The sequence below is a fragment of the Acanthaster planci genome, linkage group LG01, assembly GCF_054643075.1.
Source record: "Acanthaster planci isolate LZ-2023a linkage group LG01, COTS_SCS, whole genome shotgun sequence".
NCBI classification, from domain to species: domain Eukaryota; kingdom Metazoa; phylum Echinodermata; class Asteroidea; order Valvatida; family Acanthasteridae; genus Acanthaster; species Acanthaster planci.
In genome coordinates this window covers 11210117-11497394 of record NC_141777.1, presented here as the reverse complement: position 1 = coordinate 11497394, position 287278 = coordinate 11210117, and the positions used below count along the sequence as shown (strand labels likewise).

Below are 287278 nucleotides of genomic sequence, written 5' to 3'. Positions count from 1 at the left end.
GAGAGTGACTCCTACGAAGCTCTGCCAAGTAGTCCAATTTCTGTTATTTTCTTCACTGTCAGTAAAAGGTTGACGCTGCAGTTCGATATTGTATCTATGTACTGATCAATCCCTAAATATGCAAATATATAAGGAGAAAAATTACGTCAGCTCCCTTCTCCACTTAGAACAGCTTCGCCACGGGTGGTACTCCGCCCACCCCGCCCTTTGATTTTTGATTGAATGGCAACTCTTCCTTTACCATCAGTACTGATGATGAATTCTTCAATTTTACCCCCCTGTCAATATGACTTTGCCAAGCAAGTGGACAATTCCTTTGTTGAATGCACTGTCATAAATCAAGCCAGATGAGAAATTGGCAAGAGGTGATTGTTGGCAATACAGAAATAAAGCTGTTTAAACCCTTTAGGGAATCCTTTGAAATAAGCTTGCCACTTAACTCTCGTTGACTGAATGCTTTCGGACAAGTGACGTGTGGTCAATAAAAAACAAAATATTTTGCTTGAGATTTGTGATAAATCGATAAAATAACTTGTGTGATATAGATATTGTTTAACTTAAGCAGCTTAAGTAGGGTGCTAATTCTGCAAAAGGAGATCGATTACAGGAAATCTCTTTACAAATATACTGAACACAGAACAATGGGCTGAGAACTAAACGTAATTAAAAAAACAGATCACCAAAAAGTAGTGCAACCACATTATTCTGACTTGCAACAAAACACTGTGTTTGATTTCAATGTGACTGAGTTCAATTTGACTTTTGCATGATGTGTCCCGTTTATTAGGGTCTGACCCAAGTAATCGACCCGCGGACTTGGTTTCTTGTTCAAGAATCCCACGGGGGCAGAGCTTATTAAACATGATCGATTAGTTAAACGATGCAAAGGAAACTGAATGCCATAATAAACAGTTCAGCGAAGATTGTGCATAATGCGTCATAGGTAAGAAAGATGTGTGTCGCTGGCGCGATAGGGTACGTTTCACAGGAAGCATTGTAATTTCTGGAAGGGGATCCTCAGGATCTTAACTACTTCGTTCTCATGAAGTAAAAGGTAACACAACCACCACGGCGGACTAACAAGTGATTTTCCCCTTTTTTTTCTTAATGGGGCATAGGCCTCTAATGAAAAACGAGGTGCCTCCACCCCTACACGAGTCACACCTGAAGAGTGCATGGGTTGCCGTTGCTTAAATGGAAATTGGAGTTCGTGCTGAAATTTTAATCTCTGCACTAGTTTGATCCACTTGGGCTGGGCCACCCCCAAACGTCTCCGGTTTCGGGTCAGGAGCTGTTTCCAAGCATGGTGTGGCGACGCGCCTTCTTTTACCCTCATACGCGATGTCCAACGCAACTGCTTGCGCACGTAACGCCGGCCGCTAAAATAGACTGACCCCCACACTTTTTACTGTGTAATAGCTTTTCAACTTGTACACAGGACGTAAGAGCATCTTGTTTGACTGGTTTCCAAATGAATTATACAGAAACGACGTCATCTGAAAAAAGAAGAGCCACTAAATGTTTGGGGAATCAGGGAGATTCCTTTACTTATTACTCAAGGGTTCCCCATAAAAACTTGTTAAAATTACGCAATAGCCGGATTCCAGTCGATTTAGCAAGTTTGATAGCTTTGGAGATCGTTTCATACAAAATAATGTCAACGTTCACTGAACAGTTAACAATAAATGTTTACTGGCAAATTGACCAACGACTTATTTCTTTCCAACTTTCAATACCAGAATACATTTTTCCTTTCATTTGGCAGGTACCTGAGAGGCGTCAGCATCGGTAGCATTGAGGCAAATGCTTTCAGTTTGCTCTCCAATCTCCAAACACTGTAGGTTTTTTGTACTGTCTAATTTGTGTTGTCATATCTAGAACACTGCAAGCTGAATATCCATAACAAGCTATGCACATTAACACGAATTTCCATTGGCTTCGCTCTGATCCCAACGCAACCTTGGTTAGCAATTTTGTTGTCACGGAAAACAAAACTCATCGCAGTTTTGATGTTTACGGAGGGTAGATATGTATTAAATAGTCATCTTGTCCTAATTCCGACAGGGTTTCTAACAGATGGGGTGGAATTCATTTGATCCACTCAACAACGAGTATCTGAGGAGTCGGTTCGTTTTTGGCGATTGATGATGTTTTAGAAGCCTGAAAAACACAAACAGATTGATTCTGACGCAAGGTGCACTTTAAGGCCTATATAATTACACTTTGGATGTGAATTATCCTTTTGCATGCCTTCCCTGCATGCCAGCCCATCTGACTGATTGCAGTCTCAGAGTAGTTAGGTTAAAATGTGGGACAACCGGGGGGTGGGGAGCCTTTGTGGCAGTAGTGACGTCGATGTGGCGATATTTAGTGAAACGTCTGTTCAAATTGGGTTCGAAAAGAACAAATGGAATGTATTCCTGTCTTTAAGATGCCCTGGTATTAGGTTGAGTGCGAACCAGAGTCAGCCGAGCTTATCCGTGGGGGAATGTATCTCAATTATCAGTTGCTGAGTATCACAAGGCGCCTGGGTCGCACAAGAAATAGGGATTGGCAGCTTGTTTTTTCCAGTTACCACACGTTGCGTTGCTGATACACTGACAATGGGGTTTGAAAAAGGGGCTTTGTCATTAGTGCCACTATGCTCACACACAGAGCTTTCAACCTGTACAGACTTGTCATACCCAGTGTGGACCTCCGCTCAAAAGAAGTCCACATAATGCAGGCTACAATGGCGTTGTGGGAACTCACACACGTCCACACAATGCTTTCCCCTCTCTTAATTAAAAACAGTTTCAGAGACATTTTCGGGTCGAGGTTATCTGTGGCAAAATGAAGAGGAACAGTCCAGGAAATCACCATCAGACTCGAAGGAGTTATCCTATTGGGGGAAAAGAAGCATTTACCACAACCACACGAGAACAAAGGAATATTCACACTTTGCATGACAATTCGGCTGTATAGCCTGTCCACGATGCCGTTTACACCTAGAGTGCCTTCAGTCTAGATGGTACAAACAGCAATTTTTATCTATTATAATGGCTCAGCCTCGGTTTCCTGAGTGTACTTGAAAATCCGGCTTATTTGCCTTGCTGCTAAGAGAAAAGAGTAAGGTAATCTTTCGCTCAGGATAAATAGTACTATGGGAATTCTATTGGCGGAAACTCGCATGGGAATGGAAACTGTTGTTAGGGGAATATGGAAATGTGAATTGGCTCTGCACAGGTAAGCTGAGGGTATTAAGGAAATCTTTTTACCGATACGTTGTAAGCATGCACTTGTAAACCAAGGTCTTGTCTACCTCTTCTCGTAGCAGTTAGTGGTAGGTTCAACCCATGAAAGTGACCTTCAAGTGATTAATTTTATTTTCGACTTCAAAAAAAAAATTATTTTCTTTTAACTCATGTTTTTAATTTTGTTTTTTCCCTTCATTTGACAGGTACCTCCAGGAGTTTAACATCAGTAACATTGAGTCAAATGCCTTCAATGGGCTCTCCAAACTCGATTTTTTGTGAGTTGTTAAACATTCGATATATTTATTTCGTCAGAGAGAACGAGTCATGCTGTCTTCCCTTGACAATGTTACTCATGTGGACACATTCGATCTAGCGAACTGACAGCTTAGGTAAGAAAGATGTGTGTCGCTGGCGCGATAGGGTACGTTTCACAGGAAGCATTGTAATTTCTGGAAGGGGATCCTCAGGATCTTAACTACTTCGTTCTCATGAAGTAAAAGGTAACACAACCACCACGGCGGACTAACAAGTGATTTTCCCCTTTTTTTTCTTAATGGGGCATAGGCCTCTAATGAAAAACGAGGTGCCTCCACCCCTACACGAGTCACACCTGAAGAGTGCATGGGTTGCCGTTGCTTAAATGGAAATTGGAGTTCGTGCTGAAATTTTAATCTCTGCACTAGTTTGATCCACTTGGGCTGGGCCACCCCCAAACGTCTCCGGTTTCGGGTCAGGAGCTGTTTCCAAGCATGGTGTGGCGACGCGCCTTCTTTTACCCTCATACGCGATGTCCAACGCAACTGCTTGCGCACGTAACGCCGGCCGCTAAAATAGACTGACCCCCACACTTTTTACTGTGTAATAGCTTTTCAACTTGTACACAGGACGTAAGAGCATCTTGTTTGACTGGTTTCCAAATGAATTATACAGAAACGACGTCATCTGAAAAAAGAAGAGCCACTAAATGTTTGGGGAATCAGGGAGATTCCTTTACTTATTACTCAAGGGTTCCCCATAAAAACTTGTTAAAATTACGCAATAGCCGGATTCCAGTCGATTTAGCAAGTTTGATAGCTTTGGAGATCGTTTCATACAAAATAATGTCAACGTTCACTGAACAGTTAACAATAAATGTTTACTGGCAAATTGACCAACGACTTATTTCTTTCCAACTTTCAATACCAGAATACATTTTTCCTTTCATTTGGCAGGTACCTGAGAGGCGTCAGCATCGGTAGCATTGAGGCAAATGCTTTCAGTTTGCTCTCCAATCTCCAAACACTGTAGTTTTTTTGTACTGTCTAATTTGTGTTGTCATATCTAGAACACTGCAAGCTGAATATCCATAACAAGCTATGCACATTAACACGAATTTCCATTGGCTTCGCTCTGATCCCAACGCAACCTTGGTTAGCAATTTTGTTGTCACGGAAAACAAAACTCATCGCAGTTTTGATGTTTACGGAGGGTAGATATGTATTAAATAGTCATCTTGTCCTAATTCCGACAGGGTTTCTAACAGATGGGGTGGAATTCATTTGATCCACTCAACAACGAGTATCTGAGGAGTCGGTTCGTTTTTGGCGATTGATGATGTTTTAGAAGCCTGAAAAACACAAACAGATTGATTCTGACGCAAGGTGCACTTTAAGGTCTATATAATTACACTTTGGATGTGAATTATCCTTTTGCATGCCTTCCCTGCATGCCAGCCCATCTGACTGATTGCAGTCTCAGAGTAGTTAGGTTAAAATGTGGGACAACCGGGGGGTGGGGAGCCTTTGTGGCAGTAGTGACGTCGATGTGGCGATATTTAGTGAAACGTCTGTTCAAATTGGGTTCGAAAAGAACAAATGGAATGTATTCCTGTCTTTAAGATGCCCTGATATTAGGTTGAGTGCGAACCAGAGTCAGCCGAGCTTATCCGCGGGGGAATGTATCTCAATTATCAGTTGCTGAGTATCACAAGGCGCCTGGGTCGCACAAGAAATAGGGATTGGCAGCTTGTTTTTTCCAGTTACCACACGTTGCGTTGCTGATACACTGACAATGGGGTTTGAAAAAGGGGCTTTGTCATTAGTGCCACTATGCTCACACACAGAGCTTTCAACCTGTACAGACGTGTCATACCCAGTGTGGACCTCCGCTCAAAAGAAGTCCACATAATGCAGGCTACAATGGCGTTGTGGGAACTCACACACGTCCACACAATGCTTTCCCCTCTCTTAATTAAAAACAGTTTCAGAGACATTTTCGGGTCGAGGTTATCTGTGGCAAAATGAAGAGGAACAGTCCAGGAAATCACCATCAGACTCGAAGGAGTTATCCTATTGGGGGAAAAGAAGCATTTACCACAACCACACGAGAACAAAGGAATATTCACACTTTGCATGACAATTCGGCTGTATAGCCTGTCCACGATGCCGTTTACACCTAGAGTGCCTTCAGTCTAGATGGTACAAACAGCAATTTTTATCTATTATAATGGCTCAGCCTCGGTTTCCTGAGTGTACTTGAAAATCCGGCTTATTTGCCTTGCTGCTAAGAGAAAAGAGTAAGGTAATCTTTCGCTCAGGATAAATAGTACTATGGGAATTCTATTGGCGGAAACTCGCATGGGAATGGAAACTGTTGTTAGGGGAATATGGAAATGTGAATTGGCTCTGCACAGGTAAGCTGAGGGTATTAAGGAAATCTTTTTACCGATACGTTGTAAGCATGCACTTGTAAACCAAGGTCTTGTCTACCTCTTCTCGTAGCAGTTAGTGGTAGGTTCAACCCATGAAAGTGACCTTCAAGTGATTAATTTTATTTTCGACTTCAAAAAAAAAATTATTTTCTTTTAACTCATGTTTTTAATTTTGTTTTTTCCCTTCATTTGACAGGTACCTCCAGGAGTTTAACATCAGTAACATTGAGTCAAATGCCTTCAATGGGCTCTCCAAACTCGATTTTTTGTGAGTTGTTAAACATTCGATATATTTATTTCGTCAGAGAGAACGAGTCATGCTGTCTTCCCTTGACAATGTTACTCATGTGGACACATTCGATCTAGCGAACTGACAGCTTCAATCCTTGCAGTTGCTCCCCCCGTCCATCAGCTGCCATAACTCCCCTTTCGGCTTGATACAGATGCTTGCCCTCTTTTGCGCACACCAGAAAGTATCACTCGGTTTTTTTTTAGCACCGGGCATACATGATCAGGTGTGCCCCAGCCCATTCCAAGAGCATGATACATTCCTCCTTCATTAAAAGAAAAGAGTACTGTCTTGCTAAATCGATATGCAAATTTTGAAATCAACAATAAACTTCGAAAGAACATTGTAAAAACACTTTTAACAGCAAAAGGCAAAGCTGGGATGCCTTAAAATAACTAAAACCAACACTACACGTGTACGTGCCGCATGGCGTGCGTGTATGAAGCACAGACAATTAAGTACGGTAAACAGATCCAACTTCATTGAAAGGCTGCAACGTTAGTGCTTTGAATAGTAATAGCAGTCGTTTTTCACTGCACAGGTTGCGTCCACGTAGGTCTTAATATCACATCGTGATAAAAAGAAGAACCATTGCATGGTGGCTTCGAATGTAACAGTGAATAATAAGCCGGGCGGTTTCGATATATTTTTGAAACAGGACGACGGAGGTACATCTGTTGTACTATACTGTTGTGAAATCAAATTTTGAAAAGGGCCGCGAATTAAACCACTGAATATGGGCGTTTCACAATAGCGCGCCATCAAGAGTTTGCAACGTGCTGGCCAATCACAATGCGCGAAATCTGTAGACCATTTCTAAACGCACATTGGGTCGACAGATTTCGGGCATTGGGATTGGCCAACGTGTTGCAAACTCTTGGAGGCACGCTCTTGTGAAACGACCCTATTAGATCAGTTTATCTGTTCTAAGTTTTTTTCTTTGGGATTTAAATTTAAATTCCTCTTGTCTAGGATTTCCCACCACTACTACCGGTATCTAAAGTCATCATCATCATCATCATCATGACTATGTCATTGAATCTGAAGTGTTTTAATTAACCGGTAGGGTTAGGGTGAGTCCGCTGTGGGGTGAATTATGACAAGTAGTGTATTAAAGGGTTAGGGCTAGGCTAAGGTTAGGTTGACCGTTTGATGAATCGGCTAGGGTTAGGGTTAATGTTAAGGCTAGTCCGACCGTTGGATGAATCTAACGGGGAGGTTAGGGTTAGGCTGATTTGGGATAAATCTAAATAACTCTTACGCAAAGTGCAGTTTAAGGCCAATATAATTACACTTTGGATGTGAATGATCCTTTTGCATGCCTTCCCTGCATGTCAGCCCATCTGACTGATTGCAGTCTCAGAGTAGTTAGGTTAAAATGTGGGACAACCAGGGGATGGGGAGCCTTTGTGGCAGTAGGGACGTTGATGTGGCGATATTTAGTGAAACGTCTGTTCAAATTGGGTTGTAGGAAGAACAAATGGAATGTATTCCTCTCTTTAAGATGCCCTGATAATAGGTTGAGTGCTAACCAGAGTCAGCCGAGCTTATCTGTGGGGGAATGTATCTCAATTATCAGTGGCTGAGTATCACAAGGCGCCTGGGTCGCACAAGAAATAGGGATTGGCAGCTTGGTTTTTTCCAGTTACCACACGTGACGTTGCTGATACACTGACACTGGGGTTGGAAAAGGGGGGCTTTGTCATTAGTGCCACTATGCTCACACACAGAGCTTTCAACCTGTACAGGCGTGTCATACCCAGTGTGGACCTCCGCACAAAAGAAGTCCACATAATGCAGGCTACAATGGCGTTGTAGGGACTTGCACACGTCCACACAATGCTTTCCCCTCTCTTAATTAAAAACAGTTTCAGAGACATTTTCGGGTCGAGGTTATCTGTGGCAAAATGAAAAGGAACAGTCTAGGAAATCATCATCAGACTCGAAGGAGTTATCCTAGTGGGAGAAAAAGGAGCATTTACCACAACCACACGAGAACAAAGGAATATTCACACTTCACAGGCTGTATAGCCTGTCCACGATGCCGTTTACACCTAGAGTGCCTTCAGTCTAGATGGTACGAACAGCAATTTGTATCTATTATAATGGCTCAACCTCGGTTTCCTGACTGTACTTGAAAATCCGGCTTATTTGCCTTGCTGCTAAGAGAAAAGAGTAAGGTAATCTTTCGCTCAGGATAAATAGTACTATGGAAATTCTATTGGCGCAAACTCGCATGGGAATGAAAACTGTTGTTAGGGGAATATGGAAATGTGAATTGGCCCTGTACAGGTAAGCTGAAGGTATTAAGGAAATGTTGTTACCCATACGTTGTCAGCATGCACTTGTAAACTAAGGTCTTGTCTACCTCTACTTAGTGGTAGGTTCAACCCTTGAAAGTGACCTTCAAGTGATTAATTTTATTTTCGACTTTAAAATATTGTTTTTATTTTCTTTTAACTGATGTTTTAATTGTGTTTGTTCTGTCCTTCATTTGACAGGTTCCTCCGGGACTTCAACATCAGTAACATTGAGTCAAATGCATTCAATGGGCTCTCCGAACTCGATTGGCTGTGAGTTGTTAAACATTCGATATATTTATTTCGTCAGAGAGAACGAGTCATGCTGTCTTCCCTTGACAATGTTACTCACGTGGACACATTCGATCTAGCGAACTGACAGCTTCAATCCTTGCAGTTGCTCCCCCCGTCCATCAGCTGCCATAACTCCCCTTTCGGCTTGATACAGATGCCTGCCCTCTTTTGCGCACACCAGAAAGTATCACTCGGTTTTTTTTAGCACCGGGCATACATGATCAGGTGTGCCCCAGCCCATTCCAAGAGCATGATACATTCCTCCTTCATTAAAAGAAAAGAGTACTGTCTTGCTAAATCGATATGCAAATTTTGAAATCAACAATAAACTTCGAAAGAACATTGTAAAAACACTTTTAACAGCAAAAGGCAAAGCTGGGATGCCATAAAATAACTAAAAACAGCTCCCAGTTGGGGCTACACGTGTACGTGGCGTATAGCGTGCGTGTATGAAGCACAGACAATTAAGTACGGTAAACAGATCCAACTTCACTGAAAGGCTGCAACGTTAGTGCTTTGAATAGTAATCGCAGTCTTTTTTCACTGCACAGGTTGCCGTCCACTTAGGTCTTAATATCACATCGTGATAAAAAGATGAACCATTGCAGGTGGCTTCGAATGTAACACTGAATAATAAGCCGGGCGGTTTCGATAATATTTTGAAACAGGACGACGGAGATATATTGCGAGATCAAATTTTCCCGCAGTCTGTTGTGAAAATCGCATTTTGAAGAGGGCCGCCAACGAAACCACTGAATGTGGGCGTTTCACAATAGCGCGCCATCAATATTTGCAACGCGCTGGCCAATCACAATGCCCGAAATCTGTCGACCATTTCCAAATGCGCATTGGGTCGACAGATTTCGGGCATTGGGATTGGCCAACGCGTTGCAAACTCTTGGAGGCACGCTCTTGTGAAACGACCCTATTAGATCAGTTTATCTGGTCTATTTTTTTTCTTTGGGATTTAAATTTAAATTCCTCTTGTCTAGGATTTCCCACCACTACTACCGGTATCTAAAGTCATCATCATCATCATCATGACTATGTCATTGAATCTGAAGTGTTTTAATTTACCGATAGGGTTAGGGTGAGGCTGCTGTGGGATGAATTTTCACAGGTAGTGTATTAAAGGGTTAGGGCTAGGCTAGGGTTAGGTTGACCGTGGGATGAATCGGCTAGGGTAAGGATTAGGGTTAGTGTTAAGGCTAGTCCGACCGTTGGATAAATCTAACGGGGAGTGTTAAGGTTAGGCTGATTTGGGATGAATTTGCCAGGTAAGGTTAGGCCGACCTTTGGATCTATTTAATAAATAGGTTTAGGGGTAAGGCAAGGCCGACCATGGGATGAATCTAATGGATGGGTTAGGGCTAGGCTGATTGTGTACGGATGAGGGTTAGGCCGATCGTCAGATGATTCTAACGGGTGAGGTTGGGCTGTTGTGGGATGAGTATGCCAGGTAGGGCTAGGCCGACCTTTGGATGACTTGAACGGGTAGGGTTAGGCTGATTGTGTAGGGATGAGGGTTAGGTCGATCAGAAGATGAATCCAACTGGAGGGGTTAGAGTAGGGTTAGGATTAGGCCCGACGTTATACAAACTGAATATGTGGGGTTAGGGGTAGGCCGACAGTCCGAGGAATTTAAACAGTCATCCTTCTATTTTCTCCCTTTATGTAACGGAATGTTTCAAAACATATATATTAAACGATTTTCCTCAGACTGGCCAAGTGTTCACATAGTTGGAGCAAGGCGGTCGTGCTTTTTTTTACCGAAAACGTGAAAAAAGCGCCTCCTGTACTAAACTATTGGTGGCGTTTTAAAGCCTCCGTTTCCAACTTCTGTCTAAACCGTACACTGCATAGTGTATTTCATGTGTTTTCCTGTACCCTTTATTTAAGTGTCATAGACAATGGTAGCGTCAATACCATCAGATCCCATGCCTTCAGTAATCTCTCACATCTCCAGCTGCTGCAAGTTTTTTTGATAAACATTTTCAACTAAGTGCTAAGAAACAAACCATGAACCACACGAAATTATTATTATTACCATTGCGTGTTTAAATAAAGGTATGGGTAATTTATCACTTATTTGGCCGTTTACAAATTCACGAGTTATGGTCATCGTTTTGATGTGAAAATTAAATGCGCTAGAGTCATATTTATTTAAATTAATAATACCCCGCAAGCGAAATGGGATAAGTATCCGTATATTTCTGTCTATTGACCTTGGTTTTGTGATATGAAAGGGGAAGGGTTGACATGCAGAATCACTTTATTTACATCCTTGATACTGTTTGACTTTTATTGATATTGATGCACTTGTTTATGTTTCCAATTGCATTCTTATGACTAATAAAATATTGTGTGTTCTCCCTTGAAAAGTCACAGTTAAGGGTCAGCAGGCCCATTCAGAACCGAGTCTGTCAGAAAGTCAGTTGTTGACTGTTCTCCCTTAAAGTCTTCGTGTGGAAAATGCTTGAAGATCTATAGCTAGTTGTACAGAATATTTATTAAGTTATTATTCATTTGATTTGACAGTTGGGTGGAAGGTCTGACAATTGATCATATTCCACTCAACGCCTTCAGCGGACTTTCCAACCTCCAGTGGCTGTAAGTATGAGGTTGACTCTGTTTTGTGTTAGTTTTGTGCTGTTTAGTGGTAAATATCTAATCTGCCTATTTCATTACACATAATACATCAAAAGACCTCTTGTGGGTCAAAGACCTCTAAACTTGGAGCTGCAGTGGCAAACCGAAGTAGGGGGGTGAAACCTGCCCGCTGATGTTTTTGTGCATCAGCAGCTGTTTTACGGGGGGAAGGGATGAATTTAGGTTCAAGCTCCTACCCTATAGACAAAAATATTGGATGTGGAACTACGTTTGCAGATACAACTTTTGCCTCTGATTGCTTGCTTTAACAGCCGAAAAAAACCCAAAAATGCAGGGAAGGGTTTGGTAAGAGTTGCCAGTGACTTGGAAATTGCGGTGCTCGTAATGGCCATTTCGACAAATGTGACTTGAAATGTTATTTCTGCAATTGCTTAAAAATAATGTTTGATCTATCATGTCAATATATTCCAATATATTCAGTATGCTGTTCAATGTGTCGGGAAAGACCGAGACAATTTCTAACATCGAAAAGGGTGCTTTTGGAGGGATACAGACTTCAAACCTGAAGTGAGTCGTTAAATTTCTTTTCTGTGCGAAATATATCAAATGTAATAATTTTGCTGACCCTGCGTTTAATTTCAGCCTTTTTGATTTATTTCAGACGCGCATGTTTTAGCCGTATGAGATTCACTTGTGGTACACATATAGAGAAATCAATTATTTTCGTGAAATTGACAAGGGTTTTACAGTAAAAATTGACAAGGGTTGTACATTATTTTCCTGGATCAGTGAAACTTAAAAAGAAAAACAGAAGGGAAAAAAAGCTCCAGGTCGATTTGCACCCAAAGAACTGAATATTGCAGATTATTTAATTTGTTTGGCTTTGTTACATTTCTTTTTCAATTCATTTCCATAAAATAGGACGCGCCATTCCCATCCAGGCTGATGTGGGGCCTACGTAAACTTCCACAGTTCGTGGTCATATGGAAGTCTCATACAAATATCAAAGCTTTCTGTTGTGAGAATGTAGACTTCGGATCAGTTAGAAAAGTAAAGTGTAAAAGCAAACAGTGTGTGACATCCCTTTGAAAGGCCTTGGAAACAGCAGTTTCAAGGTGAATGAGGTAATTATTCCTGTACCACGGTGGACGTCGCTTATGTTCTTGCGATCCGGAACATATTGTAATATGTGGTATACAAAGTGACCATTTCCCAACCGATAAAATCGCGATCTGTTACCATGGAAAACAACAGGTCATAACTGCTTCAATCTACTCAGGTAACATCAATGTGACATAAAGTATGCCCAGAAATGGATTTGAATGACACAGTATGTCATGGAATATCTGGGTTATGCTCATCAATGGATTTGCTCTTTGAATTAGAAGATGGGATAAAATTTTTGAATTCGTTAGAGAGTTGCCATGAGAGTTGTCTAAACTGTTTTAACCCTAAAGGATCTTAGGGGAGGAATCCGCCATCCAGGACGATACCTTTACCAATATTGTCGAAGTGCTTGGCTATTTTGACACCAGTTTTGTGAAAATCACATGAATGTGGCGCAGTACCCGTTTTCCGAGACAGGTCATTTAAAAGGTTATGTGGTGCTCACTGCACGCGCTGTGGCACGCATCCTTGAATGTTTAAGGAATCGTAACAACAAAACCATTTATTTCTGCTCGAGTTCAAACTTCAGATTTACAATGAGGTGAGCATCTGTAGGTATATGCCAAGATTCAAAAAGGTACCTCAACTGGATGGGAATGATCCCCCACCCAGCTATGAAAGGGGGCCAACATAACTGGTAACCTGGCTCTTTTAGTGTTAAAATAATTAAACATTGATACAAACTGCTTTCTGTGTCGCGCAAGACAAATTGTTGCTTCTTTGGGAGTGACTGCTAATTTGATTAATATCAACCGAAGCAGTAGTGTTTTCCTCAGACGATGTTGGTGCTTTTATATTATTTTGTTTGTACTTTTGTATTTTTCTTATTAAAAACCTAAGACAACTTATGTTTAGAATTCTTCAAAGTGCATTAAGATGTGTCTATTTGATTAACATTGCAGGTGGACGATGGTTGATGATTACCGCCTGTGCTGTGCCGTTTCTGAGCTACCGAATTTTTCCATCGAGGACGACTGCCTGACAACAAAGGTTAAACTAGCTTTGAACCTGTGCGACAGCCTTACGCCAAACGTCATATTGCGAGTGGCATTATGGGTATTAGGAATAAGCGCCCTCATCGGTAATTTTTCTGTGCTGATTTGGAGGCTTAAGCGGAAAGGGAAAGAAGGGACAAAAAAGACATTGTCACTTATGGTTTGCAATCTAGCCGCAGCAAACTTTCTGATGGGTGTGTACATGTTAATCATAGCAGGGGCAGATCTAATATATGGCGACCAGTACTATCTCTATGCCCCAGACTGGCGCGTCAGCATACCGTGCAAAGTCGCTGGAGTTTTGTTAGTTCTGTCTAGTGAGGCTTCGGTGTTTTTTGTTACACTTATCAGCATTGACTGTTTTCTTGGCATTGTCTTTCCGTTTAAAAAAATCGGTTTCAAGGACAAAACAACTAAAATCCTTGTTGTTGTCTCATGGTGTTCGGCGCTTTGTTTGAGTTTAGTGTTAACACTTTCTGTTGGGACTGATTCGGACGTATATGAATTTTTGGATGTATGTATCGGCCTTCCTCGCAGCACCAAGACATCATACGTCCAATTTGAGCCCCCACCTGTTTTGGGGATGAAGCTTTACGGGTTTGAAAACATTCCTAAAGCTTCAGGGGAGAACCCATCTTGGATCTTGTCAATCGTTTTCTTTCTTGGCGTAAATCTGGTTGCTTTGCTGATTTTGCTATTTTGCTACGTAGCCATTTTCATCAGTGTTAAGCGGACAGCAAAACCTGTCCGAGTAAATGCACACAGGGAGCGTGAAATCAAAATGGCAATCAAGATGGCGTTGATCATTTTAACCAATTTCAGCTGTTGGATGCCAATAATAATCATGGGGATTCTGTCTCAGACAGGGAGGGTCAAACTATCACCTAGCATTTACGCGTGGACCGTGGTTTTGATTATGCCAATCACCTCGTCCCTCAATCCTTACCTGTATACGTTTTTCACCGTGTGTTGCGCAACTAAATCCTAAGCAAACAACTTGCAAGTGTAAGCAAAACACGCAGAAAACAAAACCAAACAAACACGTGTACAAAGCAGAAGTTCAGACTCACAGAATATACAGATTTCTATCATGTCAAAGTGAGGCGGAATCAATGGTTTGGAAAATGGTCATTTTTAACCTACACAAATGATCGTGCAATTTGACCCTACCGAGATCATGAGTTACACAGAAAGCTTGGTAACCTTTTGTCTTAATATTGAATTTTTTTTTAAATCTTTGTTGTAAAATTTTAAATGTCTGTTTTGTAAAATACATCTCTCGATTAAGCGGTAATTGAATATATTTATTTTAATCTAAGCCATACTGGGAGTTTAAGTGTGTCTTAAACCAACTTAAACTTCAGGCACTGTAAGATAATAACGTATTGAGTGGTATATTTGTCATTAGTTCAGACATTACAGCATACATGCACTTGAATGGTACTTGGAGTGAGTTAAAACAAATAACTTAAGGGATGGCCTACTGCAGGCGGTGCACATTACTTGACATATCCTTGCCTAACTGTACATGCGATGACACAAGGTTTGGTTATTTGTGGCTATTTAGAAATAAGTTTATGGTGTCTTCTCCACTTATAAACATTACTCACAATTCAGGATCAGTGCTAACATGACCCAGATATGGCATTCTTTATTTTCACCTAATTACAAGCAGTAAGGGTACAACAGGAAGGAAAATGGTTGTGGATTGGGCCCCATAGAAGCAGTGCTTGTCGAGTAGGGATCCCATGAGGAATAAGCAGGGCTTATTTCCATTAGTGATTAATCAGAAAAGGTTTTTAAAGTTAGTAATAAAGCAATCAAGTTTGCATCGGGGGGTTTATATACAATCCCAGTTGTAAGGTTCTTATGATTTTGGGGTGTGACAATATCAATAAAAATGCATTCAAAAGATTTGTCTGATAAAGCGTTGAGGTCAGGTCTGGATACATATTGGAGATTTGTGGATAAATATGAGGCAACCCCTCCACCGCTCTGCCAACTCTGTTTTTAGTCAGATGAGTATATCCAGGTATGTTTAAACTATTTATATAGGAATTTCCATTCAGCCAGTTCTCACAAAATCCGATGACAGATAAATCATAATTAAGTGAACATAAAAGATTTTAGAGGTGGTCTGTTTTTTGGGTAACTACGTATATTTCAAGAAAGAAGTGAAAAATTAGCTTCAGGGAATTGATTTTTAAAAAGTGCACAAATTTATCGAATGAATAGTAACTAGAATGATTAACAAATTTGATAAGGATTATCATGATCACCGACAAGGGGTAGTTCAAGAGAGTTAAGCTCGTGAGTAATTACATTTACTACGTTAGTAAATGGTGAATGTGTTAGCCCAAGACTGAATCGCAGCCGCAAATTCCTCAGAATCCAAGGAATTAAAAGGAAAAATATTATAAGACAGATAGGGCAAAACCAATTATCATCACTCTATGTTCAGTTATAATAGTCATTTAAGGAGGGTCCACAATTTACAGGAATCACAGAAAATCCCTGTTTGGTTTGTTCTCAACGGGTTACAACATGCACTACATGGATACTTAACAGGCATTTATTACAACAATTTATACACACACCAATAACAAATACCATATAACAGGATGTGAATAACCATAACAGGGAAGGTCTAAGTACTCAATGAAAGGAAAACACTTTACACGTGTGCTAGGGGTGTCAATTAAGGAAATTCTAAGAAAGAAAGAACTTATCAAAGCCCTATCAGATGAAAAAAGGTACAAATATCATCACAACTTTACTTTGACATGATTAATCCAAGCTATGATTTATATATATCTGTTGGGCTATTCATGGGGGGGGGTTTCACTCCATTAATGTACAGGCTGCTTTGCTTGAAAACGGCTCCCTTTCCCTCTTCGTGGGCCCTTTTCATGATGTCACGGAGAAATCTGTTGGTTCTGAAATTTTCCGACGGGGGATCTCACATGACAAAGATTCTTGGGTTCGTAAGGGTTGCCTTGACAGTTTGCCCAGTTTTGCCCAGACAGTTTTTAGTTGTGGACACTAGACAAATCTAGCAAAGATATATCTCGGTTTGTCGGTGGAGGAATCAGGCTTACGACCAGTTCTGTGAGCGTTTTCAATTTTGGCGTCGGGCATTCTGAGTTTTTCAGCAAGAATCTTGTTCATCTCATTATAGGGATTAAGCAGGATCCTCGGATCTGATTTCAGGGATACCACCAAATCGGAGATTATAACTGCGGGAATGCCGTTCCAGCCTAAGGGTTGCTTCCTTTAAGTTTGTGACATTTATCGTCGTCGTTTGCAATTCGACAGTCATGTTGGAGATCTTGTCTATCAAGGATTCATTCTTCGCCTGTAGTTCTTCCATAGATTTGGAAGAGAAGACCAGAGATTCCTCCATTTCCCTCGGTTTGTTCTCAATACCAGTTTTTTGCTCAAGAGTGTTTCTTGGTTGAGGATTGCTTTGTCAAGCTCGGAAGTTGGATCGTTTGCCAGCCCTCTGATTTCTCGTCGTAGCGCTGCAATGGCGTTAGACTCGCACCGCACAGCGTCTGGTGATTGGTCGGACGGATCACGTGATGTTAGTGGCGCGGTTCCTGGATCCTCTGGATCATATGGACCTGCAGCCGAATGTTTCACAAATATATTCACAAATTTACAAATATATAGCTGCTTACAGTATTGGAAGAACAGAACGTGAGACACCCCATTCAGTTTATCGATCAGAGGACTGGCAGAGGCTTGTTTTCAGGTGATTTTAGATGGCTTTGTGGGTCAACGATTGTAGGTCAAATCGCCAACTTCCGCTTAAGGGGCGACTGAATCATCTGAACGCAAGTTAATTGAATAATTTTCAAGGTGAACTCTTCAATATCCCGCCTTCTGAAGGACACATAGAAATGTTAATGTCCAAAGCAGCGGACTCTCCTCTGAGGGGGCGACTGGGTCAGGAGGCGAGTTTGCCAGGGGGCGAGTTTGCAAGGGGGAGACTCAGTTCGGGGGAGTTGGCAAAGGGGCGAGATGGTAAGGGGGCGATTTGACCTGATTCCCATCTGACAGGCATGTTTTACAGAGTGCATCACAAGCACTCTCACTGAGAAATGTCTTTAGTCTGTCCTTCTCCATTCTCTAATTCAAGTCTGCAACTATTTGAGCGTTGCGTTGTCCTGTTCTGATACTGACTACAGGAAAGTCACCTGACCTAACTTTAAATTATCAGCTTTGGCCCATGAGTTAACATAGCAATCTAAGGTCCAGGGGTTAGGGGCCGTTTTGGCGGAACTATACAACCGATTGTTAATTGGTTGGGTGACCTGGTCGACTGACACAATGAGCATGTCTGGGCACATGGAATACCGGCAAGTTCAACTGAACTCATACTTTATACTTATACTTTTAATATACTTTATACTTAGCTTATATAACCAATATATTTGAACAATTGAAATTTATTTTATATTATACAAAAATAACACAAAAGACAATTACAAAAGAACACTTGAATAACCGGCACTCCACACATCGCAGAGTGCCGCGTATAGTTCGCACTCCGCAACCTATAACATGTATCCGCAACTGGGCACTCCTCACTCGGGCGACTGCACACAAGATATATCCGCCAATTGCGGGTGCTAACTAAATCAAAATAAAGGGTAACTCTTGGCGTTTGCTTACACTCTGGCTGTCCAGTATTTCACCATCTTCCTAGACGGTGATCTTCGGGCAGACCTCGGCAACTCTGCTCACAACCCTACCCATACGTCAGTGATGTTCTATTCACGATCCTCTCATACCGATACCAAGAAAAGTACACGTGACTAATAAGTCAACTACTGCGGATACGTTACGGTTACTTAAAGGGTAGCTGCAATCAGTGTTTTTGATTAACAAACATCTAAAATTCACCTTTATTCCTCAATAAACCTTATTTTCAAGGGTATTTTAATGCCTTTTGGTTTTTTATGGTAATGAGTATTTCCACATTCACGAGCATACTGTGATGACATCTCAGGAAGAAGCCTCCGTGTAACATTTGTTTGTACACAAAATGCAGTTATGCGTTTTAGTAGATTTTCCTGGACTACGTTTCTCTTCTTTGTGTATCCACAAATTGTTGTTTATGTACTTAGCAATATAAAGAAACTATCGATTCCACTCTCAGAAATGTTTTCAGCTCGTAAATTCACGGTTCGCAATTTGAACAGCAAAACCGATGCACTGAGCCCTGTCTTCCCTCGATGGCTTCACTGCAATAACGCCCTCAAGAAAACTCGGATAATTATGATTGTTTAAAAGTATGTTTAACGTAATAAGAGTAAGTTTTTTCATACATTAAAGAAACGCACAAAGATGCAGAAAATTGGGTCAGAAAACATTCATTTCAGCTACACTTCAAGTAACTGCTACTGGATACAGTACCTGAGATTGCTCGCAGCGGTGGCGCACACGTCAGGAGCGCACACACACAGCGCTGTTCACGCACCAGACCAGGCTACACTAGCCAGACACCGACTACACCACGCGCAGCATGACATAGTCTAGACAAAACATAAAGTTGCACCAGTCCCGCCCCGCTTTACGCATGCACGATCACATGGAGAACTACGCAACTAAATGTGTAAATGCCGCTTGGTTACCAGCACACTTGTCCCGCATTCTTTGCGCCTATACATAAGTTAGATTATGTAATTTTTAACTGCAACCCTAACTTGTGTAAGCCATTCTGTTAAATACTCATTGTATTATCTGAAAAGAGGGGGCCAGTCCAAAGAAAACAAGGAAAGCCAGCCGTGTAGATGGACATGATTTCACTGAGACATTCATTTTAGGTCTGTGTATAGCTTCCTATGCTTGAAACATCATGTTTCTCTGTTCTTTCTTGGAAGTACGTTATGGTTCTCCCTTTTCAGACGGATGGTTTGGCGGGGCACACTGAGCACATGCATTGCACATGCGTAGCACATGCATTGCACATGCGTAGCACATGCATTGTCATTACGTATTATCACTCACAGTTCTGCAGTTTATGCCAAACATCTAGTTTTCAGTCTTTCTGCACTTGTAGGAGGTAAACGAAAAAGCATTACCTGAAGAAAAAGGGAACAGTGGCCTCTAAGGGTTGGATGGAATTGTTACCAGTGAGGGTGCTGATGTTAATTGTTAATTTCAAGATGAGATTTGTCCTTTTACGACCTTTTCTGGTCGATGGATGCACGTGAGCTTATGAGCTTGAGTCCAAAGGAGTCGAATTTATGAGTGCTCGTAGTATAAATTCAAACGTTGACAAGAATTAGAAGGCATTGCTATAATACTTTCCACATCCAACATACGAGCACTAGGCCGCTCAGAAGTTTATAACCCGTGCGTGAGTCTGAACAACGACTCCCCAGATTTGTCTGTATGTACTTACAATTGTATAATCTTTGGATTAAATTATATTAGAAACCAATTTAATTGTTAACTGATGTTAATTCCTGTATTGTAGTGGCGTAGATTTGTGCAAGAAATTGGGAGGGATTGGAGATGGAGAAAATCTGGGGGGGAAGTGACATTAAAGTATGAAAAAAGGGAGGGGTCGACACATAAAGAGGTTGATATGTTCATGATATTAATGTACATCTATAATATGTATCCTAAATGGCATATTTGTGACTTTTGAAATTGTTTACATTGTTTGCTTGATAAAGAATGCATTTTAGTCGTTGGAAGTCTGAAAAATTCTTTACAATCTACTTATTTTTTGCTCACCACAAACTCGGGGTGTGATTCAGTAGCTCATCCCCCACCTTAACAAGTGTGTGGGGGGATGTATCCCCCCCCCGGATGGACACACAATGTTGTGTGGGTTCAAGTTTGTAATGGCAACAGTAGTGCTGATATTAAAATACGAGTGACGCATGATGGTATATTCCGCTGCAGAGTTTTCTGAAGAAAACAAGAAGGAAAAACAATACGTACAAAAACAACGTAAGAATTTGAATTAATTGATTAAGTCCAGTGTGTTATTGTGAAACTGGACGTATGTTGTGAAGAAAAGTGATTTTTTTTTTTAATTCATGCAGTTTGTTGCCGGCTTCACTAAGAAGTATTATAAAAAAAGGTGTGCATAATAAGCATTATAATTATAAGTAATCAATTTCCTCGGAATTAAATATAGACTCTTGAACCTTGCCGAGTATAGGCCGCATCAAAGTAGAAATAGATAACATTATTGTGGCTCTTAGTTGTGTTTTCAATTTGTCGGATATTTATACTGAATTGCATTAATCTGAAACAAGAAGGCTTCTAACCTTTTGAATTGAAAGCAATATCAAGGACGCAGACACCTTTTTGGCTCAGACATAAACCGACTGACATCAGTGCAAGACCGCCTTTTCAGGAAATTTGCATACGGACAAGCAGCAAGCTCATCCCCAGAGTTTACCTCTTATAATGCACAGCTCGACAAGGGAAAAAAGATTGGACACACAGACTTTACAGCAAGCGTACAATTTGGTGCACAGTTCTTCAAGTGTCTCGTAACAAGACGCAGTTTAATTTTGCATTACTATGTCATATATAGCTAAACTGCTCAGAAAGTGAAATTATGATAAATTCAAATGTTAAAGTTCAGTTACCATTTGAAAAGCTACAAATGAATTTTATTTGATGTAAATATTCCAGTTTATCTGTCAGTTAAAATTATTTGGACACAGGAGTCAGTAATTTTAAGACTATGGCAAGCCTTCCTGAACAAAACTCAATAATTTTAAAGGCAAACTGTTACTACTTCCACTGCATGGTTGACTGAATAATGGTCAAACGGCCAAGCCTGTATAATAGCAAGGTTGCTGATTTCGCCACCTGTTGTCAAGTCTGGTTAGTTTCTACAGTAGGCCTAAATGGCAAATAAGAGACCTGGCGGCTATACGGTTACGGAGTTAAACGTTGAAGTTACTATTCTACTCCTGGGTAACCCTCATCCAGGAAGGCTTAACGCCGACTCAAAACTTGTCAATTCCTAAATTGAATCATATAAAACAGCAGATTTGCAATACTTAAATCCAAATGTCTTGTTTTACCCCAAGCTGCACTGAGCAAAAATCCGTGGATCATTACTCCAAGGTACTGCTCTGGATAATGCAAAGGGCTTGGTTGGATGAACAGAAGTTTCTCACTATAAGAGTAGAATTCTCTGGAGTCAGCTCACGCCCCATTTTCCATGTTTTGAGCCTAGTCTGTACGTGGGATTTCTGAAGTTCAAAAAATCTGAAACACCATGTAAGAGTTTTAAAAAGGGAGTTTTTCAAGACATACATTATTTTCAATGTGTAACCTCGGTACCTTGGTTGAACATTTTTTACTACATTTCCATGATTTGACATATTAACAGTCTAATATTCAGTGCGCCCTCCCTTATTTCTGTTCGCTTAGACTGGCTTTTTTTTTTACCCAAGCTGCCTTACAGACAAAATGTCCTACAAGACCTGCCTTTGCAAAAGCATTTCATTCAAGTTGGTATATAGCACTACAATGATGTTATGCACCATTGTAAAATTATGTTAAGTAATGATTCAGTGAGACAGTGTAATGTAGGCCCAGTGACAGAAATACCAATAAAATTCAAAGTGGCCTTAAACTTTTGCAAATGACTGTAAACTCCAGCACGGCTTCGGCTTCTCCAGGATAGAGCTACTGGCATGAGTGAGAATTCTGTGGGATGGGGATATATTATCCCCAATCAAAATGTATTCACTGACACTCAAAAGGGAAAAAAAAATCAGGACACGACGAGTACCTACTTTGGATGTCCTGTTTGCAGGACTACGAGTAATAGGCCTACATCGCCCTCTATAGTGTCATATGGTAATCCATGGCCAGACAGGTAACCCCTTAACAATTTTCCAATCCCATTTCCCCAATTCCCGCCAGTGGCTATTGGTGTTGACCGGTAAGGGCCCCTATTTGCCCAAACTGCAGGCAGACAGCAGTATCCCGGGGGAGGGTTGACGGATTTTATTAATATATATTGTTTTTTTTGTTACAAAGAATTTACTTAGGCCTATCAGATATTACCGCCAAACCCCTACGAAAACATCAACATGAAATGAAAGCCAGGATGTTGGGACCATGAATAAGACTTTTGATTTTTCTCCCAAACAACATGTTGAATGAGCCAAATAGCCACTACGCCATCAAAAGCTAGACAGGGCCTACACTGCTAAACAAGCCTTCGGTTAGTTTGCATCATGACCACTAATACATTTCCCAAACGTAGGGAATAGTATTCGCGTTTTCGAATCCGCTTCAATTTCGTGTCGGCTCAATGTGAGGAACAGCTAAAGGATACCTTTCAGTGAATTTGATTATAGGCTACACAAACTCTCTTGTTCACTTTACAAGCTGATCAAATCATCGTCATCGGAGTCTTCACAAGCACACAGATAGTTTAATATCCATATGAAGTGAATGCCGTATTGAAAAAAGTCTTTATTTGATAAGTCATTGGGAAGTGACTAGAGCCATGTTTGCATGTTTCCAGTAGTGTAGTTGGGGTGGAAAAAATGTGAGGCAAACTGCAGGAAAGGGGTGCAAGGGGCCCCATTATGACATTTTTGAAGGATTCGAAAGTGCCAATGTTTGCCAGCCCACTTAGGCCTAACCGAGATCCGAAAAGGGAACCAGGAATGCGCGAAGGCATGCACCAAGACAAACTGTGGTTTTACATTGAATGTGTACATTTAAAAAATCAAATTAAGGATTGAGGTCGGCGTTAGGCACCAGAGGAAAGGGCATGTTTGGAAAGAGTTCCGCTAATTCATCATGCGTAGGTTCTTGATTGTGGGAGCGATCACACAAAGCCTGATCATATCTGTGTCCTTCTTGCTGTATGGTCTGAAGCACTTCGACAGCGTACTTTCTCACATTTGTTTTCGCCATAAGCCTACACGATTCATGCAGGCAATAATCTGTGGTTCTTCGCGCGCTATGTCATTAGGTTTTTGTCTTTTAGGACTTGGGAGGCGTTAATCATTCTACTTGTCTCGTTGGCAAGATACATCCAACAGAAATGTAACAAAACAACACAGGCCTCAGACCATACAAGACAAATCATGCCCTGCTAACAAGTAGCCCCGAAATTGCAGAACTGAAACCCGGGACACAGCATCCGTAATCACACCTACAGCGCAGAATGTCGACCAGGACCAAAACTTCTGTTGTAATGTTTCTTTTCATTCTGGAGGTTGTACATTGTGTATGAAGGCAAATTTTGGATAAGCCCCTTTTTAAGACCTTGTGACCGGCATATGTTTCATTCATAGCATAGTGAGTCTTGTAACTAGACATGCTGGTGCTGTGTGGTGTTCGGACTGTTATCTATAACACGTGATATCCAAGCTAGATCTTCAACATGGTTTCACCTCTGCTTGAGTGCAATATTAGCAATTATATATTATGTGCAATTTTATGGTATTGATCTGATTGAGCGTGTGTCCTTGACAATGCTGCAATGTCGGCTAGATACATGGACAAAAGTGGCAATTTTGGCAGGACGATCCCTGGAGCCTCGTCGACGGACGTATAGGAACCCTATCAAATAAAATAAAATCATGTAATTTAATGTAAGATTTAATTTAGGATTGCCAACATTTTGGAAGGAAAGCAGGAGTTCTTGTCCTGCTGTTTGCTGTTTTTGTTTTCAACCTTTGTCCACACTTTACAAATCCTTTTCCTCGAGTAAAAATGTCTGCACATATTCGACCAAAACTAACCAGAAAATTGTCTCAATCTAGCAATCGTGGTGGAATGCTCCTTTGTTCAATAATATGTTTAGTATTTATAGGGAAATTCTTGCGAAAGTTGGCAGGAGTTCTTCTCCTCCTGCTTGCCATTTTTGTGCAATTCTACATTTTGTTCTCGCGTAAACAAGTGTGTCTATATTCGAGCATAAATTACTGAAAAAATTAGTCAATTATGGTGGTATCTGAAAGGGCACATGTTCCTCTATCCATATATGTAAGTTTAATATCTTGATTTCATGCAGTAATGAAAAAAATCCTCCAAAGGAGACAAGTGTTCCCTCTTAATACCGCTTGCTGTTTTTGTGCAATTCAACATTTCTCCGGTCCTGTTACCGCGCAAAAAAAGTCTGCATATATTCGAGTATAAATGACCTGAAAATTGCCCTACATAGTCAATCATGGTGGCATCTGAAATTGCACTTTCCAAAAGTGTGAAGGCGAGAGTTCTTGACTTAAATTTGTACAATTCAATCTTTATCTACACTAGTTGTTGGGTGTCTTCAAGGTGTCATGGCTCTGTAGTTGAGTTTTTGAGTAACTAGTAAGTATTTACCATAAGCTTATATAAGTTTCATTTATTTTGAAAGCTCTTTCTTTCCTCTTTCACCGATTACCAGCAAGTTGATGTCCATTTCACATAACAAACTGGTATTTAAAGTCAAATTAGCCCTGGTGTTCTTTAACGCGTCCCCTGATTCTTCCCAACAAGCTTGGCATGAGAAAAACATGGAGTCTACATGCACATCTAGGGATTTAGTGCCCTAAAATCATTAGCTTCTCTCAACCCCTAAAGAATCCACATACCCGCAGTGCAGTGTATTTTTCCAAGGGTCAAGCCATGGTTTTTGTAACAACATTTGACCCGTCATTTTGCCACCTGATGCCAATTATTGTAAAATCAAACATACCGCTTTCCCATCTGTTCCGTTGGACAGCTCAGTCAAAATGTAGACAAATTTTCCACCAACGTCCCGGATGTACTTTGATCGCCATGTGTGAGGCTGTGACACTCAACTCATACATCACAATGAGTTGAAATAGAAGTGCGTCCCTGCATAAAAAAGAGACGAGAACCATAGAATAAAAACATTGACACCCTGATGAGTTTTTTTGTACATGCATGATGCCAAAAAAAGATCAGGCATAGGACGCCTGAGTGAGATTCAGGTTGTGCGAAAAATATCCCGCCTCTTTTTTGGTGGGTTTTGGTGTATAATCATGTGTATTACATGTAGTTAAGGTTAAAATGCTTAATAATATTTTTTTTGTAAAGGTAAATGTATGATATGATCTTTTTTGGTAAAATCATTGAATAATTACATGGAGGGAGTTATGTCAAACGAATCAAATCGGTTAGATGATACGATAAATACTGGACTCTCTGTGCAAATGAGAAAAAGGACAATTGGTAAAGCCAAAGTAAATGGAAAATGCCAGTTTTATGTTATATGAAGTAGAGTAGAGGTTCAAATTTAGTGCATATGACGTGTCCATTGTTGAAGTCATCTTATGTAGCGGAGTCATCATGATCCCTGGTGATAATGCTGTACCCCTTGTGAGATAATATGTTAATTAATCTGGTTGGTTGAAAATAGGCTTCACATGAATCCCTGGGGCTACGACACCTTGTTTGTTATATCACTTTTGGTGCCTAATTTATTTCCTTAATGTACGAATTGGCACGTATTTATTTCCTTAATAGTATTAATTTGATGAAGTGAGACGTACTTGTTATGGACAGAGTCTTTAGGAAAACGGTGTATCAGATTTAATCTTGACTTGAAGACCATACATTCCACATCATGCTCGTTGCGCGTACTCAGCGTGCTCCGCGTCAAATGGGCATGAACTTGCGCACCTATGCACTGAGTGCGTAACATCCGGTTCGTAAGTGACTTCGTCATACACGTGCACGCACCGCTGTTGCAAGCTTCCATTGGGCGAACAATCAAGTTGCACATTAACTTCCTGTTCCATGGTTCCATGTAACTCTATATGCAGTGGGCGTGGTTTAAACTGAACTGACGACACAATTACGAACTGGAGAGAGATCACAGCAAAGCTAGAGGTGTCAGGCCTATTCTTGTTCGCTACGCCAAGTTTGCACAAGAACTCGTAAGCACGTGTGTGTTACATGCATGTCATCCTGCGCTTCTACATGGGGCCTTGTGGGGTACTGGAACAATTGGAAGTACCCCACAAGGCCAATTTTTACCTTTTGGGGTACCAAAATTGGGCCCACAAGAATTTCACGAAACTGATATTTGGAAATAACTCCATTTTTGATGGGTAAAAACCTGTCGCAAATTGAAGTGCGTTACATAAGGGACATACGGTCGAAATTTCAACCCAGGAAAGTGAATTTGGTTTAAATTGGAGTGGTTTGAAATTATGTGTGTGTTGTGTGGGAGTTTTGGACACGAGAACAAAGGAAATACCCCACAAGTATAGCCGTGTAAGGGTGGGTGAACACACGTGCGCCTAAGTGTCGGCCAGGTTCCAAGTTGTTGGTGCATAATGGTGCAATTTATTTTTCGTGCCCTGCGTCACCTCTTCTTATGGTGTACTGTTTAGTGTGGCGCGCGTAAGTGACATTTATTCAAGTTAAAGCGGTCTCTTTTGTTTATTTCAAGGTATCCCAAAATGGATATCAATATTTTTAGTGAATCGTATTTGAGATAGCTTGAAATCCATTTTACGATATCTCAAATTCATTTCTAGATATCTTATAATCCATTTGAAGATATGTCTAATTTATTTGGATATATCTTGAAATAGATGTACAGATATATGAAAACTGTTTTTACAATATCTGACAAATGGAATTCAAAATATCCTGATATCGAATTGTAGATATCTTGAAAGTAATTTAAAGATATCTTGAAAACGATTTCAAGGTATATTGAAAACGATTTCAAGGTGTCTTCAAAACGAAAATATCTTAAAATGCATTTAAAGATGTCTTAAAATACATTTAGAGAGGTCTTAACATCATTTGGAGATATCTTGAATATGAGTTCAAGATATCTTGAAATTGATTTTAAAATATCTTGGAATCATTGAAAAGACATGTCAAAAGCCTTAATCAAAGGCTTCGAGTGTCGAGAGTTTTTCAAGTTATCTTGAAATAATCAAAAGAGACCGCTTTAACTTGAGTAGATGCCACTTATGTACGCTATAATTTATAAATTCATAAATTTGAATTTAGTAGCGTATGTCATATTTTATTTAAAAAAAAGAAAACAAAAGAGAGCAAAATTTACATATAGGAACTGCTCTCACATAATAAGTATAATCCTAGCATTTCTTACTCCTTAATTATCTGGCCGATCCTTCTTCCAATTTCTGACCAATTTCTTTTTAAGACTGTTGATGAAGTTCCCGTTTGTGGTAGATTTGTAACCTTATAGATATTTCTCTGTGGTCCATCCGGCAATCTCCAAGCAGTACTCCCAGCCCTCCAGGCAATATTTGTCAACAATTGTACTACTGCAAGTTTGACCAAGGGTTTAGGTGGTTTACCACGCAGCCTGCATTAAATTATTACCCTCAGAATATTCCCTCTTCAGTCTTCCTTCGGTCCAGTCTTCCTCGGTTACCATCACACTTTCAGTGATATCAGTCTGTGTTTCTAAAATAAAGCACTAGTGCTGTATATCCTACTATTATTGTGACAGTGTCTTTTCTTCAACTCTGTTTGGCCACTCGCATTTCCCATCAGATCCGCATATTACTTTAGCAAGCTCGTACAGGTCTATCGGCTCTGAGCGGAACAAAAGAAGGCGTGTTTTTAAATTAAATTGAAAGTCTTTTCATTTTCTTTTCAAACTTCTATTCACTAACTGACGACCTCTGAAGATATTTATTTCCACGTAAGGTCAACCCTGAAATGCAGTTTTGAGGCCCCTTGCCATTTTGAAATATTGATGCCTACACTTCCCGAAAAATAGACCGTTTTCAGACACAGATATCTTCCAAATATCATTGAGACGCTAACTTGTATACTCTTTAAGTTATCCGTCTAAATTTGACTTTTCTACAAATCTTCAAGTTCCTGGGCCGTAAAATGCTCTATTTCGTAGAGGATTTGCGTGCACACAAATTGTGATTTGGCTCGCGAGAGCAAACAGTTTCTGGCCTATTTAGTCTCCTGCATCCTTTAGAAAATGCCAGTTTTGACAATTTTCCCCCAAACGTGTAAAACAGAGGGGAAAAAGGTTCCAATATCGGTTTGGGGTGATAAATTGGAAAAGTTTGTCTCTCGTCCAGGTTATGGGCCTATGACCTTAGGGCTTTTAGTGCATAACTGCGTAGTTTGGCCGTTAGGCTAACGTCAGTGAATTTCCAACTTTTTCAACTGCTGGAAATAATCGCATGTGACTGCAAGCTAGGGTCAATTTCTGCTGCGCTGATAAGCGTCAGGGTTTTGCCAACTGTACGTTCGAAATTTGCAAACAAGGTTTGCCCTTGACCGGGGTTGGGCGCAGTACAGTACTCGTGTTTTGAAACTTAAACTCTATGCTGGACCAATCAGGCCTTTGAGTTTCAAAATTCAAAGCAGCCCATCGCTCTCCTATCTTATAATAGCACATTACACCCACCAGTCAAAATATTTGAATCGACCAAACGTTTTCAGACAAGCCAGTGGTTGTTTCCCAATCCATCAGCCTTGAATATGGAAATGAAATTTGCTCAAGTTACTAAATGGCGCTGACTTGAAAAAAAAAAGAATTTCATCTATAATTGTACGTTTTTAGAATAAAATAAAAGATTTCAAAACATTTTACATGCTTGAGATGAGTGCCAGTACTATCAAAAACAAAGCTGTCCATTATATGTACGTGATTACTTTACTCCGCCCAACTGTGCCACCCCTGGATCTGTTACTTCTATATAAACAATCACTAGATACGCTACTGCTTTTATATTGAGATCACTTATAATAGAAGAAATGTAACCCAAACACGGTTGGGATCCATTTTTATTTTCTATGTAGGAGATTAAGATTACAAATGAAGCCTGAAAACAGCATCAATCCCTTTGGTCACTGTATTCAAACCTAGAAAATTGCCTTGTGGGACGTGAAAAAAAATGCGGCGGGGGGGGGGGGAAACAAAAGTTATGCGGTGTTGACCAAGCAAGCAGGCGCACGGACTCCTGAAATTTGCTACGAATCGCAGTTACCGGCTTCCATATAGGACTCTTCTGGGTTCTCGGCCCACCGCACTTTCTCCCTGCCCATCCATTTAACCCAAAAGGGTTCGAGCGGCCATGCAAGGGAGGAAACGAGACAAGCCCCTAAGCCCTGGCCGCCGAGTCGGCCATACGTCTCGAACCTGTACTAAGGCGCTAACCTGGACTTTGCGGACAGTCCCAACAGAAGAGCTTACCCGGTAGGCTAAGGTACTGATGGTATTTGACAGGGTAAATTTAGCGTCTCTTATAGCTACTGTCTGACAGCAAGTGCTGGGAAAATAAAAAGATACCGCTGGGATTCGAACCCACCGACTTTTGATGTGAAAACCGCGCCCTTAACCATTTGGCCATTTCAAAGACGTTATAATTTGCTGTTCATATCAACTTAAGGAGATAACAAAACAATTAACCTTACTGTATAGAGAATGTTTCTACGTAAAGACTGAGTGACCAAAATTCTACAGTAGTGCATCACGTAGCCAAAAATACACATAAAACAATGGTCGTCAACATGAAATGTTTTTCCTGACAGCTTCTCCCTAGTATTTCATAAACGCATTAACACGGGCAAGTGCCCGTACCGTGCACGTTTGGACACCCGTCTACATGCATGAACTATTAGGTTAATGGCACTCGATTTTTTTTCTCCTTTTTTAGGGGGGGGGCGTTTTCCTTATTTGCACAAAATGACAGCCGAAGGTTGGATCAGGACCCCAATAGTTCTGCTAAATAATCAATTTGAGGCAAAATAAATTGCAGCTTCAAATAATTTATCACCGCGGAACATTGGAGGCTCTTGTCACTAAGTGGGTCAGTAGTGTTTACTTGCGGTTGCTGGCAAGGTGATTTAATGCCTCGAACTAGTTACTGGCGTGACCTTAAAATGGTAGTAGCACTGGAGAGAGTTACTCCCGGTCACTTTTGCTTGAGCAGCCGTGGCGTTTGGTTGGAAAAGAGAAAATCTGTCTGTTTTGCAAAAGCAATTTTGTTAGTTATGCCCCGCGCCAATTCCAAGCGGCGGGCTCCTTCTGGGCCGACGAGTGGAGCGAAGCGTGCTCGGGGGCGGCCTCGCAAGTCTTCCCGTCAAGATGCGTCGGTGGTTGCGGCCCTTGCGGGGTCTAGTGCACCGCAGCTTGCATCGCCCGGTCCGGATACCACTATTACACCGTTGGCTACGGTCAGAATGATTCCAGAAAGTGCGAGTGTTGAGGCTACCCATGCAACGCCAGCGCCCCCCTACCATCAGTCGGCCTGGAGGGAGCTCGTCGCAAACTTTGGAGCCGGGTAAGTCCCCCGTTGCTACTCCTTTTGAATTAGCCCCGCAACCTTCCATTTTCACGCCCGTGGTGTCGGGAACTTTAGCTCCAAGCACATTGTCAATTACCTCCTTTTCCGATTCGAATATGCCATTAACTAGCGTCTGTGACGATCTCGGGGCCGCGATTCCTCAACATCTAAAAGACAAAATTTGGAGGGGGGAGTACGTAGAATTCGGAACCTTGTTGAAGTCGTCGCGCGGCACTGGCTTGGATAATTCCTTTGACGAGACACTTTTTACAATCGGGTCCAATGAGTCCCCACTGTGGCAGATTCGTCCCCCATAAGCAGGCTCCGCGTATAACGTCTATCGAGCAGTGGACGTCAGCGTTTCTAGTTTTTGCATCTGTGTATTTGTTGCGCCATCCTACCCACGCGCGTTCGTTACTGAAGTACGCGGACACTATTCGCTCGGCAGCATTTCGACATGTGGGGTATGGTTGGCGCGAGTACGACATCCAGTTTCGATTGCGCCAGGCGCGTGTGCCGTCGCGCTCTTGGGCAACTATTGATGCCGAACTTTGGCTGGTGCTGGTTGGTGCGCCCGTTTCGCACCAGCATAATTTTCGTCCGTACCAGCAACGCGAGCGTGCCCCCTCCACTGCCACCAACCCCTGGTCCGATTTTGGGCCTGGTCGGCGCCCAGTCGCCGGGGTTGGTCAACCTACATGTAACGACTTCAACCGCGGTCAGTGCAATCGCCCGTTGTGTCGCTTCGCGCATCGCTGCTCCACCTGTAGGGCATTTGGCCACCCCGCAACCCGTTGTCGGGAAAACTCACAGTCTCGCGTCTCAGCACGGATGCCGGCAGCTGGCATCAACCCCAGTAAAACTAAGTAGTATGCTTCCTTTTTTTACGGGCTCACCCTAATACTCAGGACTCCCACTTTTTGCAAGAAGGATTTTTGCGCGGTTTCCGGGTAGGCTATTCAGGTCCCAGGGTTGGTACCTCTGCTCGTAATTCTGCATTTGCTCGCAAACATCCCAACATTCTGCAGTCAAAAATTGATCGTGAAGTTGCTTTGGGTCGCGTTGCTGGCCCGTTTTTGTCCCAGCCTCTTCCTCATTTCCGTTGTTCGCCTATGGGCCTGGTGCCCACACAGACTCCTGGTGAATTTTGGTTAATCCATAAATTGTCGTCCCCTATCGGCAAATCGGTGAATGATTTCATTGATCCCGCAGACACCACCGTTTCATACACGAGTTTTGATGAGGCGATAACTATGATCGCAGGTTTACCACGCATTGCCCTGATGGCTAAGTCGGATATTAAATCGGCCTTTCGTTTACTTCCCGTCCATCCAAGCGATTTTGATTTGCTTGGTTTTTCCCATAACGGCCAATTTTATTTTGATAAATGCATGCCTATGGGCTGTGCTATATCCTGTGTTACGTTCGAGCGGTTCAGTACTTTCCTTGAGTACTGTACTCGTAAGGTGGCCGAATCTCCTAACATTGTGCATTATCTGGATGATTTCCTGTTCGTTGGGGCTAGTTATGCCGAGTGCGCACGTTCCCTCCAATCTTTCAGAGTAGTTTGTCAGCGTTTTGGGGTTCCCATCGCGGAAGAAAAAACCTAAGGTCAAGCTACGAACCTCACTTTCCTGGGTTTAGCGATCGATGCGGTTGCACGACAAATCAAAATCCCGACTGATAAGCAAGTTGCTTTACAAAATACGATTGTGAGTGTGCTCGATCAGAAGAAAATCACGCTGCGCAATCTTCAGTCCCTGCTAGGTCGTCTCAATTTTGTTTGTAAGGCGGTAAGACCTGGCAGGGCCTTTCTCCGTCGTTTGCATGATCTAGCTAGGGGTATCTCCAAATCTCATCACAAAATTCGCATCACTTCAGGTGCACGAGCAGACTTGCTGGCGTGGCAACAGTTTTTGTCACATTTCAGCGGAACGATAATGTTTCCGGATTCGGTATGGTACAATAGTGACCAATTGCACATGTACACTGATGCTTCTGCTGAAATTGGTTTTGGGGCTTACTTTGCTGCGCACTGGTGTCAAGGGAAGTGGCCCGAACATGTAAAAAGTCAGTCCCTTTCTATTGCCTGCTTGGAGTTATTCCCTATTGTGCTCGCAGTCCAGCAGTGGGCTGTCCCATTGCATAATAAACGTGTGATATTTTGATCTGACAATCAGGCTGTAGTTAGTGTCATCAACAGACAAACGTCTAAATGTCACTTAATGATGCGTTTGGTGCGCCGCCTCGTTGTGACATGTCTCACATATAATATCCAGTTTCGATCTCAGCATGTTCCAGGCCTGGATAATGGCATTGCTGATGCTCTTTCATGTTTTCAGATGACCAGATTTCCTCATCTCGCACCCGCTGCAGACCGCGATATGACCTCCTTGCCCGACAACCTGTGGAGTGTCTTCAGTTAGAGGTCCAGAGTCTTTTGCATGACGCGGTGGCCCACCGCACGAACTTGTCTTATCAGAGGGCTTGGCATCTTTTTCAATGGTTTCGTCAAACCCATGGTTTCGACGCCGCGCACTCCCCCTCCCTGCTTCAGATAGTTCGATTTATTGCATTTTTGTCGGTATCTGGGTATGCCCCCACAACGATTACCTCTTACGTCTCGGGGGTTTCCTCCAATTTGCAGTTAATGAGTTATCCTGATTTAACTAAGCATTTTCTGGTCAAACGTTTACTGGAGGGATGTCGTAGGCGTAGTAGTCGTCGCGACCGACGGCGCCCTATCACTTATGATATTTTATGTCGTATGGTCCCAGCCTTGCAGGCTGTTTGCTCGAGTAATTTCGAGGCTCGGCTTATCCGAGTGGCTTTCTTACTTGCGTTTTTTGGGTTCCTTCGCATTGGGGAATTTACTGCCCAATCCCACCAATCTTCTAGCCCGTTGTGTCGGTCTGATGTTACCGTCAAAGACTCCCCTTTAAGGGTCGAACTTATCCTACGTCACTCGAAAACAGATCAATATGGCCATGGTTATGTAGTTTCCATCCCAGCAGCGCATAGCCGGCAAAACATTATGTGCCCCGTCCGGGCGACTTTGTCCTATCTTGACTGCTCCACATCCCCCCGTGGCCCGTTTTTGTCACATTTCGATGGGCGTCCTGTCACGCGTTACCAGTTTGTCGCGGTACTCCGTCGTGCCCTTGAGTTTATAGGGCTTTATGACGCCAGATTTACCTCTCATTCTTTTCGCATAGGGGCAGCTACGTCTGCAGCTATGGCAGGTGTGTCTGAGGATGATGTTAAAATTTTAGGGCGTTGGAAGTCTGGGGCTTACCGACGTTACATTCGGATTCCCCCAGCTATTTTCCATTGAACGCTACACGTTGTATTAGCTTACGTACTTTGCTCGTGTTTTGTTCCGATTTTCTTTTCATTTTTCTTGCGAGAATTGGCCCCTGCCAAGCCAACTGTGTGGGTCATTCGGGATAGCTCTGTGTGCTGGTGTGCTCGGGTGGCAGGGTCATCGCCCAGGGGAGAGCGTCTTAATCGGCTGGCCTATATCCACTGGATGGGACGGCGAAGACTCCAGATGTTCCAGTTCTCCGATTTCCTGTTGGAAGCGTGGTCGGCAGTTCCGATCTTACCTGACGTCATCATCCTGCAGTTTGGCGCCAACGACCTGGGGCTTGTACACAAACATTTACTGAGTATTCTAGCACGGCAGTGCATCAATTTGACCAGAGAAGCACTGCCGCATACTGTCATTTTTTATTCCGAGTTACTGCCCCGCCAAACTTACCCTCACGCCCTAAAGCAGAGTTCCCTCGAGCGTACGCGACGTTCGCTCAACGCGTACGTTCATTCATTATTTCGAAACTCTCATGGGGGTGTTATTTGGCACCCCCAGATCCAGTGGTCGTCCGCGGCGTTATTTCATGCGGACGAATTTCATTTGACTGATGATAGTTGTTCGTTCATTCTCCACAACTTCTACCAAGCCCTGGCGCCATATTGTTTTCCTGTTGCATCTCCCCTTAATACCACCACCTGAGGTCTATTTGGCGGCGGTCATGTTGCCGACTTCATTCAGCAACAAGCCCGTTTGGCGTGAATTTCATTCAGGGACCGCAAATTGACCTCAGTTTAAAGGCACTGTATTCTTATTTACGACACTTATGGGAAAGTGCCGAAAGGAAAGGCCTCATCCCTTCCTTTGTCGGGGGAGTCACTAGATTATTAAGGGCCAAATTAAGAAAACCCATTTCGTACTCACTAATTTCTGCCGTTTGACATAAATAGCTGTAAGTGGTTGTTGAAAATGCTCATTAGTTGCCCATTATTCCAGCAACCCAGTGTAAGCCCAAGTCGGGCCGCACCTCGTGGAAATTGGTGTCCGATCCCAGCGTTTGATGGCTGGCCCAAAGTTATTGTATGCTGGAGTAAATCCTTGCTAATTTGTTCATGGAAGTTGGGTATTTTTGCATTCTGCCAGTTGTAATTGCTGTTTGAATTTGCATATCGAAGGCTTTGTACCGAGCAGGTACATTCCAGTATTAATTTACCGCTCCATGTGCTTTGGGCGGAAGCAAATGCTGATGTGATAATTGCTTTCATACATTTTTGCTGATGGCTCTATGTATTTGCTGATATGAGTTGCTGTTCCGCGTCAGTAGGCTCGGGCGGGAACAATTGCTGACATTTGCTGATTGTCATAGTACCGGTACTTTTGCTGATATGTGCTGCTGTTCCGCGTCACCAGGCTCGGGCGGGAACAATCTCTGTAATTTTTGCTGAATAGCTACACTTTGCTTGAAACACAATGTAAGATATACTTGCAGTTCCGCGTCACCAGCTTCGGGCGGGAACAACCTGAACTGTGTCAAGTTCAATAAACGGCTGCTCAGGCCAATCGACACAAAAGTTGGAATGCGAGTGTCCACCTGTCCCTGAGTTCAGTTCTCTGGTCCTGTGCATGCGGGGATAACCAAATATTGGTACATATATTGAAACTGTACGTATGTTGTGAAGAAAAGTTTTTTTAAATTCACGCAGTGTGTTGCCGGCGTCACTGAGAACTATTATAAAAAAGAGGTCTTAATAATAAGCATTGTAATTATAAATAATTAATTTCCTCGGAATTAAATATAGACTCTTGAACCTTGCCGAGTATAGGCCGCATCAAAGTAGAAATAGATAACATTATTGTGGCTCTTAGTTGTGTTTTCAATTTGTCGGATATTTATACTGAATTGCATTAATCTGAAACAAGAAGGCATCTAACCTTTTGAATTGAAAGCAATATTAAGGACGCAGCCACCTTTTTGGCCCAGACAAGAACCGACTGACGTCAGTACAAAACCGTCTTTTCAGGAAATGTGCATACGGACAAACAGCAAGCTCATCCCCAGAGTTTACCTCTTATAATGCACTGCTCGACTAGGGAAAAAAGATTTCAATTTGTCGGATATTTGTCGGATATTTATACTGAATTGCATTAATCTGAATCTGAATCGAAAGCAATATTAAGGACGCAGCCACCTTTTTGGCCCAGACATAAACCGACGGACGTCGGTACAAGACCGTCTTTTCAGGAAAATTCTATTTGATGCAAATATTCCAGGTTATCTGTCAATTAAATTTATTCGGACACAGGAGTCAGTATTTTTAAGACTATGGCAAGCCTTCCTGAACAAAACTCAATAATTTTAAAGGCAAACTGTTACTACTTCCACTACATGGTTGACTGAATAATGGCCCAACGGCCAAGCCTGTGTAATGGCAAGGCTGCTGTTTTGCCACCTGTTGTCAAGTCTGGTTAGTTTCCACAGTAGGCCTAAATGGCAAATAAGAGACCTGACGGCTATACGGCTACAGAGTTGAACGTTGAAGTTACTATTCTACTCCTGGATAACCCTCATCCAGGAAGGCTTATGGCCGACTCAAAACTTGTCGATTCCTAAATTGAATCATGTAAAACAGCAGATTTGCAATACTTAAATCTAAATATCTTGTTTCACCCCAAGCTGCACTGAGCAAACATCCGAGGATCATTACTACAAGGTACTGCTCTGGATAATGCAAAGGGCTTGGTTGGATGAACAGAAGTTTCTCACTATAAGAGTAGAATTCTCTGGAGTCAGCTCACGCCCCATTTTCCATGTTTTGAGCCTAGTCTGTACGTGGGATTTCTGAAGTTCAAAAAATCTGAAACACCATGTAAGAGTTTTAAAAAGGGAGTTTTTCAAGACATACATTATTTTCAATGTGTAACCTTGGTACCTTGGTTGAACATTTTTGACTACATTTCCATGATTTGACATGTTAACAGTCTAATATTCAGTGTGCCCTCCCTTATTTCTGTTCGCTTAAACTGCTTTTTTTTTACCCAAGCTGCCTTACAGACAAAATGTCATACAAGACCTGCCTTTGCAAAAGCATTTCATTCAAGTTGGTATGTAGCACTACACTGATGTTATGCACCACTGTAAAATTATGTTATCATTCAGTGAGACAGTGTAATGTAGGCCCAGTGACAGAAATACCAATAAAATTCAAGGTGGCCTTCAACTTTTGCAAATGACTGTAAAATCCAGCACGGCTTCGGCTTCTCCAGGATAGAGCTACTGGCATGAGTGAGAATTCTGTGGGATGGGGATATATTATCCCCAATCAAAATGTATTCACTGACACTCAGTGTTTTCGAATCCGCTTCAATTTCGTGTCGGCTCAATGTGAGGAACAGCTAAAGGATACCTTTCAGTGAATTTGATTATAGGCTACACAAACTCTCTTGTTCACTTTACAAGCTGATCAAATCATCGTCATCGGAGTCTTCACAAGCACACAGATAGTTCAATATCCATATGAAGTGAATGCCGTATTGAAAAAAAGTCTTTATTTGATAAGTCATTGGGAAGTGACTAAAGCCATGTTTGCATGTTTCCAGTAGTGTAGTTGGGGGTGGAAAAAATGTGAGACAAACTGCAGGAAAGGGTGCAAGGGGCCCCATTATGACATTTTTGAAGGATTCGAAAGTGCCAATGTTTGCCAGCCCACATAGGCCTGACCGAGATCCGAAAAGGGAACCAGGAATGCGCGAAGGCATGCACCAAGACAAACTGTGGTTTTACATTGAATGTGTACATTTAAAAAATCAAATTAAGGATTGAGGTCGGCGTTAGGCACCAGAGGAAAGGGCATGTTTGGAAAGAGTTCCGCTAATTCATCATGCGTAGGTTCTTGATTGTGGGAGCGATCACACAAAGCCTGATCATATCTGTGTCCTTCTTGCTGTATGGTCTGAAGCACTTCGACAGCGTACTTTCTCACATTTGTTTTCGCCATAAGCCTACACGATTCATGCAGGCAATAACCTGTGGTTCTCCGCGCGCTATGTCATTAGGTTTTTGTCTTTTAGGACTTGGGAGGCGTTAATCATTCTACTTGTCTCGTTGGCAAGATACATCCAACAGAAATGTAACAAAATAACACAGGCCTCAGACCATACAAGACAAATCATGCCCTGCTAACAAGTAGCCCCGAAATTGCAGCACTGAAACCCGGGACACAGCATCCGTAATCACACCTACAGCGCAGAACGTCGACCAGGACCAAAACTTCTGTTGTAATGTTTCTTTTCATTCTGGAGGTTGTACATTGTGTATGAAGGCAAGTTTTGGATAAGCCCCTTTTTAAGACCTTGTGACCGGCATATGTTTCATTCATAGCATAGTGAGTCTTGTAACTAGACATGCTGGTGCTGTGTGTTGTTCAGACTGTTATCTATAACACGTGATATCCAAGCTAGATCTTCAACATGGTTTCACCTCTGCTCGAGTGCAATATTAGCAATTATATACTATGTGCAATTTTATGTATTGATCTGATTGAGCGTGTGTCCTTGTCAATGCTGCAATGTCGGCTAGGTACATGGACAAAAGTGGCAATTTTGGCAGGACGATCCCTGGGGCCTCGTCGACGGACGTATAGGAACCCTATCAAATAAAATAAAATCATGTAATTTAATGTAAGATTTAATTTAGGATTGCCAACATTTTGGAAGGAATGCAGGAGTTCTTGTCCTGCTGTTTGCTGTTTTTGTTTTCAACCTTTGTCCACACTTTACAAATCCTTTTCCTCGAGCAAAAATGTCTGCATATATTCGACCAAAACTAACCAGAAAATTGTCTCAATCTAGCAATCGTGATGGAATGCTCCTTTGTTCAATAATATGTTTAGTATTTATAGGGAAATTCTTGCGAAAGTTGGCAGGAGTTCTTCTCCTCCTGCTTGCCATTTTTGTGCAATTCTACATTTTGTTCTCGCGTAAACAAGTGTGCCTACATTCGAGCATAAATTACTGAAAAAATTAGTCAATTATGGCACCGTGGTATTTAAAAGGGCACATGTTCCTCTATCCAGATATGTAAGTTTAATATCTTGATTTCATGCAGTAATGAAAAAAATCCTCCAAATGAGACAAGTGTTCCCCTCTTAATACTGTTTGCTATTTTTGTGGAATTCTACATTTGTCCAGCCCTGTTCCTGATCAAAGAAGACTCCACATATTTGATTATAAATGACCTGAAAATTTTCTAAATCTGTCCACCACGGTTGCATCTAAAAGAGCATATTTTTATCCAATGATGTAATGTTAATATCCATATTTCAGTAACTATCAGCGAGAAAAGGCTAGGGTTCTTGACCCACTGTTTTCTAATTTTGTACAATTCAACCTTTATCTACACTTCAGGTCCTATTGGCGTGCAAAGAAGTCTCCAGCATAAATAACCTAACAATTGTCCAGGTCTGTCAGTCGACGTCATCTGAAAGGGCACATGTTATTCTATAGAATGATGAACGTTTAATATCGTTATTTCATGTAGTGAGGGAAATATCTGCGAAAGAAGAAGAGACTTCCTAACCTACCCCTTGCTGTTTTGTTCAATCCCACATTTCTCCGGTCCTGTTCCCGCGCAAAAAAAGTCTGCATACATTCGAGTATAAATGACCTGAAAATTGCCCTACATAGTCAATCATGGTGGCATCTGAAATTGCATTTTCCAAAAGTGTGAAGGCGAGAGTTCTTGACTTAAATTTGTACAATTCAATCTTTATCTACACTAGTTGTTGGGTGTCTTCAAGGTGTCATGGCTCTGTAGTTGAGTTTTTGAGTAACTAGTAAGTATTTACCATAAGCTTATATAAGTTTCATTTATTTTGAAAGCTCTTTCTTTCCTCTTTCACCGATTACCAGCAAGTTGATGTCCATTTCAAATAACAAACTGGTATTTAAAGTCAAATTAGCCCTGGTGTTCTTTAACGCGTCCCCTGATTCTTCCCAACAAGCTTGGCATGAGAAAAACATGGAGTCTACATGCACATCTAGGGATTTAGTGCCCTGAAATCATTAGCTTCTCTCAACCCCTAAAGAATCCACATACCCGCAGTGCAGTGTATTTTTCCAAGGGTCAAGCCATGGTTTTTGTAACAACATTTGACCCGTCATTTTGCCACCTGATGCCAATTATTGTAAAATCAAACATACCGCTTTCCCATCTGTTCCGTTGGACAGCTCAGTCAAAATGTAGACAAATTTTCCACCAACGTCCCGGATGTACTTTGATCGCCATGCGTGAGGCTGTGAAACTCAACTCATATATCACAATGAGTTGAAATAGAAGTGCGTCCCTGCATAAAAAAGAGACAAGAACCATAGAATAAAAACATTGACACCCTGATGAGTTTTTTTGTACATGCATGATGCCAAAAAAGATCAGGCATAGGACGCCTGAGTGAGATTCAGGTTGTGTGAAAAATATCCCGCCTCTCTTTAGTGGGTTTTGGTGTATAATCATGTGTATTACATGTAGTTAAGGTTAAAATGGTTAATAATATTTTTTGTAAAGGTAAATGTATGATATGATCTTTTTTGGTAAAATCATTGAATAATTACATGGAGGGGGTTATGTTAAACGAATCAAATCGGTTAGATGATACGATAAATACTGGACTCTCTGTGCAAATGAGAAAAAGGACAATTGTAAAGCCAAAGTAAATGGAAAATGCGAGTTTTATGTTGGGTGAGGTGGAATAGAGGTTCAAATTTAGTGCATATGACGTGTCCGTTGTTGAAGTCATCTTATGTAGCGGTGTCATCATGATCCCTGATGATAATGCTGTACCCCTTGTGAGATAATATGTTAATTAATCTGGTTGGTTGAAAATAGGCTTCACATGAATCCCTGGGGCTACGACACCTTTGTTTGTTATATCACTTTTGGTGCCTAATTTATTTCCTTAATGTACTAATTGGCACATATTTATTTCCTTAATAGTATTAATTTGATGAAGTGAGACGTACTTGTTATGGACAGAGTCTTTAGGAAAACGGTGTATCAGATTTAATCTTGACTTGAAGACCATACATTCCACATTATGCTCGTTGCGCGTACTCAGCGTGCTCCGCGTCAAATGGGCATGAACTCGCGCACCTATGCACTGAGTGCGTAACATCCGGTTCGTAAGTGACTTCGTCATACACGTGCACGCACCGCTGTTGCAAGCTTCCATTGGGCGAACAATCAAGTTGCACATTAACTTCCGGTTCCATGGTTCCATGTAACTCTATATGCAGTGGGCGTGGTTTAAACTGAACTGACGATACAATTACGAACTGGAGAGAGATCACAGCAAAGCTAGAGGTGTCAGGCCTATTCTTGTTCGCTACGCCAAGTTTGCACAAGAACTCGTAAGCACGTGTGTGTTACATGCATGTCATCCTGCGCTTATACATGGGGCCTTGTGGGGTACCGGAACAATGGGAAGTACCCGACAAGGCCAGTTTCTCCCTTGTGGGGTACCAATTTTGGTGCTTTATATCTGGGACATACGGTCGAAATTTCAACCCAGGAGTTTTCTACACGAGAACAAAGGAAATACCCCACAAGTATAGCCGTGTAAGGGTGGGTGAACACACGTGCGCCTAAGTGTCGGCCAGGTTCCAAGTTGTTGGTGCATAATGGTGCAATTTATTTTTCGTGCCCTGCGCCACCTCTTCGTATGGTGAACTGTTTAGTGTGGCGCGCGTAAGTGACATTTATTCAAGTTACAGCGGTCTCTTTTGATTATTTCAAGGTATCCTGAAATGGATATGGATTTTAGTAAATCGTATTTGAGATAGCTTGAAATCCATTTTACGATATCTCAAATTCATTTCTAGATATCTTATAATCCATTTGAAGATATCTCTAATTTATTTGGAGATATCTTGAAATGGATGTACAGATATCTGAAAACTGTTTTTACAATATCTGACAAATGGATTTCAAGATATCCTGAGATCGAATTGTAGATATCTTGAAAGTAATTTAAAAACATCTTGAAAACGATTTCAATGTATCTTGAAAACGATTTCAAGATGTCTTGAAAACGAAGATATCTTAAAAGGCATTTATTTAAAGATGTCTTGAAATAAATTTAGAGAGGACTTAAAATGATTTGAAAATATCTTGAATATGAGCTCAAGATATCTTGAAATTGATTTTAAGATATCTTGGAATCAATGAAAAGACATGTCAAAAGCCTTATATATCTTGAAATAATCTAACCGCTTTAACTTGAATAAATGTCACTTATGCACGGCATAATTTATAAATTCATAAATTTGAATTTAGTAGCGTAGGCCTATATCATATTTTATTAAAAAAAAGAAAAAAACGAGAGCAAAATTTACATATGGGAACTGCTCTTACATAATAAGTATAATCCTAGAATTTCTAACTCTTTAATTATCTGGCCGATCCTTCTTCCAATTTCTGACCAATTTCTTTTTAAGACTGTTGATGAAGTTCCCATTTATGTTAGATTTGTAACCTTATTGATATTTCTCTGTGGTCCATCCGGCAATCTCCAAGCAGTACTCCCACCCCTCCAGGCAATACCTCTCAACAATTGTACTACTGCAAGTTTGACCACGGATTTCGGTAGTTACCACCCAGCCTGCACTAAATTATTACTCTCAGAATATTCCATCTTCAGTCTTCCTTCGGTCCAGTCTTCCTCGGTTACCATCACACTTTCAGTGATATCAGTCTGTGTTTCTAAAATAAAGCACTAGTGCTGTAGATCCTACTATCATTGTGACAGTGCCTTTTCTTCAACTCAGTTTGGCCACTCGCATTTCCCATCAGATCCGCATATTACTTTAGCAAGCTTGTACAAGTCTATTGGCTCTTAGCGGAACAAAAGAAGGCGTGTTTTTAAATTACATTGAAAGTCTTTTCATTTTCTTTTCAAACTTCTGTTCATTAATCGACGACCTCTGAAGATACTTATTTCCACTTAAGGTCACCCCTGAAATGCAGTCTTGAAGCCCCTCGCCATTTTGAAATATTGATGCCTACACATCCCGAAAAGTAGACCGTTTTCAGACACCAATTTCTTCCAAATATCACTGAGACGCTAGCTTGTATACTCTTTAAGTTACCCGTCTAAATTTGACTTTTCTACAAATCCTCAAGTTCCTGGGCCACAAAATGCTCTATTTCGTAGAGGATTTGCGTGCACACAAATTGTGATTTGGCTCGCGAGAGCAAGCAGTTTTTGGTTATTCACTCTCCTGCATCCTTTAGAAAACGCCAGTTTTGAAAATGTTCCCCAAAACGTGTAAAACAGAAGGGAAAAAGGTTCCAAAATCGCTTTGGGGTGAAAAAATTAGGAAAGGTTGTCTCTCATCCAGTTTATGAGCCTATGACTTGAGCAGGGCTGATAGGCTAACGTTAGGCTAACGTCTGTGAATTTCCAACTTTTTCAACTACTGGAAATAATCGTGACTGCAAGCTAGGGTCAATTTCTGCTGCGCTGATAAGCGTCAGGGTTTTGCCGACTGTATGTTCGAAATTCGGACACAGGGTTTGCGCTTGACCGGGGTTGGAGGCAGTACAGTACTCATGTTTTGAAACTTAAACTCTATGCTGGACCAATCAGGCCTTTGAGTTTCAAAATTTGGGCAAGCAGCCCATCGCTCTCCTATCTTGTAATAGCACATTACACCCACCAGTCCAAATATTTGAATCGACCAAAAGTTTTCAGACAAGCCAGTGGTTATTAATTCCCAATCTATCAGCCTTGAATATGGAAATGAAATTTGCTCAAGTTACTACATGGCCCTGACTCGAAAAAAAGAAAGGGATTTCATCTATAATTGTACGTTTTTAGAATAAAATAAAAGATTAAAAACATTACACATGTATGAAGAGAGGTATTTAGAGCGGTTTTTCAACTTGGTTGATTGCCAGTACTATCAAAAACAAAGCTGTCCTTTATTTGTACATGATTAGTTTATTCCGCCCAACTGTGCCACCCCCGGATCTGTTACTTCTGAACCATAAACAATCACTAGATACGCTACTGCTTTTATATTGAGATCACTTATAATAGAAGAAATGTAACCCGAACACGGTTGGGATTCATTTTTATTCTCTATGTAGGAGACTAAGATTATAAATGAAGCCTGATATCAGCATTGGTATCAGCAAAGGGTATTCAAACCTGGAGAATTGCATTGTGGTTCTGGGTCCCCAGGGACGTGAAAAAATGCGGCGATGGAAGAAAAAAAAAGTTATGCGGTGTTGACCAAGCATTCAGGCGCACGGACTCCTGAAATTCGCTACAAATCGCAGTTACCGGCTTCCATATAGGACTCTTCTGGGTTCTCGGGGTTCCCGGCCCACCGCACTTCCTCCCTGTCCATCCATTTAACCCAAAAGGGTTCGAGCGGCCATGCAAGGGAGGAAACGAGACAAGCCCCTAAGCCCTGGCCGCCGAGTCGGCCATACGTCTCGAACCTGTACTAAGGCGCTCACCTGGACTTCGCGGACAGTCCCAACAGAAGAGCTTACCCGGTAGGCTAAGGTACTGATGGTATTTGACAGGGTGAATTTAGCGTCTCTTATAGCTACTGTCTGACAGCAAGCGCTGGGAAAATAAAAAGATACCGCTGGGATTCGAACCCACCGACTAACGATGTGAAAACCGCGCCCTTAACCATTTGGCCATTTCAAAGAAGTTATAATTTGTTGTTCATATCAACTTAAGGAGATAAAACCATTAACCTTACTGTATAGAGAATGTTTCTCCGTAAAGGCTGAGTGACCAAAACGCTACAGTAGTGCATCACGTAGCCAAAAATACACATAAAACAATGGTCGTCAACATGAAATGTTTTTTCCGGACAGCTTCTCCTTAGTATTTCATAAACGCATTAACACGGGCAAGTGCCCGTACCGTGCACGTCTGGACACCCGTCTACACGCACGAACTATTATGTTAATGGCACGCGATATTTTTCTCCTTTTTTTGGGGGGGGGTGGCGTTTTCTTTATTTGCGCAAAAAGACAGCCGAAGGTTGAACCAGGACCCCAATAGTTCTGCTAAATAATATGTTAAGTGGTGGATCTGATTTGTGGTGTAGTTCTCAAGACACATTTCCCTGTCCCATGAATGCCCCTTAAAGTGAATTTCTTCTCTATAAATATGTAATTGAAAAGTGAGTTATTTTCCTGTCATGTTGTAATTCATTTTTAACATGAGGACCTTAAGTTGTCGTATATTTAGTAATGTGAAATGTCAGTGCGCTTCTTCCTATCAATACTATCTTGCGTTGAGGATTTCTCCCGGGGTAAAATCACAGTTGTGCAATGAATATGGAAAAACTCGTAGCATGAAAAACAAAAAGGCTATTAAAACACCCTTTGAAAATCTTGAGGCAAAGTTGAAATTAAGGTTAACTGAGACAGAAAGGTGCTCGTTGAAGGTTTACGTTAAAGAAATTGATTGTAAGCTGTCCTTTGTTGCAAATTCAAATTGTCAAAATGTAACTTGATGCAAGATGCAAGGTTGTCACTGAATATTCAAATTGTATAAATCACATGATCGCGTCATCGTTTTATGCCATTTTGCACATGTCAGTCTGAGTACAAGCCAGTGTTGGAGCAAAGGGTTTGATCCTCAAGGCCAAGACTTTGACCCACAAGCCTTACGTCCAAGGCTTTATTAACCCTGAAGGTCAATGTCCTGCAGTGTACTACGTCTGTAAATCATGTCACATCATATCATGACTTGAGTATCGTCGGATTGGCAGTTGTCCTCAATGCCGGCCAAAATAGATTTGTTATTTTATTACAGTGATATCAAATCGTCGATTGTCGCCATGCTATGTGACTGTTATGCAGCATATAATTGTGCCGTCGCGTCGTGCTGTTGCATCGTATTATCCTGCCGTCGTGTCGCACTTTGGCGTCCGATCGAGCCTTGCGTCGTGCCGTCTTGTTTGCACATTGTGCTGTTGCGTTGTGCCGTTGCAACGCACGTTTGCGTAATGCCGGCGAGCTGTCGCGTCGTGCTATTGCAGTGTAGAGTCTTTGTCCTGTTGTCGCCTTACATTTGTGGAAAATAGACGCACCCTTACAGACGTCGCCCTGTTCCTACAGACTCATTAAAAATGTCTGTAGACCGACAATAGAGGCCGCAAGAGCGTAGTCTCTATGCTCGAGTTCGGGCGGCCTGTTCTTGACGCAGATTTCTTGTTCTCGTGCTCGAACAGCGGGAACACGACTAGTAGTAGAGAACTGACAGTTCTGGACCACACGCCCTTTTCTGCCGTTTTTAGCAAAAACCCCTGGGTAGTACATCGACTCAAAAAATCGGGGGAATCCCCTAAAAATCTGGAATTCCAGATTTCCCCCGGTACCTCATCGACCCAAAAAATCCGGCTCTAAAATACCGGGCGAATATATACATTCTGAGCCAAAATCTCTTTTACCCATCACACGCACCGCTCGCTACGCTCGCTCACCTTTTGACCCCGGCTGACTAAACAACTCGTGACTGGTACTGACTTACACAAACAAAAAGGGATTTCCCCTTGCGAACAAGTCGAGACTTGCCCGACCTGAACTCGTGACCTCTACTTAAAGCATGGCTCTGTTCAAAGCAAAACACGCTATGTTTACAACCGCCTTAAATAAATGCTCTTTATATAAAATAGTAGTATAAAAAAAACATGTTGAATAAAATTGATAAAAATTTTATAAATCTATATATATAAAGAGACATGAGCTATCAACAACATCGACCTATATTAACGAACTTTATTCGATTTAAGAAGGTGTTTTTGGAAGATTTTATTAAACGGTATAAGATCCCATTACCGTCACCTAGGCGCAAATATCATACACGATCAGAGCTAATAAAAGCTATCAGAGAGGATCAAAAACAATTTAGATATCTCCCGCGTCAGTCATATCGGCAGCTGTTGAAAACGGTACAAAAATATAATATTCCTTATGCAAACAAAGACAGATACGTCAAACAGGACTTTATTGATGCGATTAAAGCTTATACACAACCTAAAGAACTCGAGGAAGTAGACATTAAACGTATAAGGCGTTTTAAAGATAATTTTCGTAATTGGGAGTTGATTCCTCGCTTCTATGAAGACGATTTAATACATTTTTTTGATTTTTACAAGCAGTTGATAGAGAAAACAGCGTTAGCTGAACTCAAAGAAATCGGGAGTTACAAATTACAAACACATCTTAAAGTGCAGTTTAGATTGGAAAAAATTGACGGAACGATTGACTACGGCACCTTTCCCTTTCAGAGTGATCAAGACGTAGTAACGAGTAAACCAAGCGTTAAAAATGCACTCGCTAAGCAACGCGAAGAACAAATCGAACAGGTGGAGGCCCATACACAAAAAGGCTCGGGGTGGATCTTTGACAAAGTTGTCGCTTTTTACGTCAACGTGGTTAAATATAATCCAGTCGGTTCTTCTTACATTCCGTTACCTAAGGAATTGTTAGACAAAAAAGCAATCATAAACGTCCAAAATAAAGATCAAGAATGTATTCGATGGGCGTTGAGAGCAGCTTTAAAGCTGTATTCAGACGGAGTCAAAAGTCAGCTAGAAACAAATCCAAAATATAAAATACATGACGAGCGGCCTTCGACTTACCGGTCAGAAGCAGACGGTCTAAATTTTACAAACATAAGCTTTCCAACACCGATTTCACAAATCCCTCGTATCGAATCGCAAAATAACTTGGCAATCAATGTGTTTGGTTATACCAAAAAAGACGGTATTTACATTCTCCACAAAAGCAAGCGTCCAGAAGAAGGAGCGAGTGAAGCGAGCGGACTACGAGCGCAGCGAGAACCGATCAATTTACTTTTATTTAACAAAGGTGACGAAAACCACTACTGTTGGATTAAAAACTTTTCTCGGTTGACGGGTGACATCAATAAACACGACGGCCAAAAATACTGGTGTTTCAAGTGCATGACACATTTCCTAACTGAAGAAAAGTTAGCCAGCCACAAAGAAGATTGCCAAGGCTTAAACGTTCCTACGTGTAAAGTCGAAATGCCAGTCAAAGGCGAGAATATACTCAAGTTCAAAAATTACAAAAATAAGCAAGACGCGCCTTTTGTCATTTACGCCGATTTTGAGTCTGTTTTAGAAAAATTACCGCTGACTGACACAAACACGGTGAAAACTCAGATTCACAGGCCTTGCGGGTACTCATACGCAGTCGTCAGATGCGATGGAGTTTGCACTAGCCGAAAAACATATAGAGGCCAAGACGCGGCTGTAGATTTTGTAGAATCACTTTCTCAGGAAACAGAGAAAATAAATGAAACGTTTAAAAACAAAGAGCCGTTGATTTGGAACGATCAATTACAAAAAATTTACGAAAAATGTAATAGATGCTGGATCTGCGAAAAGTTGATAGATCGAGCAAAAGCGGATGAATCTCACTGTCAATGTGATATTCCAAAACCACCTGAGACAAAAGCTGACAAAATTGCTTTCTGTCATAAAAATGAAGCTGGGTTCAAAGAGTGGAAATGTTTAGATTGCGAAAAGCCCATCAACAATTTTAGAAAAGTTCGCGATCATTGTCACGTGACGGGGAAGTACCGAGGCCCAGCGCACGCTAGTTGTAATCTCAAGTTAAGAATAGTGCCCGACCAAACACCTATTCCGGTTATCTTACACAACTTGGAGAAATACGATGCGCACTTGATTATGCAGGGTGCTCACGAATTTTATGGGAAATCAATTAAGTTGATCGCTAAAAATACCGAGAACTACATTTCGTTTTCTTTTGGCCAACTCAGATTTTTAGACTCCTTTCATTTCATGGCGGCTTCGCTAGATCGGTTGGTTAAAAATTGTTCACCAGATGATTTTAAATTACTTTGTGAAAGGTTTCCAAATAACCCAAATTTACTCTTGGAAAAGGGAATTTATCCTTATGAGTATATCGATTCCTTTGATCGATTTCAAGAAACAAAACTCCCACCAGTAGACGCTTTTTATAGCTCTCTGAAGCAGGGAGGGATAACCGAGCAAGAATACGCTCGTGCGGAAACAGTATGGGAAGCCTTTGGTTGTCAAAACTTGGGGGACTACCACGACTTATACGTGGAAACGGACACGCTATTGCTCGCGGGTGTATTTGAAAACTTTCGGAAGGTATGCAAGAAGAACTATGGCCTTGACCCGGCTAACTACTATACGGCGCCAGGCCTGTCGTGGGATGCCCTCTTAAAGCATTCGGGTATACAACTGGAACTGCTGACAGACATCGACAAGCACTTGTTTTTTGAAAGGGCAAAAAGAGGCGGTATCTCGAGTGTGGGCGCAAAGCGATACGCGAAAGCTAATAGTCCAGAATTACCCGACTACGACCCAAATAAGCCAGAGTCACAGATCATGTACCTAGACGCAAATAATTTATATGGCTGGGCGATGAGCAAATATCTACCCGTAGGGGAATTTACCTGGGAAACAGACTTAGCAAAATTCAATTACTATTACATCCAAGAGTTACGGCTAACTGACGACTACGGTTACATGTTTGAGATTTCTTTAGATTACCCGGAACGTCACCATGACAAACATAATGACTTTCCACTTGCACCCGAAAACATGTCGGTGCCGAACGAATGGTTTTCGAGTTACCAACAGGATTTAATTGGTAATGGCGAAGTAGCGAGCGGAGCGAGCTCGGTAGACAAACTCGTGGCTACTCTCAACACCAAAGAAAAATACGTGGTTCACTATCGTACATTACAAAAATATCTCAAACTAGGGTTGTGGATCAAAGAAGTTCACCGGGTACTGCGTTTCCGCCAAAAGCCGTGGATGAAGAGCTACATCGATAAAAACACAAAATTGCGCAAGAAAGCAAAAAATGATTTTGAGAAGGACTTTTTCAAATTGATGAACAATTCGGTATTTGGCAAGACGATGGAAAATGTAAGACATCGAATTGACGGCCACCTCCTAAGGGACGAACAAGACGCCGTCAAATACAGAAAATTAACGTATAAACCGAATTATAAATCGACGGTGCCATTTGGGGACTGTTCTCTTTCGTTTGTGGAGATGTACCGAACCAAAACAAAATTAAATAAGCCAATCTATTGCGGTGTAAGTATTCTCGATATCTCAAAAACGTTGATGTATGATTTCTACTACAACGAACTAAAATCAACTTTTGGTGAAAAAGTAAACCTACTTTATACGGACACTGATTCTCTATTAGTTCAAATCGAGCAAAGCTCTGACGATTTAACTGGTTACCTAAACGAAAAGCGCCATTTGTTTGACTTTAGTAATTATCCACCGGGTCATCCGCTTTACAGCGTCAAAAATAAAAAAGTCATAGGTAAAATGAAAGACGAGTTTGGCGGTAAAACAATTTTAGAAGCCGTTTGTATCAGACCAAAGATGTATTCAATTCTGACGGTAGATCACAAGCGAGCGTCAGCGAGCTATGAGCGAGGCGAGTACTTTTCTTTAAAGAAGGCGAAAGGGGTCTCCAAGGTAGTAACCGAGAAACGATTGACCCACGAGATGTATAAAAGCTGCCTATTTGAAAGGGTTTCTCATTTCAATAAACAACAACTATTTAGATCGGATAAACATCGGGTGTTCACCATTTCACAAAATAAACTTAGTTTGTCGCCGTTGGACACAAAGCGTTACATATTGCCGAACGGAATCGATACGTTGGCTTACGGGCATAAGCGAGCGAGCGAGTGGAACGAGCGAGCTATGAACGCAGTGAGAACGAGCTACTCTGGTAATTCGGTGTCCTCAGGTACTACCTGAAGTTCCTCTTTGACGAAACTCCTATTTGGTCCGTTTAATAAATAGTACAAAGTGGGACCCGTTTTGACTCTCTTGCCTTTCACTCGTTTAGATTGACTGGTGCGCTTTTCAATTTGATAGACGTCCACGGACCAGATCGGATCTGTCGCCCTTCTGACGGTGCCACCCTCTTGCTCACCCGGGTAATAGAGGTACCTGACGACCGCGTCTGGAGGAAGTTCTCTTTGGGTAGTTCTTACAGGTGTACTCGGTTCTTGTTTCACTCGCTTTGATTTTATAGCTTCTGCAGGAACGGCATCTATTAACCGCGTTTTTTCCTCGTTTAACGATTTCACGACCTGAGGCAAACGTTCCACCCATTCCACGTTACGCACACCTACATTTAACATTTCTTGAGCGTATTGGTGGCCAAATAACCTTTCGGCTAAAGTGCGGTTAAACCTTTCCACGATTCCTTGAGATCTGTGTACCCCAGGTTCACCCACTTGAATTTGTACTTTATTTTTTGTCATTAACTTTTTAAACTCGCCTTTGAATTCAGATCCCGAGTCTACCATTACGAATTTGGGCCACGTCAAAGGTGATCGCCCGTTACTCCCTTTGGTCGCAGCTCGCTTCGCTCGCTCGTAAATTTTCTTTATTGCCTCGCTAACTTGTTCGGCGGTTTTACTGGTCAACGGTTCTGCTTCTTTATACCGCGAACCCACGTCTACCACGGTCAAAGCGTACTTAAACGTTTTCCTTTTAACTCGGTCCCAGGGTAAATAAAGTATGTCCATTTGATGCGCGTAATTAGGTTCGACCGATTCTGATTGCAACATTGTAGGTCTGGGTACGTAATGTGGTGCGGGTAAGTATATTTGCCAAACGGCCTGCTTTTTTAGCCACTTCCTAATAACTGATTTGTCCGCACCGGTCTTTTCGTGTAGACGATCGACAGCACTTTCTCCTCGCCAGTAGCCTTGCGGGCTGTAAAACAATTTTGAAAATTCTCTCTCCATTTTAAAATAAGTTACACAAAGCGAGCTACGAGCGCAGCGAGTACCGGTAAGCCAACAACCCGACTATCGCAGTTCCACCTATAATCCAAACAAACTCGCGAATTTTTTGATCTTCGGAAGGCTCGTAAAAATCGGACAACTTAGGCTCTGGTGGTAACGGGATAATACTCTTACCGGTCAATTCTGAATACTCCCGCAACGCTTCGTCTACTTTTACAAATGTTTGCTGACTCTTGCCTTCTTGTTGCGTTCGTTCATTTAAAAAGTCTTGCATGTCTACGCGTTTTTGTTCCCACTCTTGTTTTGCTTGATCTAATTGCTCCAACGCGAGGTCGTGACGCTTTCGTTCTTCGTCGACGTTGTTATCTTTTGATAAACTGCTAAATAAAAAATTTGAGCCTGTGAATGCTAAGGCGTTTACTATCGAACCTCCAACCATCATTAAAGCACTAGCCATTTTTAAAATAAGGTTAAATTAAATATGGAGAACGAACGAAGTGAGTACGAGCGAAGCGAAGCGAAGCGAGCAACGAAGCGACCAGAGGGAGCAACGAGCGAAGCGAGTGTTACCGAAGCGAGTGTTACCGAAATTAAAGATAAATTAATCGAGATTCAAACCGAACAGGTAGAAACTCAGCTAAAGATCGACGAAATCGCCCATATGTTAGAAGGTGAAAAATATGAAGATCTGTTTTTTGCAGCGGGTTTAACGTTAGTCGTGTTTTCTTTTCTTTTTAAAATTATAAAATAAGAATTGTATTATATAAAAGTAAGATGTATACCAAAAAGCTTAACCCGAGTCGCAGACTTAAAGTTCCTCGCGCGATCAAAGTCGAGCGGCGTGAAGTCACCATTACGCACAACCCGAGTACGGTAGACGCGGGTCACACGTTAAACGTAAAATTCCCCTCTTTAGGTATGGACGAAGTCATGGTACCCGGTACTGCAAAGTTGGCTTTTAAACTCGATCTCGACGGTGCCTCGGACGACAACAGGACGGTTTATAACAACGTGGCGAGAAACCTGGTGTCGGAAATAAATGTGAGTCTCCAGGGAAACAAAATCGTAAGTTACTATGACGCGGACGTATTTCACAATTTCAAGGACAATTGGTTACCCCCGTCGCAGGCTAAAAATATGGCGTATTTTGGTTTGAAAAGAGAAAACGTAGCTAAGATACGTCTAGGGGCTGACGATGCTAATGCTGCCGCAAACGACGGTAAAGACAAGGCAATTGCCGACGCTTTTAAAAACAGGTACGCGATTCCACTAGACACGCCTATGTTAACAGATCATACCCCATTTTATCCTTCGTGGTTTAAAGAGCCTCTGACGTACCAACTAACTTTTAACCGACACGACAAAGTGGTTAATTCGTCAGATACCGCGGCTGAATATCAAATTTCAGATCTGACCCTGGAATACGAGGTAGTCACCAACCGAGACTTGGCCCAAACCTTGAGAAACAAGAAGACGATGTATTATCTATTCGACCGTATTCACTCGTGGAAGAAGCAAGCGGTAAACAAGTCAGACACGCTGTGGAACATCAGCATCGACCAGAGTATTAGAAGCCTAAAAGGGGTGTTGATTTTGTTTAGAGATCCGACGATCAAGAACCCGCAAAAATTCTATAATCCGCACATCACAAAGACGGTCGTCACGGTCGAAGGAAAACCAAATCAATTGTACTCCCAGGGTCTGTTTGAATATCAACATTGGAACGAAGTTACAAAATATTTCGGAGACTCGGATAAAGAATTGGCTAGAGGAGTCGTCTCGGACTTATCCTTGTTGGGAGTAGACCTAGCAGACTACCTAAAAGATAAATACGGGCTTTGGCTCGACTTCCGAAGTTCCGACGACAATTCCGCCCATGGATCGGGCAGACCTCTCGGTGGAGGTGGGGACATATCTATACAGATGGAACGAACGGCCGAAACCGCAGGACCGCTGACTATGTACGTGTTCCTGGTGATGGATTCTCAACTAACGGTGGAGGACGGAAATTTTAAAAGTCTGGTTTATTAAAAATGAACGAGCGAGTGGAACGAGCGAACTATGAGCGTAGCGAGAACGAGCGAGCGAGTTATGAAAGAAGTGAGAACGACCGGAGGGAGCATGAGCGTAGTGAGAACCAGATGTTTAAGAATCCCCACTGCGCCTTGATCGTGGGCAAAACTGGCAGCGGGAAGACTAACTGGATCTTAAATCTTTTAGAGACAGAATACCGATTCACCTTTGAAGCTATCGTCATTATATGCCCGACGCTATTTAAGAATAAAACGTATTTAGAACGACTGTGGGTGTACACCGATGAAAACGTTTACCTATGTGACCTGGATCGAGAAAGGCTAGAGTTAAATGATGCGATCGAACTTTATCAGAGAGTATTCGATGGTGTAAATACATTGTTTATTATCGACGATTGTGCAGCCGATCAGTTTATCAAGTATCGAAAAAAATCTAAGAGTGGTTCAGTTTGCGCGTTGTCTAAGATGGCGTTCTCGGGTCGACATTACCTTCACAGCTGCTGGCTTTTGACGCAAAAGTACAATTCAGTTTTAAAAGATTTTCGTGTGAATACTGCTTGGACAGCAATTTTTCATTGCAAGGACCGTGGTTCGTTTGATCAGTGTCTGGACGAGAACGACATTGTACCAGATGAAAAGAGAGGGGAAATTAAAAGGCATCTACGCACCGTGAGATTTAGTAAGTTGGTGTTAAATACCGAAGCGCCCGCAAGTTACAATATTTTTTAGCTAGTTACTCAGCTAAGTTGTAACTAAATAATAGCTTTTTTATAATACGTTTTAGCTAGTTATTTATTTGTTTTACTTTGTTGATAATTACTTACCCTTTGCTTGAGCATAGCTAATTCAGCTGTGCTATAATAAAATTTAATTTAGTTATAGTAAATAGATAACAATGCTACAATACGTCCAGCTAGTTATTCAGCTAGTTATTGCAGCTAACTTGACTTATTATACAGTTGAATACATACGACTAAAGCATACCTACAACAAATTTAAAGAGTACTTATTATTAAAATGGACGACATAAAAAGCATATTCACTGAACCAAAAAGCGAAGCAATCAGCTCAAACGTAAAAGACCGCCTTTGCGCGATAGCTGCCTCGGGCGAAAGTAAGAAGTACCTAGGCAAAGAATACACGATAAAAGAAATCGAAGCTCTGCCACCAAAAGAACAAGAAAAACTGTTTAACCTCTACGAAGTTAAGTTTGGCAAAGAAATTGTCAAAACCCTCGGTCACTCGATTTTAAGTTTGTACTCTCGCCTACTAGGAATAGCTACTCCGATCGATCTACTCGGATTCAACGTCAACTTAAAATCAGAGGAAGCACTGACTAAAGATTTAAACGACGATCCGATTATCAGTCAAACTATGGGTAGACTACTTACAGAGGTCTGTTATAAATATGGAGTTTATCTTTCTCCACTTACAACAATGCTGATTACAACAAAACACCTGGAGTTTAACAAAAGTTCTGTTATTATAAAAGAGGATGTCAACAAACGAAGTGAACCCAACAGAAGCGAGCAACAACGAAGCGAACTCGAGCAACCAAATTCAGAAAGCAGTTAAGTCAGTTACTAAGCGAGCAGAACGAGCTACGACCGAAGGGAGTACTAAAGCTAAGAACCCAAAGCGTGTAGAACAAGGTAAAAAATTGGCCGAACATAACAAGAAGATGAAGCAACAACTAGTCAAGATGAAATTAGCGGGCGAACCGAGTGAAGAATCTAGCTTTACCCAAACGGCCTTTGAAAACAGAAGCTTGATATTCGGTGGATTGGGTATCGCTGGTGTTGTGGTTCTCTACTTAATTTGGAAAAATAAGTCGACTAGTTCACAACAAATTAGCGTTCAACCAAAGCAAGAAGCGACTAAAGTCGAGCAAAGCTTGACTAAAGAACCGGATTTAGATATGGAATAAATACTCCCTTTGGTCGTAGCTCGCTTTGCTCGCTTTATTTAAAAGTTCTTTATATATAAATATGAGTAACGCTAAATCAATCGACGTAAACGGAATCGTCAATACGGTTTACCACGGCGCAGTTGTTTCAGGAATCTCACTCGGATACGCCATGCTGTCGAGTAAACTATTTAAAATTAAACCACCGGATTTCAATAAGTTGTCTGCCGAATTCGAAGATGCATTAAAATTAACCGCTTTGTCCAGCGGCGCACTCTTTACCCAAGGTTGGTTGGTGGGGCAGGGTATCTTACCCTCAACGTTTCCTATGGGCGGACCGAGTTAAGTTTTCTTATTTTAAATGGATGAAGGGGGATTTGAAATGAAAGAAATGGAACAAGAACGTGAACAAGAAGAATTTGAGCAAGACTACCAAGATGAACTAGAACGGGACGATATCTTTGATGATGATATATTAGAAAACGCCCCAAACCCTCCTGTAGTTGGACCAGAGTCTAGTCTCAAAGAATTAAGACAGAAGGTAGATGAAGATAAGCTTAGCGATGAAACTAAAAAGGAGGTGTATAGTTTTTATAACGAGATTAAAGAAACTACCGGACTTGAACCGACCATGAAAGACACAAATATATTTAGCCTCGATTCAGAAGAAAGACTCTATGCAACTCATAACGGCAAAGAAATCCGTCTGACAAAATTAAAAGCAGATAGAAGTGGGCGACAGTTTCGCGCGTTGTCTAGCTTAGAAAAAGAAGGTGGTAGAGATTTTATTAGACACACTTTAGGGTTAAAAGGCTACAAAGACCCTGGATTTCAATTAATTGAAGAGGAAAAAGCTGTTTCAGAAAATATAGAAAAGATCACGAGTGAAGACGGATCTGTAGACAAATTAGATGAGGCACTCGATCAACTTCAAGAAATAGCAGAACAGTCTCATAACTTAGACCCAGAAGATACAAATTCAGAATTTACTCTCAGAGAGATTAGAGGATTTGACCAAAGCTTACAAACAATAAGAGGACAATTAAAACTTGTAGAAGCTAAGATCGCGAGTGTAAAAGAAAATATTCAGACAACTGAAGATGCATTAAAGGAACCAGATATCACTCAAGAACAAAAAGAATCAGATCTTAAATTTCTTAGAGAATGTAAAGATGAGTTAGAAGCATTGAATACCCAACGAAAAAATTTAACCTCGGGATTTAGAAACCAACTTAAAATGTTAAAAGAAACGATCCAAACGGCTCTAGGTAAAGATTTGACTTTACGCGAACGAATTAATATTTTATTTAGAGAGCAAGGCGTCACGATCGTGAGCATTTTAACGGCTATTGGTTTAGCGATAAGTACCATCGTTAGTAGTATCGTGGCTAGCGTTAGAGCTGTTGGAACTCCTAGCGTAACGCCTGAACCCGCACCTAAACCAACGCCTGCTCCTCCTTCCAAGGGCGGGGTCACCGATTGGATCAAACGTCAATTACAAAATTTAGCCAACGTATTAAAGAAACTCGGGTTGAGCGCATTAGGAGCTTTGCCCGGGATCATCGGTAGCATTTTGAGTTGGATTTTTAACGTAGCGAGTAAAGCGGTTGGATGGGTGGCAGAACATTTATGGACCTTGTTTGTAGGCTTGGGTGTTTTGCTTTTAACGTACGTGCAAAAAGGGTAAAAATAGATTTTAAAATAAGATAAAAATTCACCCCAAATTTGAGGTGAATTTTTTTTATGCCTTACATCAAACCGTTCTCGCTTCGCTCATACTCCGCTTCGCTTCGTTTAAGTTAAAATTTTATACAGCGTAAAACCGATGACACCCACGGCAACGGCTCCGATGGTCAAGGACAATTTCTCTTCGTTGTGTGTGTCTAAAGGCTTACTAAAAACCGGGTTTACAGTTGGCTTCCTCGGTAACACTTCCGGTTCTAGTTCTTCATTAGTACTCGTACTCGTTCCGTTATTCAAACTCGGTACATACCCAGTTTTCATATCCCCAGTCGCGACTTGTAAATTATTGTTATAACCCTCAAAGACGCCTATCCGTAAGTCCATGTTTGAAGGTATTAGATATAGCCCTGGGGCTAGTACATAATCTAATGGTGTTTTAGCATTTTGTAACATATCTTGAAAACGATCTGTCGACTTTTCTGAATCGGGGTTGGCTGGATTAATTTCTGCTTCTATGATTGTTTTAAATCTTTGTTGCGCGATTAACCCTGTACCATAAGACAAAATACTCACCTTAGTATCAACTTGAGACCCTAATAACGCATAGACATAGGCTCGAATAGATTCATTTACCTTTATAAACCCTATATCTGTAAACTGCGACTTTTTAGGAATAAAACCCCACCATCCGGTAGTCGCAACCTTTGGGTCTTGCAAAATATATTCTACTACGTATTGTGCCGTTACGCCGGAGTTAACCTTAGAGTAACCGAGTCGCATGACTTTGTGCACAAAAGAAAGGTTAGGCGTTCTAGCACCTACCCCGAGACTTAAATTTGTTGCGGTCCAGTCTTTGTCTACATCGTCTGCATCTAATTTTGGAGTATAATCGTTTCCTGGTACGGGTAACCACTGTCTAACACCCGTGTCCATCAAACCGGCTCGGTCAAAATAATAAGCGGTACCAAGGCCATTTGTATAAAGATCGACTTTTTGCCTAAAGTTCATATCTGGGTCAACTCCGTATAAAAGACACGTGTCAGAAAACTTCCGATGGTCATAATTATTGTTAATCACGTCAAATACGTCGTCGCTCGGAATGGGCATCACACAGTCGTGAAATATTTTTCGTACGGTGTAATATAAGTGGAACCTCATTATAGCCGAGACATATGGGTCGTGACTAGACAGTAGATCAGAACCCACACCGCAGGCTGTTGTCGCGCAATAGACCGCAAAATTAAATTGGTTTTGATAAAATGTCAACGGATCTGAGTTCCAGCGTTCTACCACTTCGTCCGTGGTTACTTTTGGTAGTTTATACGCGTGTGTTAAATTTGGAAACTCGGCTGTAAAGGCATTGTCTTTGTTTACTCTGATATCTAGACTGCTAAAATTACCTCCCATTTATTTTAAAAGAATTTTAAAAATAATCTTTACCAGTCTTTTACAGGTGCCGTTGGAATGGTCGCTTCTCGATAAGCGGGTGGATCGCTACGCTCATACCCAACCGACTTTGTAAAACTTATTCGCCAAGTTTTTTCATAAGATCTTTTTTAAAAACCGCCGCTAGCGCTTCTGCTCTTTCGTTGACTCGACGTTCAAATTCTTGCTCGCTGTGAGCTTTGCTCGATTCCAATTTTGTAGATGTACGCGATCTAATCTTTTCTTTCATCTCGTTAAATTTTTTCAGCTCAGATAAAATAAGGGCAAATTCTTCCTGGGATATGTCGCCGTCTTCAATCGCGTGAGATACGTATTCTTCGATTGTATTTAATTTAGCGTCTGCCAACATTCGAATTTGGTCGTGTTTTTTAGTTTTGCGGGTGAGTCTACGAGATGCGTACTTTAGAACCGCATAAGCGCCAAACGCACCGATAGCGACGCCTTCCATCACGAGCCCGACGGGACCAGTGATCACTCCCAAAATAGCGGGAATGCCTACGGCCGCCGATGTGGCACCTAGTGCTTCCACGCCGTATTCTACGTACCCGAGCGCGGTTAAGAGCCGTTTGATCTTTTTGTAACTAGCTTCGCGCGCGTCGCGTTCTCTTTGGATTTGAGATTTAATTTCTTCGATCTTTTTGAGTCTGTAAATCTTTGTTTCCGCTTGTTCGGTTGAAGCTCGCTCGTTCTCGCTCCGGTCGTTATACTCACTCGCTTCAACCGAGTTTAAATCAGGATATATGTTAGTCGTCATCTTATAATTAAGAGTTTTTAAACGATATTCACCTCGAGCAAAATTCCATCTCCTTCACCGCTTACCAACCTACCTTTGTCGTTTTTTAAAGAAAAGGTGAGTTCGTCTATGTTCCGATCTACGAGCCTTTTACAGGTTGGGTTTACCTCTAAATTGCACAGAGCTGTGTCTCTGGTGCTGAGTACAGTTGAAGACTTCCCGTCATAAAAGTTATAATTTGGATCGAGCTGCTCGCAGTGTATAAACAGATATTTGATACTATCGATGTTATATTTACCTTTGTATATAAAAAAGTTTTGTAATTCAACAGAAGGCAGGCCGAGCAATTGACCCACGTGCGTGTTTAGTTTTAGTTTTAAATAAGGGTCAAAAATGACTAAAGTCACCGATTTTGACTTTTCATATACTTTAAAACTCACGCCTGGAATGGCGTTTAAAATAAAATCAAACCAGTCGATTCCGTAATACCCGGGTTCTAAGGTGATGCTGCCAGTCAATCCAGAGATACTTATAGACTCAAACGCTTGCTTTGTGTAAAGTTGGTTAAATATGGGTTTTGCTTGGCCTTTTAAAATAGATTGTACAGTAGAAGACGTAGTATCCCAAATGAACAATTGTTTCTCTTCAGTTGTCGGTGGTGGCCTGCCCTTTAGATGGTTTGCATAGTCTAATCTATCAAAAATTTGATTGAGGGCGTGTATAATGCCCGCTAGTGTCGTTTGAAAAGACAAAGAAATGATCAAACTTACATCTATTTCAGTAATCATTCTTGGGTAAAAAAAGTCATCTAGCATTTGTATTACAAAAAGCTCGTCTTCATAAGAACCGCTGTCAAGAAGGTTTAACTTTTTTTCCATTTCTTGTCGTAAAGTATCATTAGATAATAGATTAAAATATAAAGGCTTATAATGTACACCAAAATAAAAAGAAGAAAAATCAGTAAATTTGTCTTTTATTACACTTATTATAGATAACATGTGTGCTTTATATACTTTTATTCGTCTAACATTATATTCCCAATTTAAAGTGTATTTTTGTATGTTTCTTAAAAAATTTTGAGTCGCAAAATAAAATCCAAAAAAAACATCTATTAATTGTAAACTTGGTTTTTCAATTTCATATTTTTCACCTATATATAGATCACTATATTTTTGCACCAAGGCTTGATTGATTGATCCATCATCACCGGGTTCGTTAGATAATTCTTTTGCCCCCCACTCAATCTCTCACTGTGCGAAAGGTGTAGTTTCCGGAAATTTCATACCTACGGAAACGGGTGCAGTGTTTGCACCCAGTCGTTTCCGCTGGCAGTTTACCAACACAGAAATGGGCTCCGGAAACGAGGAGACCAGTTTCCAGAGTTTCAGGCTAGCATTTACGTGACAAGGAAACTACTCACGAGGAAACTGGCTAGTGATTCGTTGGAAACTGACCGATAAAGCGTTTGTGTAATCATGGCACGATAAAAGAAACATCTTTTGTTTAATTAACACATTTATCTCCCATTTTATGAACCAACATTTGTCACATTAATTTAACTTCAAATTCCAACTCTGATCACGTATTCTTCAAAATCACAATACAAAATGAGTGCCCACTGAAAATAACTTGAACCCTTTTTACTAAACATTTTATCTCTGTCCTATCTGCGGTTATTCAGTCCATTCCCCGTGTCCCTTGTTACCGTAGGGGTACACCCCACTTCGGCTGACCGCATGGGGTCAAGGTATTCCCACCAGACAAATCCTCCTGTTAATTGTGGCCCTTGTCACTCCAGGCTGGTCTTAATTCCAAGTAGAGAGTGGAAGGGATAATGGCATGTCTTGCAGCCTGCACTGCATACAACACTAGGTTCTGCAGGAAGTATCTTATGTTTCTTTTTGGGGACTGACATCATGGCATATAAGTTGTTTTGGGGAAGGCCAGTTAAGGTGGCTGGAAGGCGACTAATGAGTGTTTTATGCATTCAAGGAAAATTTCAAATTAAATTGCCAATTTTGTTTATTAATTTACTAACTAAGCATAGAAATTTTATTTGAAAAGGTACCATGTAGTGAAGATCAGCCTTGCCGGGAAATGGCTAGGGACGGTATATGGGCTGAAAGTTTAGAATTACTTTAGCCCTAAGCAGAAGAAAAATAATCAAGGGGTATTTTTTTTTCATTTTGAAGGCTACTGCCATTCGAATAAATTAGATGAATATCATATGCTTTATTAAGCCCTCTTGATATTTTCAGTTCAGAGTGTAACGTTCAACGCTGCTATGCGATTCGCCAGTATAGACTGCTCGGTGTATTGTCAATATGAAAGTCATATAAAGACGCCGTTAAAAACAATGAAATTGGCGGGAAGTGAACAGGCGAGTCTGATGGGAAAGGGAGAGTAATGTATGCAAGGTCACAAACCCATTCATCTTCAGCCAGCTGGAGCGAGAGCGCAGTCCATCTGACCCCTAGTAGCCAGTGATCGCGAACACTTCAAGTCTGGTATTCGTCAAAAATTGTGCAATCGTACAAAGGGTGAGTGTGTGTCAGCTGGAATGTTTCACTTCGATGGCATGCCATTAGTGACAGGCCTGGATCCAGCCCGCTACCATTGAAAGCTGTTGTTGAAATAAATTCTTACTCGGTCCCTTTGGAGAAATCATATGGTTATGTATCTAATTATGCAGCTGGAAAAGTCAAGTTGAAGAGAACTTAAAACACATTTAACTCTTTTTCTTAAAGCACTGAGATTCATGACAACGTCAGCTAAAATGGATGCTAAATGGTTTATTGTGTTCAGATACTTCGTAGGATACATGAGAAAATACACCATCTCCATTACGTTTTAACTACTTCTGGACCTTTTCATACATAACGACCCAAAGCTGTAAAATACCGACATTTAGCAATACAAAATCAATAACTTGCCCAAAGCAGTTTTTAATCATAAAACACTCACAACTAAATTTAATCGCATTAGTAAAATTAATTATCTTTTTATTCTCCAAACTTCAATACTGCATTCGTGTCTGTGACACTTTTAGTCCTGATATCATATAACTTTTATATTAAAATATCCACTTTTGATTGGAAGTTATACGATACAGGCTTATATTTCTTTCCAGTGTTTTTAAAGTACTGTAAATCCAACGGTTTGCTAAGCCTTTAAAACTAAAAGAATTGTTGTCGGTTCAGTAAAGACAGGGCCACGTTGCCGTCGTTGTCGTGTGCTGCAATAAACTTTCCATAGATTCGTTGCACAGGGATAAAAGACGATGCCCCTCCGTGTGAATAGGACCGTTCAGTTTGGGCCAACTTGTGATTGGTGCTAAATAGCGACCTTCATTCGCTTGATCTTTGACAAACCATCGAACAACAGCGAGAATGTGGGGAACTGGAACACTGTTAAGAAGTATCGTATGTTTAACGTAATATTTGACTACTCCTGGTCTTAACTCGGCAAGAGAATCAATATTTCCATCATCATCCACCCAGTGAGCCATAATGCCACTTGTACTTTGCGATCTCTTGTTGAAGCACGATCCAAAAAGTTTGTTGCCGACATGAATAACTCCATATTTGTGAAACGTTAGCTGCAAATGATCCCTCTCTAATCCTATGTCCTCATAAACAGATTGGTACATTTGTGGCAGATAACCTAAATCATCAGAATCAAAAGAAGCTATAACGCCATGCCCCACCGGCTTCACTGCTGTGAGTTGTGAAAGAGTTGAAAGTACAAGCGGCCCTCTCCATGTGTTGAAAAGTGTTCTTAAAGTTGACGAAATAGGGGTTTGTTCTGAAAAATTGTGACCTGGTGAAACGCTGTTACATATTTCCACAAAGTCTTTGCTAAAGTCAAGTTGGTTAGTGATATTTTTCACAAATGGAATTCTTGTTAGAGATCTCATGTATTGTACCTCAATATTGCTATTATTGGTTGGTACGTCTGCAATAAAGCCATTAAACCGTTCATAAGAGAAACACCAAAAGGCTGGAACCGGACCAAAATCAATGACACATTCTTTTAAATGGGCGTGAAGATGCATATTGGGAGTTATTGCCAAAGAACCGTATAGTTTTTCGTACTCCTTTCCAAATTTCAAGAAGAGAAAGTCTGCTTTTTCTACTTCAGCAAGAGATATGAACGGTTTGCAGATAAGTTTGCATGCAAGAACAAACGTCTGCCAGCACTTCAGATGTTCCGCAGGAGGAATCCCATCTAATGCATACAAAGAAAAATATAGAGTCCAATTCTTCCATTCGTCGGCTGTAAAGTTCCCATAATTTGAAGCAATGCGCGTTGGTAATCGTCCAAGGTCTGTCGAGGCTAAAACATGATTATTTTTTTCGTCAATTTTATCTAAAGTTTTCCTCTTAAGTATGTCTTTCTTAACCCAGTGACCAAACACGTGTTTTGCTGTCCCTACAAAAAGATTGTGCGTTGGATCAATGGCGCAATAACGGACTGCATCAAAATACTCCGAGTCAAGTAGACAGCTGTATCGCACTCCAACTTTCTTCTCAATTTTTTCTCTTTCAGTTAAACAGGAACTTTGCCTGGCTTGTGCAACAGATCTCCGATGGCCATTATTATCTCTTAGAAGCCACGTTTTCCTATCGAACCCCCGTAATCATTTTTCCTTTTCGGCCTCCCAGACTTGTCCACCTCCCCCGTTTGTACGCTTGGAGCCCTTTTTAAGCATTTTGAACAGAAAAGTGAAGCACTATGGCTCAAAAAACCACAAAGTTTTCTGTTCGCAGGCAAATCTACTGAACAACACATTAGCGCTCCACGAATTGTCATAACCTCGCCATTTTGTGTAATTTGAACACCTTTCCACAAAGTATTCAATTCATTAACCATAGGTTTTAGAAGGATTAGCATTCCCATCCACTACATAGATCAGTTCCCCGAAATCATATAACTTAGTACACTTTGGGCAGACGGCATATTTTATGAATGAGTCTCGATCGAATTGTAGATGGCGTCTAATCATATAAACTGACTGTGGAATGATGTCTGCAACCTCGCGAACAGCAGTGATTTGCTGGCTAATCACCTTGAATAATAGTGACAGAAAGCGGAGAAGCATATCTAAGGCACGATCGCTTATAAAATAATTACTCTGCCACATAAATAAAAAGTGACACACCCATATCAAAAGAGCTTTACATTTGGAATGAAAGTCCCCTCCTTCTGCACTAACAGGAACTGTGTCGGAGCTTCTCTGCTCAGCATGGGTGTCTGTTGTTACTTTGATGACATCTATAGGATCTGTTGCTTCTCCTTCCCATTGTTCATCTTCGCTGCTGCTGTTAGTGTCCAAGTTAGTGCTGCTGTCTGTAGCGCTGGATGAATCAGATTCACTTGTAAACTCCTGAAAAAGCAAAATGAACAGAAATGATCTATTTTGGTATTTACACAAATTGTTCGTTATAAATATTCGATAAACAGCGATGCCTGGTATAAAAATAGCGTACCGCATCAGCTTTACAAATGCTGCTCATCGGCCAATACTACAACTCAGGTTAATTAATACATCTTCTTTTGATGAGTATTTGCCCCTGCGTTCGATTTTTTCCTCCATTTCTATGTCACGTTGTATAATTATACAGGTCATTTACGCACAGCTAAGAAATCGTAGCGTTCCGTGATCCTCACTCGATCCACACCAGCAATTGAGTACAGTTTGCTTTCCTTGCCTCTTGGGCAGATAAGAAGGCTTCAAATGTGTGATTTTTTTCAGAAGAAAACCCGACCAGATCTTAATGGATTTACATAAAAACGAATAAGAAAAGATGACCTTTGTCAAACGACTTCAAAACGAATGCAAACTGTATATTGAGACTAATGGTTTTGCCTAAGATACAATATTGAAAATATTATCAGTTTAAGTATCAGTTATCTAATAGTGCCTGTAATCCTTCGCGTTATATGGAATAAAAGTCACGTTTTGTCCGTATTTACCCCGACAGTAGCTTTACCAGTTGAATTGTGAGTAACAGCTCCAAAAGGTGACTGTGAGGAGTCCGTAGTCTCAGGACATTCGGTACGGTAAGAACTCGGCCCATTTCCTGTCTCATCATTCATTCTCCTCGGAGAAGATTCCATCTCAGGAAGAGCTGTGATTATAAAAAAAATCTTTTCAAGTGTCACGTCATATACTCCCAACAATGATTGGTGCCTTAAAAGGCATCACTCCTCGTCATTTTTTGCACAAAAATCTTTTCATAATTTAAATTTGCCTTTCCCGACGTATAACACTGAATATTAGATAAATACCAGCTTTTGTGAAAAACGCACGCACCAGCTAAGTCGGGTGGAACTCAAACCCATGACCTCCTTTATTGCTACTGTAAACATATTAATCAATCGACCACCGACATTGCCGGTGTCGAGTGGATGGTCAAGTCAAATATACTAGCACGGGTGCTACAAACAACTGTTTGCAAGGATGCATTTGCTACGGGGAAGTTGAATTATCGTGCCATTGACGACAAGGAAGTATCCACGATGGATAATTTTTAATTAATTGTAATACTCTTGTTTAAATGAAATTTAAAGGAATTACGAACTGTATATGATTTTTTCCATCAGAAAATATCTTCAGTGATTTTTAACAATTTAATTTTTCAACATCTGTACTGATTTAAGTTGCGCCACAGACCTTCAGCCCTTACGTCAAACGCTGCTGAGTTTTTCACAAGCAGCACGTAATAATCCCCAAATCAACGTCCTTATGACTTAGTTTCACTGCATTCAGATTGCCAACGAGGAGAACAATTGCGAGTGAAAGTCTCCACATCAGCAAAGTCAATGAAAAAGTCTTAAAAACTGGTCAAAAGTCTGAAATCAGCCTAACAGGATGATGTCCAGCATATCCGTGCTATGGACGAAAGTGTGGAGATTTATTTTCCTATTTTTGGCGGGGAGTGCTACAAAAGCCTATTTAGGACCTCCATGGTTTCACAGACCCCAGCTGTCGTGGGTGCTCCCCCCCCCGAAGAACGTCAAATACCTCCCCCAACAAACAGTCAACTGTTCCGAGTTATGCGAGATTTGTACTGGAAGTGTGGTCAGTATAGCCTGATTTATGACGCCTGGTGACGCAGCGGACAGCAATCAATTTGGCTCGTGGCCTCGTGAGGCCAGGCCAGCATGATGTGCTGAAAACTTCATGCGGGTCCATGCTGTATTTTATATGGACACGTACATGTACAGTACTTGTATATCAGTTAAACGTACATCCTTTGAGAAGATTGGTGATCTTAAAGGTTGTTATTTTTAACATTTATATGGCCATTAAATTATTACAAAGACGATGACACAATAAGACTAAGGATAAATGATACGGCATTATACTGATCGTTAGAAAGGTTAAACTTGTAACAGCTAAGTGTGCAGTCTGATCATACAGGAATGGAAATATTCATAATATCACAAGCAATGAAATTACTGCAGGTATTGCTTTTTGAAAAACCAGTCAAGAGGTGGGTATCGAATGAATAGGAAAAACTCATCACTTACTTGATTATACTTTTTAGCTTTACAAGTAAAAAGTGTCACATCCCATTGCACAAAACCAACACATTTTGAGGATATATCACATCATAGTAAATTGTCAATTACACGCTTAGGTACGTACGTTCTAAACGTTTATTTACAGAGTTCTCTTTCTCCTTAGCGTGAACGGGATTCAATACATTTTAAATTTTGAAAAAAATCTTAAGGAGTACACATATAATTAGCGGAAAAGACAAAATCAACAACAGACACACTTACATATAGCAAATCTGCACAAATCCTACCAATAAAGCGAGTAGGGCTGCACGTACCTGCTTGTGTCAGTTTATCAGTTGAAAACGTCCTGGTTTGATCGTTGCCACAAGTCCACATGTTACCATCATAGTGTTTATGTTTATGGTAAAAAAAAGGCTCTTCGAGAGAATTTTGTGCCACAATTGGGGCAACTTTTCCGTTTGACCTTCATATCTGCAAATGGTTGTAAGAACACCATCAAAGTCATATCTTCACAGTGCCTACGGCCAATGGTAATATTTTCATATAAAGGAGAAAACTCTGCTATTAATATACTTGATACAAACAAAGTCCCATTGTAATTTACGCATAATTGCACAACTATTTTAAAAGTTAATAACATCTCAAACAAACCTGGGATTGTGAAATAAGGCCGTACATGATATGCTAGTTGAAATAGGCAAGTTTCTCACCTTCAGTTACAGAAAGCAGATCACCGTCTGAAAACTAAGTGAGCGTCCAGCTGCTCTTACTGGCTAAAGAGGCCTTCGGAGACTCAGCGTGCCCTTTCACTGTTTCATGGAGTTCAAAGCTTTTCTGAGACTGTCACTAGCAGCAAAATGTGATGACTAACACAACACCCTACCAGACTGAGACAGTCTTGGCATAATTCAGGGTCTGCATATGTAATCACAGAGTTTCCTCCCTTCCAATTGGCCCGTCACGACTTTGCGCGCCATTTTCGATAATTCATAACCGCTGTTGTCTGCCATACACCCTTGTTGGCATTGCGTGCCGCATTTATGTATCTGGGGTTGATGTTAGCAACACGTACAGGAAAAATGAATCGAGGAACGAGACAAATTCCAAATATCGAAGATTTGCCGCGGCGTCGACTGTTTACACGAGAGGAAACACTTCTAGAATTAGAAACAATTTCTTCTGAGGATCAAGACAGTTTACAACCCGGCAATAGTACAACAATGCTCGATATATCACATAGTATACCCGCACTTGGCCATCGTGGTCATTCTCGGCCCAGCAGCAGTGGGTCTTCCTCGTTTAACGCACTCGGGTTTCCACAATCCACCTCTTCGCCATCTCCGAGTACCGATGAGAGTGACACAGAAAGTCAAGAATCCACAGTATCTTTACTTTCTGCGAGGAGTGGACAGACCTCATCGTCGCATGGTACTTCGGCAGGAAACATTTCAGTGGTGAGTTTCAGCAGTATGAAAATTGAACACATTTTTTTAGCATGTCCCTGTTACATTTATGCAATGATTTGCGATGCATGAGAATTGTGATTTGTATGAGCCAACTTTTAAGAATTACTCGAAAATAAATACAACATTTTGCTGTGGTACCTGTAAGGGACATTAAAAAGTGTTGATGTTAAACATGTACACGTACTTGCAGGTGCATTTGCAATGCCCGATCACATTTCCGACATTAGAAATGCACACTTCAACTGCGGGTACACGAAACTTTGTTCTGTCTGTGCAAATACCCTGTAAACATACTTTTCAACCAGGTGTTATTTATAGATTGAGGAGGCGAAACTGTACAGTTTTAAATTAAACGAAACAAGCTTATTTGCTAAAGTTTGAGTAAATTAAGTTTACAACAGAGGCACAGCCAGCTTGTGTTAACCTACAGTACATGTCCTTATCTGTAATTGCGGGTTCAGGCTTCAAGTGCACCATCTGAGATCACCCTGCGCATGTTGTACATGCAAAACAAGAAACTCGAGGAACAACTCAAAAAGCAAAACGAGGAGCTCCAAGAGATAAGACAAAATATGCGACAAGGGGAGGTAAATTCGAGAGGAAAACGTGTTGCTGTTCCTCGTGAATGCTCGGTGAGATTATGAAAAATGTTTTTTTTAAATTTTGTCTCCTTTTAAATCAATTTGAAATGCTGATTTCCGTCAATTTCAGATAAGCACCGCAACTTTAAACATTGAATAATCTTTATGTAAGGAAATTAAAATTGTACTCATTAATAAGACTTAAAATGAGGCTACAATGAATGCAAAGAATTATGGGAAAACAGAAACAGGCAAACGAGGAACAGGGCGGTTAACTAACTTTTTCAGCGACTTTTGTGCATGACATTCTATGGGAAAAGAAAAACGGTGGCATTAATGATAAGTACATGTAAGGAAAACTGTAGTTACAATAAATGTTCTTGACAAGTTTATATCAACCCTTTCTTTCCTCATAGCAATCTGTGAGGGACGTGTACGGAAAGTTGTACAGAGATGGGATTGGAGGATTCAACCTGGCACAAATGTACGTATCAAATTTATCATGCAGGCGGCATGTGACATTTCCATCACTTAATTTGTTTTCCTCTTTAAACTAGTGGTACACAGTTTATCATTTTAATATTATCAAAATGACCAACTGACTTTGCAAATAAAAGAAGAGAAGATTTTACACTGTGAATTATCATATGCAAATGCTTACTTTTTATAGCAAAACTTCCAGAGAAAATGAAGAGACAATTTCGACGTTAACCAGAGAAATCAGAACTCTTCATGGACGAGAAAAATGGAGTTCTGCTCAAATACGAAGTAGGTGAAAATGCAGTATTTAGGATATGCATTTGGTGAATATTGTCACAATACAAGCCCAGCTATTGAGATCGGGAAAGGTTAACACTCTTTCTTGTAAGATTAGAATTATTTGAATCTTTTAGTGTTAAAGTTGAACGAAATGTCCTCAGGGATGTGTTAAAAACATTGTCAATTGTCTTAAATCTCTGTAAGATGAGTTTAGAAATGCAATTTAATTTGCGGAAATGGGCAGCGTATGCCTACGTATAGTCCTGAAATTTATATGACATAACTGGCTAATAGCCCGGCTGTAGTGGAATTTGGCAATGGCTGTTTCTGACGTCTGTTATCTGTATGTCCGGGTATATATCAATGCTTATACCTGACAGTATAAAAATTCATGCGTATTATTGTGTTTAAAATTTCTTTATGCAGAAGCTGCCAAAACGTACTTCACGTCGCTTCGTGACAAGCAGCGCCGCATGGAGCGTGGAACATACGATCAGCACGCACTGGCGGCTAAAAGGCGAAGCAGGAAATTCAGGGTGAGTTCTTCCCTCTCATATATTTCTCATGTTGAATTGTCCTTTCGCATAAGACATCACTTTAAAGCAATGTTTGAACTGATGGCACGGGTTCATGTTTGAGTAAAGTTTCAAGGGGTCTTTTCGTTTAGTTCGCATGGTATCTTACAGTATTTGACATGCGTTTCAATACGAGTGGAACTAATTATACAAAGCTTCACGTGATTTTCAAGGTTTAAGCCCTTTGTGTTTGTCTTGATTTGCCGAGAGAACTTTATGCTCATTTTTGTGTCACCTGCTCATCGACTTTTTCCCTTCAATTTCTTTCTTTTAAACAGAAACTACAGAGGCGACAAAGCGCCCTGAAAACATTACAGGCTTCCCAAGAGCTCAAAAAGGAAGCCCTCGAGGTGTTGACAATAGACTACATGTCTTCCGAGGAGAGTATGTCGGAGGGCGAGGAGGATCGCTCATCTGGATGCAAAACCAGAAGGCTCCTGAAACTGCCGTGGGAGCGGTCAAAGCTGGCATCACTTAAACATAAGCTGGATGCACACTTTGCAAAGACCGCTCCTGCAGTAGTTTCAAGGTTGCTTCCTGAATTTGTCATCTCGAATGTGCCTTCCTCTCGCCCTCCGCCATCAGGTGCTCCCTCTTGGGCAGTGCGAACCCCGCCAAATTAGTTATAGGCCTACATATATTTAATACCCATTCCTGTTTTTTTGTCTATTCATAATCGGTAAATAAAATATTAAGGTTGAACTCGATTTTTAGAGAGAACATGCAAAGTAAAAGCTTTTGTTGTTTGTTGCTTTATGTTAAGCTACTTTCGGGTTTATTGTATTTTAAAACCATTCAAAGTTTCTGCACTCCGCCAACCTCAGTTCAATTTAAAGGATTTTGGAAATGAAAAAGCCAATTGATTTTGTTTTACACATTGGAAACACCACTTTATCGAGAAAACAGGATTTATGATCAAGGGCAAGTGAGAAAAGATTTCTTTTTTATACTGTTGTTAAATTGGGACTGGATTTATAATTCCCTTGAATTTGAATTGAAAGAGTTCTCCCCAAATTTTCTTTGTGATTTCTAGTTTCCATTCTTATGAAGTTTTCTAAAAAACGATCAAAACAACACTGGGTGTCCGCTTCGTATTTTATTGATCTTGGTGCACCGTGTTTAATGTTCGTTTACATGTATATAGCTTTATTTTGTGTTGTGAATCACATGAAATGTGAGACTATGTTTTTCATCTTAATTAACTCATACCATGGGTCTATTATGACACATTCACAAAAAGTGGGCAAGTGGACAAATAACTCTAATTTAGGCATTGCTAATGCATGATAACTTTGTAGATGTACAATGTACGTGTACAGTGTACATTTATGTGTAAACGTGGTTGAATAATGAAAGTGCACAAATGCACGTGGTTCCACTGGGTGGTACAGAAACAGCCCGTGGTCGATCACTGGGAGACAGAACAAGGACATATTAGCTCCCAAGAGCACTGAGGTGGGACAGCCTGGCCTCAGTTGAAACTGGAGGTCATCCAGTGGCTTTAACAAAATTCACCCCCACCACCACACATACACGCGTACACGGGATCTTAAGACGCGCGAACATAAATAACTACAACTAAATTTTAATATGATGCATTGGTACCATTGCCAATGAATGAAACAAAATATACATGTACCCACAAAGTTAAAAAGACATTTTTGGAAAAGATTTTTATTTAAGTTTGGCTGGTTCACTTGCTTATGAGATGATTGGATGTAACTGGATTTGAGATAAAATAAAAAATCAGGGGAAAAAGATGCGTAAATGATTGGCTTTGTGTCCTTCCATTTAATCATGTTTTGTTTCTTAAATTAAATCTATACTCATGAAAACCCTGTTAAGAAATAAACTGTGCCCCACACGAGGTTTATCCTTGAAATAATCCGCACACATTTTGATTTCCAATATTTCATGTACCATCTTAATTAACAAGAAAGTACCCAGTGGATCAATTAGGCATGCAAATTTCGGTCGCGATTCCGATATTGCGGAAACGTGGTAAACGACCCAAAGGTTTCCCCGCCAGTTTCCGTGGGGCAGTAAACGCCGTAAACGAGGGGTGCATTTAAGTACCCAGGAAACGGGCATGGAAGCGGCCAGCGGAAAGGGACAGCATACGCGCTGGAAACTGGCTGGTTTGCGGCCAGTTTCCACACAAGTTTCCGCATGCGGAAATCAAACTTTTCGCACAGTGTCTGTCTCTCTCATAATGTTAAAAAACTTTTTTTCTAGCTGAATGTTTTTGGTGCAGATACGTTTGCTCCCTTTTTCGTTTTTAATCTCGTTTTTTAGTTTAAATGTTTGTGGATTTTCAGTCAAGTGAAATGTATGCGTCTCCATTTTATTAATAAGCATCTAATTCAATCAAGATTTTACCGACGTTGTTTAAGAGTTCATCTCGCTCGTTTCTCAAAGAAAAGGTGAGTTCGTCTATGTTCCGAGATAATAGCTTTTTGGGTGTTTTATTCGTTGATTCATAAGGGATAACGCCGAGCAGGTTAGAAGACTTTCCGTTATAAAAATTGATAGAGTGATCCAATTGTTGACAGTGAATAAACGTAGGAGTTGAGTTATACTCACCTATATAAATAACGTTGGGTGAAAGTTTGTTTTCGGGTAAGTTTAACAAGTTAGCCACCTCTCTATTGAGCCGCAATTTGAGATTGGGATCCGTAATGGTTAAGGTCACCCTTTTTGATTCCGAGTGCACCTTAAAACTTACTCCAGGGATGGCGTTTAAAATAAAATCAAACCAATCGATTCCGTAGTACCCGGTAGACACCACGATGCTTCCTCTTTGCGACTCTGGCAACGGTTGAGCCAAACTTGGAGCTAGCAAAGCATATATAGGTTCTTTCATTCCCGTCAAAATAAGTTTTAGAGCCGTCTCTTTTCTTCTTTTTTCGTTTCTGTCCAAATTTGTATCCCATTGAATGTCGGTGTCTTGCGCCACGTATAAATATTCAGCTTCAAACTGAATGTTTTTGACCCGGACTACTTTATCGCCTTTAATGTTGTTAATCTCGTTTTTTAATTCAAACGTTTGAGGATTTTCAGTCAAGTAAAACGTATGCGTTTCCATTTTTAAATTAAACTATTTTTAAACTTCTCCATAGCGTTTTCCCAGTGCTTATCCGAGACATCAAAAAGTTCTTTCACTTTAGATTCAGTTTCCCCAGTGACGTCTTGATAACAGACTGCAATTAAAGCCTTCAACGGTTTACCTCGAGAGATATTACCATTTAAAACTTGGTTCAATCGATATTCTATTTCACCCGCTTCGCCGTTTTGAAAAGAAAGATTATACTTCTGCAACGTTTTTCTCGATTTTGGCGGCTTGGGTTTTTTCCAAACGTGATGCTTGTAATACCGATCTCCCACTTCTGCAGCGTCAAACGAAGAAACCCACCCAAAAATTTGACCGCAATGTTTACACGTGTATCTTTCACCCGTTTCAAGTATTTGGTGATCGCAAGGTGGCCTCGGTTGAACATTTCTCGTTGCCCCAATTATGTGTACTTCCTTTAGATTCAGCAAGTGGCAAAGTTCCGCATCAGTCATTTTATATAAAGAGATTATTTATTTAAAGCAAAAAAATTTAACCCCGGTTAACTAACCGAGGTTAAATTGACTTTCACTAACTTTTATTTAACTCCCTTCGGTCGTACTCGCTCGCTCTGCTCGCTTTTAATCAAACGCGTCCAAAAGGTAAGGTTTTTCTTCAACCGTTAGCATAGCCGATATAACTCTATACCTAACACTCGCACCACAAGAAAGTGAACCGTGCGCGCCGTAGTAAATATCTTTAGGAGAGATCAAAGAGATCGCTTGGCATTTCTTATTAGCAAAAAGAGAGCGATCAATTTCTTTAAACGATTTATCCACCAAAGAGGCGTCATAGGCGATCTTAACGTACATCCTATTTTTATCGGTATAAGCCGGCTTAACTAAGTAATTAATTTGATCGGGTATGTCGTCTAATCTCTGAGACACCTTAAAAGAGTTACGCGTAATCACGGGGAGGTCTTCCAGGGCCTCATCTGTTAATTTTTCAAAATGTCTGTAAACTGAATCATTTATACGTAATAGCAGCGATTCAGTATTGGGAGACAGTTGATAACAAATTTGTTTTTGGTCAGTAGGTTCCTTAGTACCATATTTGTAAACCGGGTTTATACCGTAACAAGGGTCTTCGAGCCTAATCAACAATCGTTTATGTTGGCCCTCGTGAGAATAGAGAATCTTAGAAAAATTCTTTGCGGGTCTTAAAATGACTAAATTTTCAGGGTCAAAGGGACCGTAGGTAATTTTTGGGTTTTTGTTGCCGGCATTTAGACGTTTGTGATCATTTGAGACGATATACATGTTCTATTTATAATAAGGTTTTTTTAAATTTTTTATCATTTTTATTTAAAATATAAATTTTAGATCTGTGTCATATTCAATAATGAACCCACTTTTATATAGAACTGAGTCAAGTTTAGTAGCTGAAATGGGTAATAATTCCCCCTTTCGCACAGGTCTCAGCTTTTTAAACTTACCATCTACGCGCGCTACATAATTATACCCATGCAACTCTACACAATTTACGCAACAAGTACAATCGATACAACCAAAACACTTGATACAACTGTTACAATTGTGACAGTCCTCGCAATCATTCAACGCGGTTGAATAACTACAGTCATACGAATTAAAACAATCTACGCAATCTTTACATCTACCACAATTGATGCTAATGACGCAACCCTTACATCTAACGCAATCTTTACAATGGCGACAATTCTTACACAACTTACATTCGACGCAGTTATATAAATTTTTAGAAGCAAAACAACGAGAGCAATCTAAACAGTCCGTCAATCTCCGAGAACTAATAACGTCTTTGCAAAAATAACAATTCAAGTTTCCAGTTTGTTCTTCCATTTATACAAAGAGCATTTACTTAAGACGGTTGTAAACATAGCGTGTTTTGCTTTGAACAGAGCCATGCTTTAAGTAGAGGTCCAGAGTTCAGATCGGGCAGGTCGAGACTTGTTCGCAAGGGGAAATCCCTTTTTGTTTGTGTAAGTCAGTACCAGTCACGAGTTGTTTAGTCAGCCGGGGTCAAAAGGTGAGCGAGCGTAGCGAGCGGTGCGTGTGATGGGTAAAAGAGATTTTGGCTCAGAATGTATATATTCGCCCGGTATTTTAGAGCCGGATTTTTTGGGTCGATGAGGTACCGGGGGAAATCTGGAATTCCAGATTTTTAGGGGATTCCCCCGATTTTTTGAGTCGATGTACTACCCAGGGGTTTTTGCTAAAAACGGCAGAAAAGGGCGTGTGGTCCAGAACTGTCAGTTCTCTACTACTCGACTTCAGAACACTGTTCTCAGAACAGGATCACACACCACCTCCTCGTTAGGGTTTTACAGGAACACACGGAAGAACTCGTGAGATTTTTATTTTTGAACCAGCCGCAAAAAAAAGCGAAATGGCTTACAAAGCCAGAGACAATGGAAAGTTTACAAAATTAAAAACTATTTTCCATAACAAAGAAATGAATGTTCCTTTTTTGAACAGAAATTAACTCTGTCCAATTTTCTAAAGTTTACTTTGAAAGAACGTACATGGATGCTGCCATGTTGCATGCAACAACCTACGATGACTGGTTGTACGTAAGCGGCGTTCGAGCGTCCAACTAACGAGCACCAAATTGAGCTGTTCGTGAACATACAAGAACATGCCGCCCGAACTCAGCATATGGTTGCACTCAGGTTATTTATGGTTGCACTACAGAAAATACGCGCCCATAGAAAACAGCGCAAAATCGGACCGAAATGGCGCCGCCTGTTGACTCTCGTGGAGAGGTTGGCCTCCATTTTTCATCAGCAGTAACACTATGTGCTCAGCTCTGAATGTAGCCGCCCACCTCTATCCAAAATAGGCCCTCGATTTGGGGCTTTTTGTGAAAGAAATTCCCCGAACAGTAAACTATCAGTCCCAAATTAAATTCGCGATCTATAGAAATGTTTCCAAGTACCCTCCTGATTATGGCATGCCTTATTGTAATATCCCCGAGAGATCACAAAATATTAATGAGCTCGCGTGCAGAAATACATGGAACATGGTGGAATAGATAAATACCCTAACTTCAAAACATTAGGAAAAATACTCACGAGAATCTAAGGCGTTTCAAATGCACTTCAAATTAAAGCCCAGTTCATGATTTTCAAATTTCCATTCATTAACCGATGACCTCTGAAGATATTTATTTGAATTTTTATCGCTGGAATATTCTTTAACTGTGCATAATTAAATTCCTTATACCGAGGGGTGAATTTGGCCACGCTTTTTGATTCAGTCACGAGCCGTCTGTTGCACAGACATATAAACGCAGAGACCACCAGGTCCTATTCAAACCTACAGGGGTTTTCAAGTTCGCGACCTGCGCGACGCCCGTCAAAAATCAAAACTACGAGGCAAACTCACTCCTCGATATAGGGAATTTACGCACAGTTAAAGAATTCCAGCCATAAAATTCTACGAAGCCATTTTGATTGAAAGAAAAACCTCTTACTTAATCTGGCCCAGAGGGATTCAAAACAACAGTGCGGTTGGAACAGTTGAAAAGAAGAGATAGCTGTACCCGGCCGGGATAAGAGCAAAAAAGGCGAACGTATTTGGGAGCACGTGTAAAAAAGTACAGGCACTGAACGTGCTGCCATCTATCGTTTCGCCGTTGTTTGGCCATACTTTTTTAAAATCATGGGTATACGCCCAAGATTTAGCGGTCTATGCGTTTTTGTCTGCGGTCTGTGGTACCAATCATAGACTTAACCAACGGGTTGTCAATAACGCCCTCTTTTGATTGCACGGCGAGGATAATGATCAACCGTTGCTAACGAGCGTGGGACCGGTTGCTATGTGTAAATAAAGAGCGTCCTCAATTGACAATATTGAAGCATTCACCTTGTACGAAGTGGTTATATGTGTACGGTGTAGGCCCAGATTTCTTTCCCGGACTTTTGAAAAAGTTCTACAACATGTCCAAGAATACGGCCCAGAGCGTTGACAGTCACCAGTCAAACATGTATGAGATCAACATGCAACGAGAATCGTGGTGCACGGTGGAGATGAATAGTCGGCAGGACTGGTGCAGAGCCGAGCGGAAACACAGCAAGAACGCTTTCAAAAGCACCGTGTTCAGCGAGGGACAGTCACAACCCGAAAGCGATTCCCGCTGTACCTTTGAAGTTAACGACAAGACGCACAAGGAGCGGAGGCATTTCCCGAACAAATCATGTAAGTTCTTGTGGAACATTGTGAACTCGATTACCATACAAAATAAAAAGGAGCAAGCATTGCCCCTTTTCCTTCCCACAATGCCTTTCTACTATTGTGCAAAATCACCCATGCAGTATTTGCGATAAGACTTAGGCCTGGGCCTGTGTAGGCCAACTGCAGGGTGTTGGTCACCTTGCCCCATTTGAATCTGAAAATTGCCTTTTGCCTTGTCTTTCTGGCCACTAGTACAAGCTTTCCGTTTCCACTTTGGCCCACTGAGTTGTCAGGTTGTGCTTGATTGTTTTTGAAAATGTTGATAGCAACGAGCAGCCCCCAACAGAATTAGGCCCCTATGATGATTTCAGATGTAAAATCACTAAATGACAAATTTGGCATAACCAATGCCCCTTCTGTATAGATGGTGTGGATTAACACGTTAGAATTGCACTACACCAAATATGCCCCATAGAAAACAGTGATAGCGCCACCTGTTGACTCTTGGGAAGAGGGTGCCCTCCATTTTTCACTGGAAATTCAGTTATGGCCAGATGATCACTTTTGTTTCAATTTATGGAGGTCAGCCACAATTTTTTATTATACTTGCCTTTCCCCAAAGATACCCCTAAAATAGTAGTAAAACTATACTGTATGGTACGTGTATGTGCTTCGCTCTGAATATAGATGCCTGCCTCTATCCAAAATAGGCCCGCAATCTGGGGCTTTTTGTGAAAGGAATAACCCAAACTGGAAACTGGAAATCAGTCTCAAATTCGAGATTTATAGAAATATTTCTATGATTCTTCCTGATTTTGACATGTCTTATTGTAAACATCCCGTGGGAAAATCAAAATGTTAATGAGTTCGCGCGCGCATAAATACAATGATTTAGTGGAATTCACCCTTAGCCCTGTGACAGTGGATTTGATAATAAAATGGAACTAATGAAAGAAAGGATATAATTGATTTCAACTGTCATCAAACTTTCCCCCATAATCTCTCATGAATCAACCCCGGTCTTTTCTTCCATTTCAGTCCTTCCATTTGAAACATTTCACTATAGGAGCAGTAAAGTTTTTGGAATCCATTACCAACAAACTTGACTTGTAAATTAGACAGGAACACAAAATTGAATTTTAATTAAAAAAACACAACAAAGACATCACCAGGCAGCGAGAGATCATCTTACCAGTGTGAGCTGTCTGATACTTGAGATTGCTTGACATTACAAATGCAATATTCACATTACGTGATCGATAAAGAGTTGAAGTAAACCAAAGGTTTCGATAACTAGTATATTTTGATGCAACTAAGTATGTGCATTACAACACTTTTCAACATAACTTCGCTCCTAAAGGCAAAGACCATCGCTGACTTTGCCAAATCGAAAAAATTAGATAACTTTGTTGCCTGGCCATGTTACTCTATATTGCATTACTTTGCATAGGCTTGTAGGCAGAGATCTTATTGACGATTACGTACATGTAAGCTTTTCTTTGGCAAATTTCCTTAATTGGAATCTTTTGGGCATTAACCGCCCAGGTTGCAGTATCTGCCTATAAGTTCAAACTAAAAGTAATGTCTGGGGGCACACATTTTTTCAGGGCAAAACGAGAAAAGAAGTTACAGCTACATAGCTATTATTCACAGATTCCAAATGGAGGGAGCACATGCATCCACTTGGCAACCCCCCCTCCCGTTAGGGCAAAGTGAAATGGGGTGAAACTGTAAAGTCAGGTACTTCACCCACAGCTCAAGCCCCTTTGTCTCTATGATTTAATTGATTTGGGTAATGCTAATCAAAAACCATGTAATTGCTTATTCTACAGACTACAGCCATCTAGCAATTTAACTGACAAACAGTGGGCCATGTGCAACACTTAAGTGAATGGGCAAGCTTCAAGTCATCTTCACTGGACACTGGGCTGACGAATTGGAACTTGGTCATACGTAACTCTGCTTAGTTTGAGAAGAATATGCTGGTGGGTGCTGACGCAGAATTAAACTTCCTGCTGGCCTCGGCCCGTGTTATATTTTTGGTCAGTTTTGTAGTCAAATCATCACAAGGCCTCATGAGACCATCAAAAGACTTCCAAGAATTCCAGTCAGGCTATTTAAGCGCACTGCAACAAGGGCATCATTTATTTTACTTGTAACTGTTTGTGTGGACATCTTAAAGATACTGATTTTAGTTAATTAAGGGGGTAATACCTAATCTCTGTTTACTGCTGTATTATCATTGGAGGTCGGCTTTTATGACTTTAACTCTATCACTGTAGGTAGCTCTGGCCATACATAAGTACATGTACAGGGCGTACATTACTAGAAACTGGTTTCACTGTAATTTTCTTTAATCCTTTGAAACACTGCATAACCATACAATCAAAGTGTACATATATTTTGGCTATAAATTGCTTTTCATTTGTATTTATTTTCTTTAAAATGCTTCTGAGAAGTTATGTAAGGGGTGAGATTTGTCCAGAATTTTCTTAAATTCCAGATTTCTAAGCATCAGTTTCCTGATTTCAGGACCTTTCAACCAATCTTTCTTAATATCTTGAAAATCCTGAGTTGACCACAAAGGCGTTTTCTGAACTTAATATATAAGCTGATGTGGAATACAAGATATGGGTGTTTTTAGGCAAACAAAAATGAATACTACAGACTCTATGCGACCCTCAAAACGTCTGGTTATTATTTTGTAAAGATTTTATTTCCTACAACACAATGTGTAAACAATGTACACATCAATAGTTGACCTTGCAAAATCTACATACATTGTACATTGTATATGCAAGATTGTGACAAGAGCATAGTATTTATTCAAATGTCTATCAGGAAGCCAATCAGCAGGCCTATTCTACATACATGGAGCAAAAGCTTAACCACCATGCGGCAATTTATGAATGTTTTGTTAAATACCACTTTTTAGCAAAGTTCCACTAGTATGGTTAAATACATGTACATGTGCATACAATGTACATGTACTTTGCTTGAAAAACAGTGCAAATACATGTTCATATTTTGGGATATTCATGTAGAGAAATGCATATCAATTTTCTGCTAGTCAGACTTTTTACTCGCAGTTCAAAATCTGAGATCTAAATACTTAAAGTTTTGCAAATACATATGCTAAGGCTTGCACATGTTGAAGGGAGCTTTCTTTTTAATTTTAAAAGTAACGTGCAGCAGTTACACTGTGCATGTCTTTATTTTTGTCTACCAAAATGCTCGTTCTTTTATCCATACACGCAATGTTTGCATTTTACATAATCCAACATCTTATTGCTATATATACGCACATGTCAGTGTGAATAATTTGCAGTATGGACACACATGTATGGCTTTTATGCAAATTACTGACACAATTAAAAATATCTAACGGTATTTTCAGAAACAAATGAATCATTACATGGTTAAGATCCAGTGCTCTTACTTCATTGAACTTCAAAACAAAGTTTTTCTTCTGGAATATATGCATATTTTCAGTATAAACAACAAAAATGGACATTTGGATCCAAAGTATTATACTAGGGCAGGAACGTCATGGAGGCAACAGCGGCATTGACCTTGATGTCCTTTGTCTTTGCCTTGATGCCCACTGAAATGTTCCCAAAGACAAGCCGACTTTCTGATACAAGCACCTGCTATAAAGAAATCGCATTGCCCCATGAAGTACAAAGTTCCTATCCATGTACAAGTTCAGTTACAGTTCAAGGGTGGAGATATGTAGTCTCCGAGTATGAGGGGGATAGATAAAGATGAACTCCGTTTGTCTAATTTTTCACAGACCATGGAAAATTTAAGAAAGGCAAGGGATGTTTTACTTGTTGCCCTTTTTTCCCATCTATTTTTACATGAATGTCAATGCACAAGGTCACGTTAGTCTTCTTTGTGACAATTCTACACGTACTCAAACTGTGAATGATGTTTACATTTCATATTAGAAATATGAAGGGGTATTCTACCTGTACAATTAATCCAATCAGAAAGTTGGAAGCATACCAGTATCTTTTAAATGTATTTATCAGTGCCTTTGTATCCCGTTCTGCCAAGTACTGGAACTTACTTTCACAGTAGTTTAATGAAAATGGCCCCAATTCATCCATACAGCTGGATTCCCTTTTTCAAATTAAGCTTCCAAATAAGCACTTTGATTGGCTCTGGTCTAAAGATATTCTGCTCCTCAGTGTGACAAACTACATGTACAGTAATAAACATTATTAAATCATTGTTTGCATTTGTGGAATAAATTACGTGGAAGTACAGTACATTGAATGACTTATGTGCTCATGATTTTATGTACTCGTCTGCAAAGGTGTCTCTGCTCAATCACCTGTGTATCAACCTGTGCAGTTTAGGGAACAATCTCAGGGCATTCTCAGTCGTAATCCGCCTCACCTCCTCTGCTGACACACCCTTCACTTTGGCAATGTAGTCACAACTAACGGAGATATTCTTGGGCTCATTTCGAGTCTGTGTCAGCAACATCAAAATAAAAGGAACCTACAGTCCATCTCAACTGAATGCAAAGTAGAAAGAGAATTAAGATGTACAACAGCCCCCCCCCCCGGACTAATTTTCCTCACAATAATGGTTTACATTCTGCATGGTTATGGAAATGGCTCTGTTTGTAAAGAATGAAACACTAGTAGACTTTTTTCACCCACATGACTGGACTGTGCTAACTATAAACAATATCCACCACCTGTGGACCGCTGTAGTCACAGCGATCGCATATATTCCTACGGGCAGCTTCAACCACGTGCAAGCGCATGTGCGAACGCTGCATGCCTGACTAGTTTATCTTGAATAGGTAGATTACCATCACAACACTACGCACTCATCACCATCACAACACAACATAGGTCCAGCATGATTGTGACATCACTGGAAAAACGTCTATAGCCTAACGCTGAACTATGGCAACCGCCAATATGTGGATATTTCAATTAACTGGTGAACTATAGGCCCAATGAAGAGTAGGCTGCGTGTACACGAGGGCTGTCAGATTTCTATGAAACCAGCTGTTTTCTTATATGTATTCAAACTCCTGCACATGCGTGAGTTTGCTTCCTGTACACATGCTACTAAGATGCTACTCATCCCTGAAAGGAGGGCACTCAGCGAATTAGGAAAAATTTGGTCAGATGAAAGTACCTGTTTTTCGGCGGCAAGTGCTGGGGAGTCGGTCTCCAGAAGGATCCTATCCAGAGGCAGTTGGTTTACAAGTTTCTGCTTCTTTCAAGAAAGGGAGAAAAACCAGACCACAAAGTTGTTGAGGCTGAAAGAAGTTTTCCATCTAATTACCCAGGAGACTTTTGTCCCAAACCGTCCTTGGAGTAAAGACCTTTTGAGGTGTTCAAAGTAGAGAAGTGGATAAAAGTCTGTTCTACAAAATACACACCCACACTTGCACGTATTTCTGTTATTTCAGCCTATAGCCAATGCCTACTCTTTCAATTGAGAAAACAGCGCAAATTAAGAAATGGCTTGTCAAATTTTTAACGTATGTATTTGGAGGGACTTTTTGATGCAATTATCATAAAACATGGTAACTTACAAGTCTCATCAGTACAGTGTAATTTTTTAACAATAATTTTAGAGGTTGTTTATATGTATGAGTGGGGGGTCAGTCAAGGGATAATGGTGATGTCATTCAGTTTGAGAATGTTTCTATTCAATACTAGTCTTTGCATTATATTGTCACAAAATTGACCTTTCCTACAGTGTGTATAACAGTAATTTGGGATGGTGTATGCAATCTGCATTTTCGTAACAGAAAAAAGAGGTACCTGTTCACTTCTAACTATAGAGGGCGGTATGGAGAAGTAGTACCCATTTTCCACACCTAACATGGCATTGGAGGGCTTTCCATCAAAGGCATGGAGTAAGACATTTTCTGCCCCTGGTCAAGGAAAGAAGGAAAGTGTCTGTATTTAGTTACTCATTACAGTTTTATTGTATTTGCATTTCAGAAGGGAAGAAAAGCAGGCCTATCAGCCGCACTTACGAGAAGGCAAGCTGTAAGAAAACCAACTAAGACATAAACACAGTTACCTAAAAACATGGAGAAGTCTTTCCCCTGAATATTTTTTATGTAAAATAACTGCAGAGGAAGCAACATATGGTACCAAATGGAGCTAGATGCTGTAACATGCAAAGTCTGTAACCTGCAAAACAGCACCTTGTCATACAAGTGAAAACTGAGAAAGGAATACAGCTTCATTTGCTGTGAGCTAAACATTTTGTCTACTAGTAGATTTTCAAATTAGTAGTCAAATGGAGAAGGGCCCAAGTCACCTTGTTCTTTCAGCAGGCTTATTGTTGGTCTTCCAGCTGATCTTGAGTGAACATTTCTGTAATAAATCAACATTCTTTATTACGAGTCAAAATACTGTTTAAGTCAAGGATTACACCTAAACTGCGGTAAATGTACCGGCTATAGTTACTTAGAAGACTGTCTTCAACTGCCTAACCTGGTGAAGCAATTTGATTCTCACATTTTCCAGCCACAGTCTCCCCAAATTGGCTCCTCAATCCCTCTGACGCATGGTACATAGGTATTTTGGGATGATACACCTCTAATAACTTTAAAAATTGAGGCATTGCCGATGTACCAGCATTGTAACGACTCCGACCAGCTGTTTGTTTCAGGACCACTCCTCTTGAAATTGCCAACTTGTGACATGTTCAATAGTTTACATGTATTGTACATGTAGCTACAAGTGAATCCACCTTACACCGGAGCCATATGGTAAATGCAAAATGAAACAGGGGCCAACTCTATTCTGGCCGAAAACAGCACCATCATGTTCATCAAAATGGCAGCAATCTGAAGGTTGTCTGCCCCTGAACGTGCAGAGAATTCCATTCAAGAGTTTTGGGGAAGTGGGGCTATTTGCCACCCTTCCAACAACCTACATGTACCTTCCAAATAAAAACCCAAACTAACAAGAAAAAAAGAAAATAAATGGAAAGACCGGTAGAGGGGATAAAATCACCAAGTTGCTTGGAAACATCTCAGAATCCACCCCTTTTGCCATCGATGGTTCTTCAATGTGCTGCTGCTGAGTTTTCATTTGCCTCACTCCCCACCCCACCCAGAAAAAGCTCTTTTCCCAATTCCGGCGAGGACCCATGTCATTCTTCCAGTTTCCATGCCATTGCATTTAGCAGGGTCTACAGCTAAATTAACTGGGACGGTGTAGGGATGAAACACTATGAACATGGTTAGAAGAAACCATGTAGATTTAATGTTTCCTGAGTAATGCAGAACTATTTAAGAGTACACGTATGAGCAGTACCAATTCATGCGCCAGCCGGCACTAGGTAGAGAAGACAAGTTCTTCTAAGAAATCTCAGACAAGAATTTGGGGTCATTGGTGTGTACCAACAGCATCTTCTGTTCCCAAGATAACTACTCTGAAGTGAACAGATCACACTTGAAGTGAACAGATCACACTTGAAGTGAACAAATCGCACTTGAAGTGAACAGATCACACTTGAAGTGAACAGATCACACTTGAAGTGAACAGATCACACTTGAAGTGAACAAATCGCACTTGAAGTGAACAGATCACACTTGAAGTGAACAGATCACACTTGAAGTGAACAAATCGCACTTGAAGTGAACAGATCACACTTGAAGTGAACAGATCACACTTGAAGTGAACAGATCACACTTGAAGTGAACAGATCACACTTGAAGTGAACAAATCGCACTTGAAGTGAACAGATCACACTTGAAGTGAACAGATCACACTTGAAGTGAACAGATCACACTTGAAGTGAACAAATCGCACTTGAAGTGAACAGATCACACTTGAAGTGAACATATCGCACTTGAAGTGAACAGATCACACTTGAAGTGAACAGATCACACTTGAAGTGAACAGATCACACTTGAAGTGAACAGATCACACTTGAAGTGAACAAATAGCACTTGAAGTGAACAGATCACACTTGAAGTGAACAGATCACACTTGAAGTGAACAGATCACACTTGAAGTGAACAAATCGCACTTGAAGTGAACACATCACACTTGAAGTTAAGGCCAAGTCTTCATGCAATTTCCCCCTCTTCTTTCTACTCACAGTGGAAGGTGCAACCTCTTGGCCAGCTCAACCTGTCTGATAAGAACCTCTCGCTGTTCTTGCTTCTCCTTATCAGTCTTTACAAATCGAGGTGTGAAATCCAGTCCTACCTTGATGATAACATCAATATAAAAAAAAACAGGCAAAGTCCACATAGAAATTCAAGCACATGTAAAGGGGTTCTACTCTTTCTGGGTAACCTCTGGAGGAAGGAATTCTTTCATCAGCCAATGCAGTATGGTGTGCCTCATAACACTAAACATACAGATCTTTCTCTGTTTTTTCAGTGCAGACCTACATGTACCAGTTTGAGGTGCTGTGTTATTGTTTGCTAAACCTTTTAAGCTTTCCCTAGCCATCAACATTTATACAGTACAGCCTTGCCAATTGATTTAAGACTTCAAAAATCCTGCTCCGGCAAAACTGGATCTGGTTCCACGTACCTCGCCAATTGCAACCAACTCATCACTGTGAGCTTCAATGAACTCAAGAGCGCCCTCAAGGTCAGAATGACGCACCCCTCTCTGCTCCTTGGTAGGATCACCCTACATAAATGAATAAGGTACCACTTAACAATCAATTAATGAGCAGCATGTAAATCTGAGGATTGGGCTTCAACCAATATCTACTGTGATCTTACTCCAAAAGTAAATGAATGTAATTAATTTCAAGATACTTACAAATAAACTGTAATCGTACTTTCAATTCTATCATAATCCACTGAATACTTGAACATACATCCTTCACGAAGTTAATGGAAAATCTGTAGTATCTGCAGTAGTTGCCATCCTTTATTATGTATTTTGAAATGTTAACTTTAAACCATGCTTTTCACCAACTGCTTCTGTTTTTTCTTGATGGCTCTGTACGCTCACAAAGTGATTCCCACCTGCTTTCTAAAACTTTGGGTTGAAGGTGAACCCCCCATCAAAAAAAACCCTATCCCAAGTATTTCCTGAAAAGTGCAAAAACTGTCTACCAATTTCCGTTCAGCAGAAAATGGCAGGCACTTCCCAAAACACGTTTGATAAACATGTATAGCCCCGTCATATCTTTTGGACCAAGCAGATAATCTATGCCGGACATGGGCATCAACAGGAATTCTGCTGGGGGGGGTGCACAGCGAGCACTCATTGGCAGCAAAATGAAAAAGCATCACTGGTGAAAGGGTCCTCTCATTTCCAAGCAAATTGGTAATATCAATTTCCTTTCCTTCCTTTTACATTCTTGTTTCTTCACACCCCTCTGATCCCCTCTTTTTTCTTTTTATTTTGATTGTTTTTTCGGGGGGGGAGTGCCTGCCTTGCCCCTCCCCTTCCTAAGATGACTACATGTACATTGTATGTGCTATAAGATGGAGGTCAACTGGCTGAAGGCGGGAGTAACACAACGGCCATAGCTTCCCTCCATCGTGTACGTATAGTGCCTATCTCCATATTATACCCATACCTCACAATAACAACCAAGGGCCTCATGAAAAGAGATTGCCCCACCTCTGTTTCTTCTCACGAAACCAGACTCAGACCACAGATATTTACCTGAACTGGGTGGACACCTAAGCAGGGCATGATGAAACCTGCATACTGCTGGCTGAGTTGAAGGATTCGACTGAATTCACCCTGATGCTCAGCAACGACAAGGGCAGCTCTCACACCAGCCTGTTTAAGTCAAAACCAAAAATCGAGTCTTTTATTGACCATGGTTACGTGTCAGACTACAAGTTCAGTTTATACCATGTACATTGTAAAAACCTTTTAGTCTCAAAACTCTATTTACCCTGTTTATTCCATTAGATACTGGTTTTAATTTCAAAGGATTCCTCACTATAAATATGCAACCATGCACATGTATTAAAAACAAAAGATTTAAAACTTAATGCACTACTCAATCAAATCTGCTTTGCAACTTTTTTCAATCAATTTCATTATCAAACTTCTTCCTTCAAATTTAGCCAAGGCACATTGACTGAGAGGAAAGAATGCAAGGTGCTCCATGGCTTTACTACTGAATGCAGGTTTGGGCCAAGAAATGCCTGTGGTGGTTAGCGCATACATGTAGTGTGGAAAAATGCTTATTTGTACTGTGCACGTGGGTGATTTTGCAACTGAATTGTTGATGAAGGCAGAATTTAAAATCGTTGCACTTATAGGTTGGACAAAGCTACACTTTATATCACTAACACTACTGTATATCAAAGGTGAGAACAGATTAAAATTGGACACATATTTACAAATAATATGATATCAATTGAAAAGAAATTACAAACAGGTTCTATGTACGAGAAATAATATCATCATTTACCTGTTTTGCTCTATCAATCACATCTCCAATATCCTAATAAACAAGAGAAAGAAAGTGAACCAAAATGTTAGAATGTCTAGTTGCTATGGCTACAGTATAAACCAACACTCCCATTCACATTCAGGCAAATTAGTTGTACAATTTGAAAATTTATAACAATGCTTAGACTGGAAGTTCAAAGAATTTTTTTGAGGGGGGCATTGAAAAATAAAGTACAAAGTGTTTAAAACTCTCATACATGTACCTGTAACATGAAATGAAGTCAAAACGTACATGTAATTATCATGTTCAGGTACACTTTAAAGTCATAAATTTTTGCAGTGTTGAATGTGGTGCATGTGTATCCACCTCTGTCCACTTCCCAAACTTTGCAGTACTGACAGCGATACTGTATTTCACACAGTATCCATATACATGGGCAGTACTTGGGCATTAAAGTAACATCTTTCCCAAAATGCATGTACATGTATACTCGATCCTCCTATTTCTGTGCACCCCCTAAGGCTTTAAAACACGAAACAAAAGAAAAGTACAATGCAGTTGAAATTTTAGAGGTGAATTTATTTTTACAACTCACAGTCTATTTTTGAAGCAATTCACACAAAAAAAGTTACTTCATTTTGTGCCAAGGTGTAGGCAGCTTTTTATGGGTTCGACAATGTGTGTGCAAATCTATGCAAGCTGGCACTCTTTGAAACCTACGGTGGCCAAGATGTGCTACACAAGATATACATGTACTTTTTGAAAGGGCGAGTCTTGGTGTTTGGCACTGTAATAGTACATATCATTTGAATTTTTAAAGCAATTTAAACAGTTTCAAACTTCAAATCTTCCAGTTTAGTTATTTCCATTTCATTTGAATAATCTTCTTAAATCAGTTACAGGGAAATAAATGTTAATAAAGAACAGTATTTTTATGTTTTAGGCCTGTAACATGAGGTTCCTCAGTCTGTCAATATTTAAAAGTCTTGTGTATAACAAATTACAAGTTTAAAGTCCCTTCGTGTGTCCTTTTCTTATTTACATGAACTTGTCAGTTTTGACAAATGACAGTCTTCACCAGCCCAACACTAAATATTGCACCTCATATGCTCCAGTGGTCTGTCCCCTCTGTACACCCATGACTCCATATTTACCATTCACATCTCCTTCCTCTCTAATCCCCCTCCAAAACTAAGTGTAATCACAATAATGAACAAATACATGTAGTTTTGAGAAGACAAATACATGTAGCCTTAATGTTCATTGAAAAATCGAAATGAAAGCACATACTTCCTGGGGCAGGTAGGCCTCATTCATGACATGTCATTCCAACATTTACTGCCACCAACTGAACCACCAGCACACCTTTTACTATTTAGTGAACAACCAAATCCTCATCCACACCCCCTCCCACATGTCCCACAGGCCACACCATTTGGTTTCTACATGGAGGAACGGTTTGTACAATGTACATGGAGGCAGGTCGTTGGTTTGTCCCATGATGAATAATGATCAGACATGTCAGATAGGTCTCATGACAGATAAAAATCTTAAGTCACCTCAGTAAATTCTTGAGCAGCCAAGTGGCAGTGTGCATCTATGTACGAGGTATTTGATGAATCCTGACATGCCTGGTTCATGCTGAAACCTTACGCCTCAACCAGCCCAACAACACTAGCCGAGACTGCGACGGTAAAACCATGGAGGTAGAATCGTGTTGTCACAAACGCCGCACACGTACACAGGCCATGTTTGGCTACGGCCGGCCAATAATAACACACGTGCCGCTGCAGCCGTAGCTCAAAAGATAGGCCTACGTCTGATATCCTTTCACTTATTCGCTCCAAGATAGTTCGAATTTCAGAGACAGGATGATACCTGACTAACTTCGCGGGAAAATTTTAAAATAGGCTGTTCTCAACCTGTTGAGTGTGCTTATAAAGCAAAAATGTCATAGGGGAGGCTAGGCATCGTACCATTCCAGTTTGTGTCAAAATGGCGACAGAAGGTAGTGACTGTGGGACAGAGGCCTTGTCAACTGAAACAAGGATTTCTTGCTGTAGCAAGCAGTCATTGGATGCAGCAGTGGAGAAAGTACTTTGCTCCATCGATAGGGTAATTGGGAAGAATTCAGAGTGGCCTGAGGAACAGAAGGAACGACTCAGGCGGAGATTTCGAGAGGTCTGTATAAATAGAAAAATGCTACTGCTATGCACTGCTAGGCATGCTAGGCCTATGCAGCTACATACATGTACTGAGTAGGCCTAGGCCTACTGACACTACTTTTGTTGGCCTACGCCATTGCCAGGGATATGATGATGGACTGGTGGTTTAGGCCTAAAGTGCGTGACAGTATATATAATATGGTATAGTCGCCACCCAAATCTGAATTTTGGCCAAGGCCTACTCGTCATCTTAACATGCTTAACAATCATGTATTTTTGTTTTGTTTTCAGTAAACGATCTTGTTGTAATATGTATAACAAGATACTTTGATAAGTCTGCATTGGTTTTGCCATGGTTTATTCTTCCTTGACATGAAGATGTCTTTCTGAGACTAAATTTAAGATGGCCATTTTTAAGTGGTGACCTTAGGGCCGCATGTGTGTTAGCTCGCCATTACCTTAAATGTGCCTGTTAATGTTATATAGGAAAATCAGTAGCACAGTTGACAACTGCATACTTTTAAGTATTACATGTACAATATCAACCCCTTCACAGCGGGATTCTTTTGACCATGACTGCTGGACTGTGGCATGCCCAGTATGCAAAGCCCTATCCAGCACCAGCAGCAGGCCCACATTGAAATCGCTGCTGCATGATGAATAGAATGTATGCGTGATATTCACTAATCCTCCCTGTGAGCCACGGCATTTGCCGTCTCCTGGCTTGTAGGGGTTAATAGCTGCAAACAGTAACACTTTGATACCCTTCCAGTAAAACAGAGGGGAAAATACATTTATTACAAAAGCCAAAACACGAGGAGTTTCACACATTGCTATGGTGGGCTGAGCTTCATTTTCATTCATAAACCTTAGGCAAATACATGTAAATACACCCTGTGCCGCACAGTTTCCGGCAATGCAAATGGGATATTTTGAGGGAGAGGGCACTAGTAGCAAATAAATTTCACAAAGGGAACCACAGTTCTTATGGGAACTATGGTTAGAGAAAAGCCTACTTGAGTACGCCGTGGTTTTTGACATATGCATGGAGCAATATGCGTACACCACATGGCCTGTGTCATTAAAAATATGCGCATTATAATTTTTCACCATCTGCCCTAATTTTGCCAGGCATCAGAGTTTCACTGACGGCAAAGTCGCCACAACAAATTAAATGATTTTATATAAAATTACAATATTAAATGTTACAGCAAGTAAAACAGTTGACACGACATTTGAACTTTGATTAGGGCCGACATGTGTAGGCCTGTCCAGTTTTTCAATTTTTTCACTAGGTACACGTGTGTATAAACTGTGCGTGTACGTGAATTGGTTATAATTGATTGATTTACGCATGTACTTAAAACAAAATCACTTTCTATGATGGTGGTGGTGTTGTTAAACTTTTATCATGCTCACATTGTGCCTACCTATATACATGTACACGTATGCTTGCATCTTGCATTTACTGGAGGTGAAGATGAATTCTTTTAAAGGAGCCTCCCAGTTGACATGGTTAAGCTCACTTGAATCGTCTGACATTAATGGATTTTTTCATACATTTTTCACACAGGTGTACAAGAGTTCCCTCCATGAAAACTGTTGTGTTGATGGCCAATCCTGGGCTGAGGCTATTGATGCTGACACAACCAAAGGTTCCGATTTCTTAATCTTTCATTCCCAGTGCACTGTTTTAGCTATAGGCCTACGTGTAATAGGCCTACGTGTAATAGGCCTACGTGTAATAGGCCTACGTGTAATAGGCCTACGTGTATGTGATGTATCACAACAGTGTAATTGAATCTGTATCTAATGTTGTTGGTTTTATTCAAAGATTCATTAAATGGTACGCCCCAACTATAGCATCTGTCACATGTATAGTCAGGACAGTCCCAACTACCAGGTGACGACCAGTACAGTTTGTCTGCCCTAACTGTGGTTGCCAAATTTCTATTGAAAAATGCTCAAACTCCTCCGAAATTATGCTGTTCACACCTGATATAATTCTATACAAGTAACAACGGAAGTAACCCAGCCAGAAGTAGTAATCGGTAGCGCTACATGTAGGTCCTTCAGGCTCAGACTATTACTTAGTATTTTGTGGTACTGTGTAGTGTAAGCCAAACAGTATGCTAGGCGGTTAGGGTTAAAGCATGTGACATTCCCTGAAAGGCCCTTGAAAGTTCTGCACAGCGGGGTTGTTGGTGCAGGGTCAATTGCAAAGTCCATCCTCCTCTGGGCAGAATTTGAGCCGGTGGACCTGAAGAAGAAAGCTGATGCAGAGCAGACGGCAGCCGATCTGGATGCGCTGATTGTGGCAACAGTGGCAAAGCGGAAGGAGTTCCCCCCGAGATTGACTCAGCAACTGGCCAAGAAGCTTCAGTGTCAGCACACAGCTACAGTAAGTACAAATATGCATCTATATACATGTACATGTAGACAAACGGAGTGTGAGGCTTGAATGCAGTGGGGCATTCAAGGGATATGAATAAGCCTTTCTTTTCTAGTCCTCTGGAAAATATTTCTCACTGAATATAGGAGACATATATGAAAAGGGGCTTCCAGAAACTGCCTCTACATTTGTCTTTCTCTTGGAAAGAGCAGTCATGCATACATGTACATTGCATAGTTTGCATTATAGATTAGTTTCACAGTAAACCTTGTCAGTCTTCTCTGTACGGATTAAGGCAGCGGCAAAGTATGAGCTGGGCTTTGCGGGAGGCCTCATTACATTTTCCAGGCATTTTCCCTTTGTTTTTACTTTGCCCAAACGTGTCCTCACTGGGTCACCCAGGGGATTATTTTCATAGCGATTTCACCGGATAAATCTGCCCGGACGTTGCCATGAAAAAAAGTGTCCCGTTAAATTCATTGCAAATGATGGAGTCACTCCAAATTGACGGCGTTGAGATTCACAGTGCTGTTAGTTTTTCAAAGTTTTTGAAGTACCGGTTCACATACATGTACATGTATACATGCAAGTCGTGTTGAAATGAGGAAAATCTCCTGACATGCCCAATGGAGGCATATCCTCATTGCCTGAAACGGGCAAAGGTTCTTGGCCCATGCATGATTTCCTCAAAACATTTCAAGTTGTACACCATACAGTTGTCTTAGAGTACGATAATATTTCTACAGGACAAAAGGACAAACCCGCATGGTGACAGTGTCTGCCATCAGTCATTAGAACATGTATTTGGGTAATGCCAGAAATTAAGGGTCCATACATATGATTTTTTAAGTTCAGAACACATTTTCTAATTTTCAAGAGTGATGAATTAATACAAATTCCCTGCCAAACAAATAGTAATAGTTTTGAAAACAATTCTGGTTGCATTTCCATGTCAAGTAACAAAGGTCAGATGTAACATGGACACCGAAATGTCACACTTTTGGACCCCTAATTTCTGGAATTACCCATATGCCTTGGTGCCATGCGATGCCTCTACTTGTTGACTCCTTCCTTTCTACAGGAGCAGTACAAGCCTGTCTTACCAAAGCCCATTGAAGACCCCAGTCCAATTATATCTGCAGAAGGTGAGTTGTTGTAATGCACTTGAAACATTCAATTCGCAGCAGTCGTTAAGGCGAAACTGACTGTCGCCCGATCAACCGTGGGGGAGGGGAACGTATGAAAAGCAAGATCATGTTATGGCGCACTACGCTGTACACATACGTCGGACTTGTTTTCAGAAGTTGGTTCTAAATCTGATTCATGCTTAACTCATTGGATAGGACTATACATTTATTGAGTCATATACAGTCTTTGGCTCTCTAGGGTAGAGTTCGGGCGGTCTGTTCTTGACACGGGTTTCTTGTTCTCGCGCTCGAACGGCGAGAACACGACTCAAGAACACTGTTCTCGGAACAGAAGCACACACCACCTCCTCGTCAGGGTTTTACAGGAACACACGGAAAAAGTCGTGAGATTTCGATTTTTGAACAGCTGCAAAAAGTAGAGCGATGGCTTCCAAAGCCATAGACCATGTAGGCAATGGGAAGTTTTGCAAAATTAACATTAATTATTTTACGAAACACAGAAATGAATGTTCCTGTTTATATAGAAAAGAATTCAGCCCATCCAAACCTTAACTCTCAAATAACGTATATGGACCCCGCCATGTTGCATGTTGCTTGTAATAACCGGTTGTTTGTTCCCGGCGTTCGAGCGGCTGACCCACGAACAACAAATCAAGCTGTTCGTGAACATACGAGAACAAGCCGCCCAAATTCAGCCTAGGTGTACAAGTGTGCATCACCAGTGTATGGTTACACGTGTGTTTTAACAGTATACACTGTACAGTACATGTATGTCACAGTGACAGTGTATGAGCTACACGTACATATAACTGCATTCTATCTATGATTTAGCCTTTAACCCTAACCTTCCCCAACCACGCAGACATCAACAGCAGTAAAGTGTTTAATTCTGTGGGGATAGGTCTGGTAGGCCCAGGCAGCTGGCTTTTGCATTGGGTTTGGCATACCTCAAAAAAACAAAAATCCAACAGTCTCTGTGCACAAAGTCCTATATGGGTGTTTAACTTTGTGTGAATGGAGTAGGTTAGGGCCAGCAACCCTAAGGGGGTTAGGGTTAACTTGAGCCCAGATCATAAATCTACTTGAGGCTAATGATGCCCCTTTCAGGTTCCAAATAGGAGAAATATGACTTCTGATTCAAGCTTTTTATAGTGGACTTGGGGAAGGGTCCGAATAAATGGTTAAAGGTCAATGGGGTCACTAGCATTTCATGATTTTTTTAACATGGTTCCAAGAACAAGGTCATTCCAAATCCAATGCAGGATCTCAACTCTTTTTCCAATGCATGTGATGCAGTGCTTTTTATAGCATGAAAACAAGGCATATTTTTTAGCCTGCAATCTGCTTAGCTTTTTTTGGTGGGAAGCAGTTTGAAGAACAAGAGATTCAAGACCCATTCAAAACATATACCGTACGCCCAAGTTGCATGAAATTCAGTTTGAGATTGCCATCTAGACATTGGGCATTAGACTTAATTTAGCATTGAATCAGGGTCAGCATTAGTGTGTTTTCCTTGAAACTCCTTGAATGTACTTTGTTCAATAACTAAACCAAGTGGATAAGACATGGTGGTCTGAATTGGCTATTGGCTGCTTGTGAACCATTACATGGGTGAGGCATCAGCATGAAAATTACATGCACTGAATGAGTACGTAGGTAAATATTAAAACTAAAAGGCGTCACTTTATTTTTCTTTGGAGCAGATGAGCAGGATGTCTCCAGCCGGGTCACCGCATCCAGTGACCAAGTATCAGTTCTGTCCAGGGTACGAATATCCTTGTTTCAAGTTAAAAGGTTTCTGATGTACCTTTTTCGTTAAGGCCAGTTCACAGATCTGCGTGGGGGGTCAATCCCCCCCACCGCTGAGACACACACACGCCAAAAAAAATATCAATTGAAGAATGTAATAACGGTTCTAATAATGGTACTGTACACCTTTACAGCATAATGCATTACCCATGTGCCTGCCTGCCTGTCTACAACGATTGGCCAAAAAATCTGGCATTGAGCCTGAATGTAGGAAAAATTCCTGCATCCACCCATGGTTCAGATTAATTTTCAGGTTTACTTTATACTCCGACTGAAAAATCAAATCAGCCTTGTGGGAATTCATATTTGATGATTTTCACTTTATTAAAACTGAAGTCACTAAAAGTGAATTAAGGGGGGGCAAGAACTACTAAATCTAAAACAGGGTGAAACCAATGTGAAACTACAAAAGTATAGGCACCATTGAGATAGGGTCTACATTTGTTCATTTGCCTTCCATGCCATGTTAAATGTTGCATTATTGACAAATAAATGCTACACAGTATACATGTAGCTTTGTCATTGGTGGATCCTGGGGAGGGAGCATGGGCCATGGCCCATCCTAAAGGAGTAATAGTTTGTTTGTTGATGCAATTGAGGGACTGTTTCATTTCCTTTCCTTATAGAGGGTTGAAAAAAAACCCAATTTAGCTTCAAAAAACAAAACTGTTTGTTCTCACCCCAGTTTCAACAATAATTTGCAAAAGATTGTGTTCAGCCCCTTGTATGGGTAATAGATGTGAGATTTGCTCACAAAGAACTGCTGGTCATTGAAACCAAAGTGCTTGATTGGCAACTTCTTCTGGGATATCATACGGTTTGGTTGTTTTCATTTGCACTTTGTCCCACAATAGTTTTAGTTGTTCTTTCTCTCCTTTTCCAGTTACTGCCTGACTTGGAAGATAAGTCTGGCCGAATCTACGAATCCATCAATATTCATGCCAGTCTAGCTGCTAACAAAACCCAAAGGGTGATCACCAAGCCATCGGAGAATGAGTCCAAGATGGCGACATCCTTGACACCTCTACGGGCCCAAGCTCAAGACAATGAGACATCCACGGCTCACCCACAAGCTGCAACAGCTTCCGCACTGAAAAGGCAACGGCTTATGGCACAGGTCCACAATAATAAAATGAAACGCTACAAGGCTAGACCTGCCAATATGGGCAAGCCAACGTGAGGGGTTGGCCTCTTTGGCTAAGGTTTTTGCATTTTCTGCTATTCTTGGTTGTTGTTTGAATTTTTTTTGCTTTGGCAGGTTTTTTTTTTCCTTTCAAATTTTTACCAATTCCTTGAGTTTGGACAGTGTACAGCCTTACTCATTTGGGTGCCCAAGCAAGGAGCAGTATGACTGATGACAGCATAGAACAGTGTAGATTAGATTCGGAATATCCCAACATCAATAATAATGTCAATTTTCCAGCAATTTTGATTAAGGTAAAGTAGGTCATTTTATATATTATTGTCTCCATGAAATCTTTTGATCAAGTGGGGTGTTTCTGAGCATAGAAGGATACAGACCTCCTTCCTCCAGGTCACATCTAAATCTGTGCTCCATTTGTCATCAGACTGGGGCAGAAATTGAGCCCATGCCCTCCAAAGAGCAGGTTCATATCCAGCTTCATTTTGTTTTGTAAGCCTTCCCAGCCGCAGGTCCAAATCTAACTCAATAAGTGGATTGGAACACTGCAAGTACCAGGCTCGTTGTGTTACTTGACTGGGACAAGACTCAATCCTGTCTTCAGTACACATGATACATGTTCTATTCATGCTGGAGTGAATTGCTTTGCCCAGGCCTATATTTATTATAAGATTATCTGTTGTGGGTTCGTTTCGTTATCAGCTCTAATTTAATAGCAGAGTGGTGTATTTTTTAAGCTTTACTTTGCTTTGTTTTTAAGTGATTAAGAATGTTGTACATAGATGTAGATATTAACGTAAACCATGCGAATTATTCTATGCAAAGATATCTTTTGTATCTTTGCCAAGATTGTACATTTTAAGTGAAACATGAAATTTCCAAGAAAAATTCCACATTTTTAAACAGGATTAGGATTGTCCTGACGGATTGAATTCCAAGTGTAATACTCACGGTTCCTAAACAATGTCCAGCATTTGGAACAGATACATCTATGCCAACCAGTGCAACATCATTCTCAGAGGCCACAATTTTCCATCAGCAAATCAGAGTGTTTTCGAAATGAGGGGATTCGGAGGAGACTTTGGTTTTACTGGTTGCAGCCATTTTGAATCAGCGTTCGAAACCACATGTTCAAGCTCTGACAGGAACCAGCGAAACCGAAGTCCCAGCTGAATCCACTCGTTTCAAAAATGCCCTAGACAAACCTAAACCATGGTGTTAGTCCTCATCTCCATTGAGAACAGAAGTGGATACAACTTTTGATATTTGTGCATAGCAGTTGGACATGCTAGAATGAAACAACTTTTTTTTGCATACAGTTGATACGTAACTCACTCAAAGCACTGTGTACCTGCACACACATACCTGTTTTACATACAAAGTGTGGGCATTCCTTTGTTCTCCTGTGGTTAAGGAAACTTGAGGAAAATGCTCCTTTTTCTCCAACTAGGATAACTCCTTTGAGCTGGATTTTCGATGATGATTCCCTGGACTGTTCCTCTTCATTTTGCCGCAGGTAACCTTGACCCCAAAATGCCTCTGAAACTGTTTTTCAGAGAGGGGGAAACATTGTGTGGACGTGTGAGAGTCTACACTACGCCGTCGCACCCTACATTATGTGGACTTCTTTTGTGCAGAGGTCCACACCATGTATGCCACGCCTGCACATATTTACTGTACCGGAGCAACAGGGCAAAACCCATCACCCAAAGGAATATTTGCCGTAATAGGAATTCAGTTGACACTCCAGGCATTCTCTTGATGGTATCTTAGTTCTGTTATTTTGACAGCCTTCACATTGAAGTATGGGCGATTCCACAGTTGGCTTTGTTACATTTGAAGCAATGTTGCCCCTTCATTGAGCTCCTTTATCAACACACGCAGGAATTCTTTCTCCATATTGAAAGGAGTGGAGAAGCTGTAACACCAGGGAAAAGTAATTAGGAACTGGGGTTTCCCCGGTTCACATTCACTTTTCCCTGGTTTACTTGTAGAATCATGAGTGCTAACAGGGAGGGTAGGCTCTGTAAAAATGAGAGTGAAGGAACATAGGCTTGTAATCCAGAAAGAAAGGTGACGTGGTAATGAAATGTGAGCAAGAGCTTTGCAGAAGAATACACGCAGAAAGGAAACACTATCATTCCTGTGTCTGGTTTGTTCTGTTAGCAGTACTAGACACTTATATTAAAAGCTGTGAAAAGTGATTTACATATATGTACATTCATATTTGAGAAATGCGCACTGTGCACCCAGCATCTGTATGAAGGACACACAGGTTTACACCTATTCAGATCATGTAAACTCAACACTGGCATATTAGGATTTTGGCCCTCCCTGTCCCCTGATGACCAACGCAGATTTTCGCCACTGCACTGCATGAACCTCAGACTGAGTTTTTTTTTTTTTTAATAATTTGGTAACTTCCCCACTTTGTTTCTCTTAATGACAAATTGGCCAATATAGCAATACAGTTCTGCATTCGAATCAAAGTTTGGCTTGTCCATGAGATAAAATACAAAATGTTGTGCATATGTGCAACTGCAAGATATCAACCTTTTAGTATGCGGGGAAACTGCATTCAGTAGGAATTTCAACTCTGCACTGTACCACTTTAAGGAGAATTTGCTCCATTTGCAAACTTTAAAAAAGCAGACGAGGCAATTGTAAAAATCAGTCAAATTTTAATATATGCATACCTGCTACTCTGCTCCCCCGAGCTAAAGTGACTAACAGTATTCAGCTAATGGATTACTTAGTTATGAACCAATTATGAAAAAAATTGCATGCAGTGATGAATACCTTTCCACACTCTTTCAAGTAGTGGTAACCCCTATCCCTTGAAAAAAATTCAGGCAAGGTAAAAAAAAAAAAAAAATGATTAGTTTTCGCAAACACAGTAAATTGATGAAACTGCTTTACAGACTAAAGCAATTCAGTGAATGGGAAATATTATACACTGTAGTGAAGAAAATACTACATGCAACTTCAAAGGATGGCCAACAGAGCCTTCGACTATTATACAGATAGTATGGCAACTGGGTCCCCTCCTGAGGTGAAGCAAGGGTACCAGGGAGGTCAAATCCCCGCAAAATTTAAGCCACAGAAAACTAACTAAAAATTCATATCGGTTTTTGTAGCTTTCCAAAATGCTCAATAACTGTGCATATGAACAAAGAATGACGTTTATTGAAATTATGTGTAACATTGTTTTTATTCAAAATTTTCTCACAAAACCTTTTGAGGGTTCCTGCACCTGAAGGACAATTTAATCAATCAAATTAAATTCTATGTCTTTTCCTTGACCAAATTAAAAAAAATCCATGACCCAATTATGATATTTCTTGGACCATTGGGACTTTTAAAGTTGCAAATAAACTCACACATTTTATGCACTTATCTCTGATAAAAGAAGTAACACACAGTGTTTGAAAAATTTGATGACTTTTCCGTGACATTTTCACAAAGTTTCATGACTTTCAGGCCTGGAAAACGAAAATGAATTTCCACATGACTTTTTTATGACTTTTCCAGGTTGTGCGAACCCTGTTTTAAATCATTTGTTATCGTCTTTAAAGTTACCAAGTAATTTCTTCAGTTGCATATGGGCGCCATGTCCAAATATGACCTGTTACGACAAAATGAGAGTCAAGTCACATCCCACTCTTTCCTATTTGGAGGGTTCAAAGTCACATTGAAGCGGAGTTCAATTTTGAGATTTTGTCATAATTGAAAAGAGTAACCTGTCTCCTATTTAATTCCAAATATTTCACAGGATCTTTATCTGCTGAATTAAAAAAAACCCAATATCTCAATTTTTTAAAATTCTGACATTCAGCTCATTTTGTGGTGACAGGTAACATATTTGGAACCAGTTCTTGCTGACAGGTAAGTGCTTGTGTACACATTTCCACTACATACCCGATGACCATCCAGAGTCACGGTTATGAAGCATAAACATGTGGTTCATTCTGTAAATTAGGGGTCCAATTGTTTTGGTGTCCCTGTCACATCTGACATGATTTTGTAAGTTCAGAACGCAGTTTCTAATTTCGAAGAGATTAAATGAGTGCGGATTACCTGCCAAACAAATAGAAATAGTTTGAAATCAACTTCACTGATATTTCCACGTCAGATGTAACAGGGACACAAAAATGTTGCACTTTTGGACCCTGAATTTATAGAATGATCCCTTACCACTAAAATCAATTTGTTACAACTTTAAGACGTGTATGTTACAACACAAGCCACGTCATTGCCAGAAAGAGCACTTGTAAGCAATTCGCTTTGCTCCGTGATCAAAAGTTGAAAGTGATTTCTAGAAAGCCTTTCTATACCACTAAACCTACACCAGTGGCAAAATAAGTTGTTGGGTGGCTCCTTCTTTTCCCTGGTGCACATCTGCTGGGGTGTACTCTCACAGTCCAAATTCCAGGTATCAAACCTCTATGTTATGCCTTCATTAACCCGTGTTACTCAACTTCGATGCACATGCAGTCCACTTATGCTGCCCTGTACAGTCACTTGGTTATATATATTTGCCTGGCATTTCCCTTGATAGTTGCCAAACAAAGTCATTTGTAGATGGGGGGGGGAGCAATAGGTGCTATGACCCCCCAAAGGGGGACAATGCTTTTGAATTATGAAAGAAAAGAAACTTGGGAGGGGGGGTATTTACTTCTCTTCCTCCTGGAAACATGCAAAAAAACCAAAATTTAAACACTCAGGAAGGCTACAAAAAGTTACACAGAGAAATCCCTTCATTTTCCACTAAATAAACGAAGAAAATTTGCATCTGGATCTGCCCTTTCACAAAGCCACAAACATAGTGCATGCAGCTCAAACAGAAAACTGTATGTACAATGGCATTACTTCAATTCTGATAAAACTGAAAGGGTGAGAACTAACAAAAAAGGAGGTGCTAATTAAGACCAGACACATGGCATATAAAGGAAGTACACAGTGCCTCTACAGCCCCGTGCCTATGCAGCGGGTATGCCAATGCATTGTCTGTGCTTACGCAACGCTGGCTCTTATCATCTCTCCAGACAAGACGTGATTGTACGCACACAGGCCAAGATGCCAATTGATCCGGTTAACTGTGACAGGATGAACTGTAACTGTTCGGACTGAAAGATTGGTGGTGGCAGGAGGGGGGAGGGGAATCGTGTTGCTGTGATCAACTGCTTTCTCCACCGTCATCTGATCTCACTGGGTCACATCGTAGAGTTCAGGAAGTTTAGTAGGTCCCGTCTGTTCAAATCACGCTGTGGAGGAAGAAGTTTACCGAATGCCGGAGTAAAATACGAAACTTCAACCTTGCATTGTCTTCAGTAATTATCAAGAACCCTGATATCATGATCAACATGACAAAAACTGCATTCTCCCGTGAGCCAGATTCCTGATTTACCATTTGTAGCAATCCTCAGAAATACATGTACGTTCTGATGTCTTTGGAAAGTGGACCAAGAACACGGAAAAGCTACTATTGAAATTCCTTTCAAAGCACTCAAAATGGAGGCAAACTAGAACACTTAGAGGCAAGTGCAAACGATGACCATTTGTCAACCACTGGGTGAAGTTTCCTGGTAGCCCATGCACAAAAGACATCCTGAGTACCAGGCAATATTGACCACTGGTTGGCAAATTGTCGTCGCTCCAGTTGCCCCATGAAAGGCAATCACTAACTGCAAAGAGTGTATTAAGACTGTTAGGCTAAAGGGTCATCCAACATGACACAATTTCAGTTTTACTTTCCAAACTTTCTTTTCCCTGTGGAGAGTGTTCCGATGCATGCTCGCGACAGCAGCAAATCACACCAACTTTTCTTCGGTAGGAAAAAGAAACGTGAACTCGTTCCTTGGTAACTGTGAATGTAATTTGGCATTGTAACTGAGAGCACTTAAGACCATCACATGACCCAACGAGACCATCGGAAGACCAACACAAGACACGCTTCCAGGCTGGATTCGAGTCACAGGAAATTCAAATGGACAATGACAACAAGCATTCCTTTGTCACTGCTCACGTTGGTCTTGTGACTGCACTTGTGATGTCTTGATGTGTTCTTGTCTGTCTCTTTATCCTCTACCCACCTCTTTGTCTTTGCTGGTCTTCTTGACTTTCATCTTGATCTTCTTCCCAGAGATGACACTCCTCTTATTGTCCTGCTTCTTTCTCTCCTTGATAAACTATTCGAGACATGGATCAAAAGACCACTGATGAAAACATTGCACTGGAGGTGAACAGATATCTTGGGGGGACAAGGTGATGAACCCTTCCATGTTAATCAAAATGTTTTCCACCAATTTTGATTTCTGAAAGGGTTCCTGAAAACATCCTCTTAAATAACTTTTAACTATACGAATGTTCACTGGAAAATATCATTTTCTATTTCCTTGATAGACAGTTAAGTTGAACCATACTGAAATCACCTCCACTAAGTTATTCCTTGAATTTTATTATCATACTTCACCTATGTAGGTCAAAGACCTAAATATCAAATTGTTTATTTAGCACCTATAACCCTGAGACAGGACAGGAGGGGCATGAATGCCTGAAGAAGAAACAGAATTTTCAGTTGATGAATTTTTCTTGTACATGTATCTAGACAAAACAAGGGAATGGAAATACCCTAGATGCTATCAACAAGGGTAAGCCCTGCCTTCAATACCTTGGAGAGCTGCACTGGGAATGGAAATACCCTAGATGCTATCAACAAGGGTAAGCCCTGTCTTCAATACCTTGGAGAGCTGCACTGGGAATGGAAATACCCTAGATGCTATCAACAAGGGTAAGCCCTGTCTTCAATACCTTGGAGAGCTGCACCGGGAATGAAAATACCCTACATGCTATCAACAAGGGTAAGCCCTGTCTTCAATACCTTGGAGAGCTGCACTGGGAATGGAAATACCCTAGATGCTATCAACAAGGGTAAGCCCTGTCTTCAATACCTTGGAGAGCTGCACTGGGAATGGAAATACCCTAGATGCTATCAACAAGGGTAAGCCCTGCCTTCAATACCTTGGAGAGCTGCACTGGGAATGGAAATACCCTAGATGCTATCAACAAGGGTAAGCCCTGTCTTCAATACCTTGGAGAGCTGCACGGGGAATGGAAATACCCTAGATGCTATCAACAAGGGTAAGCTCTGTCTTCAATACCTTGGAGAGCTGCACTGGGAATGGAAATACCCTAGAAGCTATCAACAAGGGTAAGCCCTGTCTTCAATACCTTGGAGAGCTGCACTGGGAATGGAAATACCCTAGATGCTATCAACGAGGGTAAGCCCTGTCTTCAATACCTTGGAGAGCTGCACTGGGAATGGAAATACCCTAGATGCTATCAACAAGGGTAAGCCCTGCCTCCAATACCTTGGAGAGCTGCACTGGGAATGGAAATACCCTAGATGCTATCAACAAGGGTAAGCCCTGTCTTCAATACCTTGGAGAGCTGCACTGGGAATGGAAATACCCTAGATGCTATCAACAAGGGTAAGCCCTGTCTTCAATACCTTGGAGAGCTGCACTGGGAATGGAAATACCCTAGATGCTATCAACGAGGGTAAGCCCTGTCTTCAATACCTTGGAGAGCTGCTCTGGGAATGGAAATACCCTAGATGCTATCAACAAGGGTAAGCCCTGTCTTCAATACCTTGGAGAGCTGCACTGGGAATGGAAATATCCTAGATGCTATCAACAAGGGTAAGCCCTGCCTCCAATACCTTAGAGAGCTGCACTGGGAATGGAAATACCCTAGATGCTATCAACAAGGGTAAGCCCTGTCTTCAATACCTTGGAGAGCTGCACTGGGAATGGAAATACCCTAGATGCTATCAACAAGGGTAAGCCCTGCCTCCAATACCTTGGAGAGCTGCACTGGGAATAGAAATACCCTAGATGCTATCAACAAGGGTAAGCCCTGTCTTCAATACCTTGGAGAGCTGCACTGGGAATGGAAATACCCTAGATGCTATCAACGAGGGTAAGCCTTGCCTCCAATACCTTGGAGAGCTGCACTGGGAATAGAAATACCCTAGATGCTATCAACAAGGATAACCCTGTCTTCAATACCTTGGAGAGCTGCACTGGGAATGGAAATACCCTAGATGCTATCAACAAGGGTAAGCCTTGCCTCCAATACCTTGGAGAGCTGCACTGGGAATAGAAATACCCTAGATGCTATCAACAAGGGTAAGCCCTGCTTCCAATACCTTGGAGAGCTGCACTGGGAATGGAAATACCCTAGATGCTATCAACAAGGGTAAGCCTTGCCTCCAATACCTTGGAGAGCTGCACTGGGAATGGAAATACCCTAGATGCTATCAACAAGGGTAAGCCTTGCCTCCAATACCTTGGAGAGCTGCACTGGGAATGGAAATACCCTAAATGCTATCAACAAGGGTAAGCCCTGTCTTCAATACCTTGGAGAGCTGCACTGGGAATGGAAATACCCTAAATGCTATCAACAAGGGTAAGCCCTGTCTTCAATACCTTGGAGAGCTGCACTGGGAATGGAAATACCCTAGATGCTATCAACAAGGGTAAGCCCTGCCTCCAATACCTTGGAGAGCTGCACTGGGAATGGAAATACCCTAGATGCTATCAACAAGGGTAAGCCCTGCCTCCAATACCTTGGAGAGCTGCACTGGGAATGGAAATACCCTAGATGCTATCAACAAGGGTAAGCCTTGCCTCCAATACCTTGGAGAGCTGCACGGGGAATGGAAATACCCTAGATGCTATCAACAAGGGTAAGCCCTGTCTTCAATACCTTGGAGAGCTGCACTGGGAATGGAAATACCCTAGATGCTATCAACAAGGGTAAGCCCTGCCTCCAATACCTTGGAGAGCTGCACTGGGAATGGAAATACCCTAGATGCTATCAACAAGGGTAAGCCTTGCCTCCAATACCTTGGAGAGCTGCACGGGGAATGGAAATATCCTAGATGCTATCAACAAGGGTAAGCCCTGTCTTCAATACCTTGGAGAGCTGCACTGGGAATGGAAATACCCTAGAAGCTATCAACAAGGGTAAGCCCTGCCTCCAATACCTTGGAGAGCTGCACTGGGAATGGAAATACCCTAGATGCTATCAACGAGGGTAAGCCCTGTCTTCAATACCTTGGAGAGCTGCACTGGGAATGGAAATACCCTAGATGCTATCAACAAGGGTAAGCCCTGCCTCCAATACCTTGGAGAGCTGCACTGGGAATGGAAATACCCTAGATGCTATCAACGAGGGTAAGCCCTGTCTTCAATACCTTGGAGAGCTGCACTGGGAATGGAAATACCCTAGATGATATCAACGAGGGTAAGCCCTGCCTCCAATACCTTGGAGAGCTGCACTGGTCCTGAAGAAGACTTGCCTTCATCCTTCTTCCTTCCCTTTGACTTCTTTTTGTGACTTCTCTGAAAGTGGATTTTAGAAAAGACAAAGAACAGAAGACAGAACTATTATAGGGCTGAGTCATTTCAAATAATTCACTGTTCAAATATTCACTTTCAAATCAATCAAATATCTGAATGTGCGGTCGCACCGACCAGCAGATTGTTGATGAACAAACCATATACAAAATCAGTTGCAATAACACACAACTGTAGAGGCCCATTATAATTGGTATAATAGCTTCTCGCATTGAAGAGTATCCCTAGCCACGATTTAGCAAACTTTAAGGGACGAACACTACTTTTTGCGCTGTCGAAAGTTTCTATTCCTTTCGAATTTTTCAATGAATAATTTACTTCTTGAATCATAAGATTTCTGTCGCTTTCATTTAAATCTGCTCGAAACAAGCCTCCAAATGCAACTTTTCTCCTTTAAAACAAAAAGAAAATTCTCCCTTCCTTTTTGTGAATTTTGCATTTGAATATTCTAATTCAGAAAATAACATTCCGATAATCAATCAAATATTCGGCACAGCTCTTTACACTACAAGCATTAATCTCAAGGCAAAAAGGCAAACAATCTTAAAGGCAAACAGCTTGTATGTTCACTATTTAGAGTCACTATCTGCAGTTTACAGATGTACCTAGAACATGTAAAAGACTCAGAGATTTACTCATTCTTTGAGCCAAAATTCAAACTTGGTATTTCTTGCACCCATTCACATGAACAACTCATATCAATTGTCCCAAGCAGAACCAAGTGAGGGTGCAATGTCCCAGCAATGGAGGCTCTTTTGGCAGGAAGTGCACTTCGCTGGTTCATGAACTATGAAATGCAAGCATTACAGTTGCATCACTACCAACAAAATGAATGTTCCCCGTTAACACGCTGCTCTTTTCAAATGATAAGGGGTGCTTTTGCTCAAGGTGGATACTATGCAAAGCATGCCCTTTCCCCAGTAACCACTCTTTGCACACTATTTTGCCAATCACTCCACATGATTTGAAAACAACTCTCCCTGAATGCCTAAATTTCCATTTTCCACGACTTTGGGGTCACAACAAAATGACACACAGATTAACACAAGTTTCCCTCAGGCCCTCATTATTAAAAATTCAAACCTCTCTGAAAGCCAGTAACAGCCATACATGAGATACAATCTCTGTGAGTTCAAACTCTGTACATGTATATACTTAGCACTTTTTTTCTAACCCTCGTTACAGCCTGTATCCTCCTGAAAGTCTAACTGATCGTTCCTATTTCAGCAAACTAGTTTCTGGACTTCATCACCTTGTGCCTCCTTTTAGACTTGGACTCCTTCCTCCTCTTCTTCTTTCTATGTCTCTTTCTCTCTGTCATGCACGTAGATGAGAAACAGGGAAAGATACATGTACACAGGTGTCTTTGATTTTAGGGTTTGCTGAGTGCTGTCACCGTGAGTGGAATGGTAAGAATGATTCTTCATCAGGTCACTGACAGATGTTCCACTCCACAAGGAAAGAAACACTCCACTAGTCACTAAATGAAATTCTTATTTTCATTCGATGCTTGTGGAACCTCCATTAGTTTTAAATAACAACTGAACAAATATTCTTAAAAACTTTATCATAAGGACTACCTGTCATAATCCATTCTCCCTCTACCCTTAAAAACATAAGGGTTTCTCAGTGCATTTCCATCAGTTACTGCTTCAACAAACACCCCTGTCTGTGTAGAAAATTCTCGGCAGATTTGATGGCGTGTTTGATTTGTGTCTTTTCTAGTGCATTCTTCATGCTCGAAGAAAGAGTTTGTAGGAGTATAAAACAAATCACGATGTATGTTCAGCAATCATCGGATGAGGTGGATTTATTCAGGCACTGTGTATTACAACTGATGAAAAGCATACTGTGATGTCACAGAAAAAAAGGACCAAAACATAGACAAAAATACAAAATTCCACCTTCAACATACGCGTACCTAAATGTAGCTCGTCAGAGGGCTTAAAATTCATGAAATAAAACTTAAAATTGGGTCTGATAGACAAAACGTGACGTTCCCATTTTCAATCTGTTAAATAACTTGAGAAATTGGTATGAAGAAGGGATTCTAATTTTACATTACACCTGCGTGTATGGCAGAAGAGCTTTTTATCAGGGTACAAATTATTACCTCTACTTGACGATGAGCTGATGCTTGAGGATGACTCTGATGAAGATCTACTGGGAGAAGAAGAGGACGATGACGATGATGACGAAGTGGAGGAACTACTCGATGAGTAACGCCGTTTGAGCTTCTTTCTGTGCTTATCCCGACCTCTATGTGGAGACGACGCATTGCTGCTGCTGGAACGCCCCCTGTCACGCTTGCCACTGTGCCTTTGGAGGTCCCGACTCCGTGTGGGGGAGACAGTTCTTGGCTTGACTCGGTGATCTTTGCTGTTCATTTCTTGAGAACACGAGGAAGAAGGTGAGGAGCTTGAATGTCTTCTTCGAGATTGCTCTCGATTTTCATGATTGTATGCATCTTTATATAAGAGAAAAAAACAAGTAACTTGAGGTAGGCATATGGGGATTTCATGAAAATCCTTACATGAGCATTTATGTTAAACAAAATGACCATTTTGAGCATGATGAAAGACATTAAATCCCTTTTAAAGAAATTCCTCACTGATATTCTGGGGTGGGCCTTGTGATGAGGGGAGGGTGGATTCCGGAGTGAGATCTCCTGAAAGGCTGAATGAAGTAATCCGAAATAGGGCCTAATTAGCCATACAGGCTACATGTAACTAATGGTTTCCCTTGGCATGGGCCTTGGCGTGCTTGTTTGGCCTTCATGCCTTGGGCCCTTGTTACATTACACGATGACTGTACAAGTAGGCCAACTAAGATACAATATTACTAACTTAGGCCTACGCCAGTACTTCCGAAAAGTTTAACTCTGTGTCAGCAAACTGCATGGTCATGATGGTCAGTCTTACATGTAAGCTTATTGTAGAATTCAACTTACAGACTTAAAAGTTAAATTAGGCCTAGCATGCCTAGGCCTACATGTACATCATGCATGGCATTGTATTTATTTTGAAAAGCGCAAGCTGGCAAGGGAAATACACAGACATTGACATAGAGAAAAAGCCATAAGCATGATAGAAAATCAACATATTCATTTGTTGCATATACCTTTTTCGCCACCCATATTCAGTCATCTGTTTGTCTGTTTAAAAACCGCGTACCGTACGTACATGTAATACTATTATTACACGTATGTGTATATTATTACAGAAATGATTTTGCTCTGGTTTTACAGTTTTGCTCAAAAAGCGCCCTCAATTGACCAAATGTCATAATTTCGCTCGTTGCGGGTCCAGTCCACTAATTCAAGCCCCATTGAAAACAGTGTAAAATCAGCACCGTTCAGGGCCCAATAGCATGCACGCCAACATCCCTGAGATTTCTGAAACACAAATGAAATTCTTGTCTGGTCACTTATCTTTCAATTTCTTTTCAATTTTTTGGGGGTTAACCAATTACATTTTTAATTATTCCCACAAAACAAATTCACCCCCCAAAAAGTGATTTTTCCGAAGTCTGATATTGCAGCCATTTTTCAAGTGGCAACCCTCAACTTTCTCGGGCACTTAGGACCACTTTTCAACCGTAGTTTCCAGCCCTTCTGCCCCCATATGAAAGCTCAAAGACCCAGGGAGTTGATTTTGGCCACGACTTACACAATCTCACCATTTTGGGGGCCAAACAATCTCCTTTTTTCAAAAGATACTGTGGGGGGGGCACTTTTAATGCTGATGAGGTGGTCAGAAATTCTCACTTGAATTAGTGGTCTGCACCCTTGCGCGCCCATCGCCCACGGGCGGGGGGCGCCGCCTGGGAATGCGGCTGATGGCTTTGCACCGTGATTGGCAACATTCTGCACGACCTGTCACCAGGAGGTTACTAATATCACTTCCTGCTAGCGAAACATTATTTAAATTTTTCGTTCGCTAATGGCAGTGCTTTGACACGAGCAAAATGTCGGTTATGATAAAAACATGGTCTTAGTACATGTTCATTGTACAATCACTATGGAGGACGAAAAGTGGCCATCTGCTTTTCTGCTCTCAGAATGGTAGAGAACTGAGTGTATGTTCTGGTAACATGCAATTTCGACTTTTCTGCCAACTCAAAAAGCACAATGGACAGTGTTTGTTTATGCATATTTCTATTTTTCTGCTTCAAGAAAAGCAGATTTTACTTTTCCCTCATTCGCTGGCGGCCGAAAAGCGGCCATCTGCTTTTCTACTTTTGAGCAGGCAGAAATTTGGATCGAACATATGGCTGACAACCGTGAATTCAACTTTTCTGCTTGTGTGATACCGGAAAAGCAGACATTACATAATTACTTATCAGCAAAAGTGGTTTGAAAAACTGAAGGATTGATTTGTCGTTTATTTTCCTTACATTTCACTGGAAAAATCTTCAATAAAGCCATGATTTGTGTTTGTCGGATCTGCAGATGATGAACCCAAATCGTGTGACAAACGATGTGATATGAGTGACAGAATTCCTTTTTAGGGTCCTGAGATGCAACCAAAGTGAGAGGCAGAGAGCTGACGTTTCTGTTTCTGAAGTAATAAACAAGGAAATTCAAAGTCAATGTAATGCAGGAAACTTTGTCTAAATTATACAATTATCCGTTTTCAGTTAAAACCGCCTTTTTTCATTCAGGAAAGTAGTTGTTAAAATACAAGTTGTTTTTTTTCATCTGATTTACAAGTGTCTGTGGTAAAATAGCAGTAACTTAATTTGGCTGTTCAGTTATAGCCCTACTCCCAATTTCTGCTCACAATTACACTTCCGTATGCCACATGTCGGTTTTCAATAAATATTATTTCTATATGTGAATGAATTTCAGTGCAATTTTTCCTGTAAGTTTGTAAAATTAAAATTAAGACTTGATTTTATTTTACTGATGAAGTTTTTCAGTGTTGGCTCATAAACCAGAGGGAAAAACACATAGACAGTTTGGACAACATATTTACTGGCAAAGCCTATTGTGGGTCTTGGTGAAAATCTCAAATTTGTGTACACTGATCTGAACAAATCACTATTGAACCGAAGCAAATAGAAAGTATTGCCCAAGCAAGACCGTAGACAACTGGGATGTGAAGAATAAATAAAAACATATACATACACAAAACATGTTAATATTATTGGTTTCAAGTTCGTTACTTAATAAGAACTTGAATGGTCAGTTAATTCTGGAAATGATATTCTCGCATTTTCTATTCATTCTTTTGCTTGTTGTCGGGAGGGGGCGGGGCTGAGGGCACAGCCGCCGTCCCACAAGAAAAAGGTTTTCTCCACAAAATGATCAATTTTGACTAAATACACAGCCGCTCCAACTTCGCATGTACATGACCCTCCTGAAGTGCCGCCATTTTTCGGCCGTGCAGTTTGTGCACGAACAATGCGCGATTTCCTATTGATCAGTTTTTATAATGGAGATCCGTTTTTGATCACAGTCTCAGAGGGCATCATCAAATGTTATTACACGGTCAAGTTGCATTTTGTTGAATAGGGAGACTGTCTGAGGAATTTATGAATCTCCACTATGATTATTATAAAGACATGGAGATCAAAGAGGAGGCCACTCTGGGGGAGCGGGTTAGCGGCGTAGCGGTTCTTTCCTCGCAAGTTTGCATCAATGAGGCCCGGCGGGTTCGAGTCCCGGCTTGGCCCAGGCTTTGAGTGCATTTGGTTTCCAGTCCATACTCGCTCTTGCAAGTTTTCTCCGGGCACTCCGGTTTCCTCTTGCCTCTAAAACTGGACCTTCTTCCTAACTCCATAATGTGATGCAGATTAAGTAAAGTGTATAAATAAACGTACAGTTATTGGCGCAAATAGCCTGTGTTACAACAACAGGAGGCCCCAAGATGGCCGCGCGGTCACTTCAATTCACATACATGATACATGTACATGTAGGCAGTTAATGCTTGTGTGACGGAAAGTGTATAGGACTAGAGCTAGTCTAATTTTATTAATGAGTTGCAGTGCACGTACCTGATTGGCTAGTGACTTGGTAACGTGTGCTGGCTAGGCATAGCGTAGCGCGCTGTGTGCACATGGTCGTGCTACTGCATGCAGTGAGCGCTGCGATCGCATTATAGTTGGTTTGCTTGTTGGACTTCGCAGAGTGAAGTTGGTGAGTTGGCACGGAGCTAAAGCATTGTCAGCGCTGTGCGAAGTGTTGCGTGGTGCTGATGCGTTGTAAGTACGTGATTGTATAGACTGTACGTGGCTGACTAGTGAGTGTAGCTGACGCGTTGCAAGTACAAGGCTGTGAGAGCTGTACGTTGCTGACGCTGGCTCGCATGCACGTTAGGTGAAGCTCGTACGAAGTTGTACAAGTTGTACTTTGCTGACGCAGTGTGACTGTTGATGCGCTGTGAATGGCTGATGCGCAGTGAATGGCTGATGCGCATGGTGCATAGTTGATGCATTGGAGTATTGCTGCTGGGGCCCTACGCTTAATTAGTGCTCAATCCAAGTAAGTAAATGCACAGGCAACCAAACCAATCTCCCAATCACTTCACTGTACATTTCAATTGTTGATTTGTGTTGATTATTGTGGAATAAATTGAACGTCCTGTACCGACAGTTCTTCTGTCAAGGATTACTTTCTTTACCGGTTGATTGTGTAATTCAACAGAGACTAATTAACACTCGGTCACAATCGGCGGTATATTTCCTCCAAAACGGTCCCGCACCCTTTGCCTTGAGGTCGCTCTGTGTGGTCTCTCGTCTGGGGAAAAGCCTTGGGTTGGGAAGATCGACTCTGCCACTAATGGTGCTTGGTTTGATCCCATCAACTCAGGGTAGGCCCGGGGATGCCCGCCACAAATGGTGTCAGAAGTGGGATGATTGTGACTGATTAAGTTGATTTCTCTGTTAAGAAATTTTGAGTCAATTGTTGATTGCTCTGCTTTTGTTGTTAATTTTCTTGTGGGTATTGGTGGTTGCCTGGTCGTCAGTATGAGCAAAGACTTGCAGGGTCAAGCGAGCACCTCAAGTGCTGAGGCCGAGGTGCAGCGACTGCGTTTGGAAGCCCAGTTTCTGCAGTGGGAAAATGACCTAATTGCGAAGAAGCTGGAGGCTGCCATGAAACTGCAGTCGGGTGTTTCCTCAAATATGGGAGGGAACGTTGGCACGCCAGCTGGGAGCGGGCGTGTGCTCCATCGGGTTGATTCAGATGTTGAGTTTCAGTTGCCTGGGGAGACGTCTGGGTATGTCTCTGGAGCAGCTGGGAAGGTGTCAGGCGCGGGTGGAACGCCTGAGTTGGCCCCAAAGATGGGGAGGGAGGTGAGCTTTATGGAAAGTACACCTCTGAAGGACCCAAGCCCAGGGATGAAACCCCAAGCAGGGTTGACGCCATTCGCCTTGGAGCGCGAGAGTCAAGTCATGGACGACCTGACGCTGTTCCTGTCAGGGCAAGGTGGCGTGGAAAAGGGTAAGTCGAGTACTAACCCGTTTGCTTGTGATGGGGAGAAGACCACCCCTAAACAAGTGCACAATGATCTGCTAAGTTTCGCAACTCGACCCGTCGAGGCGAAGGACAGCAGTTCCGTTGAAGGAGTGGACAGCTCGTCAGTGGGTCCTTGGCCACTGAAACGAGAGGCACGTGTCCATGGTGACTCGGGTCAGAAGGGGAGTTTGGAGCGATTCAATCGCAGGCCAAACATAACTCCTGACCGGTATAGTGGGAAAGTGCTCTGGAAGGAGTACTTCCGCCATTTCGAGTCCTGTCGTGAGGTAAACCAGTGGAGCGAAGAGCAAGCTGCGAAGTGGTTGGCCGCAAGCTTGCAAGGTGACGCACTACGGTTGGTGGGTGACTCAGGCCAAAAGCACACTTACAGTGAGCTGGTGAAGTTGCTTCAGCGCAGGTTCGGGTCAGCTCGACAGAGCGAGAACTATCTCGTTGAGCTGAGGCACCGGCGTCAAAAGCCGAAGGAAAGCTTGTTGGAATTGGGGCAAGCAATCCATGAGTTAACGGTGCGAGCGTACCCTGAAATTCAGGAAGAGGCTAGAGAGAAGTTGGCAAAGAACCACTTTATTGATGCCGTTGACAGTTACTCAGTACGAGAGGGTATAAACAGGGCCCGTCCAAAAACTTTGGACGAAGCAGTCCAGGCTGCCCTAGAGACTGAGAATTTTGAAAAGGTCGAGCAACACAGATTGCTGGATCGGAAGCCCGCCAAGTTGGCGAGGGCTTTGAACTCTGACACAGAACAGAGGTTGGAGACTCTGGAGTTAAGTCTCAAGGAACAGGCCAAGACTTTGGGTTCTGTGGCCGAAATGATGAAGTCATTGTCAGGTCAGATCGCTGGTCAGGGGCCAGGCAAGGGCTCGTCTTCTCCGAAGACAAGCAAGCCCGGGAGAGCCGAGCCTGGAACCTTCAAGTGTTTCAAGTGTAAGGAGAAAGGGCATTTTGCCCGGGAGTGCAAGAATGCTCCGAAACAGGGAAACGGCGATCAGCCCCCCGTAGGACCCGCGGGAAGGCTGAGAGACCAAGAGGGTCCAAAAGAGAATTCGGTGACAATGACAGCAGAGGAGAAAAGGGGTCAAAGCAAGACGATGGGCAGAGAATAATTTCCCTGCCTGATTCAAGCCGCAATCCTCGTTATGGGTTGTTTGTTGAGGGGTTGGTGAGGTCGACCAAGTGTCGATTCTTAATCGACACAGGTTCGACTGATACTTTGATAAGTAGTGAAGTGTACCATAAAATCCCAAAAGAGAAGAGACCTGTCTTGGAGACAGTGGATGTCCAAGTCAAACAAGTTGACGGAAGCCAATTAGCTGTGCTGGGAAAGGCTTTGGTGGAGGTGCAAGTGGGTCGAACCACGCACCCAGTGAAAGCCGTCTTTGCCGAAATGAGGTATGATGGTATCCTGGGCATGGATTTTCTCGTGCCAACAGGTGGAAACATAGACTTCCAATTAAGGGAGTGGAGGCTCAACGGTGAGCGAATCAAGTGCATGAATGGTGCAGGTGAACCCTTCATTGGGCGTGTTGTGGTTTCCCAGACTACAGTAATTCCACCAGGTCATGAAGCTGTGGTCCCGGGCAAAATCGCTCGGAAGGGCACAGACTTGCTCGGGCCAGCCCTCGTTGAACCGGTTGAAGGTGGTGGTGACTTAGCCAAGAGAGGCTTGATGCTGGCCAGGTCTCTGGTTGAGACTGAAGGCGATGTTGTTCCGTTGCGGGTGTTTAATCCTGGAAAGGAGAAAAGAGTTGCCCGGGAGGGGACAACTGCGGGAGTGGTTTCCCAGGTTGAAGCTAGTTCAATTCATGAAGAATTCAACGTGGTGGCAAATGCGGACGAGGTGTTGCCCCCGTATTTGCAAGATCTATATGAGAGGGGTACAGCCAATGTGGAGGCCAAGTACCATGAGGATGTCCAGAAATGTCTGATCGACTTTCAAGATGTGTTGTCCAAGGGTGACCATGACATCGGTCACACGGACGTGGTCAAGCATCACATAGACACTGGTGATTCTAAACCGATAAAAGAGAGGGTGAGGCGTCATCCGTACCTGCATCAGCAGGAGATTCAGGAGCAAATACGCAACCTGGAGGAGAGGGGAGTAATTGAACCCTCAGATAGTCCATGGGCAGCAAATGTTGTCCTGGTGGACAAGAAGGACGGTACGAAGCGCTTTTGCGTTGACTACCGAAAGTTGAATTCGGTTACCATCAAGGATGCCTATCCCGTCCCGCGCATTGATGAAACATTTGATGCCTTGAGAGGGGCGAAGTGGTTCTGTACCCTCGATTTAGCATCGGGGTACTGGCAAGTCGCTCTTGATGAGGACGCCAGTCAAAAGTCGACATTTGTTGTGAGAAATGGGCTGTGGCGGTGGAAATGCATGCCATTTGGGCTGTGCAATGCCCCTGCCACTTTCGAGCGGCTCATGGAGAAGATCATGGCCGGCTTGCAGTGGGAGATCCTACTGATCTATTTAGATGACATTATCGTGTTTGGTCAGACGGTGCCGGAGACCTTAGCCCGTTTGCGGATAGTGTTTGAGCGGCTAAGACATGCCGGGCTCAAATTGAAGCCCAGCAAGTGCCAGCTGTTTCAAAAGTCAGTGGCGTACCTGGGGCACATTGTGTCCTCAGAAGGGGTTGCCACAGACCCAAGAAAGGTCGAAGCAGTGGCAAATTGGCCAACTCCGAGGTGTGTACGAGAAGTGAGAAGTTTTCTGGGTCTCGCCTCGTATTACCGGAGGTTTATACGGGGATTTGCAGAAATCGCAAGCCCACTCCATGCCTTGACGGAGAAGGCAAGGGACTTTGTGTGGACGGAGAGTTGTCAGGAGGCGTTTGACGAGCTGAAGAGCAGGCTTCAGGCCGCTCCAGTTCTGTCATACCCGATTCCTGAAGGCGACTTTATCCTGGACACCGATGCCAGTGGTGATGGCATTGGGGCAGTCTTGTCCCAGGTTCAAGAAGGTGACGAAAAGGTGCTTGCTTACGCGAGCCGGAAGCTCAGCAAACCTGAGCGAAACTATTGTGTCACCCGCAAAGAGTTGCTGGCTGTGGTGGTGTATTTGAAGTATTTCAAACAATACCTGTATGGCCGGAAGGTGACGGTCAGAACTGACCATGCTGCATTGCGGTGGGTACTTAATTTCAAGAACCCCGAGGGTCAGTTGGCGAGATGGTTGGAGGTTCTGTCTCAGTACGACTTGGTTGTTGAGCACAGAAGTGGCAAGAAGCATGGAAATGCTGACGGACTGTCAAGACGGCCATGTAAACAGTGCGGCCGTGAGGAAGAGATCAGTGGAGTTGAGGCAACTGGTATGGTACCCAAGGGTCAGCCTCAGGGTAGTGAGTTCTTGGTTAGGGGCGTGGCCGCCCAACCAGTCCTGTCTGGGAGTGTTTTAAGAGAAGCACAGTTACAGGATGACACCGTAAGTTGGCTCATCAGGTTAAAGGAAGAGAACAAAAACCGACCAGAGTGGAAGACAATTTCCCACTTGTCAGCGACCTGCAAGACCTATTGGTCGCAGTGGGACCAGTTGGAGGTCCGCGAAGGTGTGCTACACCGACGATGGGACTCCGATGACGGAAAGTCCATTCGGTGGTTGTTGGTGTTACCACCAAAGTTCCGCAAGGAAGTCATTGCTGAGTTGCATGGTGGGCAACTCAGTGGTCACTTAGGGGTCAATAAAACATTGGCCAAAGTGAAACTTCGATATTTCTGGCCAGGTATGTCCGCGGACGTACGGTCATATCTGAGGGGATGTGATGTTTGTGCCAGAAGAAAGTCACCTGCTAAGAGAAGGGTTGCACCCTTACAGCAGTATCCAGTTGGGGTTCCCATGGAGCGAGTAGCCATCGACTTGCTCGGGCCATTGCCCATGACGGACAATGGCAACCGTTGGGTTTTGGTCATTGGCGATTACTGCACAAGGTGGATGGAGGCACTCCCGCTTCCAGACGCAACTGCAGTTACGGTCGCGCATACCTTGGTGAAAGAGTTTGTGTGTCGATTTGGAGTGCCCCAAGAGTTACATTCAGATCAGGGCACTAACTTTGAATCTGAGGTGTTTGCTGAAATGTGCCGAGTCCTTGGCATTTCCAAAACTCGTACGACCGCCTACAATCCAAAGTCTGACGGCATGGTCGAAAGGTTTAATAAAACCTTGGTCAACATTGTGGCGATGCTCATTGACCCTAAGCGAAGGCAGAAGGACTGGGACGAATTTCTCCCCTATGCCACCTTCGCCTACCGGTGTACGCCACAAGACTCAACTGGCGAAAGCCCCAACATGATGATGTTGGGACGGGAAGTGACCGTTCCAGTGGATTTGGTCACGGGGTGTGTTGAGGTTGAAGAGGACACAACTTTGGACTTTGCTGAGAAATTGAGAAGTGAAATGCAGAGTGCCCACAAAAGGGCAAGAGATTGTCTCAGGAAAAGTGCCCGGAGGCAAAGGCGAAATTATGATAGGCGAGCATTCGAACACGGGTTGGAAGAGGGCCAACTTGTGTGGCTACACAACCCAGCGAAGAGAAAGAACCTTTCCCCCAAGCTACAGCTTCGTTGGGAAGGACCTTGGTTAATTACCAAGAAGTTATCGGATGTTATCGTCCGTATTCAGCAAAAGTCGGGGAATAAGTTGAAAGTTGTCCATGTTGACAGGTTGAAGCCGTGTGTCGGTGAAACAGTTGGTACTTGGGCAAGTCAACCCAAGGATGTTGTGGAGGAGAGCCTCCCGATAGATCAAGTGACTGATGTTCCAGATGTCAGTGGTTCATCTGGGGAGTTGGTTGATGAGGCCAGTAATGGTGAAACTCCTCTGGTGTCTCATGACGTCAGAGAAGGGTCAAATTCGGAGAATGAGGACAATCTTGTGTCGGGTCAAACCCCATCGAGGCGGTACCCAAAACGGGCGCACAGATTGCCCTTGCGCTATCGTTAGCGCTGTACAAAGTTGTTTTGCTTTGTGTGAAATTGCATGTACCTAACTTTCAGCGAAATATACATCAGTCGAAGAGTACCTTGGTGACCGGTAGTCAGCCGACTACTAAGGCCATGTCGCCCAGTGAGTCAAGTCCGTCCCCGAAGGTTGCGGAGGCAACTGCCTCCAAGCAGGCTGTTGGAGCAGCAGTTTTGTCCTTGTCGCCTACCCCCATGTCCCCACTGACGGAGCGCCCTTCGTCGCCCCAGTCCAAAACAGTCTCACCCTACGTGCGGTCCGGGGGAAAACCGAAAGGCATGTTGCAGATGGTCGTGGAGGAGGCCGCCGAGAGCCTTTCGTCAGCTTCCCAAGAGGACGAACAAGAGGCCGCCTCGCTACCATTTGTACCGCCTCCAGCGAAGAAGACACGCACCGCCACCGTCCGGGAGTACACTTGCACGCAGGTGTATCTAGACGGCAAGCTCGTTAAGACGGATGAACACAACTCGGTCTACCAGAAGCAAATAGAAGTAGACGCGGAGGGAAAGCCGACCGGGAAGTAAAGAACCAGAGACGAGGACCGACACTCTTATATAAAAGAGTTTTAAGCTTTGTTTAAAGATGACATAAGTTATTTTTATAAGTGTTTTAATCCTTAAGTTGGTACGGACGAGTAAGTGAAATCTATACTTCAATCATGTGTAATCATGCAGTACTTGAAATTTTCTATTTTTGTATAAATTAAAACCTGTGTAAAATCAACCGTATATTGTGAGCCTTGGAGAACATCTACTTATATAATTTTATCTGCCAGAAGTCTTGTCTCTTAATTTTGTGTAAAATCATGCGACAAACAGTGATCAGTTTGTATGCCATTTCCAAGTTGTGAGCAGATTTTCCTGTAAATATTAAATTAGGTGCCTTGAAATTTTGGTAAAGTCTTGTGCATATTAAATTAGATAAATTTTGGTGTTCTTGTGCCCGTTGCATTGCGTAGGAAAGTTTTGCGCATATTTAATGAGGCAAAATTAGGCGTTCTTTTTCCCCTTAGAATGTGTATAAGATCTTGTAAATATCTAATGAGTTATACTTTGTATAAGACCCAGTGAATCTTCTATGAGTTGTAGAAGAGTTATAAGTTGAAGACACACTTTCCTTATTTAATTGTTATGGCTTGTGGTGTATGGGGACATACCCCGCCATGCTCGGGCCTTTGTGACGGAAAGTGTATAGGACTAGAGCTAGTCTAATTTTATTAATGAGTTGCAGTGCACGTACCTGATTGGCTAGTGACTTGGTAACGTGTGCTGGCTAGGCATAGCGTAGCGCGCTGTGTGCACATGGTCGTGCTACTGCATGCAGTGAGCGCTGCGATCGCATTATAGTTGGTTTGCTTGTTGGACTTCGCAGAGTGAAGTTGGTGAGTTGGCACGGAGCTAAAGCATTGTCAGCGCTGTGCGAAGTGTTGCGTGGTGCTGATGCGTTGTAAGTACGTGATTGTATAGACTGTACGTGGCTGACTAGTGAGTGTAGCTGACGCGTTGCAAGTACAAGGCTGTGAGAGCTGTACGTTGCTGACGCTGGCTCGCATGCACGTTAGGTGAAGCTCGTACGAAGTTGTACAAGTTGTACTTTGCTGACGCAGTGTGACTGTTGATGCGCTGTGAATGGCTGATGCGCAGTGAATGGCTGATGCGCATGGTGCATAGTTGATGCATTGGAGTATTGCTGCTGGGGCCCTACGCTTAATTAGTGCTCAATCCAAGTAAGTAAATGCACAGGCAACCAAACCAATCTCCCAATCACTTCACTGTACATTTCAATTGTTGATTTGTGTTGATTATTGTGGAATAAATTGAACGTCCTGTACCGACAGTTCTTCTGTCAAGGATTACTTTCTTTACCGGTTGATTGTGTAATTCAACAGAGACTAATTAACACTCGGTCACAATCGGCGGTATATTTCCTCCAAAACGGTCCCGCACCCTTTGCCTTGAGGTCGCTCTGTGTGGTCTCTCGTCTGGGGAAAAGCCTTGGGTTGGGAAGATCGACTCTGCCACTAATGGTGCTTGGTTTGATCCCATCAACTCAGGGTAGGCCCGGGGATGCCCGCCACACTTGCTTACAACTACATCATACAAGCTTGTACCGCTACTTTGAAAATCGTTCGGGTAATAGATGAATTTAAAAAAGTACACTTTTGGATGTAAACATCATGAAAGACATGGATAGCCGAGGTGTACTGTGCCAAACCATTCAGACAGTTCCCCTCTCGCTTTTCGATTCCCTCACTGCACCGCGGGGAGAAAAATGTTGATGGCCTTTATATGTTTCCGTATACATATCAGAGACCAATGAGGAGAATCTCTTTGCGACACACCTCCATGTTTAGGATACACAAATTATTAGCACGCGTGGCCGGCCTTATGCACGTAAGCACGGTACGCGTATACGGCACATGCACACTAGCTGCATGTGTAAAACTTTTTACAGCTCCATGCTCTAAGCTCCAACTAGTGGTGAACGATCCCGGACGCAATTATATGAAAAACACCAAAAAAGCAGCAGATTTGGTTCTACCAAGACTCATTCTATTAGGGTCTCAAAGGTGGAACGATAAGTGAATTCATCTCCTAAGATGGAAGGGCAAAGCTCATCAGTGCTTCAGATCTCGACGCTGGCTGTCGGCCGTGGTGCTGGAGGACGTGCCGGTACAGCCGGCAGTCATGGCAGTGGCAGTGACGTTGGAGGGCCCCTCCGTGCACCAATTCGTCCTAAGCCGCTTCGCGTTCGGTCACGTAAACTCTCTGGCAAGGATTCATCATTCGCGGAGGAGACCGAGTCTAGGGTATTGGTCTTGTACGCAGGGGGAACCATCGGCATGTACAAAGAAAATGACGGTTAGTTGCGTCATGTTATTGTTGATGAAAGGATTTCTCCCAATGCTAATCATGGCAACAGGCTTAATAAACGAGGCCTTCACAAAAATTCTGCTCAGTTAGCCCATGGAGGAAGGACTAATTTTTTTTCAAGTTAACATTAGTTAACTAGTTGGCCTAGACTAACTTAACGTTATCGTCTACCAGTACTAGACCTTTTTTAGGTCTATATACATTTTCCGGTTTGGCAAAAGCATCAAAACATGATGGGGATGGTATAAAAAAATAATGGAATTAACTCAAGCCTACATAACACATGTAACCATGGTAACACATGCTTGAAATTGTGTGCCATTGCATTTCATACAGATGTGAACAAGCAGGCCTACATGTTCATGTTTGTAAAGATTCATGGACATGCATGTTGAGGTATATACGTTTCGTGAGCAGTTAGAACATATTCATATGTACACCATGTTGAGGATTGTGATGATGGAGATGGTGATGTTTATATGTTGGTCATTTGTTATGGCTTTGTAGTGGTGACTTTGTAATACAGGTGCGTACATGTATGCAGATGCTGCCAATGTTTCCCTGCAATGACTATTTAGCCATCTAAAAGCAATAACGTGACCTAAAAAGCCACATTTAGCAGGCAAAACTTTGAGGTATTCACTTTAGAAAAACTTAATATTTTTCAGACCAGTCTCATATGGAACGTCAGAGAAAGCTGGCCGTACCATTTTGGAGTTAAACTGACTGAACTAAAGTAGTAAATTTTGTTTAGTTTTTCAGTATTTTTTAAACTGAAATAGATTTTCGGGATGTAACTTTGCTTGCAACAAAAGCCAAGTTTTCATTCATGTAGTGCATGTTCCATGTTGTAGTCTATGTGGTGCGTCCCGGGTACTTCCACAAACTGGTGCGAGCGATGCCCATGCTGAATGATGAGGAGTACGCATCCCTACTTGATCCATCTCCTGGAATGGAGGAGAGACCCTTTGCCTTGCCGTAAGTACTGAATACTTGTGCCAACAAATTCTGATTCAAGAGATATCAAGCCCCGGCACCTTTCCTGAGGGGTAGGGGAAGGTCTCTTGAGGGATGAAAAAATAAATGACACTTTCTTGAAGCAATTCCCAGACCTTCTACAATTCAGAACCTGGACAGCTGACCTGATGCATCTGCCATTGAGGAAGGTTTTGAAGGGCATCCTTGGTACACCTGCACGTGCATGTGCGTATGGTGCTCTGTTACTCAGATCGGTGTACATTGTGGACTTGAACAAAGAGATTTACTTCATGCCTTGTCCTGAAAGCTGAACCCTTCTACTTACTTCACAAGAATGCATTGGATAATGGGAAGTGTTACAACCGCTCATATGTAAGTTTGCTTGTCTTTTCAAATTTGTGTGCGCCATGCAGTGACCCTCATGATTTCATTCTACTTTTTCCCCATTTCTAACCTTCAGTCTGGTTGCAGAAAAAAGTCCAGCTGCCGTTCACAAAGGAATCATTCAGATGTCTCCCCAGATTTATTAAATTTTGGAAGTATTTATTGTTTCCCCTGCATGCTTCAGTATATCCCAAGAAGGAGTCCGCGTGATCTACGACATCCATGAGTACAAGGTCCTGAAGGACTCCAGTAATCTCAACATTACCGACTGGGTGGAGATGGCAGAGGACATCAGCCGGTACTACAGGCGATATGACGGCTTTGTCATCCTCCACGGCACAGACACCATGGCGTACACCTCATCGGCGCTATCTTACATGCTGGAGAATCTTGGCAAGCCGGCCATACTGACCGGGGCGCAGGTGCCCCTGCCCGAACTTCGCAGCGACGGACGGGACAATCTGCAAGGAGCTATCTACATTGCCGGCCATTTTGTCATTCCAGAGGTTAGTCATGATAACAAGAGGACCTTTTACATGCAGCCTGTCTGGATTGTCTCTGATTAAATTGTGAGTTTTTTTGGCACTGTGCATCAGAACTTGGCAACTACCGACCGACCATGCGAGGAACAGGCTCCAAATTATGAACCAATTTCATATACGGATTAACTGCAATTTGTCAAGCATTGAATGGGAAAAGTTTTAAACACAGCGTTTGAAGAATTTGCAACATGAAAACCAAACCACAAAAAAGTAAAAATTCATTCGTAATATGTGTTCATAACACAAGGTTGCCAAAATTTATACCACTATCGTAAAGCTACAAGTGCTGCAACTTATCTTACTGCATACGTCATAACCAGTACACTGGTATCATATTGACGCACTGAAAATAGCAAGCCAATTACAAACCATGAAAATTAAATGTATAATTTGTCCATCACTGGTATGGATAATGTCTTAGTTGCTCAAAAAGACAATCACTGGTGCCCATTACATGCTACATGAAAATAGGAACCACATGTACATGTATGATGTTGGCAGGATAAACTGTGCTACAAGTACATGTGCAGCAACTCTGAATTAAAGTCTGTGTTAAGTTAACACATGGATAAACTGACTGTACACGCCCTAATTACAGATAAGGCAAACTTTTCCAGGAGAAGTAAAAATCAGCAATTTTTTAAACAGTATAAGTTTAGATCTGATGGGATTTCAAGCTATTCATGGTGACAGACAACTAAGGTGGAAAGCTTGCAGTAGCACCATGCAAGGATACGATCTCTTTGTGAGTCTGTATGGTTCTGAAAGGCACCATGCAAGGATACGATCTCTTTGTGAGTCTGTATGGTTCTGAACAGTTCTTTTCAGAACCATACAGACTCACAAGGAGATCGTATCCTTGCATGGTGCTAGCGCTAGATTTCCACATAAGTTTAGATCTATCAAATATGGTAGCTTTTTGTATACATACATTTAGCAGAAATGTTACCAACTAAGTATTCCAAGTACAAATATGCATACATGTCCCTGTACATGTACTTGTGTATTTGAATATATTACTTTTCATATCATTCAGGTGGCATTGTACTTCAATGATAAGTTATATCGAGGCAATCGGGTCGTGAAAGTATCCAGTGAAAGCTTTAGCTGTTTTGACTCGCCTAATTTCCCACCACTGGTGAAAATGGCAGTCAACATTGAAGGTAAAGTCTTCATGTTCCGGTATTTACATTACATTTTGAAAAGTGGCCCACCAAAAAGAAAAAAAAAAGCAAAACATTGTGAACCAGTTTAGGGCTCGTGGAGCTGTCAATTTCAGCCTCTGCAATAATTCCTTGTAGCTGGTATAATACCTGACAGCTTCAATATTTCAGTTCCTACCATGTAATACTGTTTTTCCATTAATTTTTGCATGTATACCCAGCTTCCATCTGTATGAAACGTTAATGACATCTCCTGATGTACATGTACATGTATGCATGTACGTGTATTGCAGTTGGTAATCTGTACTGCCATACGGTACCTTGGCTGTTCAGTAGTTTCTTGTTCGCCGGGTGCCTCTCAAACCCTTATATTTGTGTTAATATTCTGATCTTAGTAATATGTTAGTAGACTAATCAGAGTGGATGACGTTACTGTTGTGGCACCGATTCATTCCGCCTGCATCCATAATGATGACACACATGTGCATTTTGGCTAAGTCACAAATGTCACTTGCGCCAGCTGCAGGATTGTGAATGCCAATTCCTGGGTGTTTTTGTTTCACAAAAGTTCCTTTCTTGTCTTCTCCAGTGGCTTGGGAGAGCCTCTTCAGACCAAATAGCTTGGAGAGTTTCCGAGTCCATTCCTCCATGGAAAGCCACGTGGGTCTCCTTAGGCTGTTTCCTGGTATCACTAAGGAGGCGGTACGTGCTAAACTGATGATCTAATGCTTTAGTTGCATGGATGTACTATGGGTATGCTTTCCAATGGAGTTTCAAATCCGACTTTCTTGACTCCTTCGAGAGAGCACATGTGTGAACAAAGTTGGATGGCATCACTACGTAGGCTAATTGCCCAGACATAGAGTTATTTTTTTTTTTCGACATGAATCTTGTACACCTAAACTGTGCTATTAGGCCTATTTGTTGACAAAGTGTGCCGTTTTTTATGTGCACATATGCAGTTTTGAAAGCCTTTAAATTTTCAGTATGGGTTAAGATTTATTAACAACGTAGAATTTAAGCAGAAACAAGAAGAGAGTAACCAATGAAGCACATCAGTAAAATGGCTTTCCATGCTTATTGGCCGCACCTCGCCAGTGATACATGTACCGTGCCGTTCAAAGGCCAATCAAGATTTTAAGTGATTAGTGCATTTAAAATATTTTTAACAACACATTCTCTTCCCAAACCCCCTTTCTCCATCATCCATTCACCAATTTACACCTTAGATTTTCCTTTTCCGTCATCGAAACCTTACAGGTTCAGGCTTTCCTAAATCCCCCCATGAGGGGAGTGGTCATGCAGACGTTTGGGGCAGGGAATGGCCCGGACGATCGTAAGGACCTGATTGAGGTTGTCCGGGAAGCCACAGGGCGAGGCATGCTGATTATCAATTGCACACAGTGTGCCAGGGGCACGGTGTCACCATTCTATCGCACCGGAAAGGTCAGTTTGTTATAATCATGAATACATGCGCTTCCAAACTCATGTTCCGCTCTCTAAATTCCTTTAATCTTGAAATGCTTTCTTCTTTCACCCGTCTCTCTGTTGTTCTTGATTGTCTACAGCCTGATGATTTAGTCCTTTTCCATGGAATTTTGATGAATAACTTTGATTTTACATTCATAAATACCTAAGACAGCTTGGCTATTCCCATTGGTTTAGAGCCTGTCATGTGGCCTGTCATCAACACTAGCTCGCTGTATGTCAACTCAAGGTGCACGTATGTAACACATGGCCTCCAATCTCCATATCAGCAGACTATCTGCGACTGCTCACAAGAAAAGCAATCCATAGCATGGCAGGGGAGCTGTAAAAAACGAAATGTGTTATTTTTAAAACTTGCTTTGACCTTGTGACTCGAAAGTAAAGTCATGTTTGGGAATAGATACTAAAGATATATCCAAAATGTAAGACATGTACATGGCTGTTGCTTTTGCTACATGTGGTGAGCATTGGTGGATACCAGCCTAATACACAGGTGCCTTTGTTTCTCCTCATCTGCAGCATCAGTATTCACCATAGGAGAGTCCTATTGACGGTTGGATGATCCCAGCTCGTTATAACAGTTGCTAATTTTCCCATGAGCTGGCCTTGCAGTGCTTAGGGGGTGTTGTCCCAACTATTCGGCCAGTGCTCTACCTGGGACACATCACTCTTACAAGATTCAGCGATAAAGCAAGAAATTTGCAAAAAACGTTCTTGCATAAGTTAATTCTATTTGTACCAAGATAATGTCCGTTCTGCCAACCCTAAACCTGGATAAGAACGAGTACGTGCACATGTACATACATAAAGTGGAAGAACATGCATCACGTACACATACTTATATGTATTACAAGAGAATGCCATCAAGGATTATCCCTGAGCTAGGATGTTAAACAAACATGCTAGAAATGCACGAGAGAAAACACCTGACATTTTGTCAGAAACTATGTACACGTGCATGTTTACCCGGTGAATAATTATGTCACTACATGCAGTGAATACATACATGCATATCAGTTTCTGTGATTTTGTTTTGTTTTACATAAGGTTATTGCTGACGCACATGTGTAGGTCAGATTGAGTGCCTTGTTAAAGCAATTTCCCCTAAACGTCAAAGGTGCAACGTCTTTAAATTTGACGTGCACAGAACTTTGTCTGTGACACTGCCCCAGTTTAAAAGCATACCCTGCTTCACTGAATGTTACCTCTGGAAATGTGCACACAAGCTAAACACGCTGAAGTCAAAATTTGAGCTCGATAAATGACATATTAAACCAGTTCCGTGAACATGTTGGAAATTGTGCATTAAATGTATTTCAGATGGCAGATTCAAAAGATTTGAAACGGGCACATTCATAAACTCTTTTCTGTGCTGTGAACCTGTTACAGTCGCTGCTTGAAGCAGGTGTCATTCCTGGTGGTGACATTACGCCAGAGGCGGCCCTGACCAAGCTCTGCTACATCCTGGGCAAAGAGGAGCTGTCCCAGGAGGAGAAGCTGGCAAGGCTACGCTGCAACCTGCGAGGCGAGATCAAATTGGGAGGCCGGCACAAAGACAGCATGACGCTGAAGGACAGCGAATTCATCCGGGCAGTGGTGGACACTCTAAATGTCACCAGTAGTCAGGTTGGTCAAAATAAAGTTCTAACGTTCAAAATTCAAAAGTCACTTTTACTATTTGTGCCTGGTGAAACTTTCACTATTTGAATGCTTATCATGCATGTGTGCATGAAGAGGGAAAAATATGAGTGGTCAGTACCATATAAAATGACTACATTTTTAAGCTTGGGAAGTTTAATACATGGCATCTCTTTGACTACAGATGCATCACTTCTAACAGGACACACACTGGCCAATTCTGTGTGGTGGAGGAGAAATGCTGTCAAAATCACATGGGAATGCTTTTTGCTGGGTCTCGGTGTACTGTCCATGAGCAAGACACTTTACCTCGTTATCCAGGAAATTTATGTGACCAAAAGAGCTTAACCACTTCCTGCTGGGGCAGTTATCAATGATGGTGCTTGGCGGGGACATTTATCAATTTTTTCTGTTTTCAGAATTCTTTAAAAATTCCTATCTTCATTTACTGGACACTTACAAACACGTGAAGGACTGTCTGGTGTTCACTCTAGCCTGACAGACAAAATTTTGATGGCTGAGTATTTCAGCCAGGCCTGCAGCCTTGCAGAAAGGGCCCAGATTGTGCGGTGTCATATTATATACCACTTGAGGGAATCTTGGGGGGAAGGAAGCTCTCTATGAAAGAGACTCTGTTATGTTGATTCAGGAAGTGAAAGCTGTACAAGATGCCCTCTTCCCTCCGCTGATGTGTGCTGCAGCAAAAAATGGAGACTTAGCATCACTCAAATATTACAGGGAATGTGTAAGTAGGAAATCACCAGATATCATTGTTTATTCATCTTTCCTTGTTCTAATCGCTCATTTTTTCATTCATCTGTTTTGTTGTTGGTTTATTTTTTGTAAACAACTGGTGAAAGTTTGCAATAGCTTCGGCAAAATAGGGTGTCTATAATGTGGTGCGGTGCCCAGAAACTGCTATATTCTCTTTCCAGCACAGCTAGAGTTGAACACTGTATTCTGAGGTCTCAGTGGTTCATTATTCACCAGATTGACATTTAGGCTGTGAATTCAGCCTGTAATCTTTGTTCCCTGTTGCAGCCAGCTGGTGTCAGGGACTTCAGCAGGGCGTGACTTCACGGGCTTACGGTTTGCAATTTTATTAGGATGACAAGAGGTTTGTGACCGGCTCTGGAAAATTGGGAAATAAGTCACCAGATTCAGGTTATGAGTTTTTGATATGGCTGGATTCTGTACATCAAAAGCTACAATTTGATATATGAATGACCCATGTAGTGCACTTCATTCCGGAGATATATATTTATAGATATATATACATATTTGGATTCAATAAAAGCACTTTTCAAGAAAAAGCTCATAAAGTGTAGCACTTGGAAACACAATGCTATGTAGGATTTCCTACTGAATGATCAGTTTTTCATCTTTATTCATCAGTATAAGTGCTTGTTGTCACAAATTCTGAAAGTATCAATGTTATAGAAGCTATTAAAGGAAAAAACCCAAAATCACATATTTGAAGAAATTTTACCCTCTCCAAATAAAACAGGCCATACCATGTTTTGGCATTGTGCGACTCATTACCCTTTTTTGCAGAGCGGGTCACATATATAAGCAGGCCCAATCGAAACAGGTGCATGCATTCAGTTTCAGTCAAATTTGTTTCTATCTCATGGGTGGGAAGTTTGGAGAGAAAGGCGTATTTCTTTGTTTATCTTGTTATATTCCCTTTAATTTAAATCACCCAACAAAGGGAGGTGACCTGAGTCTTGCAGACTACGATGGGCGAACACCACTTCATTTGGCGGCTGGCACTAAAAATGTCAAAGTTGTGGAATACCTGCTGGAAAGAGGTTGCTCGATCTATGTCAAGGACTCATTTGGAAATTCACCTTTCTTTGACAGCATTAGAACAAAGTAAGTGTGGATAATTGCCAAAAAGTCAGTGGTGTGTCCTTTACCCCTGTGTACTGTATCAACTCCTTTGTTAAGTCTCCTTCAAATTTTACCATCTTTCCCTTTCATTTCTCGCCAAAAGGAATGATCATCTTGAACAGGTACATGTACGTTTTCCCCCGATTGGTGGATTTACATGCTTCATATTTTCCCTTTAAATTTACGAACGTTCATTTCATTCTGCCAGGAATCTTGAGGTCATAAAGCTGATTAAGAAGACAGGCGGTCACCTCATTCATACCAGTCATCAACATGAACTTGGCACAATTCTTTGCCAGTAAGTCATTTAAATTGAATGCAGATGAAACACCAGCTCTGTATCCGTAGTCAGAAGACGGACGAGTCATGCACATATATGACCAAGAACTGGAGGTCTTCATTTACAAGCAACAAAGTTTAGTACATGCTCTGAGAAGTTTTATGACATGAAACAGAGTTATATTTGTTGACCTTTAGCTTGAAAATTTTTTCTAGAGAATTTAAATGCAGCATAGCAAAATGGATGGGGTTGGACATTCAACATCTCTCCTGTGACCCTTTCCCAAAAATGTGGGGGGGAGGAAAAGATGGCTGAAGTTAATGTTACCCTTTGAATTCACGCTGGTTTCACTGCTTACTGCCAGAAATGGACTTATTTTATAACATGGTAATTTGTATACATGGACGATGTTTACAAAAAAATTCTGCAATAGTATCAAACATCATCTGGCTCCCAACCCCTTTTCAATTTTAAAAACAAATCAAAGAAATTAAACAATGATATATTAAAGAAAATCATCAGTCCTTATGGGTACTTAGCAGGTTTCAAACTTGCCATCAAGGTGAGAAATCGTAGTTGCACTTTCTCATGTGAGCTTTGTACATGTACATGTATGTCCAATCAAATCTGTCGTTTGCTCCATGCCAGTGTTTCCATAAAAGTGCCAAAATTCACTCCCTAAATCACAGCCACAAATCACATAATTGAATTCAGTTCTAGACTACTACATCAAACATGTCAAAAACGCAAGACATCCAGATACCTGGAAAATGTCCACCTGTTTACACAGGGAACTACTCTTTTTTTTTAAGAAAAGTTTAAATTTGACAAAGCTCTCTGTGTTGATGAAAGGTACACATACTCTACATGTGTATATGGAAAATTCCAGAAATTAGGGGTCCATTTTTGCGTGTCCCTGTCACATCTGGCATGTGATTTTGTAAGTTCAGAACCGACACATTTGCTAATTTTCAAGAGTGAGGAATTAATGCAAATTACCTGCAAAAAGAAAATGGTAATAGTTTGAAATCAATTCAGTGATATTTCCATGTCAAATAACAAAGGTCATCAGATGTAACAGGGACACAAAAATGTCACACTGTTGGACCCCTAATCTGGAATTACCCATATAGACCAGATTGAGCACATTGTGCCATACACTCACTATAAAGCCCTCAGATAATGGCTACAGTGTCCTGCTGCGTGATTTTTAGCAGAACCACCAAGAGTCAATTGTTTTACAGAGTATAATATTGTAAGGTGCATTTACATATTGTGTGGGGGAAAAGGATTCATAACCTACGGATGTAAATGTGGATACCTAGACACCTGCAAGAGAAAGCTTACCCCAAATGTCAAAGGAACAGAACAAACTATGTGAAAAATTGCATTCAAACTCCCTTGTGTCTCTTCCAAACATTACTTAAGTTTTGCTTTGTCTGCAATGTTACTGAGTCATTTGGACAGTTGCTTATAAAATGTTACCATTCCCATGATTAAGAATGGGTTCCTGATATCAACAGTCTGGTACCCCGGAACCTAGTTTGGATTCCTTGTCATAATGCGGTCACTGCAAACTTGTACAACTGTCTTATACTCGCAGTTCCCCCAATATGTTCTCATCAACCTTGTTTTCTTTCTTGTTTTAACTATCAGTGCAGCTGCATTGGATGACAGGGATATGCTGGAAGCTTTTTTCGCAGCTGGGGAAGATATGAATGCCAAGGACTACTGTGGGAATACCCCACTTCATATGGTAAGTGCTGATAGTGAGGTAGAGGTTGTTTGCTGCTTCACGGGTTTGACTAACTAACATATCCAAGTTTTGGGTCCATGTGGGGGAGAAGAACGAGTTTTTTTTTTAAAACTAATAGTCCATGTTTTTTATTCGCAAAAGGATCTTCACCGCATCTGAAAAAAATTGGCGACATTCGGGAGGGGGGGTTGTAACTGTCCCCCTGCTGCATATGCCATTGCCAACCAAACCATCCTTGGTTGATCCCTGGTTAAAGGTTAAGAGTTTCTTTCTTTTTTTTTCAGTTTCAAAGTCAACAGTAAGAGGAGCACCATTTTTGAGACAAGGTTATTTCCTTTTCTCCAAAAAGTGCTTTAAAACCTCCCAAACTTCAGCCTCACCCCTCCATAAACGCATGAACTCTCGAATTTTGCAGCCCCCTCCCTTAAGCCTAACCATGCTGAACCCAACAAGGTTATGCAGGATTTCAATGGTCCTTAGGGGGTTAGGGTTAGGAAAAGTCCTGGATATGCTTTGCAAACCTTGATTGATGATATTTTCTTCGTGACATCCTTCACGGACACAGGGGTCTACAGTGGGAGAAGGTTGTATAGTCTTACTTCAATGATGCCTTACATACATGTGCTTACATCTACCCTTCGCCAGTTCCTCAGATATTGATGAATCCCTTATTTACATGAAAAGAATAGCATTGGTTGGCAAGCATCATGTACTGTGCCATATGCATTTATGTGGGCTTTTCTGTAGGCGCATAGTGTGTCTGCTCAGGGAGGTGGCACCACTGGTTATATTTATTTTGTAAACTCACCATGGACTCTTTAACAGTTCCAGTGAGGTGGCAGGTCTCTGCCTTCCTCTTTAGCAAGAATGCTGACAGGTTCATTGCACGTAAATTTATCCTCGGTTTCCAGGCTGTGCTAAAGAACAGCAAGGAATGCATTAACTTCCTGCTGGAGGCCGGAGCCGATCCAAGCTTGAAGGACCACTGCAACAACACGGCCCTTAGAATCGCCGAGGAGAAAGGTTTAGAGGGATTGGTCCACCGTCTGGAGAAAGTAACGGTCAGTTAAAGGAACAGTGGCCCGTCTTCAGAACCCAGTCACTGAATGGCTGGAACTGTACTACATGCTACTGTAGGAACCTTGGTGGTGAAATGCACGTGACACATTATTTAACTACATGTAAATTCTAGTCCATTACATAGCGGATTGGGGTTTAGTTAGCCAGTGTGTTAAAGGGTTACGGAAATAGAAAGCATTTAGTTCACGTAAAGTATTTCCGAAAAACAATAAATATGTAGCCATTTCAAAAACTTCATAAAATTAATGTTTACCCCATTAATTGAGACCTCAAAATAAATGAAAGATCCTGCGTGTCCCTGCCCACAAAAAAATTCCCTTTTGGCCATTCGCACTCCTAGGCTGATTTGATGATGTCATCGCCAGAACACCGATACGCACAGCACATATGGTTACGTATTTATTGCTATTTTTAAATACTTCACGCTAACTAAACGCTTTCTTTTTCTGTAACCCTTTAAAGTGTCTAGCCACATAAAGGTTGCTCAACATGGAGCACGATGTGATGTATCCTGGGGGCAGGGGGCATGGAGACATATTTCCACTTTATTCTTCCATCTTTGAGGGAATAGAAATTGCCAACACTCCGGCAATGTTACCAATACCGTCCTAAACTAGGTGGAGGAAAGGGGTTGTCATCTGTAATGGATGAAGCATTCAGTAGAGAAATTTATTTTGCTCCCGGCCGCCCCTCCAATTCAACACCTGGACACGCCTCCAGCAGTGTGGACGTACTGATGTTAACGGCTGCTGTTGGTGAAGATTTTTGTGACTGGAAAAGACTCATTTGGTCAGTCCTTAGTCACAATTCATTAATCTCCGTACACTCTATTACACATGTATGTTGCCTAGAGCTTGTGGGAAAATTCCCACAGAAATGTGTGTTGGCAAAGACAAACCAAATATCGAAGGAAATACCAAATACTAGCAATATGGGACAAACATGTTGCATAAAAGTGTGTTTATGGAATTTATTTAACCTTGTACTTCCTACTCAGGGTCTTGAACTCAGGGTCTGTAGTCAAACTTAAGTGAATTTTGACACTAGTGTGATAAATTAGTGGCTTTTAGGTGAGACATACACCAGTGCTTAATGGGGGAGATAATGTACAGGTGATAATGGTATTGAACAAATCAAAGACGAGAAAGTGCATTGTGTTCTCTCTGATCACTTTCAGTATTATTATTAATATCAAACTAATGATATACTCCACGTCACATTAATTGTGATCATGATACATTTGTTAAAATGACTATAAAATTCATGCACAAATGCTGTGCGGTGATGCTGTCTTGTAAAACTCACCGTTCACTTTCCTCACTTCCACATAAGGCTTGAAGCAGAACGTTTCAATATCTGCTGGAAATTTATTCCATCTGTCTCTTTCTAGTAAGCACTAAGCTGTTTCTTGCCCTTTTTTGTGGCATTGAGATTCGGGCTTTTCTTTTTCAAATTTTAGAAACTTCAAATTTTACATTCTTCCTTACACACATGTATGTGTTGACGAGACTACTTGATGTTCATATGGTGTATTACTAGGGAAAAAATTACTGGAAATCAGCTGCGACTTTTAACTCTTGTGATTAAGAGGGAAAAAAGAAGAGTTATTCGCGATATCAAAAGGAATATAATTACTCTCATTTTTCCAGTCATCTGGGTACTTCTTCCAGTAATTATACAATACAAAAATTTGTGGTACATGGAGGCGTAACATGATTAAAAATTAACAGTAACACCGGTCTAACTTTAACACATTTACGTGGGTGTGTGAATTTTATGCAGAAAGCCGCTGAATAACTATCTTTTTATTTCGTAAGGTGTGTTAACACTCATGTCAAAATGATCCCAAAGACAAAATCTTTATAGTAGAAAGGATTGGACGTTAGATTTGATTAGCAGAATTAGATTGGACGTTAAGCAATTAATTTTGTGTGCTTGATCGATGAACCTTAAAAAAGGCAGTGAAACCTGAAATCATGTTAGAAGAGAGGGAATCTGTCCCTTACTATTGATGCTATCAGAAGAGCTTACAAAGAAATGAGGTACTTTGTTAAAATTCGGTGTTATCACTGTTAAATGATTACGTTCATGAAGTGGAATGAGAAGACTTATAGACTTAGACACGTCTGTGCTTAGGCCGTGTCCGAAGCTGGCTTCCAAAGCTACGGCTAGGTCTATTGTCTACGCATCTCCCCGCATTTCTAATGGAGTGAAGAACTAGACCTAGCTCTAGACAAGAGATTCGGATGCAGCCTTAGCCTTTCAAGGTCAAAGACCTTTTACATATGACAGCATGATGAGAGCATTAGACTGATCATCAGTTTGCATGATCTTGGTATACTGATAAGCAACTTCTTGTTCCCGCCCCATATTCAGCACTTTATTATTTGCTTCCTATTTATCGGCGGAGAATGCTAAATTTCTGCCTGTTTTTCGTAATCATACTGTGGTTGGATTGAAATAGGATGGATCAAGGAATCATTAGGAATGTATTTGTCTCCTCATTCATTGCTTAACCATATTGAATATCAGTTATGCCCTGAGATATAGATATTCGTCATTGACAATACTGTAAGGCTTTGCAGTGGTTTATTGATACATGTTATAGATACTGAAACAAAGTTACTTCAATTTATCAGTGTTTTAATTCTAGGTCATACACAATATTTTAAATATTCGCTGACTTTCTGAATAATGTCATGTTTTCTTGAGAAGGATTTTATTTTTGGTCTTAAATGTGTAGGGTTTTTTAACATGAGAATGTAGCTGAAATAGCAGACTTTTTAACTGAGGTGGGAAAGGTTGGTGGCTGGATTTGCGTTAACATTGTAGGTACTGTTAGCAGTTGAAAGCTTGTTGCGAGGTTTCGGGCTTTGGATTTTTTATTTGATAGTGGCCGGATTGCTTAACGGATTATTGAACTATTTCCCCGTATATTGGATATCATGCTCAGTGTTTCAATGCCATAGTTGTAAGTAAATAAAGCCCGATTGAATTTAACAGGGTGGGTTTATTCAATGTGTTGTTAATGAAAGTATTAGTTGAAACCACTGACCTTATTTTTTTCTTATAGAATTAATGGAAGTTAAAAATAATTAAAATGCAGGAAGCCTTCAATTAACCACTCTAGTTGTTGACAGTTTTTGTATTTGTCTGTTCTTAGTCCGTTCAGTTTGTTTTTAATTCACGTAAATTCTGTGATTTTTTATTCGTGCAAAGTGCTTTGAGCACCTTTATGGTGAATATGTTTTGCGCTTTATAAATGTCCATGTTGAAAATATCAAAGGCAGGTTGGGCCAAAAATCCCCTGCAAGAGCATATCCGTGGGGTTTAGTGTTGATGGTGATCAAGCCTTATCCCAGGAATGCCAAGAGCTGGTAGCGTCATCCCTGTCTTCATTCCTCTCAAATTTGGCTGTATGTCGGTTGTGATGCACCAACTCCCATCGCTTCATCCAGGGACCCATTATGGTGGTGTCGAATTCGTCGTCTGCCTTTGTGTCACGGCTCACGCCCAGTTCTTTCTGCTGCAGGAACAGGAATTGTATACACCAGCCAAAGGCCCATGGGGTTAGGGTATAAACTCATGGCAAATTTAACTGAAGTTCTTTCTTTACTGGCGTTGTGTGAGTTTTATGTAGTTTTTAGTTTCGAACTTAAGAATAGTGCTGGAAGCGCGTTTTCTCGCATCTATTCATCATCAGATCTATATAGAGAATGCCATGACACAAACAGAGAAGGAAGGCAATTTCTGTTGCGAAATGTAAAAGAGAATAGGCCTATGCTATTTGTTGTGATTTTTCGTTTTCCCTTCTGAAAGCCTGTGAAAAGCCTCAAGAAAGGCCCCCCAAAACTAGGTAATGATGCATACAGAAACCCCCCAATACCCTTTTAGCATAATTTAGAAATAAGTTTCGGGCGTGTTTGACAATTTTACTAGAAAAAATATCTATGAAATTTGTGTCTGTAAATTTGGGTCAAATTTACCAACTGTCAGGTTTTCCTTTGCGTGTAGGTAGTAGGCATATAATATTTCATCAAGGTTAGGCTAATGTGTTGACTTGTTATGTCGCTCAAAGTTTGCTCATATTGCGTTATCATGAGCATGCTGATACCGTTCCTCTCTATTTTACAATGCCAAAGGGTCATGAAACGACATGAGAGGACACGTGTTTCTTTCTCTTTTTTTGCAGGAATATGCTTCAGAATTTAACTTTGATAGCACCTTGTTTTGTGGCTTTATTGCGTTTAAGAAGAACTAATTTCGGCGGCATGCGGCCCGTATTATTTGTGACTCACCTGTTCGTGCTTTTTTAAAATTTCTTGATAAGGGAGATGCTATTGTATGCATCCTGATTCTGGGGGACTAGAAGGACATTTATATTGAAAACTTGGGACCCTGTAGCCTACCTCTGTTCCTAGCATCGAATCCACAGCCTTGATGTGCCTATCAACTTTATTGAAGGATTCGAAGTCTATCGTATAATTAGGATCCTTCGATGTGCGCATGAGCACGCTGTCCTTGATGCCATAGAAACCGTTAGGCTTATCTGGCCTCTGCCAACGAAGGTCGAGGCTCCAACGGATTTTGTCAGAGTAGTTCTCCAAGCTGAGAAGACGAGGGAAAAGTTAATTTGGTTTGCATCTAAACCATCTAGTCACTCAACTGAGACCCTGAATTGTCAAACTTGCTGTTGCGTAATGTCCCCATTCAGATAGGCCAAGTTAGTGTTTTTCTAAACACACACGCGAGATTACGCATATATGGTTTCCAATGGCCGAGTGGTTAAGGTGGCTGTTGAAAGACGAAGAGTTCAAGGTTCGAATCCCGGTGTTTTCCTTTTGATTTTTCAGTGGACGGCTCTGGTCACAAGGTATAAAGTATTAAATTTTCCATTCTAAAATACCAACAGTATCTTAGCCAATTGGGTAAGCTCTTCTGCTGGGACTGTCCGCGAAGTCCAGGTGAGCGCCTTAGTACAGGTTCGAGACGTATGGCCAACTCGGCGGCCAGGGCTTAGGGGCTTGTCTCGTTTCCTCCCTTGCATGGCCGCTCGAACCCTTTTGGGTTAAATGGATGGGCAGGGGGGAAGTGTGGTGGGCCGAGAACCCAGAAGAGTCCTATATGGAAGCCGGTAACTGCGATTCGTAGCGAATTTCAGGAGTCCGTGCGCCTGAATGCTTGGTCAACACCGCATAACTTTTGGATTTTCCCCCCTCTCCAGCACCTGCTTTTTATTTTCGGTGGCTGAAGAGAACTTCTCAACGCATAAAAAGAGCGATTATATGTATAGGCCCATCATAAGTGCATGCGAAATTATTTTGAAACAAGTGGACTATATCGCCGGACGACATTACTGGACATAGTATAGCCATCGTAATTTGCAAAATAAATTCGTCACTGTCTGCACTTTTCTGTTTTAGAGAAAGGCTCCGATTTGGAAATTTAAAAAGGTTAATTCCAACCAACGAAATATGAAAATAAGTGCATGAACTTGGGAATGATATGTATGTTTCAGCTGCACGCGCGTCAGTTGGTTACAACTTAACACTGTGCTCTGTTCCGACTATACATGCCACCTATTCATTAGGAAAAAGTAAGGTGCAAAAGTTCGTTTTGATGGGATATATTTTCGAAATTTGTCTCCATTTTGAGATATATTTTTCAAATTTGTTTCCACGGGACAGAATTTTCCAATGTTCGTTGTTATGAAATGTCTTTTCCAAGCTTGTTTTACATGTATGACATATATTTTTAATAAACAAAAGAAATTCCATTTAACTCCATTTAGATTCGTTTACGAGATGTTTTGGGGATATTGAGATCACTCGCTTTTTGTATCAGGCCGCCAGATATATTCATATCATAAAAATGAAGTTGAAGAAAATGTATTGTGAAAACTTTTTTCCAAAGATAGAAACAATGTTTCTAAAAATAGAGCTCGTAAAAAAGAACTTAAAAATACATCTCGTGAAAACAAACTTTGGAGAAACATAAATACCCCACTTTTGATAATTCATATTTGGTGCTAATACATTGGTGCTACGGGCCTTAGTAACTTACTTTTAGTTACTGAGAAAGTATGACGGTCGCCAGGCAGTGTAAGGTGTGAGATATGATGTAAACTATTAATTTATTAATTAATTAATGTCTCAAAAAGATGGCATCTGACATATCGTAACAGACATGTCTCACTTCCGGTGACGCCTGTGAATTTATAATCATTAAAAATTGTCTTGTCTTCGTGAAGGCTTTGTATAATGTTAAATTGTATAACTATATAGCATGTTCTCTGATCAGCAGGCTACGGCGGGACAGATTTGGGAGCCTCACGTACGGTTCTGACGATTTATATATTGGTTAGAATGCTGATGAGCAATCGATATACCGTTAAAGGTTAGAGTAACAATTTGGAAATAAATGGGTATACCCGATAGGTTTTGAGACACGAAAATTCAACTCATTGATGGATACTGTTGATCGATTTGATCGATGAAGTGGTCTTTTCCGTTTCCCATCACCCAAATTTCTATTAATAGCCGTGTGGTTTTACGGTCCATTTTGTCATTCCAATTTTGCTTTGCCTTAGGTTCCTAATTTTTCTTACAAAATCTACAGCCCGTTGCCGCGTTCTGCCACTTCACACCCCTACAGTTTGATAGCACGCTCTCCGCCACGCCCCGAGCAGCAAAAAGAAAGGGCGCAATTTTAGCTGCAATGGATGCTCAGTTGGAAATGCACTTCGATGCAAGACTTGATTGAACGTGTTGCTAGGGAGTAAAAAAAAAGGTCGGAGTTGCCAGCGGGGTAGTGTAGAGAAAGCTTAAGGTGGAGGCTTACGTAGAGGGATCAAAACAAACCTCTGATGCGGTATAGCATTGTTCATGAGCAGAACTCCTCCATACGGCATTTCCACGGTAACCGCATCCTTGACATCTACACCGAGGGAAGTCATCATATCACTGGTGTCCTTGATTTGCACATACCAAGTTCCTCCCACGCAGCAGGTGTGGGTGGCTGTGACGCCCTTCCGATGTCCACGGGGTATGACCTGGGCCAACACACAGTCCAGGTTACCGTTGGAGAAAAGTGAGACCATAGCACGAATGAGTGGCACCAGAGAAAATTGACCTTTTTAAAATACATAGAAAGAAATGAGGTCGGCGAGACGGTTTTATTGCCGTATATCAGTCTTTGCGATTTTCATGCACACAGATCGGATGGGGGATATTCTGAATTGCTTCTATCCACAGATGCATTGGATAATGATCCTGGTTCGGATGTACAGGCCGGTGCATACGTCACGCGAATACGAAAGAGAAGCGAGGTGAAAGATTTGCTGCTAAATTATTGTGTTTGAGTTGAAATGTGGTCAACTTTCCCGACTTCGCAGCGCGAATAAATTTTGACATGCCCTCACAAACTCGCGTTTCTGTTCGCTTTTGCACCAAGTCAGCTGGTCTTCACGCACGCTGCGATCTCTGTTTCGATGCTTCAGAGGGATTTTACCACTAAGATATCCACCGCCGTGCATTGTTGCTGAACTGTTGAATAAAAGTCTGTATCTGATTATTATGATGGTGTATGCTGCACCTAGCATAACATGATCTGGACAAAATCACATTTCCTTGCAGCATCACCACGTGTCACTTAAAAAAACCCAGTGAAACAGAGTGCTTATAAAGCGTTACTTAATAGCCGAGCCTTGCATGGCAAGAAGAAACAGACTTTCCCCCAAGGTTAAAAGGACAGGTTACTCTTCCTCAGACTGAAGGGATCCTCCGCTCCATTTTCGCAATTGTCCATCCGGGACTTCGGGTATACTCTTTAAGGTAGTAACTAAGTTTCTCAATCCATCTCTTGACAACAGTGTGTTGTTTCAAAACATCACTTGTACATCTGAATTATTTGACGTGCATACGCAAGAGAGATGCGGATGGCCAATACGGGGTCTGTGGGATCACTGGACACGTGCCAACTCCCTTTGAACCGAAATTACCTGCAGGCATCCATTTTCTTTTTGGACATCCAACATTGGTATCCACGCAGTGGGCTGCAGCACATGAAGAGCTTCAGGACCCAAGTACGCATTATCTGGTAAAAAACAAATCAATTTACTCATAGTACATAATACTTCAGGATGGTAATGAGCATGAGCCTTAATCCTTTAGGATGAGAGCCCCGATTTATTGACCGAAGTAGTTACCCCCTTCCCATTGGTGTAAAACGTCCCTGCGTAAATGGGAATCGATTAATACTGTGCTATGTAAACTGTATTGGAAGTTTGAAATACGATAGTGGTCCTTCATCTCAATCCAAATAAGGGCCGAGACACCCAAGATCATAGCAAAACCATGAAAGCAAGATCTGAGCTCCTTTATTCCAAAAGCATGAATTCATGAAAACCAAGAGAATCCACACTTCTAGTTAATAACATTCCCCACAATAATGACGGATGTCAAACTCTTGAGATTTACACTTGTGGAAGTAGTTTATCAATATGGAACATTTTATGCATAGCTAAGTTTCATGTTTACCTTGGTGCCAGGGCACTGTCGCTTGCTCATTTTGGGGAGTCTAAGATAAAGAACAGACAGTGTTGCTTCTGGTAATATAAAATGAAATACAAAATCAAAATTGTGACGGAGGAAGGGGCAGTAATCATGGGACAACCTCTAGCTGCCAGTACTTGCGAGTAGTACTTGAAAGACAAAACAAAGTTGACGATACCTTAACTCTAAGATTCCACACCGGATGACCTGCAATATCTGGACCGATCAATTGCTCCATGACATTCAGCAAACGCTCATTGGACCACAAGTCTCGAAAGCTCTGTCCAGAAAAAAAGGAGAAAAGAAAACCAGACATTAGGCGATCCGATCAGATGATGCTTAAAACAAAAAAGACAAAGGAGGAGAAACACCGATCCGTTTCAGTGACACATGCTGGAAAGCGGGCAAACAAGAATATAAAAGCGTGCAAAAAACACTCAAAACATAATTGTAAGAAACCATGGTAACAGCTAGAGTTTACTGGCATTACAGTACTTTTGCCCATGAAGTTGTGCTATTCTATTCTATTCTATTCTATTCTAAACTAAATGTGCATTAACTTCGGTGAACTGGTGACTTGACCATAACTGCAAGATTTCAATTTCTTTATAATAGAGGCAAACGTTCACCACAAGAAGGAAACACAGAGGGCAGATAATCAAAACCACTGCAGGGCAACGTTGTACAATGTGATATATGTCATATCATGATTCATATGGGTTACCTGAGGAAGATATCCTGTCTTGTGTAGCAACACAGCAGCACCCGGGAACTGCTCTTCAATCAGCGTCATGCGCTGAAACAACCCAGCATCGCTGCATTTGTCTGAAACGGCAGGTAACTTATAATAATTGATAACTATATCCATATACGGTCATGTGAGAAAGAACGCAATACCGCAATAAGACACCTTACATAAGAAGTGACCAAGAAATGTTTTTAGGAATTGAAAGTGCCAACAGTTTAGAAACGGTACCGTATACCATTGCACCTTTCTTGGTGGGGTTAAATTGGGATTCTTTACAGCAGAAAACAATTAGACATCGATTTTTAGAAAAAAAGATACATTTTGCCTCTCCTGACCTAAGACCTGGATACGCCACTGATGCCAAGACCGTATTCTTTTGAAAACACTAATAATGGTATAAGACATTAATTATAAATTCATTGCTGCGAGGCCACCTTTAAATTCGGGTTGGCTTCGGCATTGCCCGGAAGTATCGTCGGACATTAATTATTCGGTTTGTGTTTGTGGACGCACAGGGCATTTCGATTTTGGAATTATGTCGGCAATTGAACTGAAGAACTGTAGAAATGGTTGGCAGAAATGGAGTCCGACTCGAGTCACAATTTTGACGATTTGACTTGACCCGGGTCACTACGAACGAATGAGTCGACTTGACTTGAGTCCCTCATCAGAAGACCCAATTCGAGTGAAAGTTGATAAGACTTGCGAAAAAAGTGCAATAACTCATAGTACCGTTTGATAATGAAAATATTACGTGTTATTATCATCAAGAGTAAGATGTAGTGTGACCAGAGACAAATTTAAATACTTGACTTATCTCGACTCAACTTTTTGGCCTAATGATTCGACTCGACTCGGTCACTACGTTACGGTAACTAGACTCGACTCCAGTTGAAAAAAAAGTTTTGGAATTACAGTAGGCCTATTACAAAAGCACGTTCACTAACATACAAGCTGAAAACTATGGCTTTCCCTTCTTTTCTTATTGAACTAAAAATTTGTGCTGCAAGAAAACTAAAGGCAAAATCGATGTGAAATCAAAGGGTAGTATCTTTTCAAAACGAGATGTGTTAAATGTGTGCCCGTATGTGTAACATTGAAGGAATTGCGAACCTTTGATCTTGCCGGCATTGTAAAGTTGGTCAACCAGACGGTCCACTTCTTCTGCAATGCCTTCTCTTACGGGATCCAGCTCAAATGGTTGGAAGAAATCAGGAATAAGAAGATATCCCTGTTGAAAAGTAACGTTTATTTCTAAAGTATTAACTTTAATGGTACTGTCACAGTGGACGCAAAATAAGAGAGCAACAGAATTTCCGGGTAAAACATTTTTAAAATCATTTTAAATTCAACTTCTTCGTGTTCCCTCCAAGTATCAATCCACGAATCCTACCGTAAACAAAAGTGTGTGTCCCTTCTAGCCCTGTTAACTTTTGAGAGCAATATTGCCTGAAGTTTTCTTTTGCAGGTCATGAAAATTGGTGCACAATAATTATTATTCATCAACTCAACGAGGGCACGGCTGGAATTGTTTTTTTATCTTCGCTAGATTTTATCACCTGTAGGGTAACAGACGTAGTCACGGGGCATATATGCCCCTCTGTCGAGGACTGTGCCTCCCCCCGTTTGCCCCATAAACGCTATTTCGAAAGATATGGGAGGGTAACCTTGATCAGAACTCTAATGCTATTGCGCGAAGCGCATCGCGGTAACAGCCTGACGTCCACGTCCCTGGAACTGATGGTTCTTGATGTTTTGTGGTGCGATCAACCATTTTTAGCAAGTACGTGTACTATCTTGGAAGATTTACTTCATTTCCACGTAATTTTATCTGAAAGATGAATCAAATATAAGCCTTCTTTCCCCGCATTTTTGTTATTTAGGGTCTGGAAAAAATGTAGACAGGACAAATGATGTGATATCTTCCAAACTTTGAAAGTTGTGGGGGGACTCCGTCTCTCACTGATTGACACCCATGCAGGTAATGGTTGATTGCAACCTCTAAAGGCCTGGTAATTAGAAATTTAAATACAATGCCTATGTCTATTTGAAGTATTGCCCCCTCTCCAGAGTTGAGAGAGTGATCCCCAGGTCATTTCCAGGCTTTCTGTTAGCATCTTTAGCCCATAGAGTACTTGGGAATTAAGCTACGTCAATGTTCGCCTTTCGTCAACTGAAATCGAATAAGAATAGGCCATGCGATGGACTGCGAATGGCAGTTGAAGATTATTTTAGTAATATCACATTAAGCTCCCTAGTAATATAAGTAAACAACCGCGGTAGGGTTTGCACACACGTACCTCGTCGAAGTAGCGTTTGAGTTGATCGTGTGTAAGCTGGCCAGGCTTTTTCGCCTTTGGTTGTGGTGGAATGGTGGTATACAGCTCAGGCTCGGCCACACAAGGCTCCTTGCCATGTTTGGACCTCTTCTCCTCTGGTAAATCGCCTAGTTGACTAGAACGTTTCCTTGTGTTCATCGGCATTTTTGTGACAAAGCCAAGCTAGTGTAGCTCGCTGTCTCTACTGGTATTAAACACACTTTTACGAACCGAAAAGTGGCAGCGGACCTTTTGCATTATCTATTCAAATCAAGCTTCAACAACCGCTGGTGATATTGAGGGAGAGGTAGCAAATCGTCAAGGTGGTCGATATGTTATTAAAGGGACCTAGCTGTCATCAGTGTTCCATTTTGAAGTAAGGAAACTTCGGTTCAAAGGTCAGAATTTTGCATGGACTGTTGTTATTTTATGACCGTATACTACTACTACTACACAATCATGTAACTCTGTCCACTGTAGCTCACAGTTAGGCTATATTAACACTGCAGCCTTGGACTTAGATTATTCCACGGTACAAAGTGGTTTAAAACCATATTTGACATAGACATCAGTCGATATCAGGACAATGAAGAGTCCAAATTCCTAAAAAACAAAACAAACATGTTTGAACATCATCTCCAAATATAGAAAACTAGGTTGAAAAGATTTAAACCGGAGAATTTACCAAACTGGTCAAAAACGGGAACAAAATCTAAGAGAGGGCGCTACTTATGCATAGCGCCCTCTTCAGCTGCATAAACGTTTGCACTGTTTTTTCTGCTGTACCGGTGCGATATCAAAACAATATTTGTTGTTGATCAGAGGTTAAATCAAGAATAAACAAAGTTTCGGTGATTTGTGCAAGCATTTTTCATGGCTGCTTTTTTATTTTATGTATGTTGGTTTCGTACCCCAGTTTAAAGACCAGTCAAATTCTGAAATAAATTGTTGAGTTTACAGTTTGCCAATTACGTCTTCATGAATGGAATAACTGCTGCAGTTCATTTTGCCTTATCGAGGGAAGTAATTAAACGATTTGATTTGATTTATTCACCATTCCACAAAATATTATTACAAAAAATAAATTAAAAAAGCCAACTCAAAGATTCCCAAAAGTGGAAATAATAGGGATAACGCAAAAAAGTTAGATTACCTTATTTCCATTGCAGAAATCACCTGTAAATAGCCTCATGCCAACATCAACAGTTTTTCTCTTTATGTTATATAAGACAAAGTAACTGAGTTCGGGATACTCCATTTTCCATGGGTTCTACTCGCAACTCTTCTAATATCGCGTCCGGGAATTTGCGAGGTCCCACTTCATCTAAGGGAGTGGGTGTGAATATCAGCTGCAGCCTTTTTGGACAAGCTTCAGTAATGATGGTGTGTCATTTGTTTTGGAGATGACTCTTTCTCAAAAATTAAAAATAATTCATCACGGAAATTTCTTGAATGCTAAGGGGCAGTTATTTGTTCAATTCCACACATTTCTCCCTCTGTGTGCTTTTAGTTGCTTGAAAATTTACAGCTCCGTGAACTTTCCATCAAGCTGTAGTCGGCTCTAATTTCTACAGCTACAGTTACAGTAGTGCCCGATCCATCCTGTCTTTAGGTATTTATCTCATCGTTAGAGAGTTCCATCTTCCTGGCCATTGAAGACAGAAAAATGTAAAATATGTAGCTTTGCGAATTAAGGGGTTCTTATAAGGAGTCGGATGGACCTCTGGCTGGGTTGATTTCAGGTTGGAAAAGTTCCGGGAAATAAAGCTCTACTGAGTTACGATAAAGCCATTCAATGTCTGCTCTACATCACATTGACAGCTCAAGTACCTTTTGTCTGTTTGTTTTGGGGTTTTTTGACCTGACAAAAATCAGTCCAAGATACCTGTGTATCTGGCTTCCTCTGAAAAAAAAACACGCCTGGTTAGCTAAACCAGACCCTCTGCTCGCATACTGTGCTCCACTCCCGGTCAAGTTTACAAAAGTAAAACTTTGTTCGTTTTGTAATTTTCTTGGGCAAGACTTTTCCTCAACAATGGATCTCACATTCCATGCAATCAGTGGCAAGATATTCCTATTTCATCGCAGATGGGCGAATAAATCACAACTAAAAAGATATCACTTTGTCGAAAATGTAACCGTGGCTTCGGCACTTCGATATTCAATGCGATGACATCGTACAAACCGTGTGGGATCAGAGAGCAAAAAGTACGGGCACGTGTTGCTGAACTGCACGAACTATTCATTTATGCGCGATCGACAATATTTCTAGTGAAAACGTCGATCGAAATTTCGTCTTTTACGGGTGCAAGGGTCATTTCCGCGAATTTACCGTGATTTTAACTTGACAAAGGATGTTTACTCTCTTGATATGTTACAAATTTATGGTATTCTACCATGGGTACTAGAAGGTACTCTTCAAAATGTCTTATCGTAAAAATTTGTTAAACAGATGTATTTTGTGCTATTTTAGTGGAGTTTTTCAGTATTATGTTGCCCGTGTCATCTAAGAATCGACCCATATCATACTCTATTCCATTCGAAGGGGTACGTCTAGGCAACATAAAAAGCAATATTTTATATTTAAGCGAAGTATTTTATTTGCCTCGGTAGATATTTTACATTGAAACAAAATGTGAATCTTTTTTATTTTCTACTCGTGCTAGCTTATACATTAAAACTGTTATATCTCAGAATCAGAACACGGAATTTTTAAAATAAAGTTTTTTAAACTTAAAACTTGATTTTCAGACTCTAAGGAAGAGGTTTTTGTTGAAATTGAAAAACATAAATTAGACCGAATGTCTGGATTGTAAACCACTCTACGGCATGGAATTTCCTGCGACAAAATAAAGACACAATCCAGTGTACCAAAGATGCGGCACCTAGCGAGAGCTCCGGCTTTTCCCAAGCGTCCTGAGCTACGATTGAAGACCGTCATACTCATAGGAGTGTTTTGTCTCCTAACAGAGGCGTAGAGGAGGTGTGGTGTTTTGAAATGATTCACACCACACCACTGATTTATCTCTACACAGATCAGTGCACATGTTCACACCCGGCCCCCTGCACTTTTTTGTGCGTGAACAAAACGGTCACCTGATTAAGTCACATGACATTCTCCCATGACTCATATATATATATATATACTGTACATCGGACATGTCAGATCGTGTGTGGCGTTAAGTTAATGCCGCCACGAAAAACGTGGGACGGGATTAGCGCGGCGTTTGTCATGTGTGCTTTTTTGGCAATCACGTTTGAGGGCAAAAGTTTAACTGACTAGTACTGGACATGCCGGACGAATACGGGATAAGTGTAAACTGTCATAATGATGTCTAGAGACAGGGATCTAGAACTTGCTTTGAAATTACAGGCGCAATTCGACGAGGAAGCAGTACGGGAGATAGCAGAAAATGAGCAACCATCCACTGGCACCGCGTCGACGGCGTGGGCATCATCAAGTTCAATTGATGAGCATGATGCGGGATTCGGAGAATTTGGCAGTGTATCACAAGCCGTAAATCCGAGCCTAAAGCAGCCAATGTCCATTGTAGATGAGCGGTGGGAACTGTTGGACCCTAACCCCGACATGAGAGCCATGTTTCTGGAATTCAATGACAAGTATTTTTGGGGACGATTGGCAGGCGTCGAAGTCAGGTGGAGTCCACGAATGACCTTGTAAGCATTACCAGAACGAGAGGAAAGATTTTACTTTAATACCCCCATCAGAATTAGTCAGGAAGACCAACATCTTTTTAAAATAACTATCCAGTTGTGTTCAGATTATACAGTTAGAACAATCTGCCATTGACAGATTTATTTCAGTAAAGCTGGTGAAAAATTTGGCAGAAAGGAGGTAGACGTAGACCTAGGCCCACATGATGTAATCATGTACATCATGTACTGTAACCTCCAAAACTGTGGGGTCTGACGTCCGCCCCACTCCCATGAAGGCGGGCGTTAGACCCCACAGTTCTTCCCCTCTATTGCATAAAGACTTGCTGATGAAAGTTTTCAAATTGAAGGTTGTGCGTAGCACATGCATGTAATCCTGAGCATGATGGATAGTTACATGTATTCTCAGAGATTTTGCTGTGCCCTTTGATGTCTTTACATACATGTATACTGTTACGCCCCAACTATAGCATCAGTCCCAACTATAGTTAGTCCCGTCCCAACTAGAGTGCTACAGTTGGGCCGGCTCAACTACAGCAGAGAGGTCCTGAGTGCATGATGTGCCCAGCATGTGCCTAAGTCATATTGTTTACAAATGTCATTGGTCATTGGGCTAGAGAAACAGATGAAGTGCCACATTTTAGATGAATTGTGTCAAGTGTGAGACACATTGACTTGGATAATGTTGAGACTTGACATGCTTGAGACATTTCCGACAGACATTGGTCAACAATAGTTGGGCCATCCCAACTGCAGCACTACAGTTGGGACTGTCCCGAGTATTATTGGGACTTATGCTTTAGTTGGGATGTAACATTTCTTTTTAAAAAATCAGTATGTTGGAAGAGTGAGGGTTATCCATCCCATTGCTAGATGTACCACTGATTAGTTAATACATAGGGATTGATGTGACTTCAAAAGAGGGAAAAGTGAGATTTTTTGGTAGAACATCAGAGCTGGGGTTTTTGCATGGTAAAATCTGTGTTTGGTTAATGTACATGTAGGCTGTTTGCTTGAATTTGATTTGAATAAACTTCTGCTGATACATGTATGCACGTTCACCTGCCCAAACATACTCTTCACTATATACGTGTATAAACACAGTTTACCCTATCTGCATGAGCAGTAAGGTCAGTCAGAGATGTATTTTGTGGAAGACTTAGAATTTTTATACAGTTACATGTACTAATTGGGAATTGAAACAGGAGAAATTTTCTCTTGAAATGCCACATGTTGTTCTGCATTACTTTTGCAATGTTTTCCATCAGGTGTGCAGGTTTATGCTGTTATGAAGGGCATGGAGGACTGTGCTCCATTCGTTTGAGTGCCCCATTGTTGAAGCTGAGACCAAGAAAAGACTTAGTGGAAACATTATTGGTGAGATTGTGCCCTTTCCTACCCTCACCTTGCTCTGCCCCACCCTGCTGTGCTCTTTCCAGCCCTGGTTTAGTCACAGTTTACATACATGTATTGGGCATGATTGGCTAATCTGCGCTATTGCTCAATCTCAATCTTGATCTTGTTGCACAATTTTCAATAATTTTGTCTTTAACCTAGTCACCTTTTCCTTCTGTTTTGCGGTTGTGGAAGTTTATTTGGAAAAAAAAAAGGAAATAGGATGGGACATTGCGAACATCATCAACTGATAGTGCAGTGCAATCATGCTGATTTACTGACATACCAATCCAGTGTGGCCTCTCAACTACATGCAGATCTGCAAAGTCTTTGCGCTTGGCAAATCGTACATTTGTCATCATTCCTTTATCACTGGATTTTATCAATAAACGTAAAGAAAAACATTACCCAAGATGTAAGCAATGAATAAAATAAGCAATGAATTTATCGTTAAATTGTGTCCACTCATTTTCCACCTGTACAGCACGAGATGATCCACGCCTATTTATTTGTGACCGCCAATAACAGGGTAAGACAATATTATAGATTGCAATATTGGTAATTTTCCATATTTGAAGGTGTTGGGCCAAAGTTTAATTTCTGTACAACTATACTTATATTGAACAATTGGACATTATCTTTGAAAATTGTATTCTCACAGGATCATGATGGACATGGACCAGAGTTCTGCAAGCACATGAACAGATTGAATCAATCCACTGGCACAAACATTACTGTAAGTTCTTTGTTACTAACAAATTTGGGTTCATGAGTTTAACCCACCATAAAGAACTTGCCTGCATTTGGGTTTACGAAATCGTTGTGCCCAAAATATGATGCCATGAAGGCTCTGCAGTGCTAGTTAAATGTATTTTCCGGTCATTTGTTACTTATCTGATATGAGATAGCCCTAAGTTGAAGATCAGAAATCAAGTAAACCCAAGTATGGAAACGTTATTTGATGTACAATTTACAATCAAGCTTTCATTTAGTCAAAGAAAATCAACTCACGGGTGGGATTTTACTAACAATAAACCAGTGAGTTGTTTAAAAATGTAACAAAAGAAATAAACCATTTGACTTTGGCCTTGTGTGTAACAGAAAACGAATTGAAGCCCCCTTTCTTACAAAGTAATGCCCATGCAACCTGGATTGTAATTTTGGTTAATTTCATAGCAAACATGCAACCATTCTTGTTTGGCTTCAATCAAAAACTGTTGTCGGTCCAGATATACCACAACTTTCATGATGAAGTGGATGTGTACCGTCAGCACTGGTGGCGCTGCAATGGACCCTGTCAGAAACGACCCCCATATTACGGAATGGTGCGCAGAGCCATGAACAGGGCACCATCTAAGCGGGACCCCTGGTGGGCGGAGCATCAGCGCACCTGTGGGGGGTCGTATACCAAGGTCAAGGAACCTGAAGGATACGGAGTCAAGAAAGGAACTAAGCGGAAGAAGGCAGATGCCGATGAGGACGACATTGAAAATGGTGAGAGTTTATGAACCCTGATGTTGAAAATGTCACAGACGGATCTACATAAGTCCTCCTGAGCAGTATAACATGGCTTCAGGCATTTTTTTTGACATAGTGTAGGGGCCTGGAATAGGTACACATTGTTTATCTCAAGAACACCCCCCCCCCATTTTTCATGTTTGTGCTTGCTACTAGTACAGTGGAAATAATCCTACAACTGTTCAGTGTAGGAGTGGTGATGAACAAGTGCCTGCATGTTTCCTTCTCCTACAGTTTGGAGTCACAATTTTAATGTGCACCCTCACGGTGACTTGTACCGGTCACCTGGGGTGTAACAATAGTAAGCAACGTGATGAGTATGGTACATGTGCAAGTATGTACCAAATGTATCCGCAAAAATATGGAGCCCACTTATTCACGTGTCTGTCCATGGTAGGAGTTGTTAATTCCACTTTGAGCAGGAAAAAGAGGTTGTATGTTTGTATAGCAAAGGTGTCTCATTGGTAGGGACACAAACGCTGTGTGCGTGCACCCATCTATTCTTGCTTGGTGTAAGACAAGTGGTATTCCTTTTGAACAAGGACTAGACTAATTTTATTGTCTTGCCACCCATGAAATTAAAAAACATTACCTCTCTTAGGCTGCATCCGAATCTCTTGTCTAGAGCTAGGTCAAGGTCTTCGCTCCATTTGAAATGTGTGGCGACGTGCAGATAATAGACCTAGCCGTAGCTCTGGAAGCCCGTTTGGGACACAGGCTTAGGTGTGTATTGCTTTAAATTGTGGTGTATCACTGTTATTGATGTAATACATACTGTAGTGAATTTACAAGTGTCTTTATTTTTGAATCTTGCATGTTAGATACAAAGAAGAGGGCAACTGATGATGTCCCAACTTCATCATTTCCTGGTAAAGGTTTTAGAGTTGGAGGAACTGGCTCCACATCTAGATTGGTGCCACCCAAAATGGCTACCTTGGACAAATTCCTGAAGAAGGTTGAAGGTCCAAAAAAGTCTCCAGGGCAGCAACCTCCCCAGTCATCTCCTGCCTCAAGAAGCCAAAGCGAGGAGGAGGTGGAAGATGCTAGCCAAGATAACCAGTCCAAGAATGCCAGACTGAGAGCCCTTGCAGCGATATTTGACAGCGATGATTCGGACGAGGAGGACATTGTGATTGTGAAGTTTGACAAGCCCCTCAAAGAGGCACCCTCCAATGGATTCCAAATCGGGGAGACCTCCACTTCAGACAGCAAAGCTAGGTCCTCTCAGCCTGATGGTTGTCACGCCTATAATTCTGGTCTTCCAACTCAAAGCAGCTCGCAGCATGCGGATAGCTCACCCACCTCGAAACCAGAAGTGATCAGCCAACCTGATGCCGCATCCAAAACCAAAAACAGTGGTGCATCCACTTCCAAGGGAGCCAGAGAGGATCATGGGAAGAAACAGGACTCCATCATAGATGCCTTCAGTCGGATGAGACAGCAGTCAGGCAAAACTGACTATGTCCCCAGAGACAGTGAAGCAAACGAACGACACCAAGATGGATCTTTTACGAGAAACACTACAAAGAGCACTGAACAAGGAGAAAGTAGAACACCTGATAACGAGATGGTCAACTGCCCTGTTTGTCAATGCAAAGTCGAACGGTCCAAAATCAACCAGCACCTTGATCAGTGCTTATCATGACAGAGGTCGAGGGTGTGACTATTTGTTGTGTGAAGGAAGGATGATTGCACTACAACTTTTTTTTTCTTGCTTCAAGGCATGTCTTTAAATGTTAGTTTGAACAATTCAATACATTTATCAGTACCTACGAGTGGAAGCTGTAAAGTCATAGGCTCCATACATGTACATCACTTCACTTAATTTTATTGCTCAAAATGGACTCTCTTAGTTTTCTTTGACTGGATTAAAAAATTGTCTTTCACCTGTTTATTCAAGCTGGGAAGAGAGAGTAATGCAAGGCTTTCATTTCAAAGACAAGAAACCTTCCATTTTATTTCCAAATGTACATGCATAAACATGTGTATCAAACATTCTCAAAGACTTCCCAAATGGTATACATGTACGTATTTCCACCCAAAATGGGAAAATGTAAGTTTTCTACAAGTCAGTTCATTACTCATCACATGACAATTTTAGACAGGAGTACACGCATGTGTAGATCATGGTTTTTAGGTGACATTTTTACATTGTGCTGTATATATTAAAATGAGGAAGAAACAGTCGTCAGAAATGAAAGAGTGACCATCGCTTAGATTTGATTTATGTGAGATGATGAATCCAGGTTTAGAGCAATATCAGTTCGACTTCATGGTACATTTATCTTCCAGTGGTAGATACAATGACTGCATTTGGCAGAAAGAATTGTTCTTGTCATGTGACAGAGTATTTCAAATTGTATACTTTATGCAAATGCAGCTGGCAAATCTGTACAAGTACGGGCCTAGCTGATAGTGACAAAACCCATGAACCTTTCTACAGAGCTGAAAATGTAATAAATGAAATTGTAACTGTTGAAAGGCTTTATGTGAGCAGCTGCTCTGAACAATGCTTGCATGACGGAATGACAAAGACTGCATTACACTGTAAATCAAGTACTGCCGTTTTTATTACCATCTGCAATGTGCCTACAGGTTAATTGTTACGTATTCAAAACTTAAAACCCTGCACAAGAAGAAGTATGGATGAGGAAGGGGGATTTGGGAAGGAAGGAGTGGGTGGTGTAATGCAAGAATTCCTGTCACAGTTCATTTGAATAGCTTGGGATATCAGGAGACACTGGATCAACTGGTTATGGACCAGCAATTACTGTGATGACTCACTCGATTATAACTCTTAAGAAATTTTATGTTGTATATCAGGTTTTCACTTTTACATGTAAGTACTTTTTGTACTATAAAATACATTTACTCTGCATTTAAGAAGAGATTATTATAATAAAAGTTTTAAAAAGCATAAGATTTCAAGTGCCCCTTTCTTTACCTGTTTTATGCAGCGATACTTACATGTATGTATATAACTTTGACCTAGAGTGTCATGCATGCATGCAATGTTACATTTGTCCTTTTAAATGTTTACAAGGGGGTCCCATTCCAGGATGGGGGTAAGTTGCAGGATGGGTAAAGCATCAACAGTGGAGGGGAGGGAGTCATTTCTGAGGCATTTCACAGAAGTACATGTGGCCAATTTTATACTCTCTATTTTCCTTTTTTTAACTTTTTGATTTTCTTCAATACTGTCCCTTGCGACATCCATGCCCGTGTTGAATTCTGATTTTCCTCGCGTGAATTTTTTGTTGGGAGGAAAACCTATAACTTTTGCTGAAATTCACACACAATCCACACTTAATTTTGAAAAACTGAAAAAAACTCTACTAAATAATACCATTTACAGAAGAATAAATAGGAAGGGAACAAATGTTTTCCTGCACGTGTACTTACACAACGTTAAAATGCAAGTCTACATAGAAGAGCACACTTTAAGGAAAATGAACTGTGGAAGAAACCATCTCAATGCTATAAATGTCTAAGTTACTAGTGCCCAATGTACAAGTGTCATTTTTGTAATATTTAGAAATGTCTCTAAAAGCATAGAGTGAGGATTTAATAAAAGTAGAAAGTTTCATGAAACTATATGAATAGTGCAATAAATAAAAGAGCACAGAAATTAGTCTCATCTTATTTTGAACACAACAAAAGATTTTTACACCAAAATACCATGGACAAGCATAACATGTATAAGAATCCATATACAGGCAAAAGGCAACCCGACTTGAAAACATTAGCCATATATACATTTACATAAATATACATGTATGTACAGTGTATCTCCCTGTGCTTAGCAGGAAGGAGAAGCTGTGGCTTGGTAGTCTTGTCTCAAGGCTGCTGCAATATCGGAGGAGTCAAAGATCTATTATTGTGGACCTTTCTCAATGAAATGAAAGTTCTTACTCTGTACCTGCCCTTACATTTGCAGTACCTTGGGAGGAAAAAAAACAGTCCAACACATGTAAGTAATATGTACATCTCTAAAATTTGACCTGTTCTAGCAGAATCACATTCAATACAACTTGTGAAATTACAAAAGGATGGGGAAAGCACAAAATCAGATACAAACTTCAATGTACAAAATTCCATAGGGCTGTCCACGGGGCATAGCTAACTTGCAAATGGGGTAGGTCAATGAAATCAAAAGCTGCAGTTATACATTGTTGGCTTGTCCTGTCCTCGGAGGTCAATCTACTGTCCTCAGTGGTAAGTGCCTGTGCTTCGTCTATGGGCATGTAATACCCTCTCCTCAGTGGTATATAGTCACATGTAACTGTATGCTCAGTCCTTGGGCCAAAGTGTTGTGAAAGGAAGAAAGGGAAGCATGGGCATGCATAAAGTGCGCAGAATTCTTGCACTTGAACTCCAGTGGATTGCCACAGGTGGTCATCAACTACAGGACCCCTGTCCAGATAGAATCCATTTTTCTAGCAAATGACTTTAGAACTTTTGGCCTTTCCCAAGCATGGCTTCTTGGAACAATTTTTTTAAAAATCCCTTTAATCGTTGACACTACTTAAGTTTGGCACAATTTTCTTTGGCTTCCCATCAGGCATTTTCATATTCCTGATGCACAATATCAAGTTGTGCTGAGCCAAACATTGCCAAAGTCGGAGCCTACAGAACAGGCATACCCCACGACGGAGACGAATCTGAGGGTTGAGAAGGGTTCTTTGGATCATTCCAGGGTATGGATACTGGGCAAACAATGAATGCCCACAAGTCCAAAGTGCTTCACTTACATGTAGTTCTCAATGGTATTTAGATATGCAAGAATGACTGAAAGCTGTGGAATACATGAGCCTGCAGTTCATCTGTGAAAAGACTAGAAATCCTATGCAGCTGCTATTTCAAGTTATACAAGTATGCAATAAAGAATTCTGATCAATTCAAGGAAGTTCCAAACTGCGCAAGATTTTGCAGATTTTTGTTTTCAATTTACAATAAAGAGGATAGGAAAACGAGGAAATCAGCTGACAAATCTAGCCGCTATGGCAACAGCACACACAGCTGCCACGGATGCCCTCACTCGAGAGACATTGCTCAGGTTGCACTTATCTGTGTCACAGCACTCCACACAGCCCCATCCTGCCCGCGACTTGTCGCAGAAATAGCGCTTCCCAAGCTGCTCAGTGGCTGCATCACACCCATCTTGAGATGCGCAGTACTTGTCAATCCTCAACTTGCCTCGCTCAGCTGAAAGAATGGAAGAATCCACAATAATAACAATACTTGCAAACTTGATAACAATAATTGTTCTACAATAAATAATCAATATATTGATCCTTTTTACAAAGAGATCAATTTTTACATCAAGATCAATAGACTAACAGAGAGGCTATTGAAATCTGATACAATATTTAGTCCGCCCAACAAACAACCCCTTCCTCAACAATCAGGCAAAAGAAACCCACTGCAGAAATACAACTTAAAACACAGAAAAACAACTGACAAGGAGATAAAACACTCTCAATGTCTCATCTTCAAAAGATTTCAACTGAACATGCGTCCCTTTGAATGGGGACGATTTGATGACTTTGTTCCCCATCACCAGGAGTGATGAGGTCCTTAGTACAGAAAAGCACAAAAAAACACTGGCAACCACAGGCAGCAGAGAGGGGATGATTCCTATGCAGACAGGCTACGAGTAGGTTGACCATGGACTTTGAATAAGGCCTAAAAAGTGATAGTCCCTTGAGTATCGCTCCTGTTTCCCTATGTACTCGTACCTTACCGGTATTTTGATGACACAGATCTACATGTACAATTTATTTGGGGAAAATTTGAGGGAGACGTGAAATTAAATAGTAGTGAAAAAGTGTTTACTGTACTTTTAATATGGTGAAAAACATATCAGTGACTACATGTAGTTCCTTTTAAGGTGTTATTTTATTTCAAAGAAATGTTCCTCTCTTGCTGCTGTCATTGTTTTCCGCTCAGTTAATAAACATTTAGCTGTATGCTTTTATGTCCTGCCTACATACCGGCCTACATACCGAGTCGAAATTAGAGAATCTCTATGAAAATATCTATAAAGAAATTTAACCTGGGACTGGGACTCAAGCCCGATGACTCCTTATGAAAACACCTGGATATTTCACAAGTCCTTTTGCCCAACCATGTGGGTTCCTTCTAACTATCCAAATCCCAAGTTCTCAGATCATTCTGTAACAGGTTTTCCGTCTCCATTCCTCCTGTGTTACATTTAACTGTCAACTTATAATAATTATCAGTAATTTCCTAACAGGTGGAAAGGGACTCATCTGCTACAATCTATCAGCCCCATTACCTATTTGACAGGATGCTTGAGCTTGCTTGTAACTTACTTGAATAGATAACCTGTGTAAGACACCGGTCTTCTGTAGATGGGCATGTCCTTAAGACTGGTGCTTCGTTGATTTTGCAGTTCTCATTGGTATCCTCAGCAGCACATGTATAGCACTGTAGACTGTACACTAAAACCAAACCATGTGGAAACACTGATTTGAGGCCAGGTTGGGGGAGAAATCTTCATGTGTCAGGCGCCCAAAGTTGCTAGCAGTTGTTCTCAGCTGAAAGTGGGTTGCCAATACATGTGGCACATTGCTTATCATTACAGGCGTAATGCTTCACCCACAGCTAGATTTGTAATACTCTGAATGGCCGTGAACTGGTCCCATGACATTGGCTATTTTTGCTATTGGTGCATATCATAAAGAACTTCAGTTTATGGAAGAACTCTCCAGCAAACTCTCTGTTAATACCTTGTTTACAGATTAGCCAGAGCTGTGACTTCTACCAAGTCAGCTACTGTGTCAGCATGGCCAGTTATATGCTAATTACAGGGCCTAAGGGATTAGGCTCATGTTTATTAGAGGGCTTGAATGTGATTAATAATGCACCACTTGGATGGTGATTCTCTTTACACATAAAACATGTAAAAGACATTTTCCTATAAAAAGTGTTGGATTCTGGGAACAGTCACAAACAGTCTGAAATTTGAACATTTGAAATTAAAACAAATCGCCCTGGTATGCAGGTGTATGTCTTACCAGTGTGTATACAGATCAGTAGCGAGGCAATAAACAGATACAACATAGAGCACCACATCACCGAATGATATACGGAGGCCACACGGCGCCCTGCTAGTGCTACTGCTAGGTCGCAATCTTTTACTTTCAAAGTCAGACTAGGCCTACATCATCATCATGATCAGGATGCAGCCTGCAACTAGGGTAACTCGTTGTGACGCCTGACACCAGTTCCTGTTAATGCCAGTCGACGCTTGTTGGTGTTTCTGGTGGGATCTTCAGCTTAAATGTGAAGATTCACTTTTCATTTGAAAAGAATACAAGTTACTACCTAGGCATAAGTTATCCATAAGTTGCGCTATTTCCTTCCCACATGCTTCCCCGGCCCTCCACGCAACGCGTACGCCGAAGTAAAAATAAAAAAAGTAAGCTCTTGAGGGCGCTTTCAAAGGCTCACGATCCTCGCACTTCACACCAGCAGTGGCAGTGGGTTGTCTTGTAGTACATGTAAATTCGGCCTACCACTTCAAATATTGACCTTTTTATAACGTAAATCACCATGAAACCAGATCAACACAAGAAAAAACGGAGTGCTCAGTATAAGAGAAAGCACGGCCAAGCTCAAAAGGCAGAGGCCCCAAATAGGCCAAATTCATCAAAGTCGAACTTGTCGAAGGCTGCTTCTGAAATTCCAACTCCAAGTTCATCGTCCGCTGCAATCGCAAGCAAATCGAGAGATGTCTTCTCCACCAAAGAATCAGTTCAGTATGGCCAAACAGAATCGCACAGTCACAGCTCATCATCACAGAGGTATCTAAGCAATGGCTTTACACAAGACGAAGCCGAGGTAGGCCTACGCTTGTGCTTTCTAAAATTGAAATTTTCCAGACATGTCAGGAAAATTTGTTATATGGTTATATATCAGTAGGCCTAGGTCAGGTGCCTTTCCATTTGCCTGTCAACACTTGCGCCAACGGCCAAATGCAATGCACACGCGTTATGTTAATCATGGAGTCGATTTCTGTTTCTGTGAAAGTAAAACGCATGAACGCATCGTATACGCAGTACACCCAAAAAGTAGGCCTACATATGGAAAAGAGCCTTTAAGATTTAAGTTGAAATGCGGTGTACTAACTGGGTGAGAGTTCCATTACACGGACATCACTGATGGTTTACAAGCCAGCAAAAAGTGATACAACATACCCCAAAAAGTCAAATTTGGCAGTGAAAATAGTGAATCATTTACTTAGACAACAACTCTAGACTAGACTCCTATAGGGTTTGTGGCTTTACAACCACATCGCCCCATTGCCACTTTGCCCCAATGCCATGATTTTGCCCAATTCCACTTCACCCCATTTTCACGCCACTTCGCCCCAATGTAAGCTTTAACATCTGTATGTTTAGTTTTAACCTACTGGTGCAGGTTGCAACGTCGACAGTATATCTGCCCAGCTTTATCATCAAATCCATTGTCACGTGATATCAATCTGCACCACAAGAAAGGCAGGTTGTGCTGGAGTTTCCACCTTCAAGCACAGCTGGGGTAATGTGGGGATGGAGTGAAGTGGCAATGGGGCAAAGTGGTTAGGGGCGAAGTAACATAGGGCAAAGTGGAAATGCTGTGAAGTGACCGACGCGCAGTTTGTGCTCAAGGCGTCAAGTGATGTGCTTATGGAACTTTAGTTATGTCACTTTGGGTACATTAACTGCAATAAAAAATTCCTCTTTCTTAAGCAAATCTTTTCCCCCAAACCTGTCCAAACTTAGTCATATCTCTTTAACTCTTATGATTATTTCTTGAAAAAAATCAGAGCTTTTAGGCGCCACCCTCTCGTTCTCATGACAAAATCGATCCAAACACATCGCGCACTACGTTGCTTGCATCACACAGCGCGCGCGTCGTGTCCCCACCGTCCTACTTACTTGGCACAGCATGCATGGTAATCTCTAGGTTATGGTTGCCCTGTGTAAGCTACATGTACGTCTGTGTTTGGTTTCACATGGATCTAGATCACAATCAGTGATCCGTTGCTGGTTTACGGACACCAAAAGTTGCCTAGTGAATGGTGCGAACGAGCATTAGGATCACTGAGCAAAATCCAGATCCCTGTGAATCAAGTAGGCCCCACACTGATCCCACCCTCAGGCACTTTGTGGACCCAACCAGTATGAAAAGAAAGTGACAAAATCTATCACTGAATAATTGTTAAACCAGGTTTGGATTTAAATGTGGCTTCATGCATACTTCTTGTTAGGCAAACCTACAGCCTCCATCATGCCTGCGTTCATAATGGGCACATTTTCAGAAGACAAATTTGCTGGTATTACAGGGGGTGAGACGCTTTTCGAGACGGAAGATTGAAAGCAACTGGGATCGCTACGAACCACTGGATGATGATGGAGATGAGTCGTGTAACTATGATGGATTGAAGGGAGCCGACTTCAAGGCCCTGCTCAGCCAAACAGGTGAGCATCCTGCCCTTCAGCTTTGGACCAGTTGCGTTCAGGTACCTTTGTATCTTGTGGAAGACTTGAAAACTGCCACAAGTGGTCAATCCTCTCTCAAGTAATTTTTTTACCTGAATGCGTGTACGGTACCTGTGATTAAGTTGTGAGGAGCTCTTAAAAGGAGCTCTTAAGATCTGTAATGGACTTAACTACAACTTCACTGCCAGATACATGCACTTGAGATGCACAGAAGGATCAATCAGTCTTCATCAGTTTGTACTCTGTGCAATTTTAAAGACTTGCCGATTCTTGGCATCCATTATTTTCATGCACGTAGCTGATCAGCCAGCACATATCCACTTTGTTCACGTAAACCCTGGAGAGTATTTTTTGCATGTAAGTATACCGTAGCAGATATTCTGATTGGTTAGTTACAGATGAAGAGTCTTTGCCTGCAGTACAGAAGTCTCCAAATGCCTTTCACCCAGTGTTGTAGTCAAGTTCTTTTCAAATACCAAGGTTCTTGGCCAGATATTGAATGGGGTACGAAGGAATAAAGCTGAAGTACATGTATACCCTATACCACTTGCTGATGGTATTATTTTGGGCCGAGAATTTCAATTTTTGAGAAAGGAAATATGCATGTCTGATCTCCAACTTTAGATAGACAGCATGAATGCCACAGATTCTGATTTGCAAGTCATTTGCACTGTACATGTATATTGACTTCTCATCATAATCTTTAATGTTTCAATCCCTTGGGGCACACCCACGGAGCACTTTGCTGTTGAACAGGCTGTGCACAGCAGCCAAATTCAACACACAGTTCACCTCCATAAATTTCTTGGACATTGTGTGTTCACATCTAAAGGAGGAGTGGCTCGGTCAGACGTCATCCGGAGGTGTGCCAAGGCAAGCTTGATGCTACAACCTGTCATCCGTGCCTGTGTGTTCATGTACAGATTGCTAGTGGCAGATCATGTTGACATGTCCTTTCACCCCAACAGTTCTGCTTAAAATTTGGCTTGCAGTACTCAGTACTACAAAATACTAAGCAGTAGTCTGAGCCTGAAGGACCTAGCACTACAAATTACTACTTCTGGCTTGGGCACCCTCCATTGTTACTCATACAGAGAACAATAAAGTCGTGCATTCATAGTGCCACAGCACTGTATGGTACATTGTCTAATCTATTTTATTTTATGGCTTCAGAGAACAATAAGGTCATGTCCTCTTACAAGCAACAGCACTGAATACAACATTTTAGTACTAAGTAATACTTTGCAGTATTCGGGGCTCTTCGGGTTAACTTTTCCTTGCCCACATTTGTTCCTCTCATTTGTGAAACAAGGGAAATTACACTTTTCTTTCATTTCAGTTAGGCCTATAATAATGCAATATGGGTTTATGAGATTATATCGATAAATTTTACCTCTAATTTCTTGGGTGCAGGAGATGCTTCCAGTCAGTTCCGCTTTAAGGATGAGCAGCTGTGGGATGAAGAAGAGTCAGACCTCAGACAGGTACCGGTCAGAGGATGCCAGATTTGTAGGTTTGTCAGCCTCATACCCAGGGCTGTGCTGAATTTCCCAATAACCAAATATTTGACCGATTCTCAAATATTTGAATGTTGTTTTCCAGATGTGAATATTCGAATGAAAAATTCATGAAAAGGAAGGGAGAATTTTCTTTTGTTTTAAAGGGGAAAAATTGCACTGTGGAGGCTTGTTTCAAACAGATTCAAATGTAAAGCGACTCAAAAAGTTTATTTATAAATGAAAACATTTTAAAAAATAAAAATTTTCAACAGAGCAAGAATTATTGTTCATCTCTGAAATCTTGCTAAACCGTGACTGGAGATTCTCCCACACCTGGGAAGCTATTATACTTATCAAACTGTACATGTACATTGTGTGTGTTATTGCAACTGATTTTGTATGGTTTAATCTTCAACAATCTGCCCGTCGGTAAGACCAAATCTTCTGATATTCGATCAAATTGAAGGTCTAATATCTTAGAATAGTGAATTATTAGAATAGACCTAGCCCTACTCTAAAAACGAAATCACTTGCAGGCCTCGTGGTTTGAGGTAAGTGAAATTCAGATTTGAATTGTTGAGGGTGGGGGGATATCGGTATGTCCCATTGGTTAGGGTTTGTGACTTCTACTCATTGGTTAAGGGACTGAAATCCAGCAGCTGTTAACATGTTGTGACCTTGGGTAAGTCGCTTGTCCCCTGCCTGCCTCGCTTTACCTCATTAATAGTAATCTATGAGTGTAGGCACCATACACTTACATGTATGAAGAACTGTTTATTGGTATCCTGATGAATGTGGTAATAAGTGCAGTCAACTCGCGTCATTCTCATCATGGTGTGGCAGAGACCAGACAAAATGTACTTTGCTATAATCAGGATTTTGTTGTACATGCAAAAGGAGAGAGAAAGCAAAGAAACACACCAGAATTCAAGAGATTGGGGTTCATTGACTTTGCTGTTTGTAAAATATTGTTACAACAGTGTCCTTTGTATCGAATGTTGGCTTTGAATAGCCTTGACATGTACATGTACTTCATCAATCTTGAATTAACACTGTAGCTACAGTTTGGCTGCTTGTTTACAAGCTTGTTCCAACTGCAAGTACATGTATGCGTACATGTGCATTTAGGTCGTTCTAAAATTTGGGACTTGTGTGTTACATCTGACCTGTGTAATTTTACCTGCGTTATCTCAGTGAAATTGACATCAAACTATTTGTATTTGTTTGGCAGGTAATTGCATCACTTACTCACTCTTGAAAATCAAAGAATGTGTTGTAAACTTACCGAATCATATGCTAACCGTTGGTGTAAAATTGGCAGGAAAAAAACTGGACCCCAAATCTGTAGAATGACCAATGTGTAACTTGGAATTATTACTATTTTTCCAGGCTCCAGAGGGCATTCCAGCCATTGATTGCCAAGGTCTCTCCCAGAGGTTGATGGCAATCCCTCTACCAATCAGACTCAACATTGATTGCTCGTTCTTTGAGGTGGGTTCCGTGACGCATCAAATTTTGTTCTTATGAGATCTAATTCAAGTACTGTACAGTGGATATTATACTGATTGAAATTTAGTGGACATGGTGGAAAGAAGGCATGTAGCAGAATAAGAATAAGGCAGTATTGTCTTGAGTAACAATCAGCAAGAAACGGAAGTGTGCCAAATTTTAGAGTAACTTCTAAGAAATCTTTGGTATCTTTGTTTGCCTTTTTCAAAGCCATCAGTGTTGGAGAGCTTTGATGCGCTTGCCTCCAGACACAAAGAGCGATTTGGCAGCACTCCAGGCAAGAAGGTGTGGACATCAGTTGGTGAGGATAAATCATCTCTGGTACCTGTAGCTGGTGATCAGGTCTTGGATACTGAAGAGTTCGACATCGTCGGCTTTGAGGCAGAGAATGATGAGGAAGTAGCGGAAGAGACTCAGACCAAGAATGGACAGACACAGTCTCCCTTGGACTTATCTGTCGGTCATTGGCAGGAGGATGTCCAACAAGTGACCCTTCCTGAGTTAGACAGAAGACTGCAAGATGTGCCCAGTCTTGCCACAGTTCATCAGGTTCCAGACATCGCGTTGACTGAGGATGATGCAGTTAGGCTGAAGAAGTCAGAATATTCAGACATTAATGGAGAAAGTGTTAATAATTCAGAAAAGACCACCATTGTAGTGAACACTTCTGGGGAAGATCCATCAACCCCAGTGCAAAGTCAGAAGATGCCGGATCTTGCATCCAACCAGCAAGAGATTCCAGCCCATGACACAAAGAATGCATCCCAAACTGGTTCAAGACTCCCTTTCAGTTCACCAGTGCCCATGCAGAAACCCCAAGCAAGCGCACCCCAGCCTTCAGCACCAAATGCTTCAGACGCAGATGACGACGAATTGAATTTCTTGTTGGCCCTGGAGAACCCTGTGCAGACGAGGAGCAAGCCAGGCATCACCAGTGGACAGCTAGACGAGGAGGAAAGGGTAGAGAGGCTACTAGATGAGGACGAGGAGAAATGCCCAAGACTGCCCGACGATGGGGACGAGAAATTCAAGCCAGCGCTACCCCTTGTGAAGACTGAATGTGAGTAGTCAAACCATCAACAAAATCTGCATTTAAACTGCTGAACAGGAAGTAATCTTTCATTAATTACTTGATTGTAGCTCGTATAATGGGTCAGCACTGACCGAGACTTTTTGAAAATCTGCTTCTTATTCATGTATGCAATGTAGCCAACTCTTGATATAAACAACAGTGATGGTTCAAAACACTGTTATCAAGAGCAAATTCTGAGAATCGTGCTTTCTTGAATTCTTGTGTGCTCTTTGTTGTTTCACTGTTTTTATACAAAGGCGTGGTTAAAACAAAGTAAATTCTTACTTTTTATAACGAAGCTACTGACGTTAGCAGATTTACTGTTTTCTATCATTTACAGTACATGTAGATCAGTGTCTCATGAAGATATATTTCCCCAAACTCATATTTTGGAAATGGAATGGAACTTGACTACTTCAAATTGTCTATTTTTCTGACAATTTATTTGGTCATGGATTTTTGCTGCATTTTCAGCCACTACCTGTACCAGTAGACAGAATGGCTCAGATAGCCTAGAGGACTGGCTTGACAGTGTGCTTGGAGATTGATCTGATGTCGCCATTTTCTGAAGAAAAACATCGAAACTTGACGTTTTGGTTTAAAGCAAGATTTTGAACCTCATTGTTGATTCACGTATGATTGACTTTTTGCCATGCTGAGATACCATTCTAAATCTCTGCACAGTTGTTGGCTTTATGGGAGGTATGTCTTCCTTAATGAGATTTCACTCTGACATTTTACAAATCTTGAGTCCTTTACATTTTTTTACAACTTTAAATGCTGTTTCTAAAGAGAGACTGAAAACAGAAAGTTACAATGTACATGCTGTCATTCAACTTCAGTCTCCAATTGATTGTAGCAATGTCTGCGTTGTCATGTGTTAGAATTTTAAAATGAAGACACAAGAGCATTGGCGTATCCAGGTCTTGGGTCCGGGAGGATCAAAATGGAATTTTGTCTCAAAACTGTCTCAAAATGACTATCAATTTTTCCCCCCTGTGGAAAAAATCCCTCCCCCCCCCGAAAAATAATAGTATTGTTTCTAAATGGCTGGCACTTTCAGTTCCTTCAAATATATAAAAGAATTACCAAGATGTTTACAGAGGGCAACTCGCCCTACCTCCCCCTCCCCTGCTGGATACATCAAAGCACAAGATGGCACTATTCTGGATGGGAAAGAGTCCCTTTTTCTATGGAAGTGTACAAATTGCCTCTCAATCGAATGTGTATTTGTGTAGTGCATTGGCATTGGTTGCAGGCTTGGGTACATTGGACTGGTAGATAACAGCAACATTTCATCCAGTCTTGATTGAAGTCAGAAGACTGCCCCTTGTCAATCACAAGTGTAAACTCCGGGCAGTCATGCATGTACTGTAGGTCAGTACACCAGATATTTAGCTGTAACAGATTGGAAATCCCAATCTTGGGGCTTGACTTGAGACTCGACGGACTTGCATGGACTCAAACGAACTTGACAACAACACAGTCTGCTTTTGGCTGCTGTATTGGCACATTCCAGCACATTTGTTGCAGTCTTTATGAGCTTCATGCACATGTACATTCTGTGAAAGAAAGGAGCCCTTGGTATGCTTTTGCACACTGCGCATCAGAATTGACAGTGAAAATCGTGACACTTTGTAAAGAGTGTGCAAAGAATGAAAAGCGCTGATGGGCGATTACATCTATAATTTTTGCAGAGTACTTAATTGATATGTGGGAACAAATTGACACATCACCTCAAAGGAGAGTTAACTTGTTGATGTGTAAGACGGCATGCTTAGGTGAGACAGGTCATGCATGTGTTGTGGATACATGTACATTTTTGCTCTTTCTCTGAAATGAAGGGCTCCTTTCCTTTCATGTTATCTTGAACAAAGTATCTAGTTCCTGTGCACACCTTAATTTCAGCAGTTCCATGGGTAAAAGTCAGTTCAAACCGAGACTTTGAAATCACCGCCTTCCTCTAGACCGCACTTTAATCTGTTTAATTGGTGTGTTAAATGTAGATGTATCAGTTTGTGCACTCGAGGAGGACAGTCGTCATCACTGACGGTCTCTAGAATCACTGGGGTCCCTGGCGTATAGTTTGTACGCAAACGTTTCTCATTGTCATGTTGACCATTGCCAGTCCACAAAATAAAGGGTCCTGGTCATGAATACGCGTATCGCACATAATTTTCACTTTGGTGTAAGCACGCCTATGGAAAGGTCATTGCGTGATCGGTCAAATGAAAAGAACTCGCCTACACAGTAATGCCCTAGTATTGCCTTTACCGATAAGTTGCTCTTTGAATTAGATCAATTCTGCCTTATCATTGCAGCAGTAGCACTTTCATGCAGTTCTTTGAAATATTCGCGGCATGTGCAATGGCCAGCTGTTTGCACAGACAGTGAACGGATACAGAACATTTCTGATAACTGGAAGCTGGGTACATGTATTTCATGGATACAGGAGCCGTGTATCGATTGGCAGTCTCACGTTATTGATCTCATGATGAAAACTTCACAGCTGCTTTGTTTCTGTTTTTGGCAGGATGCCCAGTCCTCAAAAAAGTCCACGTGTAGGTTTGGAACATGAAAGGATGTCAGAGCGTGTTCTCGCGTGCAGTGCCACTTTTCTCATCTGCCCCGACCTTTCAATTTTATGCGGCAGTGCGTCGTGTACATAATGTTGTTTTCCAAATTTAACCCATCCAAGATCTGTATGCACGTACATCGTGCCCCACCGTCAACTTCTTTTTTGTGTGTGGGGAGGGACCGGTTTTTCCCTAAGAGTGGAAACTCTAGCGGAAACGCATTATTGTCATCAGTATCGATTATTTGATTAGAATCTTACTCAGAGATGTGAAGACTTTTTACACCACATTCGAAGAGTTTCTTGAAGGTGGGTTCCCACATCAACCAAACAGTCGGGAGTGTGTTTCAGAGGGTAGCCACCGGGGGGCACCCCCCCCTTATTCCTAGCGCCCCTAGGTACCTCCACTACAAAAAAAGGGATGAATGTATATTGAACAAGGATAACAAAAGCTCCCCCCCCCAAAAAAAAAAAAATCACACCGCTGAAAGCTGGTGACCTCCCTTAAGATGTTGGTCCCTCTTGTGCCCCCCCCCGTAAAATCCTAGCTACGCCATTGGTATGTTTTCGCTGGATAACACTTGAATTGTAGTCTTATGAATTATTGCTTACTTCCTGTAAATACATGTACAGTTCACGTCGGTATCTGAACTTGCATCAGTTATTAAACTGAACTGCAGTGCTACAGATTACACTTGCCTGGTGGCTTTTTTTTTCGTGTAAATATAATAACAAACTGAAATACCATTAATAATGCCCGGTGGTCGGAAATTTTGACGCGTCGTAATTGAGAGTTAAGCTTGGAACAGGTGCAGCTTGTTACTTTCGGGAGTTTGACGCGGACTGTGACACTCGAGGGAGTGAATATATGAGAATATATGCAGGCAGATTTACTACGGTAGGACGCCTCAGTGGACTGTGAAGCCATTATTGCTTAATTTCTGGGGTTTCCTTTTGCCTATCCATTTGTACCCCTGAAATTTATGAGGCATACATGTATCTGGAGAGGGTGCTTCGGTCGTGCACCCTCGTCGCGCATCCTTGGTCGAGTTCGGGCGGCCTGTTCTCAACAGGGGTTTTTTGTTCTCGCGCTCGAACGGTGGGAACACGACTCAAGAACGCTATTCTTGGAACAGGAGCACGCACCACCTCCTCGTCAGGGTTTTACTAGAACACACGGAAAAACTCGTGAGATTTTAATTTTGGAACAGCTGCAAACATGGAAAAAAGTAGAGTGATGGCTTACAAAGCCACAGACAATAGAAAATTTTGCAAAAGTAACATTAATTATTCTTCGTAACACAGAAATCAATGTTCCTGTTTAAACAGAAAAGAAATTCAGCCCAGTTATCAAAACATTAACTCTCGGATAACGTACATGGACGCCGCTATGTTGCATGTTGCTTGTGACTAACTACGGGCAATAACCGGGTGTACGTTCCTGGCATTCGAGCGGCTGACCCAAGAACAACAAATCAAGCTGTTCGTGAACATACTCAGCCATAGTACCACCTCCAATTTTCCCGGTGGCTGTAGTGCTTATCAAGTACTAAAACCTTCAGGCAAAAACTGCCTCTACGAATCGGACACAAAGGCTCTGTCCCCGTCAGTGCGGGCCCAAGTTGTTCATTCAGCGACTTCTTATAGCATAATTCATTGTAATATAGTGTGCGTTCTTCTCCAGCAAACGACGCGAACTTTGTGCTGCTCATATACATGTACTTAATTTCCTGCAGGGTGCAGACCACTAATTCAAGTGAGAATTTCTGACCAGCTCATCGGCATTAAAAGTGCCCCCACAGTATCTTTTGAAAAAGGAGATTGTTTGGCCCCCAAAATGGTGAGATTGTGTGAATCGTTGCCAGGATCAACTCCCTGGGTCTTTGAGCTTTCATATGAGAGCAGAAGGGCTAAAAACTACGGTTGAAAAATGGTCCTAAATGCCCAAGAAAGTTGAGGGTTGCAATCAGACTTCGAAAAAATCACCTTTTGGGGGGTGATTTTGTTTTGTGGGAATAATTAAAAATGTAATTGGTTAACCCACAAAAAAATTGAAAAGAAATTGAAAGATAAGTGACCAGACAAGAATTTCATTTGTGTTTCAGAAATCTCAGGGATGTTGGCGTGCATGCTATTGGGCCCTGAACGGTGCTGATTTTACACTGTTTTCAATGGGGCTTGAATTAGTGGACTGGACCCTGTAATGCCAACCAATTTTACGAGGTAATTTGACGCGCAGAATTCGGGCGATTCACAGTAGAGCGCCTCCAAGAGTTGCGACGCGTTGGCCAATCACAATGCGCGAAATCTGTCTACCTTTTCTAGCGCGTTAGGTCGAAACATTTCGCGCACTGTGATTGGCCAACGCGTTTCAAACTCTTGGAGGCGCCCTACTGTGAATCGCCCATTTGAAGCCATATCTGCGGTGGCACAACGCTCATGGACAGGTGATACGTGCGCGTTACATGCCTCTTTGACCAGTAGGGTGTCGTGATTTTCCAAATGTACGCACGCGTCAAGCTGAAGAATGTGCGTGTGAGTGTGATGCCACTTCAGTTATGGCGTCTAATCGAATTTGTCCATAATAAGGCTGTGTCATTACGGGTGGTTACTTTCTTCGGCTTCCACACTTCACATAAAGATTTGTGTAGAGGGTGGTTTAATTTGAGAAATGAGAATTAACATGTTTCACTTTTACCATTAACATAAAGTAGAACTCTGTCAACGCTTCTTGAGATCGCATCATTATTCAGCGCCCAGTGTATTGCCCGTTCCCTTGGTTGGGTATGCCAGTGTACCGTTCCCTGTTGGTCTGAGGTTGGATTTCCCCGTCTAAGTGAGTTGATGACGATCACGCGATCACGTTATCCAGGAAAACAAACCTGGGCCGTTTAGTCGCAGGAAACCACAGATGTTTTGTCCGCCGCTGCTCCTAACGGAAGAGGCAGTAAAGCGAGGGACAGATGTCAACCCCATGTCACGGGCGACTACCCGTTTCCCTGTTGACAAAGATTGAGGGATGTATACATGACTTGTATACATGTACTTCGATTCGACTTTAAGTAGGCATAAGTTGGTTTGCACATGCTCGCACCGTGAAAGTCGTGGACATAAACCCCGTGTAGATGTGGCGGTATACGATACATGTACATCCCTTGCGCTTAATTAATTGAATTGCCACGGCCAGGCAATTTGAGGATTGTTGGTCTCCCCATCCCCCCTTCCAATGCTCCGGCGGCACACATGAACACCTCAAACCTCGCTGATGGCCACAACTCCTGCCACCTCGACAAATGAAATGCGGCTGCGCTGTCGACTGATTAAAATTCAAGAAACAGCATAGGCCTATTAGAAAACGAATCATCGAAGCAGGCCGCAGACAAACTGTCTATGAGAGTGTGGAATTCATCATCTTCTACATCTGACAGAGAGCTTAATGGAAAGACGGGTCCGATCGACAGAATGATACGACCTGCAAATAAAAACCCCGATATAAGCAGTCACCATGACGAAGAGCTTGTTATTACACTAGCAAGATGCGTCAAAGAGCAAGCGCCATGTTTTCTTAGCCTCATTTTGCAGAGGTTACCCAAACGTGCGAGTGTATTTTTGGGGGGGCCAACAGCGGTGGTTCCGTCGAGCCAAGTTTGAAATAATAGATGGATCGTTGCAGCATGAGGTCTCTGGAGGTGACGACCGTTAAAGTGAACCTCACCCTCGCGTCGCCACATGTTCCAATCCGACTCAGCAAGCCTTCCCACACTCATGAACGGACTGACCCCCAGCACGACCTGACGCTGTAAATACGTACAAACACCCCGTGTCACCGCAGTACTAGTGCACGTGCTGTCACGCGCATCGCTCAAACGTTCTCGTTCAGTCTTGGGGCCAAGCTCCTCCGTCAAGCCAGTTGCCTGTGTTTTCCCGTCTCATCAATCCACAGATAGTACTTTAAGATGCGGAGTAAGTTGTCACTGCATAATGTTGTCGGGCTGATAAGAAGCTTTCTCTGTTCGCTGAAGTGGCATTCCGTTCTGGGAGATAAAGCTATATGGTTTGTTGTAATATGCATTGGCCAAGGTTCAGTCAGTGTGCGATGGCCGGGTGCTTTGGGTGTACGTGGTCGGTTTCTGTTTTCGACTTCGATGCGTGACTTCAGTTAATTATGCAAGAGTTCTCTATTTGGATTGCGTGCGTAAGCCGTTCGGTTTCACTACTTTCACTTGCGAAAGTATAGCCTGTTTTCCAAAAGCAACATTTTCAGTTCAGATTTCTCAAAGGACGGATGGGGATTAGCGTATTTGCAGCCATGTTTGCCTCTGCCAGTCTAGTCGTCTGCACCTGTTCAACTAAATCGTCCGGATTTTAATTGTTAATGGCGCATTCTCATATTGCTAATATGTTTTACTCGCTGATCGAGTGTCAGAGAAAACTATATTACATGCTGAGATTAGTGGTATTAATTTGAGTGCATTTCTCCGGGAGATGGAAAAGTCCAACCAATCAGTGTGGATTTCTTTTCTGCATAAATCGATGACTTACATCGGGTGAACCGTCAGATGTTCTGAGCGAGCTGCAGCACTCAACGCAACGATGGCGATGAACCGCAGAAATAGGCACTTCTTCCAGATTGCCATCGCCACCTTATTGGTCCTGGCCTTGGCCCCCTTACTGCTAATGATCATCAGTCGGGACCCCTCTCTGATCCCACTCTCTGATCCGGGCGGGATTCAGGGAGGGCATCTGCTACAAATGATGCCTCATCGCGGCAGGCAGTTTCCGTGGGAGATGGACGAGTACGCCGCGCCAGCCAATGTAAGTGCGTCCTTTTGCTCCCCTGTTTACACTGGCCTGTGGTTTGTTTTGGCTGAATCATTATGACATTCCTTAAGAGACATATCTTATGGCAACACGAAATACGTGGACTTGGACAAAAATACAGATTCAGAGACAAATGCCTGTACACGCGCCCTCAACTGCGCTGACATTGTTTTGTTTATTCATAAACAGAGCGGGCAGATTTTCCCGTTTCACCAACTTCTTGAAAGGGTCTCTTACACTGAGTTAAGTCACAACAGCAACCTAAATACATGTGACGTGCGGGGGTTGATGTGCAGGGATTGCGTTGAAGTTGGTCATTAAGTTGGTCATTATCCCTTGCTCTACCTATATGTTCTGGGTTATACTTTCAGCAGGGAAGCTGACTTTTTGCGGTGGCATTTGCCTGACATTTATCGGGAAATATGGAATTTCCGATCAAATGCAGAAGTTCAAAACCCTGACTACTCCTCATTTTGTGTACATGAATAAATTGGAGGACCTGAAATCCTTTTCAAGACAGAAGAAAACACAAACATGAAAACAAAACCTACTGAGTAAAACTGGCGTCATAGCTTTGTGCATGCACTGTTTGACAGGCCTCGTTTTTACAGGTTAATTCGATCGACTGCAAATCGCCTCATCAATATGGCCTCACTCGTTTATGAATGATATTGTCATCAGAAAGCTGCCATAGTGCAGCAGCACGCCCCATTGCCAAAACGGGAACCGATTTGTGCCGAGCAGAAAATGTTGCATTATAATAATCACTTAACCAGAATCAGCAATCAGAATGTTTTTCGCAACATACTGGTAAACTTTACGCTGAAATTTATAAAAAGTAAACATTATCTGCTTGGCAAATTCTGTGCTCCTGTTAGTTTTTTTCCGAGCTTGAGTGATTTCTCCGTCTAGTAATTAGTGTTGTAATGAAGCGGTTTCAATAATTTTTTTGTCCGTTCGGTTGCTTGTGGTTTGGGGACTATGCAAGTTCTGTGGAGCGATTTTACACCACGCTATTTCTGCGTGATCCCTGTATCGCCAGCGCGCGGCAGCTGCGGGGTGAATTATCTTGACTAACAGCGAGCAGCTCTTGGGATCAGGGAGGAAGCGAGCTGTTTATATCACCGGTGGCACAAAGGTTGCAGACAGACTCTGAACCTCATTACAGATTTCGCTTTTCCTCAGAGGGACTTTACCCGGGTGGTGATCGTGACTCTTGGATTTTATGTTGCTTCCTTAGAAAAACAAAGACATTCGAAACAAAACAAACAGCCGTGCGCGTGCAATTACTAACGCTATTGACTTTTTCACATCTCGACATTTTTAGTTAGGCCTAAGCTTAACCTTATTTTAAACCATCGTTACACTGCTTTTTTGTTTTTTATGCTAATGAGCTTTCTATATTCATGAGTACAAATGTGATGTCATTCAACGAAAATGTGCATTAGTTTGTACATGCGCACAAAAGTTCTACATTTTTGTAGATTTTCATGCACTAAATTTTCTCTTCTTTGAGGATTCATTGCTTATGTGCTGAGCAATAAGCAAACAATTTAGAAATGTAAGAGCAGAAAAACCGGTATGCTCTGAACTTTGTCTTCCCTATAACATCACATGTACACTGAGCAACAACGCCTTCACTTGTCCAGTAAAGCATGGATAATTCAAGTGTTCAAAGAAGTCCTCTTTTCTATGCTCTGTCCCAGTAGGAATGTAAACATTTCTTACGTTAAAGAAGTGTTCAAAGTTGCAGAAAAACCACATCTAAGAAAAATACATTGCAGCTACACTCTTATTAGGATCCATGGAATGAATTTTCTAAGAAGCACTTCGTGTGCATCTTTGCACCCTCCTTCAATGTATGAAGACTGCTTGAGATCGGGTTTTGCATTAAAAGCATTTTTTAAACATTCAAAATTGACCAATCATTTCTGGACAAGTGAGGGCGCTTTTGCTTTGATGTACATGTAAATCCAGGAAGACATGGTTCAGTTTGCATGTTTTCATGTTCAACTTGTGAACTCCAAATTTGTTATCTGAAAACATTTCCGTGGAAAGGTTGCTTGCTGGCTTATTGCCATATACTTACACCACAATAAATTGCCAAAGGAAATGAAATCTAGTATTTGAAAAAACTCTAGAAATCTTCTATGCACAAATCGGTGTAACATTGAGATTAAGTGTAATTTAATCATTTAAATAATTTGCTTATGAATATGCCAAATCATTAGCATAAACCAAAAACCAAAAAAGCTCCAAAATATGGGCTAAAATTACAAACAAAAATTTCAAATAAGCTTAATTAAAGCCCAAAGGTGCAATTTCAAGTGTTTTTGTAAAATATTTCTATTTCATGGTCTCTTAATAATTAAAGAGACGTCCCTAAGGGAGTGAGAACTCCGGGCATTAACCCTACACGGAGGAAGAAACTCAGGAAGCGCGGTCGCAAAACCCACGATTTCTGAAGCCAATAATTGTGATCAGTGAATGCAACCAACGACAGAGAACTGCATGCTTGGCCTTAGTTATGCATGATGTTCATCATTGGTGTTAAAATAAATCTGTCAATTAACGTGGTTTTATTTTTGTTTAGTGGTGCACACGTTGTTCGAGGTGGTAAGGAAGGTGTGCTTGATTTTTAAAGGAAGGCCCCAACTATTTTGCAGTGGGGGAAAGTGTTGGAAAAGCGTGGTGTTAAATTAACAAAATCTGGTGTAGAATTAATTCCAGTTGTCATCTTTTAGACCGGTGAAGAGTGTTTAACACCCGGTGTTGAGGGTTTACGCTTCCCCTTTAGGCCAATGTGTAATTTCCCTCTGGAGAAAACGTAACTCTTCATACTCGGAAGTAGTACATTCTCGCTTTCTCTGGCGGGAAGAGTTCCTTTAGCGTCCGCTCACACCTAATAAAATATTGATTCATTCCCTGCCTTATGACCTTGACAGTTGGCATTCAACTTGGTTTATTCCTGGATTCGAATTCCCGTGTTCGTCAGTTTGGGCCCTAAATCTGCCTGTTCTGTCAGTAGTAGGCCCACCCAGCTGCTGGGAACGAAGTAGTTGACTGATAACTATACAGCGCTCCAAAGCTGAAAAGGATTGAGACCGTAATAGTTGCCCTTCGGTCATGTGAGCATCGTACATGTGTGATTACATATAAATAAAAAAAATAATAATATGCATAAAGTTTTCAGAAATACGGTGGCAGCTTTGCTTGAAGAAATGGGCTGTGTGTCTGCTTAATGGGCTAGGCATATTTATCAAGTTAATTGAAACTAGATAGATATGCCTAGCCCGTTATATGTGAGCCTACTTTCACATGATTATTTTTGGCGAGGTAGTCAGAAATTTTGAAAGTTCCATGTTATTGGTTTTTCCATGTCAGCATATCGGGTGAGCAGCTCCAAAGAGATCCTGAACTTTGAACCCTTGATTTGATCGACATTTCATACTCCCTGTGTTGCAGTGGGTTTCCTTTTCAGTTCACAAATTAAAATTGTTCCCAATTAAGTAAAGAAGGTCCTCCCATCAATCAAACATGAGCAATGACGTCAGACCACTTGGATACATGTATTGCACACCGTACCGCATATGATGTTGGTCGACTGCACCTGTACACAGTCTAAGCCAAAGAACAAGTGTATTCGTTTATTTGTCACGTTTAGAATTCTTTTACATAAGGCATACTGGCCTTGAACTATTTAACCGAAACTTTTGAAGTAAAAGGGGATGTCCGTTTCTAACAACGCATAGACACAATCATATATATAGAGAGACTGAAAGTTCACCCTTGGTGGCGCCTTTCTCAAACTTTTAAATGGCAAGTAACGTGTGTTGGTATTTGTTTTTAGAGTTTTCAATTGTAGCTCGTTCATTTGCTTCTGAAAACAAAAAGGGCCTTATAGATCACATGCAAGCATAGAAAATCAAACATTACCTGACAAGATAAAAGAAAATCTCAAATGCATGAGTAATAGTGCAACTCAGTGGACTCATGCCCAAATGACAATTTACGAAATTATTTTTGGGTAATCTTCATTAAAATCTGAACTTCTAACGGGAGACCAATGGAGTAATAGCCTATACATGGAAAGTGCTAAAGTCTAATTTAACCTTTGCGCCAGCTCGACCAATGAATGGTAGACCCCTTCGGCAGTACGTAGGTAAATCTTCGCAACCCATACATTCTCGTTCTCATGCGCAGGGTTAAAAAACGTTGGCCTAAATGGTTAAAATCAAACGTGCACGAACAAGGAAACCTAGAGCACTGATATGTGTATGTGAGGGGTCATAAATGAAATCTCTGTTTTTACCAATCTTCACGTGACTTTTCAATAACTTTAGACGAAGGCAGTATTCGGACAAGAGTGTTTCCTGAGGTTGTTTCATTTAGAAATAATTTTATTCAAACTTACAGAAACTGATATAGTGGCCCCATGTAAGATGCCCGTGCATAGCTTTGAAACTCACGGCATGTGACCATGATCTGCGGGGTGTATAACATGTAATGTTATTGCAACCGGCTGTAATCTACAACGTATTGACAAGAATGTAATATAAAATCAGTGCTGTGGAATATGTGATGCTTTCGGTAAATGAGTACCTTCTTCAGGGCAATCTTGCCCTGAAGAAGGTATTCAGTTACCGAAAGCTCGGTAATCAAGTCATATTCCAGAGCACTGATTTTATATTCTTGTCAATATTCTGATCACGGTGCTACGCAGCCCTTCCATATTTCTTTAATCTACAACGTTTTTGTTTCACTTTTAGTTTTTCGTTTCAATTTGTTGGTGGGTGTTGGTGTGTTTTTGTTGTTTTTGTTTTAGACAGCATGACTAAAATGACGGCATACTTGTTTGTGGCTCAGCCTTGAGCCGTTGTCTCTACTCATATGTACTGGCAATGGCGTATAGATTTGTGGCAGCACAGGTCCATGGCGATGACAACAATTTCCCGGCCGGGACATTACAAATGTGGACGTCACATCATTTCACGGGGGTGCTGTTTATGATTTTATGGAAAGGTCATAGAAGGAGCGTAAAATAATTGAACCATAGAACGCACGAACAACTCAGAACCTCGCGAATGCCCACACACACGTGTGATCTCGTAAGTTTGTGGGCGTTACATGGAACATTATGTCGCCCTATTTTGACGCAAACTTGGCACAGCGTACAAGAATAGGCGTGACACCTCTAGCGTCAGGGTTGCTATGATCTATTTGGGTAAGGCCAAAAAAGTCTTTCGTCTCTGATCAGCGCGCGTCAATTTCAAGCATGCGCGTCAATCTTCTTTGTCTTTTTTTTCTGCGAGAGCTGCAACAGCTCCCTCTATATATAGACCGTATTCGCAGAGGTACCAATTTCAGTCGGATTTCCCAACATAGTGTATTCATTTCGACCCACAAAATCAATTGGTACCATCCCATTATGGGTTCCAAATGTATACATTTCGTTCAGGGGTAATACTGAAACTAGGTCTGTTAGGATACGGTCGAATGCCGCACTTTGCGGCAATGTTTTTGCGGGCAGGTTGATCTTTTACTCAGGGTGATAGGCCTAGATCCCGATCGACGAGATGTTGCACATCGAAAGCAAATTGAAGTTGTTTAATGTCAGCTTATTATTATAATAAAGTCAGTCTCGCCCCATGACTCAACAACGTGTGTGTGCAATTGTCTGTATAATCCAACCCTGGAGGGAAAAAATAAACGATAAAAAACTGCGTTGCCGCATCAATTCCGGAGCATCAGTCTGACCAGAGACAAACTATTTTGAGGGGCCTAATTGACGTAAATATACACGAATCTGATGACAAGACTTGGTGTCATTTGCGGCCCCGCACACCAGTGGCGGTAAAGTGACTGTCGCTCTGCACACTCACCGCCATTAAAGGGGGGATGTCGGAAATGTTCCATTGCTCTATTTCTGCCCCGTTTCCGTTCATTGTAAGTTGTTCTTGTTGGATTTATACGCCACGGCTCATGTAGCAGCAATCGTAGAGATGCATATTCTGTTCAGCGTCGCCACAAAGCAACGAAAGCCTTGTTTATTCCCACTGTGACCTGCTGCAAACCCAGGGGCGCCGGTGACAGCGAATCGTCGTTGGACATCCACTTGCAAGACTTTTCTTTCCAGGGATCATCACTTACGCGTGCTCACAAAATGTGCACACAGATTGTGACTTCATTAAACTGTGGTAAACCCCCTTGTTTCTGGTTCCCTCCCAAATTTGTGTGCTGAAAGAAATTAGTCGCCTCATGTGCTCTTGAAAAAGGCTCTTTGCCGCCAGCGAATGCCAAAAACGATTGATATTTTGGCTGTTGCCAAGCTCTTCCGAATCGAATTGTGGGAATTTGTAATTAGGGGATCGCGTTTCAATGCGCATGTGTCGAAAATAATAAACTATATCTTGTTCTTTGAGAAGCACCCCAAAATCAAGGCCAGGAAAAAAAATAAAAACCGACGAGTGATTCAAAAATGTACTGTCTCTTTTGTGTAAAAATGAAAAGTGTAACAATGAGAGCAGTTAATTGACGGGGTGCCTGCAAAACTGCCGTTATTCTGAAGCCGAATCGCCAGGCACTGCAAAAGCATCAACAGTTTTAAGTCCGAACGAAATTCCAGAAATTACGTGGTTAACTTTGTGTATCTTATGAGCCCCCTTGGGAGACATAATTCATCGTAGTGTGGATGTTTCAACGACTGGCAAGCAACGAATTCGATTCTGTTCGCCTTAAATTGGAACTACCATCACATCACGCCTTATAGGCCTACGATTATCCGAAACTAAACACGAAACGTCGCCCTGCCTCATTACTCTCTGTTCGCGACGCCAACACAGGCATTTCCACCACACATACCAAGGACATAGGTGACAAGGAGATCATTAAGGCCTCTTTATAGCGCGACTTCCTGCCTCCTCGAAACGCAGCTCTGCAGTATCTGATATACTCATTTCATATTAATAATCACTCCATCCTGGTGTTCTGAGACTTAAGGCAATAGGCATATGTCTTTGATGTCATACCGCATCCAGGGATCATGAAATATAAATATTCTACAACACCCTTGAAATTGTACCTTTTGGGTTTCGGTTAACCTCATTTTAAATACCCATATTTTGTAGCTTTTTTGGTTTTTATGCTAATGTACATCTGCATATTTAATCTCAATCTTGCACCGATTTGTGCACAGAAAATGTCTAGATTATTTTAAACACTGCTACCATAGATTTCATTTCCTTTGGCAACTTATTGTTGTGTAAGTATAATTATTATGGCAATAAGCCAGCAAGCAACCTTCCACAGAAACGTTTTTAGTCAGCAAATTAGGAGTTCACAATTTTAACATGCAAACATGCAAACTTAACCATGTCTTCCTGAATTTACGTCAAATCAAAAGCGCCCTCACTTGTCCAGAAAATAATGTTCGGTCAATTTTTAATGTTTAACAAGTGCACTTTTCTGTTCACGTAAAGCAAAAAAGATTTTAAACGGTCTGCATACGTTGAAGAATGGTGCAGAGATACAAAAATAGGGCTTCAAAGAAAAATTCATTTCATGGATCCTTTAAGACAGTATTGTGTTGTGAAGTCTCTCGGGAGTGGCAGGTTGGCGGAGATATGGCTAGGCTTGTCATATCAATCGCCCATGACCATCGTTGGAGGCGTTAGCCGTGTCGATTACCGCTTACACTCGCCCGATGTCTGGTACTTCAAACAGCACTGCCAAGCCACCTGCTCCCGCCTCTCCCATCGCAAGTTTTCCACGCTTCAAGGACGCCATGAATGAATCATAGGCTTTCCAAGTTTAATGTGGTGCACACTGTACACATTGAATGTTGTCCTCTGGGTAATTATTAAGAGAGATGGAAGCATTGACTGACGTCGGGCAATTGTTTCCGTAAGTGCAGAGCCATGCCCTGAAAAGTGCAGTGGCCGAGATTCTTTTGAAGTAAATGTCAACTCCACGTCAAAAATATATTAAATCTACTAGCCCGATGTTCATATTTCATACTTGAAGGTTTCTGAAAATGCCTTCGTTCATTTTGTTAACTACTTTATGTTTGAGATATGAACGTTGTACAAATTAGAACAGACATTTTGGATGACAGGCGTATTAAACGGCACCAAAATAATGAAGAACGAATGGCCAAGTCATTGGGGATGGATGACACCCCATTCGGCTGCTTCCTATCCCAAAAAAACATTTGCGACGCCCAGAAGTGCACAAAAGCTTGGCTGTGCTTAAACAATAAAAACATTCCCCTTGTAACGTAAAACTGACGTCACTGCAGAGTTTGTCCCTTAAATTTGGAAATTCCTGTATGTATGGAAGTTCGAATCACTGATGCTCCAAGCTAAGCCTCCATTATTGTCATAACGAAAACTTTGCTATGAAGAGTTTAGGAATAGATTGACGAACTAAACTTTTGTTTGTCATCCGTAGGTTTTGAGCACTTCTCGTCACAGACCTCAAAATTTGTCTTCCGGTCAAGTAAAGGACTCTTCTGAGCACCAAGCGGTCACACCAAGAAACTCCCCAGCAGAACTCAAAGAGACCCTGGGAAATTATGAACCAAACATACCGGCCCCGAGGCGGAGCGGTGTCGGAGAGAACGGGATCCCCGCTAAGCTGCTGGCATCGGAACAGGCTCTGTACGATCAGAGCTACAAGGAATATGGGTTCAATATGGTGGTCAGTGACCGCATCTCGCTGGACCGAGCTGTGCCGGACATTCGGGATCCACAGTAAGTGAGGTGGTCTTTGCTGGCTGAAACAATGGAATAGCGAACAGGATCAAGAATTATCAAATACCGTCGAATGATGATCTTCTTACCCTGAAGCCAAGCCATATCTGGCCGGTACAATGAACCTGAGTGCAAACGAACTGAATATAGGCCTTAGCAAAGCCATCTCTGACCGGTACAATGAACCTGAGTGCAAACGAATTGAATAAGGCCTTAGCAAAGCCATGTCTGGCCGGTACAATGAACCTGAGTGCAAACGATTTGAATATAGGCCTTAGCAAAGCCATCTCTGACCGGTATAATGAACTTGAGTGCAAACGAATTGAATATAGGCCTTAGCAAAGCCATATCTGGCCGGTACAATGAACCTGTACAAACGGATTGAATATAGGCCTTAGCCAAAGTTTTGTTATGTGAAATCTGGAATCGCACACTTAGTTCATTCGGTCAGTGATAACGCTCTGAAGTGGTGAATCTAGAATCTTAAACTAAGTTTTCAGCATTTAAACTGCAAATTTAGCGTCAATTTTGAGTGCTGATTCAAGAATTTATGGGGAAAGAGTGAACATGTTCAATTAACATTTTAACTCTTAAATCCACTCTTAAAACTTTGAATTCAATATTTAGAATACGGCATGCAACACTTTCAAACGGTTGTAAGTGGGCACAGAATGTAAGTAGTGGATTCAACATTTGAACTATTAACCGTAGAAACAGTGCGGATTTGAACATGACGCTTTAAACGGTAGCTGCTATCAATTGTTGAAAACTACAAACCTTCTAAATGCATCTTGGGGTCTCAGTAATATTATCTTTTCAACTTTTGTTTCACTGTTTCAAAGAGTATTTTACTGCTTTTTTTGTTTTCATGCTTATGAGTATTTCCATATTCATGAGCAAAACTGTGATGTCATCCCAGGAAGAATACATCAATGTCACTCTGGTTTGTACCCCTGCATTTTTCAATTTTGTATGGTGAACTATTTACGACACTTTTTATTTAGGACGACATTTCTCTCTCTCTCTCTAGCCTCTCTCCAGGTAACGCAACTTCACGATGCGACGGCACGACAGCTCCCTTGTGTCGTACCGTCTGGTCGCACCGTCGTCTATGGATTTCCTTACTGCCATTTTACGCGTCGCGTGTGTGGAGTTGCTGCTTGAGTCTGTAGCCACATGCGCCGTCAACGGCGCGTAGTCGCGTCGTGCCGTCACATCGTCGCATCGTGCCCACGCATAGTCGCGCTGTGCCATTGAATCCCCGTGCCGTCGCATCGTCACGCCGTCGCATCGTCGTGCCGTCTATCGTCGTACCGTTGCAACGTCATACCGTAACATCGTGGAGTCGTCACGTCGTCGGACCGTCGCATCATCGCTCCAACATTCCTGTGATTTGCTTTCGCTTAGTATGTATGTGGCGTTGCTTTGACGGCAGACGCAGACTTGATGACCCAATTCTATCTTGTAAACTGTTTACAAAAATGTGCGCAATTTCTCATGTTGTGGAAAAGGTTCAAGTCTCTTGCGATACATAGAATTTATGGAATCGTTTTAGTACTTGTAACAGTTCCTGAGCTGTCCATTATTTCGATTTTATGAATTAGTTTGTCGTGTAACTTTCCCCCACTTCACGCTCAATGATTTTTCAAAATTTGCATATGATTTAACTATTCACCTTGACATAATTATCAGGAGATGAGCTGGTCTGCCATTATTTTAGAGCAGGTTGCACCTGTCCTGAAATTTGTGGCATTGTAGAGATTTGTCATGGTGTGCATTGCAGGTATTGAATGAATTTACTCCCAGAAGTGTTTGAGAGGTACAGAAGCGTATAGGGCCACTTGCAAGAATATTTTTCTGGCTACTATCTCGCCGCGGCGAGTAAAATCGTTGAATGTGTATCCCGCCGCGGCGAGCTATAAGATCTTGCCGCAGCGTCAAATTAATTTCCCGCCTCGGCGGGATATTAATTTGACGCGCCGCAGCGAATATTTCAATAGTGTCATAAGTCCTATTCACCGCACCGTTTTCATATGTGTCTTTAGGGTGAAATCCAGTGAGATTTGGTTTTAGAATGCTAATTGGAACAAAAGGGGATGTAACATTTCACCCAAGCTTGATTTACAACACAAAAGAAAACAAAAGAAGTCTCTTTTGGGGTATGAATTTCCATATCCGCAAGAGGGGTGACTGCCTGTTGAAAGGGTTACGGTGCCTTTTCATTTATAGTTTAAATAATCCTATTTACATACGCACCACGAGGGGGGGACCCTGAAAAGAAAAAGAAAACAGCAAAAGAAATTAACATTAGAAATGAAATAGAACATAATTATTTGCTTGAGAGAAAAAAGAAAATCGAACCTTTTCCAGCGGTAGAATGTTTTTGTTTTAACTAGACGATTGCCCCCCCCAAAAAAATTCTGGCCACGCCCACGCATATTTTTAGCCAATGCGTGTTGCCATTTCGGACTAAAACTCGATGCTGATATCATTCTAACATTAAAATCTGCTATGATTTAGGAGATTTCGGCAGGCAAAAAGAAAAATGAAGTGAAGGTGACGTGAAAACTAACAAACACTTTCTCATCAACTGGATTGAAATCCCCAGGCTCTTTGACCTCACATACATGCGTTCACTCGTCACAAACCACCTATACAGTACAGGGCGCTGGGAAGGGCAAATACGTAACATACGTTTTTGTCGAGAACAAAATTGGGTGGATTCTATATGCACCTGAAAACGGGTCGACTCTTCCGGCTCGGTACGCATGACACGTGCGTGTGCACTTATGCTATATTTGGTTTGAGCGTCCAAAGCTATGGGGTATTTCATGCGTTGTGTTTTTAAAAGTACTGTCTTTAATCTCCCATTTTAACTACTATTAATTAATAAATTTCAACCGATGAAAGTTCAAAATTTAATAATAACTTTCAGGTCCGCTTGCTTGTGTTTGGCACTTTGAAAATGTAGGAAGGCATTAAAGACAGTTTATCCCTCATCTGAATGTAGAAATTCACACCAAAAAATAAGATTTCGTTGTCTTTGTGTTGGAAATTAAGCTTTCTTGAAATGTAACATCCTTTTTTGTTCCAATAAGCAATCTAAGACCAAATCTCAATGTATTTCATCCTAAAGACGAATAGGGCTTATGAAACTATTGAAATATTCGCTGCGGCGGGATATAAATTTGACGCCCCGGCAAGATCTCATAACTCGCCGCAGCTAGATCTCATAACTCGCCGCGGCGAGATAGTATCTCGAAAACATTTTTTTGCAGGAGGCCCTTATACGCTTCCGTAGAGAGAAACGTTCCTCAGGCCAGACTTTTTTATTCCTTGGTCCTCTAGCAGCTTTAGGTTAAAACAGCTAGAGTGGAGGGCGGAACAAATAAATAAATGTTTATTTTCCGTTGCTCAAAATATCAATTGGCACATTTAAGAGTAAAGGAAGAAAAACAGAAAAAATCATTTTGCAAATGAAAGGACAAACGAAAAATTAAGAACGGTGGCACAGCTTTAGCATTTAAATCTATTTCATCAATTTTTCAGAGCAGCGGGTCCGAGGACCAAGAAATAAGTGTTCCCCTAGTGGCATACACACAGAAGGGGGGGGGCTGGGGAGGCACGTCCTCCCCCACAAATTCCCGGTGTCCCCTGTCCCCCCCCCGAAAAAACGGATGCACGGATATTGAACAAAACTAACAAAAAGTTGCCCCCAAAAACCACACCACTGAAAGCTGTTGCCCCCATAAGATGCTAGTGCCCCCTTTGTGCCCCCCCGCCACTTACCCACAAAAAGCCACACCACCGAAAGCTGTTGCCCCCCCATAAGATGCTGGTGCCCCCTTTGTGCCCCCCCTTCCACGCCACTGGTGTGTCCTCATCAACAAAACATGAAATTGTCCACGAGTTAAAAATGTCTTGAGAGATAAGCCACTGGAGGTGCCAGTCGGATTATTGAATAACCCAATTGAATGATATAAATCAGACGAGTGGTTCATAGTTTTAGTTACTATTGACTTCGTTCTCTACAAATGCTTGTACTACAGGCTCTGCATGTATCCTCCATATTGTTGATAATGTCAGTGCATCGGCCACGCGGAAGGGAAGGTCGGGAACTTCAAAAGTATGCAATCGATAATATTTTAGCAGGTCAACGAAACGGAAGTTGGTTGTACATGCAATGATATTCCTGAGCACGGCGTGCGCCCCCTCCAGCTAAAAAAATGAACAGGCCTACAGATTGCAAATGCAACGATGCCACGCTGTGACGCGTAAAATGGCTGTAATTGAATTCCATAGTCGTCTTCTTGCCATTACATTTGTACACACACGACGCGTCGCGTCGTGCTGTCTTATATCCTTTCTGTGTTGCAGTTTTTTTCTGCCTAAATGTCACTCCTTCCGTCGCCCGTTGCGTCGCACCGTCATGCGTTGCGTGGTATGTCGTGTCACGTGTTGCGTATTACGTCGCCTGAAACACGACGCGACTAACGACACGATGCACGACGCGTCGTGTGCTGTCGCCCTTGGCTCATGGTGTTTCTTCTCTTGATTCAAATTACTACACCCATAAATATGTTATCACAGGTTTTCAGGACCCAAAGTCAATTCCAAAAGAAGGGGTGTACTATGTGTTGCCTCGTTTTTCTGCTTCAAATGGAGTGTAGTGAATGGGGTGGTGCAGGCTTCGTTGAAACGTTCAACTTTCAGGCTTGAACCCTTTTGATATAATAGATGCCCAAGTGACACCGTTTAACAGAAATGCCAATAACAACATGCCACCCCTACCCTTCGCATTTTCCAGATGTAAATATTGGCACTACCCAGCTACACTTCCCTCGACAAGTGTGGTGGTGGTGTTTCACAACGAAGGTTGGTCAACGCTGATGCGCACCGTACACAGCATCATCAACATGACACCCTCGTTCCTCCTCCGGGAGATTGTCATGGTGGATGACTTCAGTGAGAAAGGTGAGAACCTACACGTACGTTCTTCATCCGGGAATGTCTTCATGAGTTCGTGGCGACAGTTGTGTCAAACCGTTTGCATTACCCTTCATGTTTAGTGACACGAGTTTTAAACATTAAAATTGTTCTTTATACTTTCCTCGACGTTTGTGAAATTTGTCATGTGATCAATCATCATTATAACAGACCTACTTTTTATTTAGTTCGAAATTCCGGTTGTTTCCCACAATTCACAGTTTTAGGTGAAATGGAAACTCCTTCCCAAAACTAAATCGATATTTGAGTCCTGAAAGTCAAACGAGAGAGGGCACGCTGTTAACAATGAGTGAGCCTCTGTTCCGCTAGGCTTCGTTCGCATTCCTTCACTATATACGACCCAGCAATGCATAAAAGAAAGAGTGGCGATCCTCCGCATGGTTTTGACAGTCCATATCAAGAAAAGACAACGTGAGAACGCGCGCGACTCCTGCACAACGTGTAGCTGCTTTGTCAACTTTAAAGTGTACCTGCAATATTCCCGAGACACGATTTTCTGCAACTTATCTTCGATGTATTAGGTGTTCTTCTTGGGTTAAGTACATTTGGAAGTGCACTTTTTAAACTTTTCGTATGGTCTATGCTTTCCTCCTCAACTGATGAGGGCGCTGTTGCTCTGATGTCATCCAGGATAGACATGGTTCAGTGCGGAGGCTTTTCTTTTGTGATCATGAACCTAGAGTTTACTATTCACCGAGAGCAGTTCCGACCAAGAGCTGCTTGCTTGCTTTTAGCTACATACTTATATAACAATGAATCATCAAAAAAAACAAAAAAGAAAAAAAGAAATTTTGTGCATCAGCCTATGTAAGAGGGAGGTTTTCTTCTTTCGATAACATCACAGTTTAGCTCATTTAATATGGAAATTTAAACAGACAGCAACATGCCTTTAAAATGATTAAGCAAACGCTAGAAAGGTTAACTGTGGCATATAGGTGCATTTTGGAGGTTTGTATTTCACTGCAAAGCCTTTAAATACGTTACCATCGTGCTGTTGTCCAGTCTCACCTCCATGGTGTCACCAAGCGAGAACCTAACTAATCTGATATCCCGTTCGATCGTGTCATGGGTGAATGCATACCAGGCAGCCTATGCCATGTTGTGAACACTTAATGAAATGTGCGCTGTGGAAGCCAATGACTCGCGGTTGCATTCTCTACAGACAACTGAGTTACTCAGTCACCGTCAGCTGATGTATATATGTATATATATTTTTTCCTTTCAGAACATCTAAAAGAGTCTTTGGAGGAGTACATTGTGCAACCGCAATTTGAAGGAAAAGTGAAGCTTTTCCGAAACACGAAGCGCGAAGGCCTGATCAGGTCACGGATCACTGGTGCCCAGAGGTCTCGCGGTGATGTCATCACGTTTCTAGACGCACATTGTGAATGCAATGTCAACTGGTTGCCGCCTCTCCTGGCCGAAATTGCTGCGGACAGGTAAAACGAACTGCAGGAAATAGGTCGCACTTGTAATGCGAGACCAAAGGGCCAATGGTTTTTAGTGATGGCTTTGGGCGAAGAAAACATTGCGTATAATAGTAATTTCTTCGGTCAAGATAATGTAGAGCTGACGAGATGGTGTCAATTTGGAGTTTCTGTTTTAATGAGTCCACTTTATATAGTTGACGCCTCGGTAATTACTTTCCCCCTTGCCCTTGGATACCACGGTTGCTAATTTAACACCAAAGCCTTTGCAATGTTTGGCTGTGAAGTTAATAAGTATCTTTTTATGCGCAGTTATTATCTTCTCTAGTCGCTTGTGGGTAAAAAGAATGGGAGCCTTGAGTGTGTGCCTCTCAACAGCATTTTCCGGGTGTTTACAGTTCATAACATATCCCCATTACGTCTGGTAATATATAAGCCTTTTGTGGTATTTTTAGACGTGCGTCTGTTCCTTCAAACAGCTAGTGTGGTGAGTTCATGTTGGTAAAACGGTGACGACCAAATGTGCTTCGATTTGACAGGCGGGTCGTTGTATGTCCTACCGTAGACGCCATTGAAGCAGACACGTTCGCTTATGGTCCTCAGGTTGACGGATTGTGCCGAGGCGCATTCGACTGGGAATTTTGGTATAAACGGATTCATGTTACCTACAGCAAAGACCGATTGGGAATGAAGTACAGTAGCCAGTCGTATGAGTGAGTTGAACTCCATATATTTCCATTTACCACGGGGGTGGATCCGGGGCGGGGGTGTGCGGGGCGTACCCCATCCCCTTTTTCACCAGAAAAATAAATCCGTAAATGGAAAGAGAAGAAAAAAGGGAGGGGAAGAGAAAAAAGTGGAAGGGGTGGACCCAACCCCATAAATGTGACAAAGGCGTTAAAAGGGGTTATACTGCCTGAAATTGCTCTATGTAGCACCTAGAGTCCGAAAGCACGCCCCGGACCCCACGCCGTAAGGGCTTCGTGATATGCATTTGCGGGCATTATACTATTGTTGGTTTATAGTTCACGCCCCCCTCACCTTTTGCAAATCGTGGACCCGCCCCTGTTTACGGAGCACCTTTGCCAGAGGGTGTGATTTTATTTCTGTATGTGTGTTCTAGTTTGTCTTGTTTGTATGTTTTTTTTTATACCTCTGCCTAACACTGCGACTGAATTAGTCCACAATGATCACATGACCGGCCGATAAAAACGCACATTGCCTTCCTCCTGGCCTTGTGCATCCAACAGCATGATATTACAGACTAGTTCCCGTCCCACAGTCAAATCATGATGCAGGGACCGCGCTGCCTACCAGACTACTCACATTCATTGGTACCTGCTATTTGACTAGCGTGTAGTAATGAAGTCGTGGAAGCAGTGCTGATATACTGTTCGATGCTTTCAAGCAACTTACTGATCCAGCTTTGCATTGGTTTACCGTAGCGATGCATCCATTCCGTGCGCGTCGTACAGATTTACCTCTGGTGTCGTGAGTCCGTCGGGTGTCAAAAACGTCACATCACACATCACAGCTGTCCTTCACGTTATAAAACAAACTGTCCAATTAAAAAAGTATGTTTTGCAGCTTTCTGTAACCAGGAAAGAGGCCCATGCCTCGTAGAAAAGGAGACGAGGGTGAAAATTACATGGAAAAATCCTGGTGACGTCCATGTCCATTCATGATGTTTTTGAATAACGTGTCCCACTGTAGCAGTTTTGGCTGTTGATCCAAATTATGTGTTTGAACAATCTTCCCTGTTGGATGATTTACCGCTGCGGATTGAAGTGAATACTTGAAGGATCTGTAACCTCGAAATGAAAAAGTCAAATAAAATAAACACTGAACTCGACTTGCAGTAAGGGAATAAATACCAGATTCATAACTCCGTAACATCTGAAAAACCGAGGAACAATCAAACGTGGCATCCCAAGTGGAATCCCGAGCTTTTAGTGCTGAAAACTTGCTGCAATTGTATTGGGTTTCGTTTCATTAATGTGCAAGTGAGCAAAGTAATGTGAGATGCAGGGCGGCTGGGGCGGGGGTCTGACAGGGGTGAAACAGTGGGTTTATCCACAGTGTCGTTCAGGCAACACGAAGGTCATTTTTGTGTTATACGTTACGCTTATGCTTATATAGCGGTTGGTTATTGTAACAACGATTGATTCCTCCTTTAAAAATCCCCGCAGCTCTCCTGTGATGGCAGGGGGATTGTTCGCCATCGACCGGTCCTATTTTTTCCAGCTTGGAGGCTACGATCCAGGCCTCCAAATCTGGGGCGGGGAAAACTTCGAGATTTCATTCAAAGTAAGTCCTGAGCAGGCCTTTGCCAAACGGGAGACCGTCTCCTGATGACAAACAGAGGGCACTGTTCGAAACGTCAAGTTAAAACAGTTTGTGCCCCTCGGAGCCACATAACTCACACAAGCGATTCACCTCCATAGTATTATACTGCAAACCTTGTTTATCGCTTTGTGTCAGATACGAGCCCCTCATGATTTTCCAGTTCCACAGGGCTGTTGATGGGAGGAAATCAATATTATTTTGCTCTCATGTAAATCCCATAATTCATTTGACCATACCAATGTACCAAACCTTTGTGGAGCGAGGGATTTTCACACTTTGAGGGTATGACAGGAACTCTCTGGGGAATAAATTGATTATTTAAAAAGAAATGAAAAAACTGAAAGCGACAAGATATCAGTCACAAAATCAGACTTTCAAAGAAAAAGTATCCTTGAAAGGGAAAACAACTTCTCAGATTCTTAGGTTTTTGCAGTTTGAACGATAGACATCTCTCTCTTTGCAGATTTGGATGTGCGGTGGCAGACTGAAGTTTGTCCCATGCTCAAGAGTTGGACACATTTACAGGAAAGGTGTGCCGTACACCTACCCAGATTTAGGGACGGGTGTGTCAGTTGTCCGAACGGTAGGCCTAGATGCTTGTCCTTGTCACGTTTACGTGAATAACAGTTCGCGTCTTTCTTGATAGTTTTAGGTCTGATGAATATTTTGTAGTGCTCTCCTCAATTTGCCTGCGCTCCCTTATTAGGACAGGTGGGTGAAGGTCAGTTTTGGAATGTGCATTTTGTCGATTGAGTGGCATGGTTATATAATAGGTTGGCGTGGAAATTTTGGCAGGGCTCTTGGGGTGCGGTCTCTGAGGTTGCATGTTAACAAAGTTTGAAAAAAATTGCGTTCGTTTCCAAAAGAGAGTTGACGTTATTGAGTTTTGTCAAACAAGCAGAGTATGTAACATTTTTCTTGAAAATGGATTCAGAAACCTCCATGCCACTTGATGTCGGGGTTTGGAGCCTACAAGAAAGGCATTTGTCACTGAGGACCGTACTGAGATAGAGGTGACGTTCCAACATGACAGTAAAGTTAGTTGATATTGAGCATTGGACATTCCCATAGGTTTGTACAACGAATGTTCGTTTTATTTTTCTGGACACATGGGAATTTCCCATAGGATTGTAAAGGGAATGTCTGATTGTTCTCGACATTGGAAATCGGACATTTCCTATACAAACCCATGGGAATGTCCACTGTGTCGAGAAAAATCAGACGTTCGCTGTAAAAACCTATGGGAATGACCAATGCCCAATGTCTAATGTCAAACTAACTTCACTCTTGTCGTTACAAGGGGAAGGGAACGCTGGTGTCTACTTAACAAGTGCTGTACCATATACAAATTTAGGGCGTAGCACTGTAAACATCGGACTTGGCGGGCCTTAGGAAGATCCGAATTTTAATGAGAACGATTTTACTCACTAGAACATTCAACTGCTTCGGTGGTGACATCAACACAGCGCGAAGTTTGAAATATAAATGTTGTAAAATATCTTGAACCGTTACAAATGTTGTAGGTGGTACCCTGCTAAGAAAAATTACTTCTAAGGTTATTGAGATAATCAGTCAGAAATTAATTGAAACAATCACTCAGACGTTCACTGAGGAAATCAAAAGATGAAAGTAGTAAAGAATAGGCTTACTTCCCAGAATTTTAACAACCATGCAGAGGTTGAAGGTGTAGTGGGTTGTTGAAGCTGGTGGTAAGTTGAATCTTGAGAATTTCCTGTTGGAAAGAAATAGTGTTGTACCTGAATTTGGAAGTACACTGTATAGAGGTTGAGACGAAACTGGATTTTCAAGTTGGCGAAATGATTGAAGGAGTTATGGTATCCAAGAATGATGGTCCCCAGATTTGGGAAGTAATTGAAGGAATTAGAAAATTGGAAGATAGCGAATCTGTACTTTGGGGAGGTAGAAGAATTTTACCCACACTGGGATTGGAATTCCATTTTATTGTGGGCTTATGGAAATTGAAATATTAACTGAGAATATCGTAACAGCTGTTGAATGATTGAAATTCACACAGCTTACCAATGTAAATGAAATTTATCATTGACGTTAGCTGTATTCTAAGGAAGTGTGGCTCTTCATCTTTTGAATATTTGCTTTTTCGTGGATTTGGGAAGAAAAATGTGCTGGTAGTGTAAATAAATTGGTAAGAATAGTCTTGTTGTTCATCAATCATTTCATGAGAGTAGATGGCATTCCTCATAAATTTTTATTTGCCCGAGAGAGTCACAAAAAGTGACCGTGCGAAAATCGTATGATTACGATGAATATTTGTAGATGCAGTTTATGGATGCATGACCAGATTTTTCTTGCCGATAAATTTTTAAAGAGCCCAAAAGGTATCCGCAACACTTAACCTTTCCTAAATTAATGGACTGCACCTGTACACACAATGTTTAAAGTCACTGCATAGACAGATGTTAAAATTGTTTTCTCTATACTACTACCTTACTCAAATTGGCCTTGAAATCTGCGTCTCAGATGCCCACACGATAGGGAAAATCCTCCCTCCAGTGCTCAAATTTCTCCTGAAGAAAACGAGCTGTTGACACGTTTACCGTATTTTTTGCTGAAAATAAAATTGCCCAGTGCTGTTCAGTCTCTTTTTTTCTTAGTATGCATGTGCCGTTTCCAGAAAGTTTAGCCGATTAGCCAGTATTGGTGGCAATGTTCGCCATTGGTGGTGGTTGTTATCACAAAAAGCATACCTGAAATGATTTGAAGTTATCTGTGCTATACCATTCGTTGACAGAACTACATGCGAGTAGCGGAGGTGTGGCTGGACGAGTACAAAGACTTTTTTTACGCCAACCAGCCCGAGCTACGCGGCAAGCCGTACGGTAACATCACGGAACAGATCAACTTCAGACGTCAACACTGCCCGAAGTCCTTCGATTGGTTCATGAAGGAAGTGGCATTCGACACGCTGGAGAGGTTTCCTCCGCCTCCCGTCAACAGACTATGGGGAGAGGTACTCAAAACTATGGGCAGCCGACTCTGTTTTGTTACTTCTATCCTCTATGAAAAATCTCATGTTAAGCAAACACATGCATCCCTGAAGAGCCAAAACTCAAGATGCATGGTCCATCAGGCATAACTGGAAACACTAAATGTTAAACAGCACACTTCCAAGTTTAAAAAAAATTGTTAAAAGCATGAAAATAAATAATAGGCAACATTTCCAACCATTATAGATTAAAAAATCATAGATGGGATTTGAACTTGTCTCAAGCAAATCAGGTTGGTTAAAAATTACACACACCACCTTTTTTCATGGAGGAACATTTTAATAATACAAATCCACGTTTCTTGATGAGGAGTACTTCCGGACCTAATACCCAAAACAGTACATGATGGGGTTCGAAAGTTCCAAATGCCGTCAACAGAATCCCAAGCCCCTCCCTGTTCCCGTCCTTCATGCTCCATAATAGCAACGACTGCGGCTGTTCCTGTAAGTGCTTTACGTTGGAAAGTTGTGGGCCGGGTTTAGTGTTCAGAAGACCTGTTCTGCAGGCCCAAGGGTCTCCAGCCGGACTCCACTCTAATGAAAGCCCACTTTCATTAATCAAAGCGCCGGTAAGCGATGGAGCATTGCATTTCATGTTGATACCATGTATCAAGCTATCCTCAAATCGGACATTACTAGAGAAACAAATGTCTTTTATTGCACAGTGTGGTATTTTCCCCTCCGTCCATTTTTCCGTAGGTCCTATAATCTGGCCCTCTTTAGGGATTTTTGTTATTTGGAACAGATAATATAAACACTTACCATGTGAGCTGTGATTTTAATATTAGAAATACATGCACATTAAATTTGGAAACTATGCAACATCAATAGATTTGTGTTCGCTACTTGTAAAGTGCTAGATTTAAATTATTCTTGGGGGAGAAATAGCTTTTTTCAACAATAATAAAAATAAACGCAAAGCTTTGATTTGTTTTTCTGCTAGATACGAGGGCTTTATAGCGATATCTGCTTGGACACAATGGGGCGCGAGGAAACAGACGGGAGGTTGGGCGCATCTCGCTGCCATGGTTTGGGCGGGAATCAGCTCTTCCGTCTGAACGTTGCCGGTGAGTTAGCAATCCACAGTTACTGCCTCGTACCGGCGGGAGACCGAGTCATCAGCCGGGACTGCGGCCACGTAGGCAAGACGGCACTCTGGGAATTCGACGAGGTAAATGTGACTTCGTGGTATGACTTGAAGATATTTGAGTTACATGTATTTGGTTGTGACAAGAAACTAACATCAGTGTCATGGGAAATACACGGTGTGCCGCTATGGTTGGTAGCTTCCATCAGCGCGCGTTACTTCCAACCGCATATCGACAATCGTTGCATATTGTATAAACATTGTACGTACAGAAAAATGCAACAACAAACGAGTTATTCATTATCTTCATCTAATTTTATATCTCTCCAGGGCACAAGACAGTTCAGAGAGAATAATACTTCAAATTGTATCCATCTTAATATGGGAACTTTTGAAGTGACGATTCAAGACTGTGATATCAATTCATCGGCTCAGAAATTTCAAATAGCGCCCCCAACGCCCAGATGACACCAAGAAAGGAGCAGTTTAAACTGTTGTGTATCGCTTTAAATTAAACAGTACATTTTGTAAAAATTGATGTTAGTGCATCAAAGACCAAGCAACTTGAAAATCTTGTAAGTTCCTCTTTAGATACCTTCTTTTAAAACCTGTGCACCCATGCTCCTGTTTACATTTCTTTCTCATCGGTTGTGTCGATTTTTGTGAATCGATAAATGTGAATTACTTCGGTGCCATTGTCTCTGAATTCTTCAAATGTAAATGAACAAGCTATCACTGGAGTCTTTCATAGACATCCAATTCCACACGATGAGAGAGCACTACAGGGCCTATACGATAGCCTCTAGAAGGTATACTCAAGTTTAAATTCACCCTCTGTTGTACTTGGGGGAAATGTACCTGATATGGTGTGGTATCCTGACGACATCGCACCCCCAACTGGCAGTATACAATTGTTGATTTAGCAAACGATTAATTTTGGAACAGAATTAAGGCGGGGTTTTGGACCATAGAAAAGATCTATCTTCTGGGACAGAGAACATCTTGGTTCTGTTGTTACTGTCCAGGCCTGTGCTTAATACGCAAAATGTTCGAGCACAGTCAGGAATCAGTGATCACTGCATTTTAATTGCTGACATCATGGTTGCACCCCCCCCTCTAAAACCATCAAGGAAAATATTACAATGGAAGAATAATGATGCTGAAAAATTCAAGAAAGCAGCCGCGGACTTGCAGAACTCCTTTATAGAAAACACTCCAACTTTCGAGTCTGTGGAGACCAACTGGTGCTTCTTCAATGATTGACTTGCAAAACAAATCGACGATCTAGTTCCATAGAAAAGTGTTAGGGGTAAAGTACGACCACATGGCTCAGCCTTCAAGGGGGGGGGCTTTAAAACCTTTGAGAAACGAGTAGATCGGGAATTACGTCGAGCACGTCGCTCCTACATCGCAGACATTACATCCACTGATCACCCCCAAATGAAATAAGTCGTAGCGGAAAAAATAACAGTGGTTTACAGATCCTAAAGGTGAACAACCTGGATACTATCAAAGATTGCAACAAAACAGAAGCCCTGACGAATCAATTTTCAAGTGTCTTCAACAACAAAATAGATTTTCATTACCAGTTATGCCAGGTGATCCAGCTATATCATATATTTTTGTGTCTTTGGGTGGAGTCTTGAAACTACTCGAAACTATCCATGTCTAAAGATCATCTGGTCCAGATGAGATTCCAACCGGAGCCCTTAACGTAGGTGCTGCCGATATAGCTCACCTCCTTGCATTTATATTCAAACCGTCACTTGATGCTGGGTCATAACAGATCGAGGTTGGCTTATATTACCATTTTATTCAAGAATGGTTCTCCCTCAAGCCCAGCACACTATCGGCCTATCTCCTTGACATCTACTTGTTGCAAGTTAGAGGAACATACTGGAGACAGTTATCTCAATGAACATCTTGAAAATCATCAAATTCTTGTTGAAAATGAACATGCTTTCCGCAAGGGCAGATCATGTGGAAGCCATCTTATTTCAAGTATACGTGACTTTGCTAGAAATCAAAACAGCAATGTCACCACTGATTTAGCGGTCTTGGACTTTGCTAAAGCCTTTGACGTCGTGTCTCCTCGAAAGCTTTTGCATAAGCTTAGCCATTATGGAGATAGGGGGAAAATAAATACCTGGATCTCAGTATTTCTTAGTAATCACTTTCAATGCGTAATGGTAAACGGTAACTCGTCAACGTGGCATCTTGTATATAATAAATGGCATCTGCAAGGCACAGGGGCAGGAAGTGCTATCAGGCTGTTTGCAGACCATTGCCTAATCTACAGGAGCGTACCTCTTCTGCAGATGAAATGCCTTTCCAGAATGATCTGAGTAACCTTGAAAAATGGGCTGCCGCCTGGGGCGCCGTGTGTTTCAACATAAGCAAGTGCAAAACCATGCGTTTCATACGAAAGAAAAATCATGGCATGATGTCCTATATACCATGTCCGGTGAACCTCTTAAGGAAACTGAAGGTGTCACATGTACTTGAGTGTAATCATTCAAAATGATCTTAGATGGGAGAAACAAACGAATCACATAGTCATCGAATCATCAAGAGCGCTGAATTTCATTAGGCGTAACTTCCACATGATGCTCCAGATCCATCAAAGGGAAGCTCTAGGCTACCGGACACTTGTACGACCACACTTGGAATAAAGTATTGCTGCTTGGAATCCGTACAGAGTGAACCGCATGTCATCTATTGAGAAGATTCAACGGAGAGCTGCTAGAATTGTTTCTGGAGACTACTCAAGAAAAAGTAGTGTGACAAATATGCTGGCAACTTTTAATTGGGGCACCTTCCAGTTGAGACATGATACCCACCAGGTCACAACCTCATTCAAAATCAGCCACCGAATCATCATAGTAGATACCAGTTACATCTTTTTGCCTAAAAACTAAGGGTCTCGGGACCCATAGCAAACAATTTGAAAGAACCCACATTTTATCATCAGTATTTGAACATTCCTTTTTTCCAAAAACCATTAAAATATAGAACAACTTTCATCAGACCATCATTGATTCACCTTGGTCAGTAGTTTTTAGTCATAACTACAAACAACTATATTGCAGTAACCCTCTGAAATCAAAATAGTTTCCACCCTGCTGAATATCTCCCTGTTAATAGTGGAGAATTCAGGAGGAATTTCTAGCAAGTACTAAGTTATCCATCTCGGTTTAGATACCTTTTCCCCCTAAACCTGTGCACTTACAATCCTGTTTACATTACTGTTTCATCGGTTGTGCCAAAGTACATATCTGAATTCGACAACATGCACGTGAAATTAAGGAACCAGTTGTAAATGTAGTAAAATCAAAGGACTGTAAATTCCATTACGTTCTTTATTATGAAAGACAGTATATCATTGAATTGTGTAAAGCCATTTTGTGATCTAAAAACATAAAAAGCATAGAAGTATCCAGTTCCTGGATTTGAAACAAGCAATAATTTTGGGAAAGAAAAATCAAACTTTCCAAGTTATTTTAGATTTGGTATAGTACCTTCATGTATAGGATGTTATGTAAATGGTGTTTTTTTGCAATCCTGGACTCTGCATGTAGATCACTGTGTATTTGCTGAAGATCAAAAAGAGATAACACTTCAGAAATCACAGGTTTATAATAAATAGACTGATTCTGTGTGATTTCCTAGCATAAGTTTTAAAATCTTCAGGTCTGACACGATAAAGTTATTACGTGCAATAAACGTGTCGATTTGTTTCGGATAATGTTGATTTGTTTCAGGAATTTGTAAAATCACCGCATGTTTTACAAATTGCTTTCCTTTATTTACTCTAATGCCTTACCTGGCTTTTTGACGTCAAACTTGTGTGATGAAAGATAAATATAATTTTTTTTTTCAATTTTGAGTTGATATCCCATACAATTGCACCAATCGGAACTTGCCACCTTATTCAATTCAAAGATTACTCTGAAATTTTTTCTTTTAATTTTAAATTACTGAGAGACTTATGCCCGATGCCTTTACAGTGACGTCGCGAAAGTAAGCACATCTCGAGATTAACATTTGTAAGAACAAAGTTTCGTATTAGATTCTTAAACTGTTTGGAAGTTATTGACCGATATATTGACTTGAAGTAAGATTTCAGTTTAAGCATTTTAAATGTATGTGAACCTCGACCTTTCAGTAACACTATAAGTAAAGCTTAGACTTTGACCAAACTGACAGATATGAGAAATCAATCAGATGCACCAATATAAACTCTATACTCCATTAGTTCATGAAATACAGCTGGTAGAAGTTGGTCTTTTTTCTAAAAATACAATCGATAGTCATTTGATACCTGATGACGTCATTGCGAGTCACATTAAACGGTATATACTTCTCTGGAACTAATTATTAGACCGCTTGTGTTTTTAGTCCTTTTATGTCAACTAGAAGGTGCCTGTGACCGTGACATATACTTCATCCTTCACCGTCCCATTAGTTAATTATTTTAAACATAAATTCACCTGAAAAGCACAAAGGAGAGTCTAACAACATTTCATTTTCTTCAAAATGTAATGTTTGGGGCATACCAGAGTGATACGGCTGCTGCATCAATTTGGCATGTTACCAACTTTGTCTTGTTTTAGATTGGAGAAACGGAAACTATAGCTGTGATTTTGTGACCACAAATCAAACAGGTCTGTCTGATATCAGTATTTTGTGGCATGGCCTTTGCTCTTGATGACAGCCCTGATGCATCTTGGCATGCTGTCCACTAGCTAAGTTCCGACATTCTTCTGGTGTCGCTGCTGCCCACTCGAGACGCAAAAAGTCAAACAGTTTTGCTTTACTTGATGGCTTATGGTCTTGCATTTTTGGTTTTATACTGTTCCACAAATTTTCAGTAGGGTTCAGGTCTGGTGACTGAGGGGCACTGTCCTGCTGAAAAGAAAAAAAAAACAATTCTCAGAGTTTGGAAACAAGCACTTGGCTGATGGCAGTAAATTTTCCGCCAGACGTTGTCTTGTATGTGTTCTGGTGCATCCGTCCTTCACAGAGCCGAATTTGTTCAGTACCAGCTTTACAGAAGCAACCCCATATTATCACAAAACCACCACCAAATTTCACCGTAAGAATCAAACATTCAGGTTTGTAAGCTTCTCCAGACCTTCTCCTCACCATCACATGTCCAGGAGTAGGAAACAACTGGAAATTAGACTCATACTTGAGCCCAATCATCAACCGTCCAATTCTGAAAACGGTACTCGAGTAGTACTCGAGTACGAGTACCGAGTACGAGTACTACAACACTGGTGCTTCAGCAAACTGTAGCGTGCTCTTCCTCTGCTTCTCACTGATGAAGGGCTTCTTTCTGGCCTTTTGTGACTTCAAGCCAGCTTCCACGAGCCTGTTACAGACTGTTCTCGCTGAACATCTCACAGTGGTTGAACTTTTCCCACACTTTCTTGAGATCACTGGATGTCAATTGTCGATTTTTGAGGCATGAACGGATAAGACAGCGGTCATCTCGAGTGGAAGAAAGTCGTTTCCTGCCTCTATCTGGCTGCAGCTTGGTGTTTCTGTGTTTCTTATGCTTCTTCTTAGTGTAGTGGACTGCAGTTGTCGGAACATAGAGCCTTGTAGCCATCTGTCTCTCACTGTAGCCTTCAGCCAGCAAAATCAGGATGGAGTTCTTTGTTGTTTCGCTCAACTCTCTACTTTTTTGGCATGATTAACTGAAAAATTGTTCCTGTCAACCGCCGTACTCTGAGTAAAACCATTATACCGCAAAATCAGTGTTTTACAATATTTTTAATGACGTCTGCATAATTTAAATTCCTTTGGAACAGTGCTCTCATGGTCAATTTGAAAAAAGAAAATCGCCATAAAATGATGGTTTTGAAACTATCCAAAAGGAATTTGGCAGTAAAATGGATAAAATTTGTACTTTTTCCAGTTTCTAATTCTATCAGCTAAAAATAATTTGCATACATGTATGTATCAAAATGACTCAATATAATGTGAAACTTGGCAAAACATTAGTGGTCCAATAATTCGTTCCAGAGCTGAATATTGAGCGATAAAAGTTTGTTTTCTTGTCAAGTTTCAAATTATACAATATAACATCTCGGAGAAAAGCTGGGGAGAAGCGTCTTTCGGGAAAAAAAGGAGAAAGATGGACCATTATGATAACATCCCCAAGAGGCGATCCAAATACTGAATAAACTAAGTTACAGTGTACTGTACTTTGCACTGGAATATCCGCCTTGTGTATACACAGAATTCACGATTCACACGAATTAAATAAGTCATCGTGAAAGATATTGTTGCGTGTTGAACTTTTACAGTAGGGCAAAAACGTTACATACACTTGGTAGAGAAACAGTTTCCCTCAAGTTTTTGCCGTATGAAATAGTTTTGCCAACTTTTTTTTATGAGGTAAGGCCAAATGTATCTCAACTTTTATTATTTATCAGTAATTTAAGCTTGGTCCTTCATGGGTCATGTTGGTGCTCGAGTCTCTTTCGTTTCTCCCTTTTTTCTGTTTTTCCATCGGCAGCATTCAAGTATTTTGCCTCTTAGGTCTCCTACTCATCTTCCCCGTTATTTTTCCCCTTGTCCCCTGTCCCTCCCAACATTCCGTCCTCCCCTTTTCCCGTTTTTCTGTGTTGCTTTTGGGAATATAACTTGTGCGCGTGTAGTATATTGTATATACTTTATGTTTTATATGTGTAGTTGTACTTTGATTTGTTTAATGTAATTTTAATGTATTTTTAGTATTTGTATATATTACCAAAAAAATCCCCGTAATTGGCGGGCAGCCGCTGTTGGTGACTTAAATAAATAAATAATAAATAAACTTAATGTTCATAGAGTGTACATCAATTGAAAAAACTCAGATATATTTATTATGGTTCAATGTATTAATATTTCTGAAAAATCCTTTTTTGTGAGAAATTTAACTCTACCCCCTTCTTTTGGTTCAAAAACACTTCAGAAAGTGGTGCACTGCAACTATGAGATGTGATTAGAAATACAGAAGGTGGCATTTAATATTGGGGTTGGAGAATGTAAAATTTTGATTTTTTTGTAAACATAAATATGAATCATAATAGTATTATATACATCTCTGCGTGTTTTCATTTCACGCATACATCATGTACATTAGGTAGAGACCCATCTTGTCTGTCCTTATGAAAAGAACAGTTGGTACGAATGCGTGAAGCTGTGAAATTCGAGGAAAACTGTTTTTGTACCACCAGGTGTATGCAAACTTTTCGCCCCAACTGTACATGTTTGTATGAAATTCTGATTCCAGAAACAGTCATACAAGAATGTACTTGGGCATTATGGGTACTTGTGTGCTTATTATCATTTCGTTATATTCCACTGAATCTATCGACAGGCATATTGAGCCACACAACTCACAGTGTCGAAGTACTTTCGTACAAAATGTATCTTTTCTTATAAATATATAGGAATAAACTTGTTAATTTAATTAAGAAGAAATAGGCAGCTGCATTTTTTCTGAAGTCGTTTATAACAGCATCAACCAGCCGATCATGCCTTCAACCACTGCAACCGCAAAAGGATTTTCGGTTTACCAAAGCTTTAACAAAGTGGCATTTAAGAAAAGCTGTTATATATGTCTTTCTCCACAGCAAAATATGAAATCTGAAAAAGGGTTTTGAAGGGTTTTACGGGCTTTTAATCGATTCAAAAACGGATGGAGCTATATTATTTCACATTTTATTAAATAAGCAACTGCTATAGGCATTGATTTAATTCGCCTCTGTGATTCAAAAGGATCTCGAGTTGAGTCTTTTTTCATTAGGGCATTGGCAGATCGACGGCCAGGTAAAATAGCAGCCATGCCTCCAACTACTAAAAACGGAGCAATTTTGTAACTTTGTTTGCACTCCATTTTTTATTCCTTCCAAAATACTTGTTTAATTAAAACAGAAATAATCCCCACCACTCTGATCCCACCAATTTGATCCTGGGTCCGCCCTGGCATGGAGGTCGCATTCAGTGATGTCAAAAGTCGGTTTGATTACAAATACATACAAGTTTTTCTTAAGGTGCAGACTAAAGCTGAGTTGAATGATATCACAGGAGTTACTTATTTCAGAAATTTGAGTTGAATTGATATAAGCAGCCAAAAATATCGGGCCAAGCTGATTCGAGGTAAGTCATGAGTCCACTCAAGTTAACCCTTCAGCAACCACGCAGCATTGCGATATGACCGATTTTCTGTCCAAACGACTTTCATTTGAAACCTTTTCGACGAATGTACTGATAAAAGTGGGAGTAGATTAGGATATGGTGAAGAAGGTTTTTTTAGGAACTTACTTTATAAACGTAGCATGACATGCAAAGTTTTTGTTTCTGTTACGCCCCAACTATATACCATCAGTCTCAACTATAGTTGGGCCCGTCCCAACTAGAGTGCTACAGTTGGGACGCCCCAACTACAGCAGAGAGGCCCTGTGTGCATGATGTGCCCAGTATGTGCCAAAGTCATATTATTTACAAATGCCGTGTCACTGGACATAAGGCTAGATGAACAGATGAAGTGCCACATTTTAGGTGAATTGTGTCAAGTGTGAGGCACATTGACTTGGATAATGTTGAGACAGTTCCCACAGACATTGGTCAACAATAGTTGGGCCAGCCCAACTGCACCACAACGGTTGGGACTGTCCCAACTATAGTTGGGACTTATGCTATAGTTGGGAAGTAACATTTCCCTTTTGCCCCTTTGAGTGCATCAATTCCATGGCAGTGTACATAACGTGGTCAAATTGAATTTGACAACGCTGATGTGTTTTGACATATGAAGGGTACATGTGTGTATTACAAAGTGCTTTATCATCCCTACCACAACCTCTATCCCCAGTTCTAACCCTTATTGTATCCCATCCACGTAAACCTAAAATAACCCTTACCCATCGAAAACAAGCATGTGGAACGCCCCCAAATCTAACACGTACCCTAAGAACCACAGCAACAAACTATTACTTAAACTATGAACTGGTCAAATTCAGAATACCAGAAAAGCATCAATCGGGTTTCAGAAGCACTAGCTCTTGCAGAAAAGGCCAACAAAATACCACTAAAACTCATCCTCATGAAAACGCAGCTACTTTATTGTGCTATCCGCCTCGAACAGAAGCACCCCTCATCTGTTGAAAAGAGCTGCTTTGGTCAGGAGTGTTCAATTTGTTGGTAGCGTGCACTTCCTAGTCTCTCGTGTACCAGCGAAGTTCAGTTCCGACCAAAGGAGCCACCGTTGCTAAGAAAATAGCGTCCTTTCTTGGTCCCGCTCGAGGCCCATAACTCAGAATATTTATCAAAAACGGATGCACTTCGTACAACTTGGAAGATTGCACAGTCGCTGATTGTAAGTCATCGACATGAGTTTCCACTTAGATATTCCGAGGCGCTAGCCAACTATTTTGCTATGGATTACTTCACTCTTTTTGGTTCTTTTTATCTCATTTTCTGCAGCTTTAAAAAGGAAGCGACCTTCACAAGGTAAGAAAGCATGGATAAACGTATATTTTCCATTACTGTGAGTAGTAGCCTATGTGAAATCATCCGTCAATTTCACTAAGTTATTCCCCAAGCAAAACTGTCCATATATGTTCGGTGAGAGTGTCCGTGTAATATCAAAAAAGGGCATTCAGTATGTCATTATCAAAAAGTTTCGGTTGAAAGTGGTCACACAGTGCAAAATAGGATCTTTTTCTTTTATCTACTCGAAAATAATATTAGGGACCATTAAAGATGAAAAAGTTAAGGATACATACACGTATGTGGCTTGAGTTCCCGCCGTTATTTCAATAAACACCCTTTGTACAAGTGTACCCCTTGTTTGCATGTGTGGGATAAAAATATCCATGAACAATGTGATTTAACCATTCAATTTGTTTTCGAAATTACGTACCTTATCGTGTATTCTCAGTTGGCTTATTGACTTATGATAGCCTATGTGAATTACATTATAAGTAACCAGTCCCGAAACCAAAGTTCAACAGTAATTAGGAACCCCATAAACACAATGAACTACGCTGAATGTGGACATAGGAGGCTGTGGGCATCATAGGACTTAATGCCTTCCCAGGGCTTTCAACCCTGGGAGTGTAGACAACCAGCCCATGTGTTATTGGGACGTTCATATTCTCATACTTTAACATTTATCTATATGCAAAAGTTTATAAGTTTTTATAGTTGCGTTGTTCTAGGATGGCACTGGAAGTTACTCAAACTTTTGCAGCAGGCTGGAAGCATTCCCAATAGGATGGCAGGGGCAGATCTTTTTCTTCGACAGATACCATGTTGTAACGGATTTTATTTCCGTCCAAAGACTCCAGTTTTCAGCTGATGTCTTGCTGTCATTTCTCCACAATTTTTATGAGGACCAGAGACACCCTTTCATGAAAACGTTCAGCTTTCAGGTGGCCATTTACGGTGCTCAGATAATAGGATGAACAAGCGTAAGAGTGAAATCTATAAATCAATGACAGTGTCACAATAAAAACAATTAGTTGGATTGAAACTTTAAACATTATCAGGATAATGATTATGTGGACACAAATATTCAAAAGGCAATGGTACAGCCGCGGTACTTGTAAATAATGTTAGCTTCCCTGCATACAGACATTATACAAACATTATTTTAAAAAGTCTGTACGCACTACGAAAGGAACTCCAATAAACATGCAATGTTGCATACTCCTAAATTTATTTATATCAACACGATCTCCTCAGTCTCTTAACCGCCGCGGCAATGGTAGATTCTTCATTTTATGCTAATGAAGGTCGAAGTGCCAAACCCGCCCTTCTGTTCTGATTAGTAGTGAGATAGAAAGAGCATTCATCGCCTGCTTTGACGAATTGCACTCCTGACACCTTTCGAGACATTCGTCTCACGAACAAGTTCTCACACAGAAATGGCTTCCAACGAACCGAGTCAGCTTGAAGTCAACATGTTTGTGTTCTTCTGTAACGGCAAAAAGGTATGGTTTTTCTTATCCACAAATAGGCTCCGTTAGGTCATAAAATGTGATATACGAGAGTAGTTTGAGTATGGCAACACCCACGGCCATCTCGCGCAATACAATGGGTTGTAATGTTCACGCATTATTGTAGGCGAATTTATGCCTGACATTAGCTGTCTATTTCCATAAGTATGAATTTTGCCTTATTAGCTGTAACTTAACGAAAAATTAAGTGCTGAAAAGGACCGATAGGAAATGTGCTAACGTGAAGAATCAAGTTGCGACACAAACTTAAGACGCAAGTAGCTGTCAGTGGATAAATGGCAGACTGCAAAGTACATATCTTTTGCGAAAGTGTGGTCCTGAAAAGGACCAATTGGTTTATGGGTGTTCTTCATGGCAGCTCAAGAGTTGCAACTTTTGGTAATTTCTCAAAAGTAGAGTTTCGTATTCAGCAGGGGGGTAGGAGTGGCACCTTGCCCCCCCCACGGATTTGAAAACAAAAATTATATATCAAATAGCCTCAAACCCTTTAATAAGACAACCCTTTAAAAAGCAAGGATGTTGGGACCGGGAATAAGGCTTTTTTATACTCGAACTACAAAAAAAAAGGAGACAGAAACAATAAGCTTTTTGCGTGTGTCTGAGAGCCACAGCTTCGGGTGTTTATTCTCAACTTTCAACCGGAATACCAAAGTGCTGCAAACCGGGACAAAAGGCATTACCTCTGACCTCCTTGAAAAATAAATGAACCGTGTTCCCTTCACCTCCTTGACTACAGTTTAGATCCCAATGGCAGGTCTTTTACCTGATTACCAAATTAGGTACCCTAATTAAAGACACCGAACGATACCCATGATCGCTATACACATGTATACTACCGCGGCAAACGAGCTCTTCGCTGCTTTAGTAGTCGAGAGTGGAGAGTTCTGGAGCACTTTTCCCCTAGGGACCTACCCAACCCTAAAAAATGAAAAAAATCTTTAAAAATTTCTACCTCCCCCTCCTTCCCTCCCTCCCCGTCACTCCTCACTAACGCTCTCTCACCACCACCCCTCCCCTCATTCTCACCGCCGCTCACACTCTCTTAAAAAATGGGTGTTAAAAGAAAATCATCACACCTACATACAAACCGCCAAACCAAAAATCGAGATGCCAGACCAAAGACAAAACTCTGAAACCGACATCAATCATATCGACGGATGTATTGCATGTAATAAATGCAACCATTGCAACAATTGTACAGATTCCAAATGTTGCGATCATTGAGAAAATATATAGGCCTATAGATGAAACAAATGTCACAGCGCTATTCACACAGTTTTTATAATGACGACGACAAAGAAGAACGTGTGTTGATCATGATGCCAAAAACGGTCTGCTACGGCATAAGTCCAGTCTATAAATTTGGCACCAAAGAAAAACTACCCAAATATCGTTGGACATCAAATCTTCTATCAACTCCAAGAGCCTATGATCGATATACTCGACCATTTAAATTTGCAGCTTAAATACAGCGGCACGCAAACGACTAAAAAGTCTAAAAAAACAAAAAAACAACAACGATACGATCAACGCTTACAAAGTCAGTCGTGATTTAGGTGGAGTCATTCATCTGCCCTAAAGACGTCTATTATGGTACAAATGGATCTACGTCTTGCGGCGCTAGGGTTAGATAAAAAATCGAAAAAGCTATCTTAAAGATTAACAATGCCAATGCCACTAAGATCAAATCAATTATATCATTCAACATTCCACGAGACAAAGTATAGCGAGACCCCTTCTGTTCTCGTATAGCAATGTATTCCGAGGTAGGAAAAAATTGTATCCAAAATACAACCCGAAAATTATCATGACATGATTGATTCTGCGATCAGTACTTTTTTGAGGAGCTAAATGCACCAGACGCGTTTTGTGACCGAGGCGAGACCAAACTAAAACCAATCGAGACCTCTTTCGCTGTTTGTAGAGAAAGAGGTCTTTTTGATGTCAAGCAACCAAAGTAGACATACAAATCCCAAAGTCTGATGTCAGGTAACCAAAGTAAACATACAAATCCCAAAGTTTGATACAAAAAAATTCTAAAGTTTGATGTCAGGCAACCAAAGCAGACATGAAAATCACAAAGTTTGATGTCAGGCAACCAATGTTAGATACAAAATCCTAAAAGTTGGTTCAAATCTCAGTACATGCGAATCCCAAAGTTTAGTTCAAACGGGGCCAACGCTGTATAACTTGCTCGACGGTCCCAAGCGTTCTTGCACCTGTGCACACTTAAGCCACACTTAAACCATGGCCGAACGGTCGACAGAGGGCCAAACTTGAAATTGATCAAACTAACAAAGGACAATTCGCTATAGCTTGAACATAACATGGTAACCTTTTTCAGTCCTCTCTTCAGTGGCAATACCTGTCATAACCATGGCTCATGAATTCTTGCACGGCCCAGTCATAGGAACTGAAAATCACACGCTGCAATATTTAATCTTTCCCATGACTGGCTTTTATTTGCCATCAATTTTTGCCTCTAAATGAAGTTAGATTCACATGCCATATCAGCACGGCATAAATAAGGGAATAAAATGTGCTTGGCCGTTTAAGACGGACTAAGGAAAATGGACGCGACTAATGCCAGAGCTGCAGGCGAGGGCATTATCAGCGTTAAGTCTCCTGAGGTGGTCTTAAACTAACATTAAGACCGGCCAAGCACAAAACAGGTGTCTCACTTGAAAGATAAGTATTACGAATGATATTCGAGAGACACAGGCAGAGGTTTGGACGGCAATTTTGCAGATTGTCCCCCCGCCAAGAGCCCTGTTATTTCCCCAGGGTCCAAACTAACCAACCAATTCCAAGTCCAAACCAACTAACCAATTCTCCTCCAGGACCCATGACATATGTTTACACATATCCCAGGGATCTTTGCCCTTTGAAATACAAAACCACAGTTTCATCTCATCTCTGTAACTGTACGATTGACCCGATAAAAAACCCATGCCGGGCCCCCACTTGTATGTCAACTGGGATTTAATTTAGTGGAATTTGGAGCCATTTCCGGCTGCTTGTTTTCTTTTTATACCAAGAAAGAGATTCAAACAAGTAGGATCATTTTGAAGGGAGGGTGGGGATGTGCTCACTCAGTAAGTAATTTCTGCAGGAAGTGACAGTCTATTGTTTGCTTTCCTAATCTGCCAGCTTTTAACGTGGCAAGGGAAATTGGGTCACTATATATAGACTTTTTTTACCTACGTGACTAAAAATAAACAATACCACCACGTGTGGACCGCCTTCGCCACGGTGATTGCATATATTCCTACGGGCAGCTTCAACCACGTTTATCTTGTTTATGTTGAATATGTAGATAACCATCACAACACTATGCACTCATTACCATCACAACATAACATAGGTCAAGCACGATCGTGACATCACAGGAAAAGGTCTTTAGAGGCCCCACGTTCGTGCGCTGACACTGCGCTGTACACTCTCAGTGAGGCGATCTTCTAGAATCATTAGCCAAAAGGCTACATTTCTCGATGGGTGCTTAGTCGCACCTTTAATCCAATGCATTGAAGGTGCACTTTCAATTTGAAACACAATGCATTCTGTTTGAGCCTTGAGTTCATTGTTTCAAAAGACCTTCACTGTGGCTTGTACAAATAGGTTTGTGCCTTCAATACGGGCGATTCACAATAGTGCGCCTCCAAGAGTTTGCAACATGTTGGCCAATCACAATGCGCTAAATCTGTCAGCCCTTGCGAAACGCGCATTGGGTCGACAGATTTCGCTCGGTATGATTGGCGAGTGTGTTACAAACGCTTGGAGGCGCTTTATTGTGAAATGCTTGTATTGTGCATACATCTCACACATCACAGGATATCGCCCTGTTCATAATTTTGCCGTCGTATTTCGTTTTAAAAACAAAATCGGCAGTGCAATAGCTCGCCTGTGTTTACACAGATCTTACAATGATGAAATCTATAAATCAAAGAAGTCATACTGAACGATTTTTCTTTTCAAAATCTATAAACGCGTTTGTATGAAATTCCAATTTTATAGAAGACTTTACATCGACACCATGGTTCTTGCTAAATTTCATTTCTTTCTTCTTGTGTCAATCCAGGTAGTTGACAAGCATGTTGACCCACAACTCACATTACTGACCTACCTTCGAACAAAATGTATCCTTTCTGAAAAAATATTATGGAATAAGCTAATAAAGCACAAAAAAGCAGCTACGTCTTCAGTAAGGTGGTGAAAACATCATCAACCAGAGGTTTATGACTTCAACCACACAGTAACAGAATTCTGCCTGCTGCTCCAAGGGTAACTATGACTTGCTGCTGCATAGCCCACAATCTCTTCACGGTTTTACAGATCCTTGCAAGAGCAATTTATTTAAAAAAAAAAATACCCAGAGGATTATGGGGGCTGTTTCTTCGCGATTATTGATTATTGCAGAATATGGATTAAGGTCGCGTGAAGTTAATCGTGGGAAAGGTTGGATTCAAATAAATCAAATAACACAAGAGTAACTTAAAGTGAAGTCCTTCATACCAGCCTAGAATAAAGCCTGTCTCCACTTTCATATCCTGTTGAGAACAATGCAGCATCTCGTTTCTGACAAAAGACTTCAAGTCGATAATGTTTCCACAAATGCAATGATAATATCAAATACATTGTGTTAATTTCCTGAGTGACAAACAAAGTGCTTCTGACTGGAAGTAAGTTAGGATGCGGCGAAGGAGGTTGTGGGGCGTGTACAGTGATGCTGTCCAGGTATTCTGCCAAGGACCAAACGATCCGGTGAGTGCTTTCTTTCAGTAACATCATAATCTAAGGTAAACCCTCTATTTCCCCATTCTCCCTTTGTAGTGCATCAAATCCTCTACAGCAGTGTAAGTTGATCAAGATGGATTTACTACACAATTTGGTTTTGGCATACTGAGGAGGTTTTGCGCAATGGTACATTTGCACTGGTATAACCCTATCTCTAACCCTCTCCCTTACACCGATTATATTTTTATAATTAAACTATAAACTAACCCAATACTCATTCAAAGCAAATCTACGAAACGTCCTGAAACTAACGTAACACATACCTTAAAAACCAAAGGGAAAATATGCAACAATCTCTGGGAGAGAAAGATATGACAAAAAAAACAAATAGCTTCCCTCAAAAGAACGACTCCCTGTCCGAGAGAGCAATGCAAAGAGTTTAATTCCAAAAAAGTTGCAAGTGAAGAGTGCTCTGCACGTCATTGCCTGGTCACTGAAGTAGACAAGGTTTAAATTGTCACAAGGGTACGGGGAAGATAACCCTACCTGGAGCGTTTAGACATTTATATTACAGTCACCCATTTTGAATTGTTACTTCTGAACATTACTACACTTATTTGTTTTTAAATTGTATTATGCGTCGCCTGTGTGGAGAAAATTTGTGCACTAAATTAGTTTTAAATGCGGGGAAGAGATTATTACTAATAATTCTACATGTAGTCATATAGTCAAGTCAACGCATGATTTGCCTTCCTCTAAATGTGAATATCATTTTTAAAATGTTTGTACGCTTTCCAGTCACTTCGCAGTCAATGCCTGCCTAATTCCTATCTGTTATGTGCATGGAATGGCGGTTACTACGGTTGAAGGCATTGGCAGTACCAAGACTAGACTACATCCGGTACAGGTAAGTGCAAAGAGTGACTTCCTTCAAACTTTAGTCTGCAGTAACTCCCCCCCCCAAAAAAAAAGTAAGTATACAAATAAAATGATAGATTACTTACTCCATTTAAGCAAAAGCTTAGGGGCTCAACTGAATACCTTTCACCCATATAATAGACTTTTCCTTTTCAGTTTCCATCCAGGGCTTCACCTTTCAATATTGTTCATTGTTGGCTCCTGGGCTCACGGCTTTTCAATAAAACAGCTGCAAAACTAACCAATCAACCAATCAAAATGATTCACCAACGAATATGGGAACAAGAAAGAGAAATACTTTGGCGGCATTATATACAGGAGCGCCTTGCTAAGGCCCACGGCTGTCAGTGTGGTTTCTGCACTCCGGGCTTCGTCATGTCAATGTACACGCTGCTGAGGAACAATCCACAGCCAACTATGGAGGAGATTGAGAGTGCTTTCGAGGGGAATCTGTGTCGCTGCACAGGCTACCGCGCCATCCTGCAGGGGTACAAGTCGTTCACTAAGGTCAGAACTACACACCATGAGGCTGAAAAATTGCTAAGGCTTAATTGAAATTCCGGCACTAAACCAAATTAACATGGCCTGATATCACTGTAGGATCAACACTTTCTGAGTTTATATATTCACAATCTATCACTCTCAGACGAAAAAGCACATAAAGAATTTCAAAAACATATTTTTGTAGGAAGGATGCTGCGGAAGTAACAAGAACTGCACTGGCTGCAGTGAGGTTGCAGATGGGGTAAGTAAGCGATAGTTACATTAACTTGAAAGCTTAGCCTTCTACTCACGAACCATCTCCACGATGAATGCTACAATTACGCAAGCTGTTAATGAGGAAACGGCACTCTCATTCTGTGCAGCTTATGCCCTACTAATGGTTTAAAATTCCCCGTTGAACCATAGGTAACAAGGTAACCATCACAGGTTGCAAATAGGTAGTCATGGTGATTAGCGAAATCAATCTTAGTTCACATACATGTATTACTAAACCATACCCCATCAAAAACACTTTAAAATTCTGCAGTAGCAGGATTCCAGTCGATTAAGCAATATTGGTAGGTTTTGGACATCGTTTTACACCTAGTAAAAACTCTTTTATTTTCCAACGTGCAGGTCTTCGGGGATGCGAGAGATGACCAGAAACTAGAGACTTTTTTGGCCTTAGGATATGCTTTTTATTTGTTTTATTCGTGTTTTTATTTTTGATTCATTTTTATGAGTAGTTTGTTCGTTTCAAATGGGTGCAGCTTTTCTGTTCGACTCCAGGTGTCTACTAGCTTGTTTGATCCCAGTGAGTTTGTACCGTACGATCCTTCTCAAGAACCCATATTCCCGCCGGAACTCATGGTAAATATCTTCAACACTACTTTCTGCTCCGAATCGTGGCTTAATGAACGCTGCCTAAAATGAGGCAAAAACTTTTATGTTGTCCTCAGCCACCTTTTTAAAACGCCAATTATTCTGCATTTCGATAAGAAACTTGATTTTACCGTAAAGGCCCACGTCTGTTCCTTTCTCTAAGGTGTCTAGACATGGAAAGATCGTACAGTGAATAGTGACCTCTGGATAGTGAACACTGAACACACCCACTGTTGCGTGTAGTCATGTCCAGGGGAGATGTTGACACAAGTCAAAATGATCACAAAGCTTCAATTAAATACCGGTCTAAGACTTGGAATTTATGAAAATTATAAATTTTGGAAAAAATTAAAATGTGACCCAACCAACGACGAAACTCAATCTTCAAATAAATCACTGCTACAAAAATGAACGATTTGTTGGCACCTGTTAGCTATACATTTTGTTCGATAACACTTTGGGCCGCCGCTTGTGCTCTCACGATAGCCAATGCGTAGCGACTGTTGTCACCAACATGTATGTCTTTAAATCCGTGGCGTAAATTTGTTAGAAAAACATTCTGGCACAAATTGACTGGCAGACCCTTGGGGGGGGGGGAAACTTGTCCAACCATGGAAATTTTAAAAGCCGGAAGAGGGATTGCTGACATCGCCTGACACTATATGGGGGTGATGTTCATGACGCATAATGTAGCACATTCCTGCAGAATGGCTTTTTATTATTCTCCCTTGCTAACGGATTCATTTTGGTTGTTGGAAAGTCCGAAAAAATAATCTTCAAAATCTGCCTTATATTTTTGCACTACGGAAAAGTGGGGAAGATTCAATAACCCACGCCCTGTCAAAAGTGATGGGGATATATATATAAAACCCCATCCCCCGTGATTTACGCCAGTGCTTTAACCCTAAAAGAGTCGGGTTAGTTTGGCAGCCAGGGGGTGGATTCCGCCCCACCCCTAAGAACTCGGCTGTGCCAGGCCTGATTTTTTAAAATTTAGCCCGTATAAACACTCTTTATCATTATAAATATGAAATTTGAACTCAATTGAAGGTTTTGTTTTGTTGTTATAAGTCATTTGAAGTTCATGGCTACATGCGTACCAGTACGCGTGTTTAGCACGGCGGTGGAAAAAGCATACATTTTTTGGCTGACCTGTTTCGAGAAAAGGCGCCCTACGCGAGAACAGCATGTTAAAATTTTGCAAAAATAGTGTAAAAATGACTGCAAAGAATTACTCTAAAAGCTCCTAAAGGCTCAACTCAACAAAAAATTGCAGTGCGTCAATATCGCAAAAAATGTTGAGGGAGTGGCGACTTTTTATTTATTCAACAAGTTAAGACTGTTTCACGCCAATAAACGAACATGTATTTTTTGTTATCCAGATTTGCTCGACTCAAAGAACACTATTAAATTGTTGGGTGAAATTTTACTAGAGAAATGCCCCCGTTTTTCAAATGACCAATTTTCATTTACTTGAATAGCTAAGGCACAGAGAAGAGCCTACCAAATTGTTGAAATTCGTCAGTGAGCAAATTACTTGGTTTCGCCCAGTCACAGTGCAACAAGTGCTCGACATAAAGGCCAAATACCCAGAAGCTAAGATGGTGGTAGGAAACTCAGAAATTGGTGAGTGAAGCTGAGTCTTCTGCACTGAAAACAACATACAGAATTACCCAGAGAGAATATGTATCCCTTCCATTTTAGAGCAGGAAAGATAAAGTTTATTCTCCAAGCAAGAAACATTGAACAGGTGGAAATTGCCCCTAGAAAGTTTTTTTTTCTTTGGGAAAATTAACTTTTCCGATTTGTGTGTTGCATTAATCTAAGGTGTGGAGGTGAAATTTAAGGATCAAGTCTACCCTGTCTTGATTGACGTGAATCATATCCCTGCTTTGACTGAAATCAGTACCACGCCCACCGGAGTCAAAGTGGGAGCATCTGTGTCTCTAACTGAACTGAATCACTTTCTCCAGTCGGTTATGCAAGCACAGCCAGGTAAGCATGCAGGAAAAGACTGGTAGACAACAGAAATCGACCATGTTACGAAGAAGGACTGTGAAAGTCCCGATCTGTGCGAGTGGGAGTAGAAATTATCAGAAAGATCACTGCAATTTCATTTGGGAAGATCTTGGGCTGCATTTGTTTGTCTCGCATCAGTAGTAAAGGCTAACAAATGTTCGAACAAATATTTTTCAAATTCACTCTGTGAGGGAAATAACTGTGAAAGCATCCTTTCCAAAGCACGAACCGTATGATAAGTGACCATTTTTGGTTGCGTCTCTACACATTTTTCTACAGAGCATAAAACTCGACTGTATGCAGCCATTGTGGAGATGCTTCGCTGGTTTGCTGGACACCAGATCAGAAATGTCGCCGTAAGTAGTCTTATACGTTATCAACTTTTATGTTCTTTGCAAGATGATGCACCAATATTGCACTATACACAAGAAGATCCTTGTCCAACCGCTTTTTAAATCCATCCATCAACCCTAGATTTCGTATTACAGAACTTAAATGAAACTGAAGTTAAGATAACTGCACATTTTCCCATCTATTTATTAGGGCTGTGTTTGATTTCTATAACTTGTTTGACATTAAACTTTAGTCGCTCGGTGGCAACATAGCGACTGGAAGTCCCATATCCGATCTGAATCCCCTGCTGATGGCTTCAATGAGCACACTGCAGCTTGCATCTCAAACAGGTAATCACAATACAGAGCTACGGGCACGACAGGATAAAGATATGGGGAGGTGTAAAAAGATGCGAAGAAGTCGTAAAGTTGGAATATCCACATTCCTGCTGGGTTGTGGTTTAACCCTAAAAGAGTAAGGGCGGAGCCCCCCCCACAGTACATTTTTATTCAGAAGTTGAGCCTTTTAAAGATTTGAGAGTAAGTCTTTACAGTCATTTTGACACCAATTTTGTGAAAAACGGTTCTTGCGTAGCGTGCATTTTTCCGAGACAGGTCAGCCCAATATACTTTTTCTACGCTGTGTGCTCTCGGGCTGGCACGCGTTTAACCTTGAACTTCAAATGACCGTAACAACAAAGCTATATGTTTGATTGAGTTCCAACTTTGCATTTGTAATGATAAGGGGTATTTTTAAATCCCTCGGCTGTGAGATGGACCAAAATAACCCGGCTCTTTTAGGATCAAGAAACGTAATTCAGCCTCTGAAAACGATAAGAAAAACCCTTGTTGCAGTGGGGTCATTATAACAAAAATTGACTTACTGAACATTGTTAACTAACAGTTGCCCACAGCGTGAAAGTATTTAGATAACTCTTTGACCCAACTCATGTCATTTCTTATTTGTGTGTGTAAGTTATTATTTTTCTATTTAGGTACACGCACCGTTACTATGGACGGCAATTTCTTCACCGGTTACAGAAAGAGCGTGATTGGCAAAGATGAAGTCATTGTGACCGTGGACATCCCGTTCACAAGTGAGGTAAATGCAGATCAAAAATATAACAGATCACGAAATAAGTTTGACTGTGTCCCGGCGATACGGGTGCCATCTTGAACACTTCATTTACATTATCAAACAACTTAATAACGCCACAATAGGAGTAATGTAGTTCACAGAATAAAACGCATAGCCGTGTGAACATTAGTTCTAAGGGGGCCGTTGAAAGAATGCACTATTTGGTAGTGTTGCATGTGTTTTATGACGTCAAATCGAAAGGTCAAAGAATTTTCTGATGGGCAACATAAACTGTTTGGCAGAACGAGTATTTCTACGGGTACAAGCAAGCTTCACGACGCGAAGATGATGTCTCCATAGTCAATGCAGGTATGAGAGTGATCTTTAAGCCCGGTAGCAATGTGGTCGCGGATTGCACCCTGGCCTATGGAGGCATGGCTCCAACAACAGTCTTGGCCAAGAAGACAATGAAGGCTATCACGGGAAGGTAAGTTTAGATGTTCTCAGTGGTATACAAATATTTGATTAAGCCTACAATTGGGCCTATAGATAAGATTGTCACTCTGTGTTATAAAATACCTTGGGCGTAATACATGTTCGTCTTCCTTACATGTAAATCAAATGATACTTCCTTATGGTTGGCATCAAGATGGCTAGTGACGCTTGGATGATCCTGTTCATACGTTAGTATCCAGTTTCAGCAATGTCATTAAAAAGAACATTTTTTAGCGGCGTAAGAATATCAAAGAATGAAATTTTCACTTCGCTTTGCATTATCTGTATGACTACGGTCAGCCTCTCTTACTTTTCATATAATGTATTTTCAAAGAGATTTTGATTGACCGTGAACGTCTTGGGCTGCCCTGATGTAATAAGTCACCATTTCGCCTGCAGGAAATGGGAAGAAGATTTGGTTGAGGCAATGTATCCTACACTTGGAGAGGATTTACCTCTGCCTCCCGGTGCTCCAGGGGGAATGGAGCCCTATCGCCAGTCGCTCACCTTGAGTTTCTTCTTTAAATTCTACTTGACCGTCCTGGAGCAAATTAGTTTGAAGATGGTGAGCTATTGCCAGTAATAATTGTTAGCGTCGTTTGTTTACAATCTGTAAAACGGTGACAGTAAAAGGGCCTATGCATGGCAATGTCTTTATAAAAACCTTGAGGATGCACCTTTCTGGTAATGAAACCAAGGATTCCTCAAAAGGGTATAGCCACTGTAGCTCGTAAGTTTGAAGAAACCTGTAGAGAGAAAAAAAGACAATGAGTTTAATTGTGCACAAAAACCCCAGAGGAATATTCTGGGTAAAACCCATGAAATCAGGTAAGGACCGAAAACCCAATCCACATGTATACAATGTACGTTTCCATTTACCATATATTAATTTTTCATCTCTTACTTTGAAAGATTTTTGAACCTATTTGGCTTATATTCTAATGTGAACATCCTCATCCATGATTAAAAATGTAATATCACGTCTTCTCTTGGTTTGAGCTGGAAACCAAACTGAGCAGCGCCTTCCATGAATTCACAGCAGCAGCGCCCAGCTCTCCCGAAAGCTAATATAAGTGCAATTATTTTCAAAACACTTTACCCAAAAAGAGTGTCTAAAAATTCATTGCAAGGACCCTCGAAATGGTCTGCTTTTGCTTTCCAATAAAAACACGTGACGAACGACTGGCCAGTATATATAAAGGTGGTTTTAGTTAGGAACTGTGAAATCCAAAGTTGTTTTGTTTTCTTGCTGGCGATGTGCGTTTTGTTTAATAGTTTAGAATTAAGTAAAATTGTTTGTTTCATTCATCGCCAAGCCCGGATTGAATGAAATCAGTGTGCCAACGTCCTACAAGACGGCCACTCAGAGCTATCAAAAGCATCCTGCAATGGGAGTACAGATGTATCAGGTAATTTTTTTTTCTTATCGGCAAAAGAATTTGCGAAAGCTTTTACTCAACATCAGTCTTCATCATTCCGAATTAAAAAAAAAAAGAGGTTCCCCCACGCAAGAGAACTGATCTTCAAAATTTCAATATCACAGGAGGTACCACCTGGTCAGCCCGAGTCTGATGCAGTGGGTCGACCTTTGACCCATCAGTCCGCCCTAAAACAGGCCACGGGAGAGGCTTTGTATGTGGACGATCTTCCCACTATTAAAGGTTGGTACATTTGTAACACTTCTGTCTTCATTATTACAAGGGCATGAAGGTTTAGGTAATAAATTAATGTCGATGTAACACTCTTGGGTGCATCACTGTACATTTTCATTTACATTTCCGTGAATGGTGAATAAAAAAGCATACTTTACATGTTTATTTATTGCAGGCCTAGTCATTACGTCTTAATTTTCTCTATAATCAACAAAGTCAAACGCTCAAAAAGCAATAAGAGGATGTATCATATTACCGAACAAAAATTATGTCCAATCTTCCAATACACTTGAAATTGAAATGAAATTATCTCTATTATAGTGTAATTCGACAACCAGAATTAGACGCCATCATGGCGGTCGAAAAAAATCTTAATTGGTCCATAGAGGTATATCAATCATGGCGCAACCAAAAGCTTAAATCATTAGCAAAACAGAGCACAGTGCTGACCAATGCAATGTTCCTGCCTCTCAAAACCAGGTACCTGGGGCAAAGGGGGGGGGGAATCCATGCCCCTTCTCTCAGTTACGCTAGTATTCATAAATGTATGAACCGATGGAGGGAAGGGTGTCAGCGTGATAAATATATCAGTTATAATTATTTTTGTCAAGAATGGAGTATGGGCTCTATTTGTGAAACGTGATTTTACAAAATAGTGGCAGGGATTAAAATTCCCACAGCCCCGAATTACTTTTGCAGCCCAGTATTACTCAAATCAAGTAGTCAAAATAATATTTTCATTCGCTCTCTGAGGTCCGACAACGTCAGTGAAATAAAAAAATTCATGTGCGTTGAGGACTGAGGACCGCACTGCGTGATCTCGTGCGCGTTACATGGAAGCGTATCCGCTCCGAGCGGAACAAAAGAGGGCGTGGTTGTTGTTGTTGCCGTTGCTGCTGCTGTTGTTGCTGTTGTTGTTGTAGTTGTTGTTGTTGTTGTTGTTGTTGTTGTTGTTGTTGTTGTTGTTGTTGTTGTTGTTGTTGTTGTTGTTGTTGTTGTTGTTGTTGTTGTTGTTGTTGTTGTTGTTGTTGTTGTTGTTGTTGTTGTTGTTGTTGTTGTTTTGTTGTTGTTGTTGTTGTTGTTGTTGTTGTTGTTGGGAAACTTGTCGTAGCGCACAAGAATAGGCCTGACCCCTCTAGCTTTATATCATCTATTGTCTACAGTCATCACCTCTGGCGCTGTGTAAGACCAAACGCTTTACGCCTCTGGTGGGTTCTTGAACTAACTCAAAAATCCGACTTAACCCCGTTATTCCCCAGGTGAACTCTACCTTGGCTTGGTCTTAAGCAAGAAAGCTCATGCCAACATCCTGTAAGTTCTCTTCAGGTTCCTTTGTATTAACCTCAAACCTCAGAATATACATCACATTGAGCAAACATGAATTTTGACACAAAACTTCTCTGACAATTAAGCCTGGGGTATTGACTTTAATTTTTTTTAACTGATTAATGCAGCTGTGGGATGTTGAAAGAACAAACCTTTTTCTATACGTAACGATGCTTTCCAATTTCCTTGTAATTTTATATTGTAATCTTTTATCTCCAGGTGCGGCGTATTTGAAATAAACATGCATCCATAATTTTATCAGGGAGCAATGTTTGTAACTGCTTTTTCGACCTGATGCTTTTTTGAAATGCTTTCAACCCTCTTCACGTATGTGGAACCTAAATTTTATGAAATCAAGGATATTTTTAATGTGACCAAAATGACATAGATCTGTGGATACAAGTGCAGCTTTAACAGTGGATGGCGTTCATGCTTTTGTGGACGTCGGTGATGTCCCAGGGAGCAACGAATTAGGTGCAACGCCGATCCAAGATGACCTACTTTTCGCTGAAAAGGAGGTATGACTTATTAGAATGTCTTAGGGAGTTAAAATTCCGCTCATATCTCTCCAGCTATGAAAGATCAACTTTAGCCAACTCTCTTATTCAACTCTCAATGGTGATTCAACTATAATATGCGTTGAATCGGAGTGAAAGTTAAATTGCCATCAAACTTTTTTTAAAATTTTAATGTGGCGTACCTGAGAAGGTAAGCCTCATAACTACCGTTTATATGAAACCATCAATATTCTGAGCCTGACTGAATTGACCCGGAGACTGTAACCTCGGAGTTCCCAGATGAGTGCACACATAGGCCCAAGGTGTTTTTTCGAAGATTAAATAACCCGCCCCGAGCGGATCAAAAGAGGGCGTATTTTTTGGGTACTCACTGCATATGTGCGCGCCATGACGCATGCAAGTATATGTGCTTTTGATACGGGACACTCTGAGTACGAGTAACTAGTTTATCCGGTTCGTAAAAGAGACGTCACATCAGTTTAAACCACGCCTACTGCACACGTGCACTGCACATATGGTTACATGCATTGATTGCCGTTTACGTGGAACCATGGAACCGGTAGTTTAATGATGAGCAACTTCAGCGATCGTCCGATGGAAGCCTGCAAATCGTGGCACGTCTGCCTTTGTGACGAAGTCACGGATTGCGGCATGCATGGTGCGTACACGCAGAACGCATGCAAGAACCCGCTTATAACCATCTGTCATTATTTGGCCGATTGGGGGTGCACTTCAGCTCGGAGCGGATTAAACAAGATCTGGTAAACTGAAAAAATGCTATGGCCTTAAATTCGTGAAAGTCTGGACGTACCTCACCAGCCGTTCACAGGGACAGACTATGTGAAATAGTACGCTTAGGACTACGGTATGATGTCATTATGAGCATACTTGTTAATACATCTTATTCATGAAATTTGAGAAAAGATTTGAAAATATAAAATACAGTTACTGGTACATTTTGTTGCATATCGTATAGTATCGTATTCGTATAACGTATACAGTAGTTGCAAAGGTTGAATCAGCTCATTGCTTAGAACTCCGAATATTTCTCCCGCATTCCTGATTTGTTTCAGCTGCTCATTTAGTTGGTGCACCTGAGCACTAACTTCGCTAATTGCCAAATCTGGCAAAAATGGCTACTTACCATTGCAATCTCAACTTAGAAATCTGTCCCCAACATACTAGAATTGCAATATTTCTCATTTGTTTCCGTGTTAACAAGAAATTTCAACGCTTCAAATCAAATCAACCTGCTTTTGAAAAGGAGATTGTTGGTGCCAAGTATCAAAAGTGTTTTCCTCTAGCCTAAAAGCTTTCAAATACAAACAGATATGAGTTTGGAAAGCCTTGCCCCATATGTACGTGCATACAGTTATGCAGTACAAGGCCCTCACCAGGGCTGGTGTGAGGGGTTCATTAACATTGTGCATGGTTATTTTTGTAGTGATTTCCCGTTTTATGTTTTTTGTCGAAAAAAAGCTATATTCTCCCCTTTTTTCTTTTCCTGCTGTCCTGTTCTTACAGTAAAAATTTCATAGTTCTGTTTGCATAGATTCTTACAAATATTTTCACATTTCAATTCTGAACAATATCATTCCCTCGCAAGTAAATATCGATATACATTGCGTTTTGTAGATTAATATGTTGTAATGACCATTGTAACATGTGTAAAGACAAGAGTGCTTACACAAAAGAGTTGTCAACAATCTTTTTCCCGCTTTAACCATTTTCTGAATGCGGTGTAGGTGACGTGTGTCGGGCAAGTTATTGGCGTCGTTGTTGCAGACAACAAGGACATTGCTCAGCGAGCTGCTCGTCTCGTGGAGGTACGGTATGACGAACTTCCCGCCATCATTACTATAGAGGTGAGCGTGTTTGTGAACCTCATGCTTTGTGAGAAAAGTAACATTGACTGTGTTCATGTATAAAACAACTCATTTTTTCTGTCAAAACCTCGATTTGTTATCCTTTTATTGTTTTCACGGATTGTTGACGATTTGTGGAATTTGGATAGTGTGTCCCGAGAACACACAGTTAGCTTCTTCATTTACGATGTGAACCTTCACAAAGCGGCAAAATAACTGTCGTGTGACAAACTGGAAAAAACAACACGGCTCTTGCTGTGACCATGATTCCAATACCCGACAGGTTGGAGCAGAATTGGGAGAACAGTTGCCATTGACTTTGACATTTCATTTGGCCATCTCTGCCGGAATATCTGCCAGCCATTAGACTAGATCAAGCTAGAAAGTGTGTCTGTCACGTTTCGATGTGTCGCGAGGGGTTTCATCCTGATTGGGGTTGATACGACCTTGTTTATCCCTGCAGGATGCTATTGAACGAGGCTCCTTCTTTCCTTGCAATCTCGCCATCAAGAAGGGCAACGTGGAGGAAGCTCTCGTGATGTCTGAATGCATTTTAGAGGGAGAAATGAAGATTGGTGGACAGGACCACTTCTATTTGGAGACCCTGTCCACTTTGGTCATCCCTGGAGAAGGGGGAGAGGTTGAAGTTATATCTTCCTCTCAGTGGCCAACGCTCACACAGGTGGGTATACCACTGTACAGCTAAAGGGGGGGGGTAATATATGGACATTTTAAAACGGCGACCAATATACTATCACAAGCTGGGCCAAGAAAAAATTTCGACCCCCACCCCTCTCTCTGTAAGGAAATCCGGGATTTTCCTCTGGAAAGGCCAGTGCAATATCACATTGCTTCAAACTTCAAGCCAGATGGAACATGCTGCAATATTTATGGTCTTGGCGAAGGAATGGAAGAGTGGGTATGTAGCGGGGACGGGGGAGGGCGGCGGGGGGGGCGGGTTGCCCCAGACAGATTTTGGAGTAAAGCTTCTCATGTCCCCCAAATCATGTTGAATAAGCCAGAAGTTGCATTCGCTTTTGCATTAGCCTCCACCCCCTCAACACCAAAAGCTGGATACGCTGCTGGGGTGGAGACTGAAAAGTTTGTTTTGGGTTAGTGCCTTGCTACCCCTTGGAGAAATAGAACCTCCCATAATAGTATTGATTTTGTTCTCGCATCATCGCAAGGATCTACAATCTTTTGTTACTGCAGAAAATGGTTGCTATGGCCTTAGGAGTGCCAAACAACAAAGTGGTGTCGCGAGTGAAGCGAATTGGTGGGGCGTTTGGCGGGAAAGCGTCACGATCTGGATTGCTTGCCGCCATGTGTGCTGTGGCAGCCAACAAGTAAGTTCAAACCATTAATAGAATGAGACTTTATAATTTATTCACTACGGCAGTTCACGTTGAAAATGCAATGTTTGATAGAAATAAAAATACACTTATTAGCCACACCACTATATTGTACCACGCGCTGGCAGTAATAGCTGCAGGGGCAGGAGTCCTTTTTATTATTTTTTTTAGTTTCTTGTGTGACGTGACAGAGGGCGCTAGTCACTAGGTGCGGTGCGAAGTTAAAGATAGCGCTCTGCCAGTAACGGGCAGATGTTAGGCGTGCTTACCTGTGTGTTAAGCCAACGTAGCGCATAGGCTCCGCCCTGCGCGTAAGGCAATTGGTTATACGGAAGTCACTGCTTGGTCATGTAGCGCGTGCGCAGGCGCAGTTACAGCGGCGGCCGGCTCGCGATGCTATAAAAGGCGCGGGCAGGCAAGGTTTAGTCGTTCTAATCAAATATTGTATAGCGCCGAAAGTTCAAGATGGATAACTCTGCCCAAAAGATATAATTACCATGGGCGCCCTTTGAGCAAGCGATACGCCTGCGCAGTTTACGGTAATGCTTGGGCGCAGGCTCGCCAGGTGCACGTGCCTGCCGCGGCGCCTGCGCTCTGTGCACGTACATTGGGAACGCGTATCGCTTGCTACGTGCCTATTTTCTCTCACGTACGGGTTGTTTGCACAGACGTCCAATACGTTAAACATGGAAAGTTCACGTTGGATCAAAACGTGAAAAACTGCAATTTCTTCAGAAGGATTGAAATTATGTGTTGAACATTCGCTGATGTGAAATGGACATTTTTGCAAAGTGCAAAGGTTACGCAACTGGGATTTGTTCATGCTTGGTTTATGATGACCGATTGCACTTCTTTTTGAGAGATTTGCTGGATGTTACTGATCATTTGTCCTTTTATTCGACTGTTCATTGGAAGATGTACATTTTGTGTGGGACGTGGATCTAAACGTTCAAACAGGCAATTGACGCACGCGCACCTGTGCGCAATGAGAAAAATTGTCGCGTTTGCGTTCACATTTGGGTTGCACGTGCATCTAAACCTCCCTAATGTTATGTGTGTAAAACGTGAGAACCAGCGAGTAAACCCACACGTGCGCGTATAAAGTTGCACTACACCAAATGTGTAGGAAAACAGTGCAAAATCGGACCGAAATAGCGCCGCCTGTTGACTCTCGTGAAGAGGTTGGCCCCAGTTTTTTTTTCAGTGGAAATTAAAGATTATGGCCAGACTTTTTGTTTTCGTTTCATGGGGGTTAGCCACAAAAAATTTTCATTCGCCTTTCAAGGAATTTACCCCCAAAATAGCAGTAAAACTCAGCGCTCATTTCTGAATGTAGTGGCCCGCCTCTATCTAAAATATGCCTGCAATTTTGGGATTTTGTATGAAAGAAATACCCTGAAATGGAAAATATCAGTCCCAAATTTGAGGTTTATAGAAATATTTCTAAGATCGCTCTTGAATATGGCATGTCTTATTGTAAAAATCCCGTGGGATGACAAAATGTTAAGCTTGCACGCTGAAATACAACCATTTGGTGGAACGCACTCATTGAATACCGAAGTGCGACGTCACTGTGAACCAGAGAGTACAGTGCAAACTTGTTGGATCACGCACTGGTTTTCGCGCTAATCCTTTTACACACTTATTGTGCGCGTGACGTACCGTACTCACTTCGGTACTCTACCTGGTTTGTAAGTGTGACGTCACTTCAGTTTAAACCACGCCCACTGCACATGCACTGCAAATAGAGTTACATGCATTGATCGAGAATAAAATATAACATCAGTGCTCTGAAATATGTGATTGCCGAGCTTTCGGTAACTGAGTACCTTCTTCAGGGCAAGCAACTGAATCTGCTTGCCCTGAAGAAGGTACTCAGTTACCGAAAGCTCGGCAATCGCATATTTCAGAGCTCTCAAGCTGATTTGATATTATATTCTTGTCGTTATTCTGATCACGGTGCTACGCATCCCTTCCATATTTACATGCAATGATCGCCGTTTCTGTGGAACCATGGAACCGAAAGTTAACGCGCAACTTCTGCGATCGTCTAGTGGGAGCCTGCGAATCGTGGCGCGTCCGTCTCTCTGACGAAGTCACTTACGAACCGGATAGGCCTACTCCATCTATTTGCACTTTGGTACTCTACAGATACGAAAAATTTATGGAGAAAGCTAATATATATAGACTCAACAAACAACCCGTTGCTCTTTTGAATTCCTCAGAGTGAACCGTCCAGTGCGACTAATGCTCGATCGTGACGAAGATATGGTCATGACTGGAATCCGGCACCCCTTCCTGGGCCGCTACAAAACTGGATATACCAGAAATGGGCGCTTGACTGCCTTACAGATCGACCTGTACAACAATGGAGGAAACACGATGGACCTCTCCAGCGCTGTAATAATCCTGATCGACTAAACTCTTATAATTGTGACACAATTTTATGAAGAAACTATAAGCATAACGCTAAATGCTTTGCGAACAGAACATTCTAATGTGTTCATTGTAAACATTACCAATGACTAACATTTCAAGGAAACAATAAATCAGAACATATGGTAAGGATTCTGGGCACACCATGGGATCAATCTCCTCAAGAAGAGGTAAAGTTCCAAGAGAATCGATGAGTGTTGACTCGATGTTTCGACTAGGATGCTCTGGCCGTCTTCAGGCTTGACTCTCACCGGTTGTCTTCAGAACCTTACCTCTTCTTGGAGAGATATGTTCTCATGGTGTACCCGCAAATCACTGCCGTATGTACTACTTCCACCATGCAGTTTCAAATCTTACTTAATAAATCATAAGTCTGGTCTTTGGAATTTTAGAATAATTTTAGCGACCTTTTGTTTTACCAGGCATTTATCCATACTCTATAGAAGTATAGAGAATCTCTATCAAGATAAATAAAGGCACCCTTTTTGTCGTTTTATTTTTTTCAGGTTATAGAAAAGGCACTATTCAACATGGACAACTGCTATAAAATTCCAAATGTACGAGTAAGTGGTCATCCGTGCAAGACAAACATCGCATCCAACACGGGTTTTCGAGGCTTTGGAGGCCCAGAGGCAAATATGATGATTGAATCCATCTTGCACACAATTTCCATTGAGTACGGATTGTCCCCAATACAAGTGAGGTTTTGTTTTGTCAACATAACAACAAAAATTATTTAAATGACATGAGTTATTTTTTACTAACTTAAACTTTTATCTTAAACAAGAGTCTCTTTGAACATGGGCTTGGTTGAACACTTTTGTTTAAGATTGTTTTAAAATAACAATAGTAAAAAATAACTCACGTCACGTCTTGTTTAGGATTGTTTTCCCCATTTTACCATATCTTCCCAAACGAACTGTCTGCTAACTTGCTCTTGTTTTTCGGTACATTCAGATTCGAGAGATGAACTTCTACAAAGAAGGAGATCGAACTTATTTTGGACAAGAACTGAAAAACTGGAACTTGGATCGATGCTGGAGCGAATGCATAAGAAAGAGCGACTTTCACAGACGCAAACAAGATGTAGACGAGTTTAACAGGTATGGGATTTTCAAAATACGGGAAAATCCCCATTTGGCTTCGTAATGCCAGTACAGGTGCTCTGTGATGAAGTTTGGCACCAGATAAAAGCAGAGTTTTATCCAATACAGACCAAAAACTGTTTTAGATGTTGAGCAAACTTGCACTATTCTGTGGAGGGTGGCAAGCATTTAAGAAATGGAGGCTTACTCATTTTGCCCACAAAACTTGTGGCTGTCTTTCATCTTACGGAGTGAAACTTCATGGACATATAAACATGTATTTATTGAGAAACTGCATTTGAGTAAGGACATAGCAAGAGATTTTAAAACGGTGGCCCTTAACGCTCACTAGATTATCTTGTGACCACGTTTAACTAGTGCATGAAACTTCTCAGACATATGAATTAAGGCCATTTTCCGATGTGGAGTCAGTTGAAACGCTAACTTCAAGGGCGTGATATATCAGAGGGTGTACTCCAGAGTGGGACTGGGCACCCGTCATCTAAAGCCCAGATTAAGAGGCTGACCCTCAGCACCCAGGTCGAAGCTTTACATTAAGTAAAACAAAGTCACATAATCACTGAGCTCATGTATTTAGAAAAATGAACAGGTGTTAGTTTCAGCAGTACATTGCGTTACGACCACCTTACAACGTGACGAATCATTTTTGATAGGCGTTCCGGAATGTTTAAAAGAGTTTGCTTCCATAGCAAATATTTGTACATTTCCCTTACAGAAGCAGGTACGGCTCGAGCATGGAGTCTTGATTGATTTTTCTCTTCTTGTCTTCTTGTACAATGTGTCTTTGCAGAAAGAGCCGTTGGAAGAAGAGAGGAATTGCAATGACGCCGGCCAAATATGGCATTGCATACACACACGTGCCCATGAATCAGGTATAACTGTGCACAAAACAGATTCACAGTAGCATCTCGTTACTAAGAGTCGTTACAAGCCATATCTCAAAGTTCAAAAGAACTGTAATATCGATGAGGATAACAGTGGACTACAGTACTTGGTACTTGTACCGTTTATTTTAGTTTATTTTTTACATTTTGTGATAGATTTTGCATATTACCTTCTATTAATTTTGTTATTTTTCAACAGCCAAAAATGAGCATAACAGACCTCATGAATGAGGTAATTCGGAATTTCAAAAAGGCATGGTCATTCAAGAGGAAACCAGCTGACGTCACACCAGTACAAACCAGATCAGTACGATACAGCCTCACTCATTCTGACGACCCAGTACGCGCGTATTGATATTCTCAACTGCCTTCGACCTGCTTCAGTTTGTTCATGCGTCTATGTTGGATTACCGAAATGGCTCATTCATGTTCGCATTATTCGTTTCAGGCCGGAGCTTTGGTTCACGTCTACACAGACGGTACGGTTCTAGTCACTCATGCAGGGACCGAGATGGGCCAAGGGTTGCACACCAAGATGATCCAGGTGGCGAGCCGGACACTGAGAATCTCCCCGGAGAGGATCCACATCAGCGAGACCAGTACCAATACGGTGCCTAACACTTCACCCACTGCAGGAAGCACCAGTTCAGATCTGAACGGCATGGCTGTTAAGGTGGGTAGAGATGGTGTCGGCTTTGGCTCAGAAATACGGAAGGGAGCTGGTTTCCATAGTGACAGGCGTGATTTTTTTTCAAAAGTTTTGGCAGCAAGGGAACAGGGTTCTATTTGCCACACTGTACTAATCAGGATAGGATCTGATGATTGAGCTCTCAAGAACTCTATAAGAGGGGATGGACCAAAATCTTCTTATTTTTTTCCCATCTACTTCTCTGGAATTTCGTTGAAAATTTTTGTTTCCATGGTCTGAAACCCCCAAAGTTGGAACATGGCCAAAAATTGTTCTCGAAACTAATAAGAACTTTCAGATCGTAAAACCAGAGTGAAACACCTACAAGTTCGGTGTATGAACCGTTGTGTTCTGCAGTGGGATTGACTGGTTTGTGTCATGTTGTATATGGGGCAGATCTGAATCAAACAACATCAATTGGGTTGTCTTTTGTTCTCATCAGGAAGCTTGTGAAACCATCCTACATCGCTTGGAGCCTTTCATTCACAACAATCCAAAAGGAACATGGGAGAGCTGGGTAGGCTCAAGATCATCATTTCCTTGTTACTTGAATTAAGATTTACAACATCAAGTGAATAATTATTGTGGTGGATTCAAACTTGGCAATAAAACTTTCTCCAGCATCCGCCCGTCCAATTCAAGGAGCTGGTAGACTCTTTTGCTGAGCTGCCATTTGTAGAGCCTTTGTTTTGGTGTCCACTCTTCCTCGTCTACAGTCATATACTGATGGCTACCCAGTCATTTTGTAGATGTTTCCTTGAAAGTTTACAAAGCAGAAGAGAGGCAGTCACAAGAACCCTCCAATATGGGGCACGACTGGTGTATAAGCGATAATCAGAATCACAGCTTAATCAAATTGATTGCCATAGCCTACCAATAAATGCATATGTGTGTGTGTGTGATTCCATAGATTAATGCAGCTTACTTGAAGCGTGTCAGTCTGTCTTCCACCGGATTCTACAAGTGAGTGATGTATCTTTGTTAGTTAACTTTTCTCCGTTTTCTTATTTGCTGTTCGTTCAGAAGGAAATGGTGTCCTTTATGTGCGTTTCTTTTACAATGTTATTTCGCGTGTAGTTTATGATTGGAACCGTCTGTGGAATAGTATTTCCTGAATAAAAAGATTATGTCAAACTCCCGTGCGTTTAGGCCTATGTGCTCAAGTTTTCACTTCACCTCGTTCTCTAGAACTCCAGACCTGCACTTCAACTGGGAGACTGGAGAAGGCAGACCGTTTAATTATTTCACTTACGGTGTTGCAGTCTCTGAGGTAGAGATTGACTGCCTGACGGGCGATCACCAAGTGCTGCGCACCGACATTGTTATGGATGTGGGGGACAGTATCAACCCAGCGGTTGATGTTGGTCAGGTACCCAAGTACAGTACACTAATACTCGCCAGATTTTGGGATGATGTCGTTCTCATCTCAAAGAATAGTAAAAGCTAAAAATCGCTTCCGCTAAATGGCTGTAAGATTTAATCTTATACAACATATTTGTTACAAAGTGTACTTTTCGTCGGGGAGATGTAATTTTTTTTTTCAATATTTGTTCGAGAGCTTACGAAAAAATTGAGTGTGCGGTGTTTGTATGAATACGTCGGGGTGAGGGCAAAGCTATTAATACCTCACGTTTTCAAAAAGTGTTTGTACTCACCTATAATATTACTTCCAATGGTACATGGAATGAAGTCTTCCTAAAACAAGTTTAACTCTGATTCTACCTTCTGTTGGCCTTTCGTTTTCAGATCGAAGGTGGCTTCGTTCAAGGCTATGGCTGGCTCGTCCTGGAAGACTACCGAATGACCCCAACTGGACATCTCCTGACCAAAGGGCCTGGTTTCTACAAGATTCCCGGAGTCGGTGACATCCCAAAAGAATTCAATATCAGTCTCCTCACCAGAGCACCTAACTCCCTCGCCATTTGCTCGTCAAAGGTCAGTTCGGGTTTGCTCTAATGTCGCAGTCATTTGTCATATATTTTGACATTTAGTCTTCTAAACCAGGGTGTCTTTAGCCACCCTGACAGTTTTTGCTAACCTCTCGCTTTTGGGCTGAGGATATCATAGGCCTGTTTCACACGGATAGGGCCTAGAGATTGTGATCAGTGATCCGCCGGTTGACTGATATCAGACCCCACCTAATGGATAAAGCAAAACAGTTTTATATCATTGATCGAGATGCACACTCGCTGGTGGGAGCTCAGCGTTGGTCGGATCATCATACCGAGGGTGTGTTATTTTTCGTCGGGGGGGTTCATGAATTACAAGTCGACCCACTTCAACCACAGGAAAGACTGGTGAGAGAAACCTACGGATCTTGGACATGCGGTAAAGATAAACTCACTTTGTATTCATTTCTGAAACCAGCTGAAACCATCATGGTGGGCAAGGGGGCACTTTAGGAAAAAGAGGAATAGAAAAAGGAGGGGGAAAGACAGTTTAATACGACGAAACTGATGAGTGCTCCCCCTAGCATCCTGGATTAAAGTCCTTGCGACGCCCATAGTGAAAACAAAAATGCTTAATTAATTCAGGCCAGATTGTTTTGGGGTAACGCATAGGACACTTCTGCATACAGATTGCTTAATGCACATATATTCTGCTCTCACATGAAATTGATGTAGAGAAACCACCTGTTCTTACGTATCACAATATTCTGTCCAATTCCGTCCAAATATACGTCGTGCTACCTACAGAAATAGCCCAGTTAGGAGTTTGAGTGCACTTATTACTGTCCATATTATATTCTTCCAAAGGTAATTGCTGTGTTGATTTAAGTATGGTTTGCCATTTCTGTAGCCTGCAGAAGGCATCATTCCGCTCATGTTTTAGCATATGGCTTGGATCTATTCATCTCTTTCGGGTCCAATAAAACTTTGTTCGAACTCAAATCTTGTTACTATGTTGTCTTTGTTAACCTCCTCGTCAGTATTTGTTTCTTGTCCCTACCAGTGCCTACATTTTGACTTATAGCGTCAGTGCCCGTTGTATACATTATTTATGTATTGTATCTCTCTCCCTTAGGGAATAGGAGAACCTCCTGTGTTTCTGGCAGCTTCCGTCTTTTTTGCAATCAAGGATGCTATCCAATCAGCGAGAGATAATGCTGGGCTACCCGGCGTCTTTCATCTGAACAGCCCAGCCACGGCAGAAAGAATCCGCATGGCCTGCCAAGACAGGTTCACGCAACAGGTATATCAATGCTTACAAGCTTGCTTATTTATTTTTATGAAGTTTCAAAATGAGCACATCATTGTCACGGATATTTTTGTGGAGAAAATTTTGAAAAGTTTGGCTGCTCAGTTTACTACACGATACTCCAGAGATGTTACTGTGAGTAAAATTTAATAGACCCACTCACATTCTTGTGGGGTATTACGTTTATTCTTGAATACTAAAAAATTAATATGTCATGACCCTGACATGCCATAACGGTCATAGCCTCATTGCATTCTCACTGTACTGGCCGTATTACTCCTCTTCTTTGAAACGATGTCACATAAAGTTGAGAAAAGGTCACTACCCCCTTTGCAAAAGTGTATAAATGTGTTCATTTTCCCAAGAGAATTACACTAAAGCAATGGCGTAGCTAGGATTTTACAATTGGGGCATATGGGGAACCAGCATCTTATGGGGGGCACCAGCTTTCAGTGGTGTGTGTGAGTTTGTTTCTGCATTCAATTGGGGACCCTGAACAATAGAGGACAATAAGGTCCCCGATTGACAGAGGGTCCCCGATTGACAACTGTGTACAAAACATATTGGTGGTCTTCTAAAAAAGTTAAAGTACAAACAAAAGAGGAACAATAGGGGGTCCCCAGTTGCAGGCAAATACACACTTATGTGTGTGTGGTTTTTTTTTTTTTTTTTTTTTTTGGGGGGGGCAAAGTTCGTCAGCCTTGTTCAATGTCCATTCATCCGTTTATTTATCGGGGGGAACCTGGGGTGCACCGATAATTTGAGGGGGCACGTGCCTCCAGGCGCCCCGTGGCTACGCTAAAGCTAAGGATTGTAACCTTCTATCAATAAAGCCATGCATAGTCACACTGTGTGCAGCCTTATATGTCCTGCGGTACCCAATTTACATCAGTTAGATTTGTATTATTGTTAATACATTTTTTTGCACATCATCGAAGGACCAACGAAATTTCCTGATTACATCCAATAAATCATGCGACTTTATCAAACAGGAAAATAATGTCGCCGAATCACCTTGCAGTCACAATCACAGATCCATTGGTGGTTAACTTAAACCGGAACCTACATAATGGATAGCGCGAACCAGCTCTTGGATCACTGATCGCGATCTGGCTCCGTGTGAAACAACAGGCCCAACTTGTCCCGTTGAGTTTCCAAAGAAGTTGCACGAGGCACCGAGCTTTCATTTTATTCAATATCAAACCACCGTTATAACTCTACACACAGATGTCATGCTGCATGGAAGAAGGGACCATGGGAAAAATTAATTGGATAAACGTCGACATTTGATGCGTTTTGGAATGGAAAAAATACTTCTTGTCTGTTTGGCCAACAGGTTCCGCAGAGTGATCCAGGAACCCACTCGCCGTTTTTTGTACGTCCGTAACTGGGATTCACGGCACCCTCCTGCATATGAACTTAAGATCTGGTAAAAGGATGCGCCATGACCTTTGTTGCTGCTTTGCACTGTATGGCTGCACTGCTGATTGCAACTCAATCAGTGATTACTTTACTCCATTTTTTTGTTGAGTTGGCTTTTGGTCCCCACTGCATTTTATCCAGTGACGTATCTAGCGGGGAGGGGGCAGGTGGGCAGTATACAGGAAAAGTTAAGATGCATGCCATACTGACGTCTTTGGTTTCTAAAGTGCGCAATGCCAGGAACTGCGGGGGACACTTCGTGGACCAAAACAATTTTACGCTGTGAAAATTACCTTCATGCTCGATTAGAATGGTTGAGCGGGGAATCACCCGATGCGAAATTTTTGTGGAAACTTGATGAGAATTTCTTGACTGAAAAGATTTCACTCGGAGACTACCCACCGCTACTTATAAGTAGGGTTGCACACCAATGCACCGTGCTGTGAGTAGGTCGGTATCATAGGATCGTACCATGGACTACGCTCGCCACACTTGTAAGCTAGACCAGTTTTGGCTTGTGCACCGCAGCAGTGGCTCTCTGTTGTGTGACAAATGGGGGCGCTTTTCATGCCATGCTAACAAGCGTGGCGAACGCAGTCCTGCTACAATCCTATGATGCCAACCTGCTCATGGCATGTCGTATTTGGTGCACAAGCCCTACTTATAAGTAGCGGTGAGTAGTCGGATCGGGTGTTAGTTTTAGCTTTGGGAAAAGAGATCAGCAGGCGTGTAATGAATTGCGCCCAGCCTCTGCGATCCATACACTGCAATATTATGCATGAAGTCCACATCAAAAGTATAGCAAGATTAACAATAAGTTACGAAGATGTCAGGTGTGCATTGACAGAAATGGTGACCATATGGAGGGCTCAGCACATTAAACCTATGAGGTAAGTAGCGAAACCAAAGCAGATTAAATTGATTTAGGTACATTCCTTGTTTTCAAGAATGTGTTCTTAAAGCATAGGCACTTGGTATTCTGCAAACTTGCACGGTTGAACCTCGTTAGTCAAATATGCAAACTTGTCACATTGCCGATTCCAGCACCCTTCACCTCGGTCTGGTTTGTTCACTCATATGTGTCGATAACATCACTAGCTGTATACAAAATTGTAAAGAGGACATTCTACCATTTCTGGAGATATATTTCTCTCATGTGTAAAGTAGTTTTGCCATATACAGTAATTTTTATCTTGGTATACTTTTTATGTGGACACCCATAGCGCGCACGTTTTTGACGTCACTGGCTCATATACATGAACATGCGGTTTCTGCCTCCACCGATGTCCTAACCCTGGGGCTAGTTAAGATTTTGGCCCCTTTTGGATATAAAAAAAATAATGAATCTCTTACTATTCTCGATCTATGTTAGTCAACTTAATTAACAATTACTGAATGTCTAGATTGATATCAATGAATTGAGTTTTTATGTTACAGACCAACATTATTTCTTCTGAACATTAAGGAGTCTTCACGTGACTAGATTTTCTCCTTTAAAGCAAACTTTACCATTTCTTTCGTTGAACTAAATTGATCTAACGTTTTCTCAAGAATCTGCATGCAAAACAACGTATTTGTACAGTGGTGTATTAAGTGAAATTTTGTGAACACATCAAAAGAAAGCCAGTTTTGCGATACCTATATATGCTGTTTGAAATACGTTCCTACTAAGTCTAAATAGGCAGTGGTATGAACAGGTTTTTATATCTACATAATCTGATTCAACAATCAGATAACTTTTTACAACACAGCTATTCATTTATGAGTTGATCAGTTGAAAAAGAAATCACAAGACTACGCAAAAACTTAGGCTATCTTTTAAATGTTAGGTTGTTGCATTTTCATTTCAATGGAATAGAAATAAATGTTTCAGACCATTTCAATGAAACTGCACGCAAAACTCAGGCAAGTCATACTGTAAATCTGCAGAGATCTTCGAGATGTCAGTTCCTCGGTAATTCAAATGTACCAGGACGAGATTGCATTAGAGGCTTCGTCTAGCTTAATAGCTGTTACTTCCTAATAATTAATATATTAGCAATAATTAATCGTGGTAATATCACGCAAAATAACTCAATTTTTTAAAGAACAGTAGCCTATGTAACGTATTACATAAACTTTCACATTATGCTATCTGCAGCAGTGAGCTGCCATGTAAACACATCTTCTTGACATCTTCCTGAGATTTCAAATTAAGACCATAGAGCTTATATTCCTAGTTAGACATTACGATGATCCTCAACATATCAGCTAGAAAGAGCAGTAATATCTGGTAACGTTTATTTCATTCCATTAGTTCCAACCTCCCATAGCAAGTTAATGGCGTATATTGGGAGAGCACAATGCTTTATCAGATGTTCCTCTATCCATTGATGCAAGTTTCATATCCATATTTGCTTTACTTCCGGAAATATCTGCAAAAGAAAGCGCGAGTTCGTGTGCAACGGCAAAAGTTTTTTGCGTAAGTCTGACATACTGTGACGTGACAGAGGGCGCTAGTCACTAGGCACGGTGCAAAGTTGTAGATACTAGATTGCGCTCTGCCCAGTAACAGAGGCAGATGTTAGGCGCGCATAGCTGTGTGTTAAGCAAGCGCGGCGATAGGGCAGCGGAAGTCACTGCTTAGTCACGTGAGCGCGTGCGCGGGCGTGGTCAGAGCAGCGCAAAAGCTATAAAAGGCGCGCGCAAGCGTTAAGCAAGGCTTAGTCGTCCAGATCAAGGGCTGATCCCTAGGTAAGGGTCGAGAATCCTGTGCAAGGTTTAAAGTCACCTAGCCTAGTGTGTCTGTGCCTAAGTCCGAGTGGTGCGTGTGTTGTTGAGGGGCTAATTAGTGGTACGGTATAGTTCCTGATAGGAGCTTGCGGTCGATGCAAAGCGCATGGGCGGATTGCTATCTCGTGACGTGAGTTGCGTTTAGCGCAACCCTAACAATAAGCCCTGAAAACTGCTAAAGTCCCTGATTCGGCACTGGATGCCGACAATTTATTGTGGTGTTCGCTGCTCTGGGCGAAGTCCGGTCACGTATAATCACACAGTCTCCCGTCAATAACGCCCTCTACTGGTGTATTGGTTGAGCGTGTTGATGAATAAACCAGCCGCTTGTTAATTGTTGTATATAAGTCAGGAGTCCAGGCGAAGTTTATTTCAAGTCAGGTCTGTCCAGGTTACGTCACTAAGTTTCGACCAATCAGATTAGCCATCATCTCGACGAAAACCAACTTTCTTGGGGGACGGTGTACTTCGGTTCCAACGGACTCGTCCCTAGCCGCTCAGGGACTCTCCGGCGTGCCGTCCGACGCACCGCGCCGCGAGGAGGAGGGCGCCCTCGCCTTCGTCGGAGGGGCGCGGCGTCACAATACTCTCCACTAGATGGGCTCTGTTCTCGCCCAAAGAAGGCTCGACATATTCGATCTTAAAGGATCTACACATTATCCAGTTCTGACAATGCTGGTGTCACCTGAAAGGGTAGATGCTCCTCTATCGATTGATGCAAGTTTCATATCCATATTTGATTTACTTATTGGAGGATCTGAAGAGAAATCGCATGTTCGTGTGTAACGGCACGATTTTTTTGCTTGGACAAATATGCCCGTTCATAAATACAAAATCAGAATGGTTTTGATCAATGTTGGGAGTTTTTGTGGCAATGCGAGGTCTTTGAAATTTTGCGTCACATTGGGGCAAGAAAAATCAGCATTCAAGGTGTGAAGAAATGACTGATTGTCTAAAGTTGATATTTTGTTAACAATGTTGCTTTCTAATTGCGCTAAAAATTAGTTGAAGAAAGGAAATATTTTGAACGACAAAGCTTTTGGAGTAATGATAATATTTTTTTCTGGTAACACGGGATTTTAGTAGAGGTTTGTGTCACTATTCGGTATTGCATTGTGCTGGCTTCGTTCGAGCGGATGTGATCATTAGTATTATTCCATGTTGAGTGTTTAAATCAAAATAATGTTTCTGAAGGCAAGAGTGAAATTGTAAATACACCTACCCAGCCCAAAGTCATGTGACATGAGATTCACTTAACTGCGCCGACACACTAGGATTGACATTTACTGGATTCAAAAACAAGCGAGTTGAATGCAACTTCCCACCTTTTATCTGAAGCACAAGTCACTGCTACTTTTCAGTCACAACTTCACAACTAAATTAATTTTTGCGAAGGCAACCTGAATGGGTTGTTTAGTGTGCAACCTTTGGCAACTTCTCCCGAAACAACTGCATTACAAGAAGGAATTTCTTAATTAAAAGTCATACCATGCAAGGATTTTCCCCTCTCCAATGGTGGGAGGGCTGAATAAAGTAACTTGAAAACAAATATTGAGTGAAAGCACAGAAGAGAAACACAGCGTACTAATAGGACCCCTGTCTAGCTGGGGCTCGGAAAGCCAGGACCCCTTGTAGATTACTGATAAAATCTGTTCATTAAATTCGAGACTTTTATAGTGTACAGACTAATAAGGCGCAAACATCGAGTCGTTCATATTGAGACTCAGCGGTGGTCGCGTTTGTCTATCACTGCCGCCCCGCAGACCACAGTTTGTGGCAAATTGCGAGTGAACATTCGCATTTCTCATGGAAATCATTCTCTTGAATCTGATGCTCGTCTTTTTCTCGAATTTCGTGACCAAATATGATCATTACCAAACCAAAATATGAAGTTGCAGTTTCAACCTTATTCCCACTTCCTCAGCGGTGGTTAAGTTTGTTTATCACTGCCACCCTGCGGACAAAAGTTTGCGACGAAAAAACGAAGGATTGCGAATGAAGATTCTCTTTTCTCATCGAAATCTCAAGGCGCATTTCTTTTGAATCTGGTGCTCATCTGTCTCTCAAATCTCACGACCAAATTCCCGAACCGAAATTTACAATCACTGTTTCACAATTATTCCCACTTGCACATTCTCAAACAAATGGAATGATTTGCTTCTTAATTCCGATTAATTTCATGAATTGTAAAAGATGAACATTTGAAGTTTTAGGTTACTTTTTGTTACATGGTGCCTGAAGAGGAATTAAAACCTTTTAGTTCAAAACTTACTTTTGATCTTCGTAATGATGCATGTTAACAGCCTTCCTTCCAACTGCTGCGGTGTAAAAAACATGGTTGTTCTTTGCAGAGGTGGCAGCACGTCCAAGTCAAGTCACAAGTCATTATATGCAAGTCCAAGTCAAGTCACAAGTCATTATATGCAAGTCCAAGTCAAGTCACAAGTCATTATACGCAATTCCAAGTCAAGTCACAAGTCATATGCAAGTCCAAGACAAGTCATTAGGTCCAGTCACGAGTCAAGTCACAATTGGTCACAGAGCAAGTCAAGTCAAGTCACAAGTCAAAGCTGGTATTAACAAGTCAAGTCACAAGTCACAAAAACAACGACTCGAGTCCGACTCGAGTCCAAGTCACATGACTCGAGTCAGCAACTCTGTTTCTTTTTATCGGCTTGAGCAACGACCAACGGGCCCGTTCCTTGGTCTAAGAGACAGCATTAGTTGAAGAAATATGCTGTCATATTAAGAGGAATATTATGGAACAAACTGGAAAACTGACTGACAGCGTGAGGTCACCTTTTAAGATAGAGTAACTGTATTTTAGGTGACCAATCAGAGGATGAGAAGTTACTCAGGTGTCATACATGTATAAACAATTATTGAATATTTACATTAGTATAATTGATCGCCTTGTGGAATAAGAAATTCCTTCCGTCAACGTAAACATTATTCTGTCATCGCACATTTAGAAACAGTGATGAAAGTATCATGCTAAATATACAGGCGCATGAATTCAAAACATCTGCGCTCAGGACGGCTTCAAAGTTTCACCGCGCTGATGGATGAGTTAGCGATGTCGTAACTAATTGACAAAGATGTTAAGCTGCTGAGACTCGACTTATTTCCTTCTTAGTAGGTTTCGGTGTTTCAGTAATATTATTATGTATTAATGTTTTCAGAAGTTATGTCGGACACGCTGTTTTCACCGTATAGCAAAACCGAGGATGTTATACACCCCCTTGGTATTTAAATAGCCTACTCCTTTGTGAAAAACAACATTTTGCAAGTGCAATTATCACCATGGAATATGACCTCTGTCCGTGATACCAATGACGTAATGGCAAGCTCTCCCTATATTTCAAGTATTTGCTGGAGCTGCTGTAAAAGACCTCATGTTGAGCAAAATGGACATGGACAAATGGACGTTTTGGCCGTTTTCCTATCAAACAGCAACAAACAATGGCTGTGATGAAATATATACCACTTTTCTTTTTTACCCACTTTGTGAACAATGGCCCTTAACAATAAGTTGGTGCCATTGTATTGTATAGTATCGGTTGTCGATGTGTAGTTCTCCAATCAACCTGCGAAAATAAACGATTTCAAAACAGATGCGGTGGTTACCTTCAGACCCTCGTAAACCATGTACGGATAGTTCTTGGCAACTTGGCCATCCTCTGGTAAACCTTCGTTGATGCTTCATACGCATCAAATTCACAGAAGATTATATTGAAAGTCTGAGTATGTGCTAAGAAAGTTTGATAGCGAATAAAAAACTCAGAATCTGTGTACAATGTGATTCATTATTTAGTACGCAGGGGCCTATAGGAACCTCTGGGTTTTTTCACTGTGAGTTTGTAAGTTCCCTTGCCTTGTTGGGCATTTGCCGTTCAAATTCGCTGAAACACAAGTGTCGGTGTTGCTAAGTAATAACTTGTGCTGCAGGGTGCAAGTTCGATTGAGTATAGTTCGACTAACTCTGATCAAACGCACACTAGACAACGACGGTCTGACCAGTCCAGACATCAATTCACGACCAGCCTAGATTGGTCGTTCAGTTGAATGACATAGCCGTTCACAATGATTTTTTAATGGCACAGTGCAGGGAGGACCAGTTCTAAGAAAAAATGGCGGAAATAAGCGATCATTTTCTCTGTTCTTTTATTATTTTGCCCTTGCTACGGCCGCCTTTTCTCCCTGGCCACCGGCTTAAATGACCAGACAAAGGTTGACTAGAAACGTTCGCACTTCAACTTCACTGCACATGCGCTACGGGTGCACCACGAACCAACCACATGTCAACTACATCAACGGGTCCTTGATGGAACTTGCCCAGGGGTGAAAGTAACGCAGTAAATAGTCTGAGATCCATGCATTATCGTGTGGGTGGCGGGGCGGAAACTAGTTTTCAGTCTCGTATGCGATATGACGATAAGGTTAACATGTGTTTCTATGATATTAACATAATAACAGGATTTTTCGGGGCCAATGAAATTACAGCTTTCAAGACAAACGTGAGTATATCACGGACAGTGAGACTACTTTAAAAACAAACAAACCAAAAAGGCTAAACAGCGACTTGGAACATCGTCTTACCACAACAACAATAAAAGGGGGAAAGAAGAAAACTGACATGGCTGGCTTTAACTCAACATATGAAGTTGTTTCAGAAACTGTCTTTGATAGTTACGCTGAAAAGCAGTTGGTGGCAGCTTTGTTCGGCCTTGTTTCTTTCACCGGTGTGCTGGGTAACAGTACAGTCCTTCTGGCCGTGGTTCTCTCTCGTAAACCCCGTACAACTACCAACGTTTTCGTGGTTAACCTAGCCGTAACGGATTTTTTCGCGAGTCTGTGCCTGCCCATCATGATCTTGGCGGTGCTGAGCGAAAATAGGGAGAAACTGCTGGTTTCGGAGACTCTCTGCACTTTTCAGGGATATGTATCCGTCGTTGCCGTTGGATGCAGCTTGAATAACATTTCCTCAATCGCCGTTTACCGCGCTCTGGTCACTCGCCGGAGGAATCAGAGCCGACTGATCTCGTTGTTCCAACGTCGTGGTCTGGTAGCCATGGTCGCCGCGAATTGGATCATCCCTGTTGCACTTGGTCTGCTGCCCAGTGGGTTTGGCTCATACGGATACAGCGCTGAACTGAGCACTTGCTCCTTCAATTTGAAATCCAATGGATCTGCTACGTATTCCAAAATCCTTTCTGCCGTCTTCTACTTCGTGCAGTTCGTTGTCATTTTCGTCTCCTCCGCAGTCATCCTTTTCACGGTGAGAAGACGCGGCAGAAGATTCAACGTTGTCCCGCCACAGCCCCCAGCTGTGGTTGGCCGAGCAATGAGGCTCCCTTCGCGACGAGCAACACGCATGCAACTGCATTTGTCAGTTCATGGGGATATCTCAACCGGCAAGATGTCGCCCACACCAAACCGACTTCTAGTTAAGAGACGTGTACACCGGGCTTGGACTACCCACCGTTCGTCAACACAATCCGCTAGCGCGGATCCGCCTCAGATAAGACAACCCCTTCTTCGTCGAAACCGTGAAGTTACACGTACTCTCTTTATTGTCGTTTTCGTCTTCATGATATGCTGTACTCCTTACTTGGTCGCAATGGCACTCCTCGCAAACAGATTCCGAAAATTCGTCCCCTTTTTGGGAGTTCTGATCTTCTCAAACAGCTGTGTAAACCCCGTGATTTACACAGCCCGTCACCCGGATTTCAAGGTAGTGTGCCGCTGTATCATTCAGTGTAAATTCTCCAAGATACCGATGAAGTCAGCCTTTCTTCGAAGCTTGCTTAGCTCCCGAGAAATGTGACTTAAGTTTAACAATTCAATCAATGAAGGAACAAACGAGGAGACATAAAAGATCACACATTACGCGCACCCATCAAACGAGAAATTAGTTTTGTTACACATTATGAAAAATATATGAAATTGTTTCAACTCACAGTGATTGCTCCAATTTAACAAATGAGCACCCCTTTACAAGAAATTTGTGAGTAGTTTATGAAAAGATTATAAAATGTACTATGTGATTTGGTATAATGACCCTTCAGAGGTTTTTATGAAATGTTTATAGCTATATCCCATTTCGTTTTCAACAAAGAGCGCTATCACTTTTGAAACTGTAACAAAATTTGTGTAAGTTAGGTCTATGCATAGTGAATGTATGCATAGGAAACTGCGTCCACAAACAAACCAATGTATATTTAAAGATAACGAAGATTAGGCGATGTTAAATGGTAATGTCAACGTTTACTTTTGAAACATTACGTCCGCATTAATAGACAATTTTTCTATTTTAACAGACCTAGTGACCACCAACGTACTTTTGCATATTGTTTCATATGACTTAAAACTGTTAACGATGAAAACTCAGGGTTAGGTAGATGTTTTCAATACTTTCCAAACGAATTGAGTACCGAAGTGTGACGTCACTGTGAACCAGAAAGTGCAGTGCAAACGAATGGACTACGCGCGCGTGTTGGTTCACGCGCTGGTTCACGTGCTCATGCCTTTAACACACTCATTGTGCGTGTGACGTATTCACTCCGGTAGGCCCACTTTATAGGGCCTACTTTTTCCCAGAAAGATGGCCGTCCATATACCGAGTACCAGCTTTAGCAAATGCATTATCAGGCGCAATGACGAAACTCTTTGCTGTTAAACATTACAGCTTGCTAAATCTCCGCATGTTGCAGATTAATTAACATCTGGTGTCAGAATCGCATTTCGCATCAGATTACATTATGGCAGATCTGAGGCCCCCTTTTATAAAAGGCATCCTAAAATTGTTTGAGTCTCATATCAAACCGAAACTAGTGTTGGTTTTTGACCGAAGAGGGCAGACGTTTTTCATGCTTTTTTTGTCTTTTTGAACTCATTTAAAATGACGGGAAAAAAGAAACTCTTTCCTTAAACTTGTACAAAATTGTGCTCTGTATATTTCTGTACGTACCGGGGGACCCCTATAATTATGCTGCAATATGCAGATATTGGTATCTCGTTGATCTAACCTCGAGGCCCTGGGCTGATGGTCTAATAGCCTCAGATGCCTAAGCTTTTCACCGACCCACTTTGAGAGCAGACTACGGGAATCACAGAAATAAAAAAGGACGGCCTACCGGATCCTACAGTCCGAGTTCAAGCTCATAGCAACACAAACTTATTAAAGATAGTTACATGCACAGTCCAAATAAAAACACATGTACTCCAAATGACATACTCTGAACAAACCAAGCTTTGTTTTGTAAAATCGTCTTTTATTCATTCCTTCCATTGCTTATACACTATTCCTCTTCCATGATTTCCTTGGACTTTAGTGATTACAGTAAAATTTTAAACTCTTAATTTTTCTGCTGGTGATGAACAGTGGTTTAAACAGGTTGGCGAGGAGGAAAATAACACTTTTCGCCAAAATGGGGATGTTTTGAATGAAATCATTTGTGATGTTTTCTTTCTTCATCATTAAAACAACCCTCCTCTTCAAATGAAGACGCTAGAGTAGTCTCTAAACTTCATGTGCTTTAAAATTCGTCTAAAGGTGTCTGGGGTGTCTGGCCCCAACCCCATAAGCCACTGGTGATAAATATGGTAGCTTCAACGATTAACTTCAACGTTAAACCTGTACAAAGGGCAGGTTTTTAGACTAGAACTTAAAGGTTCTTTGACCCTATATCCTTGAGACTCCTTTGACGGTACAAAGCACACTTTCTTAATTGAGAATGATTTGATCGAGAGGGCAAATGTCCCATGAAAATCAACTTATACTCTCGACACTCTCTTTTCACTCAACCCTGTTTCAATTCTGCTTATGATTTCCTGGTAAGAAAACATGAAAGACAAAAAAATCTTGCTTTTTAAAAAAAATATCTGAATTCGTAACTAGATACCAGGCAAAACCACACAGTGGAAGACAAATTGTCGCTGATCAAAATTGTCCGAGGGGTAAATACCAAGTGAATAATAACCGACATACGTGTACATAAGTTAGTACTAGGTCGTGATTATTAGTTTTCAGCCGTTTACGTTCTATATTATCAGTAGATTTTGTACAACACTTCTACGGGAATTACCAACCCCAGTCCCTTTCTCACCAAAGTAGACGTACATGAGCCATGAAAGTACTTCTTAAATGTTCAATATTTTAAACCTACATATATGCCACTTAAATATATTATGAAAAAGTACAAATAGTTTGCTCAAAAGCCTTTTAATTTTCAGTTATCTTCTTCCTTTTCAGCCACAAGATTGACGCTTTAAGCATTTAACATGCACAACAAGGGCAACGTCAAAAATGATACCAAAGAGGCCACAACATTTTGACCCATGACACTGTATGGGGCTGAAGACGAATAAAGCCCCCCCCCAAAAAAAAATTCAACTACATGTTAAACTCAGCCATGCAGACTTGACTACGAACAAACATTTCAAATACACCATCAATCAAAATCTGGTAGACTAAACAATGTCCATTTAAACTTTGTCAAGGAGAGAAAAGACATACTGTAAAAAAGAATAAGTCTGGTCCAACCCAGTCCAGCAAGCTGTGAGGCCAGGACCGTCAAAACTGTCAGGAACGAACCAAGGCACAATTTTTGAGTTTTAACACGTCAAGAACACCCTGTCTTTACATCGAACCACACAGGCAATAAAGTTCTTTTGGATTGTAGTGTAATCCAGTAGGCTTAGTCTTCTTTCTCTTTTGACAAGTTCAGTGTGTAAATTTCATTTACCCCACTTTCCAACCCCGACCGACACATCCACAATATTCTCTTCAACTTGAGGCCACAGACTATGTCTGCCAGAGAAATACACCGTTCTTACGGTTCCTTCTAAGTATTTCGCTAGTATTGGATGCTATGCATCTGATAAGTTTTAAACAACTAAACATCATATCAAGAATAGACACATATAATAATAAGCTTTTGTGAAATAAATTGCTTGCCAAGTACAAACTATGACGAAGGGCTGGATAGCACTCTTAGCACTGCTTTCAGGATAGGATGAAATTATGGAAAAATAGAGATATAAAGGGCTGGATAGCACTCTTAGCATTTCTTTCAGGATGGGATGAAATTATGAAAAAATAGAGATATGAATACACGCAGTAAAAATCTAAATAAAACATTCTTCTGGTTACAAACGAGTCAACTACTACGTACATGAACTCTAAGAAATACTCTATGCAAAGCTATTACAAAATACTGATATGATGGCATGCAGTCAAGAACAAACTAAAAACTCTTAATTTCCTGCTACAAATATGTTACCTACAATGTACATGCACATGAACATTAAGACCTGGAAGCACTACACGCACATGTATGCACATGTTAAGATATGACAAACTTTACAATGTTTTACGTACGTGTGTTCTCATGAAGTGACACACAGTGTGTGCCGTGTGATAGGAAAAAAATAAAGACCCCCAGATTTTCCCGTTTCCACCGAGTGAAAAAAAAAGGTTCATTAATAAATTGCTGTTTAATTAAAATACCATTTCTGTAACTAAGTGAGGAAGAGCATGTGGAAACTCTCACATTTCACGACTGTGCACAACGTTCTTCAGTCCATAACAAAGTCGCTAACAACATGTTGCAAAGTGGAAAGTTTTTTCCAACACGTTTATCTTGGAATGTCTGATTTGCAAGACATGGGGCTGTGGGGATCACTTCATCAGATACATGTAATTGATGATATGTATGCTTCTATCATTCTATCGATCTTCATGGACATTATCATAGAGAAGAAATCACGATAAGACCAGTGTTGTAGTCGAGACCACTTAAGACCTTTACAGGACCAACACAAGACCTCCAGTCTGAAATCACGTCACTAGCTGTTCAAATGAACTGCAACAAAAGCATTCCTTTGTCATTGTTCATCCTGTTACTTGTGACTGGTCTTGTGACTGGTCTTGTGACTGGTCTTGTGACTGGTCTTATGACTGGTCTTGTGTCTGGTCTTGGGATGGTCTCGACTACAACACTGGTTAAGACATACAGAGCAACCAAACCAGAAGTGGCCAACTGAAACGACATTTTACCCGAACCATCAAATGCATACAAACATTCTGCACCAAAATTACTGGTGATGTGTTGCCTAGCAGTGAGTATTGAAGCCCCCACAAGGCACACCGCTTGGGCCCGCATAAAACAAACAGCATGCACAAAAACTAATGCCTATGTACATGTTAAGTCAAAACACAGTGTACTAACCCAAAGACGTTTCATGTACATGAAAAACCAACTGTGTTTGCTCAACCAGTCATAAATAAAAGGGACAAATATGCTTACGTCTTCTTCTGTTACATACCTTTTACCATTTTGCTTTTGCACAGTGATAAAATGTAAATGACCCTAATAAATGTTCACATCAGACAATGACAATGACATGACAAACAATGACAGCCACTTTTTAAATCTACGGCGAGTGACAGCATGAGAATGACTGTGTAAGTATGGGATGACTCACAAAGTCATTGCCACCATGTTTGCGAAACTTTCTTCTTTTTAAAAAGCTGTGTCAAGTCCACATACGTGTCGTTCCGCAAACCTTCTCAGAAGTCTGGCTGGTTGTAACTTCCAAGGAGTCTCTCACGTTCCCGGTTCAGGCTGCGGAAGATGTGCTCCCGCTGGTGGTATTTGGCCAGCTTGACGACGGACAGGATGGAGATGACTGTCCACAGCAGCAGTTCCGTCCAGAGCCCAAACTACCATCGGAGAAAACAGAGCTACTTGTACGTAGTGCACTTAGACAGGGTTGTAGGCAAGACCATTACAAGACCGGACACAAGATTAGATGGGTAAACCCCGGGCAATAACAAAGGATAATGGCTTGCAACTTGCATTCTGACTAGAGGTCTCGTGTCGGTCTCACAATGGTCTTCTGGTCTTCAGAGGTCTCAAGTAAAACACTGATCTGAGTAACATGATCGGGTATTATTTACTATTGCACGAGTACAAGTGGGAAAAAAAGAAACCACGGAATGCACCTGGGTGCCACATACATGTGTCACTCAACTTTTGGCCTTGTGGCATGGGAGATGTGGATAAACTGCATTATCCCACGATCCCCAAGATGATGAATTTAAGTAAGTTGGATGCACTGGCACCGCTTTTGAATCCATGGTGCACCATGTAGCACTGAGCTGTTCCTCATAGGAGACGCAATATTCTTATCGCTGGGTACAACATGGCATGTGGACATACACATGGATTGCAGTCCATAGCCATGGATCATCCATGAAGGATCCAGAAATTGAGGGCCACGAAAATGTAACTGTGCTACTTGAACCACCTTCTTTTCCAACAAAAGAGAAGAGCAAAAAAAAAAAAAAGGGCAAAAAAGATGCTACATATACATGTAAGCTGGCACTCCCCTTATAAAAAGGTTTCAGCTTCAGATCAATGCTGTCCTATCAACTGGTGACAATTTAGACACTCTGTAGCATGAGTGGTTGCTAAAATTGCGCATATTGCTCCAACTTTGACAAATATTCACAGTCTGCCCGCTGGTTCCCCTCAAAACTGTCTCTTTTCCTCAATTTCAACCCTTCTGCATTCCTGGATTCCTCCACTGCCCAGCTGGGACAAATACTCCCCCTACAAGACATGTGGACACCGCTCACTCTTTACCTGCACCATACCCAGCTCAACAGCATAGTTATCTGGCTTGATGCCCTTCAGATTCCCCCAAAGGTTGGTGATGAATCCGGCCACAGAGCACCTGCGGGAAGACAGAAACAACATCACAATGGGCTTGCCAACCTTGCTGCTTCTGTTTGGACCCGAGACCAAGACAGGTCCACCGAATGCTGAATGTACCGTGTATTACGCAGCAAAGATTGGACCTGTTTGGCAAGCCTTCCAGATTCCATGCACCATGTTTGTCTGCTTCGACTTACTCAGCCACTCTGTCGATGAGTTGGCACCAAACGCTGTAACCTTGTGTGACGTTGATTGCAGAGGCAAAGAGCATGATGGTCATGATGACATTGACCACAAATGTTCCAAACACACCGATGAATGAGCTATCAAAAGAATAAAAGGGATGAATTAGATGTTTTGAGAATTAAAACCAGTTGAGAGATAAAAGCCAGTACGGACAAAAGACAGTGTTTCAATGGATTGTCACTTGCTTTCAGTGCATTACATGTACATGTACAAGTAGATCTAGGAATAGGATAGCAAGGAAGGTGCATACATCAGGTGATAGAGTGAACATCGAAAATACATCCACTTCTGGGACAGGCTTTTGACTGTAATGTTCAGATTGTCCTGAAGTGACTCTGCAGGTTGTTCCAATTGTGTACGGTGCATGGACAAACCTGTCAAATTCAAATCTGAGTCCCAAACTCAGCCAGTCCTCTTTCAATTTGGCACTGTGTATATGAAGTTCATTCTATTAGCTCTAAGGGAGCTTGTCCAAAAGGTCACCGGGGTTAAGCCCTGGGTCCAATTGGCTTATCCGTCAAGTCAGACTTACTGACTGGTGATGAAACATGTTGAACATTTGTACAACCTTTGACACTGATGCCGGATATCGTGGAAAAGCTATCAAATGAGGGCGCCTGATAAGAAGTTATGCACGAGTATGATGACCCGTGTACTGTGTATGTGAAGAGATGGCTGATAGGGGGAAGAGCAACGTAAGTCCAACTTGATTCAGGTCTAACAGTGGCATTATTAAACGGACTAACTCCCATTTTCTTAACATGGCCAGTTTGTTAGGCTATGCTGTTGATTGCCAAACACATCAAAGTACATCAGACTTTTTCGCCTGACGCACTGTGTTGCGTCTGGCAGGGTTGGGGTTAATTTGGAGTCTGATAGGTGACATTTTTTCTGTCTGTGTTAAACCTGATTTGTTGACACAGGATTAATCACTGAAATTGACTTATTTTGTTTGGCAGGCTATCTGCAATACATGTGTATTCCATCACTCCTGGAAATTTAAAAAGGTGTTTGAAACTTACAAAATCATATGCCAGACGAAATGACAGGAAACCATTTGACCCAAATATACAGATGAGCCATCAGTACATATATTTGTGGGCAGACTGCATAATAGGACCCTATCTGGACTGAAAGGGAACTTCTATTTCTGAATGGCACACGTGCGGCATACTAAAAGGTTCACTTGCTGTATTTTGTAGAAACAGAAAACATCAGATGCAAGTGATGACCTAGGCATACATTACATATACATGTAAAAATCATCCAGTCAAATCAATTAAAAACCAACAGTCACAAAAAAACCCCCAAAGATTAAAGGGATAGTTAACTGACAGCTCATCAGACAACCAGCATGGCTGATACATGTATAATAATGTTGAACTAAACGAATTTACTGACAAAAACCGACATGTCTCTGAGGCAAAATTTTGGGAAGTGGTTCCCTTGGTCAATAAAACATTTGGTACAAGTTCGTGGAAATATTTGATTTGTACATGGAGGCCTCTTGTATGGACTTACCTATCTGTCTCATAGTAGACATGGAAGGCCAACCTGACAATTTGTGTAATGGACACCAATAAGGCAAACACACCAATGGTGATGGCAAAGTTACAACCTGCAGCTGGTCCCCATGACTCGATAACAATTTCCTTAGTACCTTGCACAAAATGAATAAATCGACAGCAGTGAGCAAAATGATATTGAGGCCAAATTCTGGGCTGCCTAGTTCGCCACAACAGTCACACCAACATAAATGTACACATGCAGTCAAACCTCGTTAATAAGAGCACTGTCAATACAAGATTCTGCTTAAATAACAAGAAAAATTACAGGTCCGAATCCATTCTATTTTCATTATTTTCATTCCTGGTAATAAAAGATTTCTGTTATAACAAGGTAATTTGCCAAGCCCAAAGGACCTCTTATTAATGAGGTTCCACTGTACATGTATATGTGTACTTGGCAGAGACGTTAAACGTGGTCAATTGAGATAAGTCCATTTTTCATCATTTAAGAAATCAGCTTTTAAAAATGATAAGCCCTGCCCAATTCTGTCCCACTTTCTCCAGACTGTCCATGTGTAGTCCTACTGGTATGCATTAATCTGCATACCTAAATCACCATCTACATGTACGCATCAGTGTACACGGAAGTCACAGATGCCTCAAGACAATCACAAGGCCATAACTACATGTACATGTAGTCTGAATTCAAGTCACAGGTAAAATCTATAATGGGACTTGCGTCTGGTCTTACAGACTGGTCTTGCCTTTGGTCTTGTACATGTACACACTGTCTTGTCACAGTCTCTCCGGCATCACTGATCTGATATACATGTATAGCCAGGCATGTGCTTGTGAACATACCTGAGATGTTGCCCTGTGCAAAAAGCAAGCAGTTCCCGGCAAACTCTCCATTCTTGTTGACAGCCATCGGTGCAAAGACAAAGAATGCGAAAATACTGCACATGACATACGCCGTCACCTGACAGAGCATGAGTATATTGCCGATACCCATGGCAGCAATTCATCTGTAAATGACCTTGCCAACTGAACTGTGAAAAAAAATCAGTACCGTATGTACGTACATATACATGATAAAGGCATTAATGTCATGATGTATCATGCAGTCAGAACTGTCCACCTGGAAACCTAAAGCCCATAAATACACACAAACGCACGTATGCGTGCATGCAGCAGCAATATTCCTTGATGCATTAACTTTCTTTGTCATGTCTGTTATGCCTCAAACTGTGTTTCTACCACTCTCCAAATTTAAAATCCCCCATGACTTGACGAGCATGACGAGGAAAAGTCAGACTCATGATTTTTAAAAACAATTATCCTTACTTTCAGATTCGCTGAAATTGTCCAGCGAATTATAAAAGCTTTCACCCTCTGTCTGCTTAAGTTGCAACTTACCAACTTGGTTGGATCTAGTTTTCAAGGCTAGTCAGTATAATATACTGTACATGTACAAGTACACTGTATGTCATGTGCACATACATGTACGTACATGTACAGTATGCATGCGACGGTACGGTACGTACGCACCTGATTTTACTTCCAGTTTTTGTAATAGCGCCCCCGCGCGTTGATTTTATCACCTGAAAGGCTCGTTCATTTGATAAATTAATATGTATCTATATATAATCTTTCTTTGAAATAAATACTTGATGAACCAAAATATATAATACGTGTAAAATTATTTAGTCTTCAACAAGTATTTATTAATTGTATGCTCGTTCAATCTTTCTAAAAGTAGTAGGCCCTAGTAAAAGTAATACATGTACCAGGAAAATGCAACATGGCGGAATTAGAATTAGCCGAAGTGTTGGAGATGAACTCTACGATCGAGGCGTCTGGAAATGGACAAATCGAGCCACAGATATCTGAAACATCGCTTACTAGTGACGACTATGACCCAAGCATTCCGACGGATGAGAAAGGTGGTTGCACTTTTAACGGATTTTGCATGAATTTAATTTGTGTGGTGACAAAAAACTAAGGCACGACTGACAAGTGTCAGTGGTTAGAATAAACTGTGTCATTTACCATGCTTTCATGCATGAATCTGCCGGCGCGGCTCGGACAACTCGACAGTTTTGGTACTGAGAAGAAAGGGATGTAAGCTACCAATACATAGAAATCTTAGGGGAAATGGAGCAGCATTTCTGTGGGTACACAACTAGAATAGAATCCCTGTTCGTGCTGTGTTAAACGTCATGTATGATGTATTTTCTATGGGGTTCGTGGAAGCGGAGTGGACGTCGGACCCCACAGTTCTGGGGGTAGGTTAACAGGGTGTCAAGTGGCGTCCGCAAATAGAGGACTTGCATGGTGTGCCCTCACTGAGGACAGGTCTTTGTTCCTATATGATATGCTTGAGTAGGCCCTAGGCTATTGTCATGATAATACTTCATTTTCATGATTGTCATTAAATATAAATAACAAATGTGTCCCCTGTGAGGGCGCTCCATGCAGCTCCTCAGTGGAACTCTTTCATGTCTTTCCAAGTTCATCCTTCCAGTTTGAGATTCAGCATGTTTAAGTTAGGCCTGAAGTGAATGTTGGCATAGTTGGTCAACTCGTAGGCATGCCACCTCGTATGCTTCAACTCGTATGCCAACCAACTCATACACGTGCCAACTCGTACAGTACGGTGACTTATTTGTACGCCAACCAACATGTACATGTATGCCAACCACCTATGCCAGATACAGTCATTTTCCCAGCACTGGTTTAACCAGTCATGCCAGTTCCCAATCGCTTCGAAATAGTCCTCATACATGAAAAGTAACCACGCGAGAAATCCATTTTTCAACCAGGACTATATTGTAAAAAGCTGATTTTCTTAGTTTAGAAAGAAAATTAGTTCATATGTCAGAATTCTCTTTAATTAAAAAACAGACGTTGCATAGATTTTGACTCAACTTTTTAGCTGCACAGTGAGCTACATATCAAGGGTAGTACCATCTCCCGCACCGCACAGTTGACAAACGCATTACGTCAAAGACATTACTGCTACATGTCTGTGCAAGTAGTTATGTTTGCAACATATTTATGTGCATTTAAGGCATGATCTGAAACGGGGAAAAATATTTGTTCAGTTTTCCGCCCATTTTTAAAAACTGAAACTTGAAAAGTTAACCGTTAAAGAAATGAATGTCCCTCACGTAAATGACATCTTGAAAACTGCTTACAAATTGACATGCGTACGATTTCACCTGTCTCGTAATAACTTACCCATTGTAGAATAGGAAAAAATGTGAGCAATGATGAAGTTTATCTGCATTTGAACACGTAGGCTCGGTTGCGGAAATCACACCAGCTAAGATGAAAGTTGCTGAACTCCGCATGGAACTGATGAACCGTGGCCTGGATGCAAAGGGGAACAAGGCCGCCCTAGTCCAGCGTCTAGAGGAAGCACTGGAGGTGCCAGAGGGGCAAGTTTCCAACCAGGAGGGACTTTGGGATGACCCCGAGGATGAAACACAAGACGACGAGGTTGCTGTGATGGTAGGGGTCAGGGAAGCAGTTGAGGATGAGGGAGAAAGTAGTGCCACGGAGAATCTTGAAGAACAAAGTGAGAACGTCGTCAAGATGGACATAGAGACAGGAGTGCAAGAGGAGCCCATGGAACAAGGGCTTGCAGAAGCAGACAAAGTGGTAGTGCCAGAAAATTCCAAGGCCCTCGCTCCCAAGGCTAAAGCTGTCACCAGCCCGGCCGTAGCACTTGCTCAAGATAACTCCAAACAAGAGCCTGTGCCAAAGGCCCCAGCCAAGGCTCAAGAGAAGGTGGCAGAGGAGCGCGAGCCAGCAAAGGGAGCCGTCAAAGCATCTGCAGCTACTCCAAAGAAGAAAGAAGGTTAGTGTTGTCAGATTCCTGAAAAAAGCATCATTTACAGTGTCAAAGACATCCTAAATTTTTCTTATTGACTCCAACCATCCAAGATCCCCCCAAAATCCAGCAGCTTACATCCAGCTTATTTACACGTATCGGGAAGAACTTTTTACAAGTGTGATGTCTCCAAAGCCCCAAACTGCTAAAATGGCACACATGTTTTCCTTTTGTACATGGGCGTGTACTTTGAACCTGATGATTTGCCTTGCAGACGCCACCACTGCTGAAGGGGAGAAGGGGCCACCTCCAGAGCTGGAGAAGTACTGGAAGGCAGTCAGGGACAAGCCCACTGATTTCACCGGCTGGACCTATCTGCTGCAGTATGTGGAGCAACAGGTAAAAATTGAACAAGTTCTACCAGGTCATGTAGGGCTGTGCCAAATATTTGATCGATTATCGAATATTTGAGTATCATTTTCCAAATTTGAATATTCGAATGCAAAATTCATGAAAAGGAAGGAAGAATTTTCTTTTTTTAAATGACAAAAATTGCACTATTGAGGTTTGTTTCAAGCAGATTCGAATGAAAGTGACAGAAATCTTAGAACGATTCAAAAAGTAATTTATTTATCACCAAATTTAAAAGGAATAAAAATTTTCAGCAGGACAAGAAGTAGTCATCTTTTAAGTCTTGCTAAATCGTGGTTCGAAGTACTAGACTAGACATGAGAAGCTATTGTAGTAATCATAATGTACAATTGTGTGCTTACTGCAACTGATTTTTGTGTATGGTTTGTTCGCCAACATTCTGCTTGTCAGTGCAATCGAATATTTGGATATTTGATTGAATTGAAGGTCGAATCTTTGAATAGTGACAGATTTGAATTGACTCATCCCTAAGGTCATGTACATGTGACGGTTCTACCTCTGCCATGCTCCCAGTCATCTTTTCAGTGCTCTTCAATTAACATGTTCCTAAAGGCACTCTTTATCCTTCAGTAACCCCAACCCCAAGGTCCGTTTGGCTGGGATGCATCCTCAGTCTTTCAAAACCTTTCAACTGCCTCATGGAAAAATTGGATATGGCCAACTGTCCTTCAACATCATCCAGTGTTTCTTGAATACATGTATGTTCCTTTGAGGGAATGACCACTGCCTCAATCCTTCAAAATACTCCAACAATTCTCATTGTTATGTTGAGCCACTGTGCGGATGGTATCCCGGAGCAGTACGGATGGTTTCACATGTAATCTAAGGCATGAAATCATGCATTGCAGAGCATAGACAACAACCTGAACAGGGCATCAACTTTGAGATGAGCGATCCCAAAAAGAGAGCGGCCAATGATCGAACACATAGAAATACATACATGTATGCCTGGAGAATGTCCTGACACCATTCTGCCTGGTGGCAAACAACATTCCTCAATTCAGTTCTGATGATTGGTAATCAATATACTTGGACCCTCACCATTTCAGCCCCTTACCCTGTGTAAATGAATGTGTTACGCCCCAACTATAGTATCAGTCCCAACTATAGTTGGGCCCGTCCCAACTAGCAGACTAGAGTGCTACAGCAGAGAGGTCCCGCGTGCATGATGTGCCCGCCATGTGCCAAGGTGATATTGTTCACAAATGTCATGTCATCTGTCATATGGCTAGAGGAACAGATGAAGTCCCCCATTTTAGATGAATTGTGTCAAGTGTGAGACACATTGACTTGGATAATGTTGAGACTTGAGACATTTCCCACAGACATTGGTCAACAATAGTTGGGCCAGCCCAACTGCAGCACTACAGTTGGGACTGTCCCAACTATAGTTGGGACTTATGCTATAGTTGGGGCGTAACAAATGCATTACATAAAGCAGCTTTCAAATCTTTGTCTTCCAGGCTCATATGCCATCGGTGAGGGATGCCTTTGATGCCTTCCTTGCCCGCTACCCCTACTGTTATGGGTACTGGAAGAAGTATGCTGATTTGGAACGGAAGAAAGCTAAAAATGGCCAAAAAGCACAGGAGGTAGGTTGCAAAAACAGTCATTACCTGGTCAACTTAATTCTAGAAGTGACCAATATTCACTGACTTTTTTTCCTTTTTTTTCTTTTCTTCTCTTTTTTCAGCTTCCAAAAATTTTAAGACAAAGCGTGAAATTAAGCTCTACATATACTAGCGCAGTCAACTTATTTTGGCCTGATCTGATTATGATCAGGTATATATACCAGAATCACAAAAGAACATCTGCAGTTTTAATGTCTTACATGTGTACGTCAGCACAAAAATCACAGACACACATCAAAAGGATTTTGATTTTGGGACTTTGCATTGCCTGGTGATATTTATCTGCTCACATCTGCTTTTGGTTGGACAAATACCAAAAGTTGCCAGAAAATGTCCGGTGTCCATCTGTAATTTCACGCTGTGTAAATAAATGGTTCCTTTGAGTTCAAACATGAAATTAGGCTCTGCTATATTTTCAGATTCTTGGTTTATGTGAAAAAAGCAGCACTGATCCTCTCAACGTGCTAAAAATTTGAATGATCAAGTACTCGTTTCGTAAAGTAATTCTTTTGAAAGTATATTCCGCTTGATTTGGAAGTGCTTAATCTAAATATTGGAAACAAAGGCATAAAGTTGATGAATGGCAGATTCCTTGCATGTACAAAGAGATACTGATTGTGAACCTGACTTCTTTATGGCAGCACTAGGGTCTTTGGATGCATAGTTCAATGGTTATCATGTGTGTCGTAGTCAAAATGTTGCCGATTCCAGTCTTTTATTGAGCCAATTCTTTTGTTGCTGAGCTGGTGCCTTTGTTTTCCTCAGTCTCACACAGATGTCATGGAAACAAATTCATGTTGCGCGGCTGCACAGTAAACCATTATGTCAAGGTGTTGGCCATTTTCTTTTCGTAACAGATGACTTTTTTTCTATGGGTACGATTTTTTGTGGGGGAAGGGTATTTAATTGAATAATCTTACAACTTTATCACAAAAAATAATTATTTAAGTTACACTTTTCACTTGCATGTAATATATAGGTGTGCATCTCAGTGATAATGTGCATTAATGTTTGCATTGTCGTAATAATGTTCATGCTGTTACATGGTCCCGCTGGAAAATAAAATGAAATTCACTGCATGAACATGGATGTCACAATACAATGAGAAAAAACTGATTTGGTGTGGACATGGACAACATAACTTACCGTGTGTTCTTGAACCTATTTACATTGTACATGTATAATTTGTTGTTATGATTTAGCATGTTTACATGAAGATGTAGTTTTGCATTCCTTTATCATTCGTTTCTTTCCACTGAAGACAACAAATCAATGAAATCTTACAAACATGGACATCTTATGTGTACGCTGATGAGCACAGTGGCAATTTGAATTCCTGGCACAGTGGTTAAAACTTCAAAGTAAAGTTTGAAGTAGTTTCACGATGAACTCACATCCACCTACATGTATGTACATGTACTCATATGTATCATTATAGTACAGGTATTTTTCCTGAGCACAGGTGCACATATAGACACACTTACCTTACATACCTAGCATGAATATTCCTTTCTTTTTGTGCATTTAGGAAAACTCAGTGAAAATACTTGTTTTTCTTGAACTGGGAGCATAGTTTTCAGCTGGCTTTTTGTACAAGGTTTCCTTGACTATTCCTCTTCCTTTTGGACCCCTACATGTACATGTACCCCAAAATGCCTCTAAACGTCTTTTCCAGAGAAGGGGAAACGTACCGTGGACATGTGTAAGTCCACAGAACGTCTTCCTTTCCTGCATGGTATGGACATCTTTTGTTCACAAGTCCACACTAGGTACATGTATGTAATAGCGCACATGCACATGAGCGTACATGCCTGACATGCAGCCTTCAGAGGAAATCTCCTACAAGTACCAGCCGAGAATTTATATTAATCATTGATATTAATTTTATTTGAATACATGTTAACTAACCCCTCAAAATGGTTGTTTTCAGGATAGGGGCTTAAAGCATTAGTTTACTTTAATACTTTTAACCTTTATTTGCTCTCCATTGTTCCAATGTTCATCAAAAGTGTGATACACCTTTACATTTAAAGACGCACACTTTCTCTTGCATTTCCTTTCTTCCATCTTTGTTTTATGGAGTGTGCAGTTTTTTGGTTGAAGACAGAACAAAAAAGTGAGACGAAACAAAAGAGTGAGGGTAGGAATGCCCCTTAAGTATAAGCGGAGCATTAACCCTCCTGTTGCTGTGAACAATCCCAGCCAGTCCAAAGTTCCTTTCGCTTCTCCTTCTACAGTACAGACATGCAGACATACATGTATCATACGCATGTCATTTGGACTGATTTTGACTGATAGGACAACTTTGTGCAGATTGCGTCTCTGCACAGGAGGGCTCATTATTTTCTGGTTTAAAACCTGCTGCATAAATGTACATGTACATGTCAGCTTGTTCGTGGTTGGTCGGCCGAGATGGTTTTAATTGTCAGAAGGCTGGCTCCCCCACAGGTGGGCATTCAGTCAGCTGGTCATAGTGAGGTTGATTCTAAGCACCTTACGAAGAATCTGCCCTTCTTGGACTCGGCCAAACCTGATGTGACTTCAGTGCCCGGAGATAGTACCCAAGGTTTTAATATGATCAGTATGCTTAGGCCTAGTGTCATGAGATTTACATTCATGCTGATGAGATTATTACCCGTGCAGTTTGTTTTTAATGTTCATTTGTATTTTTGACAATAATTTTTACATGCATGCTTTACAGAGATACGATAACCCTTCTGTATGTGTGGCAGGAGATTTTTGTGTATATAGATGTATTTTTCATATTTGTCAATCACTTTCACTTGGTGTACATACATGTATTTCACAATCTTTTTAACATGTTTTTCCCCCACTCACAATTTTAACACCAATGGGATGGGAAAGAGGGTGTGCCACAGTCAAATTTTGATCCCCCAGATCAACTGTTTCCAGGGGAAGACTGAAACAATTAGACAAAAGTAGTCGTGTTGCTCATCACCAAGTGGGAGTGATTTGCCCGGGGCCAGTCCTGATTGGGTTTCTTTCTTTGTTTTCCCTTTCTCATTTTTGGCCTGTGACGTGGAGGTGTTTGAGACGGGCCTGAGAGCCATTCCGCTGAGTACTGACCTATGGATGCAGTATATCCAGTTTGTAGGGCAAATAGCGCCACCAGAGGATGTTACCGAAAGGCTTCGAAGGTACTGTGGCTGATTGATATTGTTATAACCGTGTTAGAATGGCAGCAGCTCATGTGAAGCAGTTGTGTGGGCAGGTCGTATTATTCGGGGATGCCAGGTAACAGGCAAAAGCCTGCTTTCAGGCTGTATCAATTGGAATTTTGGGTTGTATGTAATTTTAAGCCTAAGCAACGTATACTTAGGCTCCCCTGGCCTTATTTCATTCTTGTGATATGAACCTGAATGTCATCCCTGATTATAGTAAAACCCTCTGTACCTTCTATCCCTGTTACTCCTGACCTTGTTGAGGGGCCGTCCACAAAGTACGTACGCATGAAATGCCGACTTTTCAGACCTTCTCCTCACTGCCTTAACGCATGGTGTGCGCAGTGGCTCCAACCCCCTTCCCCCGTACGCATTCCACAATTTCGGAAGACGCTGTTGGACTTCGTGTGATGAGTAATGTTGCGGTTTACTAATAATGGGCGTTGACATGGGAGGATAAATAGTGGGGTGGACAGTGGAGGATACTGCGTTTGAATTTTGATGCACAAATGCTTATTCTGGTAGTTATTTGTATGAGAAAGTGTATTGATATGATAAGGATTCATTAAAGGCAAGTTTTGGCTTTGTGTACAGTACGCACAGGCTTGAACCCCTTTCCCCCTCTGTGCGAATGGTGTACGTAACAGAACCACACCCCCCCTTTCGTGCATACATGTATGTACTTTATGGATAGCCCCTAATTTGACATGGGATATATCGTTGAAATGTGTATTGTTGAAATTTACTTACAACTTTTTAATTCGTTTGGCAAGCTATTTATATCTCTCTTGAAAATCAAAAGGATGTGTTCTAAGCTTGCAATATCATACACAATGAGTAACAGGGACAGGAGAAAATTGGACCCCAGATTTATGGAAATTACCCGCCTGGCTTCATTAGCATTTTGGCACAGTTTGTCCAAACTATGACAACAGTGTTTAAACTGCATCGGACAATTTGGACAAGCTCCTTATTCTCTGAGTTGAAATACATGTGTATACTGTTCCAAATGCATCACATTCATTTTGTTTGAACAGCTAAAGACTTTTCTTTTTTTTCTCTCTTGTCTGCGTCTTTCCAGTGTGTATGCCAAGGCTATTGCCGCAGCAGGAACTGACTTCCGCTCAGACAAGCTTTGGGATATGTACATCAGCTTTGAGAAGGACAAACAGGAGTGGCAGCGCGTCACCAAAATATATGACCAACTCCTGACCATCCCGACCCAACTGTACAGCCATCATTTTGAGAAGTAAGGCTTGCTCACAGTGCTACACAGTGTTTTTGTACGTCAGGCTTGTTGTAAAGGCAGAATGTTGTTGAGAAGAAACTGCCACAAAGCAACGTAGTTACTGTTAGTAAACATCCCATGGCAGAAAGTGTAGCATTCAATTTGGAGGAACATGAAGGAAGGCGTTACTTTGGGATATGTTCTTGAAGGGCGTGACAATTTGAGGGTACCTTATGCTGATTTTTAAGTTTGGCCTTGCCTCTGTTTTGGCCCTTTCGGCAACATTGCAGCAGATTTCAACTTCTTTTTTCCTCCTCAGATTCAAGGACCACATCAGTAAACATCACCCCAAGGATACTCTGTCCGTGGACGAGTTTATCAAGCTTCGGATGGAGGTGGTGGATGTCCTTGGCGTGGCCGAGTCTGGGCTGGACGAAGGGGACGAGGCCGGCGATGATACACCCCCGGGGGATGACGATGCACCACCTGGGGTGGAGGTTGCTCCCCCGGGGCTTGAGACACCGTCTGCTAAAAAAGCTGTCAGTTCTAAGGTAAAATTTTATTGTAGGCCCCATCTGCACATCCTTACTGTGTTGAGACTCAGCGTAATCTATCACAGCTGATTTACAGAGTTTTGTTTGTCCTCGCCACAGTTTACTGCTGCTTTTTCATAAGAAGACCACTTTGTCATGGGCAAGAAAAAAAGATTGTGGCTAGTAATTTAGACTCTGACATTTAACACTAATCGCCAAGCATATTGTTTGGCTTACACTATACAGTACCACAAAATACTAAGTAATAGTCTGAGCCTGAAGGACCTACATGTACATGTAGCGCTACAGATTACTACTTCTGGCTTGGTTACTTCCATTGTTTCTTGTACAGAGAGCAATAAAGCCATGCATTCATAGTGCCACAGCACTGTATGGTACATTATCTTATCTATAGTATCTCATGGCTTCACAGAACAATAAAGTCATGTCCTCTTCAAGTGACAGTGCTCAGTACTACATTTTACTACAAGTAGTAATTTGTTGTATTATGTAGGGTTAGGGTTAATGACTGTAACCTCACTGTGCACTTGAACGCTGCAGAAGGCACCAAGCGATGTATGCATGTGCACGTGTTTATGGTGCACCCTTTCGTCTGTTTCATGTTTCATCCCCCGACTGCTCAAGCATGCTGTCAAAAATGCCAGCAGTTTTTGAAAAATGTTTCCAGTGATGCCAATCTGTTCAGTTACAAAGGCCCGTTACAGAATCCAGTTCACCTGTCAGTATGGATGCAAATGGAAGGCAGCCTCTACCGTACTGTTAGTTGGGGATCCCAAGGGCCGGGCTCCCCTAACCAGCCACCAAAATTCCAAATTCCCTACGTGACAGTGACCCTGACCCGTAAGCATTCCAGTACATATCACATGTGTCTTGTGTGTCTTCTTTGCTCTCTCATGGAACCAGCAAGTGGAAGCAGAGAACGAGGCCATCAGAAAGAAGGTAATGGAGTCACGGACGGCAGTGTACAGACAGACGGAGCAGGAGGTTAGCAAGAGATGGGCTTACGAGGAAGGGGTGAGTCACTGCTTGACTGCTCAGGCATGGCGTGTAGGGCTGTCCCTGAATGATGAGGCTGTGGCTAGACATTACACGTGACTGCATGAGAAGTAGTTGCAGCCAGCACCATTATGTGATCATGTATAATTTCGAGCCGTAGCCAAGTAATCCAGACAGAGCCCAGTACTTGTAAGCTCTGTTCTTTCCTTTAACCCTAACACACCACGTCCCTCAAAATCCATTTCCACTTGTATGTTGATTTTGATGGACTCAGTCCAGGAGGCCAGAGGTGTCCAAACATTGGATTATGATGGACTTGATCCAGGAGGCCTGAAGCACTACCGGGGGCATTCAGTGCATGTTGTCATGGCAACAGGATGGAGATGTCATGTAAGCCATGTGTAATAGGTCCATCAACAAAGGCTGTCAAAGGCTAAAGGCCAGTGGTTGACTTTTTAGCAGTAGATTGCATAGGGAGTGTTGGATTTGGATGAATTTGATCCATTGCTTGGCAGTAGATACAAGGCCTTCGGGGGTTACCACCCATGGTTAGCCAGCCTGCTGTTTGACCAATAATGAAAGTTGATGAGCACACCGATGAGAATCTTTTTATGAGCTGAATGATTGAGTGTTCCATTTTACTCCTGCACCCGCAGGCATTCAGTATGATTGTTATACAAGGCTTGAAAAGATCTCGTCATCTGATTGATTGGTTGTTGATGACGTCATGGATTACATGGTGTAATCAACAGCAGTCAGTGGAATATGCCCCACTGGATATCTGCACACAAAAACACCCATTTTCAGGCAGTACTGATGAATGCAAAAAACACCATTCGGTCTTCTGTCAGAGGAAGGAATTTCTGAAGTCATAAAGGGACGGTTATTGGGTTGTTAAATGATTTAGAGCAAACCGTTAGATGGGTCATTCCATGAGGATTGGGCCCAATTTGTGACGGTGTCGTTGTTACATCCAAAACTTTTACCACCTGTCATGACCTGTAGAGGAGGTCGTTTACTCTTTAAACATAACACACAAACCTCTGTGTTCAGCCTTGCAAGACGTATAACAATCTCAATTTGGAATCCACTTGCAGGGAAATAGCTGTTCATTTTTATGGAACCCATGTAACAATTGACACCATCACAAATTGTGCCCAAACCTCATGGAATGACCCAGATGCACAGGAATGTGTGTCTGAAGCAAAAACCTGAATCAGATCGAGGAAACTTAGTGTTCTGATCGAACATCGACCTGACAAAAAAAAGGTGCCTGGGACACACATTCACAAAGGATTTATTCAGGCAATGCGTAGAATGAATAATGAATGTTTCACATATGCACAACGCAAAGAATAATTTCTTGAGGGGGCAGACCGAATGTTCTGTTCCGCTCAGCTTTACCTCACGCCAAAGATTGAATGTTCTATTTGTGCGTGACTGAATGTTCCACATTCTCTGAGTGGAATGTGACTTGCTTGTGATTAACTTGAGGATTATGCTTCTCCCAAGTTCTCAATTATTGGTGAGGTACATGGACACGTTCATGCATAGGCATGTAATGTTATGTAATTTGCAAACATGATAAGTTATTATCAAGTCTCATTAGTTCATTGTTAACATTTGTAGTTCCTCATTATTAAAGCTGAAAAGTGAACTGCTCTTTTAGCAGCAGTTGCGAGTAAACCTTTCATGTTGCACTCTCAAAGATAATAAACTAGCACAAACAACTGTTTTTGGAATCTAGATCAGGAGGCCCTACTTCCATGCCAAGCCCCTGGAGAAGAGCCAGCTCAAGAACTGGCGGGAGTACCTGGACTTTGAGACAGCCAACGGCACCCACGAGAGAGTCCTGATCCTGTACGAACGCTGTCTGATAGCCTGCGCCCTGTACGAGGAGTTCTGGATGAGGGTATGGCACTACCAGTTCTACCAAAGAACAGAGGGAAATGTGATAAGGAGAAGAGAAAGCAAATACACATTTTCACCCTGAAGAGTTTTTGTTAGCAGTCACCAGACCATTTCTAAGCAGCTCCTTGATGTGTGTTATCATGGAGCTCTGTATCAGCATTGAGATATAGTATACATGTAGTAGCTTAACCCTCCTTTGGTTTTACAGCACAAATGTGCCCAAATGCCCACAGTCACTGGTGAGCATGTAATTTCTATATGGAACTCAAAGATGCACAGGTTCAGTGTGTACACAGTAGATTGCCAGCACAAAATGACCCAGGGTCTTTTGTGCAGTCCTCTTCACTGCATTTGGTTTACTGCACAGCTATGCACATGAAACAGTGAAGCACAGGTGTTGGGCAGCACAAAAGTGCAATCTGATATTCCTGTGAGGGACAGTTGGTGCAGTGCACAACACAGCTGTGCTTCTTTGAGGTGTTCACCAAATGACCCGAAGAGTGACTTCAGCATAGGAGGGTAAAAGTAAAAAGGAGAACAGATGTCCTTGAGTGACCAATCTAGTGGTAAAAAGCCTGCACAGCAGTGTGTGCAACCTGTTCGGGACGATTTTGTTTAAACAAAGTGCATACTGGATAGCTTTGGCAAGCGGTTGTCCAGACGGCATGTTGGCTGCCACTGGACAAGTCCAATCTCATTGATTCCATGGAGGAACAGTAGATAGATACCTTGTGGCCCACCACCAGTGGTATTGAGAAGATTGACCTGATAAGTTCATAGGTCGTCGCTGACGCGCTGCACACATCTTTCACATCCTTGCAGAGGAGTGCATCTCGGCATGGGTGCATGTCGCCAATGGCACTGAGTGCTCGTTAGTCTGTTTAACAACAACATTGGAACATAATTTGTGTCACAGTGGAAAGCAAATGGGATTTTTAAGTACGTGTCAAGTAGGTCATGGGGACACCAACCCCTCAGTGCAATTGCTACTTTGGGTTTTTCATTCCAGTATGCCAAGTACCTTGAGCCGCACAGCATCGACGGTGTGAGCTCAGTCTACAAGAGAGCCTGCACCATTCATCTTCCAAAGAAACCAAGCATTCACCTTCGCTGGGCTGCCTTTGAGGAGAAACAAGGTACATGCGTAGCCAATATGCCTATTCTAACCCCAGTCAGATTTCCTCCAGTGAACCCTGCACTTAGTAATGCGACAGCATAATGAAATATGCTATAAGAAGGGAAAAAGTGGACTCTGTAGCATTTGCACTGAACATTCAGCGCAGTGTACCCTGCTACCTGTCTTGACTGCTGTAAGCTGAAAACTTATACAGCAACTGTGGCATATTTAATAGCAGGGCCGTGTTAAGGTACTGTACCTTTGAAGGGCCCAAACGAGAGAACAAACAAGTTTCTTAACAACTGATTAAACTGCAGTCTGTGGGCTTGTTCAGTTTTACTGAAGTACCCAATTTACTGTGTTCATGTAACAACAGACAGACAGCCCGGTGATTTTGCCTTTAAAAAGCGTCCAACTGTCCGTGCTTGTTTCTGTAGGTATAATTTTGACGTTGGAAATGGAAACATTGAACCCTCCAAAAATGAGTGTTTTGTTTTGGACAACCAAAATGATTCAACAACAGACAAGTAAAGTAAGGCATTTAATATTTTTTTTAAACAGAAAAGGAAATTTCTTTCATTGGTGGTAGAACGAGTGAAATATCACTTAAATGGAAACACTTGCTCCTCCCTAATTGCTGTCTTTCTTTTTTTCTTTTCTTTTCCTTTTTTTTTGGCAATGTTCACAGGAAATACTAAAGCAGCTCAGGAGATTCTCAAGAAACTGGAAGATAATGTGTCTGATCTTGTGATGGTGACCCTGGAACGGATCAGCCTGGAGCGTCGTCTAGGTAACGAGGAGGAAGTGGTCAGCATCCTCAAGCAGCAGATGGAAGCCCACCAGAAGCCAGAGCTCAAGATGTTCTTTGCCACGAAGCTCTCCAGATACTACGCAAAGGTCGGTGTCGCCCCAAATGGAAGATCTGTGGGCCATTCTGCAAAACTCTGTCTAACTGACTATTTCTCATTGTTCACAGTTTACCAACTCCTGTAAATCAGTTGAGAAGTTAAACTTTACAAACGCTGACCCCGAGAGGTTCTAGTAACTTGTTCCTGATTTGTGTGACATTTTTTTCGCATTGTCACTTGTTTGAAAGTCCACACACTAACCTCCACCGACAAGTTTCAGCGTCTATTTGTGGACACTGGGAATACTTCTCTAGCCTGGCGGACAAGGATGGACATCATCCAGCACGGCACGCAAAATGTTCATGTAAAATCGTCCGTGTAAGAGGCTCAGGAAATCCTTGCATGTTTAGCTTGCCCTCTGACAGGGATTGGTGAAATTTCTTAAACACCAAAATAGAAAACTCGGTGGGCCACATTGGTGCATAGTACAAACGATGGTCCATTAGAATGCATTAATAAGCAGTGAAGAACTTCAGTATAAGAACATGTGTAAGAACCTCTGATCAGCAAGAACCTGATTAGGTTTAGTGAGAGATTATTCAGCATGATTTGGGTCTGCATTTGCCTGTTTCCAATCTCTGCCTGCAGGTCCTCAATGATATTGGCAATGCCAGAAAAGTCTTGGAAGATGCACTTCAGTGGACAAAGGTAAGATGATGAACAAACTCAGCGCAGAGCTACATCAGACATTGTTTGCTTTCGGGGGGGGGGAGTTGGTTAAGTCACAATGTCCAGTCACAAAGTCCTTTCCCGAGTACAGTCTTATGACCAGTTAGAAGTAGCAACATGAACAGATGCAAAAAAAGTATTTTGTCGCCATTCAATGGAATAGGTAGTAACCTGGTCAAAGATTGGATGACTGATGGGGCACATAGAGACTCTGAATGGACACAACTCAAACCCTGCTAACAAAGCAAAAGATTATACTGAAGCATTGTCAAAACCCTGCTAACAATGCAAAAGAGTATACTGAAGTATTGTCAAAACCCTGCTAACAAAGCAAAAGATTAAACTGAAGCATCATCAAAACCCTGCTAACAAAGCAAAAGAGTTTACTGAAGTATTGTCAAAACCCTGCTAGCGATGCAAAAGATTAAACTGAAGCATCGTCAAAACCCTGCTAACAATGCAAAAGATTAAACTGAAGCATTGTCAAAACCCTGCTAACAATGCAAAAGATTAAACTGAAGCACTGTCAAAACCCTGCTAGCGATGCAAAAGATTAAACTGAAGCATTGTCAAAACCCTGCTAACAATGCAAAAGATTAAACTGAAGCATTGTCAAAACCCTGCTAGCGATGCAAAAGATTAAACTGAAGCATTGTCAAAACCCTGCTAGCGATGCAAAAGATGAAACTGAAGCATTGTCAAAACCCTGCTAACAATGCAAAAGATTAAACTGAAGCATTGTCAAAACCCTGCTAACAATGCAAAAGATTAAACTGAAGCATTGTCAAAACCCTGCTAGCGATGCAAAAGATTAAACTGAAGCATCATCAAAACCCTGCTAACAATGCAAAAGATTAAACTGAAGCATTGTCAAAACCCTGCTAACAATGCAAAAGATTAAACTGAAGCATCATCAAAACCCTGCTAACAAAGCAAAAGAGTTTACTGAAGTATTGTCAAAACCCTGCTAGCGATGCAAAAGATTAACTGAAGCATCGTCAAAACCCTGCTAACAATGCAAAAGATTAAACTGAAGCATTGTCAAAACCCTGCTAACAATGCAAAAGATTATACTGATGTATTGTCAAATTTGACATATTTTTTGTGTTTTCTTAGTTCATGTTTATCATTTAATGGCTGCTATTACCATTAAGAAAAAAAGTAGAAAAAGGCCAGCGCCTACTATGTACCTTTCTCTGTTGTTCCCCTTTGCATGGGAACTGCCGCTGATTTACGTAAGTGTTGATGCCAAAACCTTGTCTAAGAATTATTAAACCGGGCACATGTAACCAACTGAAATAAATTGATAGCTGTTTGGTGGTGCGAGTTTTGGAGATCCTCATTCTGTCTCCGTTGGTCTCCAGGACAAAGTGTCTCTGTACCTGCGGCTGCTGGACCTGGAGTTGCAGCAAAGTCCCATGAACGAGCTGGCCATCCTGGACCTGCTGCAGAAGGGCATCGACGCCAGCAAAGACACGCAGGACAAGGTGAAGTTCTCCCAGCGACGCCTGACGTATCTCATGGACTTTGGAACCGACGTAGCCAAGTAGGTGCACTGCCCCTTGCTATGTTTCATTTTTCTGTCAGAATTGTCAATGCTTTTGAACGTTCTTTACAGTGTTTCTGCAACCCTGTTTGATCAGGACCACCTGGATGATTTGGTATGGGATTAATGTTGCCTTCGTACATGCTATCATGGACTTCCTGTGTGTGTCAGACACAATGCAAGAAAATGTGCTGTTTGTTAGTGGACCAAAATCCACATCAATTTGTGTGCATTCCGAGTTATCCCTGAGTTTCACAAATGCCTGATATTAACCACTTCCTGCCGAGGACTCCAGAATCGGAGACATATGGTGTATACGCGTGGCTGGGGTCTCTGAACTCCGACAAAGGAAACAGGGCCCTAAAACAAAAGACCGTACTCCGAACAAAAGACCAGGCTGCTGGGAATTACCGACATTTTTCACTCTCAAAGTGGTGATAATCCAGCCTTGTTTTGAAACCACATACCAGGGTTTGGGGCATTGAGAGCAAGCGGATTACCGCCGGGGACAAAAACGCTCCACCACCGCAGCGATTGAGCCACACAGCACCGCTGCATGCTAATCTGGCCCCTATTGAAAAGAGGTCAGCAGTGCACTGAGCCAGGTTCATGAACAAAAGAAAGTTATATAACACCGAACAATCTGGGCTCTGTTTACAAGGCTGCAGGCCTGGCTGAAATACTCGGGCGTCAATGAAGGTCACCTGTCAAAGTAGAGTAGTTCCTAAAGATTACTTCGTGCGGCTATAAACGACCGTTAAATGGAATGATGAATTTTTGAAGGATTTTGAAAACGGAAAAAATGATAGTCATGCCGGCCCAGCATCATCAACATTGAAAAATGCCCCGGCATGAAGTGGTTAACCAATATTACTATTGCACCTGTGTCTGGTGTAGTGGAGGCAGCCATCAAAGTCACTGGTGTTTTCTCTCATACTGTCCAGATTACAAACTGCCTATGAGTCGCATCAGGTTCTCCTCAAAGATCACCTGGACATTCTGCAGGCAGCCAACAAGAAGAGAAGCACGGAAGCGAGGTGAGATCTTGAACGATGAGATGAGATGATTGAACGGGGGAAAGCAGTGGGCTCACATCCTTGGTAAAAGTGCTTGCCACAGGTGCATCCCTAGGGGTTGGCATCAGTTCGGGTGAAATCAGTTGCCGTGTGCGTGGTTGATTACTTTGCAAAAACTTCCCAATGCGGGTTTGTTTTAACTTGCATGATGTAAGTGCATGAAAAATACATCAGTGAATTTTGCCAACAAATGAGAATGGCGCAAGGCAGCCGTGCTCGCAAGTCATACAACACGAGTGCATGGGATTTTTCACCCGGATGACAATTCTGTGTTTTGCAGTCACCGTGCACCGTCCAACACTGCCACTGTGACTGCAGCTGCAGTTGAGACACCAGCCAAACCCGTTCAGAGGGGCTTTGTATATGCAGGATGGAAGAGGGGTTGTGACCTAAGCTCTGTTAAAGGGTATATAAACCTATCGCCATCTTTGTCTCATGCCGGTCCCTTGATGCTGATGCAAAACTTGAGTTTTTTTCTCCCAAGCCAGTGAAGTCTGACAGGACAAGCAAAAGAATATAGAACAGGGCCCAATTTCATAGCACAGCTTAACACCCAGAGACTATTACCACATGCTGCCGGGTGGTTTTAAAAATGCAGTGCCCACATACGGGCGATTTTCAAGATTTTCATTTTTAAAAACTCTTCAAAGATACATGATTTCATTTAATGGACGTTTACACCCACACGAATGACTGTTTGGTGGCTATTCTAAGCTGACAGGTAACCTCCATTGACTCCTGAGTATTTCAGCCAGGCCGGCTCCCCTGTAAAGAGAGCCCAGAATTGTGCTGTGTTTAATTTCCCTTGTCCCCCTGGGGAATGCGGGTGGCGTCTTTTCAAACATGGCTGGATTAGCATGCAGGGTCGCTGTGTCAATCATCAATGGGGCCCTGGAGTACTTTTGCCTGCAGTGCTAATCCGCGGGTGCACTATGCCCAAAACAGTGGTATACTTTTTAAAAACAGTGACGGATTACCTTAAAAAAATGCAAGCCGAAAAATGATGGCAATTCCCAGCAGCAGGTCTTTTGTTCCAAGTAGGGTCTTTGGTTATACAGACCATCTCTTTTGTCCCATTTCAGGCACCCCGGCTCTGCATATAAACCCATGGTGCTCAAAACAGGGCTCCCCGGCAGCAAGTGGTTAAGGTCCAAGCACAGAAAAGGCATGCTTTTCCACAAGGACCTGTTAGTGCTGACAAGATGATATATTCATGTCCCGTTACCTTGTCTGTTTTCTGCCCGCAGTGATAGCACGCCCACCGCCACTCCAGCAAAGAAGGCTAAGACGGATGAGATGAAAACCCCTAGCACGGCTGCCGCCGCAGCCTCTCCTGCCACAACGTCAACACCAACCTCGGCTGCTGCCACCTCAAAGGCCCAACCGCTGTTGTCCAACCCAGTCCCCGTCCCGGCCGGCCAGGACTACAGTCAGCAACCTTCCAGTGCCGGATGGGGAGGGTACAACCAGCCTCAGTACGGCCCACAAGGGGGCAATTACGGGCCCCCGCCCCCTGGACCCGGGGGCTACAATCAGCCGCCGCCAAACACCTACAATCAGGTATGTACATTGTGATGATGCTCTCATCCTCTCCCCGTGGAGCAATTCCGTTCATACACAGCGTCCCAAGAATAAAAAAATGCACCACTAAGCATTGTGATCCAGCCGAAGGTACAAGGAAAAGGCACCCCTTCACACAGCAGTGCAATTGAAGGGATTCTTCACATGAAAATGCCGCAGGCTTCAGGGTGCGCACCTTTGCACTCACCGTGATACTGTAAATCCCTCTGCGTTAGGCACCGAAGTGACTTGTCCAAGTACTGTGTAATTGATGCACCTTCTGACTGTTTTGTTATTTATGTGTTGTGCTTGTCCCTTTCTACAGTACCAACAGTACCAACAAGGTTGGGGAGGGTACAACCAAGGCTACTACCAGCGATAGCCCAGTCATCAGTGCCAGTCCTGAGCAGCCCAGAAGGTGTTTGAATAGAGAACTCTCGGCCTCAATTGAATCTTAATCCAGTAGGGAAGCATTTTCCAAGTCAGTCAGCATCTGTCGTAGTTGCCTTCTGAGATGCTTGGTTTGAGAATAACCTTGAAACAAAAACAAAGAAATGGGCTGCTTCAGAGTATTGGTTGGCTTCTATTCAGTTTTAGACAGTTGAAGCGGATGGATATTAAAAGGATAAAGGGGGGCAAATCAGATCGTATGGGGCACCAATTAGGCATGCTGTTTTTCCTCAGATCAGTTTATTTCCTCTTTTTTTTAAGTGTTACCACTGTCGGTTTAAGCAGTTACTGTTATTACCTGCTCTCATCTTTTGAGGAAACATTCTCTTTCTTGAAGGACATTTGTAATTTTAGTTTGTCAATTTGTGGATTGGTTTTTGTAGTTTATACCAAGGAGTGAAAGGGTTTGGCGGTAAAAGCCAAGCTGCCAAAAACTTGGGTAGTGTGTGACTGAAGATGTAAGGCAAGGATAATTATTGGTATCACTGGATGAAGTCTGTGGGCTGGACTTATTCTAAATGTAACGGTCTACTTTTAAACATAGCTTCTTCCCGAGACCCTGCTGTGCCAGTGGTGTTGCATTATTGAGGGTATGGGGGCATTCCCCATTTTGTACCAGGTGTTCATTTTCTTTCTTGTAAGTGTCCTGTTTTTCACTAGCACCGCGTTCGTCCTTGGCACATGAACTTATGAATGTTGTATAAGTCTATTGCCTTACGAACAGTGGCATCATGAAAAGATGATGCCAATCCCTCACTCCACCCCCACACATTGATTTTATGGAGGTCAGGGTTAAAAATGAAAATGTCTACCTTTCATCGCTGATGCTTGTTTTGCCCCATTTTCATTTGCCCCATGTCAGAGTAACCTTGCCATGCCAATGAAAGCCCATATGTGAAAAATTGCAATGTAGCAACCACTCCTGCTGACGTGGCAAAGGTTATCTGGAAATGCACACCCTTGATATTAGCGTTTCTGAGATACACTGTGAATTTGAGCACTCCCATTTCGAAGCCGTTGATTCACATTTTTGTTGAAATAAAGAAGTAAAAATCATTCCTGTAAATATTTTCCCTTCTGCTTCAAATTCAATTTTTATTGTGTCACTTTAAATTTGTTCGGTTGTGTTGATCAAAGGCTGATTTTTTTTAAGGGTAACGCTGGGATTTCTTTTAATTTGTACCTCGGGAAAAAGGTTCAACAGAATAGTTTGCATATCCATTCAAAAATTACATGTACTTGCGGGTTGGACTCTTCGGTCGCTCATACGTGATACAGTCGACTGTGCAGTCTTCAAACGTTTTTGTACGGTCGTCTTGGCTACGGCTGATCAGAAGCAATCGTGTGTCATGTTGGAGAAGTGAAATCACCAAAAATCTAAAAAGAACTTTTTAAAAAATCTTGGCTTAAGACCGAAGTGGATGGCCAACCAATGCTTAGTTTGTGGCCCTTCTGCCGGGATTGGTCCAGAGATTGGAAGACAATCTTGGTTGCCAGTGATAAATCCATAGCCTAGGTCCAACACGGTATGGATGCAAAAACGTCTTCAAAACTTGCCAAGGCGGGATTTTGGCTTTGATAGTGCCCTCTGTCGACGATAAGGCCAAGTTTAAATACACCTTGGTTCGTGCATAGAGGAAGGACACAGGAGGAGTTTCAACTCTGGCACTTCAAAGTGTTCAATGATCGTCGCCGCCAAGTCAGATGAATAATAGAAAACATTCCCAAAATGCTCGATTAGTGCCTGTATCTTAGCCAGACAAGCGGGGCCAGTAATAACCTAACAATACTTCTCGTGTTTTGCTTGCAAAGAAATACAAATTATTGCTGTGACCAGGAAATAGCGAGAGAAAAATCCCTGATGTTAGGTTTACTTTTGCCATCGTGAATAAACTTTTGTAATTTTGATACACTGTTCCATTATCCATGCAAAGTTTGTAATTATATTCTCCCTCCAATACATCAGTGTTCAAAGACTTGGTACGAATTTGGCAAAGACTGGCAAACAACATGTTGACTACTTCTGGAAGGCTAAAGTTCACAAGGAACAAAATGCGCTATTTCATCAAAGGGGTGATCATGAAATCTCCTAAAAACGCTTTTGTACAAATGCCATAATAAAAATGATTCAAACCAAACATTCCTAAAATAAGACCAGAAAAAAGAGCTCATTAAGGGCAATGACTGTATATATACATGTCGGCAGTCAGAATCGGCGCTAGCGCTCCGGGACCGATTCCGACAGATAGGCCTACGCAACGTGCTGATCGACGTGCATATGGGAAGGCGCCTTACAAAGTTCCTAGTCCCAGCAGTCTAATTAAGAAATGTTTACCGTAGAGGATATGGAAAGGCGCTTTGCGTCGAGTTGTTAGACTTGCTGTATGACAAACCGACGACTGCGTCACATCGGAAGACGGGAGCGTCCAGTGCATCATCTTCGGCGTTAAAACGTTAGGTGTATCGAATCGTTTGACATTTGCCAGGTATATGCATTCTGTAACGGAGCCATCAAGATGACTTGATCAATCATCAAGACTTTGTCTGTTTTAGCTGTTGTTTAAATATTACATTTACAATATGTTGATTCGATATCTTTACGTGTAGGTCTACTACGCCATGCACGACGCGAAGCATGAAGCAACCGTCGGGGTTTCCCCGGTGGCGAATTTGTGCTCATGGGTACTAGGATGATGCACATGATGTACAAGTGTGCAGGAGTTTATTTTTGCATTCAGTGGGGACCCTGAACAATAGAGGACAATAAGGTTCCCGATTCAGGGTCCCCGATTGACAAAACATATGAGTGGTCCTCTAAAAAAGTTTAACTGCACACAAAAGAGGAGCAATCCAGGGGGTCCTCAGTTGCAGGCAAATACAAAAAAAAGTGTGTGGGGATACCCCTATATCCCCCTACGCCATTGAGACGCACGCACAAGGTGTCACTGTGGCAACTGCATAGAGGTCAGTGCTGCAGTGCTGCAGCCAAATGCAGCCGGATATGGGGCCTGCATTATTCGTGCCTGCTATCTGTAGCGCTACAAACCCTACACGACTGGTATCCTGGTTTTGTGTGTATCAATTATATTACCATCCAGGAACCAAGGAATGGTCAGCACCTCTGCGCGACATTGATATATGGAACTATATCCAGAGAATAAGGTACCAGACCACTCTCTGCATGCCACGCCACGTGTTTATCAAATTTAAGCCTTTCTTGTTGATTGGAATTTTATATTGTGTTGAATGTGTGCGTGACAAGTAAAAAAAAACAACACAAGGTCTGACCATGGAGAAATAAAACACATTATTTCTCCATGTTCTGACCCATTACCTCCAGTCGTGGCATTCTTTGCACTCTGTCATGCACTGTTGCCATTCACAGTTTTGTAAAGTAATGGAAACTAACGTCCACTAGTGTGTACATTAAATGTTTTGAACAAAGTTGTTCCCGTTGCCGGTTTTTATTTGTTTTTTTATTTTCTACTTTCATAGAGTGTGGTTTCAAAAATAGAGATCCCAGGTCTCCCCGATGTCTCCACTAATGTTCCACTTCGTGGCAAAGCCTTTTGCCAAGCACATTGTACAGTGGCAGAAAAGTCTGACATCCCCACTGGAATCCATGAATTCCTTAAGCACTGCATGTGGTGTGCAAGTTGCTGACACCATTAAATCAGGTTGGTGTATTGTATACTCTTAAATTGTATTTAATGTAAATGTCAGTAAATTTCTGCTTGGCAAGTCTTAACCACTTGCTGCCTGAGTCAGTTATCAATGTTGACGATGCTGGACTGGGCTAATTATCTTTTTTTTCCCAAAATTCTTTGAAAATTACTCCCTTCATTTACCGGAAACTTGCACCCCCACGAAGGACAGACAAAATCTATTGACACCCGAGTATTTCAGCCAGGCCTGCAGCCTTTTAAAAATCAAGTTAGATTATCTCCACTTTTGAGAGTGAAAAAATGTCGGTACGTGTCTGGAACCGGAATCCCTGGCAGGAATTAATTAAACATACATTTAAGACCGATTCAGGAGAATGGATGCCTTTAATCCTTGAGTTTTCTTCTGTAAGACGGGCCAAGTTCATTTTTGTCTTAAATGCCTAGTACATGTATGTCGTGGAGTAAAATGTAGTCAATGCATGATTGAACTCATATGTCTTCGTTTTAGAATTTCATGTTCCCACCATCCTGCTCATGTTATGGCGTATTCATTGTGTAATTTTTTCCTGATGAAGCTCCATATATTAATCTGGCGTGCCATGGCACATTTTGAGCATTTAGTGAGATATGGTTGAATAAAATTGTCCTTTTTGCAATTGCCATTGTGCTTTTATACATTGGTTATTTTCAAATTTCAGCCCATCAACTCTCAGCTTGCTGAGCACAATGTTAATACACGGTAATATTGTGCAAATTTAATAGGCAATTGTCCCAGATAAATTTTTGGTCATTGACGTTTGAGATATTGTTATCGTAATATTGTCAGATGTAGTACATAGCAAGATATCCATGTACCTGTTTGACTGATACATAATTTTTTTAAGCGCATGTATGCAAAGTAGTACATACAATTATCAAGACCCACTGCCATTGCATTGACACATGGGTGATTTTCTGTTCTACAGATACTCAAGAAGGCAGAAGTCGGACACATTTAGATGTTGAAGACAGAGGTATGCAATTTTACATTAACTTTTCCTTTTTTATTTTTGGTTTTGGTTCACTACATAATGCAATTGTGCTTGTTTTTACCACCTCACTGTTATGTAATGATTTTTTAATTGTCCATTATACAGACAATTTAAGCAGTTTCCTTTCAATGCATTGGCATGAACCTTTTCAGATATTGCTACGGAATTGATGTGTCACTTAAATGCGAAATGGAAAATCTACAGTACAACTCCTTTTTTGTCATACTTTTTAGATTCAACCCACGTCGATGAGAGCGAAGAAGAGCTTGAATGTTTGACAGACTCTCCAGTTGAAGGTATGGCTCTCTTGTTACCTGTTGAAATTTATAAAAGTTTCAGAAATGCATGTTTAATGGAATATGGATAGTTTCTTTTCTTTGTGGGTCATTTTACTCGAGCTTATAATAAATGTATTGTTATGATTATTACAATTTCGGTTAAGCTATTAAAAAAAATGAAAAGTACAGTCGATAATGGCGGTACAGGGCCAGGCATTGAGGATGAAGGTGTTGTAGTTAAAGATAGAGGAGCGTTTTTGTGTAGGATTTATATGGAGAGAAAGGAAAATGTACTTCATTTAGTTGTGAGTGTAGCCAAATTGCTCAGATGGATTACAAGGGAAGGCATGAGAAATTAGTCAAGGTAAACTGCTGGGATATTTGTCAGAAACATGCAGTTGCTGTGAAGGGAAGGTAATAGATACAGCTGATTCTAAGGTGGCCAGATGTTGTAAATACATGTATGCTGCAGATCTGTGCAACAGATGATACCAGGGTTGCCGGCGAGGTAAATGAGAACGTCCATAAGTACCATGGTTTGGCAAAGGACATGTCAAAGTTTTTGGACTCACGCATGAAGGTTATTCGGTTTGTTGTTGGTTTACTTGGTACCATTCTCAGATATCTTGAGAAACACTTTGACGAGATAAGCACAAATGTGATAGTGGAAATGTTGCTGAAAGTAGATTTTCTTGGCCACTGTTCGAATACACTTAAGATATGAGGGTGGGTGATCTGCCCTGTATATATTCCAATGGTATAACAAATAATTGACCGAGATGAGGGGCCTATTTGTTGAAAAAGGTGCCAAAAATCCGTGGAGATTTTTATGGTTTTATGGTTGGAGATGAGCATGGATTGTGAACTTGGCATCATGGTGAAGGGGGATGATCCACAGAGTTTTCCTCTTAAAGATTGATCAATTTGGGCACTTCAGATGCTTGTACTGGTATGATGTAGGAGACTTAAAGGGCATAGTATGTTTTGTCCATGAACAGTGTGTTTGGTAATGTGAATTTTCTTTTGAAACAGGGAACAAATACAAATCTGCTGCAAATTGTTTGCTGTGTCCCAATATTTCTTAGACTTGGAGCAAAAACATAGAACTTCATAGTGATGTTGTGCTTGTACATCAATATCATATAATGTGCATATGTGCATGCGTGTATATGTACATTTATGAACTGGTACATGTGCATGCATGCACATTCATATGTACAGTGTACATATACATGTACATACATGTACATGTGTACATGTACAAATAATACTATTTGAAGATCATGGATTTTTTGTCATGGTCCGGTCTCACCCCTGTGTAAAAATATATGTATCGTTATCGGCCCAAAAAATATTGGCGGTGCCTATTTTACCATCTAAAATGAATTTTTGGTTGGTTAATATCACCCTTTTTCAGCTCATATGTAACCCTGAATTTTAGTTATTTATGGATAGGAATAGTTTTTCTTTTTATGTGTTGTCTGTGATATTTGCTTCACCTTTCTGGTTTGTCATTTCAATTGCTTTTCAGATTCAACCATCCGTAATGTTGACGCTGTCCTTTCCAGTGTGAATGCCAGTTTGGATGGGTTATCTGCTGTTGATGCTCAGGGTATGTATCTTTGTTCCCCAAATGCAGAATTCAGTTTTTGACCTTCCAACATTGACCATAGTTGTGAGTCCCAAGTGAATTTTCATTTTTATTTGAAAAAGTTGTTGCTTTTGTAACTTGTTGGCTAGATAAAAAACTGCTCATGTGGTTCACTTTACTGTTAAACATTTTTTTCCCAAATATTGCTGTTAACTGTCTGTTTCCTGTCCTCAGCATGTTTCCACTACCCAAAGGCATTAGGCCTCCGTGGTTGTCTGTAGTGCATCCCTGTTTTATCACATTCACGAATTATAGACACATTTTTTTCCTCAAATTTGAAGCTTTTACTAGTAGAAGTAGCAAGTTAACTGGATACTTTTGCGGCCATGCCATGGATATTTGTCTTTTTGAATATGGAGGGTTTTTGAAAGAAGTGAGTGCCCATTTAAAACCACTAAATAATTGTCCCTGTATGAGATTTCACATAATACATGTACACGAGACTACAGATGCTGATGTAAGTAGTTTGACAAATAATGCGCATTTAAACATACTTACACACACCTGATTTTTTTTTCCCTCTACATCATCACTATGCTTTCAATGTAGGCACTTTTGAGTTTCCTAGAAGAGAACTCTCAACAAATGCCTGCTATAATGGCTGGTTGTGAAGAAGAAAACCCGATGTCATGCAGAAAGGATACTGGTGGTAGGAAGTCACTCCAGAAATGGAGCCGAGGACACTTGTTCATTGCCTGTGCTGGTGGGCACATTGAATACTGGCAATCCTTGTACAGGTTAGTTTCAGATTATTTCTTGCATGAGTAACCGAAACACTGTATATCATGTTTGTTGTGCCATAGTGTACGTGTGATTATTAGCTGTGTCTTTTTAATCACTTAAAAGAGATGCTGCAAACATTCCTTTGTGTTATTTGTTCCTTATGGGTAATTGCTTAATGTTGATACATGCCTATTCTTGTAATGGATTTAAAGTCCTTAACAATATGTACTTATGCCTAAAACAAGCTCTAGTTTTCACTGTGGTGCTTTACTGTAGGTGAAAGGTGGGGACAACGGTCATGACATATAACACAGGCTAATGCTATAACCATACCAATTCCACATTGCCAAAACATTGTAAACAAAGTGATTGCCTGACTACCGTGAGCTAAACCCATCACAAATATGGAGGGCCAGACACTTTAATTTGAGCACAATCTTGCTGAAAGGCAAGAGCCTCGTATTGGTGTTTGAAAGAAGAATGTAAAAGACAGAGACCACTCTGTTTTGAATCTCAAACTCGAAACGATTGGCTGGCTTTCTCGCTTCAGTAGTCTTTGTTAGCAGCTTAATTGCAAAGAATGAAATGAATTTAAAAGAAAACTGAATGTGACATCCCAACGAATAATACTCTGTTCTTATGGAGCGAATACTACAGTATGTCTCTCATAACATTATCCCTCAACACTGGGTGCCCATCATCTGAACATTCCTGATGCCATCTCTAGTATTCTAGTCTGATGCATGCGTACTCGCATGACATTAAACATGCACCCTTCAAAGCACAATATATCCTGTCTTCTGCCCTCAATGTGATTGGTTCACACAAATGTGCAGAGGCCTAAACATCTCTTCCAAAGTGGGCCCCTATACTGGAGCCGTTTAATGGAAAACGATGTAAAACTGTAAATAAACAGATACAAAATATTTTGAGTAACAAGGAATAAGTCACTAAGTTCCATAACAATACACAATGAAATGTAGAAAATGCAGAAAGTCTAAGGACTGCAAAAAGTCTATTCTACCTAAAGTACATGTACACACATGTACATGTAGGTCAATGTAAAAGGACACAAATAGATGTAAATACATGTACATGTAGAAAGAGTTCATGTACAAATTAATGGGTAAAAATGCAATGTGTGAGGAATGTAACTATGAAACCTCATAAAAAGCAAACAGTCCTGTGCGTACAGACAGATAAAAATGCAACATGCACAGTAGTGAAAATGAAGAACACAGGACACAATGTACCGGAAATCTTTGCTTAAACATACTGGTGAAAATGCATGTACATGTCAAATTACATGAACAGGGCAATACTCCATAACACGCTTCAATTTAAAAAGATCAACTTGTGAAGTCAAAGAAGGCAAGATAATTACAGACAGTTCCACAAACAGAACTTACGATAAAACATAACAGGCACTGGCAAGAATGTGTGTATTGTAATTGTATACAAAATACTACGCACATGAGTGGAGGAGGTGAGTGTGACACTGAGAGGGCTTTATATACCAGAAATAAACCCTAAATTGGACTTATAATAGACTACAGAGGAACTATATATTATAAAGGAAACACAGAAATGGTAAACTTACGGATCGTGCTTGAACAAGGGCTTATAAACAGGTGTAGCAAGTTGTAAAATGTACGAGTGAAGTAACGTGAATGACATGGAGCGGGAAAGTGAAAAGCGATGGTAGAGGGCGCTAGACTAGATTACTGTGGATGAGCAGCCCAAGAGGAGAACTCGAGGCAGAACACTCCCCGCCTGGCATCTGATAGATGTCAAATCTAAAGAACATGATGATAATAACAAACAGCATGGAATACACAGTGAGAATGTAACACATTCATTCTGAGGATGAGTTGCTAGAGTCTCTAGCGAGAAGGAGAATGACTTCAGTCAAGGGTCTCAGGAACAGTCTCTGTTCTCCATTACGGATGATTTTTACTTCAATCTTCCTGACTCTGTCATCTCCACTAGGGAAGGTCTTAGTGACCAACCCCATGGGCCATTCAATCCTCTTGGCTTGAGAGTCTTTCATGGGGACGACATCTCCCTGTTGCAAGTTAGGTTTCTCTGTTTTCCACTTGCGGCGTTCTTGTAGATTCATGATGTACTCTCGCTTCCACCTCTCCCAGAACATGTTGGCCAATCTCTGAACGCGTCGCCACTGACATCTGAAGAGATCCTTGTCATCAAACTCACCAGGAGGGACTGGGGGTGTACCGACCTTCTGCGTGAGGAGCGTCGCTGGGGTGAGAATGAATGGAAGGTCGGGATCCGTAGAAACTGGAGACAATGGTCTTGCGTTAATGATGGCAGTCACCTCTGCCATGAGCGTAGTCAAGACTTCATGAGTTAGCTTGCCTGGTCCCAGCTGAAGCAACATGGCGTCAAGGATGCGACGAGCAGTACCGATCATTCTTTCCCAACTGCCACCCATGTGTGAGGCATGGGGAGGGTTGAATTTCCACTCACATCTATTGTCTATAAGCAAGCGCTCAACCTGTTCCTTCTGACGTCCTGATGAATTGATGCCAAGCTCTTTGCAGGCACCTATGAAGTTAGTCCCACAATCAGACCTGAGCAGCTTTGACGGTCCTCTCAAGGAAAAGAAACGTCTGAGTGCATTCACAAAGCTGGAGGTGTCCATTGCCTCGATCACCTCGATATGTACACCTCGAGTGGCCATGCATGTAAAGATGACGGCCCAGCGTTTGTTGTTTGCTTGACCTCCTCTTGTTCTACGGGTCGTGACTGACCATGGGCCGAACACATCTAGGCCTACATAGGTGAAGGGAGGGTTGGCACTCAGGCGATCTGGGGGTAAGTCTGCCATGATCTGCTCTTGTTGTTTGCCTCGTAGTCTACGACAGGTAACACAGTGATAGATCAAACTGCTGATGACTCGCTTGCCACCAAGGACCCAGAAGCCTGCTGCTCTCACCGCACCTTCGGTCAAGTGTCTGCCCTGATGGCGTACCTTTTCATGAAAGTGTCTGATGAGAAGTGTGGTGACGTGACACTTCCCAGGGATTACAGCTGGGTGAGCTTCATCATTAGAGAGCTTGGCCTTTCCCAGTCGACCTCCAACTCTGAGTAGATCATTCTTGTCAAGAAAGGGATGGAGCTTGATGAGTGGACTGGATTTGGAAATCGGATGCCCACTCTTGAGACTTCTTATCTCGTCTGCATAGACCTCATTCTGTACTGAATGGAGAATCGTCACCTTTGCCCGCTCCAACTGTTCTGGCCTTTGGTGCTGCTGACATTGGTGCCATCCATGACATGGGCTGCCTTTGTCCGTCTGGGAAAAAGAGTCAGCAATGTGGGAGAGTTTTGAAATGGCAGTCTGAAGATCCCTCCAAGAGGAGAAACGTTTGAAGCGCTCACTTCTCAGGCCTGCTTCAGACACAACTGTGGCACAGCTATGTGTAGTCGTCTGGAGTCTGACTTCTTTGTCGTTTTTCGGATGACGCTGCCGATGAGACCTGAAGGGGAGTGGGGCTACCCAACTGTTGGCGTCATCCTGGACAAACTCCTTATTCATGATGGATAGGAAAAGCTCATCCTCGACTGATGCTGCCATCCTGTAATCATCAGGAGATTCTTTGAAGATGTCGAAACCTGCGCTGGCCGACTGTCTCTTAGGAACACACTCGAAGGTCTCGTCTGTCAATGTTTCTTTGACGTGAAGCTTGTTTCTGCATGGCGTCAGGCAGGTAGGCCGGCCGTTGTCCAGTATGCTAGTCTTGTAGGCATGGACTTCAGGCTTGTGTGCTCCGCCAAGGCACACATCTCCAATTACTACCCAGCCCAAATCCAAGCGTTGAGCGTACGGTGCGTCTGGTGGCCCGTTGCACTGGCTTCGAACCTTGTGTGCCTGAATGACGTCTCTGCCTAGCAGCAGGAGAATTTCAGCTGACGGATCTAGTGGCGAGATCTTATGGGCAATGGCCTCTAGGTGAGGGTGATGACTAGCAGCTTCTGGCGTCGGGATTTCGTCCCGGTTGTTGGGGATGGCATCGCACTCAATGAGAGGTGGCAATGAGATGCGGACTTCACCATCCAGCGACTGTAAGGTAAAGCCAAAGGCTCTCCTTCCATGAGTATTTGTTGTTCCAGAGCATGTACGGAGTGAGTACGGGGATGGGTTCCCATGAATGTTAAACATGTCGAAGAAAGTGGATCTTGCAAGCGAATGATTGCTCTGGTCATCAAGCATGACATACACTCTCTTCATTTTGTCAGGTTGCCCTTCTGGATAAATACTGGCTAGGCATATCTTGGCACATGATTTCCCCTGCACACCTTTTCCACAAACCGCTGTACAAGTCGAGGTTGTCAGGGGAGGTTCTGGACGAGCTTTCTCCCCGCCGTGGCTCTCTGCATTGTGCCCGAGATCCTTTTGTGCCCAAGGGGGGTGGGCCATCATGAAGGGCTGACACGTGACGGTCACTGTCACACTCTGTGCAATGAATGGCAGCCTTGCACTCTTTTGCCTGATGAGCAGTGGAAGCACAGCAGCGGTAGCAGATGGCATGTTCTTTCAGGTAGGACTTCCTTTCCTCTAGTGGCTTTCCCCTGAACCCACGACATTTTCTAAGTGAGTGAGGTTTCTTGTGGATGGGGCATTGCCTTTCGGGTTCCAGTGGCGTATTTGAGGCAGACGGCGGAGCAGTGGTTCTCTCTATTTCAGTCTTCTGGACGGAAACCGGAACCCTGGGTTTGGATCGGTTAGGTGTAGGTTTGTCATTCACAGATGTGGTCATAAAAGACGGGAGGAGTGAGAAGCTTGGGTCGTTCCTCATCTCTGCTTGTGAGTAGACGAAACTGACAAAAAAGGAAAAAGGGGGGAAGGGAACGCTGTGCTGTTCCTTATACATCGAGCCTTTTGTCACCCACTTCTCTTGAAGGTAGTGTGGAAGTTTCTGGACAATTGGATTTGTTCCTCTGGCTGTATCTAGGAAATTGAGGCCAGGCAATTTACCTTCGAGTTTTGCCGCCCGAACTTCAGTGAGAAGATCCGCAAGCTCCTGTAGTTTCGTGTATTCTCTGTTTCCTATCTTAGGAAAGTTCTCCAAACGTGAGAAGAGAGATGCCTCAATGGCCTCCGGAGACCCGTATTTCTTGTCGAGCCGTTGCCAAACCAAGTTCAAGCCAGCCGACGGGTCGTCGATGTGCACAGCTCTGATCCTGGTGGCATGCTGTAGGGACTCCCCGCCAAGCCATCTGGTGAGTAGGTCCAGCTTCTCACTAGGTTTCAGGTTCAAGCCTTGTGTCACATTGTGGAAATTAGCTTTCCACGCCCGGTAATTCTCTGGCCGGTTGTCAAAAACCTTGAGCCCAGCTGTGAGCAGGTCTCGACGAGTGAGGTGGGCCGTGAGGTCTGAAATATCTGAACGACTGGGTGCGGGTCCATTAGTCTGGCCCCTGTTGTCGGCATGACAATGTTCGGCCACATTTGTCAGGTAGGAGGGGCGTGGAAAGGTCATTGCGACAGTTGTTTGAGGGGCTTGGGCAGAGAAGCTTGGAAAGTTCTGCGGAGGATGCGGCGGAGGGGCCTGAGACTCAATGGTGATGCTTTCCGGATGCAACTGTCCGTTGAAAATGGGGGCGGCCTTCGAGCCAGGTTGCTCAACAGGGGGCTCTTGGCGACGGTCAAAATGTGAGTCGATATACTCTTCTGTGCGTCGTGCCGGTTCAGCCGAAGGTGCAAGGGGGTTGCTGACAATGCTTGCTCCATCCTTGATGGCTTCGGCCTCCGCAGCTGCCTCCAGTGTCTTGGCGGCAGCTAATGCAGACTCAGCTTCGCCTTCTTCTTGCAAGGCAGTCAACATGGCGTCCAAACGTGCACTTTCCACTTTCATCTCGATCTGACGTTTGGTGTAGTCAGCTCTCGTGCGTGCGGCCTCTGCTTTAGCACGTGCCTCTGCTGCAGCCAAGCTGACGTGAGACCTTGTAGATCGTCGTGAAGCGGAAGATGACGCTCCACACTCTGAACGCACTTCCAGGTTCTGCAAGTCACTGGATCCTTGGGCAGACGACATGGTTGTTACGTAGCACCAGTCAATGGGGGAAGCTCTTGAAGTGAAGTGTCGATCCTTTTACTCTTCTGCCCTCAATGTGATTGGTTCACACAAATGTGCAGAGGCCTAAACATCTCTTCCAAAGTGGGCCCCTATACTGGAGCCGTTTAATGGAAAACGATGTAAAACTGTAAATAAACAGATACAAAATATTTTGAGTAACAAGGAATAAGTCACTAAGTTCCATAACAATACACAATGAAATGTAGAAAATGCAGAAAGTCTAAGGACTGCAAAAAGTCTATTCTACCTAAAGTACATGTACACACATGTACATGTAGGTCAATGTAAAAGGACACAAATAGATGTAAATACATGTACATGTAGAAAGAGTTCATGTACAAATTAATGGGTAAAAATGCAATGTGTGAGGAATGTAACTATGAAACCTCATAAAAAGCAAACAGTCCTGTGCGTACAGACAGATAAAAATGCAACATGCACAGTAGTGAAAATGAAGAACACAGGACACAATGTACCGGAAATCTTTGCTTAAACATACTGGTGAAAATGCATGTACATGTCAAATTACATGAACAGGGCAATACTCCATAACACGCTTCAATTTAAAAAGATCAACTTGTGAAGTCAAAGAAGGCAAGATAATTACAGACAGTTCCACAAACAGAACTTACGATAAAACATAACAGGCACTGGCAAGAATGTGTGTATTGTAATTGTATACAAAATACTACGCACGTGAGTGGAGGAGGTGAGTGTGACACTGAGAGGGCTTTATATACCAGAAATAAACCCTAAATTGGACTTATAATAGACTACAGAGGAACTATATATTATAAAGGAAACACAGAAATGGTAAACTTACGGATCGTGCTTGAACAAGGGCTTATAAACAGGTGTAGCAAGTTGTAAAATGTACGAGTGAAGTAACGTGAATGACATGGAGCGGGAAAGTGAAAAGCGATGGTAGAGGGCGCTAGACTAGATTACTGTGGATGAGCAGCCCAAGAGGAGAACTCGAGGCAGAACATCCTGAATTGTTTGTCTGTTTGGTTTCAAACATTGGGATATGTTGAAGTAGATGTGATAGTGATGAATCTCGACCTGATGTGTTAATGACAAAGTGAGGATAAGGGTGCACTATTTACAGCATGTTATGTCTTGAAATACATTTTCCAACTTCTTTTTGTTGAACTTTAACAGAAAGCATTTTAAAGATGATAATTGACATAAATACAACATTGTAAAATTGTCAATGTTGAAGTTAATAAATTGTTCAAGGATTAATTAATGGGTCACAGTTCATTGAAAGTACGTGTACATGTTTCTGTTTGTGAAATGTGTTCCTTAGCTTGCATTTCCTTTTATTTTCTTAAACTTCAGGTGGGAGTCTCCTTGCCAGGTGTTTTTAATTTTTCTTGCCTGGTTGTAAGTGGTGACAACACTCTATGCTGTGAACAGACTTTCGTTTGGCTCTCTAGATGTAAAAAAATAGTATGTGCCATGCCAAAATCCCACCACCTTTTTTATCTGCATCGCATGGTCTCGTGTAGAAATGCATATACTAATCTTTGTTACTTGAGGGGATATAACCCCATTTTGCCTGTGGTGAAAAATGCTAAAACCACTTAATAACCACTTATAAATTTGTGTGTTTCTAGCCATGTGAAAGACCCCCTCAATGGGAAACATGTTTTCTCTAATGTTATCTGTTCAAATAAATATGGAAGCACCCAGATCGGAGGCAGTATTAATTGTCTTCAGAGCTGAATTGTAACAAGCTGAAAGTGTGTTTTTTTCTGTTAATGATAATTATAAATGTTCTTAAATAGCATCATTCGTAGCAGACAGTGAAAATATAAGGAGCCCTTGCCCTGTGTTCATAGCTACCATGTATTGTTGTTGCATAAGGTAGGTTCCCCTTGTTTTGTCCGAAAGACGCAATTTACATGCAAAATGCACTACTTGGCATGAACGGGTAAAAGCCCTTTTAGCTTTTTATAGTTGAGCCCTGAAGACGAAAGACACTGTGTTGGTTTTGGATGCTTCCACATTTATAAGAACACATGAAATCAAATAAAACATGCTTCCCAGAGGTGCATCAGTTCAAAATCTTACATCATGTTGCTTGCTCGTAAATGATGTAATATGTTTTGGTCTTCTTTCCCATTTGACCTTATGCCATATGTCAATGTGCAAGACTTTCTTCTGGGTTATGTTTTGCTCGAGTGCACATTCCATACATTCTTTCCCTTGCATGGCATTCTTAATGACCTTTTGTGATTTCTTTCATGATTATGAAGTTTGACCACAGTTCTCAACTTAACTCTAAATTTTTTTCTGTTGTACTTTTTCCTAATTTCAACGTGGTAAACTTTCATTGTTTATTGAATGTTGAATGCCTTGGGATTTGTTTTTCATGCTTGGTTTTTTTTGTGCTGATTTTGTGCACAAGATAACCATGAACATTCTTTTTTTTGTCAATTGATAACATGAAAATTATTGTGGAATTCTAATTGTTTATGTACAATTCAGACTTGTCTGTTGACCTGATGTGTCATGGCACAGATGACCACGTTAGGAAATGTCTTACAATACTTGATCTAAGTATTTAAGTCCAATTCCGCTGTTTGGTTTGTAAATATGTAGTTACTAAACGTGTGCTCCTTCAGCAGTGAGAAGTTGTGTAAAGTTTATGTATTAGAAACTTGGACCATCTGTGTTTAAGTGTATTTTGTCTCTACGTGTTTTTAGTACACTTTATGTTGTGACTTTATTTAATGACGCGAAATTTCCTATGTTCATACATTTGTGACATTGCTGCATTTAAAGATTATTTGAAAGATTTAATACGGATTTAATATGGAAAATGGTCTGTTGACATTTGTTGGGGGTCAATTCGAAATTACTAGGGTAAAGGTCCAGCATTAGAAACCTTAATTCGTCAACACAAACGAGTAGTGTGGTATTATGTAAAGTTAACTTGAAAGGGGTAAACCTAAATCATTCTCTGTCAATTTTTACATTGGAAAAATCATATTTCCTTAACAATACTATTAGAAACTGGTTGGAATCTTTCATATAATTATTTCCCAGAACATTTCTTTGATTAATTTACCTTAGTGACCAATGTTAAAACAGTGTCTTGTTTGATTTATATTGTGTGATATTTAATCTGTGTCCAATCAGTGTTTTATTCTTTCCATTTTTAAGTTTTGAATATGAAGTAACTTCGTGCGTTCCCAATTTATCAGTTTCATTATTCTGTTAACATTACCTGACTTACTATTGATTTTGAGATTTTCAGATTCTAATGAATACAATTATTATTTAAAGTGATGTTTTGCCATTTCTTAAACTGAAATCCAATTCTCACACAACCGACCTATGTTTGTCAGTGATTAAGAATATTTTTAATTGTTCAGCAGACCCCTCGAGGCACTTGCTTATGCCGTGCGTGTTGCAACTGTTTACAATGGTTGAGATATTTACAGATTTCATAAATGCAAAGTAATTATGAGTAATAGATGTCTGTGCATTCTTAGCAATATTACATGTTGTATGTTTAATATGATCGTAGACTAGGAAAAGCTGACCAATTCATAGAATATATCCTTACGATATATGGGAAGGGGGACCCCCTGTGTGACTCAAAAGCTACACCCTATTGTGCTTCTAACCGCCAAAATCATACAGGAATTGCAAAGCTTCCGTCCACAAAAAAAATACGACAATAGAGGTGGGGGTTCATTTTGCCAGGTATCGTACACATCAAATGATTAAATGTCTCCAGCATAGGCCAACTGAGAATGATAATCGTGTCCGGTGAACAGTAGTGGGTACCAACAACATGGCAACGTGTTTTGAATGTGTAGAAACAATTAAGCCTCGTGGGGGGATGCTGTGCTGATTGATGCTAATTAACCACTTCAGGTAACCCGATTTGGCTGGCGCTATCGTTTTTGTAGGTTGGTTCACGTTCACAAATCGATGCGAAAACACCAGAGAACAAGATGGGTCAGCTTACACTTACAATTACTCCCACAAGGAATGACTTCATTTGTTCCCACAGAATTAACCACTGTGAGATTTTGTTACCACTGGACTTGTGTCTGACAGTGAATACAAACATCTTTTGCAAATATCTGTTCATTAGTCATTCATTTTTTTTCTTAATGTCCAAACCAACTGTTGAAATTTTACCCTCAATGTCCCACCATACATAACACTTTCTTTAGACCTGAAGTATTTCATTGGAATTGATTTTAGGCGTACGGGCAATGGGGTGAATCAGAATAAGCGTGTATTAACTTTTGGCAAAATGAGTGGGCAGAATTCAGATAAATT

The 287278-nt window shown here is 41.5% G+C and overlaps 17 protein-coding genes and 1 long non-coding RNA gene across 32 annotated transcripts; 11 read left to right on the top strand and 7 right to left on the bottom strand.

Moving 5' to 3' along the window:
* The first annotated feature begins 13067 nt into the window (after positions 1 to 13067).
* On the top strand, positions 13068 to 15298 carry LOC147800347 (G protein-coupled receptor GRL101-like). The gene has a single exon (XM_087144859.1). The coding sequence runs from the start codon at positions 13495 to 13497 to the stop codon at positions 14566 to 14568; it is 1074 nt and encodes a 357-aa protein (XP_087000985.1). The 5' UTR covers positions 13068 to 13494; the 3' UTR covers positions 14569 to 15298.
* A 47269-nt stretch (positions 15299 to 62567) lies between these two features.
* LOC147800346 (uncharacterized) lies at positions 62568 to 69139 on the bottom strand. Of its 3 annotated transcripts, XR_015426543.1 has the most exons (4): positions 67640 to 69139; positions 65772 to 65926; positions 64977 to 65181; positions 62568 to 64022 (listed from the first exon to the last, which is right to left on the bottom strand). It is a non-coding gene; the product is annotated as an uncharacterized LOC147800346 (long non-coding RNA). The 3 variants fall into 3 exon arrangements; XR_015426542.1 differs by having other exon boundaries at positions 62568 to 65181; XR_015426541.1 differs by having other exon boundaries at positions 62568 to 65181; positions 65789 to 65926.
* Positions 69140 to 69285: 146 nt separating this feature from the next.
* Positions 69286 to 72282, top strand: LOC110976636 (uncharacterized). Its single transcript, XM_022230089.2, has 5 exons — positions 69286 to 69423; positions 69789 to 69856; positions 70043 to 70140; positions 70558 to 70667; positions 70985 to 72282. The coding sequence occupies exons 1-5, from the start codon at positions 69286 to 69288 to the stop codon at positions 71327 to 71329; spliced, it is 759 nt and encodes a 252-aa protein (XP_022085781.1). The 3' UTR covers positions 71330 to 72282.
* A 5352-nt stretch (positions 72283 to 77634) lies between these two features.
* On the top strand, positions 77635 to 82243 carry LOC147800345 (protein SPATA45 homolog). Its single transcript, XM_087138499.1, has 2 exons — positions 77635 to 77993; positions 79802 to 82243. Exons 1-2 carry the CDS (start codon positions 77735 to 77737, stop codon positions 79822 to 79824), a joined length of 282 nt encoding a protein of 93 aa, XP_086994625.1. The 5' UTR covers positions 77635 to 77734; the 3' UTR covers positions 79825 to 82243.
* tatdn3 (TatD DNase domain containing 3) lies at positions 80659 to 90076 on the bottom strand. Of its 3 annotated transcripts, none has more exons than XM_022238994.2 (9): positions 89912 to 90076; positions 88371 to 88403; positions 87608 to 87727; positions 86513 to 86614; positions 86070 to 86179; positions 84276 to 84331; positions 83768 to 83880; positions 83133 to 83207; positions 80659 to 82448 (listed from the first exon to the last, which is right to left on the bottom strand). In XM_022238994.2, the coding sequence occupies exons 1-9, from the start codon at positions 89990 to 89992 to the stop codon at positions 82305 to 82307; spliced, it is 834 nt and encodes a 277-aa protein (XP_022094686.2). In that variant the 5' UTR covers positions 89993 to 90076; the 3' UTR covers positions 80659 to 82304. The 3 variants fall into 3 exon arrangements, with proteins under 3 accessions (XP_022094686.2, XP_022094684.2, XP_022094685.2); XM_022238992.2 differs by having other exon boundaries at positions 83133 to 83213; positions 89912 to 90075; XM_022238993.2 differs by having other exon boundaries at positions 83133 to 83210; positions 89912 to 90075.
* A 238-nt stretch (positions 90077 to 90314) lies between these two features.
* Positions 90315 to 99147, top strand: LOC110981424 (uncharacterized). Its single transcript, XM_022238991.2, has 6 exons — positions 90315 to 90533; positions 92091 to 92172; positions 92761 to 92918; positions 93991 to 94054; positions 95761 to 95822; positions 96750 to 99147. Exons 1-6 carry the CDS (start codon positions 90348 to 90350, stop codon positions 97044 to 97046), a joined length of 849 nt encoding a protein of 282 aa, XP_022094683.1. The 5' UTR covers positions 90315 to 90347; the 3' UTR covers positions 97047 to 99147.
* A 521-nt stretch (positions 99148 to 99668) lies between these two features.
* On the bottom strand, positions 99669 to 109694 carry LOC110981449 (uncharacterized). 2 transcript variants are annotated; one of them, XM_022239033.2, is made up of 6 exons: positions 109550 to 109694; positions 108543 to 108896; positions 107682 to 107743; positions 106337 to 106414; positions 103100 to 103195; positions 99669 to 102271 (listed from the first exon to the last, which is right to left on the bottom strand). In XM_022239033.2, the coding sequence occupies exons 1-6, from the start codon at positions 109563 to 109565 to the stop codon at positions 102221 to 102223; spliced, it is 657 nt and encodes a 218-aa protein (XP_022094725.2). In that variant the 5' UTR covers positions 109566 to 109694; the 3' UTR covers positions 99669 to 102220. The 2 variants fall into 2 exon arrangements, with proteins under 2 accessions (XP_022094725.2, XP_022094726.2); XM_022239034.2 differs by having other exon boundaries at positions 108543 to 108818; positions 109550 to 109688.
* An 11286-nt stretch (positions 109695 to 120980) lies between these two features.
* On the top strand, positions 120981 to 136065 carry LOC147800344 (L-asparaginase-like). Of its 2 annotated transcripts, XM_087137803.1 has the most exons (12): positions 120987 to 121730; positions 122597 to 122720; positions 123289 to 123610; positions 124683 to 124809; positions 125399 to 125511; positions 126070 to 126255; positions 127687 to 127923; positions 128585 to 128680; positions 129647 to 129810; positions 130037 to 130126; positions 131765 to 131864; positions 132776 to 136065. In XM_087137803.1, the coding sequence occupies exons 1-12, from the start codon at positions 121469 to 121471 to the stop codon at positions 132932 to 132934; spliced, it is 1980 nt and encodes a 659-aa protein (XP_086993929.1). In that variant the 5' UTR covers positions 120987 to 121468; the 3' UTR covers positions 132935 to 136065. The 2 variants fall into 2 exon arrangements, with proteins under 2 accessions (XP_086993932.1, XP_086993929.1); XM_087137806.1 differs by lacking the exon at positions 130037 to 130126 and having other exon boundaries at positions 120981 to 121730.
* On the bottom strand, positions 136055 to 145277 carry LOC110981417 (uncharacterized). 2 transcript variants are annotated; one of them, XM_022238977.2, is made up of 10 exons: positions 145248 to 145269; positions 144545 to 144767; positions 143358 to 143475; positions 142221 to 142321; positions 141675 to 141776; positions 141482 to 141521; positions 140944 to 141038; positions 139805 to 139995; positions 137354 to 137552; positions 136055 to 136470 (listed from the first exon to the last, which is right to left on the bottom strand). In XM_022238977.2, exons 2-10 carry the CDS (start codon positions 144725 to 144727, stop codon positions 136291 to 136293), a joined length of 1209 nt encoding a protein of 402 aa, XP_022094669.2. In that variant the 5' UTR covers positions 144728 to 144767; positions 145248 to 145269; the 3' UTR covers positions 136055 to 136290. The 2 variants fall into 2 exon arrangements, with proteins under 2 accessions (XP_022094669.2, XP_022094672.2); XM_022238980.2 differs by having other exon boundaries at positions 136055 to 136467; positions 144545 to 145277.
* Positions 145278 to 147715: 2438 nt separating this feature from the next.
* sprtn (SprT-like N-terminal domain) lies at positions 147716 to 154733 on the top strand. Its single transcript, XM_022239019.2, has 6 exons — positions 147716 to 148240; positions 149506 to 149614; positions 150117 to 150161; positions 150294 to 150368; positions 150862 to 151126; positions 151972 to 154733. Exons 1-6 carry the CDS (start codon positions 147891 to 147893, stop codon positions 152793 to 152795), a joined length of 1668 nt encoding a protein of 555 aa, XP_022094711.2. The 5' UTR covers positions 147716 to 147890; the 3' UTR covers positions 152796 to 154733.
* LOC110981439 (UPAR/Ly6 domain-containing protein cold-like) lies at positions 153703 to 158588 on the bottom strand. The gene is made up of 3 exons (XM_022239020.2): positions 158191 to 158588; positions 157486 to 157614; positions 153703 to 156355 (listed from the first exon to the last, which is right to left on the bottom strand). Exons 1-3 carry the CDS (start codon positions 158246 to 158248, stop codon positions 156129 to 156131), a joined length of 414 nt encoding a protein of 137 aa, XP_022094712.2. The 5' UTR covers positions 158249 to 158588; the 3' UTR covers positions 153703 to 156128.
* Positions 158589 to 158627: 39 nt separating this feature from the next.
* On the top strand, positions 158628 to 166896 carry LOC147800343 (uncharacterized). Its single transcript, XM_087141291.1, has 6 exons — positions 158628 to 159016; positions 160503 to 160638; positions 162073 to 162143; positions 163548 to 163649; positions 163878 to 164727; positions 165214 to 166896. The coding sequence occupies exons 1-6, from the start codon at positions 158729 to 158731 to the stop codon at positions 165285 to 165287; spliced, it is 1521 nt and encodes a 506-aa protein (XP_086997417.1). The 5' UTR covers positions 158628 to 158728; the 3' UTR covers positions 165288 to 166896.
* A 2814-nt stretch (positions 166897 to 169710) lies between these two features.
* On the top strand, positions 169711 to 198459 carry LOC110981434 (N-acetylgalactosaminyltransferase 7-like). The gene is made up of 11 exons (XM_022239013.2): positions 169711 to 171277; positions 171874 to 172129; positions 180584 to 180885; positions 185693 to 185859; positions 187118 to 187331; positions 187859 to 188032; positions 189509 to 189626; positions 190129 to 190248; positions 192436 to 192654; positions 193634 to 193861; positions 194108 to 198459. Exons 2-11 carry the CDS (start codon positions 171908 to 171910, stop codon positions 194243 to 194245), a joined length of 1902 nt encoding a protein of 633 aa, XP_022094705.2. The 5' UTR covers positions 169711 to 171277; positions 171874 to 171907; the 3' UTR covers positions 194246 to 198459.
* A 6123-nt stretch (positions 198460 to 204582) lies between these two features.
* LOC110981399 (xanthine dehydrogenase/oxidase-like) lies at positions 204583 to 232794 on the top strand. The gene is made up of 32 exons (XM_087143124.1): positions 204583 to 204765; positions 208871 to 208928; positions 209457 to 209553; positions 210325 to 210433; positions 210763 to 210951; positions 211133 to 211189; positions 211717 to 211797; positions 213291 to 213435; positions 213637 to 213804; positions 214108 to 214184; positions 214415 to 214511; positions 215156 to 215262; positions 215541 to 215725; positions 216133 to 216298; positions 217050 to 217142; positions 217277 to 217394; positions 218645 to 218696; positions 219100 to 219229; positions 220975 to 221094; positions 221558 to 221776; positions 222307 to 222440; positions 224672 to 224846; positions 225389 to 225580; positions 225840 to 225985; positions 226779 to 226860; positions 227321 to 227545; positions 228003 to 228077; positions 228471 to 228523; positions 228749 to 228929; positions 229307 to 229495; positions 230585 to 230752; positions 232095 to 232794. Exons 1-32 carry the CDS (start codon positions 204700 to 204702, stop codon positions 232143 to 232145), a joined length of 4005 nt encoding a protein of 1334 aa, XP_086999250.1. The 5' UTR covers positions 204583 to 204699; the 3' UTR covers positions 232146 to 232794.
* Positions 232795 to 242205: 9411 nt separating this feature from the next.
* tmem179 (transmembrane protein 179) lies at positions 242206 to 249955 on the bottom strand. 4 transcript variants are annotated; one of them, XM_022239045.2, is made up of 6 exons: positions 249846 to 249955; positions 249291 to 249478; positions 248443 to 248581; positions 246873 to 246998; positions 246604 to 246694; positions 242206 to 245678 (listed from the first exon to the last, which is right to left on the bottom strand). In XM_022239045.2, the coding sequence occupies exons 2-6, from the start codon at positions 249439 to 249441 to the stop codon at positions 245526 to 245528; spliced, it is 660 nt and encodes a 219-aa protein (XP_022094737.1). In that variant the 5' UTR covers positions 249442 to 249478; positions 249846 to 249955; the 3' UTR covers positions 242206 to 245525. The 4 variants fall into 4 exon arrangements, with proteins under 4 accessions (XP_022094737.1, XP_022094738.1, XP_022094739.1 ...); XM_022239046.2 differs by having other exon boundaries at positions 249774 to 249876; XM_022239047.2 differs by lacking the exon at positions 248443 to 248581.
* Positions 249956 to 250205: 250 nt separating this feature from the next.
* On the top strand, positions 250206 to 270590 carry LOC147800342 (pre-mRNA-processing factor 39-like). The gene is made up of 17 exons (XM_087143543.1): positions 250206 to 250372; positions 251731 to 252291; positions 252539 to 252663; positions 254160 to 254288; positions 257373 to 257485; positions 258591 to 258758; positions 259057 to 259288; positions 260195 to 260305; positions 262035 to 262199; positions 263208 to 263334; positions 264004 to 264212; positions 264812 to 264871; positions 266257 to 266438; positions 267383 to 267475; positions 267708 to 267920; positions 268762 to 269074; positions 269400 to 270590. The coding sequence occupies exons 1-17, from the start codon at positions 250231 to 250233 to the stop codon at positions 269454 to 269456; spliced, it is 3000 nt and encodes a 999-aa protein (XP_086999669.1). The 5' UTR covers positions 250206 to 250230; the 3' UTR covers positions 269457 to 270590.
* Positions 270591 to 272522: 1932 nt separating this feature from the next.
* On the top strand, positions 272523 to 287073 carry LOC147800340 (uncharacterized). Of its 5 annotated transcripts, none has more exons than XM_087140696.1 (7): positions 272523 to 272686; positions 273020 to 273201; positions 274155 to 274202; positions 274454 to 274516; positions 276030 to 276110; positions 276699 to 276886; positions 284315 to 287073. In XM_087140696.1, exons 2-6 carry the CDS (start codon positions 273057 to 273059, stop codon positions 276758 to 276760), a joined length of 399 nt encoding a protein of 132 aa, XP_086996822.1. In that variant the 5' UTR covers positions 272523 to 272686; positions 273020 to 273056; the 3' UTR covers positions 276761 to 276886; positions 284315 to 287073. The 5 variants fall into 5 exon arrangements, with proteins under 5 accessions (XP_086996822.1, XP_086996812.1, XP_086996820.1 ...); XM_087140686.1 differs by lacking the exon at positions 272523 to 272686 and adding an exon at positions 272695 to 272774; XM_087140694.1 differs by lacking the exon at positions 272523 to 272686 and adding an exon at positions 272695 to 272785.
* LOC147800341 (uncharacterized) lies at positions 277720 to 281291 on the bottom strand. Its single transcript, XM_087140676.1, has 2 exons — positions 278473 to 281291; positions 277720 to 277774 (listed from the first exon to the last, which is right to left on the bottom strand). Exon 1 carries the CDS (start codon positions 281122 to 281124, stop codon positions 278728 to 278730), a length of 2397 nt encoding a protein of 798 aa, XP_086996802.1. The 5' UTR covers positions 281125 to 281291; the 3' UTR covers positions 277720 to 277774; positions 278473 to 278727.
* Positions 287074 to 287278: the final 205 nt, after the last annotated feature.

Coding starts and splice junctions, on each gene's coding strand:
- LOC147800340 (XM_087140696.1), top strand. CDS start 273,057: ATGTCTCCACTAATGTTCCACTTCGTGGCAAAGCCTTTTGCCAAGCAC. Junction 274,517..276,029: donor GACAGACTCTCCAGTTGAAG/GTATGGCTCTCT, acceptor ATTGCTTTTCAG/ATTCAACCATCCGTAATGTT. Junction 276,111..276,698: donor ATCTGCTGTTGATGCTCAGG/GTATGTATCTTT, acceptor CTTTCAATGTAG/GCACTTTTGAGTTTCCTAGA.
- LOC147800342 (XM_087143543.1), top strand. CDS start 250,231: ATGGCGGAATTAGAATTAGCCGAAGTGTTGGAGATGAACTCTACGATC. Junction 250,373..251,730: donor CATTCCGACGGATGAGAAAG/GTGGTTGCACTT, acceptor TTGAACACGTAG/GCTCGGTTGCGGAAATCACA. Junction 258,759..259,056: donor TACAGCCATCATTTTGAGAA/GTAAGGCTTGCT, acceptor TTTCCTCCTCAG/ATTCAAGGACCACATCAGTA.
- LOC147800345 (XM_087138499.1), top strand. CDS start 77,735: ATGTCCAAGAATACGGCCCAGAGCGTTGACAGTCACCAGTCAAACATG. Junction 77,994..79,801: donor GCATTTCCCGAACAAATCAT/GTAAGTTCTTGT, acceptor CTTATTCTACAG/ACTACAGCCATCTAGCAATT.
- LOC147800344 (XM_087137803.1), top strand. CDS start 121,469: ATGGAAGGGCAAAGCTCATCAGTGCTTCAGATCTCGACGCTGGCTGTC. Junction 121,731..122,596: donor CATGTACAAAGAAAATGACG/GTTAGTTGCGTC, acceptor TCCATGTTGTAG/TCTATGTGGTGCGTCCCGGG. Junction 123,611..124,682: donor GCCATTTTGTCATTCCAGAG/GTTAGTCATGAT, acceptor CATATCATTCAG/GTGGCATTGTACTTCAATGA.
- sprtn (XM_022239019.2), top strand. CDS start 147,891: ATGATGTCTAGAGACAGGGATCTAGAACTTGCTTTGAAATTACAGGCG. Junction 149,615..150,116: donor ACTTAGTGGAAACATTATTG/GTGAGATTGTGC, acceptor CCACCTGTACAG/CACGAGATGATCCACGCCTA. Junction 150,369..150,861: donor CCACTGGCACAAACATTACT/GTAAGTTCTTTG, acceptor TTGTCGGTCCAG/ATATACCACAACTTTCATGA.
- LOC110976636 (XM_022230089.2), top strand. CDS start 69,286: ATGTTGTACATGCAAAACAAGAAACTCGAGGAACAACTCAAAAAGCAA. Junction 69,857..70,042: donor GGATTCAACCTGGCACAAAT/GTACGTATCAAA, acceptor TACTTTTTATAG/CAAAACTTCCAGAGAAAATG. Junction 70,141..70,557: donor GAGTTCTGCTCAAATACGAA/GTAGGTGAAAAT, acceptor TTCTTTATGCAG/AAGCTGCCAAAACGTACTTC.
- LOC147800347 (XM_087144859.1), top strand. CDS start 13,495: ATGGTTGATGATTACCGCCTGTGCTGTGCCGTTTCTGAGCTACCGAAT.
- LOC110981439 (XM_022239020.2), bottom strand. CDS start 158,248: ATGTGGTGCTCTATGTTGTATCTGTTTATTGCCTCGCTACTGATCTGT. Junction 157,615..158,190: donor ACTGATCTGTATACACACTG/GTAAGACATACA, acceptor GTTTGGTTTTAG/TGTACAGTCTACAGTGCTAT. Junction 156,356..157,485: donor TACACAGGTTATCTATTCAA/GTAAGTTACAAG, acceptor CCATTCTTTCAG/CTGAGCGAGGCAAGTTGAGG.
- LOC110981417 (XM_022238977.2), bottom strand. CDS start 144,727: ATGCCGATGAACACAAGGAAACGTTCTAGTCAACTAGGCGATTTACCA. Junction 143,476..144,544: donor TCAAACGCTACTTCGACGAG/GTACGTGTGTGC, acceptor ACTTTTCAACAG/GGATATCTTCTTATTCCTGA. Junction 141,039..141,481: donor GACAGTGCCCTGGCACCAAG/GTAAACATGAAA, acceptor GTTTTTTACCAG/ATAATGCGTACTTGGGTCCT.
- LOC110981399 (XM_087143124.1), top strand. CDS start 204,700: ATGGCTTCCAACGAACCGAGTCAGCTTGAAGTCAACATGTTTGTGTTC. Junction 215,726..216,132: donor ATGAAGGCTATCACGGGAAG/GTAAGTTTAGAT, acceptor TTTCGCCTGCAG/GAAATGGGAAGAAGATTTGG. Junction 226,861..227,320: donor CACACGTGCCCATGAATCAG/GTATAACTGTGC, acceptor TATTCGTTTCAG/GCCGGAGCTTTGGTTCACGT.
- LOC147800343 (XM_087141291.1), top strand. CDS start 158,729: ATGAAACCAGATCAACACAAGAAAAAACGGAGTGCTCAGTATAAGAGA. Junction 159,017..160,502: donor TTACACAAGACGAAGCCGAG/GTAGGCCTACGC, acceptor CTGGTATTACAG/GGGGTGAGACGCTTTTCGAG. Junction 160,639..162,072: donor GGCCCTGCTCAGCCAAACAG/GTGAGCATCCTG, acceptor TCTTGGGTGCAG/GAGATGCTTCCAGTCAGTTC.
- LOC110981449 (XM_022239033.2), bottom strand. Junction 106,415..107,681: donor AGTCTAAAAGGAGGCACAAG/GTGATGAAGTCC, acceptor ATCCACTTTCAG/AGAAGTCACAAAAAGAAGTC. Junction 102,272..103,099: donor AGACCAGCAAAGACAAAGAG/GTGGGTAGAGGA, acceptor CTTCCTCCACAG/CGTGATTTGAACAGACGGGA.
- LOC110981434 (XM_022239013.2), top strand. CDS start 171,908: ATGGCGATGAACCGCAGAAATAGGCACTTCTTCCAGATTGCCATCGCC. Junction 185,860..187,117: donor GGATGACTTCAGTGAGAAAG/GTGAGAACCTAC, acceptor TTTTCCTTTCAG/AACATCTAAAAGAGTCTTTG. Junction 192,655..193,633: donor TCAACAGACTATGGGGAGAG/GTACTCAAAACT, acceptor TTTTTCTGCTAG/ATACGAGGGCTTTATAGCGA.
- LOC147800341 (XM_087140676.1), bottom strand. CDS start 281,124: ATGAAGAGAGTGTATGTCATGCTTGATGACCAGAGCAATCATTCGCTT.
- tatdn3 (XM_022238992.2), bottom strand. CDS start 89,992: ATGAACCAGGCATGTCAGGATTCATCAAATACCTCGTACATAGATGCA. Junction 84,332..86,069: donor AAGAGGTTGCACCTTCCACT/GTGAGTAGAAAG, acceptor GATTTATTACAG/AAATGTTCACTCAAGATCAG. Junction 83,214..83,767: donor CTATAGTTAGAAGTGAACAG/GTACCTCTTTTT, acceptor CTTTCTTGAAAG/AAGCAGAAACTTGTAAACCA.
- LOC110981424 (XM_022238991.2), top strand. CDS start 90,348: ATGGCGACAGAAGGTAGTGACTGTGGGACAGAGGCCTTGTCAACTGAA. Junction 90,534..92,090: donor TCAGGCGGAGATTTCGAGAG/GTCTGTATAAAT, acceptor TTTTTCACACAG/GTGTACAAGAGTTCCCTCCA. Junction 94,055..95,760: donor TCCAATTATATCTGCAGAAG/GTGAGTTGTTGT, acceptor TCTTTGGAGCAG/ATGAGCAGGATGTCTCCAGC.
- tmem179 (XM_022239045.2), bottom strand. CDS start 249,441: ATGGGTATCGGCAATATACTCATGCTCTGTCAGGTGACGGCGTATGTC. Junction 246,999..248,442: donor GTCTACTATGAGACAGATAG/GTAAGTCCATAC, acceptor TTCTTTTGATAG/CTCATTCATCGGTGTGTTTG. Junction 245,679..246,603: donor TTGAGCTGGGTATGGTGCAG/GTAAAGAGTGAG, acceptor CTCCGATGGTAG/TTTGGGCTCTGGACGGAACT.